The sequence below is a fragment of the Lichenostomus cassidix genome, chromosome 10 (genome assembly GCF_008360975.1).
Source record: "Lichenostomus cassidix isolate B80296 chromosome 10, HeHo_3.0, whole genome shotgun sequence".
NCBI lineage: Eukaryota > Metazoa > Chordata > Aves > Passeriformes > Meliphagidae > Lichenostomus > Lichenostomus cassidix.
The window spans coordinates 508-257,717 of NC_139491.1; the positions used below are offsets into that span (position 1 = coordinate 508).

General features: G+C 47.6%; 12 protein-coding genes, 5 long non-coding RNA genes and 2 other non-coding genes across 45 annotated transcripts; 11 read left to right on the forward strand and 8 right to left on the reverse strand.

Moving 5' to 3' along the window:
• The first annotated feature begins 9,745 nt into the window (after positions 1-9,745).
• On the forward strand, positions 9,746-9,935 carry LOC146432452 (U2 spliceosomal RNA). Its single transcript, XR_014854389.1, has one exon. It is a non-coding gene; the product is annotated as a U2 spliceosomal RNA (small nuclear RNA).
• A 1,772-nt stretch (positions 9,936-11,707) lies between these two features.
• LOC146432453 (U2 spliceosomal RNA) lies at positions 11,708-11,898 on the forward strand. Its single transcript, XR_014854390.1, has one exon. It is a non-coding gene; the product is annotated as a U2 spliceosomal RNA (small nuclear RNA).
• Positions 11,899-19,212: 7,314 nt separating this feature from the next.
• Positions 19,213-21,089, reverse strand: LOC146432454 (uncharacterized). Its single transcript, XR_014854192.1, has 2 exons — positions 20,177-21,089; positions 19,213-19,888 (listed from the first exon to the last, which is right to left on the reverse strand). It is a non-coding gene; the product is annotated as an uncharacterized LOC146432454 (long non-coding RNA).
• Positions 21,090-22,443: 1,354 nt separating this feature from the next.
• IQGAP1 (IQ motif containing GTPase activating protein 1) lies at positions 22,444-68,835 on the reverse strand. The gene is made up of 38 exons (XM_085070094.1): positions 68,701-68,835; positions 66,814-66,913; positions 58,438-58,594; positions 57,985-58,062; positions 56,302-56,378; positions 54,894-54,961; positions 53,741-53,854; positions 53,171-53,349; positions 52,425-52,515; positions 51,778-51,941; positions 50,613-50,697; positions 49,605-49,768; positions 49,071-49,231; positions 48,455-48,579; positions 46,147-46,310; positions 43,450-43,540; positions 41,715-41,882; positions 41,199-41,341; positions 40,684-40,854; positions 39,871-39,954; positions 39,701-39,772; positions 39,539-39,608; positions 38,566-38,774; positions 37,377-37,532; positions 36,998-37,161; positions 36,023-36,247; positions 34,644-34,784; positions 34,469-34,553; positions 32,066-32,298; positions 31,516-31,648; positions 31,056-31,158; positions 29,449-29,584; positions 28,636-28,723; positions 27,998-28,210; positions 27,159-27,325; positions 25,375-25,497; positions 24,395-24,503; positions 22,444-23,590 (listed from the first exon to the last, which is right to left on the reverse strand). Exons 1-38 carry the CDS (start codon positions 68,750-68,752, stop codon positions 23,477-23,479), a joined length of 4,977 nt encoding a protein of 1,658 aa, XP_084926220.1. The 5' UTR covers positions 68,753-68,835; the 3' UTR covers positions 22,444-23,476.
• A 3,929-nt stretch (positions 68,836-72,764) lies between these two features.
• TUBGCP4 (tubulin gamma complex component 4) lies at positions 72,765-86,161 on the forward strand. Of its 2 annotated transcripts, XM_085070112.1 has the most exons (18): positions 72,765-72,922; positions 73,024-73,152; positions 73,752-73,874; positions 74,246-74,299; positions 74,749-74,805; positions 75,362-75,441; positions 76,130-76,331; positions 78,220-78,385; positions 79,521-79,645; positions 80,322-80,372; positions 80,751-80,856; positions 81,201-81,308; positions 81,533-81,671; positions 82,163-82,340; positions 83,121-83,255; positions 84,335-84,451; positions 84,889-85,028; positions 85,324-86,161. In XM_085070112.1, the coding sequence occupies exons 1-18, from the start codon at positions 72,845-72,847 to the stop codon at positions 85,334-85,336; spliced, it is 2,001 nt and encodes a 666-aa protein (XP_084926238.1). In that variant the 5' UTR covers positions 72,765-72,844; the 3' UTR covers positions 85,337-86,161. The 2 variants fall into 2 exon arrangements, with proteins under 2 accessions (XP_084926238.1, XP_084926239.1); XM_085070113.1 differs by lacking the exon at positions 85,324-86,161 and having other exon boundaries at positions 84,889-85,032.
• A 1,189-nt stretch (positions 86,162-87,350) lies between these two features.
• TP53BP1 (tumor protein p53 binding protein 1) lies at positions 87,351-113,111 on the reverse strand. 2 transcript variants are annotated; one of them, XM_085070093.1, is made up of 27 exons: positions 112,355-113,111; positions 112,206-112,275; positions 112,070-112,136; positions 111,737-111,807; positions 110,960-111,118; positions 110,418-110,499; positions 109,429-109,574; positions 108,482-108,611; positions 108,053-108,144; positions 106,845-107,047; positions 104,558-105,806; positions 102,514-102,633; positions 101,658-101,894; positions 100,553-100,610; positions 99,242-99,334; positions 97,600-98,101; positions 96,468-96,620; positions 94,418-94,707; positions 93,922-94,098; positions 93,246-93,667; positions 92,924-93,115; positions 92,238-92,441; positions 91,472-91,684; positions 90,782-90,876; positions 89,606-89,805; positions 88,654-88,799; positions 87,351-87,687 (listed from the first exon to the last, which is right to left on the reverse strand). In XM_085070093.1, the coding sequence occupies exons 1-27, from the start codon at positions 113,051-113,053 to the stop codon at positions 87,500-87,502; spliced, it is 6,258 nt and encodes a 2,085-aa protein (XP_084926219.1). In that variant the 5' UTR covers positions 113,054-113,111; the 3' UTR covers positions 87,351-87,499. The 2 variants fall into 2 exon arrangements, with proteins under 2 accessions (XP_084926219.1, XP_084926218.1); XM_085070092.1 differs by having other exon boundaries at positions 112,070-112,275.
• A 3,682-nt stretch (positions 113,112-116,793) lies between these two features.
• LOC146432458 (uncharacterized) lies at positions 116,794-119,083 on the reverse strand. The gene is made up of 3 exons (XR_014854201.1): positions 118,868-119,083; positions 117,495-117,632; positions 116,794-116,931 (listed from the first exon to the last, which is right to left on the reverse strand). It is a non-coding gene; the product is annotated as an uncharacterized LOC146432458 (long non-coding RNA).
• On the forward strand, positions 117,622-119,425 carry LOC146432459 (uncharacterized). Its single transcript, XR_014854202.1, has 3 exons — positions 117,622-118,153; positions 119,079-119,169; positions 119,302-119,425. It is a non-coding gene; the product is annotated as an uncharacterized LOC146432459 (long non-coding RNA).
• A 692-nt stretch (positions 119,426-120,117) lies between these two features.
• Positions 120,118-160,017, forward strand: MAP1A (microtubule associated protein 1A). Of its 4 annotated transcripts, none has more exons than XM_085070087.1 (8): positions 120,125-120,275; positions 125,035-125,094; positions 125,278-125,379; positions 146,966-147,048; positions 147,436-147,576; positions 149,275-158,062; positions 158,692-158,924; positions 159,852-160,017. In XM_085070087.1, the coding sequence occupies exons 1-8, from the start codon at positions 120,140-120,142 to the stop codon at positions 160,005-160,007; spliced, it is 9,699 nt and encodes a 3,232-aa protein (XP_084926213.1). In that variant the 5' UTR covers positions 120,125-120,139; the 3' UTR covers positions 160,008-160,017. The 4 variants fall into 4 exon arrangements, with proteins under 4 accessions (XP_084926214.1, XP_084926213.1, XP_084926215.1 ...); XM_085070089.1 differs by having other exon boundaries at positions 120,143-120,275; positions 124,982-125,094; XM_085070088.1 differs by lacking the exon at positions 125,035-125,094 and having other exon boundaries at positions 120,118-120,275.
• On the forward strand, positions 142,057-146,945 carry LOC146432461 (uncharacterized). Its single transcript, XR_014854203.1, has 3 exons — positions 142,057-143,346; positions 144,398-144,495; positions 145,740-146,945. It is a non-coding gene; the product is annotated as an uncharacterized LOC146432461 (long non-coding RNA).
• A 5,174-nt stretch (positions 160,018-165,191) lies between the features above and the next one.
• PPIP5K1 (diphosphoinositol pentakisphosphate kinase 1) lies at positions 165,192-209,277 on the reverse strand. 14 transcript variants are annotated; one of them, XM_085070096.1, is made up of 32 exons: positions 209,145-209,277; positions 204,196-204,350; positions 203,736-203,910; positions 203,091-203,286; positions 202,907-202,997; positions 201,854-201,939; positions 201,464-201,618; positions 200,363-200,464; positions 199,927-200,088; positions 198,788-198,909; positions 198,205-198,306; positions 197,397-197,483; positions 196,866-196,941; positions 196,245-196,354; positions 195,221-195,306; positions 194,695-194,823; positions 194,151-194,272; positions 193,198-193,380; positions 192,164-192,305; positions 191,287-191,510; positions 190,264-190,391; positions 189,664-189,778; positions 188,172-188,279; positions 186,789-186,905; positions 186,351-186,515; positions 185,179-185,269; positions 180,047-180,169; positions 176,117-176,179; positions 173,488-173,667; positions 168,118-168,255; positions 167,599-167,712; positions 165,192-166,976 (listed from the first exon to the last, which is right to left on the reverse strand). In XM_085070096.1, the coding sequence occupies exons 3-32, from the start codon at positions 203,880-203,882 to the stop codon at positions 166,282-166,284; spliced, it is 4,359 nt and encodes a 1,452-aa protein (XP_084926222.1). In that variant the 5' UTR covers positions 203,883-203,910; positions 204,196-204,350; positions 209,145-209,277; the 3' UTR covers positions 165,192-166,281. The 14 variants fall into 14 exon arrangements, with proteins under 14 accessions (XP_084926222.1, XP_084926223.1, XP_084926224.1 ...); XM_085070097.1 differs by lacking the exon at positions 209,145-209,277 and adding an exon at positions 205,930-208,682; XM_085070098.1 differs by lacking the exon at positions 209,145-209,277 and having other exon boundaries at positions 194,695-194,820; positions 204,196-208,682.
• A 707-nt stretch (positions 209,278-209,984) lies between these two features.
• Positions 209,985-219,181, forward strand: LOC146432463 (creatine kinase U-type, mitochondrial). Its single transcript, XM_085070117.1, has 9 exons — positions 209,985-210,133; positions 215,332-215,530; positions 215,864-215,959; positions 216,067-216,288; positions 216,824-216,909; positions 217,832-217,955; positions 218,124-218,258; positions 218,591-218,716; positions 218,931-219,181. Exons 1-9 carry the CDS (start codon positions 209,985-209,987, stop codon positions 219,045-219,047), a joined length of 1,254 nt encoding a protein of 417 aa, XP_084926243.1. The 3' UTR covers positions 219,048-219,181.
• Positions 219,182-223,291: 4,110 nt separating this feature from the next.
• PDIA3 (protein disulfide isomerase family A member 3) lies at positions 223,292-231,049 on the forward strand. Its single transcript, XM_085070116.1, has 13 exons — positions 223,292-223,560; positions 223,673-223,751; positions 224,446-224,563; positions 224,964-225,071; positions 225,929-226,058; positions 226,511-226,627; positions 227,061-227,186; positions 227,591-227,773; positions 228,269-228,377; positions 229,164-229,292; positions 229,706-229,785; positions 230,307-230,364; positions 230,647-231,049. The coding sequence occupies exons 1-13, from the start codon at positions 223,391-223,393 to the stop codon at positions 230,764-230,766; spliced, it is 1,527 nt and encodes a 508-aa protein (XP_084926242.1). The 5' UTR covers positions 223,292-223,390; the 3' UTR covers positions 230,767-231,049.
• Positions 230,901-237,639, reverse strand: LOC146432465 (uncharacterized). Of its 8 annotated transcripts, none has more exons than XR_014854193.1 (3): positions 237,264-237,639; positions 233,785-233,887; positions 230,901-233,288 (listed from the first exon to the last, which is right to left on the reverse strand). It is a non-coding gene; the product is annotated as an uncharacterized LOC146432465 (long non-coding RNA). The 8 variants fall into 8 exon arrangements; XR_014854199.1 differs by lacking the exon at positions 237,264-237,639 and adding an exon at positions 234,096-235,298; XR_014854200.1 differs by lacking the exon at positions 237,264-237,639 and having other exon boundaries at positions 230,901-232,483; positions 232,749-232,799; positions 233,143-235,298.
• LOC146432466 (peptidyl-prolyl cis-trans isomerase FKBP8-like) lies at positions 235,314-237,296 on the forward strand. The gene is made up of 6 exons (XM_085070118.1): positions 235,314-236,029; positions 236,228-236,445; positions 236,516-236,688; positions 236,766-236,843; positions 236,983-237,083; positions 237,173-237,296. Exons 1-6 carry the CDS (start codon positions 235,314-235,316, stop codon positions 237,207-237,209), a joined length of 1,323 nt encoding a protein of 440 aa, XP_084926244.1. The 3' UTR covers positions 237,210-237,296.
• Positions 237,635-238,408, forward strand: SERF2 (small EDRK-rich factor 2). The gene is made up of 3 exons (XM_085070120.1): positions 237,635-237,711; positions 237,988-238,096; positions 238,198-238,408. Exons 1-3 carry the CDS (start codon positions 237,705-237,707, stop codon positions 238,259-238,261), a joined length of 180 nt encoding a protein of 59 aa, XP_084926246.1. The 5' UTR covers positions 237,635-237,704; the 3' UTR covers positions 238,262-238,408.
• Positions 238,409-240,339: 1,931 nt separating this feature from the next.
• Positions 240,340-244,617, reverse strand: SERINC4 (serine incorporator 4). Of its 2 annotated transcripts, none has more exons than XM_085070114.1 (12): positions 244,465-244,617; positions 243,803-243,934; positions 243,247-243,425; positions 243,066-243,145; positions 242,877-242,970; positions 242,603-242,814; positions 242,244-242,339; positions 242,046-242,172; positions 241,730-241,802; positions 241,461-241,512; positions 241,199-241,355; positions 240,340-240,899 (listed from the first exon to the last, which is right to left on the reverse strand). In XM_085070114.1, the coding sequence occupies exons 1-12, from the start codon at positions 244,606-244,608 to the stop codon at positions 240,683-240,685; spliced, it is 1,563 nt and encodes a 520-aa protein (XP_084926240.1). In that variant the 5' UTR covers positions 244,609-244,617; the 3' UTR covers positions 240,340-240,682. The 2 variants fall into 2 exon arrangements, with proteins under 2 accessions (XP_084926240.1, XP_084926241.1); XM_085070115.1 differs by having other exon boundaries at positions 244,063-244,594.
• Positions 244,618-245,298: 681 nt separating this feature from the next.
• Positions 245,299-246,400, forward strand: HYPK (huntingtin interacting protein K). The gene is made up of 4 exons (XM_085070124.1): positions 245,299-245,532; positions 245,711-245,766; positions 245,993-246,044; positions 246,242-246,400. The coding sequence occupies exons 1-4, from the start codon at positions 245,347-245,349 to the stop codon at positions 246,335-246,337; spliced, it is 390 nt and encodes a 129-aa protein (XP_084926250.1). The 5' UTR covers positions 245,299-245,346; the 3' UTR covers positions 246,338-246,400.
• A 337-nt stretch (positions 246,401-246,737) lies between these two features.
• On the reverse strand, positions 246,738-251,834 carry MFAP1 (microfibril associated protein 1). The gene is made up of 9 exons (XM_085070123.1): positions 250,895-251,834; positions 250,560-250,779; positions 249,817-249,949; positions 249,332-249,519; positions 248,799-248,907; positions 248,568-248,728; positions 248,161-248,320; positions 247,567-247,656; positions 246,738-247,446 (listed from the first exon to the last, which is right to left on the reverse strand). Exons 1-9 carry the CDS (start codon positions 250,971-250,973, stop codon positions 247,264-247,266), a joined length of 1,323 nt encoding a protein of 440 aa, XP_084926249.1. The 5' UTR covers positions 250,974-251,834; the 3' UTR covers positions 246,738-247,263.
• Between the last annotated feature and the right edge of the window lie 5,376 nt (positions 251,835-257,210).

Consider the following 257,210-nt stretch of genomic DNA (forward strand, 5'->3'; position numbering starts at 1 on the left):
ATTTTGTCCCGAAAACGATCGGCAAATTCCGTTCTTTTTCCGCCTCTCGCGCGGTTGCCGCCGCCCGTGGGTGACGCGGACGGCATATAGGACGCCTCAGCAGCTGTTTGCGGCCAGCAGAAATGTCCCAAAAGCGCGAAATCCGAATTTTAAATTTCGATCAGGCCCCTATTTCGCACATGCGCAGTGCACTGGACTATCAAAATGGCGTCGGCATCACTCGAGCATGCGCACTGCACTGGACTACCAAAATGGCGTCGGCATCACTCGGGCATGCGCAGTGGAGTGGACTACCAAAATGGCGTCGGCATCACTCGAGCATGCGCAATGTACTGGACTACCAAAATGGCGTCGGCATCGTTTGCACATGCGCAGTGCATTGGACTACCAAAATGGCGTCGGCATCACTCGGGCATGCGCAGTGGAGTGGACTACCAAAATGGCGTCGGCATCACTCGAGCATGCGCAATGTACTGGACTACCAAAATGGCGTCGGCATCGTTTGCACATGCGCAGTGCATTGGACTACCAAAATGGCGTCGGCATCACTCGGGCATGCGCAGTGGAGTGGACTACCAAAATGGCGTCGGCATCACTCGAGCATGCGCAATGTACTGGACTACCAAAATGGCGTCGGCATCGTTTGCACATGCGCAGTGCATTGGACTACCAAAATGGCGTCGGCATCACTCGGGCATGCGCAGTGCACTGGACTACCAAAATGGCGTCGGCATCGCTCGAGCATGCGCACTGCACTGGACTACCAAAATGGCGTCGGCATCACTCGAGCATGCGCGGTGCACTGGACTACCAAAATGGCGTCGGCATCACTCGAGCATGCGCACTGCATTAGACTTCCAAAATGGCGTCGGCATCACTCGAGCATGCGCAGTGCATTGGACTGCCAAAATGGCGTCGGCATCACTCGAGCATGCGCAGTGCACTGACTACCAAAATGGCGTCGGCATCACTCGAGCATGCGCAGTGTAGTGCACCAACGAAACGGCGTCGGCATCACTCGAGCATGCGCAGTGCAGTACACTTCCAAAATGGCGGCCGCGGAGTCCTGACCCCGAAAACTGCGATTCGGCTGCTTGGCGGGCTTCCCCGGCGCTGCGGACAGGTGCGGAGTGGTCTTTGGGGGCGGGTGGAGTGCGCGCTGCGGTTTGACGCGGCCGACATTTTTTCCCGAAAGCGATCGGCAAATGCCGGGTTTTTCCGCCTCTCGCGCGGTTGCCGCCGCCCGTGGGTGACGCGAACGGCATACGGGACGCCTTCGCAGCTGTTTGCGGCCAGCAGAAATGTCCCAAAAGCGCGAAATCCGACTTTTTAATTTCGATCCGGCCCCTATTTCGCACATGCGCAATGCACTGGACTACCAAAATGGCGTCGGCATCGTTCGCACATGCGCACTGTTGCCGAGTTAAAAAATGGCGGCCGCGGGGTCTTTTCTGAGGGAATATACGTCTACTGTGCCGCCTGAACGAAATGCCGACTCCGAGGGTGCCACCGCCGCATTTTCCGGGCTTTGCGGGCTTCTGCTGAAGCGTGCGGTGCTCTGGACGGCGCGGGGGGCTGGCGGGATCCGCCTGTGCCGGGCGGGCACCGCCGCGGTCGATTATACGGCGGCACCCCCCCGCCCCCCCGCGCCTCCCGGATCCTTAAACGTGGCCCTCGGCACGCAGCGGATGGCGGCGGCGGCGGCGGCGGCGGCGACACAGGTCGGGGCGGGGCCGCCGCGGGAGGGGGGGGCTGACTCGGCGGCCCCCAGCGCGGGGAGGGAGCGCGGCGGGGGAGCGCGGCGCCGCCGCCTCGGGGCCCCGCGGGACGCCGCTCCCTTTTAAAGCCCGACACAAACCTGCAAACGACCGCCTCGACTAACACCACACACACAAATAACATATACTACTTACAAAATACAGATACCTATACTCCAACATATTATTACACAGATTTCACACTAGCGACCAGCTATATTGCTCGGAAAATTTATTTTTGCATGCTTCCAATTAAAAATGCAGGACCGTTTCCTTACATTTATTGTCTGACCCCTCCCTACCCTTTTTTTCTCGTTGCAGGACACTACATTAATACCTGCAAAAAGAAAAAAAATGTACAAAGCCTTCCACATTGGGTAAATTCATATCATTTCTTTCTCTTCTTTAGCAAGTCAAACCACCTGCTTCTACAGCACTTCTGAACTCCATTCTGACTCTTGGCAAGAAATTCTTACGGGCCTGACATTGTGGCTACGGCTCTGGGATGATCCGCATTGAAAGGTGGGTGCTTTCTTCAATTATCCTTTCTTCAACGCAACACTTCCTTTTTACTATCTATCTAGGTCATCTCCTTCATTTTCATAACTATTTTTGGAAGGCACTGTGTACTGGGCATTGCCCATAAATGTCCACCCAGAAAGGTAGACAACAGCTTTGCTGCAAGGCAGATAATCTTTTCAATATTCCTGCAAGAGCTGGCTTGCCTGCATTTGGTAATTATGGAACATGCTTCGGCTACTCCAGCGACAACACGTGAACAATTACTTCTTACTGATAGTGAGGCTCAAAAACCACACTTCTGAAGCAACAATGCACTGCAGGCACCTGGACACATGTCCTTCCCTAAGGAAAAAAAAACTCAAAAGTTCTTTCCCTCTTCCCTGGCTTGCTGGTACCAAGCACAGAAAACTGCACCTCAAGGAAGCTTGGAAGCCTGTACCTCTGACATTTTGCACTTGGTTAGAGCTTTTTATTCATACCTCTGCATACTTCTGAAAATTACAGTTCCTCTTTTACAACATAGCTAATGTCCACACTTACCTAGAAAGAGGCACTGGGATTTGTTTTCTGTAAATTCATTCAGGAAACTCCTTGTTCTTTCTCTCTCTCATTCATGGCCAGAGTTTCCCAAAGAATATTTAGCAGGGCCTTTTTGCTTTGATACCCTCTATTTCATTTCCATTTCATTCCCTAAATTCTTTACATCCTGAAACTTTTTCTAGTACGTGGAAGAGCACGATCGTAAATGGACAACAGAAAAATTGTAGAACTTCCCTAGCTCAAGATGTTGTTTTTCACTCTTTATCTATTGGCTATTCCCATCTCATAGCTGCTCTTTTCCATGCACCTTTAAGGGCCTGCAATTCTCACTGCTGCGGAAGGACTTGTGAACTGCTACTTCCCTACCTTGCTCATCAGAGCACGGAATCCGGTCGGAAGGTGCCGGTCCCTCGGTGCGCAAACCTCCAGGTATGGCTAAAAAGAGCAGAAATAATTCATTAAATACTTTCCCTTGGAGAACAGTTCCCATGCTTTGCAAATCTGGGTTCATACATAAAAATATTGGCACATCGAGTCTGTATCAATTTCAATACAGAACAGCATCGCTTTAAACTCCTGAAAACTTCAGGGTTTGGTTGATGTTGCTACCACTTCCTACATTACAAATGTGGCTATGCTGATCTCAAAACTGGTACACATGTCTCCAAATATTTTATCTCATACTGGACGGTACATAAGGTGCTTAGCCTTATACCTGCACATGCTTATTACCTGTGTGTCAACTGCATACCACGTGCGTAGCCTGCAGAAATACACTTCGGGATTAATTCTGATTCGTAAGGCTCCCTTACGTGAGCCTTACAGAACTGCACCTCATCCATTATCCATGTACAGAAATTTGGCTTTCAAATGGCCTAAGAGGAAAAAAAATAGTTTTGCTAACTCTTTCAATGCCGTGTTAAAGGAATAACATATCTCATGTTGATGAGGAAACAATAACTGCAATAACCATCCTCCCCTGTTCCCTGTATGACACACTGAAAGATGGTTCAGAAGGTTTACTTCAACCACGGTAGGAAATGCCACACAGCTCACATGGTGGCCGATTCTCAGCCTCTGTTCCGCTCACTGTACCGCTCGGCCAGATCAGAGAGAAGCAAGTAAAAAAAAAAAAGTAAAAAAAGTAAAAACAAAATTATCCCAAAGAGAACATTTGCAGGTGCTGGTTGTATAATTGTTCCATCTGAACGTGTGAGCGGCCCAGACCACGCTTCTGATAGAACTGTTTGGTGTGGATGAACTCATGTCACTGTGACCAAAACATATGAGCGATACTTTGCTTCCCTTTATGCAATTAACACCTCTCTGGTCACCACAGTTCTGGTATTAGGTTAGCTTGAGATGCTGCATTCTGACAGGGATCCTTCTCAAAACCTAGGGAGAAAACTTAGGTTTAGATGTCAGCACCTTCACTGATGACTTCTTTACAATTCAGTGGCAAGACGTCATTCATCTATTTTTATTATTTGCCACGTAAGCCACACAAGATATTTATTCTTTGAAATAGGACTCTGACATCTCTTCCCTGAAAAGGTTTTCATCATTGCTCATAAGTGTGATCTCCCTCCCTCTTCCTGCTGATCGAACCTGCCTCAAACCACTGCCTCATTTCAACAGCTAGGAAATCCTTGCACACAGTTGACACAACACACCCAGGAGTCCAAGGCCAGCCTCACACCTAGTTCCTAGCCACTTCTGTCTGGCACAAATCCTGACATTTGCACAAATTTATGATACAAAATCCCACATTTCCCCGTGGGCACCTGGCTGGCAATCCATGGCTCTTTTCCACAGCGATGGCACATCACCACCCTCAGGTAAGATAGGCAGTCTGCAGGAATCCAAGTGCACACAGAGCTCTGCTTCTTTACACCTTTCATCTCACAGGATTCCTGCAGCATGCACACTTTTCAGCTACAATACCACATTTGGAACCTGGCTGCAAACGGGGCCTCTTTTACACACGTAACAAACTTTTCCACCCTTCTGACCTGCACACCGTGGCAAATGCCTCCTCACATCATAAAAACCATCTGACAACACTTCATAACGAGCCTCAAGATACACTATATCGCCTCTGTGTTACCTCACTCCACTCAGTCAGGTTTTCTGGGAAAAAAAAGGACTGTTTCAACCTTTTACAAACCTGCTGTGGGACTAACAACACCAAGCTATACTGATAGCAATCATAACAATCCATTCTTTACATTCATGTCAATTTTTCACTACCCACAACAACACCTGTAACTCCTGCTTCAGGACACCACATCTATCGAAATACTGCACCAATGATATTAAAGGAAGCAAGGACAATAACCACATCAAATCTCTTCTTCCCCCACAGCAATGACCGTGGCCACATCTCCTCTCTACCTCGAGGACACGCTCGGGGGAGTACCTGACAGCATAAGAGCTCTCAAGAATCTTCACCACTGTCAAGACAGCCACTTGACCCCAATGAATGCAGCATCTCCTGCAAGGACTGATGCTGCCACCACTGCAGCTTCTCTGCTTCCACACAGGGGGCCTGGCAGAGCACAGGCTCTGCACACTGCAGCTGGCCACAGCAGGGCAGGGTGGAGAGGGAGGCAGCAGCACTTTGGGGAGGCGGCAAAGAAAAGCCAGGAAGAACGACCTCTGAGCCGGGACGAGGCCAAGGCCCGTGGCCGGCCGCCACCATGTTGGCAATGACAGCAGCGGTGGAACTCCCCAACAGCAGTGGGACTCCCCAGGTAACCGGTGGCAGCAGATGCACCCACGATAATCAAAGCGCTCCGGCTAACTGACCTGGCGCCAGGTCACCCACGACCGTACCTCCAAACTGACCCACTGTCACCACACCCTGCTGTCTAACTGCCCCGGCACCAGATCACCCACGGCCATACCTCCAAACTGACCCACTGTCACCACACCCTGCTGTGTTTGGCAGCCTGGTGCTTTTTTCTGTATCTAGAATGTGAAATTTCCAGACAAGGAGGTTGCTTTTTCAAAATTCTACATGTCAGCAGATTCCAGTGCTTTTCCTCAACATGAAAATTATGGCTTTTGGATTTTCTTTATGCCCGTGACAATCTGCACACTTTTGGATTCTGGCTGCGTCGGTCTGTGCACTCTATGAAAAACATTCTACTGTTTGGACCTTCCGAGAAACGGAAATCTTCCACTATTCATGAAGCGATACAACGAAACCTTTTCTCAAAACTGTTTTCTTATTCCCACCCCCTAAACTTTTATATAATTACACTCATCTATTTACATTATATCTATTTGCACTTATTATAGAGAAAATACTTACAAATCCATTGACACTTATGGAACCTCTCCTAAGACACGAGCCACGTATTTACAATGTTCAACTTGTACATTTTGACACTTCAATATCATATCAGACTTCTACACTCTAACCGTACACATCTACTCATATCAAACCTCTCTTTACATTAATATCTAATATCTGATTAGACTTTGTACAGAACAGCTAATAGATCTATTTATTCTTTTTTTACATTCTGTCCTATATATCATCCTGCCTTATAAGTTAAGCTCTTTCATTGGTTCATTTATATACACAACACTTGTGTTTGCGCTTTAAAATCTTCTCTCTGCTTTGGCCTTGCATGGACAAGCTTATGCAGGACACAGATTACTCTTTCTCTCTCTGCCTCATCTGCATGCTGCCCCAAGGAAGATTTTACAATAGCATTTTCCTTTCCTTACCTACACTTTAGGTCCATTTCATACCTTCCATTATTCAAATCCTAATACTTTTCTTACTGCCTACAAGATCATTGTCTTAAAGGAACAACAGAAAAAAGGCAACACCTCCCTAGCTCAACATTTCTTTTTCCTCTTTTCCTAATTGCTCTTCCCATTTCACATGTTGCCTTTTTAATGCATGTTTAAAGGACTGCAATTAGCACTGCTCCAGAAGAATTTGGGAAGTGCTGCTTCTCCTTCTGGCTCACCGTGGAACACAATCCAGACGCGAGATGCCGCTCTGTAGCTGTAGAAAACCTTCAGGTATTCATACGAACAATACACTAAATAAATGAAATTCTATGCCTTCAAAGAAATTCCTCATGTCTGTAAAATCTAACAACATACATTAAAAAACTCTCCTGATCAAGTATGTATCCATTTCAATGCTGAACAGACACACTTTCAACTTTTAAAAACTTCTGGCTTTGGTGCTACCCCTTCTTACATTACAAAAATTGCAAATTCTGACCTCAAATCTGGGTTCTGGGGGATCACGGGCAACTATACCACGGCTGTCACCAGCCCAGATCCTACCTAGGCCCGTATGGGATATAGGTTCACCTTGGGGTTAGACACAGCTGCTCTGCCAAAAATTCCTCCTGCAGGCACAAGATTACATGGCAGATGTTCTTAGGCACACCCTGAAAGGGGGAGCTTTCAATGGCACTCTGGGAAGCAGGGGGCTGCATCACCCACTGCCCTCAATACCTCTCACTCATCCTTTCTTTCAGCTAATGGGCCACGGCCCCCCACCCGCTCCACAGCCCCCTACAGCCCTGTGGTGCCGAGTGCTGCCCTGGACAACACGACACCTGTCAGCTCTGGAGCCCAAATCCTGGTTTTGTAAGCCTGTGGTGGGACTCGGCAATAGGGACTGCGGGCTGCACCTCTCCTGGGGTGACCTTCGGCTCCACTAACCTTGTGTGCTAACAATTCACACGGTAGCCAGGACTCTGCTCGTGGCCCATGGGTTCACTCCCCATCCCGGTTAGGGCTCACCGCTCCATACCCCACCTGTCCTGGACACGCTCTCACTCCCCCAGCGGAGGCACTACCCTGGGGCTGTGCACCCTGTACACATTTACCTGTATTTCTCTGACATCCCCTCCTATGCCACCGCCAGCAACCCGCCTTGGGACCGGGCTCTGTCTCCCACACCCTTCTCCCTTCTGCTGCTCCCCCTGCCTCTCCCACAAATGTTTACTAATGCATTCTATTGCTGATCAAACAGAGAAATAATTAACACATTCACACTTTTCATTAGGAGTTTATTTATTAAAGGAATCATGGGGAGTAATAAGCAAAAATAAATCGCATCAGCCTGCACTTACCACGCAGTTTTTCCTTGCTTAATAAGGTGATGCTGAACTCTCTCAGCAGGACTAAAAAATCCAGCTCTCCGGTTTAATAAAAGCCACCTTAGACCCACTGGGCCCAAAACTGTAAGAAATGTCACACTTGTTTTATAGAGCTCTGCAACTAGTCACATTGGATACTGCTTTCGGGACTGCCACAATGACAGTCTTGCCATCCTGGCAAGCTCTGGCTCTGAAGAGCCTGCTTGCTGGCAGCTCCTGCAGCCAAAATTTATCCAGTATCTTCAGCACCACCTTCATGCCACCCTAGGCAGCTGAACCGGGACACCCAGGACATTCCAGGCAGAGGTCCCTGCAGAACCATTAAAATCATTCAGTGCCTTGCAAAGCAAAGCTCAGAGGGATACAAGGCATTTCTCAGGAAAACCCACCAAAAACCCAGAAATTTTAGTGCCCGAAGAACACACTTTTTGGAATGCAACTGCAGCCCGGCTCGTACCGAACGCTACACCTATCCACAGTTTTAAGGGTGTGGAAAATGCCTTCAAAAACAGGTTATCTCATGACCACCTCCCACTGACAGGATCCTTGGGGCAACTCTTAGATTTTTGCATGTTCAACTGACAATAGGAAAACGGGACAGGTGTTTGGGATTTCTCTGAGGTCTAGCAGCTGACAATACCCTTTGGGCTTTTACTTTGGTATTTTTATAACCTGGGGTTTTAATTATTTTCTGACCTGTAATTGTCATGGGCCTGCAGCATCCTAGTCCAGCCTCTTGGCTTCATTTGCCTTCTTCCACTGCTGGAAGCTGCTAAAAAGCACAAAGCAATGACACACGCTTCACACTTCAAACGCAAATAAATTACAATTACGAAAAATCTCGCTGCCACTTTTCTAAACTATTCATCACAGACCTTAGAAAAAGCAAAGGTGATCTGTCCCTGACAGGACCCCGCTGGGACACCCGAGCGGGCTCAGCGGGGCGCGGGGAGGCAGGCGGCTTTGGGGACGATTCACAGACACGCTGCCGCTGCCCGCAGGGACACAAGCCGTACCACCGGCTGCGGCTCCGCTCCCGCCCGCCCCCGTGGCCGCAGCGCCTCCCCCGGCGCCTCCCCCGGCGCCTCCCCCGGCGCCTCCCCCGGCGCCTCCCCCGGCGCCTCCCCCGGCGCCTCCCCCGGCGCCTCCCCCGGCGCCTCCCCCGGCGCCTCCCCCGGCGCCTCCCCCGGCGCCTCCCCCGGCGCCTCCCCCGGCGCCTCCCCCGGCGCCTCCCCCGGCGCCTCCCCCGGCGCCTCCCCCGGCGCCCCCCCCGGCGCCTCCCCCGGCGCCTCCCCCGGCGCCTCCCCCGGCGCCTCCCCCGGCGCCTCCCCCGGCGCCTCCCCCGGCGCCTCCCCCGGCGCCTCCCCCGGCGCCGCCCCCGGCGCCTCCCCCGGCGCCTCCCCCGGCGCCTCCCCCGGCGCCTCCCCCGGCGCCTCCCCCGGCGCCTCCCCCGGCGCCTCCCCCGGCGCCTCCCCCGGCGCCTCCCCCGGCGCCTCCCCCGGCGCCTCCCCCGGCGCCTCCCCCGGCGCCCCCTCTTTGCCGGGGCGGAACCCGAATGCGGACGGGAGGGAGAGCCGGGGGTGGGGCTGTGCGGATTCAACAGTGACAGCACAAAGGGGATGCTCGGAAGGGTGGCTGTGAGATTTGCGGGCTTCCAGGGCTCTGTGCTTGTGAGGCGCGGGCAGGGGAGCGCGGAATGCAGCGTGGGAGGAGCTCGGGAACAACGCGAGGGCGGTGGGCGAGTCAGGGGCGAGAGCGGGTGGGGACCGCCTTTGGAATTCCCTGTGTATCGTTCCTCGCCTTTTTGGCTAAGATCAAATGTAGTATCTATTCTTATCAGTTCAATATCTGATACGTCCTCGATGGGAGGACTTTATATTACAGGATTTTTGGGCTCGGGAGTCGGATCCGGAGCTTGCTCCCTCCGCTCCGCGCGTGGTCCGGGTATTACGATGCCTCCGGGAACGGTGCACCCCGCCGGGGACCTCTGGTCGGTTAAAAACAGATTTAAACCCGAGTAAACGTGATTATCTGCACTTAAGGGTAAACCGCAGCTCTCCGGACCCCTGAGAGGCTGCCAAAGCTCGGGCGGCTGTGATTCTCTCCTCCCTTCTCCTCGCAGGGTGCGGCGAAATGGCGGCGCTTCCCCCGTGCTTTTGCGTGCTACTTGGGTTAAACTCTGGGATCTCGCCGCTTTCTGAGGGGGTTTCCGATTTATATCAGGGTAATAGAGGATATTAATGTCGTTTAAATGAATCTCGGAGGGGATTTGGGGCAGTTTTGTCACATAAACACGTGAAGGAGGTGAGCAGCGGGGCGGGGGAGCCGCACGGCTTTCTTTTTGCAGCTCTTTGACCGCCGATGTTTCTACGATGCAAATAAAAATCTCAATTCTTTTTAAAAACACCGATTTTGTTTATTTGTGAGGTAAAATAGGTGCCAAACATCATCGGAGGCGCTTCGGCAGCGGCTGGGAGGTCCTGGGGTGACCTAGGAGATCCCGGGAGTCCCCAAAGCCGGAAAATTCCCTGAAGCCCCCCCGGAACCTCCCCGGTTTCCTCAGCAATTCTGGGGGCGATGTGACAATTTTGGGGGATTTTCGGGCGTTCCCCGTGTCCTCCCCGGGATTTCCCCCCTCCCCTGCTCTTACCGCAGCCCCGAGGGTCCCTCTGCCGCCCCCAAAGAGCCCCAGAAAGGGGCGAGGGATCCCCCGACCCCCGCTGTCCCGAACCCGCCCGGCAGAGCGGGCCGGGCCCGAGCCGCGCCTCGTAAGGGAAATGCAAATGAGGAGGCTATGGGCGGGGTATGCGGCGGCTGGGGGAGAGGGCGTGATTATGCAAATTAGCATTACCTCATGCCCGAGGTGCATTCCGGGAGAAATGGGCGGGGTTATGCAAATCGGCATTACCTCATGCCCGACGTGCATCCTGGGAGAAACGGGCGGGGTTATGCAAATTAGCATTACCTCATGCCCGAAGTGCATCCTGGGAGAAATGGGCGGGGTTATGCAAATCGGCATGACCTCATGCCCGACGTGCATCCTGGGAGAAATGGGCGGGGTTATGCAAATCGGCATTACCTCATGCCCGACGTGCATCCTGGGAGAAACGGGCGGGGTTATGCAAATTAGCATTACCTCATGCCCGAAGTGCATCCTGGGAGAAATGGGCGGGGTTATGCAAATCGGCATGACCTCATGCCCGACGTGCATCCTGGGAGAAATGGGCGGGGTTATGCAAATCGGCATTACCTCATGCCCGACGTGCATCCTGGGAGAAACGGGCGGGGTTATGCAAATTAGCATTACCTCATGCCCGAGGTGCATCCTGGGAGAAATGGGCGGGGTTATGCAAATCGGCATTACCTCATGCCCGAAGTGCATCCTGGGAGAAATGGGCGGGGTTATGCAAATCGGCATGACCTCATGCCCAAAGTGCATCCTGGGAGAAATGGGCGGGGTTATGCAAATCAGCATGACCTCATGCTCGAGGTGCATCCTGGGAGAAATGGGCGGGGTTATGCAAATTTCAGAACTCGCTCAGCGAACGGCACCACGGGAAATTGAGGCGCGGTCACGAATTTTTGGGGGATTTGAGGCTCAGCGCCGCAGCAGCGCGGGCGGAAAGGGCGGCAGGCGAGCGGGAATTGGCGCGGGAGGAGCTGCAAAAGAGCTGGAGGGCGGAGAAATGGTCGCCGTGACTTGTGCGTGAGGCGAGCGGGGTGCGGGCGGGAGGGCGGAAAGCGCTTGGCATCACTTCTCGGCCTTTCGGCCAAAACTGAGTGGAGGATGTATTGTTATCAGATTAGTCTCTCATACGTGCTCGATGAGATGACTTTGTATTTAACGGATATTTGGGCTGGGGAGTCACATCTGGAGCTTGTGCTCTATGCTCCGCACATCGTCCCGATATTGTAGTACCTTCGGGACCGGTGCACCCCCGGCGGCGACCTTGGTTTGGTTAAAATCAGAAATAGTGGGAATTGCCGAAGCTGTCCCGCACTATCGCCCACCCTTTTCCGCTGAATTAACGCTTCTCCGCCTCCCTGGCGGCTGCCAGGCTCGGGCGGCGGTGATTCTCTCCCCTCTCCCCTAGCAGGTGCCGCGAGATGGCGGCGCCTCCCGCGCGCACTCTTTTGGGTTAAACTCCGTGATTTCGCCGCTTTCCGGGTGACTTTAAACTTTTTCTGAGGGAAATAAAGGATAATAATGTTGTTTAAATGAATCGGGGAGGGGATTTGGGCAGTTTTACCAAATAAATCCGTGAGGGAGGTGAGGAGCGGGGCCGGGAGCCGCGCGGGTCTCTTTTTTGCAGCTCTTCGATCGCGGATGTTGCTACGATGCAAATAAAGATCTCGATTCTTTTTAAAAACAAGGATTTTGTTTATTTGTGAGGTAAAATAGGTGCAAAACCTCATCGGAGGCGCTTCGGCAGCGGCCGGGAGGTCCTGGGGGTGACCTAGGAGATCCCGGAGTCCCCAAAGCCGGAAAATTCCCTGAAGCCCCCCCGGAACCTCCCCGGTTTCCTCAGCAATTCTGGGGGCGATGTGACAATTTTGGGGGATTTTCGGGCGTTCCCCGTGTCCTCCCCGGGATTTCCCCCCTCCCCTGCTCTTACCGCAGCCCCGAGGGTCCCTCTGCCGCCCCCGAAAAGCCCCAGAAAGGGGCGAGGGATCCCCCGACCCCCGCTGTCCCGAACCCCGCCTCGTGAGGGAAATGCAAATGAGGAGGCTGTCGGCGGAGCTTGCGGCGGCTGGGGGAGGGGGGCGTGGTTATGCAAATTAGCATTACCTCATGCCCGAGGTGCATTCCGGGAGAAATGGGCGGGGTTATGCAAATCGGCATGACCTCATGCCCGACGTGCATCCTGGGAGAAACGGGCGGGGTTATGCAAATCGGCATTACCTCATGCCCGACGTGCATCCTGGGAGAAATGGGCGGGGTTATGCAAATCGGCATTACCTCATGCCCGAAGTGCATCCTGGGAGAAATGGGCGGGGTTATGCAAATCGGCATGACCTCATGCCCGACGTGCATCCTGGGAGAAATGGGCGGGGTTATGCAAATCGGCATGACCTCATGCTCGAGGTGCATCCTGGGAGAAATGGGCGGGGTTATGCAAATCGGCATTACCTCATGCCCGAAGTGCATCCTGGGAGAAATGGGCGGGGTTATGCAAATCGGCATGACCTCATGCCCGAAGTGCATCCTGGGAGAAATGGGCGGGGTTATGCAAATCGGCATGACCTCATGCCTGAAGTGCATCCTGGGAGAAATGGGCGGGGTTATGCAAATCGGCATTACCTCATGCCCGAGGTGCATCCTGGGAGAAATGGGCGGGGTTATGCAAATCGGCATTACCTCATGCCTGAAGTGCATCCTGGGAGAAATGGGCGGGGTTATGCAAATCGGCATGACCTCATGCCCGACGTGCATCCTGGGAGAAATGGGCGGGGTTATGCAAATCGGCATGACCTCATGCTCGAGGTGCATCCTGGGAGAAATGGGCGGGGTTATGCTAATTTTAATTACCTCATGCGTAACGGCATCTTGGGGAAAATGGGCGGAGTTATGCAAACTAGATGAAACGCGGCGCGAATTGCAGTCTCGGTAAAGGGGCGGGGTCATGCAAATTAAAGCACAATCCCGCATGAATGGCGTTTTGGGAAAAGAGGTCCGGCCATGCAAATTAGATCACTGCGCGCAGCGATCGGCGGCATCATGGCGGATGAAGGTCGGTCAGGCAAAATCGATTCCTTAGCGGCGCGAATGGCATCTTGAGACCTTCATTGGGGGATTTGCAGAGTTTAGGCCTCGGTGCGCGGGGGGCGCGGGGGGGAAATGGGGTTTCAAGCCTTTCCTGAGTCCCCGAAAAAAGACCTTTTTTCCATTTTTCCCCACACAAATAACCGCAGCTCCTCTCAGCCCCGGCTCGGCAAATCCAACCGCGTGGTCCGAGCGGCCAAAAGCCCGAGCGCGGCACCTTCGCCGTGCCTCTGCCGGCCTGTCTACCTTCTGAGAGCTGCCATGAAGTGCACCTCCTAGAATAGGCATGTACAGAAATTTGGCTTTTGCGTGGCCTACAAGAAAGAAGTGAAACCTTACTGGTTCTTTCAATGTCATCTGAAAGAAAGCACATCTGTCATTTTAAATACTGAAGGGTAACTGTCTTGACCTTCCTCCCCTGCACTCTCGGTGAGGCACTGCATGAGGCTTCGTAGGGTTTATGTCAGCCTTGGCACAAAATGCTGCATGGCTCATATGGTGGGTAACTTACAGTGTGTGTTCCACGTGCTATTCCGCTTAGCCAAGTCACACATTAGCGAAGAAGATGCTCTAAGGGGTATTTGGGAGGTACTGGTTGTTTAATCGTTCATTCTGAATGGGTCAGCAGCCCACAGCATTATGGCCTGTGAGCAGAGGTGACAGCATGTAGGCAAAGGCCTCCTGTTCCCCCCTCAGCTGGGGGAGAATGGGTACAAACCTGCTTCCTGCAAGCGTATCCTCTTGGCCTGCTGCATGCTGAGGCTTGGACAACTTGGAGGGCAGCTGCAGGCTTTGGCCTCTGTGCATACACACCTCTCCCAGAAGGTGAGATGACTTAATAATAACTTTGCCTGGATGTAATCAGCTGACTGAATGTCAGTGCAAAGTATGTGTCTTGAGGGAAACTTTTGGATGGAGTGAGATATGAATGTTTGGGTGAGGAAGAATGAGGACTGTGTGATGACCATCCCTGGAATGGAATTGGAACTCTGCAGAGAATGGAGTGCATGCACTGTTAGGCAGCCTTTGCTGTAGGCAAGTGTGAAGAAGCCCTGGAGATGGGAGCCATAAGGAAATATTCCAAAGCGGTGAGAAAGATTAGAAGGTGTTAGAATTGGTGGTTGCAGTGGGATGACATGTGGGTGGGGTCAGGGATGGTGCACCTGTATGAGAAATGGTATAATACTGTGAAAGTGCAATGTGCAGGCATTGCTGAGCAGGCCTGAAGCCCTCCCCTGTGGTCAGGACTTAAGCACGCAGCTGGTGGGTAGGAGGCCAAGGAAGACACCGCGTGAGGCAGTTGGACTTGCACATGTGCAGAGCTGTTCAGAAATGACTGATGTGTGTTGCATTCTCTTACAGATGGTGGTGTTTGGCTGCTGCTGGAGTTGCTGGTCCCTGCGAGGATATTGTGGTGATGTGGCATGCATAGAGAAGAGAAAGATGGCATCTGTTCTGTTCCAAAAGATGTTGAAAACAAAATGACATGAAAGGCTACTGAAGGAAAATTGTTGTGACTGAGTGCTACTGTTGGAAAATGTATCACGTTAAAAATGTTGTGTAAGTGTAGTCAAAGGTTTTGTTTGGGTTTCCCCTGGCAAAAGGAATTTGAGGTTTCTTGCAGGGCAATGTTGTGCCAGATGAGGTCTGGTGAAGTCAGCATACCAACAGATTGGGAGTGACCCCCAAAGATAAGCAGAAAGATAAGCACTATGAACAGAACATCCAGCAGGAGCTTGTGGTTCTCAACAAGACATGATGGATATCACAAGCAGCTAGGCCAGAGCACCTGCAGCAGGGCTGAAGACATCCTGGCCCAGAAAAATGACTGCTAAAAACAAGTGAAGAATGTCATTAGCATCAGAGGCAAGGAGATTGGAGTCCAATGAGAGACTGAATATGGGGAATTTGCTCAACTTTGGACTAATGAACACTGAGCCAATGCTTTCCTCTGTGCTTTTACTGTATGCAATATCTGAGAAATGGAGTAAAAGCTATGTAGCCTGGAATGATTTTCTCTGCACACCCGGGCTATGGGTGGATGAGATGATTGCTGTGGTACATTGTGACCACAAAATAAAGTAATGCTTAGAGTCTGTAACATGAAAATGTTGTCGGAGAGTTTTTCTATTTTTTTCTGCAGATTGGGTGACACTAGTAAACACATGGCAGTAGTGTAGAGGTGGAAAAAAACCCCCCAAGATTAAAGAAGTGATCCTTGCAAAAGCACAGGATGGGGTAACACATGCAAACACAGAAGTGAATGCAGCCATGAAACAAGTGAAAAAACCCCAGCAATACATAGTAGAAGCCCCTAGGAAATCCTGTAGAAAGAGATGAGCAAAATGGACATAATGAGCATACAGCTGTGAGAAACAGCTGTATGCTAGTGCTGCAGTATCCCCCAAAATGTGTTTTGTTTTTCAAGAATTGTAAATTGTGGAGTTTTCAAGAAGTGGTAAAAACACCCACTAAGATTTGAAAGAATGGTAATTTGTGCTAATACAGTTGAGAGAAAGCGTGTAAAAATCAGGCACTGAACCTTAGTACAATTCTATACCAAAAGAGCTCCAAAAATTGTGAAAAAAGTAAAACGGTAAAGTGCTGGGAAAAAAGCCTCCGCTCCAGTGTTGCCATAGCGACGGGTAGGCGGAGCCAGGCGTAGCTTTGGGCGGACTGAGGGGGCACCGAGGGGCGGGCTCTTGGGCGGGGTGCGGGGAGCACCAGGGGCGTGGCTGTGTTCCGAGCCCCGTGACGTCGAGGGGCGGGGTGCAGAGACTACCAGAGGCGTGGCTTTGGCCCGGGCCGAGAGACGACAGGGGCGGGGCCAAGGGAGGGACGAGGGGCGGAACAGTAGGTGGAGTATAGTGACGGACGCAGAGCCGGGGGCGGGGAGGTGGGCAGGGCTTTGTTGACGTCATTGTGCGGCGAAGAAGATATGTCGCCAAAAAAAGGCTTTATAATCAAGGAGTGAGTCTGGCTTGGTGCATATCGCCTTAAGCCGAATGTCTGCCCTTCAGGGGTTCGAGTCGCACCGCCTCCTACACCGTGCGTGTGCTAGGCACGCCACGGCCCCGTAGTCTAGCAGCCAGCCGGGTCCGCCTACCCTCACTGGAACGTACGTAAGGCACCCAAGCCAGAAGGCGGGGCCGCCGCCGAGGTGGGGGGGCTGCAGGGGGGGGATCGTGGCGCCCGGCAGGGGCGTCCCGTGGTACTCCCCCACACCCACGGTGCCGCGCGCGGCGGCACACGGTAAAAATCGGAGGGCGGGCAGGTGAGAGGAGGGAAAAATGTTTTTTCCCACCTACAAACATGCAAAGCAACGAACATACTCACCTCTTCAAAAACACACATCTCTCCCTTTGAAAACACAACACAAAAACAACAACACACCTCACCTACTACAAACAAGAAAATACACAACCAACTAACACCACCACACACCAAAAACATACAACAAACAACTAAATACACACACCTACACTCCATAAGACTACTACACACATTTTACAAGCAACAACTAACACTAAAGCCTCACACCACACTTAACAAATGCCTCTCACATCCACACGACACCTCTCGAAACAATGACATGAACACAAACACAACACACACCACATCCTCACAAACACTAACAAATCACACTTCAACTAACTTCCCTACCTCAAGACATTCTTCTTTACTCTTTAGCTGCCTGCTCTTCCCATCTCACCACTGCTCTTTTTAATGCACCTTGAACGACCTACCTGCAATTCTCACTCATCAACAACCACTGCTCAACTGCTACTTCCCCATCTGCCTCATAACAGCACACAATTCACCCACAACATGCCCGTCCACCAGAGCTGCACAAACCTCCACATGTGGCTAGAAACAGTACAAAAAATTCATTAAATACTTGCCCTTCCACAACATTTACCATGCTTTCAAAATCTGCCTCAATACATACAAATATTGCCACATCAACTCTCTATCCATTTCAATAAAGAACACCATCACTTGCAACTCTAGAACACTTTATGGCTGTGGATGATGTTGTTACCACTTCTTACATTAAAAATTTCCCTATGCTGATCTCAAAACTCCTACACATTTCCCCACATGTTTTATCTAACACAGAACAGGAAATAAGGTGCTTGCCCTTACACCTCCACATACTTATTACCTCTGTGTCAACTGCACACCACATGCACAGCCTACAGAAATACACTTCAGGATTACATCTGATTCAGAAGGCTCCATTACACAAACCTTACACAACTTCACCTCATCAATTAGCCATGTACACAAATTGGGCTTTCAAATGGCCTAAGAGAAACAAACAACTTTTGCTAACTCTTTCAATGCCATGTTAAACAAATAACAATATCTCATGTTCCTGAAGAAACTGAAAGATGGTTCAGAAGGTTTACTTCAAACACAATGGCAAATGCCACACAACACACATGGTGACTGATTCTCAGCCTCTGTTCCAATCACTCTTCCACTCGGCCACATCACATGGAAGCAAGGAAAATGCCCAAAGGGATCATTTGCAGGTGCTGCTTGTATAATCATTTGGTCTGAACATATGAACAGCCCGGGCCATGCTTCTGATAAAAGTATTTGGTGTACATGAACTCCCATCACTGTCACCAAAACATCTCAGCAATACTTTACTTCCCTTTATGCAGAAAACACTTCTCTGCTCACCACAGCTCTGGCATTGGGTTAGCCCAACACACTGCAGCCTGACATAGATCCTTCTCAAAACCTAGGGAGAAAACTTACATTTAGATGTCAGCACCTTCACTGATGACTTCTTTACAATTCACTGGCAACATGTCATTCATCTCATCTTCTCATTTGTCACATAAGCCACACGAGGTATTTATCCTTTCAGTCACGACTCTAACATCTCTTCCTTGAAAAGCTTTCCATCACTGCTCATGACTGTGATCTCCCTCCCTCTTCCTGCTGATCAAACCTGCCTCAAAACGCTGCCTCTTTTCAACAGCTAGGAAATCCTTGCACACGCTGGGCACAAGAGACCCAGGAGTCCAAGGCCAGCCTCGGGCCTAGTTCCTAGCCACTTCTGTCTGGCACAAATCCTGACATTTGCACAGCTTTACGATACAAAATCCCACATTTGCCCGTGGGCACCTGGCTGGCAATCACTGGCTCTTTTACACAGCAATGGCACATCACCACCCTCGTGTAAGACAGGCAGTTTGGAGGAACCCAAGTGCACACACAGCTCTGCTTCTTCACACCTTTCATCTCACAGGATTCCTGCAGCATGCACACTTTTCACAGACAATACCACATTTCAACCTGGCTGCAAACACTGCCTCTTTTACACAGGGAACAAACGTTTACACCCTTCTGTCTTGCACACCATGGCAAATGCCTCCTCACATCATAAAAACCATCTGACAACACTTCATAACGAGCCTCAAGATACACTAGATCACCTCTGGGTTACCTCACTCCATTCACTCAGGTTCTCTGGGAAAAAAAAAGGACTGTTTCAACCTTTTACAAACCTGCTTTGTGGCATTAACAACACCAAGCTATACTGATAGCAATCATACCAATCAGTTCTTTACATTCATTTCAATTATTCACTACCCACAACAACAACTGCAACTGCTGCTTCACAACACCACATCTATACAAATATTACACCGATGACATTAAAGGAAACGAGGCCAATAACCACATCAAATCTCTTCTTCCCCCACAGCAATGACCGTGGCCACATCTCCTTCTCTCTACCTCAAGGACACGCTCTGGGGACTACCTGACAGCATAAGAGCTCTAGAGAACCTCCACCACTGTGAAGACAGGCACTTGACTACAATAAATGCACAACCTCCTGAAAGGACTGATGCTGCTGCCACCACTGCAGCTTCTCTGCTTCCACACAGGGAACCCAGCAGAGCACAGCCACGACACCATCTGCACACCACAGCTAGCCACAGCAGGGCAGGGTGGAGAGGGAGGCGGCAGCAGTTTGGGGAGGTGGCAAAGAAAGCCAGGAACGACCTCCGAGCAGGGACGAGGCCAAGGTCCGTGGACGGCCACCACCGTGCGTGGCAATGACGGCAGTGGTGCAACTCCCCAGGTAACCGGTGGCAGCCCATGCACCCACGATAATCAAAGTGCTCCCACTAACTGACCCGGCACTGGATCACCCACAGCCATACCTCCAAACTGACCGACTGTCACCACACCCTGCTGTGTTTGGCAGCCTGGTGCTTTTTTCCTTATCTATAATGCAAATATTTCCAGAAAAACAGGTTGCTTTTTCAAAATTCTACATGTCAGGACACTCCAATGCTTTTCCTCAACATGAAAATTATTGCTTGTGCATTTTCTTTATGCCCATGACAAGCTGCAGGCTTTTGCATTCTGGCTGCATCACTCCGTGCCCTCTATGAAAAACATTCCACCGTTTGCAGCTTCCAACGAACAAAAATCTTCCACCATTTATCAACCAATACAACAAAACCTTTTCTCAAAACTCTTTTCTTATTCCCACCCCCTAAACTTTTATCTATTTACACTCATCTGTTTACATTTTATCTATTTGCACTTATTACAGAGAAAAGCTACCCATAATTACAAATCCACTGACACTTATAGAACCTCTGCTAACACACAAGCCACCTATTTACAATGTTCACCTTGTACATTTTCACGCTTCTATATCACATCACGATTCTACACTCTAACCATACACATCTATTCATATTAAACCTCTCTACATTAATATCTAATATCTCATTGCACTTTGTATAGAGCAAATAATACATCTATTTGCTCCTTTTTTACATTCTCTCCTATAGATCATCCTACCTTATAATTTAAGCCCCTTCACTGGTTCATTTACATATAAAAGACATATGTTTGCACTTTTAAATCTTCTCTCTGCTTTGCCCTTGCATGAGCAAGCTTATGCAGGACACACATTACTCTTTCTCTCTCTGCCTCATCTGCATGCTGCCCCAAGGAAGATTTTACAATACCATTTGCCTTTCCTTACCTACACTTTAGCTCCATTTCATACCCTCCATTATTCAAATCCTAACACTTTTCTTACTGTCTATAAGATCGCTGTCAAAAAGGAGCAACAGAAAAATGGCAACATCTCCCTAGCTCAACATTTCTTTTTCCTCTTTTTCTAATTGCTCTTCCAGTTTCACATGTGGCCTTTTTCATGCATATTTAAACAACTGCAATTAGCACTGCTCCAGAACAATTGGGGAAGTGCTACTTCTCCCTCTGCCTCACCGTGGAACAAAATCCAGACGCAAGATGCCACTCTGTAGTTAGAGAAAACCTCCAGGTATTCATACAAACAGTACACTAATAAATGAAATTCTATGCCTTCAAAGAAACTCCCCATGTCTGTAAAATCTAACAAAATACATTAAAAAACTCTCCTGATCAAGTAGGTATCCATTTCAATGCTCAACATACACACTTTCAACTTTTAAAAATGAATTAGGCATTTTTGGGACTGTAACTGCATTTTCAGGACCAACCCTGCATGACTACCCCTATTCTGCAATCACCTGCTTTCCCGGTGACACCAGGGCTGTCCCTAATGATACCTCATCATGTTCCCCAGACTCCTCTACCCCACCTTTTATATTCACACACAAAGAAGGCACAAAATGAGTGCAACTGCCATGGACAACAGCATGTTGCTTTAATAATGACATTTACAAGTGTATATACCCACTCCCAAAAAGGGGGACCTCTATGAAAAAAATAAAGGGAGGGCAGCCCCCAAAACAGTCGCAGCCCACCACACAACCTCCTGTTCCACACGCAGGCACCTACCCCACAGCTCAGGGGACAGTGTGCTCAAGGACACTGTCTCCTGTCCAGGTGCAGCTCTGCCCTATTCCCCCAGTTTCTGCTGACCACACGTTCACCCCTCTGGCAGCCCTCGCTTCTGCATCCACAGGGCACCCGCTGGAAAATGGGACGTGAGCCCACAGACACACAGTTGCCTCTCATCCCGGTGCAATTGACAGCCACAGGAGTTGCCCTCTGCCCTACTTCTGCCAAGGAAGGGGCAGCAAGGAGAGCTCGGTCCTAGCAGCGAGACCTTGGGCAGCAGGAACACGGCCAGGTAAAAGGCGACCGAACCGAAACCCAACTGACCGAGCCCCACCAAAAAACCGATGCCATTTATAACCTCTTTGTCACGTTTCAGTGCAAATCCGTTCTGACCTATCCGTTTCACGTGATCTTTCTCGGCATTGCTAAGCAATTTTTATTAACTGCTTGGACCGCACATATACCGACACTGAAGTATGTTTAAATACGCTCTAAACTGGGACAAGTTTATGTATTTCCTTCCGTAGAGGACCGCAGGAAATTTATGCTCGGTAACACGGCCGCTCCAAATACCAGGAGCATCTTCCCAGAGGGAAAAAAATCTAAGCAGAAAGAACTTCCTCAGTATAGATCAGAAATAAAACACTCGGTTTAAACCCTGAACAGTAACCTGAACGAGCAGGCAAACTTGAAATTTGCGGTACATATATGCCTTAAAAAAAGAGTTCTGGGGAAAGAACTGAAGCAAATAAATTTAAAGGTCACAATACATTGTTTAAAATTCTCTGCATTTTTATTGGATATAGCATAATGGCTGGCAACACCACCCCCCCTCGAAAAAAATCCAACACAGCACCCCACTAAATAATAAAACAAACAGAAACTTGAGTATAGGTACAAAATATTACCTTTTTAGAAGCCAATCTATTTCAGATATATATTTCTTCCTTGGACAAGTCTGCAGGTAGAGCCTAACATTTATTGCATCAGACACAAATATATATATATAGCACATTCCTCTACAATGGAAAAAAAATATTAATGTTACATGTCAAATGCCTTGAAAGCAACATTAAAATGTAACGTCACAACATTTCTTCAGCTTCTCTTCCCTTTCCCAAAATCTTCTTTTCAACTACAAGCACTACTAAATACATTCAGGGTTCCCTACATTTGATACAGTGCATGTCAATTACTACAGACAGATAAACAGAAGCAAATCAAGAAAAATGAAGCACTAAAGCTGTTCTACGTGGCTGTAGTATATAATCACAAATAGTTCAGTAACTCTTGACAATGCTTACTGATTACCCTGACTGCAGTAGTTCTAATTGTGCCGACTGGCCGCTGCCACCTCTACCGATGTGAGCTTGCAAACGAGTAAGTAACCTGGACCTTGACCGTGTTTTATATTGGTTGGTCCTTGCTACTTGAGAACAACTGGAGTCCAAATACGAACTTCAACCCATTTCTGGCTCTCGGGAAGAGGCGAGCGCGCCTCTGTACGACGCCGGCTTTCTCTTTGCACGGGCACCGAGAATTCGAGCCTCGCAAAGCACACGATTAGGCAAATTAAGCATTCTAATGGCCTAAGTATGCTGTCATATTAGTTTAATTCCCAAACCCATGTCTAAGTATACCCTCGTATCACTTAGATGACCAAACCCAGGTAAAAATACATTCTAAAATAACCTCAATAAAGGGGATCTTCAAAGTTGAAGGTTATAAATAAACGAGACACCGACTCCCTGCAGACTCAATCAAGGCTGTCCATTCCCAGGAGGTTTTTAGTCCTACTTCACGATACATTTCATACGATTAGTACAGGATGGGCATATACTGGTCCGTCGCTACGTTATTAAAAGTTGTATGCGCAGGCTCCTATCTGGCTCCCCTTTCACAGACTTGCTGCCACAGGTCGGTTACTTCCCATAAAATTTCTTATTCAGAAGAAAGATCAGGAGATTGACGTTCACTTTTGCTCTGTCAAACAGCTTCATGACGGCAACACCTTCATATTGCAGCTGCAGCAGATCCTGCCAAAGAGAGTGGCTTAATGAGTGACAAATCCTCGGGAGCTTATACAGAATGGAACAGACCCTCCAGTACTATGGGATCTCAAGCAATATCTATGAAAAAGCACACATCCTAAGACAGAAAACCAAGACATTCTGCACTAAAGATCCACTCATACTGTGTAAAAAAATAGCCATTCTAAAGCATTTAAGATGTCCATTCTTTTAAACAGGAAGGTTTGAAAAAAAATACAAAAGAGAACAGAAATTCAAGACCAGACCATTGTAAAAAAGCCAAATTTCAGATCTAACCAGCTACAGCTTTTTCCTTTGCACAGTAGCCATAAACTTGTTGTAACATTTAGACACGGTTTCCTATGTCATCTACTCGAGAAACATTACAACATTCGCACCCTGATTGGCTGAAAATGCAGCAGTTTCAACCCGCATCCCTATTGGCTGAAAAAGCTGCACCTTCAATCCGCACCCTGACTGGCCAAAGCCATCGCACACAAGCCCAGGTGACTGCTGCCACAGACTCCCGATCTCTCTGCCATAGCAGGAAATTCTTGAAAATGAGCACGTTTGTTTTGCGTGTGTGCGTGTCAACGCAATTGAGAACGTGGACCGACGCTGGGCTTTCGTTAACAAAAAAAAAAAGATAGCTTTGCATCCCCTGGTCTTGCTTGTGTTTCACCTGCAACAAATGCATTATTTTTGACAGCATTTTTCAGACTGTTTATGCAGATAACATGTCATTGCTATTTTGCTTGAGAGTCTGGCAAGGGGAACTTATGTGACACTGTTAAATAGGACAGCTCTTACCTGATAATGTAACATAAAGGTTTCCATCTGTACCCCCATAAATTTTGCTTTCACCTCAAAATCTCCTACTTCTTCTGTTGGACCGATTTCAAAAATCACATTTTTAAACCTATGACATTTCAGAAATAAAAAATCATGGGGAGGGAATATATGACATGAAACACAAAGATAAATTTCTAAGAATTGTATTATTAACTCTTTTTTTTCTATGATCGCCATTTGGAATGAGCACATAAAAGACAACCTAACTCGATACAACAATGAATGGAAGCCTAACACATTCCATGTCTGGTAGATCGCCTCTTCATGCGAGCACAGCAGGAAATAGGGTCATTTAGCTTGTACGGTCTAAACGGTCCACTTTAGTGCTGCACCTTCGTGCCTCATTTAGTGCGCAGACTACGGAGTATGATTCGGGGTTGAAAAAATTCAAGTAACGGGCAACCTCCTCTATATTCCACATAAGATACACCAGCTTCTCGAGGATTGCAAACTACAGATGCAGAAAATCAAGCTAGTGTTAAGCTGATATTTCAACGATGAAAGCTATTAACCGTAACAACGATTAACCCAAGGAGGTACCCTCCTGTAACTCTTGGGATGACAGGGAAGGCGTTGGGGAAAAGAGGAGGGCATTTAAATCACGCTGCACTTCTCAATCAAAGAACTGCCTTGCTTCCACCAGAAAAAGAGAACTGAAGAGTCATCGCTATGCACGGTTTCTTGGCCCTCGGAGTAACAGCCTAGGTAATCAAAACTATTTTTACAACTTTATTAGCTAAGTCTAACAAGAATACTAAAACTCCAAGAACAATATTGAAAGACAATTCAACGCAACTTCATTTAGATCTAACGATTTCTGGTCCTCAACTATCTGCACCTAGACTAGTTCTAACAAATACACAAGTATTCAGCATACCTATGTTCCTTTTACTCCAAAAATGGTATTTAGCTCAAACAAGTTTTGAAAAGATACTCACTGGTTAACCTGCAGGTCCTCAATCTCTAAAAGCACTCCCTTCTCGTGAAGTCGAGCTGCTGTGTATTTCAGAGAAATCTTTTTACTGTTTTTGCCTTTCATCTCTCGAGGTTTCTTGGAGACTCTGGTGGAAAAAAAACCAAACCCACCAGACTAGAAGCTCACTCAAACAAGTGAAGACATTTTGAGCAGTAAATATTCAATCCTACTTGGCAAAGGGGACAGAATCAGTATAGCTAATGAACTATCACTAATGCTAATGACAGATAATGATGTGTTTCTACTGGTGACTTTATCTACAGAGCACTTGTAGCCCACATCAGATCTTTAATTCTCTACTATTTACCAATAACATTTAAGCCAGAAAACAAAAATAAACAAACAAACAACAAAAACAACAAAAAACCCCACAAAACCACCTTAAAAAAAAACTCCCAAAACATAACCATATGGTACTTCATAGAAAGCAGTACCATCTCTCATTAGGCAAAATGAGGTCTAATGACAACTGACACAGACAAATCTGACACTGCTCAAGAACTTTCCTGTTTCAGTTTTCATTTGCACTTACTCTTCCCACATTCTCACATCTCACTAGAGAAGACAACAATTTCTCCCCCCCCCGCCCCCCCAGCTGATGTTAATTGATTAGCGCTGGAACAGCTGACTTCATTTGCCTTAAAACAAGGGACAATTTGTGATCAAGGCCTTCCTTTTAAGTAACTACGTAATTTTCACTCTCGGTTCTTAAGAAAGATGACAGAACAGACACACTAACTGAGCAACAAGTGCGTATGTGAGCAACAAGCTTCCTACTCGATGCGCTCTCTGCACTCCCTTCTCCCACAGGGACCAAAAACTCTTTCAAGTTTGCCTTTCTGACCACATTCAAGGCAAGGACCTCTCCCTGTATTCTCCTACTGCTGCTGAAACCCTTTCCCTAAAACTAGCACAGCAGGAAACACCTTAGGCAAGGAGCTTTGAGCAGATACTATTACGGTTATTCTTAGGAACATGCGCTTTCTGTAAGAAGCGCTTCTAGGTTCTTTAAGAACCGCCCACTGTAGGTCATCGGGCTCAAGGCCATCTAAGGAACCTGAAGGCGTGCAAATCCGTGGACCCTGATGACATGTATCTGTGGCTCCTCAGGGAACCGGGGGAGGAAGCGGCTGAGATGCTATGCATCATATTTGGGAAAATGTGGCAGTGTGGTGAAGTTCCTACATACTGGAAAAGGGAAATAAGGGTGACACAATCTGTCTCATCGCTGGGACTGGCGAGACCCTCCTGGAAACTGATCTAAGATACGTGGAAAACAAAGACATAACTGGTGACAGCAAATATGCCTGGTGCCTGGCCCATTTGGTGATCTTCTGCAACAGGGTTAATACAGCATTTTTGGATGAGGGTAAAGCCACTCACATCATCTACCTGAATTTGTGGAAAGCATTTCACAATATGCCACACAACATCCTCGTGTCTAAATTTAAGAGACGTGTATTTGATACGTGGAGCGCTTGACATAGACTCGACAGGCCGGTCGCACTCAAAAAATTGCAGTCAACGGCTTCCCTGGGAGGGTAGTGAGGCCCCAGGACAAGCTGCCCTCAGAAGCTGTGGCTGTGCCTTCCCAGAACTGTTCAAGACCACAATGGATGGGGCTCAGAGCGACCCGGTCTACCGGAAGGTGTCCCTGCCCGTGGCGGGGAAGTTGGAACTACGTGGTCTTTAAAGGTCCCCTCAAACCCAAAACGCTTTATGGTTGTATGGTTCCAAGATACTTACTTGCCTTTGCTGGCCAAGTTATCCAAGCAGGTCTTTATGTAACTTTTATAATAATCTACTTGCTCTCCGTAAAAAGTAGCTTTGGAATTCAAGGCACTGTATGTCTGCTGCAGCTTCACTAGCTCCGCCTTCCTTCTCTGACGGTATCTACGCTGATTTCTGATATCCTATGCCGCAGAGAAAGACAGGCAGAGACTTAATAATCATTTGAGCTTTCCAGGTGCTCGGTCACAAACACGTTGAGTACTTGAAACGCGCAGTTTGATTTTGCTTACCCTCACTTCACGCTACACTCTTAAGCACTCGGTTGCGCTTACCCCAGGTTTAAGTGTCACAGCTTTTTCTCTGTCGTGACTATTTGTGGAACTGACCGATGCTACGCCGCGGTACGCTCGCACCTTTTGCGGCTTTCTCCGATTTCAGTTCTGTCCCATTTGCAATGACTACGGGCACGTTCCATTAAAAATAACAGCTAGGATGTCTTAAAAGTTACACTTCCTTGCGTAATTAAGGAAGCTTGTACAGACGCTACTTAAATTGGTGAAATGGAAAAGAAAAACACATCGTACATCAGCACTTGCCCTCCAAACTATTAAGTTTTTTCTTAAAGTACCTGAGAACCTGACAACACGGTCATATGATGGAACAGATATGTTCTATAAAAATAAAGGGCTTCCCGGGTACCGAGAGGTGGAAACGCTGCAACGAAAGGTATGATTTTTGACTATAAATTATCTAATAAAAACCTTATTCTCTTTCTCAAAACTAATTCCAGTTGCACAATGCTGCAAACTGAGAAAACTCCACTACGATTACTAGGAAACTGCCGAATGGCGTACCTTCGCGATGTCATTGATTAGTTCCTGGTATCTGTTTTCGGTATTCACTGACCCCAGTTCGGTCAGCTTCTTCAAGCCTGCCTTGATTTTTTCTTTTTTTTCTTGGAGACTCAAATTGCCATCTTCCTTTACAGAGACAGATTTTTTCATCTTATCAGGAGTTTTAGCATCACGAATAGCTCGTTTCTGCATAGCTCTATGATGCTCTGCTTCCTACAAAAAGAAAACAAAAAAAATGCAAGTTCAGAAATAGATCCATTCTAAGGTGACAAAAAGGAGCAGAAAGAGGTTGTCTGATCTCTGGCAAAACAAGCTATTGCTCCGTGATTCCCGTACCAACTCGAACGAACGCGTTTTGATGAACCAGCAGAAGCCTACCTACCATCTAAAATAGTAAACCTACCATCTAAAATAGTTTTTCTACATAAATTGTTTCTAGCAACTACTGGAGGAAAACAATTCACATGTACAATTTACTTCTATTGTATACCCTCCCGATTATCATTCCACCCTGCTCCATCATCGGCGCTGACAGCTTCGCTGCAATACATACATGGAGAGACTCACATATACCGGCACGTATCTAGACAGATGACGGTTTCCTTGTCTAAAACCAGCCCAGATAAACAATATCGTACTTGCTCTGGGGTAGCTGAAGTTTCCAAAATCTCAGTCAGCGTCTCCCCTGGCTGGAAGCGGATCACATCAACGATTAAACGTTTTGTGCTGCAAAGAAATCGAGGACAATAGGAGAAAAACCTTTCAACAGAAAGACCTTTCATATTCTTCTGCTATGCAACAATACCGATGCTACTGATTTTATCTACGTAAGACTATTACTGGATGAGCACTCAGGCAGTCATAGGCTAGAACAGACCAGAACCCTGAGAAGCACCGTACTTTCTGGGCAGTGCGTTGTTGCAAACCACTTCCCCGAAAGGTTCCTTGCTCTAGAGACAAAGCTTTCTTCCGTGAGATCACTTGTCTGCCTAGGCCAAGTCCATGCAGAGCGAAGATTTTTCAATTCAACTATCTAGCATCTGAGCAGGAATGCATCGGAGGAGGTAAACGTGCATCTGAACGTCAGGCATCTACGCATCTCAGCAACGGGGATTTGCTTAAAAATTGCCACGAGTCAGCATCGGTAAAAAGTTTTCCAGAATAAAGAATCTGGCAATAAAAACATCTTTGACGGTCCGTCGCTCTCTTTCCGTTCGCGTAATAAGATCCGTGGTGCTCAAAAAGGATATTACTGTATTGAAAGTCTATTAAAAGTCATGCCACAGATTTGAAAAGGACGTGGCTACAACCTCAGTGTATTTGGAGCTACAGTACCCCAATATTTCTTTAAATTATGCCTTAATTCTCTTATTTTCACATGCAGATTACCTGACAAAGTTGCATTCGCTCCTTCTTTAGAGTAACATACCAGAGAGTTACCCCCTACTTACTTCAACAGAATTGTCCTTGCATCCGCCTCTGCGTTCTCATCGCCGGGAACGTCAAATTTATTAGTGAGCGTGAGAGAAACCTCAGTCTTTGCTAGCATTTCCCTGTTGGGGTCATTAATATTGCCAGAACCTTCTCCTGCCGAGCAGAAGCAGTTTATAGATTAAATGACATCCTTTACCTTCTTGGCTGCTAGGACTTAGTAATTTTTACCTACGTTACAGATCACAGAAAAACTAGACTGTTCTCTATACTGTCAAAAGGACATTTCAAAACCCAAACCAAGTTTTTAGGACATCATCTTGAATACGTTACAGGCTTTTTCATAACGAATCTGAGAGAACACTCTGGCCAGAAAAGCACCCCAAAATCACCTCACCGTACGCCTTAAAGATTTATGCGTATCGCAAACTGTATCTCGGTATCTCACTGAGAAGAGTGGCTGAACGGCCAGAAGTGCTTTAGAAACAAAAATATGATCGTGCCCATTTCCTCATTACAATAAATGTTTCAAGCTAAGAGCAAAGCCTTTCTTAGGAACAGAGTCTGTTCTTCTCTTAAACAAAGCAACCTACCCCATCAAAAATTAATTTTTTTGCTCTAACTGTGCATAAACTTTCACCGGAACAAGGGCTGACACCTTCTCCCCCCACTTTTTAAAGGGCTGAAGAAAGACTTGTCTCTGACATATTAGCCACAGTGACACAAGGCACAAGGGAGAAAATAAATGGGGAAGGAGGGCAAGTTCAAGCTAAATTCATGGTCTGTGTTTGTTCACGTAACACTTCTTACATTCTGTTCTTTGATAGTACTTGCAAAATAATGTGCTAGCAATCGTTCCTTTACCAAGGTTCCGACCCTTCTCAGAAAGCAGCTTCCAAGTGTTTGCTGTCAGAGCATCCTCTCCAAAAACTGCCCGGTTTGCCTCCCTCCCCCCTACTAGACTAGAAACTTCAAATAACTGCAACACAGAAACCGGGGAAGGAGAAAAGTTTGTGCATCGTTATAGCATTTCTTATCTCTTGAAGCAGTAAACTGTGGCTCAGGTTTTTGGAAGAGTTTCACAGATCAGTAGTGGTAAGTTCCTTCTTCCCCCAACCAGAACAGGTTAAAATTCTATCTTTCTTATGGAAAAAAAATTTAAAGGAGAGGGAAAAATGCTACTTGTCCACATGCCAAAGACTCCTAGAGAAACACATACTATTTAATACCTATATTACTGCGCTCTGAAAGATGTGCAGATCTGGAGATATACAGATCTCCAGAAAGGAGGACCGAGCTTTGTGAACGAGCTGGAACGGGAGCGCAAGCACGGAAAGATGGCTCCGGCATAATGAAACAAAGAAAATATGTCCGTATCTGTCCGTCCTCTAGCAAATTCTAGAGGGATGACCTGAGTTCAGTGGGGAGCAGAGAAAGAACCCCTGTTTTGTTCAAGGTAATAAATTCTGCAGAGAAAATACACTGCAACAAATCTGCTGCTGCTGCTGCTGCTTTTTAGAGCACGTCCTTCCGAACAACCTGTGACGATTTCTTACTGTTTCTTAACTGCACTTTAGGTCATTTAAGGTAATATCACGTATTACTTTAGCAGAACAAACTAGACCACCTATTAAGGACTCAATCGTAGGAACATCTCCGAGATCATCCAGCAGCTCGTGAATCGGATCATTGTGCTCAGGAGCGATTGCATCTTGATGGTCTAAGAGCAACTAGATGAACAAAAAAAAAAAAACAATTACGTTTTGACGGTCATCCTTTTCCAGACAGTAAAATTTCATTACTTTAGGCTGGGATCTTCGAAAAAGAAATCACTGAACTCCAAAGCAGCAATATCAACATTCAGAGCTGTGCCAATACCACATACTCAAATGCTTTCAAAAGAAACTTAGTAACCAAAATACTTGATTCTAGAAATCAACAAGCTTTCACAAAATACTATAGAGATAACTTTCAGCCTTGTATTCGGTACTTAAGTATGTCAATAATACCTTTGGTTTTCGGACAGAAGCACCATTTTCTCCACAAACATTGCTTGTAAGGAGCGACCGTGACTTATGTATACTTACGGTGTGTGTATTGATGATTTCACCGATAGAAATATAAATTACTGGTTTAGTCAGAGTCACCAAGTCAGAATATTCATCGATATTAAATTTATCCTGCAATTCAGGAACCTCACAGGCAGCCTGAAAAAAACGTCTTCGGAACACAGAAGGAGAGTACAGTCAGTACGATTCTGAGAGTATGACAGTATAACAATCTCAACCGGAGTCTCTTCTCTTTAAACTATGGTACATTACGGCATACTACAGCTTGTCGGCTTTAGTTTAACGTATCAGAAGTGACCTAGTAAATTCAATCGTCAATACTGGCCGTGTCGACATTTGCTCATTTTCACAATTGACAGGACTGGCTTCAGTGACACCATTCTCCCACCCCCACGGCATTATTGCCCCTTGCCCCCAGCTACTTCTGGTTACCTTGTGGCATCCAGGAGTGAAATCTCTTTTGTTTTTAAATGGATGACGTATTTGACAAAGACAGAATTTTCCATATTCAAAAATTATTATTTTCCCTCTGCCAAACTTCCCAACTTAATTAGCTAATGTCTTCTACCTGAATTTTTGGTATGATTGCAATAGGTATTCGTTAATGATGCTTAGATGAGCGTTGTCGCCCATGAACATCTTATTGGATGCTGCGTGCTGTAACATCTTTGCTATGGAACCGAGGTTTCTGCGTTGATCTGTAGTCAGCTGACCTCCGGCTGACAGGTCGATGATGTCAAACGCATCTGGTGCTACAATGGCTGGATTCATGTAGCGATAATAGAGTAAGTTGCCAACAATCTGGGAAAGCAGAGAAGAAACGCATCGATAAACAACAGTATGGCACCCAACTGAATTTTATTTCAACTACCGTGTTTTGATAAATTACTGCCCTGTAAGCCTCTTTCCAAGACAAAGGTTCTGCCGTATAGAAGCACGTATACCCCCAAAAAAATCTACAGTGTAAGAACAACCCAAAAATCGTAATGATGCAATAGGACCGTCGGCACAGAGGAAAACCTGAGCGCTACCGGGCACAGGACGATACAGTAGCAGATATTCCTAACCATAAAGATTTAGAACTCTAACTCATAAAAATATACGGACGGGAGACGCTACAAATGAACTACCGATATGAGCGTGAGACAGTCTGTTGGGAGAATTAACTGTAATTGAATTAGCCTAACAGAGGGAAGAATGACCACGGTATAGAGGAACCCAACGATGAAGTTTCAGTATGGAAGGAGAGCTTGTTTTTAAAGAAGCATGCAGCACCGGCTGCCATCTGTGACAAAGCAAAAATAGGGAGTAAGAATGGCACGCCAAGAAGTTAAACTGAGGAAATTACTTTACATTCCAAGTACAAACCCCTTTTCTCTTTCAGAATAATTCTATAAGCCAGCAACATATTCAGGCACAGACCCCTAGTTAGTAAGAGTAACTGAGAAACCATTTAATCCAGAAGTAAGAAAATCAGAAGTACAGAGGACGAATGGCATTTGATGCTTCAAAAATCCAATTTAAATAGTCAAATGTGAGCAGCAATACATTTCAAAGAACTACAAAGAGGGATTTTCATATTATCCATACGCTCACAATACTATTCTCTCCTGTACTGGGTATCTTGCCAAAAGTAATTCTAGCAATGAAAAGCTATTAACCCGCCGTGCTGATATAAAGCAAAAGCTCTCACATCACATGCTCATTTGCAGAAGGCCAGGTCACTGAATCTTGGCTTCACATGCTTACCGTGTGACTTAAATGTATGGAAGAGATCGGGGTCTGAACAAACAGCTGAAAACACAGAGAAAAAACCTAGCCATTGCTAAGCAGTCCCACAAATTAACAACTGCTTTCGGTGAGGTCATGTTCTGACAAGTGTTTTATGCAAGCCTCTGCTGTACTCTCACAAATTATGCCACAGGATGTTAACAGAATGTTGACAGTTAACAGTCAAACTGTTTACAGCGAGTAAAAAGAAAAAAAAAATCTACAAAAGAAACTGAATTAATAACCTTTGAACTTGCGGGGCAAAAAGAACAGTATATTGTACGGGTATCTCCAGTTGCTAAAAGAACCTGCAAGTGGTTATTGCACGCAACTGCAGTCGTGTGGATGGTTACACTGTTTCCATGAGGATTAATGAAAACTGCAGTTTTCCACCTACATTTACAGATGGAAGAAATTAATTCACCTGCACAGAAAGAACCGATGTCTCAGAATGGGAAAGCACAGAACTAGAAGAGAGAAGAAAACAGCATTCAGATTGGTAATTATTTTGTAATGAAGTAGAGGCAGAGAAGTTTAAAGAGATGTTGTCAAGTGTTCTAATAACCAGACTTTGTTTTATTAAAAACTAAAGCATTCGTGGGCATAAATACACAATTTATGAAAAGCTATAAAACCAAAGGAATTTCCATGAAAACCCCAACACTATACTCATTGGACAGCAACTAATATTAGGATCCTTTTAATTCTCTACACCAACTGAAATGCAAAATACAAAACTGACGAGGCATCATGGGAAGTGACTATACATATTGCTGTCAAAATATCCTAGAGTGTTACAGACGGTGCATTAGGAATATCAAAATTTTGCATACACAATTTTTAACTTGTCTCTTTAAGGAAGGAGCAACGAGCTGCGATCATACTAGTAAACCCAAGGTTTACTTTCTAGGAGCAACAGTAACCCCAAGACAAGAAACCTAAAGGATCAAATAGTCCAAGACACTAAAAGTAAAACAGAAGCAAGAAGATACCTCCTTCTAAACAATGTATTACATCTCACATGATGTGCATGAAGCTAACATCAACAGCGTGAGGTGAACTATTTTCTCTCCGTAGAGGTAGACAAATAGGTTTACATGCACTCCTCTCCACACATACACCTAACGAGAGAGAAGAATGACACGTGCTCAACACAGCCAATTTGGCTGACGATTATTCACAAAGACCTATAGATCCTCACCTTCAGAAGCTCATCCTCCCCAGCATCAGGAAACTTCTCATGCAGGGAGTCTTTTAAGACCTTGGCAATGAAACGCATTCCGTAACTTTGAGAGAAAGAAAAGGTCACATAAGACTGCTGCAAGCGTGAAGAGGCCAGCAACTTCTTGGGGAGAACACCGGTACGTCAGACTCACGGGATTTTGTCCACTGAACTAATAATGGCACACAGGAACTTGTCTGTCACTGTCCTCATGTTTCTGATTGAGGCGTCCAAGCGTGTCCTCACCTCTTCGTGACTTAGGGCTTGCTCAGGCGTGACATCGTAAGGCAGTTTGCTATTTGAAAAAGTCAAACATATAAAGGAGGATATTACTCAGACTAGTATGTTTCAAAAACGGCCTGACACAGAAACTAGTTTATATTCACTTCACTGCCAGAAGTTATGCATTGCCTTCAATTAATCTGTTTGGCACCGTGAGAGCCGAAGTTTTTTTGCTTTTATTTCCTTTACTTTCCCTTGCAATGCCACTGCGAGAAAGACACAGCTAACTCAAAACTGAATCTTTTTTACTCCACGCACACTAGGCAAAAAAGGCACCGCCCCTAACACACAGTACTTCAGACTGGAAATTGGTGAAAAAGAAAGCTACACATTTGGGTATTAAGATGATGAAACCTTGGACACAAGCAGAAGCTAGAGCAGCATCCGTAATATCAACGTAACACGCTACCGGTGGGAAATGGTGCCAAATGAATAATTCCTTTTTTTGCAATTGGCTGAAACTGCTGCATAATATTCCGGTGAACATGGACAGATGAAGTTGGTAATTTATAAAAGCATTTCCTGTATCTGATGTATGGAGAAGAATCTGAACACGCATTTTCTTCGCTTGCGTTTTTAATGTGTCCAGAATTTTGCATGAGGCGTGCAAAGGTATGTGACTGCAGATTGGTTTAAATATGGAGAAACTTACTAATTTTTATGGCTTTTGCCTTTTTTTTTTTAAGTATGTTTAAAAAACCCAATAACACAATAGAAACCTCAAATTCTAGCAAATCACAACCACTGAAGAAACCAGAATGACACTAAATCACATAGTTCAATACAATCATCACCAGTGAGCGATATTAATTAGAAAGATGTTAGGACTAAGAGAACTGCAATGTGATGCCTTCTGCCAGAGAGACAGGCTTTGTGTGCTTAGCAATAGTACCTGTTTGCACAGGCTATACAGGACTTGAACATGGACTGATAGGGAAGTGATTCCCAGATACTTTTTTGTACAATACATTCTCTTAGGTTAGAGGGCGTCTCACTGCTAACTATCAAGCCAACACAGGGAAACAACGAAGACCATTTCTTCTTCCATCACCTAATGTCATTCTTGTTCAATATTCTCAGCGCCATCACCAGAATATGAACTTCAGAACTCTCAGATCAAAGCTGTCTTGACGAGACGCTCAGTTGGACGGATGCATGCAGTGGAGCCAAGGATGGTTCTGAATGATTAACTGAGCAAAGCAAAGCAGCTAAGCAATGATTAGAAAAATACAGTATTAACAGGTCCCGTACCTGGCCTCTCCAGTTTGAGATTCCATCTGGTTAACCCAAGACTTATAAATATCCACAGGATCGGTTTTGATATTAAGTGACTTGTCCTCGATGATTTCCTTCACGACTGGTGCGAGGATCTGCCTCAGAGCATTCTGACCACGGGCACCACGATTGAAACTTACCACCATTTTAATAACAGTAGGGTTCCCGGTAACAATTTCATGTATCTGGTCTACTTTTGATCTGAAGGAGAAAGAATCTGTATGAAATTTGAGATATGCATAATTCTGTCACCACCTACGCTTCCCTAGACTACTGTTCCGTGTGTGAATTTAAGGGGAAGGGTGGGAAGTTTTTTAGAAGTTGTTATTTGTTTCAGGGCATATACCATCTTCATGATTAAAAAGCATTCCCAGAAATGCTAAAGAGCAGTTCCAGAAATGCTTAACAGCGAGTTGTGCCACTCTGCATTGTAAAGAACTGGAGTCATGTCACACTGAGCTCCTAAGGCCAAACCGATCGGACAAAACACGTCTGAGGACAGCCAGAGTTTCTAATACCGACAGGAAACAGAAATGCCAAACAATAAAGATTTCAGACTCCTCACTACCTTTTGGAAATCCAGAGAGCTTAGATTAAGCTCTCTTCCTGGCTTGTAAAGCCTGAGTTTGCAGTTCATCAGCTGTATTTAGAAACAGATGATGGAGAATTGAGATTAGACTGTATTTTAGCATGACTTTGCATCAGACTGAAAGTAGCTGCCACGTTGAGCAGTGAAATCTTGATTGAAGTAAAAAGCCCTCAGCTTCAATGGACATACTTGATTCGTCTTTTGTACACTACATTAACAGGTATGAAATGGGAAGAGGACAGTGAAGGGACGGGTTAGCATTATCTGCATAGTAGTGCTACGCTTAACATGAAAATGGCCTCAATTTCATAAACTGCCAAAACTGATTCGATGGCAAGAACGTGCCGTATGCTACCACGTACTTGATCTCTTCCTGCAATGCCGTTTGGAAAAGTCGCAACAACAGGTATTCCTCTCTTTGATTGGACGCGTAGTTATACAGCGTGAAGATGACAGAATCCATGAACTTTGTGGATTTGTTTTGAGGCATCTGAAAAATCAGCTTAGCCAAGTAGGTTGGGTTGGTCTACGACAACAAGAAAAATTACTTAGCGCACATGTCCCTGCTGGTGTTGCTAAAAACAAAGGTGGCTCAAAACAGTTGCTGCTTTGGAGTTGATCTTAAAGGTCTTTCGCAACCGTACTGCTTGTATGACAACTACAGTGCATAAGCAAAGACTGTGCTTAGACATATAAGCTTCTATGACTAAAGGTTGCTGAGCAGCATAAGAAGTTGCTTACCTGAAGCAGGTAGAACAAATGCTGATAGGCTTCCAGCTTTTCTCTCTTCTCTTTGCTCAATGCTTTCAAACCTCCCCTTTGTTTGTTCAGCATCATCATGTCAGAGAGCTGCTCCTTGTTCTTCTTGGTAAGTTTTTTGCTATGAGAAACAACATCCTGGAAAGAAAGAATAGGTACAGATTTCACTCTAAGAAGTTTCTTACACACAATATTGGAAAACAGTTGCATCCGAGAGCCACTTCTCTTGGTTGTGGAAATGCAGGGTCAAGGTATGCCTGGGCCTATTAAAATGAAGCATTATTTACTATGGCAGCAGTTTCTCCTGGAAGTACACGTAGTACTGGAAGTACACGTTCTGCTTTGCTCCTGACTTTGCGAATTTGTCTGAAACCCTAGAAGCGTTAGTCACTCTTGGCAGCAATTACTATCAGAGCCAGTAGCATTTGGAAGATGCTTGGAAATGTCTTCCTTTTTTAAACTAGGCTTACAACGTAAAAATACTGCTCCGTATTCAGCTAGCTCACTACCTCCACACACTCTGACAGCAATGGCATTTTTCACTGCAAGCATCAGCCCAACCGCTGCAGCTTCCTTCTAAGATAGATTTCACTACACCAGCCGAGATTTTGCACTGAGAGAAGCCTAGTGTAATGATTCCAGGACCGTATGAAAAGCTGGCCAACACTTTAGCTTGCAGGAAAAAAATGCTGTAAGAGCAAGAGCCTTTTTTTATTTTTTGGTTAAATTCACCACACCAACCCAGCTTAGATAGAAGGGGCTTCCTTTAACCTACAAGCAACAAAGTGGCACCAGCATGTCTCCTGCCTCCAAAATCATCTGCCCCCCTTGCTGCAGACTTGTGGCGTGACTTGTTAAAAACCAAAGGAGCAACAAAAAAGAGTTCTCAAAGCCTTCTAACACAAAACCCGTTGGATTTGTTAGATCAAGATAGTCCTGCTGTCCTTTTTAGCTTTGGGACATGTTTCTTCTCCTCCCACAGTTTTCTTTCTAGGGATACCTATTAAATTTGTGGAATGGACTGAGAACATATTGGGAGTAAAAACTAAGTCTGGGGAAACATTTTCCACTGGGCCTGAGCAACTGACATCTGAGGCCAGGAGCTCTCCACATTCACTACCGCTAAGCTCAATTCAATCTATAGCTGGTCTCCCATCAACACATTTCTTACCTGCAATGTAATTTTGTTTTTCACTAGCAAACCAATTTTGATGTCCATGAGATTGAGGTCATTTTCCAGTTGCTGATTGGATCGGATCAAGGTAACGACTTCTTCACGCAGTTTCATTAGCTCAAGCTCCTCCTGAAAATCTTGGTCGCTCTGATCGAGCAAGTGGACAAATTTCCGAACCACGGCCATAGGTGGGTTTTCAGCATTAACTAAAAATTGGCAGGAAAATAGAAAACGCTGGGGAATGGCAAACAGAACTAAATATATGCCTTATCAATGTTTAACCAGTACATCAAGGAGCACCCAGAGTTAAATTGGTACCATCATGTCTAAACAGTTTCTGACATTTTGATTTTCCTGTTTCGAGAAAACTGTATGAGAAGTAAATCAAAACCAAAGTCAGTATTAGCATAGGGTAGTCCACACCATCAGAGCTAACTGCAAAGTTACGTATTAAGTATTTTTCAGCAGGGAAAAACAAAGACAGCTGGAATCAAGTTTTCATTCAGCCTCAGGAACTTCCTACTCCCTGCACCGCCCTACCAACTTCATCCCACTTGCTCCTGACAACTGTCCTGATGTTACAGATCACATGGCCAACATCGTATTGGTTGAAGAGAAGCTTGACATGACCCGGCAATCTGCGCTTGCAGTACAGAAAGCCAACTGCATCCCGGCCTGCATTAAAAGCAGTGTGGTCAGGAGGTCAAGGCAGGTGATTCTCCTCCTCTACTCCACTCTCGTGAGACCCCACCTGGAGTACTGTGATCAGCTCTGGAGCCCACAACATTACAAGAAGGATGTGGAGCTGCAGGATTGAGTCCAGAGGAGGGCTACAAAGATGATCAGGGGGCTGGAGCACCTGTCCTATGGAGACAGGCACAGAGAGCTGGAGAATCTCTTCCACAAAGCTACGATCCCTCACAAACAGAGATTCAAGGCACATCAGTTCTATCCTTTTGGCAATACTTACTGAGGGTTTTGTAGTCTTCTCGTGCTTTGTTTGCTCGAATAAAGGCTTGAATTTTTACAACATCATTTATCTAGGATGTAAAAAACAAAAAAGCACTTGACGTCACTCTGAAAAGAGCACCAAAGTCAGGTACAGAATAAATTTAACAAGACAGCCTCTTACGTGGTTTCTGAAATACTGCAAACGATCTCTGTAACGTCTTCTCGCTTGATACATCCTAGTCATTGACTGAATCTGTTGAAGGGTAACCAAAACGCTCAGATAGAAACCTTACCTACAGAGTTGACTACCCCAAAGGTTTACCGAGAAAGTCAGCAGGGAAACTGAACTACCTTTACTACTTGGTCCTTTTGCGCTCGTAGGTAATCCAAACGGGTCTGATACGCCTTCCTTTGCTTGTAGCCACGCCATTGAGACTGAAAACAAAACAGGCACGCTCACTTTACTTCTTTAATGTAACAGAAGTCATTACAAATCTGAGTTTCTCTGTGTTCCTCGGCTTCCAATTGCTCTTTTGGCTAAATGAAACAGGAAGGAGACACCCTTGTCTTATCAAGAGATACACTTTGTGAAGCATTAACTATTTTCCAACTGCAATCGTGAAAGACTTGAAATTGCCCCGTGAATAGCCGGGGCTTTCTGAAGTACAGTTAGGGATCAAGGATATAGCGAAACAGTCAAGTTGACAGAAACTGTTCCACGTGAGGATCACGTGATGGCTGCTGCTGCTGGTGAGAACAGCGATGTAATATTTTAAGCCTCCGGAGCAGAGTCACCACCATCGACACTTGGGAAGAGAAGTTAGGCAAGGGGTTGGACTACACTTAAAGGGAGAGAGCGTTATTTTAATGAGCTGGGAGTAGGTGTGGAGGTTTTGTTAAGTATACAAGCAGACTATGTGCTACTTGGGCAGAAAAATACATATACTGCTGAAATAATAAAATGCTAATAGGGTGCAAAGCCACTATTTCATTTGCATGCATTTCAGTGACAACACCACAGAAAAAATTCTTTTGTTGCTGTCCTGCAAATGCACCCAATTTCATGCTGAATTATCCCACCATCTCTTTCAGGTCCTTTTAAAGACTTTTAAAACTCTTATCTGCGGAGGACAAGTTTCAAACGGAATTAAAGGGTATCACTACCTGAATGCAAGTGATTGCTGGGACTTGCTTCTTCAAAAAATTCATTCTTGAGTTGAATTCCTGGCGAACAAGATACCCCCGACAGCAAGCCTGTAGTTTCATAATCAGGTTCTCATTTGCCAGCCACAACTGTTCTCGGTTGTATGCCGCGGTGACTCCGGATATGGTGCTCTGAATTAATGTTACGATAGGAAGAGAAGCCAGAAAATGAACATGGAAATACAAGAAAATGGATGTTACATCAGCTTTGCACACTGTGCTTATAAGAAACTACAAAGTTGGCTTTCAAAAATCAGTGACATCACGGTCCTGTACTCTTTTAGGGACGGGATAAATTTTTCTGGAATTGGACAAGGCGTTGTGACGTGCGCAATCTGACGATGCCTAGTGCATCAAATGAGTTACTAAGCTTCTAAACGTGACTACGGCATCGAAGCATTCTTAGAGTTGAATTAAGGCTGGACATGGTAGGAACATCAACTTTTCAGAGAAAAAGAACGTGTTATTTACTCTACCTGTATCTCCTCCCGTGACAGCTGCGTGTCATTTTGCACAAATTCTGCTGGCTCGTCCCATCCTCCCTCTTCGGTCCGCAGGTTATGATAATAATGATAGCCTCCTCTCACCCAGTGTTTCACCCACTCACTGCCATTGCCCCCTAAGAGGAGAAACTGTAGTTAGAAGCCTGAAAATCTGACAAGTGTCTTACCTTTCACACATACAAATGTTACAACCAGGAAATCTACTTTACAGATGCTTCTTCCTCCAAGCAAGGAAACAAATGTTTCTGAGTCCCTAATGACCTCATATGAGAGCCGCCTAAACACAGCACATTCTCTAAGTGGAGACCATTATACTATTCACACACTTTTTCTAAAAAAGAAAAAAAAACCAAACTCTTATTCCGCAAAGCATCCACAACTGTCACCTACAATACGAGATTTTTTCCCAGGGGCCTTTTTACCTCTGGTTCCAATTCCACGTACAACAATCTTGCATTTATTTCACTAAGTTAGCTACTTAAGGTGTACCTGCTGCCCTTTTTCTTGTCTTGACTTCTGACAGTTCTCGCAGGTACGTCTCAGCACATTCTGGAGTGACTCCGTATAGCCCGACATCAGGTGAACGCAAGGCGCTCAGGGTCTGGCTGACATCACCATGATCTACTGCTTCATTAATGGCCAGAATTCCTAAGGAGACTTGGATAACACAAGGAAGCAGGTTAGCTCAGAGACTCAGTAACTCACAGTAAACACTGAATGGCAGAACACAGCAAGGCAACATGAATGTACCCTTGTAGATAGGGCAAGATAGATGGATACCTTATCCTTGTAGATAGGGTAAGACACGCAAATTTTAAGTGTATCTAAACATGAAATATAAATAAAAAACCAACCAGACAACTTGCAGTATAGAGGCCTCTTCAGTACAGTGTCCAACCATGTGTGGAACTGCACCTGACAGCACGTAATTTGTGTGCCCAAAGTCCCAGTATGGTGCTGATTTACCACCTGAACTTTTCAACACACAAAGTTGCAGCTCTCCTCTGACACCTGTTTTGGTTAACACAGCTTCTTCTGGCAGAGCCAGTCACAACGCAAAAGAGGCTTTTGCAACAACTAGAACCCCTGTCCCTAGGAAAAAAAGCATGATGTAGTTTGTAAACAAGTCAAAAACCTCTTTGGAGAAGCACAAGGAGCAGAGGAAGAAAACACAACGATACATCATTCCAAGAATACTCCAGAACTGTGATTCAAATACAGACGTCATCACAAGAGCAGAGAAATCCCACCGACATCACCAAAATGAAATACAGTAATTTTTAGCACTAGGTAAAACCACAAAAACATCTATTCCTACATGGACATCTAAGGGTATCTGAAGAACTTTTCAGGCTTAAGGGCATATCCTGCTTTTGACCAAAAATTCAGGCTGCTGTCTTGCCAAAGTGCTTGGTGGATAGGAAGAATGGTGAAAAAAATTGCACTGGGAACAAACAGTAAGATTAATAGGTAAAAATGTCCTACTTCCCCATCTTCTTCTTTCTTTTTTTTTTTTTTTGAGGCAGTTGATAGGGGAATTCACTGACTAAAAAACGTCATTAGAAACAACTAAACTAGGCCATGGAGTTGGACAAACTTGTTTTGCCTTTCACTAGAAGTTTTTTGAACATGTTGATTTTTCTCTTTTAAAACATCTATTTTGGACAAGGCACAAATTTAAAAAAAAAAAAAAATCATATCTGCAGAGAGAGGATGAAAGGAATCAACCGTGCCAGAAAGTTTACATATCTGATACACAATTCATTAAAAATTCATGCTGGAGGGCAATGTAGTCCAATCCTGTTCTCAAAGCCGGGCTGCCTTCAGGCCCTGGTCTGACACAGATTGGAAAATCTCGAAAGACAGTGTCTTCGGACAACCTGTTTCAAAGGCACCAGGGAGATTCCAGAGAGAGATTAAACTTTTCTGTTTCCAATGCGGTTGCCTGGTCAAAGCAAAATCAGAAGGGACTGAGTTTGGATAACTTAAAGTATCGGCATAACATCAAACTTCAAGTTTTCAGAGCGAAATGTACGACATCACCACACCAGAGATGAAAAAATAGAATCAAGAAAAATGTAAGGCAACTATAAAGGGCAAACTAATCAGTACTAGTATTGATTGGTTGAATCAAGCCGAAAAAGCAGACAGGTAAATGTTGAACGCAATGGAAAATTAGAGATTTAGAGTAAATGCAAACCTGCAATACTGTGATTATACTTACATCTCTGGGACTCCTCTGTGTCCTTGTTAGCCTTATGAATCCCATCCTGAATTTCATCTAGCCAAAGTACAGCTGTTTCATCCTGTGTGTCCTGAAGAGAATAAAAGAAAAACATACAGTATCAAGAGAAAAGCATTGTTGTTTTTGCTAAGTAAAATAACCTATATTCAGAAATAGCCGATATAGTAGTTCTCCGTATCAGAGGGAATAAGCATTTCAGACTTCCTAATTGACTCCAGCACAAGGACATCATGTGCATTTATTACTGGCAGAGACTACTGTGGTGTTACCAAACTCAACACTTTCTCCCCGTCAAAAAATCTTTTCACAAAACAGAACAAAGAAGAAATTCTGTCAATGGGAATCACTCTAATAAGCAGAGAGAACACATGCCCAGGGACTCGGTACCGGTTAGTCCTAAAGCCACACTAGTTAACAGGATACGACTCCCCAGGAAGTTAGTCCTTCAACAGAAGACGACTACACAGAGCTGCCAATGCACCTCTGTGTGCAGAAACTAAAAAAACCTTTGAGTAACTAATGTCACATCAGGCTGTTCATTCGCATGCCCACAGAAGTTCACAAACCTGTACAAACTAGCAAAGCAAAAAGCAGCAGAGGTATTGTGGGTGGGCGTACACACACAGCGCTCAAAGACGTGTTTTAAGTCTTTAACGGATTGCTCGTCAAGGAGCAGTGATCACAAGGTATCCTGTATTTTGGCTGGGAAATCCAGCCAAATGAGCTGGTGTTACATGCAGAAGTTTGAGAGGAGGAAAGAGACAAATGTTTAGCAAGTCCCAAAACATACATAAAGAACAATGACCCAGCAGTTGCCAAGCATGAGCTTCTCCCCACCCCCTGGTGCTTCCTGTAGGTAACTACTGAAACAAATGCAACTGCCATCCCTCTGACAACTCTACTCATACAAACAGAACACAGGAAACATTTAGCTCTGGTATGGAAAAATAATCCCACTGCACAAAAAACCCCTATTTACCATGTTCAGAAGCTTTAAGGCCAGACTTAAAACGAACATTTCCTTACATGCCTTCCATATTTTTCCCACTGTTTTGGCAGATCTGAAACTAACTGGCTAAATGGTACTTCATTCAAGAGCTTAACATGACCTTCACGGGCAGATTTCTTCTGAAAGCCAGACCGTCCCACAGGAATACCAATAACAGCAAAATCTACCAAAACTATCTTATGCTTTTCTACAGTTTTGCTGCTGCGAGTCTTTCCGCAAGGTACACGCGGTGCAACAAACTACAGAGTCTCCCGGTTTCTTCTCTCTCACATCACAGCATCAGAAACACACGTGACACAGCACTCCCCATTCAAGTAAACAACTGAACAACATCTTCAGGTGAACTATGATCCCTCTCAGCCCCAAGGTATAGAAATCACTAGTTCCTAAAAGTTGACTTTAGATTGTGATTATTTTCCCCACATGGTTACTTTATAATATGATCTTTCTATTCCTCAAATTACTGCCATGCTGCTGGGATAAGCCCTTTACTTCCCTTATGCCTAAATAAGGTAATTTCATACCAACTGAGGAGTTACCAGCGCAACCTGGCACAAGTTTAAGCACACGACAAAAAGATTTGATTGTTTCATTCTGACTCAGCGGGAGGAAATGCTTCATTGCAAAATGGATACTGAGGAACATTAACCCTGGGAAAGCCCTTGGGAAAGCTGCTTAACGATTTTCAACAGAAATGCACAGTTTTCAGCTATTGTCATCAGGCAGGTTTCCCTTTAGTCAAAAACAAAGCGTTCAATACAATCTAGACCTTAACCTCTATACAAAGTTGTGTGCACTGCTATTAGAGCAATGAGTTCCACAGCAGAAAAAAAGAAAACACTCTCAAGCCACTGAAAGCAGACATCTGCTACTTCTCTGTAAACATACGAGAAGAAAAAAAAAAAAAATCAAGTGCCCAATCCATACTACTCAAGAAATCATTTGCATACACACACGCACTTGTCAGCCTTTCTTAAACCTGATGAAACTCGTAAGATGAAACTCATAAGATGAAACTTGCTCTTCCTCTCTTCATCTTTCACCTTTCGGTTAGTGAAAGCTGCAACTGTGTTCAAGTACGTAGAAGTCCTTCGCTAATGACAACTTTTGCTCAAAAGTCATAAGCTATGAAAGCGTCATCAGGTGAACAACAGCACGTATGTTACGTGCTTCGCATCTCTTTTCTAATCTATCACTTTACAGATTTTTCCACCTTCAGAAACTTTCTTTTTGCCACATACAACTATGCCTATGACTACATTTAACAAAGAACATTAGAAGAAAATACTTAAGCTTGCAGAAAACTTGCATTCAGAAGTTCAGTACTCCTGGAATGAACACGGTCTCCTTGCACAAACAGATTATGCATATTACTTTTTCACAAACAAGATATGAATCTCACTTGGGACCCAAGATTAGCTGTAACGAGCCATTATGGGCACTTAATATCCTTAAACCCATCCCCAGAGTTCATGAAGACTCACACTGTTAGCTGAAATCTCTTTCTCTAGTAAAGAGAGATCCAAAATGACTGGTTAAAATCAGCTGAAGGTATGCAGAATGCCCACCTCTCCACTGCCAATTTTGATTCCTGACTTTCAAGACCAGTAAAAATCCAATGGCACTGATGCAAAGGTCTTTCGAGAGGTGCATTTAACTGCACTCACCTGTGCTTTCTCCCTCTTGGCTCGAAGTAGCGTATCCTGGTAATGCTGTGCTACCTTCGGGGCTACACCCTCCAATTTTGCTGCAGGAGTCTGTAAGGCTTGAATAGTCTTCTTGGCATCGCCTTCATCCAGAGCTTCATTAATAAGACCAATTGCCAAGATCCCTAGGGAGGAATGCAAAGGGGGAGAAAGACAAAGTTCCATTTTTGGTCGACAATAATCACAAGCGTCGCTTCAGAGGAAAAGTGCAGTTAGTCCTTCCTAAATCAAGTAACAGCTGAGAACCACAGTATTTCTAACAGAAAGCATTACTTACTAGTAAAGAAACCATGACTATTTCTCCATCTTAATTATATATTATTATAATTATATTATTATATTATTATATATTATTATAATTATATTATGTATTATAATTCCTGAGCTTTGCAATTTAAAAAAAAAAATTTTTAAAGACTGAACAATAAACTACTCAGGGAGACAACATGCAGGGACAAAACTGAATTCTCAGACACCCAGCTCAGAGCTGGAAGAGAATTATCAAAGCCCAAATGGCCAGAGTTCACAATATTCCAAGGTTCTGGCTTCTCCAGAATGAAATCTTCACATGAAGCTAAAGACTTGCACTGAATGCCACTTAAAAATACAGTAACTTCATCTTTTAGAAAACTCTTCCATTAAGGACCTATATAGTATCAGCTGTATTATCAGAGATGTGGATGCTATTCAGGTCCGGTAAAATCTACCATTCGGCAAAACAAAACCCTTACAATCCCTAAATGCAAATGGAGTCTACATCATACATGTCCCATCTGTAGCAACCGTCTCCTGAAAATCACAAAAAAACTCAGGTTGAGATGAACCCTGGAGTTCATCTGATTCAATTCCCTGCTTAAAGAGGGATCCAATCATGGTTTCATCAGGGTGGAACAAAAAGGTCTTTTAGATAAAAGAAAGGAGCTCAGTGTGAGCATCTCCAATTTTGATTATCATCTTCTAAGATTGTGACTCTTCAATGCAAGACACACAAAACAGAAGTTCATACAAAAAAACCAGAATATCTTGGGGAAGAGGTTATATTTGGATGGAGTAGAGATCAGGGAAAAACATATGTTGAAGACACTGCAAGAACCCCATCGCTAAAATGATGGCATGGTTTCTATCAAAAACCAAATACAATAACTTAGGAAAAGGCACAGAAAAAAGAATACATATATGGCCACACAGCTTGAGGACCTTCTCTGACTAATTTAACGTATTCATAGAGAGAAGATAAAATGTATCTTTGCATAAGGGCATATATGAAGCAGACCAAAGAACTAAGAAATTCCCTGGGAGAACAATTTATTTCATTACAGGATTTTCTGCACCTTTTCTTACAGGATAAGGAGTGTTGAAAGAAACAGGATGTTGGGACTACACAAACTTTTAGAATTCCACTGTGACCTCTTACATACAAAAGATACCATGAAACTAGCACTGGTGCATGCACCCACCACTGCAGCGCCCTGTTTGTGTGGTTTCAACAAACCTACTGGTGTGACCCAAGCAGGAAACCCAGTGTCTATTTGCAGATGCAGGAAACAAGTTAACCAATATAGAAATCTGTTAATTTAAAAGTTAACCCTCTCTAGAGTAAAAGAAAAAGCTTTTCAAGATGAAACACAACACACCAAGTACACAACAAGTACCAAAAAACACCTGCTTGTCTCAGTGTACAACATAAACTTTAGCGTGACCTCAACAATTGTGACAAATCTCTCCCACTTTATGATGCAAGGCTTTCAGCCTTGCTGAGCTATTAGATATTACAAAATTACAAATATTACAAAGATGGCTTCAAGGTTAGTGTCAAACCCAGGAGGTTTTGGGTTTGACCAGGAGGTTTGACCATTTGTTTATTGGTCATAAACAAATGAAATGAAACGAAAATGATAAAAAAAAAAGGGTCTGTTGAAGAATAACTTTGTTTAATGGTACTATTTTCAAAGACTCATCTATCTCCACTCTGGATTTTAAGTCAACTTAAAATTTCAAATCAACGAAGATTAATAAACGGTTTTGAAATACTGACATCAATACCACAAATAACGCCTGACCACCTGATCTCTCCATCAATGATCAGTCCTGCAATCAAGATTTACGTATTACAGACCACCAAGTCTTGTTCACAACTAAGATCTTCCTGGATATCTAACATACGACACAACTACAAGTCAATCAATAACTTTTGTATTGACATGCACCTAATTTTAGCACTCCTTATAAGCTAGGCCCAGTCTAGCAAGAATTGAACAGAAAAACTTACTTTCATGTTCTTCATGCACAACTTGATTCACATGATCAACACATGACTGGATATCATTCCATGTGATAAATTCATTTCCTTCTGCATTTGTCTGAGCTTTCAGCTTCACCAAGTCATCAATGTACCTGTCAAAAAACAAAACCCAAACCCAGTAAACATCACATTGCAGCAAGATGATCAGGGAGCACACAATCCAGCATTAGGAACTGTACACAAAGTGGGAGAGGTAACATGAGGGGTGAAACTGGAACAGATATGAAAACAGGGAGAATTGCTGTGTGGAGGACGGCGAGCACAAATGTGAAGTTGGCTCAAATAGACAAAATTGCCAAATAGAAAAAAGCGCTATAAGGGTCCAGGGCAGAGAAAATGGTGAGCTGGCCTAAGTCCTAGCAATGACCTAATGGTATTACAGCATGGCTTTATTGTGAAATCCATGAGAAAGCATTGAGAGACAGCGCGGGAATCAGAGCAGTAAGAAATAGTAATCGCAAAAACAAGATTAAAGCAGAGATTAAATCAATGCTGTAACAAATAACATAGAAATAATGTAAAATTTAACGAAAGGAAAAAAATCATGAAGTCAAAGACAGATATGATTCCATGACTTATTCACCTCTGTGAGTTCTCATCCTCAACGTTTGTAAGCCCTGTGACAGGACTGCTCAGTTGTTTCCACACTGTATTCATATCCCCTGAATCCAAAGCCCTGTTAATCAGGGCCACAGAAGACAGCATCTCTACAGCAACACATAGTTCTGTATGGGTGAGGTGACCCTGCATACAAAGAGGACAATAAATTAATTCTGTTCACTCTGTACAAACTATTGCTGCACATAGAAAATAACGGGGTAGCTGTCAGAACAGACATGTAACAAGGCAAAGGGACAACCTTCATGACAACAAAATAGAAAGATGAGTATCACAAACAAAACTAGAGCACCAAATAAGAGATTGAAGTACAGTCTTACAGGGTCAAGTAGCTCAAGATTTAGGGATTAAACCACATCAGAAAGGACTGACCACCAAAGCAGTTCTATGAAGACTCGAGTCCAGACTCGGGTTCCAGAGAATGCATTTAGGGAAACAGACAAGGTAGACCCAGTGACCCATGCCAACTTCCAGAAATAACATAAAAGGTGATACTTACTTCAGGACTCTGTTGCTGTAAGGTGGCCAGCTCCCTTTGGTAAAGATCTGCAGCAAATGCATAAACCTCTGGTAACTGGGCCTCCGGATTCTTCATTTCTGCCACAGTCTTTTCAGCATCACCCATTCGAATTGCAGAATTAATTCTGGCTACTGCTGCCAGTCCTAAAAGTTCAAAGAGCATAAAGAATTAAGGAAGGCAGACAGTTGAGACTCCCATATTAACAGCACTTCTATTTTATTCGAACACTTAACTAGAGAAAGAATAATACCACTAACTGCAGGGAAAGAGCCAAACTCTTAGATCCGTACATCCCCAGTTAGTTAGCCTTCTACAACTGAACTCAAGTAAAACGCACAACGCTCATATTTATTACTAGTTCACTTTTTTGTCTGGTGATCAAAGGACTGTTTCAACATTTCAGTATTCCAACAGTAAAAAGCCTCACCGCAAATTTTTGGATGGGTAAATCATACCAATTTTTCCTCTCATAGTCTCCTTTCTACCTACCGCAAAGTGAATCGCTCCTGCACAGCCAGAACTGTGCATGGTCTCACAAGCACCGATCAAAAAACAATTGGCAAATAATCTGCATTTTATTTGCTACCTGATATTCAGAAACAGTAAAGATTCTGTAGCTCAGTGTGAATGACCAGCAGATAACCTATCTTGCGCATCTCTTGGAGCAATCTAGATTTTCTTCACAGATCCATGGCACAAAAATTCATACAAGTATTTTATAGAAAAGAGGTTATTTAAGGTGGATGCAAAAATTCTATTTTTCTTAATTCAAATTACATACTGTTATCTCCAGCCACATTGTAAGAGCTGGATAAGAGACACTACAAGTAATTAGGGCAACCACCTCTCTTTAATGTTCTCAGCAGCTGAAAAGTACTTAAAGAACAGTCATAAAGACCATTTGTAATAGACCCAAATACTGTGCTGCCTCATTTTTTTAATCACATCCACGGTGACTTCGCTACAAAAATTTCTGTTGATCCTTACTTTGCTGGTACTGTTGCGCTGCCCTGTTAGCAGCATCCACTCCCAACTGCAACTCTTCCTTCTGCAGAGGACCTGTAAGGCCAGCCTAAAGGAAAAATAGAAACTGTGAGGGCGAAATAATGTCATGTTAATAATTTCAATTGCCTCAATAAAAATACTCCACTTTAGCTTAAAACACTCTAATGACATATAGCTTCTGCAAACAGAGAATGCCATATACACCAGGAAATCAGAAATAACTCATCCAACTATCAGCTCAGATGCTGAAAGACCGTATGCGTACAACCTAATCTCGTTTATGTCACAAGTGTGGTCCCATGAACATAGCAATTCAAGGCAAGACTGCTTCCAAAATGATGACATATTTAAGGCGAAAGGCACAATTTTGTGGGAAAAGACTCCCTGAATGTGAGCTGCATGCTGAAGTGAAATTAGCAATTGTGCAGTTTGCCATGAAACAGCCCACTAAGTAATGTCACGTTTTACCTCTGAGCAACTAAAGAGTTAGCAGAACATCAAAACAGACAACAGGCAGCTTTGGCTTACACGTGCGCACTTTTTGGACTATGTGACACTACACAAATACAAATAGAAAATGAGACTGAGTAACTAGGAAGGCAGAAGGGCCGAGATAACTTAGGTAGAATCACAGAACTGCTGAAGCTGAAAAAGACCCATAGCATCATTAAGTCCAACCACACATCTGATACTACCGAGTCCACCACTAAACCATCCCTAGGCACCATGCCCGGAAATGGTGAATGATGGTATTCTCCACAGTGAAATTAGTTCATGCTTATCTGATAGATGTTTACAAAACCCATGTATCCACATTCTTTGGGCACTGAAAATTGCAAAATAAGGGAGGACACACCTTAGTTCTAACAGTTCTATACACACACAAGTTAGTATTTTAAGGTTTGTCCAAGTATTTTAATTGCACGTACACATATATACAAACATTTTACTGGCCTTTCATATGCAGAGATAAAACCTAAATAATAGTCAGGCTTACCGAATGCTTCCATCTCTTAACACTAACTTTTTCTAGCCAACAATAAACTGTAATGCAAGTATATACCAAGTGACTAGTACACAGTGGTAAGGTGAAAGGCAGGAGCAGGGCAAAAACCTCAAAATCAGGGTAATCTACGCTTTTCCGTACCTCCTGTTTCTGTCGCCTGTCACTCAAAAGCTGTTTGAAATACCAGTCGCAATTTTCTTGTAGCAATCCTCGGAGTCCCAGAGCTGGTGTTGCCAAAGCTTCGTACAGTGCTAATGCATCTCCTCGTTCCAAAGCCAGGTCAGTCTTTGATATGGCTGCATGTGCTAGGAACAGTAAAACAGAGTTTTGAGAAAGTCCCATGGCTTACATAACCTACAGCTCAGAAAGAAACACTCTTAGACCTGACAGATATCAAGTAAGGTATGTAATCCAAATGGAAGACTTCCAGAGTCAATTATGAAGCAGTATTTGAAAAACAGGCTAATCATTGGAAATGGCATGCACTATTCAAGATGAAAAACTGAAGGGCCCAGCAACGCAGACAACACATTTCCAAAAGGAAGGGTAACAGAAGTTGGAGTGAATTAAGCTTACACTTATGTACTGACTAAAAAAAAAAAAAACAAAACCAAAACCAACAACAACAAAACCACACAGCTGAAAAAAATCAAGACACTCCACTGCTCACACCTCACAAAAGCAGGGGAGCTGCCTTTAAATTTTGTCAGCATTACAGAAAAAGAGGAGCACAGGTATCGTTTTGAAGTACTCTTTAATTAAGACTATTATTATACCATGATACCTACTGTTCACTTTATTGATGTTTCCCTGAATCTCAGCTTGAGTCAGAAGTTCTTCATACACATCTCTCTCTCTATCTGAACTTTCTGAGGCAATCTGAAGATGAAATAAAAACTAATCAGGATTTCTACAGCTTCCTTCACCTTAACAGACCTTCTAACTGAAAAGATCAGGAAGGAAACTGTTTACCCGTATAGAGCTGTGATGGGCCATAGATACAATACCTCTACACATGCAAAAAGAAGCCCCAGACATAAATAAATCTAAAGCAACTATAGTCAAACTCTGATACAGACAAACATCTTATTTCAATGTAATGGCTCTATTGAACACACAGTAGAGCTCAAGAACACAGAAAGCAGTACACAGAGCTAAGCACGCATTATACAGCGTTCTAGAACAACATGGACCGCTTCCCGCATCAGTCAGTTTTGCTCATCGTTTCACTGCTAGGAAAACATATCTATAGTGTATGAAAATAGAAGGATGCATTCCCAACATAAAAATGCTGACAGGAGCTCTGTTTCTGTGTAGCCCATATTTCAGACAGTTAAATAGAGTAACACAGCTAACTACTGCCTGTTTTCCACAAGACAGATTACTGGGGAACATAATAGCATGCCACCAGGAGTAAATCCACCTAAGACTATACATACAGGACAGTAACACACATTAGGTGAATTCCCCACAGTTTACACTGCAATACGCGATGGTAGTGCATTCAAATAGTTTGAAAGAAGAACTGAGCTACCCTATTTTTAGCATTCTCCATCTTGTCTTGCTTTGCTCTGTAGAGTGTGGCTTGGTAAGTGGATTCCAGTTGATCATCAAGATTTATTAGCATGGCATTAGGGTTCTTCATTGCCATAAGAGTCTCAGCTGGAACCTGACGGTCAATTGCTTCGTTAATGGCAATGACAGCAGCATGCACTGAAAAACAAGCCAAAGTCTGCCAGTTAGTCCCAAACAAAACAGCACTGTTAAAAACCAAGAAATCAAGAATACCTTATCTGAAAAGAGCAGAAGAATTATCTACAAATTAACTGGAAAGCAAAAGAATTACCAAAGTATCTCTCACTCTGCCATGGCTTTGTGTTGGTGAAAAAGTAGCAGCCTATTTTCTACATACAAAGTAGTAGCAGTCGAAACATCACACTCCAGAGAAAAGAAAAATACACCAAGGAAAGAATAAAAACATCTTCCCAGTCTTCCAAAAGGCCTATCAGAAAGACTGTACTGGGCTTAAAACAGGCAGCATTCAAACCAACACTTAACTGATCTGCTGATTTGAACAATCAAACAAAATGCCATCTTTTCTTACATGCAGCTTCATCCACAGAAAGTTCATTTGCAAGAATTCCTCCAATCTTGCTGAAGGCAGGCATCTGAATACCATACTTCTCCAGTTCAAGCCTCATATTACTTATTTCCTCCTCTGAAACATTTAAACAGTGTTACATGGGCTTAAATGCATTAGCGCTGCTATACTAACTGCTGCTAAGAAAAAAGGATAACTACAATAGATGACAATCACCATTTAAATAACACCTTGAATATAACTCAGTAAGTGAAACAAAAGAAATGAAAATGCTAAGACATTTTGCACACTTTCCTAAAATCTACATTTCTCCCGGAAGTTCATATGGGAGTATTCTGTAGTTTTCCTTACTAGAAAACAACACAAGAACTCTCATGAGGAGCTGGAAACAGACTCCATTCTGAGGTACCTCAGCTGTGGTTGCCAACAGGTCAGGAAAACGCACAGGCAGTAGCTTAAGATTTTCTTTTTCCCCACAGACAGACTACACTGAGAGAAGCGAATGGAATGTGTCAGGACATGTGGCTATTAAATACCACACAACTCTAAAAGAGAGTTAATAGTTTAGCATTTTATAGGTATAATCAACAACCAATCTGAATGGAAATAAATTTTATACACCTTTTAAACCAGATGTGTGCCCTCAGGCAAGAACCTCACTAATGCAAAACAAAGTTTGGCACTTTTGCAAAGTTAAGGAAGTAAATCTTTGGGGAGGCATGTAGACGCATGACTTTGTGCTGTCATCCCCTGCAGCAGATCAGCTGGCAAACACTTCTTCAGCTGATGGCACGTTTACTCTGAACTGTCACAGGAGGTCAGAACCATGCACAAAGTTCCAAATTGAAAACTCTCCCAAGGGGATAGATTCAAGGCTTAAGCATCTTAGAACAACAACAAAAGAGTTAAGACATTGTTATTTGTGAAAGTAAATGATAACTGAGCTGATGACTATCTAACTGCCTGGCTCAGAAGCTGGCAAATGAAACTTTTTTTTTTTAAATTACTAAAACTCCTCACAGCCATTAATTTATAATTTTATTTTCATTTAGGGTATCAACAGTAGCAATCCTCTAATTGACCTAACGAGTGTTCAACAACTGATCTAGTAGCATATGAGATAAAGGCAACACGGGTGAGTGTTGGGGTTTTTTACCTGTGAAGTCTACCTTGCCATATAAATCCTGAATCTGGGGGGCAAGACCCAGTTTAAAAAGGTACAGGCTAGAAAAGAAAAGAAGCAAATAATTAGAACTAATCATTTTTCCTTGTGGCTCTGACAATGATGCGATTTTAGGAGACAGAGATTCAAGAACAGGTAAGCCAATAACAGCCGATAATCACCCAAGAGAGTGAGCTGACTCCTCTCTTCCCCCCGTAGCTGAATATAACTAGCCCACCACTATGAAGTCTTCACAGAATTACAGAACGGCTGAGGCTAGAAAAGCACTTTCAGGTTTGCTAAAGCTCCTTTTTCAAACCAGGTCAAATAGGATGAAGTTCCCCAGGATTACATCCAGATGGCTTTTGAGGATCACCAACAGCAGGAACCCCACATTTGAGAGAAACTCACTGGTCACTCTCACAGTAAATGAAGCATCTCCTGATTATGCCACTTGCTTCTTGTCACGTCATGGGACATCACTGAGAAGAGCCTAGCTTCACATCTCCTTTGCATCCTCCTTTCAGATAGCTGCACACATTGTTAAGATTCTCACGGCATTATGTGTTATCCAGGCTGAACGGTCCCAACTCTCTCAGCCTGTCCTGATAGGAGAGATCCTCTATCTCATTAATCATCAGAGCCACCCTTCCTTCAACTCTCTCCAGCATGTTCATGTCCCTCTTATGGTCGAGAGCCCTGAACTGGACACAGGACTGTAGGTGTGGCAACACCAGTAGTGAAGTACTCACTAGGCTGATTTGGCTTACTACGAAGGGGTTAATGTATTCACCTCCAGCCCGATGAGAAACAGAACTGCTATAAAGGAGGGATGAATCCATACAGCTGAGTACAGATGGAAGTGGAGAAAGAAAAGCAACTCCTCTACTTTTTGCCTGTCACGCTAGCTCAACAGATCACAGAAATCACAGAAAGGCTCAGGTTGGAAAGGACGTTAAAGATCACCTAGTTCCACCCACTGCGCTGCCACAGGCAGGGACACCTTCTGCTATCCCAGGCTGCTCCAAACCCTGTCCAACCTGGACTTGAACACTTCCAGGGATGGGACAGCCCCAACTTCTCTGGACAATCTGTGCCAGTGCCTTACTATCTTCTTGGTTAAAGAATGTCTAGCTCTGCCTCAGACAGTACAGAGGATGGGAATTGGAATGAAAAGGTAGCAAACACAAGGTACTTGACTGGTTCTTTTTCCCTTAGAATATGATTTGGCCACTGCCCAAGGCAAAATATCAGCTTCATTGATCTTTGCTCTTACCTGATAAGATTGTTCTGCAAGAAAATTTGCTCTAATCTAGCCTTCAGTTCAGCTCTCTCTCCTGTCACCTTTCAGCTTTGCATAAAGATTTCAAAAGCAATCAGATTTCTGTCTATTATTCCTTACCTGAGTGCATGAATACAATAGATACAGCGTGGCATATTTTTGCGATCATAGATATCTGTTGTTTCTGGGTAGAATATCTAAAAATAAAACAAAGTTAGCAGTCTGAAGCATATTCACTTTATGTAGCCAAATCACATCAGCCCAATTCTTCCACATTCCACTAAAGAAACAGCCCACGGAACAAAATTCTTCAAGCTTCTCTGCCCCGGACCCATGCTTCTCCTACTTGAAGTGTCAATCCTTCCTTTTGTTTCTAATACCCAAACCAGAGCTCCCCTTTTCCTGCCAAGTTCTACATACACGAATAGGTAGAACCTTTCTTTTGTGTGTGCGCTAAGATACTGGGGCATGAGGTATTAGTGAGGACTTTGGTGAAACCCAAAAGATGAGAAAAAGACAGGAGAAGAGAGAAAAGAGAATTTCCTTTGGATTAAATGTGGTTGAGAAAAAAGAGAAGAGACGGTTTCAAAGGGAAACTCAGACCAGCACTGAAGTGCTCTGCATACTATATTTTCAGTTTTCAGACAGTCTCAAACACAAAGCTCTTCAAAGTTTAACAAAAGAGGTTGATATTGAAGTTTCAATTACTTCACAACTACTGACAATGTATGTTATTTTCCAGTTATTGGAAGGTTCCCTGCTGTTGCCTATGAGCACAAAATAGCATTGCTTTTTCTGTAAAGGCAAGAAGACTCTCAATTCCACAGCACCTGGCTGCTCTGCATGGGAAAATACTTAAAGCAGCAGTATCTCTTGTAAATGTAATGAACCCCAGCCCAGTTTCTTTTACATCTTCTCACACATTTACTTCTACCCAAAACCTACTTACATCTGAAGATCTGTCATACCTGGCACTTAACGTCTCTCTGTCTAAGTCCCTCCTCATTTATTTTCACCTAACCACCCTAACAGCATATTTCAGTATTTCCTAATCCCAAATGTGTTCCTGTAAAATCATCACAGATCCCAGGAAAGCTCAATTAGTAAATCACAAGAAGTTATTTAAAAATCTTTTCCAAAAATGAAGTGTTTGATTTGCAAGCACATATGCAAAGAAAACATACATCAGATTAAACTACACAATGCCAGTTTTGGTGAGACTATGCGTAACAAAAAACTTGACTATCAGCCCAACACTACCATGGTTCCATATATTTTCAGGCAACCGTGTTTATTACCTCAGGGAAGTTTATCTGGCCATTTCTATAGTCAAGTCAATAATTTATATTTGATTAAGCTACAGAAGGAACATTTCAACTCAATATGAAAATTTCATAAGAAAATCTGAAGAAATGGAGAACATAGCATTTTCTGTTGTGCTGCTACTTTTAGCACTTTTAGCACAGATTTCTAAAAAAACTTCCACAATCAAACTGTAGCTTGGATACTGCTCAAAAGAATGCATGGCAAGGACGATGTAATGCAGATATTATGCAAGATTAGTAGTATTAGGGATATGGTACACAAGAATAGATTATTTTGCTCTGAGTCAATCTCGTACATGTAGCAGAACGAAATCTTTGAACAAGTTTTAGGAGAGAGTTTCTACTTGGACACAAACCTAGAAATCTAAGAATTAACTAGATTAAGTGTGCTGATTTTTTTACAACAGCAAATGCTTCCACAGCATGCAAAGCTTTTATGAGATTATTTATTTATTTGGATGAACAAGACAGAAGTTACCTTGGGGAGACCAATCTCAGACATGGCATTCAGCCACTGGATTACATTATCCGTGTGTCGGAAGTGGAGACCCGTTGCCTAAAATAAAAATAGGCAGAAACATGAGGGAGGGTAGCAAGAAACAAAGTATCAGAACAGCAAGGGAACAGTCAAGAACAGCAGGGAGGTTCATTAACACAGCTAGTGAAAATAGCACTTTTGCAGGAAGAAGTCAGAAGGCTTCTATACATGCTTATATTGACTGTTCATGACAAATTACTTCACCTAAGTGGAAGCTTAGATATAAAGCTAAGAGTCCACCCATTTAACCATTGTTCTAGAGAGAAGGCAGAGTTTCTCAGGTAAGACTAATACATATTAACTTTCCGCTTATTTTCTCACAGTACCTCCACATATACATATTCCCGTATTAGATGTCTATCTAAAGAAGTATCCACCGACAACAGCACTCACCTTATACCTAGTCTGTTCCCTATCATAGATTTTCTTCACAGAAACCACTTTAGGGGAGAAGAAGTTTCCAAGTTTCGCCAGGTAGACTCCATTTCTCAATCCTTCTTCCAACTCTGTTGTGGCAGGCAGCTCCTCATTCAAACAGGCCTCCATCCATCTGGAAATGCAAGAACAATGAAGTTGGCCACATGAGTATCTTTCCAATTTGTGAACACGAGCCCATGCCAAACAAGTCTCATGCTGCGGCGGCTTTCATACTCAAGCATACTAGTCACTTAGCCCTAGCGGTTGAAAATGGATTTAACACTACCCGGAGTCTGCATCATTAAAATGCTAGTCGGTAACACTTCAGACAAAATATTAAGGAGAAGTACGGAGTTCATTACCCAGAGTTTCAAAAGTTCTAAAGCTTTTACAGGACGGATGAGCCTTGGATCAATTAAGATCACAGAAAGGTAGCTTTCAAGAAAACAGGAGCCCAGAATAGCAACAGTCCATACTAAAAACAGAGCTGACAGTTCTGACTGTTAACAAGGTTAAAGATTTGGCTCACAGGGATGATCAACCCACATTACTGGCACTGACTGGAAACACAGGGAAGTAGATGGTCCTGCTTCAACCCAGTGCACATTAAATCCCAAATGAGACACCACTGCATTGTGGACTGCAGCCTGAGCCCAAGGAAAGGGTGGGGGGGCTTGCAACCCAAAACAGGACCTGGAAAAGCAACAAGGAATAGTGTTTACCAGCAAGAAAATGTTTCTGGGAACACCTGACCAATATCTGTACATAAGCTACAAAAAGAAACTTAATTCTTCTTAAAACTACTGTTTTCCTTGCTTTTGCTGCTTTCCTCTCAAAAAGCATAGTCACTCTTGAATAGTAAGTTCTAGAAAAATGCATGTACTAACTGAATACGTGATAAAGAAAACATGACATAAGTTTAAAAATTCTGGACCATTATCCAAAAGATACTGTCACTTGCATGTCATAGACCATTATAACCAAAGATGACTGAGAGGACACATCCTCTTCAGATGCTGGAGGAGTCTAAAGCATAGCAATAGGTTTCACAACACCTTCTCAACTACCTTACTGGGCAAACAAAACAAAACAAAACAAAAAAACAAAAAAAAACACCCACTTTGTTCAGACCAGATCTAAAATGGAAGTAGAAGGGACACATGACCGAACCATTTAACTAGTACCTTATGGAAGGAGACAGAGGCAGTGAGTTTTATCTCCATAAAGATAAATGACCCATAATTAGATTATAAGCTGTCTCAATGTACGCATACCTGTTTCAACAGGTTCCTAAGTGGGTGTTAATATAACTACAAAACTAGAGCAATTTACATACAGTAATGCTCCCACTTGGTGTGGCATCACTTAACCGTTTGCTAAGCCAGAGGACAAAGCTATGTTTTCAGAAAACATCATCCAGTACCTTTTATATTTAAAAGCTCACATACTGGGATGACAATTAACACCTGTCATTCTTTAAAGGCAGAAATAAATGTGGAATTTCCAGATGAGCAAGACGAATGCATTTCTCAATGACCAGGGAACCTGGCTGATGGGCAATAAACCACTACTCCTTTTAGACATTAGGCATTAGAACAATATGCCATCAATTAGATTTTCACAGAAATCTTCAACTCTTTTCTGGTACTTCAGCTGTTTCCACAATGCTCCCTTCCTCTCACCAGAACAGAAAACAATGTTTAACCCAGAATTATTTTTTCAATTGAGTTTCAACACGTGACTGCACAGATAACAAAACAATTCCCTTCCAATTTTACTGAAGCTAATAGTAATTAAAGTAGTAATTGCACCTTTCCAATCAGTTAGTCATACTCCTACAAAATCCCCCTCCTAGAAGCTGGAAACGAGACAGTGAACAATGCTAGGCTGCCGTTTAATTCATACTACAAAAATGACAAATCATGTCACAAAGTGACTTTTAGAACACCAAGCATTCCACTCAGAACAATAAAACCTCACGAAAGAAAAACTGTCTCCCTTTCCCTAGCTCCCCAGTAGATTTGCTCACCCTTTAGGTCCATATTTGCGTAACACATCGATGTTTTTTGCTCATTTTTCCTAGCATCTGGCACTGACACAATTTCAAGCATTATCATCTTTTACCAGAGAACTCCTACAGAAACAAGGCTCACAAAAGACTAAGCGACACCAGCACATTCCAGACAGCACGCGTCCAATCTAAAGGAAGGTACCAACAATACTTATTTAGAATTCCACGCTTCAAAGATCATATTCAAATCCCAGTGAAGGGCTGGGATAAGAGGAGCACGGGAAGGCTTTCACAGTGGTGTAACGATCAACATCCTGGGAAACATGATCATCATCAAGAGAGAAAATGTTTAAGATCAGTCACTTAAAGTCTTCCAGGTAAATCTGAAATCACACCCGTTAACACTCAGGACTTTGCTGATATCAGTATGACACATTGTCGGGTACCTTTACAACTATTACAATTACAGCAGTAATTACCATAAAACTATCAGGATCGTAATTCGAGTTATTCCATTAAGCAAGATGTGTTTACTGAAACACGTTTTGACTGCTTGTTGGCCTATAATCCCCTATTTCTCTACCAAAAACATCATTCTTAATTTCACTTTCAACTCTAGGTAGTTTTGAAAAATTTAACAAATTGAAATAGAAATTTTTATCTTTGTCACTTGCCCCAGAAAAGAAAAAGCTCTTGCCTTCAACTTAGGTCTAAAGCCAGAATCTACTGAACCTATATGGGGCAGCCAATCAAGAAATGTAGTTACACTTGTGTACCAACACCACAGCAAAATCTGCTAGACTTTGTCAAAGGGGGAAGCTGATTTATATTTGACATAAAAACTGAAACACCCACCCCAAAGTTTCATGAGACCTTATACTCACAAGCATCAGAAAGTAATTCTCATACTCCAGCAGATCATTCCTATACGCAGGCAATATCAAATATTTTTAGTGCAGTTACAAATGTAGACTTGGCAGGCATTCTCACAGAGGGTTAAAAAGAGAAAACTTGGAAGACAGCCTCAGCTCTTCATCCAGTGCACCCGAATAAGGGCATTAGACAGCCGCGGAAAAAACCTCCAACAAAAACTTCTCTTTAAAATAACTCATTCTACCAACTCTAAAGAAATAAAGGAATCACTTCAGAAGGTGAAAGACCTCTCATGAGAGAGGTAACAACAACAAAGTAAAATAAATTTATCACATCAGGAATGTTCTCTTGTAGAAAAGTAGGCAGATATTTAAATACCTTTCAGTAAGGTTTGTACAGGAAGAGACACAGTCTCTCAGATGGACAGCTAGGAAAACAAGTACTGCCCACAGGTCCCAGATCATTCTCATTATCCACACAGACTTTTTCAGTTCAAAGATACAAAAGAGCAAAAAATTAATGAGTAACATAGGCCAGATTCTTCCCAACGATTGATGTACTCTTCCTGGCAACATGCAGCTGAACCAAAGATGATACTGATACTTTGGCATTTAAATCTTTCCCTCCACCACTCCCCCCCCCCCCCCTTGAAAGTAAGTATGAGGTTCCTCTTTGCTTCCATGCAAACACTGCCAACAACCTGTAAAAATTCCCTTAGCTGCTCTTGCTGATGAGGACACTACTGCATTTGCCATGTTTGCCAAAAAGATTTGTCATTTGTCCTGGAGAGCTTTCAGATGAGTACCAACCCCACAATCAAGAGGAACTTAATTGTCAAATACACAGAAATCTTTTTCAAGCTAATTTCCTTGATCAACTAGCATTAGAAACTATATAAGCCTAAATGCTCAGAAGCTACAGCATCACTGAAGTTATCAGACCTCAAGACCAACTTGATTTCTTGTAAATAAGAGCTATTAAGAAGCACACCACAGTACCCAATAGCCAAGAACTGTTAGTGACATCTATTTGCTTTGATTAATTTGGGCTACTCTCTTTTTACATTACACACTGTATTACTTCAGAAAGCACCATCCAAAAAGAAAAATCCTGCTCTGTGCACAAACAGTTGTTTCTTTCCTTCTGGCCTGCCTTTCGTTACTATTTCCAGTGACTCATAAAATAACTATCCAAAGTGAGGCGAAGACGGTGGTACTCAACCGCTGTCCTTTCCGAGCCTCTCTCCACCCACTTCTCAGAAAAATACAGTTCTGAATGTGCATTCCAAGACACTTCCAGTCCAGACAGCCACTCCCTGCCAACTGCATGAGGTCACCAACAAAACAGTACAGCATCTGTAGAGAAATAGCTCAAGTCCAAACAGGAGCTGACAAAAGCACCAAAGGAAGTGGTAAGAGCTAAAGAGAAGTTACTTCAACTTACAACCAGTGATAATAAAATATTATCTGTGATTATTCCTTGATTGCAATCTAACACTGGACTTGCATCATATCTGAAAGAAGCAGAAAACAAATCCACCACAAAACTACGCATAAAAAAAAACAATCCAAACAACCAACCAACCCAAAAAACAGTATCTGACCCAATCTACAAGTGGAAACACTGATGAATATAATAGTAAAACACCCTGACTTCTAGATAAGGACCACAAAAATTAGGTCTCTCGAGTTGTTTCTATTCCAGATAAATATACCCTTACCCTTTTGTGAGCACGAGCTGCCAACAGAACAGACTACACTCCTACAGTTTTATCTGTACTGCCACAGCTTTTCTAACAGACTACCGTGATTTGGAGACGGGGGAAAAAAAAAGCAAAGAAATTCAAACAAACACAAAAAAGATCACAAACCCCCCCCCCCAAAGTATTAAACACCACTTATTAATAAATCCATTTTTACTCAATAATGAGGCACCTGGTCCACGCATAGTAGAGGAATCCCCCTATTCACAATCTTCGTTTTAGCTCCAAATTTCATTTCAGTCTTTCACAATCTTGAGCAACTTAGTTACACTATGCCTCCCTTTCACCAATCAGCAAGAATTCCTGTTTCACAAGACTGTTGCGCATTATTAACTGAAATAAAAAACTGCTAAATAACAATAGAACAACAGTGACAGTGAAAAAAACCCAACCAAACTACATGCTGGAGTAAATAATGACAAATTATTCCTCTGATAATGATTCTGATGTACGCTCCTTAACAGATAGGCTCTGCAAAGAACTATAAATTGGCATAACTTAGGTACACAAATATTCAAAGTTACTGCACATGGGCTGTCACATCAGACAGTTCAGAAAGTCAAACTTTTCTATATTTTTTATTTCAGTGTGAAATTAGGTGCTAGCGAATTTTCATCTTACCTTCTTCTAACATTATAAAAAAATGATTTTGCTTCTAGATTCCATATTCATTGCTTGGTTAAAGGGATAGCAAGCCTTACAACACTGATGCAATGCAAATCAGAATGTTAATCACGTAATTTTAGGTGACTTTATTTTGCAGAAAAAAATGAATATAAACTGCAATGTCTGAATGCAATATTATACTGTAATAACATAACATGACTACGGGGAAGACGAGGGGAGTCACTAAATGTTGTTCTTCAGCTGCCTCCCACCCTGTCTGGGCTACCATCAACTTTACAACGTTCACCTTTTCAGCCTCGGATTGTGACACGGGGTGCACCAGCTACCTTCCTCTGCTCTTCAGTCCTCTTCTCCTTAGAAATATAACTTCCAATCAGACATTCTCTCACCACGAAGAAAGATTATTAGCCCTCGCAGAGCTCAGAGGGACTGTAATTGTTAGCACAAGCAAAATGCCACAGTATCTAATTCAGATGCTATGGGTCAGTTACATTACCAGCAATAAATAAACAAAAAATCTCAGATCAAGGGCATTCATTTCAAACACACTGATCTTTTATAGCTCTTGTTTAAGTGTTTCTGTTAAACTCCTTACCAACAATGCAGCCAAGAGCCCTCTTCTAGACCCTATTTGTCGTTATAAATATAACTCAAAGGGCAATTTACACAATTACTGCTCAGTAAGGAAAAAAAATCCTGGAAGCAGACAGAGAACTCAAGCCTTTGCTCTCCCTCGTGTATCTTAATTAATAAACCAAGAAGTCTGCTCTCCTCCTAGTCATTTAATCTTTAACTCTTACGTTAAATTATATGGCCTCAACTACAGGAATCCGGAACTCCCACTCACATATACAAGAATAGCCTGCAAGCCACTAAGCAAACATGGGTAATGCGCTGGATAAGGGTTGAGGCTTTCCAAGCAGACCTTCCACTTTAAAAATAAGTGCTCGAACTGCCAAGATGGATACAAGAAAGGCCGCACACCCCTACTTGCATTTTGAGCAACACAGCTTCATTCATTACAAAACACACTGGCAACCACTAGGCATTATTTGAAACATCTCAAGGCTCACCCTGAGACAAGAATGAGAACTTTTTTCTAACGAGTGGCAAATATCAAATGCCCAGCTGCTCAGCCTCATCAATATGATGACAACGCTCAGAAGCAGAGACAAGATCACTAAGAACTTTGGAGTCAAAGCTGATTTATTTTAAAAGTCCCATGATTAAGCAAGAGCTTAATGAAAATATTAAAGCTGTTGCTGTGTAACGTATTTTTGCCTGAGGTTTTCTTTTGCAAATCTGGGCATGGAATTCCAGAGAAAATCAGCACCTCCTCAAGCATTTACTCTAAGGCCGATGACCTTAAGGAAGATTTCACACAAGTGAAAGATCTCAGGCTCCTTCAAGCTTGCACAGTTACTACAGTGCAACTCACCTCTCCCTGTTTGCCCAGCATCATTTCCTGCTAAAGACTTTGGATTCAAAGGGAAGGAGTTATTTTGAAACACAGTCAGATCTTACTTACTACTTCAAACTTCATTCAACTCCGTATGGAAGGAAAATTATTATCTACTAGTAACTAAGCAGTATCTGTGAATTTATAGTAGTGATAATTCTTATAAAGCACCTAAAAGACTGCAGCATAAACTGAGTGCTCCCCAATCCTTCAAAAATAGACTATAAATTCTTGGTAAAACTACAGTCCTGGAATTAAATCCTTCTTTACACTCTACCAGCAGTGAACCTGTACAAACTCAGTACTTCCTCCTCAGTAAGGTCACTACAGCTGAACATGTCTGTCTCACTGAGGAAGAAATACCCAGATTGATGCAAAATTCACCACCAGCCAGGGAAATTTTCTGGCTCTTAACCCATATTATCTTTTGCAGGACAAAGGGAGACTTAAGTGTTGGGTGAACCATGACAAAACCCGCTCTCAGCTATGATGAACATGTGTTTATGCATGTCTCGATCCTATTCTTCATGTACAGCATACAGGATTTAATGTTTGCAAAATATTTTTTTAAATAGCAACAGTAAGACTTCATGCATTCATTTTTAATACCAGTTCTTTTTCTTTCAACAGCAGATATACAGCATCTACTGTATTCTGATTATACTTTCAATTAATTGTCTGAATGAAAATACACAGTATGTTTATATGCTTATTAAACATGAATACGACACAAAAGCTATATACATGCCAGAAGACAAGAATAAGAAAAATGTTATTTCAATACTTTAAACAAAAAATCAGGAAAAACCCAAATCAGCAGGATCAAGTGAAAAGTAACACTCAGGAAAACTCGACAGACCATATAAGCACAAGATGAGAAAAAAATTTCAGCAGTCCAACTTCAAGGTGACAACTCAGCAAAACTCTACTATATCATAACATCATGAAAAAGCAGATATGATGCAATAACGTATGATACTATCAGATCTATTGGGGTATACAAAATAATCCTTGCACTCTTTACAACTACGCCTACTAACACCCTGTCGGAAAAGTTTTCTCTATTTTGGCAGTGGACTTCCAGAAGGATCCTGAGTGCCTGGAGAGAAGTCAGAGCAATACAGGGAAAAGTACTACAGATCTATTAAATAGATGGACGCATGGAGAAACATTCAAGAATTGAGTTCTCAGTCTAAGAAAAGATAAGCACAAGGAAAATACACTGCTGCAATTTAAATTTGTGAACTATTTCAGTTAAGAGGAAGAGAATAACTGTTTTTCGTGTACATTGGTACACCTGGAGGCAATATTGCACCAGACATATACAAGTTAGACAACAGGGAAAACCCATCCAGTGCTAGGAATACTGGAGCAATAGAGCTACAGAGACATTGTCACGAAGTTTTCGGGAACGTGTTAGATACGCACATCAGAGGTCGGCTGGTTTTTTTGGGCAGGAAGGGAGTTTCTTTGGTTTTTGGTAGGTTGGTTTTTCTAGTGAAACTATATATAGCCACTAATAAACAGAGACAAGAGATAAGATGCATCCAAATTATTCCCTGTACCAACTGTTGCATTTTCTTTTAAAGCACCAGCAGTTTCAAAATCACTTATTCTCACCTCTTTGCTTCCTCCAGGTGACAAAGGTATTCATAGGCTACATTCTGGCGTCGTCTTTCATCCATTTCCTCTGCTGTTAATCTCTCATTATCCAAGACAGCTGAAAATAACCAAACACACTCCTCAGGTGGTTGAAAACTGAATGTAACAGAATAAGCACATCAAAAATCAGATCCAACCTCCCCCACAGAAACTCATCACAGGTTTATTTTGATTCAGAAAATTAAGGATCTGATGACTTGTTCTTTACTAGCAACAGAAGATGCCCTGTTTCCTTATTCTTGTCACATAAATTTGCCAGCTTCCTTCTTCCGGATTTCTCGATTTGACTGCATCCCTCTTAAAATTTCTTAGACACAATCCTTCATGTTCTCATTTTCTTCTAGCTTTGCCTTTGTCTTCCTCAAAAGCACGTCAGTGACCACTTGACCCCTCATCTACCCTCTGATTCTGACAGCAAAAGATTAAGGAAGGACACAAATACATATTCACATCATATGTGAATATACCCTGTTGCATCTTTATAGTCCAACTCTAAAACAAGGTGGAAATGCTACTCACACTCATTATTTAGAAGGGAATAATTCAGATTCACAATCTGCATGTCATCTTTGGATCAAGCAGAAGACCTACATAGGGGTAGTATGCCTAAATCTTTCAGATTCTGTGTGTTTAAAGCCTCAGTGAAAAAGTCTTCTCTTCCCATACCTACAGCTCAATACATTACATGTCAAAGAAAAACCCTCAGCTTTTTTAGGTTTTATGGACCAATCTGACAAATAGGAAATGTCTCATACCATTATTAATCAAAGATTAGTTTATACCTAAAATGCTTTCAACAACAATCTACTGTGCACTTGTGAGACCCCAGCAGGAACACTGTATCCAGCTGCGACATCCTTAGCAAAAACCTGTTTGAGCAGGTCCAGAGGAGGGCAACAAAGATGCTCCGGGGGCTGGAACACCTCTCTCACAAAGGCAGGCTGAGACAGCTGGGGTTCTTCAGGCTGGAGAACAGAAGGCTCCAGGGATACTGCACTGTGGCCTTTCAGTACTTAAAAAGGGGCTTATAAAAAGAAGAGGGAGATACTGATGGGACAAAGAGGGACAGTTTTAAACCAGAAGTGGAGAGATTTAGATCAGATGATAGGGAGAAATTCCTTAACCAAGAAGACAATGAGGCATTGGAACGGGTTGCCCAGAGAAGCTGTGGCGGCCCCATCCCTGGAAGTGTTAAAAGCCAGGTCGGACCGACGGCGGCTTACAACATCGCCCCTCCACAGCACCACGTTTTCCTCCGCCGTTGCTCATTTTTGACGCGGTTTCGTAACACAGGCGAGCCCGCGTTTGGGACGCCAAGATCCAAAGCCGCCCTCTCCACAACAAGCCTATGACAAGGCGGTGAGGGTATCCGAAGGGAGCGGTGTTTCGCCCGGCAAATCGGGTGCGGTCGCCAAAATCGGCGGGAGGGCGGAAGGCAGGGCCACCCCCGCCCCGCCCGTGGCGGACATCTTGGGCGAGGCGCGGGGCCCGCCTGCGGCAGACGACGGCGGGACAGCCGAAAGGACACCCCGTCGCTGCCCACCTACTGCTTTCTCCCAGCGCTCATCTCTAGCACTCAGGAGGGCCGTCGAGCTTCGATGAGCTCCCGCGGGGCACGACGCCCACCCCGCGGGAGGCGCGGCGCCCCGGAGCCCCCGAGGGGAGCCGGCGGGGCGCACCGCGCCCGCGGGGCACTCCGGGAGCCCGGACCCCGCGGCTCCCCCAGTGCCTGCGGCGGCCCAGCCTCCCCTCCCAGCTCTGGATCCTGGAAGGCACGGACAGCTCGGGCTGGGCGTCGCTTTGCGGGCACGCGGATTCCCGGACCCCGGGCGCCCCGGTACTCACAGCCATAGTGGGGCCGGGACACGGCCAACCCGTCCACGTCCTCTGCCGCCATGGCGCTGCGTTGGGCCGGGGCTGGAGGGAGCTGGGCGCGGCTGTTCCTCTTCCTGCCGCACCGGGTGTGGCGGGGGAGGAGCTGTCCCTCCGCGCTCTCTCTGCCTCTTCCCGTCCCGTCCGCACCCTGGCCGCCCCCGCCACCTTCAGCCGCTGCTGAAGCGAAATTGACGAGTTGTCCAGACCCTCCGGCCGGACTCAGCTCCCAGCCTAGCTCGGCCCGTCCCGTAGACCTGAAGAACCCGGCCTGGCCACCCTGTGTCTCTCCTCGGTCCCTCTCACCGGGCCACCGCCCTGGCCCCTCACCTTCCTGTTAGGCTCATTCGTAACACCCAAGTAAACTCTGACCTAAACTCTGCCAGCCACCATGTGTCCATTTTAATTAGTCCCATGAATTTCACTGCCAGGCCATGTTTACTACGTAAGCACAAATTAAGTAAATTGGAAGACCAGTAGCCTCCGTTAGGAAAAGCATCACCAGCAGGCAAGGGAGTTGATCATTCCCATCTTCCCAGTACTGGATTCGGTTTCAGCTTCTCCAGTACAAGGAAGACGTGGACATAATGGAAAACGTTCAGTGAATCTGATTGAGGGCTTGGAGCATCTGAAATATGAGGAGAGCATGAAACAAAACATGACAAAAGCAATGGGCAGTGGGCTGAAACACATAAAAATCCAACTTTAGCAAAAGAAGTATTTGTATTCTGAAGTTGATCAAACACTGGAACAAGTTGCCCAGAGAAGTTGTGGAGTCTCTGCCCTTGGAGATACTTCAAACCTAACTAGGTGTAGTCCTGGACACTCACAAACCCCATGATTCTGTGAGCCTATCAAAAGGGATATTTATTCACTACATATACATTGTAGTGTGCAATAGGACAAGAAGACATAGTCTTAAGATGTGCCAGGGCAGGTTTAGGTTGGACATTAGGAAGAATTTCTTCACAGGAAGGGTGATTAGATATTGCAGTGGGCTGCCCAGAGACGTGGTGGGGTCCTCATCCCTGGAAGTGTTTAAGGAAAGACTGAATGTGGCACGTAGCGCTTTGGTCTAGTTGACAAGGTGGTGCTCGGTCATAGGTTGGACTCAACAATCTTAGAGAACCTAATGGATTTTTAAAGAGCCTGTATGACAGAGATACATAATTTGATGGTTACAGAAATAACTACATCAGGAAATGCCAAACATAAATTACAAAAAAAAAGGTTTTATAATGAAGATAAGAGTTCTAATTATTAACATTTGCATTACTTCACATGTGGCCACTTGGAAGTTATGCAATGAGAAGACATTTAAAATAATGTTTATATGTAGACTTTGGAGTGCAGAACTCATTTTGTTCCCCCTAAAAATCTTATAACATTTTTCGCACAGTGCCACAATCCTCGCTCAAAAAACCCTCATTCTGATAAAAATAAAACACAACTATTGCATATCATCAAAAAATCTAGCTTAACCTCTTCAATGTTGTATTTAATGATACCTATAATAGTCCCTTGATTTAAGATTTCTGGTGTTTTTTATCGTCTCTGCGAACTGGTTTTTTTCTTAGGATTTGTGTATCTGTATGTTTAATTTTTTTTTCCTGTTTCTTGTCTTTTCTTTTTCTTAATGTTGAATGAGTGCTAGTCAGATGGCCTTGCAATTAGCACCACAGAGGTACCTGTTTTTCTCTAGTTTCAAAATTTGAGCAATCACTTCTGTCAAAAAAGTTCTTTAAGTTTTTGGCTTTAGTGACTAATGACTAGTCTCTTCCTAGAGAAAATGAGCACCAAAATGAAGTCCTTTAAATAAATTACTGTTATCTGTTCTTTTACAGGTATTTATTGCTCACTTCCCTTATGAGAAAAATTAGTTTTGTGAATGGTGCTGAAAAAAAATTTCCCTTTAGACCAAATTAATTATGGGTAAGTTCAATTCTTACCTTCTGTGTCTGTAATGACATTTTGATACCTATTAATTTTCTCTGCCTTCTTCAATGAGCCAATTCTGTGTCTACAGGGTCAGAATGTACAGAATCCAGACAGAGCTGTCCCAAGCGAGTAGGTTACATACACTTATTGTACATAGATAGGGGGGAAAAAAGTGTGTATACATATGTGTGTATAGTTATTATATGTGTATCTGTATATACATATTAACACACACACACACACACACACACACACACACACACACACACATATAACTCTCATATACTTGATTACACTTTTTGTAGGTAGTTGCATGTTAGGCTATGAATTGCCAACAGCAAAAGCTGCCTTTTGGCTCCCAGCAGCAGGTCAAAATCAGTGGTCAAATGGGACAAGTTACTGACCTGGTCTTAAAAAGAAAGAAACACATATACATATATACATACAAATATCCCAATACACAATCTGCCAGTGCTAGTTCACAACTGTGCTCAGTAATAGAAGAGATCACTACCACAGCCCTGATCCACCCGTTTGCAGCAGGGAACTTTGCATGAAGCTCTGGAGAAAACAGAGAAGCAGCTGCACACTTGGGGCAAGAGAATGCAGAGTGATCCACCCTACTAGACAAGCCAGGCCAAAAATGGGAAGGCTTTCAAATTGGGTCTCGTTAATCTCTTTTGCTTCCAGACTCTGCTTTTGCATCCTGACATCACTTCAAGTGGCCCAGAGCTTGCCTGGGACACAGCCCTGCATGCACACTACCTGACGGACTCACCAGGGAAGACTGACAGCAAGTGACCCTGACCCAAATCCTGCCCAGCTCTGCTGACAGTCCTGACATGATGCTAGGACACACCAACAGGCTGCTGGAATAGCAGAGGAGTCCTTACTCCTTAGAGGCAAGTTAGCAAGCTCCCCACTCTGCACGCTAATATAAACTTCTCCTTCCCCTCTCTTGAGAGTGCAATATGGGCAAGCTTTGTACTCTGAAAAAGGCTTCTTGAACTGGAAAGCAGTGCAATTGTCCTCATGCACCAGGTACAGTTTTCCTTGAATGATCTGCAGAGTCCAAGGAAGCCCCACAGCTACCTGGAAAAACAGGGAAAAAAAAAGTGGGCAATTTAACAGTCATTTTGTCTGCGATACACACTCCCTGTCTTTTTATCCACTTTGTAATGCTGAACCTACCTAAGAAGACACTTGGGGAATCAATAAAGTAATTTAAGTCCTGAGCAGACCACAATATTTAGCTGGATGCAAGCGAGTGTGGATGAGACAGATTTACAGATTGTACAGAAAAGACACAATAGAACATCTATGACCAATTCTGAAATACTGGCCCCATACCAGAAACCCTGTACCAAACCCATAGTGTTCACTTTCAAAGGACTCCTCCAAAGATGAAAAAGCCATCAGATCTCTACTTAAATGGCTTTCTTGGTCAATTGTAGTTCTATCCCCAGAATTATTCACTTCCAACAATTCACTACCTTCCAATAAAATAACTCCCCAGCTCTTATAAAGGGAAAGTTCCTTCTCTTCTAATACATTTTACACTGTTTACTCCTACCATGTTCTCAAGGAAGACTCTTGGATTTTCCATTTTTTGTAAACAAAAGGGGGGAGGGGATGAAAAAGAGGCTGCAAAAAACCGCTTTATTAAATAGCTTCATAATTTTCAAACTAGACAGTTTTGATTAAAAGACTACCCGAATTAAGACAGGAAGTGAAGGAAAGCAATACATAATAAATGGAGAAAGGTAAAACTGGCACTGCCAAAACACTGACAGATAACATGAGAAACCGATAAAGAAACCTAGTGAGGCATACCAAAACTAGGTCTACCTAGAAGGCTGCGCATTTGCTATTGTCCTGGATAGGACCTCCCGAACCGGCGCTTGCCACCACAGCCACCACCCACGTTACTACACCGCCCTCCTCCTGCAGCGAGTCAAGGCCAACGCGCTTCACGGGCGGGGGCCAGCGCGCCCCAGGCCGCGCTGCGCTAGGCCGCTCCCGCTGCATCTTCCCGCGTGCCCGTCCTCGCGCGGCCCCCCGCCACGGGCCGTTCCCGCCCGTCTCCCCTGTGCCCGCCCCGCGCCCCCCGCCCCCCCATTCGCCATTTCCGGCGGCACCCGCGTGCATCCCGGCAGCCCGCGCGGCCCCGCGCGGCAAGATGATCCACGAGCTGCTGCTGGCGCTGAGCGGATACCCGGGGGCGGCCTTCACCTGGAGCAAGCGCGGCGGCCTCCAGGTATGGCGCAGCCTCGGCTAAAACCCGCCCCGCTTAGCCCTGCGCTGCCCGTCAGCCAGCCCGCCCGTCCGTCCGGCCGTCACCGCTGTTTCACCTTCCAGGTGTCTCAAGAGCTGCCGTTTCTGCATCCCAGCGAGACCAGCGTCCTGAACCGGCTCTGCCGCCTCGGTACCGACTACATCCGCTTCGCCGAATTCGTGGAGCAGTACACGGGACACGTACAGCAGCAGGTGGGGCCGGCGGGCCGTGCTATTTCCCGGGGAGAGCGCGGCAGGTGCCAGTAAGGTCAAGCTGCCCAGGACACATGAGTGTTCCGCGGTCCTTGGCCCATACCCGCACTCACGCTAGCACCGAGCAGAGCTCGAGAAAGCTCTCTGTGGTGCACGTAAGGCAGGGCAGAGAGCAGTGGATGAACCAAATGTAAAATCTTATTCTTGGTGAAGTCTTGTAATAATTTCTGACCGCAGCAGACTGGCCAGGGTGTGTGAACTGAACAGGATGCTCATGACTATCCTGTAGTCCTCCTCATGATCCGTGAAGAGCCTTGCAATCCAAGAGGCATGCTTAAGTGAAAGGAAGCACTGGTACCAGTGGTTCCCAGACCTTGCAAAGGTCCACAAAAGAGCTAAATACAAATCTGCCCAAGTAACTCTCTTTGTTACAAGGTTGTATTTGTTTTTCTGATCACTTTATGGTCGGCTAACGTGCATTTCAACACGTTTGGAGCACTGACTACGGCTGTGATATTGCACAGATATTATGGTCTTCAGACCACAAGTCTTCAGACTTGTGCTAGGATGCTGATGCAGATTTTATTGTTTGGTTTCAGGATCATCATCCATCTCAGCAAAATCAGAGCGGATTACATGGCATTTATTTGAGAGCCTTCTGCACAGGTCTTGATTCAGTGCTGCAGCCTTATCGACAGGCACTGCTTGACTTAGAACAAGAGGTCTGTAGTGCTGCTGACAGATTGTGGAAACTTGTCATTTCTGCAATAAACATGCTTGTAGTAGTTTCTAAGATAAAACAAGGTATTTTCCTTTCCACGTTAGGGATGCCTTCCAAATTGTTCGTGTGAGATGCCATTGTAAATTACTTTTCATCCTAATAAGTATTGTCCCCTCTTCCTTCGGTTCAGTGGGTGTGCTCCCATCTGTGTCAGAGCCCAGTGCTGTCTCAGACTATTGTGGCATCTGTTTTCAGTTTTGGAGGTTTTGATTAATCTCTCCTAGACTAGTAGCTGTCATATCTTGGGTAGCGTCACCATCCTGTGACAGTTAATGTAATAATTAATCTTCATTAATTGCTTTATCTTTATAGTTTCTGGCTGACCCACATCTTTCCATCTCACATGTTAATTACTCCTTGGACCAGGTATGTCATGTTAATAAACAGGTGGTGTTCTTTGGTTGCTCTTATCACTCATTGAGTCTTATAAGAAGGTGGGTGAGATAAATGAGGCTTACTCCATCATGTCATGCCATTTCTGTCTAATGCCACTACATCTGTAGTCCCTTAATCATGCTCGGAGGATCACCTCAACACAAATCTAAGGTCCTCCACCTTGACCCTCATACATTCCTCACTGCCTTTGTTTAGCCTGAACTACTGCTGGAATAAAGTAGCTTCACGCACCTTGGTCCAGTGGAGGCAGGATGTGCTTCCTAGAGATTTGCATGCCATGTTTCTAATTTGTGGGGAAAGACAGATAATAGTTTTATTAAATTATTGTGTTTGGCTACTGTCCACAGTTACTCAAGTATAGTTTTTTCTCTCTTCCTTACACAACAACCTAATTCAGTATTTCACTCCTTGTTCTGCAGTTTCAGTTACTCTTCCCCTCTGTGATGGTCATGGTGGAACAGATCAAAACTCAGAAGGTACAATAAAATTATAGCTACTTTCTCTTGGCAGGTTTCCTCTTTAACTAATATAAAGTTATTTCTGCCCCCATCCCAGACTTCTAATACTATAAAAGAATGTAGTTTCAGTAATAGATGCCCTATTACTAATTCTACTGTAAGCATTGAGACTATTTTACAAATTCATTTACACTGGATTTGATTTTTTCCCTTATCCCATGATCTTTGATGACTTGAATTTTATAGGACAGGATGCTGTTGGTGAGAATTTTTGCTTTTCTGAGTTTGTTTCATCTGACTGTTCCCTGAAATAAAAAAGGCAGAGGTTAATGTTTTAAGAATTCAGAGATCTTTACCTTTTTTTTAAGGGAAAGTATTGAGAGAAGCTTGGGTGTAGAACCACGCACAGAAGGCCATTTTCATCACTACATGGAGTGTGTTATATCTGTCTTTCTGTAAGACTTGTTCATTTTGTTAAGGCATTTGCTTGCTGGCTGAAAGTGCAATGTTTAAGTGTGTGAAAATATCAGTACAGATCCAAGTAAGGACCTAGTCTAACCTTTCCTTTCTGCAGATTCATGGATGCCAGATATTGGAGACGGTCCACAAACATAGCTGTGGGGGGTTGCCTCCTGTTCGCAGTGCTCTTGAAAAGTATGTAGATACAGTTTAACTATTACGTCATTCTTCTGGAGTTAGTGTCAAAGTGTTTCTTACTTGTTGAAACAGTACATGCAAAACAGTCTTGCATGATATGAAAGTAGGAGTGTCATGCAGGGAAAACTGTCACAGTCTCCATTATTTATCTAAAGCAGGCTTGTTGTGGGAAATAAGGCTTTCTCCATACTTTGGATTAAGGGCTCACAAAACTTCAAGCCCAGGTTTTTTTCTTCTTATGAAGTCTATGTGAATCGTTTTGCATATGGTAGACCTGTTATTGATCTTTGATCCTTCAAAAGGATAAACGTTACAGTGTGAGTGTTGTGATGTTTGTATGATCTTGTGTAGAAAGTCAGACTACTTAAAATGTAATTTGAGTAGGAACAGCAGCCACTGCTTACTTATACCTCTAGTCTACTATCAGATTTCCATGGAGAAGCCACATATCCAAAGGATATATTAGCTTAATTTTGCACCTTTTAGTTTTGTCCACCTTTCTCTCTTAAATATATATATATATATATATGTATATATACATATATATATATATATATATGTAAAATACCACGTTAGCCATTTAGCACTACTGCCTGGCTGACTAACTGGACTTTCCAGAATGACATACAATGAGGTTTTGATTACTATGTGCGAAGGCCTGACTGACTGTTTTTCTTGACCTCAGGATTCTGGCTGTGTGTCATGGAGTCATGTATAAGCAACTCTCTGCCTGGATGCTACATGGATTGCTACTAGACCAACATGAAGAGTTCTTTATTAAACAGGGCCCTTCTTCTGGAAATGTCCCTAGCCAACCTGAAGAAGATGATGATGACTTAGGAATTGGGGGTCTTACAGGAAAACAGCTACGAGAACTGCAGGACCTGGTAAGATCTACAAGTCATAAGTTGGCATCTTTGGTCCTTAGGAAACTAAAGAAGAAGTGTATTGTCTTCTGCAGTGCAAGCTATGCTAGACATATATTGAAACCTACTAGGATGGTAAATCAAGGTAATATTGTAATAGGTTGCTGCTAGGCATAAGGGACAGAGACCTATTGATTGGCACAGTTGGATAACCCCAGGGCCAACAGCCCTGTGGATGGAATCTGTGTAGATGCTGATGTCAAATAATGGGAACTGCTGCATGCCCGCTGCTTTTGACTGACCTGTTTCTCATTCCTTATGGTCAGTGCTGTGATCTGTTTAACATAGGCATTGGTGGTAGTGTGAGCAATTGCAAGGGACAGGGTGTGGGGAGCTTGGCTGTTGTCTTGATTTGTACACTTTCTGTGTGGGCAGCTGGGTCAAGTACCTTTCTTGCACAACCATTAATTGTGCAAATGTTACCTAACAGGGTAATGCTACTGACATTATTGGTAGAAAATGTGCTATGTGAGAGTCAAAAGACTGCTAAGCAAGGGAGCAACCTGCCAGCACACTGGTGAAATGTGATAACTCTTCCTGTAGATGCTATACCATTAGAGTGCCATTTTGTAAAGCAGCTTTCTCAGTGGAGTAGTCTTCCACATTATGAGCATTTGAATAGAGTCTAAATAGAGAACAGTGTGGAGCAAGTTCAACTCTATTTGAATTCACACTCTAGTTTATGGTGAAAAAACATTTCATGGGCACCTATAGTGTTAGTACGGTGCATGCAGCTTGGTTGTGACCACACAGAAACTCTATGTTGTATATTAATTAAGTGCCCTGTGCAAACAATCTCTGCTGAAAACAGACTACACCCAGAGAAAAACAAGGGAAAACTTTAAAAGGCAGTTAGTGAAAAATCTGTGATTTCACTATGTCGAATAAAGAAAGATTGGGAAAATTGGTGAGTCTTCTAGGTGCATGGTGGAAACTGTAGACTAAGCAACTTCTTTCTTCGGTATTGTCGATTAACAGTGTTGGCAGTTCTTCAGTCAAAGAGTAAAATAAGATATCCTGAGTGTTAATGGGATAGACCCATAAAATACTTGGGCATTGCCCCGTCTAAAATTGTCACTAGAATCTTAAGAATTGCTAACCTGTTAATGTCAGTGTACAACCTTGTAACGAACTGTTGAAGTGAAGAATTCTGTAGATGGCAAACATTCTCAAAAATTTGTTTGGATTATTTTTTCTGGATTGTGGACTACTGAAACTAATTCTCCAGTAACAAGAAAACTGGATGAAATTATCAGTGTTGCATCCCTGAAGGAAGATCTTGCCTCCATGCTTGGAGTTTTTTATTAACATTCAGAAATAAAGTTAATAACTTACTGTATTGTTTTAAAACAGCTTTTACAGGAACTGAGAAAATTGCCTTATCTTTGCTGGCAAGCCTTTGGATCTTTATCCTATTTGCTCACTAGTGGAGCTGTTTATATTTGGCCTATATCACAGGTGTTCTAACACTGTTAAAACATAGGAGTGGGTGTAGGGGCGGATTATTTTTGGTAATGCTAATTAACATTGTTGCAACAATGGCAGCAGGGCAGCAAAAGACTGATGTAATGCATTTGTAAGAAAAACTCCTTTTGCTAATGTAACATTATCCTTTGGTACAGCCAACTTGTTGCTATTCCACAAAGGTTTAGCTTCTTTTTCCCCTTCTGCTCCACTCTGATGGAAGCAACATCTCTAGGGAGATCTGCTAGCATATCAGAAGCGTAAGAAAGTTTACTGGCTTATTTAAATGATATACATGCACACACCCACCCCCTTTATACAACTTTTCTATCTGGTTTTCTCACACTGTTTGCACTTGATTTCTTTTCCTTGGTGTCTCTGGCAGCGCTTGATTGAGGAGGAGAATATGTTAGCGCCATCTCTAAAGCAGTTTTCTTTGAGAGTAGAAATGCTGCCTTCATACATTCCTGTGCGGGTTGCTGAGAAAATCCTCTTTGTGGGAGAATCTGTACAGATGTTTGAGAATCAGAATGTTAACCTCACCAGAAAAGGTAAGGAACATCTTTCTTGCAACCTTTCCTTAGTTATGAGTGACTGACAAGTAGTTTCCAAAATACCACATTAACAAATTCCTCAACAGTCATTGACCATTGGCTGTTACTCTTCAGACTGTATGGATAGTTGTGCCAGGACAGAGCAGTGGTCCCAGTGTTCTGCTTCTGATTGATTCCAAGGGAGACATGTAAGAGCAGGATGAGTAAATAACTCATTCCAAACATAGTCTCCAGGTTTCCAGCAGCAAGTCACCATGTGATTTGCTCTGGATAAATAAAGCAATTGCAAAGGTCTTGTTTTCTTTTCAGTTTGCATCCCTCTCCCTAAAGGCTGCAGACAGACACAAAGGCACATCTTGCATTGAGTGTATACGTTGCAAAATGGTGTCATGAGATTAACAAACATGAGAGATTAATTTGCAAAGTGGTCCCAAAAGTTGCTATGGAAGACAAATTATATGGAGCCTTAAAGACAGCAAGGGAGAGACAATTCTAGCTGATGGTTCACTTTGAGAGCTTGAAAAGTTTACATTGGGGGTGGTTTGGGAAATATATTCCTACACCAATGGGGGAGGTCTTTTGTGGTGGCTCTACCTGGAGCATGTCTATGCAAAAGTACTTAAATTACTTGAGCAACATTACAGAGAGCAAAGGACCAATTCCGTTGGACTGTTTTCTTGAATTAGCAGTAGCAAGGTGAAAAGAAATTGGTCTTCTAGCTTATCTGGTTAAAAAAAAATCCCCAAGTTCAATCAGTAGGATAGATTTGAAAGGGGCAGGGGTATGGGGAGAACCAAACCAACTGGGTTGTGTGGCAGAAAAGTTGTGGGTTCAAAGATACAGCTGAGTCCTAAAAAAAGGGCTGTTAGTGGCAGCCATTTATGTAGAAAATATTTGGGGATTTTGCTGATACCACAGCACTGCCATGACAAGTGTCTGTACTGTAACTGTACTTGCAATAGTAATCTTATACCTTGATACCTGTACTTTGAGGTCTCCTCTTGACGTTCCTTGCCAGACCTGAGACAGTGCTGCCTGGACAGCCTTTCTGTTCCACTGTGCTGGAAGGGGTCTGCATGTCTCCAAATGGCATCCGTTTTTACTCTCCAAAACTCTTCTCATTGCTGCATAGGCTCCATCCTAAAAAACCAGGAGGACACTTTTGCAGCAGAGCTACATCGACTCAAGCAGCAACCACTCTTTAGTTTGGTGGACTTTGAATCGGTGGTTGACTGGATACGGAGCACCGTTGCTGAGGTGAGCATCCTAGGAAGGGTAACTACTATGCAGGCTGAGAAGCTCTTGAATTCTATGAACGACTGGAAGAAGAAGGGGGCTCTTCAGTGCCAGTGATTGAGCAAACATGTGAACAGTGCAGCTAGCTTTCCGGTTCTAACTGGTCTTAGAGCTTCATGTAACCCCAGCTTCTAATGACAAAAGGACAGTAACAAATACTATGGTCTTTCATGAGGGAAAGAAGGGTATTTTTGTATGTTTTTTTTGTTTCACTTGAAATGACTTCAGAACTTTTCACTTGCTTTCGGCATAATAGATGGCATCTCGCTGAGCACATGCATTGCTTTGGCAATTTTTAATCTTTTTTCACTTGGGGCAGGGAGGGGAACGTAAGAAAATGGGGAGGTTAGAGAAGCAAGAACAAAGCTGGGGTAGAACTGATTTCATAGGAATTTGGACCTTTTTTTGGCTGCAGGTCTTCATGTTTCCTAGGCAGTTTTTTGCTGGTATATGTCAAGAATTTTAACCAGTAGCATGGGCTGCTACACAGGACTCTTTCATAAAGCATTTTCTATAGGTGCTTTTTTTGTATGCATCACAAGTGTTTTAATACAGCAGCTACTTTTCCCTCTGAATGTGTGAGAGAATTCCGAGATGAGATTTCTCTTGTTTCGTTTGGTTTTTGTTTCTTCACTAGCATCTTTGGAAACTGATGGTGGAAGAATCGGATCTACTAGGACAGCTGAAGGTAATGCAAGTGCTAGTTTGTTTTTGCTAAAGCAGCTTGCTCTTTCCCACCTTCTTTCTTTCTCTTAAATACTTTACTGCCTTATACTCTCTTCATTTTAGGTAAAGCTGTAAAATTTTTCATTTTCCAGTCTCAAGAATGAGTGATAGAACTTGGTCAGAGACAGTTAAGAGGAGTATGTGTATGTGGTTTTGTAGTTTGCATTTTGAAGCAAAGGCAGTGTCAACTTTTTGGTCAGTGAATGAAATTTCGGAGCTCTCCAACTGTGTTTTGAAACAGCAGTTGTCCAAATAATAAAAATGGGTGATAACAGCTAGGATGCTTAAAAATTTCTGCTCAGTTTTTGGTATGTCAGGTGCAAAAAATTCATCTCCCCAGATTATAAAAGACTTTTACCTTTTGGGAAGAGGTGAGCTGTTTCAGGCCTTCATTGACACTGCACAGCACATGTTGAAGACACCACCTACGGCTGTAACTGAACATGGTGAGTGTTGCTTATTTGCTTACCAAAGCATCCTCACTGTGGTATAGCAGGGAAGTGGTAAGCCTTGTGTTAAGATACAGCCTACAGAAGAGCTGTATCTTAACCCTCTAGATGATGTCACTCATTTTGAAAGAATAGCATTTGTGAATTAGAATGTCTCACAATGAGTGAAAACAATCTCTCAGAAACCTTCCGATGGCAGGTATTTGAAACTGGAATTAAAAGTAAACAGGGTCAATTGTGCATCAGTGTTGTCTTTTACAACCAAAAGGAAATAATTAATGGGTGCAAAATTAGCAGTAGCTGCATCATCTTGTGCCTGATATGTGTTCTCTCATTGTCAGATGTCAACATTGCATTTCAGCAGTCTGCTCATAAGGTGCTGTTAGATGATGACAACCTTCTTCCTCTTCTTCACTTAACCATTGAGTATCATGGAAAGGAACATAAAGGTATCTACTTGCATTTTTAGAAGTAAATTAAGAGGGGAGATGATGACCTTGTTTTCAAATCCTATTACTTCTCTCAAGTCAAATACTAATTTTGTTCCCTTTACTGCCCTATGTGATGGCCTAGACTGTTTTGGCTCTCTTAATTCTGTTCTTCCCCTTTTCTTTCTTGCCATGGTTATATTGACTGAGAAGATAACATAATTCAGCACCTTACTTGTTTTTAGATACTTCTCAGACTCGTGAAGGGCCTTCCCGGGAGTTATCTCCACGTGAAGCCCCCACATCTGGATGGGCAGCTCTGGGCCTTTCTTACAAAGTTCAGTGGCCACTGCACATTCTTTTTACTCCTGCTGTTCTCGAGAAGTAAGTACTAGGTATGGTCTTTCTATATTCATCTGTATGTTCCCTAAGGCACTCCCTAACGTGTTGGGGTTTTTTTCTGCACTATGGAGAGAAAGGTAGAGCTATTGTTCCCTGAGCCTTAAAATAGCTCTTTCCACTTACTCATATTGAAAGTACTTGTAAAGACAGTAAGACCTGCAAGAGCTGTTGATAGATCTGCACTGATTTACAAACAGTGCTACTTTAACAAACAATGTTTTCATTGACAGCTCCCATCCTTACACTGAAACTATCTTTTTATTTTTTAGGTCAGTAATCAATACAAGCAGAAATCTTACTCTACAAGATGTGCCGTGGGGCATGTGGGCCATGACCTGATCGGCCCTAACTATTGGCAGGCAGTCACCTCCAGTTTTTTTTTCCAGTCTTGCATTGTTACATTCTCACATTGTCCAGTACCTGCATCGGAGGAAGATTGTAGTCTTAAACAACTTTGTATTTTTTGATTGTAGGTACAATGTTGTGTTCAAATACCTGCTGAGCGTGCGACGAGTCCAGGCTGAGCTACAGCACTGCTGGGCTCTCCAGATGCAACGCAAACACCTGAAATCTAACAGAACAGATGCCATTAAGTGGCGTCTGAGGGATCACATGGCTTTCCTTGTGGACAATCTTCAGTATTATCTGCAGGTCAGTATTAGAGAGAAAGATAAACTGTATCAGTTAATCAGTAACTGGCAGAAATGCATGGAGGGAGCACTGAAGGCTGAGCTCAGGTTTCTGATTCCTTGCACCTTAAGGAAATCAGGATTTCCTTCACAAGTCTAGAGTTTCCTACGAGTTCCCAGACTATTGCTACAATCATAAAGTTTTTGGACTTGTGAATCAGTGACATGGAGGAGTTCTTTAGTAGCTCTAGTGCTACTGAAAGTTTGTGAGAAACGACAGTCATCTCTGAAGTACCATCATTAAGATACCATCCTGGTTTCTTCCCTTGCCTCTTTAAGTGAACTCTACTTTGAGTTAAGTTTTGGGCTTTTTGGTTTGGTCGGTTTGGTTTTTAAAGAATTAAAGGCTTTCTAAATTCTCCACAGTAATCTGGCTGAGCTTTTGCACTGCAGCCTTTGCCCTGAGATGCCAGATAGTATCTCCCGGTATAAAATTCAGAAATTACTATGATCAAATACCTTTGTTTACATGCTAGCTATATACTTTTTTAATAGGTAATGAAAGTGACCTTTTCCCTTTCTACTTAGATATTACTCGGGCATCAAAAATGGTTGCGTACCCCATATTATGTACTGCTCTTGTATATAATTCCCCATTCATCAGCCAGAGAGAAGGGGATCCTCAGCCCCTAACGTAAGAGTAGCAATAAGGAAAGTAATTTTCTTGTGTAAAACGTCTGGCTGGTCTGAAGCACTCCCAGTTCCTCAAATCAGTAATGAGGTATCTTCACATATCCATCAGGTGGATGTACTGGAGTCTCAGTTCTCACAGCTTCTGCAGCAGATAAATGCCACAAGAGATTTTGAGAGTATACGACTGGCTCACGATCATTTCTTAAGTAATTTGTTGGCTCAGTCTTTCATCCTCCTAAAACCTGTAAGTAGGTCTTGTTTTCACCTTTTTCTACCAATTCTCCAAGTGCCCTAAGAAACACACCCCTTTGAACAGATATGTCTTTCAAATTATAGCAAATATAGACAAATTATATCTTTTAAAACAGATCAGTGGTAATCTCCTGCAGAGTACAGACTACAATTCTAGGAGTAAGGCAGGTATAAACTAGCACTGATAATTGAAGTAAGATCATCTAATTTACTGTTGGTGAGGGAGAATGCTGCATTCCTGGCATTTTAAGTCAACATTATTTCAGTGTTCGGTTAACGTTAATAATTTGTCTTTTGGCACTATGTTTTTATCACAGGCCATATTACTAAAGAAGTACTAATGAGCATAGTGCTGGGAACTGTATTCCTGAGGGACTCATACTGATGTGCATTAGATGAGGAAAAATTCCCTCTTAAGAAAATAAAAATAGTTAAGATGTTCCCTAGTGGATTTAGGGTCTTTTTAATTTCATTAATTAAAAAAAAACCCAACAACAAAAAAAATAAAAACAAAACCCCCTAGAAGTATTTTTCTAATCAGCCTCACAAAAATTGCAAAGACGGTTAGTTTCAATGAAACACAGTGTCTCTGTGCTCATCTATGAGATTACAGTAGAATAAAGGTGGCAGAATAGTAATTATCCAGTCTGATCAACTGATACAAAAGAACTTCCAAGTTTAGTGAACAGTGAAACCAAAGCCTTGAACCATAGCTCTTGTTGGTCTTTATCCTGCCTTCTTAATCCCGGATCTGCAGTGATCTGGTGATTGGATAGACAAGGCAGAGTGCAACCCCTGTACCTATTTGGATGGCTTATGCCAATTGCTTGTTTCCCCAGAAACGTCTGCAAAAGATTGTGGGAGGGGTAGAGGAGAGATGCAGCATAATATTTAAATCCTGTTTCCGTAGAAAACCTTACAAAAATGCAACTTTAGTATCTTCCTTCCTGATTAAAAACCACAGTATCAACAACATCTTCATTATGAATGCTACAACTTTTCAGGTACCTGCTTTCTCTCTGTGTTCAAACCCTGTTTCAATTACTAATTTGCACTTTTTATCCTATGCAGGTTTTCCACTGCTTAAATGAAATTCTGGATCTTTGTCATAGCTTTTGTTCTCTGGTCAGTCAGAATCTGGGCCCATTAGATGAACGGGGAGCTGCACAACTCAGTATTTTGGTGAAGGTGAATCTGTTTCTGTGAATCTGTTATTCTCCCGTGCAAACATTTGCCTAAGCAGTTTTCTTGGCTTTAGCAGCTGTAGAACAAGAATGAGTGTAAGATGAGACCTTCTACGTAAGTGCTTGTAATTACTTTAACTAATCAAAACTGTTCCCGAGTTGGAAATTCTGTGTGCACAGAGAGGAGGAATGGGGGCAGATACTGGAAAAGAAAGGAGGCAGGTATCTGTTGATACTTCTACCCCTCCTTTTGGATAACTAACATCGAGGAATTCTTGTGGCTCACAGCTAACCTTATCCTGGACCACAAGTATCACATCTCTTGCAGTAATTCTTTTCTCAAGCTGTTAAAGGACTGGGTAGGCAGAAACAGAGATGAAAGGCTTGCTTGCTTGCTTTCTCTTCTGAGAGGGCCTAGAACTGATATCTTCAAATTTGTAGGGATTCAGTCGTCAGTCGTCACTTCTCTTCAAGATTCTCTCTAGTGTTCGCAACCATCAGATAAACTCTGACTTAGCTCAACTGCTGCTACGCTTGGATTATAACAAATACTACACCCAGGCTGGAGGAACCTTGGGCAGGTAGGAATATCTTGAGGGTTGCTTGTAGCATTATCCTGAGGTACTTGAAGTACAAAGCCATTTTTATTGATTGCTTCTAATTATTTTGGCTTACACTAAGCATTGATAAATACTATGACAGAGTAACAAATCAGCATATGGTAATTTTTGAGTTTCATGTGCTTTCTCCCCTTTGAGTTTCTTTTGGCAAAAAGTTGAACAAGCTGTTTGCTCGTATTGGCCAAAAAATGCCGGTGTGGGTTGGTAAAGGGAGTTACTTTCAACATGTAGTTAACACTGTACCTTTCTCTTGCAGTTTTGGCGTCTAAGCCCTAAGGCTTCCTTCAGGCTGTGACTAGTGATGCGTCAAGCACTGGAGACTGGTGCACTTGGACAGTTGGAATATTTGCACTCAACTGAATTCTTCTTTGTAGCCGGCTTTTGCCTGGTGAACTACTGTTTCAAAAGGAATTGGCAGGGAGTGCCATTTATGTGAGGCTGCCCAGTGATTGCAGAAAGCTACTCTATTTCTTCTGAATTAGTAAAAATATGCTTTCTGCAGCCCTGCATATGCTTCTAAATGCTTCTAGGGAGGCAACCTCTTCAGGAACTGAAAAAACAAGAAGTATGATGTCTTGATTCTTCAGCTGGACTACGTTCCACTGCAAGTTTGAGTGTGGAGGAAGTAATCTTGTTCTTAACTATGAATGAAGTTTTTTTGGCTGTATTCAGAAGTTCCACTTGTGTAGTAAACTGATTTACAGTACACAATGTGTGCTAATCAAATACCACCACATAAAGGAAATGGCAATAGCAATTTTCAATTGAGGTGAAGGGGGAGGGAATAAGAAATATATTTTTTTAACCTTTCCTCATGCAGTGCACTAGTCTAGCATATGTGTATAGGTCAAAGAAACGCCAATGCTATCACATGCTTTGTCTGTACAATTTAATACATTTTGTGCGCTAAAATTACATATGCCTACAGGACCTTCTCCGTATTCGAGTACAAAGCGCCCTCTGCCGGCAGAAAAATGGTAAGGCGATGCTTACCTGCAACATTCACTCCACCTATGCTGTTTTCATTCCAGACTATTTAGAATGCCATTAGTGACTACCCTACTGAACCAAAATAAAAGCATCTTGTCATGCAATTATATGGAATATTGTCAATGTCTGCACCCCAGCGCACAGGGAATAGCACAGCACGGCCTTGTCTGTCATTGAAAAGTGGTATCTGGCAGGAATTTCTTGCCTGTTACTAAGATTTCCTAGTCTTGCTATAACAAACAAGATCAGCTTGATGCAAGTCCATTTGAATGACTGGCAAAAGAGAACCCTCCAGTCCATCACTGGAGCGTTGTACCAGGTTTCCCAGTTTGAACACAAACGCTGCCAGGAAACCAGCCTTCCCCTGAAAGGGTTGGTATTTGCACACAGCTGCAACTAACGCTGAAGTTACATGTCCTTGGGGTAAAAAATTCTCTGCTCACTCAGACACAGTAATAACAGCCAGCAAGTATAATTCCACACATATTCCACACATTACAGCTATTTATGGTAGGACTGCGCCTGATGTAAAGTTTAAAATCCCTTGACCATGGAAAAAGCTAGAAAGCTACAGAAAGTGTTGATGTTTGGATGTGAGATTTACAGACCAATACAGTCAGGTGTCTGAGCCATGAAATGATAGAGGTAAAAATACACTGAGAAACACTTGAAGCAGGGGATTAAAGGTTGCATGAGGATGGATGGAGGCCTTCATCCTATAGCACTGTTAGAGTGAAGAGCTTTTGCCTTTATGCCAGCTGACCACTAAGATGTGACTGCAGAAGCTCAGAAGCAGATGATTTATCCCATTACCATTTAAAGACACAACACTTAGATACCCTTTGTACCTCAGTCTCCCAGCCGTTTATTTGTCCAAGGTTCTTGTGTGTAGTTGGGTAGTGCCAGTCTCCACTAAGACAGGTTAATACCTATACAGTCACAACAGGGAAAAAAAGGTAGCCAAAACAAAATGACACTTTGTTAGAGAAATTCTTAGCAGTCATTTCAGCAGCACCTTAATGAAATTATTGGAAAACAACAATAGCAAACTGGAGGAAGACACAACATGGTATTCTTCCAACAAACAGAAATGCCACTGTCCTGAACCTCTGCCAATGGAAAACAGCCTTTTCCCTTCCTCTGTAACTGACTTTGTGTTGAGCTCAGGCTTTACTCAAGGCAGAATATTAGAGCTATTCAGCTCAGAGAAATGTAAGCTTTTTTTTCCTTTGCCCTCCTTCCCTGAAGGCATTGCCCTGGAATAAGTTTAGATAAATGACAAGTACCAGCAGATACCACAAGAAAGCAAGCATTTATTTAATCATAAAAGTCCAGCAGATAAAACTATATACAATAACCCATGCATGATGGCCAATTCACAAACATTTAAAACCTGATTAAAACACAGTCTGCACGACAGTTGGGACAGGACAAAGTTTCATTCAGTGAGAGACATAGTCATGTTTATATTTTGGATGCTGCTTGTAGCCTACTCTCTCCCCAGCAATAAGGCTCTGGATCACCCACTCCTGTGAGACAACAGGCAGCCGTAAAGCTTCCGCGCACTTCAAGACACCAGCTGGGCAGGAAAAATCAGTCACCACCACGTCATAAACACCCAAAGCAATATCTGTACAGGAAGAAAAATAGGCATCTGTCAGGTGAAGAAAGAGGATCTGCTCTGCAGCAGAAAATCACAGAAGCATGGAATCCTAATTATTTGGTTTGAGAGGGACCTTAAAGCTCATCTTATTCCACACCATGCCATAAACAGGCGTGGACCTTCCACTGGTCCAGGTTGCTTCAAGCCCCATTTGACCAGGCAGATCAGTGTGTCTTACCACTATGAATTACTCTTACATGTCTTCTCATTCCTAGGCAGTGAATTCTCTTTGTAAAAGTTAAGACACACCTACAGCAACCCTGCATCTCACAAGAAAATATTCCTTTTATTCCAGTTAAAAATTAAGAGAAAACAGGTAGCCAACAGTATAGGTATGACCCTGAGTCCTGACCTCAGGCTGTGAGTGCTAGCGCCTGTGGCTAGCATAGGTCTTTCCCATGAGAACTTTCTTCTGTGTTTTATAAACAAAGATAAGGTTTGGATGTTGTTAAAACAGTGTCTCGAGATTTGGACAGTTCAGGCCAGGCCAATCAGGCTTAGGGGGAGGTTTCTGGCTGACCAATCTGGGTGACCTCTGAAAAGTCTGTATAGGTTGGATTAAAAATAATAAAGCTCTTTTTTCTATGCCACGCTGAGAATCCAGGTTCTTCTTCTCTGCTAGCGGCTCAACAGCGACAAGCGCCTACATCCCATATGGAGAGATGGAGAGGCAGCCGAGTTCAGAAGGACAAGGGAAGCACAATTTGAGGGGCCTACAGAAGGTCTGGGAGCAACTCTTGCCTATTTCCCCCATTTCAACAGCGTCTCCTCTGCAAGTTACATCTCCTAGATGTAATCTATATATAGATTACATTCAAGTAGCAAGCGTCTGCCCTTTGCCTTCCTTTCTGCTTACAGACAACCTCTTAAACCATCCTACATGATTTTAAACCACAGTGGTATAGGATTCTCTGAGAAATCAGCAATGAGTACCTTTGTTGTGAGCATTTGAGTAATGCTGTTTAACAGATGCTGCTCCTCCAGTCATGAGAATTTCAGACCACAGATCCAGGAAGTTCTCTCGCTGGTCTGACACCAGGAGAACCTTCAGGTTATGGAATGGGTTTTCTCGTGGCTGCCTGAGGAGTAAAGAGAAATGCAGATTGCTAAGAATATCCAATAGTCTAGTGACCTGATTTGCTCCCATATATGTTCTTTGAATATCTTGCATACAATGACCCACACTCTTGCCACCCTTCCTGAAGTACTTGGAGTGATTATCCTTTGTTTATACACAGTAAAACAGAGCTAGACAGTGTTGGTGGAGTGTGTGTGCAGCAGCCTATATCCAAAGTTATGCTAAACTCTTCGCTAAACCTGAGCCACCTTTTTTGTGCACATCCAAAATGCTTCCACTTTGACAGGGCTGAGCAGGAAGACATCAGTCTCCTGCCCAAAAGCCTACAACAATCTACAAACTTGTGTCTGCCCCTCAGCTTGCCTAAGGAGTCTGACCTGTGTCCTCTCAGAACAGACTTACTGGATTAGACTCCACAGAAAATGCAGAAGCTAGCTTCAAAATGTACCAAGGGAAAAGGAAATTAATGTAACATTGCTCTCCTTTATCTATTTCTGAGCAACTAGAGAAGTTAGCCAAGGGTGTGGGAAGCCTTGGCTGAATTCTGTCTTCCTCAGGAGAAGACTGATGTCTTTCTTACTTCCAAGGAGACTGTGTTTTTTGTGTATATGGCACCCAAATGTACCTTTGCATTAGAGGTCACTGTGAATCCAAGTAAAGAGATGAAGTGTGTTCCTATACAGAAGAGAAAGTATAGGGAGCAGTACTAGGGTCACCTTCAGTATTTGTAGCTATTCAAGAGCCTCCCAAGCATTACAGTTCTCTCCAAGAGTCTGTGGACTCAGATCATGGTTATTTGGCACTCACCATTCTAGCAATTTTTGCTCCTGGAGGCTATATCCTGCTGGCAAAAGGTAATTCCGATAATTTTGAAGCTGGTTAGCGTGACAGCTATCATGGACCCAGATATGAGACACACAAGGGATCCCTCTGGCAAGGCACAGCAAGTATTTCCGAGTTCGACAATGCTGGTCCGCAATTAAAAGACACTGGTATGCTGCATTACACTTCAGGGGACAAAAGAAGGCATGAAAACAGGAGACGGTGCTTGCAAAACCTCCCACCCCGAAATTATCATGCTGCTAAACAGTTTAAAGAAGAAAACAACTGAAACCCTGATTTTCACAGCCATATTACGTGAAAGGTTAACTAGATAAAGGTACTAGTGATTTCAGAATTTAATAATCACCTATTCCAAGCTCTACAGTTCACAGGCAAAAACTCTGCCAAGTAGTTTTTGTACCATAGCCCTCTTCCAGCTGAGACAAAGGACATGATTTATTTTTCAGTCTGAGACTCAAGAAGTCACTAGACAAGACTGATTCCTCGAGCAAGATGTTCCAAGAACGATCTACTGTCTCTATTAAAAAATTAAATTTAAGTAAAAGCCACACTAAATTACATTAGTTGTCCAAGTAGACCTGGTAAGTGAAGAGCTCTACCTCTAAGTGTTCCAATGCACAGGCCTGTAGTGAGACCCCTTCTGGAGTACTTCATCCACTCCCAGCTTCTGCAGTATACCAAAAACACCAGACATGCTGGAGCAGGTCCAACCAAGGACCACTGAGAGGCCTGGGCATCGGAGCACCCGACATACCAAAAGAGGCTGAGAGAGGTGAGCTTGTAAAAGCTCAGTAAGGGAATGCTTTGGTCTTTTTAATGCATGTTCACAACTGATACAAGGGTGTACAAAAGATGGAGCCTTTCTCAGACTCTTTTCAGTGTTATCCACTCAAAGGAGAAGAAGCAACAATTACAAATATAAAAACAGGAAATTCCTTTTTTTTTTCCCTAATTGCATCGAGCTGCCCAGAGAGGGTCTGGTGCTTCCATCCTTGAGGATACTCAAAACACAACTGGACAAGGACCTAAGCAATCTGATCCTGCTTTCAGCAGAGCAGTTGGACAAGATAAGCTATAGAAATTCCTTCCAATATCAACTATTCTGTAACTGCTGTTCTAGATTAATAAGTGAACCCTTACCTGGGTTTCATTGAAGTCTTCCAGGATATAGCCAGCTCCTGCTCGCAGCTGTTGTGCTATGTACTGTTTATCGTACGGAGTCATCTCTAAAAAATCTACAGCAGAAAGTTCAATTTTTGACTATAATCTATCTGCCTTTGTTCCTATGCTTCAGTCTACAAAGCCCTCATCTATTTCAGTAAAGGATCCCAGCCTGTCTCCCAAGAATATCTACAGAAAACCATTGAAAGAATAAAAAAAAAAAAGAAAAAGAAAAAGAGGCAGCAGAAAGGGCAGCACAGCACCAGCCAGGTAAGCACATTATCAGTTCTTTCACTGCATGAAATGTGACACCAGCAAAGGCTAACTGGAGCAACCCATACATGCTTGCAAGTTCTGTGTTTGCCAGCACTAACCCTTATCTCTCAAAACCTTCCTTTTTACATTACGCTGTTCAGACACTGCTGATCTCACTAATTTTCACACCTTTCTTAGCTTGCTGAACAGGCCTATGATTATGATCGAGGTTTGTCACGTCTTAGGCCACAAGTTGGCTAAATCACAGACTGAGTTTTAGGTTCTTTCTGCAAAGGATTAAAGAACAAAAGGGTCAACAAGTACTCACATGAATGTCTGATCAGACAGTATCCAGCATTTTTCCTAAAGACAAAGCATCTCACTTGAAAATGCAATAGGTAAGATTTGCCTCACCTTCTTCCTCCTCGCTACTCCCTGTGGGACCATCTGATGGCTTCTGGTGATTGATCAATTTGTCACTTGGTGTTGCCATGGTGAGAAGAAAGGCATAGCCCAAAAAGAGGGTCTTATTGTGGGGCAAGGGCCCAGGGTCACCCTCCAGTGCTGGGGGATCTGCAGCATCTACACCTTCAGAGGTGCTAATGAACTCTCCAGCTCTCACAGCCCCTGTGGAGAGACAGATGCACCCTAAGTCTTCAAAGGTAAGTTTTACCTGGGGAATCTGTTCAACTCAGATATTTTACCAGAGGAGACACAGAAAGGCAGGATCGGGCTAGGATTACACTAGGCAAGGCAGGGATCTTTCATCCTTCTGGTTGGTTGCAAAGAACCTTCAAACCAAAACATGAAGGACTAATGGGACAAGTTTGCCAGTCTTATCAACATCCTGAAACAACACTGGCTGCTGTGAGGGATCCCTTTAACAGCTTTCAGGACTGACTGAAGAGATAAGAAAGGAGAGAGACAAATCACACCATTAAACTCAGAACACTTCTAAAAGGCAGAACTGAAAAGATGGCAGTAAGTACTCAGACTACACTACAAATAGCTCTGGCTGCTGAATGCATCCAGGGAGGGTCAGTCTCAAATCCTGCAGAACAATCTGCAAAGCAATCTCATCTACTTTTTACTTATGGAAGTGGAAAGATCAATTACAGAAATACTGGGGAGGAAAAAACTAGATGAATGCAAATTTAAGAGCAGAAAATAAGGTTCTCACCAGGCTTTATCATTGCTGACTTGCGGCCACGTTTAGCTGGGGATCGCTCATCTTCAGATGCAATAAGTTTCCTTTTCCCAGACAGCGAGATTGGTGGGACACGTGGACTCTCCTGCCCTTTACGAGTGGGGGTTGTGCTGCTGCTGGAAGTGCTGGGAGAACCAAGGTTACCACGTCGCTTCCTCTTCCCCTCCACCAGATTATCTGCAATAATAGTATGCGGGGATTAGTCATGGGCTGTCACCAAACTCCACAAGCTTTCACCCTACCCAACTGTACAGCAGTGTCTGAACTCAATAGTACCTACAATATACATGCCACCACTCTCTGGCAGAGGAAAGCAAGAAAAAATATATCTTTCTTCTCAAGCCCTGTACCCTGGTTGTCTCTTTTCCTCCCAGTACTGCTGGGACTTTGTATCAAAGCAGCCATCCACCAAGTATACCCAAGTATGGCAAGCATCACTGTCCTAGAAGCAGATCGCTTTCCATAAGCCAGTCAATACCCATAAGTCTCTGATGCCAAACAATAAAAGGATCTCAAAGATCTCATTATAAAGTGCCAAAAGCATCACTGAATACCCAGAAATATTTAAACACTGGTAATTCAGATAAGGTACTAAAATTACCTCAAAGGCACAAGACACAAAACAGCACAGTCAGCAGCTCAAAGGCAATCTCCCTTACCAAGACTGATGTCAGCTGCTTTGGTCAGGGGGGTGACAGGTTCATAAGGACCCAGCCCAAACTGCTCCCGGAGCTTATTGCCTTGTTCCAGAGACAGGATAACAGCCATTCGTTTGTACCACTTCCTCTGGCCTTCCTTTTCAATGCAGTAGTATAGCTCTCCAGACTCCTTCCGGTGTCCCTTCACCACACCTGACAAGACAGCAAATAACACCTGTTAGCCAATCACATCCAGGCTTCCCATCCTCCTGGACAAGCACCCATTTCCCACTACATTCAGCAACTCAGAAAACCAAGGATGAAACTCAAGCACAGCTCTTACCTGCACTGAAGTACTCATCCTCTGAGAGCGCAGTCACCTCTGTCTCCAGTGGGATAGGATCACAGAGTAAAATATCTTTTCCTAGCACATCACATTCATATCCATCATCAAAGAGCAGCTTGTACTTTCCAGCTCCAACATCTTGGGTAATCATCCCAGAATAAAAGTACCCATTTGAGGTCCACTTTGCTACAACCCTGAGGCCCACAAAGCTGCTCCCAGAGGATGAGTCTGCACAGTCCGAAGGACCAGTCACCAATTGTAACGGGATTTCTGGAGAGTCACTTCGACGTAAGGCACAGAAGCCAGAAGTCTCAGATTTCTCCCCCTCATCTGGCAGGCGAACTGAACGACTAAATGATTTCTCCTCGGGTGATGCTGTATTTGAGAGATCCTCCATACTTGGCAGTCCAGGTAAATCTCTGTAGAAAAAAGAGGTCCCCAATGGGGGGAGGAAAAAAAAAAGAGAGAAGAAAAGCATTTCCAGAAGGATCTGAGAAAACAATGACTAAATATAAAATACTTGGGTGAGGTGCTTGCAGCTGCTACATGATATCACTAAAAACTATCTCCTGAAATATTGAGTACTCCTTTTCCTCTAGCACATTAAGACAGAAGTTCCCCACTTCCTTTCTTGGCAATAAATTAGAGTTACAGTCTCCTTTGTCCAGGGTACCTCGTTCCTGTTGTTCGAGATGGTGGGCGGCCCCTTCTTCCTCGTCCACGAGGTGTCAGAGGTGGTCTGCCGGCCTGACGAGAGCCAGGCATAGAGTCCTCCTCTTCCTCACAAGGCAGTGCTCCTGTCTGGCTAACTCTGAGTGGAGATGCAGGCTGCTCAGCTCCTTTCCTAGGGCTAGAGAATTTATGAGTTAACTGTTTTGAGAAGAGAAGCCAGCTTACTAGGATCCTCCCGTTTTCTTGATCATCTCACAACATATCCAGAAGCTTGCCTGATTGCTGCTGAACTGCAAAGCAATGCCTCACAAGGAAACAAACTACTCCTTTAGGAAGAACAGATGTGAAAACAAAACTACCTCCTTACTTCTGTTCATCAAGCCAGATCTTTCCCAGAAAACTTTTGATTTAGGTCTACCCTGCTTCACACTCATAAGCCAGATGTTCACTTTTGCAAAATATCCTTTTTTCTTCTTTTCCCAAGACTCTGCACTTACCTCAATTTTCCTAAGACACCTCTGCCAATGGGTAAAGCAAATTCTCCAGTTTCTGTCCCACACACTTTCCCTTTGACAGCTCCAGTCCCTCGTCCCGAGCTGCTGCTGCTGTGCATGGCAGAGTGACCACCACTTGCTCCACTGGATGTACGGTGGAGACTCGAGGCCTTAGATGAGAAGGAGCTGACATCACCGAGGTCCCCTGAGGTCAGTGACAAGCCCCCTGCAGCTCTAGAGGAGGACACATCAGTCTCACATTCCTGGCACTCCACTACAGGCTCCTCAGTTTCCTTCAAAGAAACAAAATAAGGTTTGTCTAAGGTGATGCAAGTGCTAGTTGGAAGATTTACAACCACCAGTCCAAAACGCAGATAAGCTGAGACCACATTCATGAACCCGATGACAGCCATGCAGACTTCAGTCTGGGCTGATCCACAGTACATAGTGCATCTCTCACTACAGGCCTGTGGCTGCTCTGTATCAAGAAGTCACCCTGAGAACTCGGTTAACTGTGTTGAGGAGTACATTCAGTGCAGGTAGCTCAAGATGCAGCTGCAAGTGCGAGTTGCAGGTTGCAGGAGCGAGACTCCCAAGCGAAAGGCCCTGTGACCTGAACACTTGGAGGCACGGCAGGAACAGAAGACCCCCAGACTTTCCCACACTTTTGCACCTTACACTGTAAGGGTATAAAAGCCCAGGTGCCCTTTGTTTGAGATCTCTCCTTGGAGGCATCAGCTCAAGCTGTTATTTTGTTATTTAGTTATTTCAAGAAGAGTAAATTGTTTTAAGGATCCAGATGTCTGAGACTCTGCCATGGGAAACCTGGGGTCAAGCCAGTGAGGAAACCTGGTCTGACTGTGAGTGTGGGGTGTGTATGGAGTCAAGCAGGGTACCCATCAGCTCACTGAGCTGTCCACTGCAAAGGGGCCTCAATCCCAGCTCAGGTGGTGAAGTTGTGACTGCCAGAATGGCTCCTGGATGGCTGGACAGGGAAGTTTCCTTAACAATGGGGCAGAGCCTGGCCTGGTATCCAATTGGTCTGGCTTTTAGTAATTCCCACTCTTCCAGAGTGTGAGACTGCAACAAATACATGAGACCCTAGGAGCCTTTGGTTGCTCATAATCCAAGACCAGTTTCAGACAGCTTGCCATCTGGAGTAATTAAAGCTTTATGGATATAAAAACATGTATCTACAAAATAGTGATATTGAGTGCTGGTAGATAAAGTGGAAATGGCTATATGATTAAGATTACACAACCTACATAAGTATATTTCAGGACACTTAATTCCCCATTTTGATGTTACAATAAGGATTTTTATGTGTAGTATCAGGTGTAAAAGTATTGATCTAATTTATCCTTTTGTGTCATTACTCACTGTGACTACACAGCACAAGACTCTCATGTTATTTACCTTCATAGCAGAATAGCAGTAACACTGTATTGCTAGCAGGCTGATGTGATTATTGTGCCCATTAAATCAGCATTTTGCAGCTATCTTTTGTGATTCGCTAAACACTTTCCAATTAATGAATGTGCATACTACAACACAGATGTACGAATAAAAGGCTAGCTCATTCCTTAGCTTTAAATTGATTTTTGTAGACCTCTCACAGAATCTGGTACACAGGACTCAAAAGACTGTGGTTAAAAATGACACTGATCTGCAGAACAAGCTAAACTATCTCACATAGCTCAATTTTACAGGCAGAATTTCTGCTCATTCTGAAATATTCTGGCAAATTGCTCCACTGAAACTCTGGCAAAACTCCAAGACTTTTAAAATAGTTGGAGGCACATAGCAAAGTCTTTTGTTGAGTTCTTTGCGACTTCAGTGCATCTTCAGAACACACTAGCAGCATGAAAACAAAAAAAGCTTTTGCCATGCACTAAATGGTCTGCAAGTTTGCTCATGAAGAAAGCCTTGTCATCACAGCACACAGACTTGTTCTTTCAACTCATTTTCTGCAGCCATAACACATTCTCATTTTAACGACTTCTATTTTGCAGCCAATATCTCATTTCATTTAACCACGAAAGCAGGAACTTACCTCAACTACCTTTCGTTCCACCTCTGCACCATTGATGTAGTAAACGTCTGTTATAATACGTGTAACAACAGTGCGCACTTCTCGAATGGTTCGCATGTGGCGATGCTGAACTTGGCCTTTGGGTGGGTGAAGAAGGTTAAATTCCTCCTCTCCCTGCAATAAAGAGGATACAGTAAAGACAAAACAGACCACAACAAAAGGCAAATTATTTCTGACTAGGGCTATCTCTGCAGCACAGTTTCTTCATACCATGCTAAAGTAAGGGAGAAGGGAACCTTTAAGCATCTTGTTATAAATTAGATGCAACAGCCCAAGAGACCCTACACGAAGGAGAACTGAAATACACCTTTCTGACTCGCAGACAAGCAGAGGAAGGGAAATCATAGCAGTCCAAGGAGGAAACAGCAAACTTGTTTAGCGTGGCTTCCGATACTCTTTGATTGAGTAGACTCTCAGACATATCACATCAATCTTGCACTGTCATTTTATGGCCCTTTTAATCTCCTATTTCCCACAGGACACATTAATCTCAAACCAGGTTTAGTAAAAAAATAATTTTTCTAGTCTTCTGTTGATACAAAAATATACAAACTGCAACAGCAAAGGAGTGGGGGGTTTTGAGTCTACAGTACTTTCTGAAATACTAATTTGAAGTTATTCAACTTGTTAGAAAGTTTCTCTGGAGGAGTTCCCCCCCATGTATTTAACCATTGACATCCGATGGAACAACATCAGAACAAGCCATCAAAAGCTGGTTGATGCAAAACAGAAAGCATCAAACCCTTCACTCAAAATCTCATGCAACTTCCATCTCCAGCCAACAAAAAGTTACAAGATTTTTACAGTATTAACTATATCTGCACCCAAAAAAAATCAACCCCAAGTAAAAACAATCAACCAAACTTGTCACATTTTCCCAGAAAATAAATATGGAGACATTTACTTCCCAAATTTATGTTGCCCAGTGAGTATTGCTACCTTAGCAGTTGATTCAGGACAGCTTGCAACATCAATATTTTAATGTGGCCCTTTGCCTTTTTTTTCAACAGAGAACCAACTGTTAATGAATTTACTGGCTGAAGTGATACTTTACTGTCCAAAAGCAATTAAATACAGGCAGCCTTCATCCCACCTGACTGTGCAAAGAGCCTGTGTCATCTCCAGAGGCGCTGACAAGCTTTTCCCCATTCTCATCCGTTTGGACATTTACATCTTGTTGCCCAGGTCTTTGCCCAGACATACTGGTTCCCATTTCCACCTGTCTACAGATTTCTTCGGATGTTTGTGTTGCTGTTGTAACAGTTGTTGGGGTAAAAATACCATCTGCTGTAGTCTGGATACCTTTATTCTTGATGTTTTCCCACCTCTCTTGACTTTGATCAATTTTAACAGCCTTACTTTGTTTTCTCTTCATTCTTCTCCCATCTTCTGCCTGAGTGCTTACAACATCAGTCTCCATAGACTCTCCATCCTCTTCACCAGAAGTTTGCTGATGACAGTCCTGCTGCATCCTCTGAGGAATTAGGATCTGTCCACCACTGACATCTGCCTTGTGTTGCTGGTACTGACAATCACTGGGATTTGTATGTAATTCGGCATCTTCTTGTGTGCCAGGAAAAATGAACAAATCCCCCCTGCAAACCAATTACACACAGATCAAAATTACTGAGAAAATAAGACAACTAATACGCAGCCACTCAAGTGAAAGCAGTATTAAAAAAACCCCACTCAATTGCTGCTTAGGATTGCACAGAAGTCAGAGTTCAAATTATGAAAAAACCTTTCGACACTTCAAGTGATACACATGGTAGCAAAACATATGGCTGACACTGTCCAGAACTAGGTGCTTTTTGAAATACAAAATTTCTTGCTACACTCCACACATTAGGCACCAACTATGCAAACTTGTTTCAACAAGCATGTCACCTTGAAGTTAACTACAGCCTGTTCCAGTGCTTGTTTGTCCTGAAACTGATAATTGCATGTAACAAGAAGACCCAGCAGCATAAACACAAATTATGTCTAAAGTTTTCATTACAATTGTCTGCTCTGCCAGAAGTACTGCCTCTGTCAGGTACTATATTCTGAGCCCTACTAGAAGTATATATTTGGCTTCCCTCAGGTATTTGAGAATTTTGAGGAGTGACTGTCTTCCCTTCTGGCTGTAGTTCACCCAGCACTGGAATTCCCTATTCATTATGGTCTTTAGTATAACTGTTCAAACTTAGGTTACTCTTTCTACACAAGACTACACTATTTCTACCAAGACTTCACTGTCCCATCAAAAGACAGAATGGAAAACACTAAATAAGCAGGTTTCTACTTCTAGTCCTCCAGGCAGCACCCTCGGCACCATAATATATGCAGCTGTACAGTCCTTTTCAAAGCAACCAGAGACAGCAAAAAATTGATTGACTTGGAAGGGAGACAATAGCAGTAACAATAACAACAAACAAAACTGGTCAGACGATCTTAGAAGAGACAGAAAAGGTATTTAAACAGCCTTAAGTGTGATCTCTATTCTCTCAAACCCAAGACCTCACTGAAGCATATCAGTCTTCTAGGATCACATGGCTCCTCAGTCAAAAGGTAAGACTTTTTTTTTTAATTACCACGTGAGAAACAAACATACAGATTTAGTATACTTACCCCATTGTCCCCAACCTTCTAAGTCACCCAAAGAAAATGGTTTAGTGCAATTTCTTTGATGTAGAAAATGCACATGTGGATATAAATCCAACCAGGACTGGCAGGTAAAGACTGTGAGGAGTTACCTAAATAGAGAAGTGGAAAGACCATGACCTCTGGCCTCATCCTCTCGACGAACTTCACAGACACGACTAAACACAGATGATGCTTTCTGGGAGCTAGCAGTGCAGATTTAAAACAAACAAACAAACAAAAATGCATCAGGAAGTGAGAAAAACTCTTATACAGCAAAACAAGAATTCTCTAGCCCCTTGGGAAAGCAACAGAGTATTGAGTTTATTGACCTACACAGCCACAGAATTAGTGAGATGATTTGTCTCAAAGATCAAGAAAAAAGCTGTAATTGCATAAGCATTTCTGTAATTTCTGCAGAAACCCTAACAGCCAACAGCAGTGGAACAATTCCAGAAAATGCTGTGTGGAAAACTGCAGCACTATCAGGAGGTTTCAGCATCTACTACCTCTGGTACCCACCAGGAGACACAGTTACAATCTTTATGGCTTACTACTCAGGAATGTCATGTCACTGCAAAAATACTGGGAATGACAGTCATAAAGAAGACCCCGAGAGTCCATGTTCACCCCATACCTACAAAGGCAACCCATCCTCAACCAGTGAGAAATGACCACCGCTCACCCTCGCACTGAGGTGTGATTACAATCTAGCATGCAATCTATAACAAGAAATACTAAGTTTATTCCTAAATTTTCTCACTACTTCAAAACACTATGAATGCTCACTTGGATGACTACAGGTCACTGTCTTCCTACTCAGATTCCTATTAGTACTTACAAACAATACTTCCCCCCAAAAGCTAAGATCAAGCAACGCTACATATTAAATGTGAGAGAAACATACATACAAATAAAAAGATCAAGGGAATAACTCAACGTTTTGGTCAACATGTTAACCTTTGACTTCTGTATATCCATGAAGTGATTATATTTCTATCAGCTTTATATCAAAAATATAATGCTCTTTCAGAACTTCTCAAAGATTCTTTGCAGAAAATTGCACCATTAAAGAAAGCAGAAACCCATATACTGGAAATTTAAGAGATGGATAAGGCAGACTTTCATTCTAGACTTTCATCCACACGACATGAATTTCTGGCTTTGACTACAAGCAGAGAGCGGCAAAATGCTGACATTAGTAGGAACCACAAAGCCCATAATGAACAAGCAAGTGGGATTCCCACCTTGTCTACATAACTAAAACCGTCTGCAAGAGCTAAAGAGTTAATTATCATGTCTACTGCTAAAAGTGTTCCTTGCTTCTGTGTCTCATAATTTTTTTTCCTTGCCGCTGATATTGTGTGGAAAAAGGATCTACCCAGACCTTTGCGTTAACTCTGCAAAGCAAGAAGCCCAGTTACCTGGCACCAGCCTCAGCAGCAGCAGAGGATCCATCCTTCCTGTCACTGGCTGCAGGCTCTGAAACAAGAAGAAAGGGAAGGATGATTTTGACACCATCCAAAACGACTCTTCTGACCTTTCCCAGCTCCATACACTCAGTGAAGAGAGGCTGAGAAAGCCTAGACAAAGCGTGCCCAGGCTACTCCATCCAACTTCTCAGAACAGACCTAAGTTTCTACAAGCTTTACACTATTAGACTGAATGTCACTGCTCTGATTAAAATTCTGTCAAACTTTTCTTTTGGTCTGTATTATAGACAGGTCCAGTAGAAACAACAAAGGTGATCAGAGGACTATAGCATCCCTCCTATGAAGACAGGCTGGGAAAGCTGGGGTTTTTCAGCCTGGAGAAGAGAAGGCTCCAGGGATACCTCATTGTGGCCTTTCAGTACTTAAAAGGGGACTTCTTAAAGAAATGGGAGAGAGACCTTTTCTATGAGCAGAAAGTGATAGGACAAGGGGAAACAGTTTTAAATTAAAAGACATGAGACCTAGATTAGATGTTAAGAAGAAATTCTTCCCTGTGAGGGTGGTGAAGCACTTTCACAGGCTGCCTGGAGACAGCTGTGGCTGCCCCAGCTCTGGAAGTGTTCAAGGCCAGGCTGGATGGGGCTTGGAGTAACCTGACTTAGCGGAGGGTGTCCCTGCCCATGGCAAGGGCGGTTGGGACTAGATGATCTCTAAGGTACCTTCCAACCCCATTCTATAATTATACTTTTTTCTAAACATATAGATTTATGTGTGTATATATATATATTTTTTTTTTTTAATCCTTTTCCTCCCAACACAATCCAACTTCACCTCCTGTCCTGTACCATTGCCACTATACATCACAATTTTTAGTCTGCTGGAAATACCTTTCCTCACAACAGAGGCCTCTCCTCTCACTCTATCCTTGCTTAGAGTATTGCAGAAACAGAGAAACAAATTTAAGTGACACTGCCCAAAAAGAAAAATGAGAAAAATCACAGGGATTCAGAGACTGTCTTGGGGAATGCCACAGAAAGGTTTTGAGTTAGGGCTGAGATCCAACAGGACCCATACATTTCAGGTTTCATCTTCTTACTTTCCAAGCTGAATGGCAAGGTCTCCTCGCTCCCATCATTCACAGGGGTTACAGGGTTCATTCGCAGAGAAAGTTTTGCATCCAGCTCTGGAACCACACCAGACTCTCCTTTCTCACACACTTCTGACACATCTGCTGATACCACTGCACTTTCCACAGTAACATCGTTGGTCCCCATCGTGCCCTCTGCTGTAACATCACTGGTTGCTATAGTACTGTCTAGGCAAGCATCATCCACTGAAAACAGAAAAACAAAAACAAGAAACAAGAAGTAGCTACTGTCATTCACGCTGCTGGGGTTGAGGTCCTAGTTCTGGTTTGAAGACATTTCACTGCACGCATTATTAGTAATGTGCAGTAGTGGAAATTCCTTTCTAGAGATCTGAAGCATGAAAATTCTGTAGCACAGGTATTGTCCTTAGCTTGTGACAGAATAATATACTATTACCCAGGCAGAACAGTCTTCCTTTCATCCAGCACTTGCAGGGTGCTGTTTTGTGAACCTAGCAGAGAAAGTCCTGATAAAAGATTATGAATACTGGAAGCAATCTTCTTGTAGTCTAAGCTCTTTTGCTACTCAGAAGGCTCTTTAACATTCTTCAATGGAGTTGTATGCAGGACACAGTGAGTGCAAGGAAGACATATCCATACCGCCCTGTACTCAGGGAGAAAACACCTTTGCTAGAGACTGAGAAAATATGGCAAGGAATCTGTGGGAAAGAGCCCATCCCATAGAACAGGAATGCAGAAATGTTTTTTGCCAAGGTAGGTTTGAGTTATCCTATTAGATCCTGCAGCATGAACGAAAAGCTTCCAGGCTTTCACTGCAGAACAGAGCCATTCAGGTCAAACTCACCAATTGGTGTGCTGTGTCTCCTGGGTCCCATTTTAAGATGGCCAGTCAGAGGTGGTGTTATGCTGGTTAAGGGCTGAATGACATCACCCTCCTTTGGCAAAGTAAAATGAAACGGGGTCCCTAAAAGACACAGAGCACCGGAATTAGTAATTTCAAGGGTCTACTTTAGTTCAAATATAAAAAGCACAGGTTCACCGTGCTGTGGAAATAGGGAAAACCACAACACTGGTACTTGTACAAAACCCCCCTGAATAGCTGCTCTGATATTCCTCACATTTTATGTGGAAAATCTCTCTAAGTGAAAATCTGGACTGTGATCAACTTGATGCAGCTGTTCCCAGGTGCCAGATAAAAGGGAGACTAAATATTTTGACACAAATAGGACTTTTACAGAATGCAGCTTTGTTTCAGAGATGCTCAGGATTTTCCACAGCAAAGGGAGATGAGGTTAAAAACAGAAGGTTAGGACAGAAATGAATTGGCAGACCTACATGTTGCCTGAATTGATAACCCAGAACTTACACAGAATGGTAGCTGAGGTGGCCTATCCCATCAGGGAAACCACACCTTGCTGGATTTACTATGTGCAGATCTTGCAGGATTTAACAAATAAAAGAAATCAAAAACCTAATAAAATGTTCTTTCCTTTTACCTCATCCCATGCATATATTTGCAGACTTTAAACGTTATATAGAAGTAATTTGCATAATACTCTCATAGAAAAATACCCAATCAGCTAACAGTTGTGTATCATCTGTTTGAAAACTCTGAAAACATTCACCTCTCTGGCTACCACAGGCTTTAAAGGCGTGGTTCAGCAACCGCAACATCCTGAAGACCAACCCAAGAACTTCAGTGTATTTTTGCAGTGGGTAGGTAACTTGTAGCGGAGTGATACTCACACATTGGAAGGCCAACCACCCCTCCCCTCACGAACAGTTTATGAATGTCTGTACCGTGTCCCTAGAGTATGTCTCCATTTAAAAAGTGTTTTATGTAAAAACTGAAGCAACTCTACTGAATATTGGTTGATTTAGCTACCACAATCCCTTCTAACCTATAAATCCACATTTGACAGGCTAGTAACAAATGATCAAAAGAATTTAGGAAATGATCACCGGCACAGCTGATGATCACCAGCATAATATAATTACTAAACCAAGGGATACCACTGAAGACAAACAAGCTTTCACAAGACCTGAAAAATATGTGAATGCCTCAAAGTTTAAATCCTTTCACATTACTGCCTCAACTGTTCTATCAATGAAAACAGTTAATTAAAAGTAGTAAACTTTTCTCATGTTCTTATAACCATCAACCTGTAACAGATTTAGGTCCATTTGAAATTTAATCTGGAAAAGGATGTCAAAGACAACAAGAACAGGCAAAAGCTCCACAAAACACAGGTACAGTATCCCACATCTTGTATAATGACATATAGCATGTTAAGGGATTTCAATGAGTCATGGTAATACTTGCTTGAGCCACAGCTTGCATGCAAGTGAAAAGCCATTCTACTTTAATATAATCTCAAGATAAATTTGCTATATTAGTTTCTAGCTCGAAGTTGCTCCATACACCCCTCCCAAAAGAAAATTCCCTTCTGAGAGTTAAAAAAAAATGAAAAATAAAATAAGGAGACCTACAAGAAGGAAAGTACTGACTACCACACACTCTTTTCCTTTCAAGGGCACTGCTGTTGTTCCTTCTTGAGTGAGGGAGAAGTCACAAAAAACCCTGAACATTGCCAATGTCACAACATTTCAAGTTCTTCAAGCTGCCCTGCATTTCTACCATAAAATAGTGAGAGTCAGGAACAATAATTACTTTATCATTCTTGCCCTGAGCTAGTGTGACATCACAGGGGAAAACAGCAAAGTCATGTTCTGCATATAACGCAGTAAGGTGTAGTTCTGCTCTCAGGAGAGATTGCTCAACTTGCATTCAACATCAGTGCTCCCTGAAAACACTGAGGATTGTATACAGCTGTCCTTGATGTTATTCAAAATATACACCCGTGAACTGCTGAACTGAATTCACTTACCACTGGAAGGACTGGGGGATTTAGAACTGGCCTTCACCTGCAGCTGATTTTGCTCTTCTTGCTCTACGCTCCTCGTCATAACAGTATCCTCCATATTCTTTGGCACCTGATTCTCATGCTGAGTCACTTGTGTTTCAACCCCTCTCTCTTGAAGTGATGGCTGATTGTTTATTATCATTACCTGTCCCAATTCTGAACAACCTGGACGGTTTTTAACACGCAATACCACTTCCGATTTAACATCACTCTTTCGCTTCGGAGACAAGTTGTTTTGCTGCTCCAGCAACTCCTCAGCAAAAGGCTTAACTAAAACTTTATCAAGCTTTGCCATGTTTTCTGCAACAGCCTTAAAAGACAGTTTATCCATGTGCTTTGCCTCTCCACTGTCAAAAGTACAATCTTTTGAAGCTTCTTTTCTCTGACATTCTGGTCTAATCTTTTCTAATTCCTGGGCTATATTTTTGCTATTTTTACAAAAATCATCAGCAAATTTCACTTCTATATCTTCATGACACTGTCCTTCCCTTTCAAGAATAAACCTATGAGAAAGTGTTATATTAACAAGAGACCTTTCTTCCTTTATTTGCTTCTCTTTTACTTCCAGTTTTTCTTCTGGTTCTTCACACTGAGTCTCAGGAACTGCCTCAGGTTCAGAAGTCTCTTCCAAAGGAAAATCCTTAGACTGTGCTTCTCCACCCTGACCATATGACAAAATCTCAGGCAGACCAGACCGATCTGCAGCAGCCTGACTTCCAGAAACACATTTGATGTCCCGATGAGCTGTAAGGGCTAATGGCCCATCTCCTGCACTAACACCTGCACTAACGAACTGTCCTACAGGCATTCCTGTAGTCTCTACATCCTCTTTTTTTGCTTTCTCACAATTTTCAGAGGGTGCTTGATCACCTGCATTCAGCCTCAGTTTTATATTGTCATTCTCCACAGAAAAGAGTCTTGAGTCTGAGGCCTTGCATTCAGAAATCCTCTCTACCTTTGTGGTCTCACTATCTTGGCCTGTGTTCAGAGAGCCTGAACTGACGTCTGTATTCGTGGGCTGGCTACAAGCACTTGCAGAAAGCATCAGTTTACATGACTCAGGAGGCTGTGACACAGTGTCATCTCTAGACATCTTCGACAAAGCATCTGTGGATCCAGAGAGATCTCCTAGTAAGGATAAAGGGGTTAAAGCAGCAGTTTTTTCTTCTCCTTCATGCTTCTTCTCTGGACTCTGAGTTGGAACAAAGATATCCTGAAATGAAAAAAGTGGGACGTGAAGTATTAGGGCATCCCCAGTAGGATTGTTTATTTATTACACCTAAAACATCACACTGGATTACGGAGCAGAGCAATCTTAGCACGAAAATCCAGATTAGAAAACAACCAATGAAAACAAAACCAAACAAAAATCCAACACTTTGTTCCCCACTCATTTATATGAGCCATGATTGGCCTGTTTTTGTTGAGAAAAATTATCACTGCACAGTACAATTTAGTATGTCTGCGGCAAAATCAGACACAATCCTTGGTACCTTTCACTTCCAAATCACAAAATACAGGGCAAACATGGCAAATTAGTAGCTATTTTTACTCAAACAACCAAGGGTGCTGGAAAGATTCTCTGTTGTATGTATTATATTAACATGAATGCTGCCTTTCAGCTAAGGAGAAGCACTGCTTCAACTAGTGAAGTTTCTATCAAGTTGATGAAATTCGTATTAAGGTATAAACCCACAAACTATCTGTTAAATCTCTTTGAACAGTTATAATTTCCAGAAACAAAATGCACAAAGGAAACCACAGATAGCAAGCTGCTGTTCTAATTATAAGCAACTTGAAAAATGCAGTAAATAAGTTCTAGCCTTGTAGGAGGATACAAATATAATGGAACAGCTTCCCTTTCTCCATGACAAATGATGCTAAAGTCTTGCCTGATAAAAGCCTAATTTATGATGCAGTTTGAGATGCAGGATGTCCAGCTCAGCATAAGCCAGCAGCCTTCTGCTGTTAGAATATTAAGGGGGAAAAAAAAAAGGCACCAAAAAAGGTTTCTAGCACAGTCTAAGACAACAGCTTCCACGTTCAGTAACCCACTATGCCCTCATAAGCTGTTCTGCATTTTCTCTGCAGGAAAAACTGCCACACAGTGTTACTAATATATAACTGTGACTGGTGGGAGCAGAGAGATTTAGTAGGGAAGCTCAACACAGAAGAACAGAGGTTGAGTAAAACACATCTTCTGCACCAGCCATATAAAAACCTCAGAAAAGATATATACATGAATCCTTACGTGAGAGAACTCTGGTTGTGATGGTATAGGTAAAGATCCAGGAAACAAGGCTGGGGCCCTCTGGGACACTGGAGTTGAAGCCTGTGGCTGGGCAAGAGGTCTTGGAGGGATACAAGGGACAGCCATCTCCACCAGCGTATCTCCTTTCTGCTTTTGCATCAGTTCTCTTCCTTCTGCAGGGACAGATATATCCATCTGTTCATCTGGTTTGAAAGAGCAGAAAGATATTACTACCAAATTCTTGTGTTATGCCTAAGTTTCCAACATTCCATTAAAAGATTTGTCTTCAGTGGTGTATTCAACTTTGTAAAATCTTATCTCCAGGGGAATTCTTTTTGTAGGGGGGGAAAAAAAAAAATCAACAAAACCATCCATATTCTTACTTTCAAAGGAGGAAGCTAGCGTTTTGTTACAAATTCATGACTCTTTTGCTACAGGTCTAGAACTTTTACAATTAGAAAACAGTGCCTGAAATTTATAAAAAAGCATTTTTCTGAGGTTTTCATTTTCCTTTTGTTATCTTTATTAAAATGCAACTAAATTCAGACCCCAGCCAACAAAATATCTGTTCTAATGGTATTTCTGAGGCAGGAATCTCACAGAAAGAAATAGCTGATTTTGTATCATAGTAGAAGTCTACATGGATGGATGTTTACCCCTGATAGTAAATGGGTGCTTAGAGATAATATTTAAGAACCAAGGTATCGTATTGAATAATCCCTCTTTAGGCATGACGTTCTAGGATACACACTTATAGTATATGAAAGGTTTTACAAATACTGTGGAAGTTGTCTCTGTTAAGGTAAAATAACTGTTATGATGTAATTCTTATCTGTCCTTCCTACTGCCCAAACAGTACAGACTCAGTACAGACATCTGCCTGTAGCAAGAATGGCTCATCCCTAAAAATGGAAGATAACTGCCAGCAGCAATCAGTATGCCATACAAAGCATTTCGCATCTTTCAAGTGAAGGGGGACTACTCAACAGTACTACTTTTATTAGGATAGCTATGCAGGAAATATCAATAGCAGATAGACAATTATAAACAACAGAGTCACAAATACAGATCTCCCTTCATCCTCCCCTTCACTGTTCTCAGTCCTGCTCTACTCTTTAAATAGAATTTTAACAGGTTTTGAAAAGGCTGCAAGCTCAGACTAAACCAGACCAAAGACACTATAACAGACAATATGCAGAAAATGTTACCTTTTGCTTGCTCCTGTTCAGTAGGACTGCTGGGGACAAGGGCATTGGGTCCAAAGGAAACAGGTGGAGGAATAACTAGGCCTGAAGAGACACTGCAGAGCAAGAAGTGGGAACATGGAAATGAAAACCACACCTCACTAAAAAAATGCATTAAGTTCTCCCCCTATCAAGCTCCAGCTTGTCACAATATGACTCTTCTCATAAAAGGCAAGTGTCAGGTGTTCACCAGCAAGAGACTAGCCACAGTAATGGATCACGTGGACACCATTAGTTCATTTCATTGCAAAATAAGGCCACGCTCCTCTCACAGCGCAGAATTAAAACACTGATTGCTTAAAATTGAGCACAAGTCCTTGAATAAAGAAGAAAGTGGGGGGAATGCACGACTGCAGTGAAATTCTTGCAATAGTTTGGGGATTTTTTGCTTACATGGAATGACCCTCCTGTACAAGGAGCGCCTGTCCAGAGAGTTGCAGGACTTGCAGACTGTGGGCAGGGGTGCACGCCAGAGAACTTCCCTCTTCCACCCTGGTTATCAGACAGCCACTCCCTGCAGTGGCTTTGAACAGAAGGAAATAAAGATAGAAATATCGTCAAGAACCAGGAAGATCAGAAAATTCTGAGGAAATAAATTCATGCTATTGCACAGCTCCTTCTCATGCAATGACAAGCTGATTTTCAGAGCTGGTGAAGGACTGCACATGAAAGCTCAGTACGTGAAATGTGAGCAAAAAATAGTTCAGATGAAAAAGAAAAATCTGAACAGATTTTCGACTGTACAAGTCTTCCTACCTGGGAATTTTTTAAAAATCCCCCATGGTTCCAGTATCAGCACATTTGATCCAGCAGTAGAACGCAAATATACGCAAGGTTCTTGTAAGAAAAGATACCTTGCACTGACCACTGACTGAGTGTGAGGAGAAGGTTGTTACTGAATCTTCTGGATTCAGAAGGTTTATTCACAAGATCACACTAGTATAGATGCCACTGGGCACAAGTTTGTCTACCCTACCTATCCAGACTTTACATGGTGTGTCACTACAAATGGTGAGCCTTATTAGTTTCAGAAGAGGGTAAAATGCAGGTTTTGGGTTTGTTCTTCAAGAGGCACAGAAAGAAAGGAAATTAAATGTATTTAACAAGCCAGTAACTGTTCTAACAGGAAGTGACATTTAGACATTGTTCCATACTACAGTGAATGAGGCTGTGGCCTTTCATTTCCAAAGTGTTTTCAATTTTAGCAGAAATTACATGAAAAATACTCATGGCACTCTACACCCTAAAACACTACATGTCTACTACACAAAGATCAAGTAGGTACGATGTTTATAACTATCTCTGGGATGCACATTTTGGCTCTGCTTGTCTATTGTTACCTGTTGCATGATTCTCAGGAAACATCTCTTCCTGAGTTGACAAGATATCTGACTCCTCATAACCAGAACCAAGGGATTCCTCAGTTTTCGTGGGGTCACTGACAGGCGTTTTCTTCCTGGTACGCTCCTCTGCTTCCTGCAGAGTTCTGGAAATGCAAGACACAATCATTGACCTGAGAAATTCAAAGTATGAAGTAAGACTACAACGTTGTAAAGATAATCTATAACAGATGAAAGGTATTCACTCATCTATAACACTGGGGTAAAAAAAGGAGAGGAGAAGGAAACCAACTTCTCCTAATAAAGCAGCATGTTCATCTTTTAAGTTATGCTTTCAGAATTGTTTTTACATTTTCTACCAATCTAAGTGACATTTAAATGGAATGCAGATTCTAGGAATTTCATTTCACCTCCCCTTTAACATTATTTTGTGGCAGAATATGATAATACAAAATGAGCTAAATATTATATAATTTTTATGCCAGATAGAATAAAGTCTATTCAATAAACTGAAGTTTCACACTTAAAAATAATTAAAACCATAAAGCTTACAATAGCAAATACTCAAAAGCATCCTGGAATACCCACCACTTAGCCTCCTGATTTTTCCTGTGCAGCCAAAGCCCATGCTACAAGTCAAGACAACTTCTGTGACTTAAAATGAATTATCGCTCCTAGTACATTCCGGTGATACCACTTTAAGACAATTATTGGCGTATTTTATTATGCAGGGTACTCTCCCTTAAAAACAAACCTATTGATATTGTCATGTTTAGGAGTTTGACATCACATCTTTTCTCACCAAGGAATGCTGAGAACACTCCTTAGTCAGCACTGCTGCAAAAAGGTCTCAGCAGTACTTCATCTTTCCCTTCACCTTTCTCTTTTGCCTTGAATCCTCTCCCATGTCTAAAGATCAAGTGAAAAAAGACACAATTCAGCTTCCAGAATGCACACAAGAGACCTACAAAGACCACAGACTGTTCTACCTTTCAGACTTCTCTGCCTGGCTTTCCAAAGCAGTATGTGCTTCTGTGCTGGGGACAGCTACCGTGTTGCCCTCCCGCAGTTCTAGAATGAAAGAGATAAAAGAAAAAGATTTGTTATTCATGTCACCTGGATTAATATACAAATAAGAAAGTGTAATTCTGTAATTTACACAAATACCAAGGCAAGCCTTATATGAAAAAAAATTATTCCTGAACTATCTATGAGAACAAGAAGAGAAAGAAAACAGGATGAGGTTTTTACCAGGGAGGGAATTCAGTATCAGATTGTCTAAATATTGTGGAAACAAAATAGCAAAGAGAAGTGAAAGAATCAATGACAGCACTTGGACAGCTACAAGAAAACAAATTAATTAGCCCAAAGGAAAGAGGGGGCAAAATTCTTTGCAATTACCAGTGACCTGTGAACTCATTTTTGAAAACTACTACTACCATATTTCCTGTCAAACAAACATTTACAAGTTAAAGAAACCAGACACAATCTACAGAGCAGCAAAAGGACATGTATGATCATTTACACATACCATATTTAGACTCATTCTTCACAGGTCTGGAGGAAAAAACAGCAGGTCCAGATTGAAGCTGATGCCCAGCATCTCCCTCATCGGGCACAAAGTCACTCTCAAAGTCCTGGCTCTGCGAGAGCTCTAGAACTCCAAACTGCAGCTGTGACATGCCTGTATCTAACACCAGACATCCATTACAAATATATGTACCAAAAAAATTTCAAGACCCATGTATCATCATGTATCTTTTACAAGGGCAAAAGATACACCCTCTAGCATGCAAAGTATTTAGGCTATTACTGAAACGCTGAACGAATCTGATCTCAGCTGTACTAATTAAAATGGTAACAGAACAGGGACAGTGGCCACTAACTCAGAAATCAGTATTAATCAGCAAGGGCTTATATAATGCCATTAAGTATGGCAGCAGGTTTCCATTCCATGATGAGAAAATAATCTTGATAATACACAGTCTGTGTCTGATGACAACGACCGTTATACCAGTTCATCGTAAGGCTCCATTTCCTAATGGTCACAATGCACTCCTGCCTCTTCTAAACCCCTTCCAGTCTTGAAGACCCATTCTAACAACAATAATAAATGAACTGGTTTTGGGGGGTTTTTCCAAACACGAGAGTGTACAAATCAACTTCCAGAAAAATATGCCAATTTCTGACCTATTACTGCCGGCACAATTACCCCTGGTGAGACAAGTGAGCCAGCTCAACTGAAAAACTGCACAGATGGTGGATCTGACTCAAAACCCAAAAAGCCGACCTGAAATGGGGAAGTTACCTTCCACACACGACGAAGAAGCACAGTCCTCAACATCACCTTCACTTCGTTCCATGGCCTTTCCAAGGGCACTGCAACAGAGAGACTCGCTAACGTCGCGCAGCGGTTCCTGCAGGCCGCCTTCCTGCGGCTCGTGTTCCGAGGGGTCACTTGGCACCGACTAGGCGTTCCCAGCTCTCCGCACCGCACGTCCCGGCAGGCGCCCGGGCGCGGCCGCTACAACACCGAGCCCGCCTTCTCGGCCGGTCCTTAGCGCGACAGAGATTTCAGCGGGCGGGAGAGGCGGCGACCGAGAGCCTCCGGATGGCGGCTCCTGCGGCCCGGCCCACGTACCTGCTCTCCGCGCCGGGCGGTGAAGCCTCCTCCGCGACGCAGCTCTGCGGTGAAGCCTCCATCGGCTCTGCAAGCACAGCGTCGTCAGCGCGACAGCGGTACCCGGACCCGCCGCGGCCCCACGCCCCACCCTTACCTGCGAGTCGCTCCCGGGGCGCCCCGCCGCCCGCGGGCGCCCGGCTGCCGGCAGGACCGCTGACAATGTCCTGCAAGACAGAAGCAAAGGCCGCATCAGAGCCGGGCCGGGCCGGGCCGTGCGGTGCTGCCACCACGCCAACCGCTCACCAGCACGGGGCTAGGGCTCCGCCGGGCCGGCAGCCGGCGGGCCAGCACGCCGAGCCAGGCCCGCTCTGACTCCGCCTCCGCGCCCTGGGGCTGCGAGTCCTCCACGATGAGGAGGGGCGTGTCCTGCTGCGAGAAGCCAGGGTCCAGCTGGCTGCTCCCGCCGCGCTCCATGCAGGACGCCGCCGGCGGCAGAGCCTGAGAGCCCGGCCCGGCCCGGCCCGGCCCTACACTGCCTGCCCTACGCTGCCTGCCCGTCGCCCAGCCCAGCCGCACTTCCCGCCGCCGCCATCTTGCCGCACGCCCATTGGCGCGCGCATCCCGCCCGCCCCGCGCTGTTACCGGGGAGACGCGGGGAAGGGGGCGGTGAACCGGCACCGGGACCAAGCAGGGTGGGGAGCGAGACTGCTCCCGCAGCGGGAACGACGGCGGGCTCGCAGCTGCGCCACCCGCTCGGCACCTCAACGAGAGCCCAGGAGAGACAAAGAGCCTCGTGTCTTCCGTCCGTCCTGAGCCGGCGGAGCTCGCCCGAGGCGGAATGCAGCGAGCTCCCACCTGGCGCACACGGCGGGCCAGAGGGCGGGGGAGATTCGGGCCGGGAGGTGTCCGTGCAGTGCCCTCCCGATCCCCATTCCAGCACAGGTACAAAACAGCCCTGTGCTCGGGATCCTGCACGGACAGAGTACTGCGTATCCCGGACATCCACCATCGGGTACGTCCTTCCTTGGATATCACAGGAGAGTGAAGTCCGATCAATTTCCCCGTGTTTATATAACTAAACGGTTATCGAAGAAGCCTTGTGCGTAAATGTGGCAGTACTGTTGTCTTTCAGCATTCAACTTCTTGCCTAAAAAATAGTGAGTTTGTATAGCCTAATTTAAATCTACTTTTGCAAGTTCTCTTATTTCTGCATCTCTCTACTTTATAGATGAGAATTCTGTATATTTTATTTAAAAACCTGTTGTGGAAGCAAAACCACAGAATCCGAAAAAAATGGTACCTGGCCTGGAAGAAACTGTTATTACGACACGTTATAAACAAAAGGTTGTACGTACTGAAACACTGTAAATATGAGGATGTGGTAAATTTTGTGTGTAATGGGAAATCTAAGTTTGCATATGCATGTTAAGAACATGAAATAGGCTACAAATATTTATAATTGCTACACAAGAGGGATGCTTAAGTGGCTGGTTGTTCACATCCCAGTAAATGTTCCTTTGGCATGTATTAAGCTGTATTATTGAAATGTTTTCTTAGAAGCGTTAACAGTTACCTTACAAAATTCACAGAGGATAATGAAGACTAGAAATGGCAAACGTGCCAGTCAGTCTTTCTCAAAATTCCCTTCCAATTCTTGAAAACTTTGGTAACAAATCCTCAGACAAATTAGTTTTGTATCCAGAAGATAACAAGAACAGGAGTTAACAGCCAACATAGCTTTCTAAAGACAAGTGATCTGGTATGCCAGAGCAACAGGACACAGTGGGAGAATAACGAGTAAAACTTTTAGCAGTATCTAAATGGGATTCTCACCAGCAAACTAGGCAAGCATAGCTGTGATGAAGTTTCAATAAGTAAAAAACTTGTTTGGTATTCATTCTCAGAAAGTAATAACTGTCAGTTCAAATCAAGTGCATCTGAGTGAGGGTTCAAATGTTAGTGTGCTGCTCCTAGTGCACTGTTTTCTTTCATCACTTTGGTCACAAAGTAAGTACACATTAATCCACAAGCAATCTGCAACCGAGAGCGACTAGAAGTAGTAGAAGAAAGGGTTTTTTTAATGTTCTTTAAAATTGACAAAGTACAATGCAGGTAAGAACGATATAAAAAAATGAAATAACTGCACAAATTCAGGACGGGGCTACTGAGCTGTATCATATTTCTGCAAAATAAAGCAAGGGGGGCAATAGTGCCCGACAAACTGAGTCAGCATCATGCTTAGAAAAAGGCTGCCTTAGAAAAAGGCGCAAACAGCAAGCATGTATGTGTAGTATGCATACCTTAAATGCATGAAATCATTCCTGTACTCTACACTGGCACGGCCTAAGCTAAGCCCTACATCTAGTGAGAAGATAGCAAAGGATTTTGCTATCATAACATTGTCCAGATAGAAAAAAAAAGTTGATGGCAAATAATTTGATTCCCAGTAATATTCACAGTTTAGAGGACAACTGAATTTGGTTTTGTGAACTGCAAGTAGGTTTAAATTAAAGACAAATAAGCAAAATTATTTTAAAATAAGTCTAAAGAAGTTACAAAAATTATGCCATTTCTAACATTTCAGATTTTTTTTTAAGTAGTAACAAATAGGCATAGTTGATCTTGGTCTGAAATAGGAAGTTGGACTAGATTGTCTCTAGAATCTCCTTCCAGTCTTGGCCTTTTTTTTTTTTTTTCTCTATTCAGCTCTTTCACATGAACCAGAGTAGGACAAAATTGAGAGCTCAGTCCAGGAGGTCAAATTTGTAAATGCCAAATCTGTATGTGTTTTAAAGGTGACTGCCCATTTTTTGTGTTAAATTTGTAATCTGACTTTTTCCAGGTTTATTATGCTATGACAAGAAACACCCTGCTTTCTTTATAATATACATATCTTCATTTAAATATTTCTCTTAAGCTGGCAGATTGCCTTTTTTCTGCGTCTTAACATAAACTACAAAGGACAGAACACAGCCGCCTTTGTCTGAAAAAGAATAAAAGTGCAAAATGAATCTTCGCTTCCTTTCGCTTCAAACAAAACATGCCCAACACCAGACTTTCAATGAATGAAGGTATGGTGGCTGTCTGTTTTTTTTGTATTTGGAGGATTTTTCCAAATTTCTTGTATCTTACAGAATTTGCAATAGCTGGCTGACATTATAGTTTATTTTTGTCCAAATACTCCTTTCCAATGCAGACCACTAACTACGGAAATTGAGAAGCAGGACTGCTAGTACTCATTCCCATTTCTTGCACTCTGAATTTGGTTCTCCATGTCTCAGTACAGTCCCAAACCCCATCTTCAAAACGGGACAGTATTCCTAGCAAAAGGACCAAATTACAGATCCTGATTTCAAATGGAATTAGTTACAACAAACTAAGATACCCAACAAGATAGCTAAACTTGCTAGGAGAGTAAGGATACTACTTGTCTTCGGAAAATTAGGTTTGAGTTTTGTGATGTGTATTACAATTACTAAGATGCAAATGCATCTAAAAACTACCTGCCCAATTTCTATATGCACTATCCTCTGCGCCATGGCTTTAAGAACAAATACTGCCTGGCATTCACTGCTCTCGGGGGCCGTGAGCCCAGGGGCCCGGCGTGCTACCGGCGCGAGTCACCGTGAGCCGTCGGTACAACACCCAAGTCCCCGTGTGGCGTTGAAGCGACCGCCGCCCTCTGCATTCGCTCCAGGACTGCGCCGGTCACGGCGCGGCGCTCCTCTGAACGTCGCGCCCCGCCGGGGTGCCCCGAGCGCAGCGGCCGCGGACCCGCTGTCCCCCGAGCTGCCGCAGCAAGGGCTACCCAGACAGAGCCTGCGGCGCCCCAGCGCCCCCGGGCCCCGCTGCGGGGCTGCCCCGCTCTCCCTGCGGGCCCGACGGCGTCCCGCGGAGAAAGCGGACTCACACAGCGAAGACGGCGGGGGCCCAGGCCGGGCCGGGCCGGGCCGGCCCCGCCCGACATACTCGCTTTAGCTGGACCGGCCCGGGGAGCAAGGCCGGCCGCTGACATCAGGCGGGCGCCTCCGGCTGATCCCGCCAGCCCTCCGCACCGCCCCTGGCGCGCGCGCAGTCCCTCAAGCAAAGGTTCTTACCGGTAACGCGTGGCATGTACGTCCTTAACTCGTCGAAGACTGACCACACGAAAGTGTTCAACGTATGAATGCCACAACAAGAAAGGTCAGATATTCGATCATGCCGGACGGGGCCATGATTGCCAGACCAAATTAACTGCTCAAGCGTTTGCTTTACTTGCATGTCACTTCCTCTGAACACTAGCAATCTATTCAATAGCACAAAATGCACTATGAAATACTACAATTAAACTATATCACTACAAGCCGGGATCATGTAGTTTCTCTGCACCTTTTTCTAGAGAAATGTTGAAATCACTGCATGGTTTTACTGACCGGGAGAAGCTATGAAAGACATGCACAATTATGGTGGAAAGTGTGGCATTATCGGTTCTTTGCACTGCTCAGTAAGGCTGGTGGCAACCTACACAGTTTAGTCTGCAAAAAAATCTTAGTAATGTTCGATTTTTTGTACCTGTATTTTGTGCTTTGCCTGACCGTTTCAGCTATATTACTTTGATTGTTTTTAGTAATGTGGAAAGATGAAACAAGGAGGTATGGATTCTGGACAGTTTGTATTTAATATTTAATTGATGAAAAATCACCTCAGCTTCAAAGAAGAATTGCCATAAAAGTATGAATTAGTACCTTTCAAAGTCTGATAAACATATTTTTTAATTCCAAAGCTCTGTGTCACTTGACACAGTGAATATATCTGATAATTTCATTGGCCCTTATATTCTAGCTTTGATCAGAGCTGCAGTTTTTCCAAATTGCACAGGAGACGGTATCTTGCCACACGTTCTGTAAGACAAAAATGGGAAGAATAGGAGTATTACTCTGATAAGTCACCCATAGGGTTAAATAAAAGCAAAAATACATGTGGTTTGGTCAAACTACAGAGCCTTAGCCCTCTGTTTCTCTATCTTACAATACATCCTGGAAGTGTCAGCATAAATGACCATTAGGCTCCATTTGTACATAAAAGCATTATCAATGCTGTGTTCTTCTGTTCCTCATAGGGATGACTGTGTTAACCACAGGAGAGACTAAGGCCTGAACAAAGGCTCTTTAGGCACTCACCTATTTTTCTCTGCTTCTTAGAAATGTCACAGCCAAAATGATACTATATTTCACCACTGTCAAAGGCATTATCCCCATTTGGGTACTGCCACAGGTCTCCAATTCCCTGAAGTACTTTGATTCATTTGGAAATTTTTAGCTGGGAAGGACAGGAAGTAATCATTCCAGGCTAAAGGACCGAGGAATCAAAATAGTGTAGATTGTTCTTCCCATGATATTATGAAAATCCTTTTTATACAGTTTTGATCCTACTTTCTAAATCAAGTTTTGTTAAGGTCATTTACCTGTGACTCGCTGTCCTTCAGGATGAGGTAATTCTTTAGTCTGCTTTTTCCATTCGCCTTCTGTGATGTTTGTCAGGACATCTAATATCTGCATTCAGCCCAGTCAGCTTTTGATTTTCATGGGGGTGCCAGCTACTGCTGCAAAGCATGAAAGCAGAAGCTTACACCGTAATTGCTATACATGTCTATTATATGGTTCTAGAGTGTGAATTTACAGGGAAAAGGAAGAAGTTAGTAGGCTGGAAATCCCTCATTTCACTGTCTCATGCAGTGCACACACATAAGGACTCAAGCCTTTTCTACTGCAATTCTACTGTGACCACAGACAGCTCCAACTCGCATTAGAAAGCAACTGAAATACCATCATTCAATGACTTGATGGTACAGCAGAAGAATGCAAATGGATCACATCACCAGAGTTCATGTTTTAATTGTAAAGTCTTCCCCAGAGCTTCTAGTCTCTGTGTTTGGCTATTCTTTTTAAGCTTTCACTCCAGTTTGCATGTCTCCTGTTTCATTTCTCCTTGGCAGAAAGCCAGCTGGAAGAGCATCTCTGCACTGCAGTGAAAGGCTGCAGCTCTGGAAAGCTACCATGTAAAAAATAAGCAGCAAGTATTAAGACTGAATTACCTGAAAACAGAAGGTACTTCTATCAGCTGGTATGAAAATATCTGAAAATCTTTCATCTTCATGTTTTGTTGTCACGTTTTCCCTCCGTGATCTACAATCCTACTTTCATGATAGAATTTAGTGTACGCTGGCATTTATTTGCATGTTTACTGCTTTATTCACATATTTACCTGTTCAGTGCAATCCTCTGAACCAAACTAAATTACTGCTGCTGTGCAACACATGGAAATAAATTAAACTCTTTTGATACACTAATTCTCCCTGTTTACAAGATTTATTTCATAAAGCTCATAGCCAGTGGTGTCACCACAATTTAATCTGAAAAAGACACATTGCATCATTTCCTAATTGATTTGTTGAAAGCTAGAGCACCTTTTAAGATCTTAATTTGAGAAAACTGCATAAGCTAGTAACATCAGCTGTAGAGACAATAATTTTGTATTTTCCTCCCTTTCTGTGATTGTTTTTTTCCTGACTGCTTGCCAAAATGTCGACTATCTGAACTTTCTGAGGTTTCAACTGCAGTCTTGGTGGGTTATGAAAGAACAAAAGAGGACATCTGCCCACCAGGTTCCTAAACTGTAGCTCACCTGTGGAAATCCTGTGGACTGCAGGGGCAGAACTGACACATTTTTAGGAAATGCTGCACATTATTGCTGATTCAGATTTTTCTATCTGAAACTACTTTTTGGTGGTTGTCCCTTGTTCAGCATGTATAAGTCTTATACTTGGGGATTGCTCACCTTTTGCACGTAGAATCACAGGACCACCAAGGTTGGAAGAGACCTGCAAGGTCATCCAGTCAAACCATCCACCCAGCACTACCACCTGTAACTCCTCAACCACATCACCCAGCACCAGCACGACTTCCCTGGGCAACCTGTTCCAATGCCTGGCCACTCTGACTGTGAAAACAATTTTTCTAGTATCTAATCCAGATCTCTTCTGTCTCAGCTTAAGGCCACCTGCATCAAACTGCTTTGGAGCTGTGCCTTGCCAGAACTGTCGGCAGCAAGGACTTGTGCCCAAAGTTGGGGCCTCTCTGGTCAGCCCAGACAGTAAGAACTCCCGCCTACACCATGGCCTGCCAGTACAGCCATGGACAGCTCTCATCAGCTTTGCACTGGCACCTAGCAAGATTCAGATTGTTCTTGTATCTCAGGTATCTGGAATCCAGGAAATCCCATTACTTATCACTGGAGCCATTACACTTGCTTTTAATTGAAGAGAAAGAAGAACCACGAGGATGGCACCTGCTAACTGCCAAGAGATGGAGAAGAGAGAAGGAAGGTGAATGACACTGCCAAGCGCTGGAGTCTTTAGAACTGCTCTCTTCCATGGCTTTATTGTGGGTATTGCAACAACTCAAAACCAGGCATTTAAAAATCTCCGTGGAGTTCTATATCTAAATAACTAAATTCTAAACTAAACTATGAACTAAACGAACACCCGAATTGTTCTTTTAAAGGTCTGTTGTTTGCTCCCGAATGGTTCTTTCAAAGGTCTGAGCCCCGCTCACGGTTTTGGGCATCCGAGCTGGTCGCTGTGCTGCTCTGTCCATCCTGATGGAAGGGACTAAGATCCCGCGTCCCAGCGCCGGCGAGAGCTCCCCGCCAGCCGCCGTCCCGGCACGACCTGCCTAGGGCCAGTAGCCTGGGTGCAGCCGGTCCGGACCCAGAGAGCAGCATGATGCCCGCAGCCGGGGCTGCGCCGGCTCCAGCCGGGCCGTGCTGGGACACGGGACGGGGCGGGGGCGGGGCCGGGGCCGGGGCCGGGGCGAGAAAGCCGGGGCTGGGGCAGAGCTCTGAGGGCGGGCCCATGGGCGCGGCAGTGGCGCGCAGTCCAAGGGCGGTAGTGGCTCGCGGGATGAGGCGGGGCCCTGAGGTGCAGGCCGCACCCTCTCCCCGCAGTAGCGCAGGACCACGTGCCAGCTCGACCAATCAGGGAGGGGCTCAGGGCGCTTTAAGAGCCGCGCGCCAGTGACCGCGCGCTGCAGCAGCGGCCGCGGCGTTGCCATGGAGACAGTGGCAGGCCCGGTCGCTATGGACACGGCGGCGCCGCCGGGCGGCCGGCGGCACGCGCTGCTCGCCGTGATCGGGGAGATCGGGACGGAGCCGGAGCGGGGGGCGCTGCGCGGCGCTCTGGAGCGCGGTGAGAAGTGGGGTCGTGGCGGAGGGTCTGGGGCGAGACGGGCGCGGTCCCTGCCCCTGAGCGCCGTGGGACTGCGCCTCTGCCGCGTCGTCCCTGCCGCCGCCCGGGACGAGGCGGAGCTGCCAGTGCCCTCCCCGCTCTGCGGCACCATCGTCTCGCCGCAGGGCTTCGTCCCACTTCTCCCGGAGAGACGGCGGCGGAGACCCGCGGGCGGTGGCTGCGGGAAGGGTCGAGGCGCTGTTGGGAACGCGGCGCGGAGGCCGAGGTCGAAGCCGTGGGGCCCGGTAGGGGCCCGGGCGGAGGGTGAGGCCGGGCGGGGCTCGGGTCCCCGGCGCAGTGCGGGGCCGGTCTCTGCGGCGCGAGGCGGCATCCGTTTTATTTCTCCCCTGATCATTGCTTTATATCCATTAGTGGCATGCAGTTTTCGAACGTCTTAAAGCTTGAAGACATGTCATGGTTCTCTTTCTCCTCAGTCTTTATTTTATTAGTGGGTTGGTAGATTACATCTTATTTCCATTTTACCGCAAAATTTTGTCTTGTTGGAGGAATTGTCTTGCTGGACTGTTCACTGCGGTGCTAGGGACAGCTGTGAATGGGGTGGGTCTGGTCTGTTGTGGTATAGTCTCCCTATCTACAGAGCAACTGCGTGAGCCAGAGGGAGGACAAGCCGCACAGTGAACTGCTTCAGAAATGACACAATGCAGGATAGGGCTGGCATAAAAATTTTTCTCCTCTATTTTTATTTTAATTTTATTTTATTTTATTTTTATTTAATTTTTATCCATATTTTAGTAACACCTAGAGGCCTTGGCAATGAATTAATATTTGTATATTAGATGCAGTGTTGTTTAAAAGTAAGGGGGAAGGAGGTGGTGAGATGATAGCTCTTCCTTTGTGGCAGTTTCTGATAGTTTCTGACAAAAAGACTAAGGAGAGCTGGTCAGCTAGATCAGGACCTTAAGGGACTCCTTGTTCTAATAAGCAGTTACTATACCTTTGAGAAATAAAGTAACAGCCTTCTGACTTTGCATTCACTCCTTCCCTCAGCCCCCCATTTCCAAGGTAAATGGGTTTGAAATATGCCAGGGATGACAGTCATAACTATTGGCCACACCATGTTATTCAGAGATAATTCTGTGACTGTTTTCTTCTCAACATCAGCAGTACTGAAGAACAGATGGATAGTGCAATTTAAGACATGGGTGGGTGTAAAAATGTCAAATATTGCCCAATTTCTTAATTTCAGCATCTTTTCCAGTTATCTCTGCTGGCAGGCCACTTACCAGCTTCTTCACTAGGATTGTTTCATTCCCTTTTCCAAGACATGGGTTTAGTCAGCGGGGGTAGATCTGATTATGACCATCTGGCCTCTGAAAGACCTTCTTTGAAGGGGTCACTCCTGCTTCCTGCACACCAGGGTGATCATCTTCACTTGGCACTTCAATGAACTAGTGTGCCAACCTACATCCTTATCCATTCTCTGAATCTTTGAAATAGTGACAGATCAGACTGTGAACTAATGAATTTCACTCTGATTCTGCAGTCATATGTCAGTAACCTGGGAATTCCCAGTGGAGAGGAAAAACATGCTTTTTGCAACATAAATTGTAACTGCCACAGTAGAAATAAGTTCTACAGTTGGCCTTCTGACTAGAAACCTGCTGAAATTCTGCCAAATGTAAACACTTATATCATTTGCATGAGAGGGACCCATTTCAGTGGTATTAGTGAGTTACTGACAGTGGAAGTGAATTGCTCAGGGAGTCAGAAACCTGGATTTCAGTCTTTCCTTTTTCACTTACACGAAGAAGGACTTCCAGTAAGTTAGTGTTTTCCCCACTACGAAATGGGAGAATGACCTCTTCTTAAAATGGGCCAAGATGTGCAAACTGGAAGATACTTATGAAAAATGAGAATAGTTAAAATGACAGTAGTCTTGAGATCTGTCAATAGTCAGCATATTAAGATGTTGTAGGCAGCTGTACTCTTGATTCAGGGAGTTCAAGAAATGTAGAAATGATGATTCCCACTTAAGTGTTAGCTGCTGGAGAGAGCTCACATGAGAGTTATGTGAGGGTAGAACAGGCTGCTGAGCAGTGAATACAAAGGATGAAAAAGCTAAGGTTTGTTTTGCATCTGTTCTGTTGGCTGTGGCACCCAGTCTGCACAAAAAAAAACCCCACCACAAACAAAAGAAAACCCCAAAACACAAAAAACCCCCAACCAAACAAGAAATAACAAAATATTCTTTTTCAGTTAATAGATCTCTTGCCCTGACTGATATAAAAATTATGTTTTTCCACACTTCTTTCTATACCTTCGTTCAGAGGAATGCAATAGTGGCTACAGGACATTATGGGAACCTGCCCATTTCCAGGTGCAGAGCTTTGTAGGCAGTGACATTGTGAATCTGTGGGATATTTGAACAACATTTTTCCAAAATGCTGTCTAATAAATACTAGTCTTATTCTTCTGTTCCTGTGTGACTTTTGTCCAATTTTGAAACAATATCTGGAAGACTAGGTCTGGTTTTGGGGAGAAATGCCAAATCTTTTCAGCCAATTACCTCAGCAGGAAACAAAACATTCACAAGGGCATAAGGAATGAGATGGAAAACTGATGAGTCACATGGTCCCTTACCTAGGCTTTTTATGTGCAAAGAGCTTGAATGTTTAGAAGCCCTTACTGAGGTATAGTCTGCATTCTAATGGTAGAGGATTTTAATCAGCAAGGACAATGTTCTGGCTCCTGTGTCATAGAGTGATAAATAGGAATTGTGATAAACTGGGAGAGATTAGAAGTAAACTCAGAGTACCTGTAGGGAAAAATGTTGACTATAGATTGTTGCAAGTATGAGAACGAGTGAGATAATTTTACTCTTCCCTTTCCTTGCTCTGAAAGAGCATGTATTCTTCCTGCATTCTAGAGGATGTAGCAGTACCTCAAATAGCACTTATTGCTGCAGTAGGACACGGTGACCATGACACAGCAGCTAGTCAGCAGGATTTGCCCTGCAGAGTGCCACCTTGTTCCTGTCCAGGTTTTAATGCTCATAAGTACTGCATTAAGGTGCTCTTATACTGGATATTTGTTTAAGAAATTGTGCTCTCTTGGAGTGTAGCCTAGGAAAACATTTTGTCCATTTTCTTACTCCATGTCTTTTTATTACATTTTCGGTTTCATTTGTTTGTATCCGATGTTCGAATTGAAAGGCGCTGTGCTGGTAAGTTCTCTTTTCCCCTCTTTTCCCCCCTTTTCCCCCCTTTTCCCCCCTTTTTCCCCCTTTGCCCTTTTTTTCCCCCTTTGCCCTTTTTTTCCCCCTTTGCCCTTTTTTCCCCCCTTTGCCCTTTTTTCCCCCCTTTGCCCTTTTTTTCCCCCTTTGCCCTTTTTTTCCCCCCTTTGCCCTTTTTTCCCCCTTTGCCCTTTTTTTCCCCCTTTGCCCTTTTTTCCCCCTTTGCCTTTTTCCCCCCTTTGCCTTTTTTCCCCCTTTGCCCTTTTTTTCCCCCTTTGCCCTTTTTTCCCCCTTTGCCCTTTTTTCCCCCTTTGCCCTTTTTTTCCCCCTTTGCCCTTTTTTTCCCCCTTTGCCCTTTTTTTCCCCCTTTGCCCTTTTTTTCCCCTTTTCCCCTTTTCCTCTTTTCATTGTTTCATTATTTCTTTTCATTTCTCCCCTGAAGTTCAGATTATTTACTAAGCATTTTTTGTGCAGTCTGAAGTGCAGACTGTCAGCTGAAAAATGAGCTTTATTACTCTACTGTGTGAGCTGTTACCAGAAAAAGAAACCAAGCACACACGCATTTTAGCTGCTGTAGATTCTACAGGCCTTGAGACTACTGGCCTGTGTGATACAATGATTACTGTGTCTTGGTATGTGTAGAAAGCAGGACCATGTATCCTTAAGGATCCTCTCCCACCAGTGGCCAGCAAAAGCTGTTGTACAACATGGAGAACTAGAACTGTAGTAAATGGGAATGATATATCCATGGAAAATTAACATGCTTCCCTTGAAAGAAAGCAGATAATAGAGGCAATAAAGCTTTGTATTTTATGCAAGAGAGATAAAATGAACTCTCAGTGAAAGAACTCTCAGTGAGGATTCTATTAATAAATACTGGGGCTGAAATTCTTGTATCAGTTATTCTTAGAAGTCTGTGGTATTGGTCTTCAATGTCTGAACTTCAGCAGGCATCAGCACCAGATGCTGGAGTAGGGATTCATGGTAATATCCTGGTTTTGTTCATTATGGCACAGTGTAGAGTCACACCATCTAGGTAAGGCTGCTGCTTACTGGGATGTGAAGATCTGTGATCTGTAGTGTTTGGTGTCCTCCAGAATGTACACCTGCTCACACTGAGGTGTGAAGGTGACTTCCCCAGTATGGCTTCGTGCCACTTACTCTGGGAGCAGAAGCAGCTTCCTGCTGTGATATGAAGGTGATTAACTTGCAAAGATTGTATCGATTAAAGAACAGACTCAAATGGTCTCAATGAGATCAGGGTCTTTGAAGGAGTGATTAGGCAAAGTGAGTTGGAGGAGTGGGGAGCTTTTGTGACTTGGAGGATGCATAGGCATCCTCCAAGAAAGAAAGAGCAAAGAAGCTGATGTCTCTGAGCTGCTCAGTAGCATAACCACACAGTAGCCCATCTTTACTAGTGACCAGTGCTGGAGAGTGCAGATGTAAAACTAACATAATGTATTTGTTTGATTAGGCAGTAGTGTAATTCATTTGGCCTCATCTCTTGTTGGTTTCCCTTGCATGAAGTCCAAGTTGAATGGAGACTTGCTCACTGCATGTCCTTCAGGAAGAAATATTTTATGGAAGGTAAGAGTCGTGCTCATCTGCTTCTGAAGACTTTCTCCATCTTAAGTATGCTCATCTAGAAGAGCATCTCTGGTCCTTGTGTGTCCTGCTCCTTTCTTTTTCTCCACTTCTCTTTCTGGAGTAGATATAATGACAATGACAGCTCACTTTTTTTTTTTCTTTCTTTTTTTTTTTTTAAAACAGGAATCCGTTCCTGGAACATTAATACTCTGTACTGTGATCTGAATCAGCAACTGCGGCTCTTTGTAACCCGACATCTGGCTCAGTTTTCTTCTGAAGTCAAAGGTCAGCTTTTTGGTTCATATACATTAACTTTTAACTCTTATTTTAGGTCTGGAAAAAAACCCCAAACCAACAACAAAGAATAAAGCTGATTGTGATTCAGTTAGTGACTTATTTTCCCAGGATTCCACTGAATGCTGAAGAAAAACAATCTTAACAATATATTGGATGCAATGAATTTACCTTAAAATTACATATCTTATTACTGAGAATAGAGTTGAATACAAATATGTGCTGTTTTAAAACCTATTAAACTAGTTAGAAATTGGAATTTAACTGTCTATCTTCTGTGTTTTATTCAGGTGGCACGATATAGTTTGCTTTGTAAGCTATTTCTTATCTATCTCTTCTTGTTGGGTTTTAAAATGTGCTTTTATACGCACAAAACGTGTTGCAAGTAGTGAGTAAGAATGGCCAAATGACTTTTTGGATTCCTCTTTTTGAAGGCCTAGCTCCCTTTCCTGAGAACGATTAATAGGACCATTATAAAAATGACATTAACCATTAGAAATTGTGCTTGCTTAGCTTGTGAAAAGCTTGAACTCTGTTTATAATACTTTTATGTAATGTATGTTAAGTTACTATAATAAGCACAGATGACAGTGTTGCAAAACCTGGTTTATGTAAGGCCATCTTATAGCTCATTGTATGTTTTGCACTCTTGTCAAAGTTTCTGAATGTATTTTTCCAGTTGGGGAAGCTATTCTCCTAAAGGACAGCTGTGAAAGAAAGTACCTGGACTCTTCTCACTGACTGAGAGGTCTCACCTTCTCTGTGACTTTTTAACATGGGGATGGAAATTCTCCCTCCTTGCAAGACAGTGTGTGCATGTGTATACACTTATAGGATTACAATAATGTCTATGAAACATACAGTTTGAAACACTCAGCAGATTTGTCTCAATTTGAAGCATCTGTAACAGGCCCTATATTATAAATAGACTACAGCACTAGTAAGTTAGCAGGAGTATAACATTTTCCCAAGAATTCTTCTAAGTCAGAGTTGAAATATCTGGATTAATGTTAACAAAATGTATCCCACTCACTTCCTTAGAGTGGTCCCTGAGGAGCAAGGGGTTATGAATGTGCCCTAGCTTGGTTCATGGGGAGCAAAGGATGATGAATGTGTTAGCAGTCTATGAAGAGGTTTCTGTGATAGACCTGGGGAATTGCAAGTCTGTTAACCAACTGTCAGGCCTATTGAGCAAAACAGCAGCAATTACAATAAAAGGCAGGATTAGTGTCTATCTGGGAATAGTCACCATTGGTTCTGCAAACAGAAGTTCTGCTTTTCAAATGTCTTGTAGTTCTTCAAAGAGATCAGCAAACATATTCATGAGTGATTTAGTCTACCAGGAAAAAATGTTTGGGGAATCCAAGTCTATCAAGTCTGTTTAAGGCAAGCCTATAGGCCCCAGAATTAGGGTCCAGGCTTTGGTATGCAGAATTTACTGACAGAAAGATGGATAAACAGAAGTTCTGATATAAACTGTCCGTAGAGACTTGGTCCTGAGCTGAAGGCTTGCAACTTAACACGGTATTAGTCATGCTGCCACTCTTCCTCAGAGCCATCTTTACACACCTGCAGAGTTTCCTGTGGGACTATACATTCCAGCTAGCTCTGCACAGTATCTCTTTGCTCGAGAACATTTTTTGGGAATGGAAAAGCATAGCTGCCTCTCAGCAGCTCCTGCTTCTGATGTGCTTAGCAGTAGAAATGTGAGAGGTTCTGGCTGGGGGATCTAGCAGACATGGACAGGTCTTCGGACCACAGGTGTTACTATAGGGGCTACTTGGTTAGTGGCAAATATCTACATCTGGCACATATTTCTCTAATAAATCTCCCTGGCAGCACTTAAGGTCAGAACCGCCAGGCAAAGGCTTTGGGATTGTTGTGGTCTAGAGAACAGGTTTGCCTCGTTAGGTACTTGAACATTTCCTGTGTGGATCCATGTTTATTTGGTAAGCATGGATCTTGAAATGCAGCAAGATGATCTGTCAGAGGCAAAAGGAGTGTGTGTGAGAATAATGGCTACAATTTAAGATGTGTTAAGCAGCTGTATGGGACTGGAAAATTATGGCAGTCTGTAGATTGTGCAGGAGATGTATCTTGAATGCTGAAAGGCTTAAATTGAGGAGTTTTGCTATAATCCCAGGATTCACTTGATGGTGGTAGATCTCACATACAGAGAGGTTTCTCTCAGTGACAGCAGTAAACGATGGTTATGGCATAGTCTGTGGGGAGGAAGTGGGAAAGACTCCTACAAGAGAAATTTCAGGTCACAACTGATAATACAATCTAGATGAAGCTCTAAATGTAAACCAGGAACAGTCTTGTCTGCAATCCATACATACCATCAGATAATACCCTTTGGAATATAGCTGCGGTTTCAAATGCTCTTTTAGCTTTGCAGTTTCTGCTTGAGCAACTATTCTTTACTGACTACTTTCATGGTAAGGAACATATATATATTTAGCTTTTGCTGCAACTTGCTGCAAATTTTTTGCTGTATATTCTGTAACAGGCCCGTGAAGGTGTGTTCATCACTATTCTCCAGATGAACATACATTAAACAAGAACTTTTTTATTGTTGTTCAGCTCTACACTTTACCCTCTTGTTCCTACTGCAACTGATTTTCCTCTTAGTATTCATAGCTTGGTGTTAGCTCCTCTAAGCAGAAGGCTGTACTAGAGATCTTCTGAAATCCCTTCCAGCTAATGTTGTTTTGATTCCATACTACTTGAAAGATCCCAGTTTGGCTTGTGTAGGGGACATATACCTCCACACTGGTATGCTGAGTAGGGTCTCTGAAGGACAAAACTATTCTTTTCAGATGTGCATTAATCGGAGAATATTATTCCCTTAAAGGCTGATGTTTGCGTCTGTGATTAGGGAGAAGTCAGCTGGAGCACACCAGTTACCATAAAGCCAGAGCAGTTCTTTGACTTTCTGTTTAATGCAGAAGGTTTCTCACTTGACAGACTTGTAGCAACCAGTAAATGTTTGATACCACTGGCAAGAAACAAAAGATGGAGACTAGTAATACAATATGACAAAGTAAAGCAGTCTACCTACCAGAATATTCCAAGACCCCTTTTTGCAATTTCTCACTCAGTTACAATAGTTATTTCCAAACCGTATTTGTAGGATGTTAATGCATAGTGTTTGCAGCAGAAATTAAAATGTAACTGCAGTGTTCCGTGGGAACAGAGATGGCACAGTTATCCCAAGCATGCTTTTAGTCTGCTTAAAGATCATGAGGAACAAATTAGTCTCACATGCAGTATCAAGAGGAGAAAAGCTGAGGGCGGAGTTTGTAATGGTGAAGTGAGACTGAATGCATCTTATGGAAGTTGATTTGTTGGGGTTTTGAGTTTCTTTTTCCCTACACTGACTTGCTGGCTGTCCTCTGAGTACTGCAGACTGGACATGGTCCTTCCTGTAGGGATAATCTCATAGGATAGTTCACAGGTTATGGATGGGAGGGACAGCAAGAAATCAAGTGTGGATGTATTTGGACAATTATGAAACTAGTAAATGGTCTGAAGGAAGCAGAGGGTGATGTGAGGAGAAAAAAAAAATGAACAGAAGTGTGGCCTCCTGTATGGTAAGGGCAGCCCCAGGTGTATTTCTGCACAACTCTCAGTTTCTGCTGGCTGCCACAGTAGTTTAAGATGATGGGCAGTGTCCCCTTGCACTGGAAGTTAATTGTTCTTCACAACCAAGAGGGAATGTCTTCTCAAATAAAACGTGACATGGTGTGAGGTGAAATGCTCAAAAGAATCTCTTCTCAGCACAAGGGAAGTATGCTTTCTGATATCTGTTGATTTTAATGTTCAGAGAAAACCACTTTTTCTGAAAACAGTTAACTCCATGAATATTAGCAGCTGCTTTCAGTCTGACTAGGGGTTTTAAATACCTCAACAACCATCCCAGTGATCTTTTCTCTCAAGTTGTACTTTGTGCTGGCCTTCAAAAAACTTTTTAGAAATAACTAATGACATAATTGAAAATCAAGCTATTAAAAACACCATGCAGGTTGAAGTTGATGGAACAAAGTCGTGAAATAATGGAACACTGATGATAGACTTTTCTTGCCTCTGTAAAAGGATTATGAGAAATATTAAACACTTTCAAGTATTAGCTTGCATTTTCCATTGCAAATGTAATGTTTTATTCTGAAAGCCATCAGTAACAGTTGAATAACTAGCTGCCTTGTCAGCAGATGGCCTTCAGGCTCTGAAGCCTTTCATATTCAACCTAACGCTCATTCTTCACATCCTACTGATGCCTTTGTTTCACACTTTGTGCCAATTGAGGATACAGATATATCTGCCACAGCTCCCTGAGAATGTGGCAAAGTTACATTACAGTTCCTGAAGACAGCTGTCTTTTGGATGAGCACTCCTAGAAGACTTTTTTGGGACTAGGAGAAGAAGCTGGTTTTACTGCCTTTCTGGGACATATAGGCAGCTACAAAGAGGATGGAGGCTTTCCCTTCACAAGGGGCAATGAGTGCAAGTTGCAGTGGGAGAGTATTCAAGTCAGGTAAGAATTTTTTTTTTTTTTTTTTTACTGTGAGAAATATCAGTCACAGGAAAAACCTCCCAGGGACATGGGAGAGTCCCATCACTGGACATTTTCAAGTTGTAATTGGACAACGTACTAGATGGTATAATCTATGTATCTTTTCCTGTGAAGTTGAACCAGATGATCTTTTGAGGCCCCTTCAAACCTCGGTTTTTGATTCTGGATTTTGTCTGCATTCACTTTGACAGTAACTATTGTGGAAATTGGCAATGACTATTCACAATGTTCTGTGCCTTCAGGTAAGTGAATGGTTTGGGTTTAACCCAATCCTGCTTCTTTGCCTCTGAAATTTCAGTGAGTACTAATGTTTCTGTAGAAAAACCTGCAGTAAAAATTTTCTTTCTATAAAGAAAATTCTCCTGGGATCACTGTTCTAAAGATGGGATTTGCTTGCATTTTTATTCCTGTTTCATGAGAATGAATAATTCAAAGTGGTTATTGATTTCCCTTCCTCCCCTCACCACACCCCCACACCCTGTTTGTTTTCTCTCTCTGGTTTTATCTGAGCTAGATCTTTGCAGTAAATCATGTGCTGCAGTGCTGATCTTATCATATAGGAGCGATTAAACCCAGGAGGGAATAGTGCCTGAAATGGATGTCCTGTTTGATCCGTGTCTAAAAAACATATACGTATTTCTCATTTTTTCTTGACTAAGCAGATCTTATAAGCAGAACAGTGTATAGTAATCATGACATCCCAAACATGCACACAATTTACTAGCACTAGTTTGGAGGGACTAAGATTTTATCTCTTTAAATTTAAAATATGCCTGAAACAGCAATTTTTAGGCATATTCTGTAATCATAGCATATGGTTATTTCTGTGGTTTCTTTGCATGTAGTAGAAACCAGATTCTGTCACTGTTAGTTTTTCCTAGAATTTTTAGCTTGTCTTCAAAACTGGATTCATTGTGAGAGAAGCCTCCAAACACTGCCTGTTAAATCTGCCTGAATCTGACAGGTTATGGATTCTGCAGCCTCACAAAATGTGTCAGAGGTGTTTTGCATTGCTTACATAAAAATGTCTGCATGTCAACATCTTGGTTTTTGATTCTAAATATTACACAAAAAAGAAGCACCTCTGGTGATTTTATTAACCCCTGGGATGGGTTAATAAAAAACGTACCTCTTTTTAAGCAAGTCATCTCCAGTCAATGTCACAGCCATGTAAACATGGAATTATATCCACAGAGTTGTCAGCCTTCTCAAACGTATGTTGTCTTGGCAATTTTACTTGTGCCACTGCTAATTCTAAATCCTACTCTTCCCAGCCTTCCTTTAGGTTTCTCTGCCAGGCTTAGCTCCTGCCTGCCATTTGCAACATCTGCATTGTTGCCACTGCCTGTTGCCTCTCTCCTAGGATCCTGCTGTGATTTCTGTCAGAGCTGTTCCACCAGCTCCCTGTCTGTAGAGCATCGTGGCATCTGCTACCTGAATAACTGGCAGGGCATCTGCTGAATTGGTGCCTCTGGACTGACGCTCTTCGCCATAAGGGTGTTAGCAGCCTTAGTTGTGCCCCTGTTCAGGCCTTGGAGACAGAGTTAAAACAGCAGGGTCCCAGTAGTCCAACGATTTTTGGGGCAGCTGGTACCTTTTACAACAGGTTACTGTCTGATTCAGAGAAAGAATGTCATCTGAGGCAGTTAAACATGTCTGGAAGGAAAAAATACCCTCTGGATGAAGAGGAATCTTGCACCAGGCTTTGGCTCGTGTAGCTTCTCTCACATTGCCTTGGTTGCATTTCTTTCTTACCTTCAATGACAGACCTGGCTTGTCCCTTCTCCTTTGCTCTCTGTGTCTGATGAGAAATGTGAGAAGCTTTGCTGTGTCTGTGGGTGCCTTCAGGTGCTGGCCCAGCAGGCCTCTGAGAAGTACAGCCACCTCCAGCACTGACAGAAGGCATGGCAGATGCATGCTGCTTCTTGGAAATGCTTTTGGAGACGTATATTCTTGAACTCAGTTTCATTAGAAAAACACTAGGGTTTTATCGCCGCGTCACTAAGAAATCACTGGGATTTGATCCTGGTCCCACTCCCTCTCTGCCCCCTTTCTGGGTGCTAAGGAGTCATGCTGAATGCATACAGGGACAAACTGCTGTTCTCATTGTGCTCCAGTATTTGCCTTAATCCCTCTTTTCATGTTCATTCTGGTCTTTTAGTACTGCTCATGTTTTTTCCAGTTTTACAGCCTTGATTTATAAACCTCTTTATCCTTTCCACTGAGAGTTCTAGACGGGTCATCTTCCATGGTTTTCCCTAAAGGTTTGCAGTTGCTGAGTTAAATTAGGATCACCATTTTTAAAACCTTATTTTCTGAGGCAAGAGGGACTAGAGTGTTGCCACAGAAAACTCACAGGGTTCATGAATTTGTTTAAAGTAGGAATTTGAAAAGAGGCTGATAGCAGGTGCTGACAGTCTCCCTGGGCCTGCATTAGGGATGCTCTTACCACAAAAGTAAAACCTTAAATGGAGAAGAAAATGATACAAAACTAAATGGAATGGATGTCTTGGGCTGGGTAGGGTGGTTTGTGTCACTTGTCTTTAACTGGAAGGGCTGCTCTGCAGCTCGAGTTCGATGTGAGGTCCAGTTTGAGACGCTTAAGGCAAAGACGCCCAAGGTGGGATGGGGAGCACCGCTCCGGGAGCCCGTGGGGAGCGGCCTAACAGTGATGGGAAAAGTGTTCAGCCAGCACCGGAACCCGTGTTGGCTGGCGTTTGACCTGTTTCAGGTACTTTGGAGCGCGGGCCGCGGTTTGATCCGTGTCGGGTATTTCGCAGCGCGGGACAGGATGTCAGTGCTCGTTGCCCGGACTCTGCGCCCGAGCGCCAGAGTCGCAGCGGGCTGGCCGCGGGGCACCGGAGTAGGCAGGGCAGCCCATGGGGATCGCCGGGGCCGCCGCTGCGGGCGCTCCGCGGTCCGCAGAGGGTTAAACCGCCCTGCGCACCGGGGTGGGGGCGCGGCGGCTCCTCCCCGCCGCCGTGACACGGCAGCCGCTCGCCGCCGCTCGGGCCGTGCCGGCGCATCCTCCGCGTTCCGGGCAGCCGATCGGCGTCGCTCCCCGGCCAAGATGGTAGGTGCATCTTCATTCCCTACCGGCCGGCCTGGGGCGAGCAGCGAGGGGTGCTGGGGCGGTTGGGAGTGAGGAGCGCCAGTGTCGTGGTGGTTTGCGGGATGGAGGCGGCGGTGCTTTGTTCTCGCTCGGATACTGGTCTTTGCTTTGGAAGACGTTGATCGGCCGGGGAGGACGGGCCCTTCTAGGGAGGTAACGGGAAATATCAGTGACGGCAAGCGGACCTGTACGGGCTCTGCGTTCCTGTGCGCGGTCCTGGTGAGCTGCAGGGAGTGCGCAACCATGGCAGAGGCGCAGGTGAGGAAACGCACCTGCGCGGAGCGGTCATAGCGGGTGCGGGTTTATTTCCTTGGAATTTGGGGTGGTTGAGGTTGATTAGTGACAAGAGGGAAAGGTGGCTGCAGATGGAACTTGGGTTTTTTATGATGTGCGGACCTCGCCCCTCCTCAGCTGTTCGTGCTCGGGTATAGGAATAAAAACCAAATTCCCCAGCTGCTCAGCTGTTTGCTGCACTTGTGTCCTTAGCTCAAACACAGAGAAGGATGTATGCGGATGGGTCTTCTAGAGAAGAATCTGGAGAAAGTATTCTGCCTGTCTGGAACTTAAGAAGTCCTGCGGCATTATGTTTTATCCCAGTATGGCCTTCCCTGAGGATGGTGTGCTGCTGGAGAAGGGAGGAGGTGGTACAAGGCATCTCACAGATGTTGCCTTTGGGCAAGGCTTGGCAAAAGACAGTATTAGTGTCTGTATCACTGTTCAGCTCCGTGCTGATGCTGGAATGAGGATAATGCCAGGCCAGGAGGGGGGAGGGTTGTTAAGGTGGACTGTCGTGCTATTGATTTGACGGAAGAGAGATACAGGGCCAGTCTTCTGCAATTTCTCTTCACTTTGATGCTGCACACCTGCATATGAGAAGTCTCGAAGTAGATGAAGTCTGGCTTTAAGCTTCACAATACTGTGTTCTTCCATTCCAGGAAACCAAAAAACATGCAAATACATCCAGTGGGTGGGGGAGGAAAAAAGGAAGGTTCTGTAAAATGTGAGTGATGCAGCCTTTCTAGGGCAGCAGAGAGAGGAGATGTGGCCAAGCCTGGAGCTGACTTTCATCCTAGTAGGCTATAAGCAGGGACTTTGTGCTTAAGAAATGAGAATAGCAACATTGCTTTCTTTTTCCAAGCAGTAGTCCTTTGTCATCCCTCACCTTGCCGTACTGCCCATGTAACACAGAGGGATAAGGGGCCAGCTGTCCCTTTATCATTAGCTCTCCTGCACTGCCAGCGGTACTGTATGATGATGACACCTTTGCGGTCACAGAGACATGGGGTTCTATTTTCCTAGGGTATCTCTGGCGTCCGTTAGTGTCACCACCAGCAAGCTTTTTGTTAAAAGTCCTAAATTATCTGTATGCTAGAGCTGAAATATATTGAAGTATTTCAAAATATGGCCTTTTATTTCCAGCATTCAGAGCTAGAGGAGCAAGAGCGTGGTTTGGTACTATGCACAGACCTGGGTATGTGACCATGAATATCTGTCAGACACTGTTGTTTTGGATAAGAGGGAAAAAGAGAAGAAGCAAACCTTGTTGACCAGAGAGGGAGCAATGAAAAGAAATCAGTAGTGATGCCAACAAAAGCTTTCTTATTATAGAAGAGAGGGGGCTGAGAGTGATCAGACTGGGACTGTCAGTGATGTAGGGAGGGCAAAAAGGGGGGAGCTGTAATCAATGTGTCATTGATCACACAGTGAGCTTGGAGGGGAGGAGCATGGCTGCTGCACACTCACACACGCAGAAACACACGCATGCACACACACACTGCGGCAAATTCTGCAGCTGGTGCCTGCTGGCTTATGACTGCAGAAAAAACAAGCTCCGGTTTAAACTCTCTGATCTCAGAGACGAGGCTGTTTCTATTCCAAGTAGCTCTGGTTCTGCTGTGAAAAGCCCTGCAGGCTGGGCACTGTTCCAGAATGACAGGGATTCCTCTTTCTTCTGATGGGGTGGGGGCCCTTTTGCTGTGTAAGGTCAGTACCCTCTCTGTCTCCTTGACGGTTCCATACTGGTTGGCTGCATCCAGCCTCCATGTCTGTCCTTACACGTTCTCCAACAAGTAGTTACTGAATGCAAGGTGGGACACATTTTTCCTTTCTTGTGATCTGGCAAGGCCAGGCTGTGAGATCTTCTGCCCTACTCCCGTTCTGCAGACAGAGAGATGTGTAGCTTAGCAGTAGTTTCTTTCCTGACAAAACCATCCACCTCCTGTCGTGCCTTTTTGCCACTCTTTCTCATGTGTATCATGCTGGCATACCTGAGTCGCATCCTCAGTAGATGTGGTGGTACATGGATGATAGACTGGATCACAGGAGCATGGTGAACAATTGCCAGCTCTTTGGTGAAAGCAGGGAAGCCGTATGAGTGTGAACAAGAGGTGCAGCATGTCTCAGTCAAAGGGGCATGGCTGGACACCAGGATAACACCAGGATAAGGGCAAAAGAATGGTTCCTCAGCATGAGTTTCTGTGGGATGTGGCTTGTGCTCTTTGTATGTGTTCGTACACAAACTTTCCTGGGTCAGTCCTGGGATGCATCTTGCAAAGGGAGAAGACTCTCAGAAGCAGATAAGGATGCAGTAATATGTACTTGTGATAATCATCTGAGCATAGAGATCTGAGTGGGTGCTGCTTCTAGCCCAGCCCAGGGTGCTTGCTACAGGCATTATCACAGACTTCCCACTGCTCCTTGATGGGCAGAAGAGAGAGACGTCCAGGTCCTTGAGAGGAGGTGCTGTGGGAGCCAAAAGCAGTTGAGATTGGTTAGCTCACAGAGACCTGACAGTAGTAGCTGGTTTAAAACACAGGAAGTATCTTCCAACCTGGGTAGTGTTTGTTGGGCAAAAAGTACCTGGGGAAGAAAGGGAGGGGAGAGAGACTACTCCATCAGCCCTGCAACTTTGTATGGGAGGAAAGAGTGTGAGCTATGCATAAATGCCTAAAAATTATTCTGGGGAGAATTTACTGAGATGGAAAAAGAGGAAAAGTCATGAACTTTCTGGACTCTTACACAAGCCTAGTAGCTGTTGACAGGAAAGATCAGAGAAAGTATTGAGCTAGTTTGGTTCTAACTTCTTCGTTTGTATTATTTTTTTCTCCATCCCCTTAGAGGTGCTTGGGTGCACAGTATGAATTCATCTTAAAAATACACCTTTTGTGTTTGCAGTAAACACTTTCCTTCTACTAAGCATTGATAGTAAGCATTGATAGTAACAGGCTTCTACCAGTTTTCTGAAAATTGGTGGAGCAGGCAGGTGATCCCAGTCAGAGCCTTCATTGGAACAGTGCACATCTGTTTGTCCTGCACTCCCTGCTCACACACCAGCTGTCAGCAAGTGGCTGAGTGTGTCTGAGCCACTTGCATAGTTGGTGCTCGCTGAGCGTGCTGCCGCTTGCACATTTGGTAGTTGGGGCTCACAAGTGCAGCTGAGAGTATAGCAGTGGACAGCAGTGAATGTGGAGGAAACTGGGATTATGGTGGTGGAATAGAGCAGGGTGGACACAAAAAGCAATCTTCATTAGTTCATGCTTTGCTATGCATAAGCTCTGTGGGTTGTTTTTACCTTTGCTTCACACTAAAGAAACGGAGATAAATTTCTACATGTGGTGACTTTAGATCAGTTTTCCTCCTCTCACAGCTTCCTATCCAGGATCTCAAAAGTTAGTACTGATGGCACAATTAGTTATGTATCCAGCTCTTCAGGAAATTTCTGTCCTTCTGATGCTTTATTCACAAATGAATGTGAGCACTAATCTCATTGGCCAGCAGGTTCTTCATTCTCCTGAGACAGCCCTTGAAGTCTTGCTGGACCGATCTCTCAAATGTATACAATAGTGCTGAGTTGGCTTGTGTTTTGGTTTTGGTTTGGATTTTTGTTTTTTAATGGGGAATACAATTTTGATTAATTTCTGCCTTTCTGAAAAGCAGCATCATCCCAGTGTCAATGTTTGGAAAGAAATTAGAGAGCCCTTTATTGCTTTTGAAAGTAAAGGCTTGAATATTTCCTCCAAGAAGTTGAAGGCTGAGAATCGCCAAGTGCAGGAGACTTGCAAGTACTACAGATGGGTAGGATTTAATATGCACATCTGTTATCAATACACACTACTGAACAAGGGGTGTGTCTCTTTGCACATGTTACTGTCATTCATGCACCTTCTTGTGAAGCACCAAAGTCTCTGGCAATTTGCTAGAGCCTACCTCAGGGCTGTAAAAGTTTAGTGCTATTTTTCACAACAAGCTATAGCTACAAATGGATTGTTTTAAAAAAGCGTGGCAGCATAACTGGCATCCTCTGTTGACTTTCAAATTGAGAAATTCAGTTAATTGCTTTTGCACTTTGCTAACTTTTAATTTCACTGAGATCTCCTCTGTCCATTTTCTATTAAGCTCCAGTGTCAAATTTTTAAGTGATTTATGAGAAAAACTAGAAGGAAAAGGCCATTAGTACCTCCCTTTTAAAAGTTGGTTGAGGAATGTTAGTCTGTCATTAGGCACTCCAGATGTTCTTAGAAGAGAAAGGGGCAAGAAGCTAGTGATTTACCTTCTGGTAAATTTATGTTCTGAAAATAGAGTGTGGTGAAGTAAGACTTGAATGAGCTCATTTCAAGCAGACTGGTGAGAGGCAGTGGCTGAGTGGACTTGTCACCATTATCGACAGGAAGATGTTCTGGACTACTCTGCTAGAAACCTCCTTGGCTGCTTCCAAACCCCTCTCCCTTCAGTGCTGAATGGACAGGCCCTGTGTTTGCTAGCAGAAAGGACAGGAGGCATTGAAGTTCTCTACTTTGAAATAACTTTTTGTATCACATTCATTATTGCTATACTCCATGCTGTAAATCAAATCATGGGAACCCAGACCATGCAGGGGATCTGTCAAGGGTCAACTAGATCCAAGAATGCAAAGCCAAGATGCAACGAAGAAAGTTGTTAGCAGAGGATGGCTGCTTTTTCTCTAGTGCTGGCAGAATACAGTCCTGTGCTTTACCAACCACCTCAGCAACTCAGAATTCACAGCTGGTTTAATATCTGTATCTTCAAGAAAGCTGACATTCAGCAGGTCATCCTCAAAACAAGCAAGGGAGAGAAGAAAAGTTGGAAAACTTGGAATGAGACTGTTAACAGTATGGAAAAGTCCAAACAATTGCTGTAAATCAGAGGCAGGAGCCTCTTGCTAGAGATTTGGCATCTTAATAGGGAAGTGGGAGGAAATCTCAGGGTTATTTCCCTGTGTGTGCAGCCGTCCCCTCTTTCATACAATTAAGTTCTCCCTGCCTCAGGCAGTTTATTTGTCATATTGATCAGCTGAGAAAGAAAAAAAAAGAGAGAGAGATAGTACAGATCATGAGCTGTACCTCCAAGTCAGTCAGAGTCAGCATTACCCAGATACCTCTAAACTAGGAGAAACATGCAGTTTTATTCATTCTGTGCTATGTTCTGGTTGTAAGAGCATGTGTTCTGGGATGCATATTCTTACTAAAATTAAGAGATAATAAGCTGTCCAACTTTGTGACTTACACCAGTCTTCATCTCTGGAACCTGAAACAGGGCATCTACCTCAGTGCCAATGGGAGTGGCTTTGTGGAGCCTCTGTTCAGGGACTGGCAGCAACTCCCAGCTAAAATCCCACTGACACAGGAAGGGGAAGCATTAATTTGGTTTCCAAAGGGACCATCTGTAATAAGTCTGCCAGGGATTGGTGGAGTGAGGACACCAGATAAAAGGATGTGTTAAGGTGTGTTTAGGTTTTCTTTTGTGGATTTAGCTAGAGACATTTATGAAATCACAGCTTCAGCTCCTCACAGCTGGAAGCCATATTTCTGTGCAGGGCTGCATTCCTGATTCATGCGAATACCACACGCTGTTCCTCAGCAGAAGGATGCAAGGCCAGCGTGAGTCAGCAAAGCTGCTGCAGGGAACAGAACCTTTTGTGGCCAATTTAGCACCTGGAAAGCTAGGTAGAAGTGCTCACCTTATCCATTATCTCAGTGGTGGTATAACTTCCAGTTGAGGGGCAGAAACGTCTGGAAGTACATAAAGCTGTTTCCAAAGTGAATATCCGCATCTTCAATTAGTGGTTCTAAAATGGCTGAGCTATCAAATTGCTGTTTAGCGTAAAAGTGAGACAGTATGTGCAATAAGGGAGCAATGAGATGGTTGCTATGGTTGACATGGTATAGAAATAGAGGTTGCCTGGGAGAGGAGCTGTAGATGGCATGAAAATATCACAGGGAGGAGGGAAGATGGGAAGAACATGCAAGGGGTTTGCAGGAATATCTCCTGGCATGTGGCAAGTGCCCACAACCTCCCACACCTTAAGAAATATTTCATCTTCTTCTCTTGCCCTGCTGCTGGTTCGCCATTGTAGTAAATCCCCAGGAGGTAGTCAGTCATTTTACAGAGCCTGCTCTTACCTTAAAGCATAATCAGTTCTCCTGGCATGCAGTAACAGTATGGTAAGGTGAGTTATGAAATATCTCCAGCAAAAAGGAAAAGGAAATCTGAGCATGCCTTCAGATTCCTCAGCCCTCTCCATCATGACAGATTCAGCAATGTTTCTAGAAACCAGATCTTGTTCTCCTTCACTGCTGCCTGGTCCTCCCAGACATACTCTTCTTTCTGCTTGTTCACTGCTGTGTTTTTCATTTCTCTGTCCCTCCTAGTATGGTTCTCAATTAATTTCACTCTTTTCACACTGTTCCTGTTGAGAATCTTTTTCTGCTTCTTGGAGATGTCTTGATGATGCTGTCTTCTTTCTGTAGCTTTTTAGATCGAGTTCTCTGATCTCTCAAGTTCTGCAGCTCTTAAAGCTTTTGCTCCGCCTCTGAGCCATTCTGAAGTTCATGCCTTTTCTGTCCCAAATCAGATGCTCTCTTCTGGTGTTAGCACCTCACAGCTCCTTTTACACTGAGAGAGTTGGATTGTGGCAGTGTTTTGTGGAAGTGTAACTGTGACTGGTTGTCCTGTTTGTCCTCCTGAAGTCAGCTGTATGGGTTGGAAGCTCAAGATAAAGCCCCCAGAGGAGCATGGAATGCGTCACTGGCTCTGCTTTGGCTCACCTGATGCCCTTGCATATGCTGTGTCCTTTTTTGCTCAGTCCTCTGAGTTCTGCTGCCAAGCTCCCTGTCAGAGCTGGATATAATCCCAGTCGCCCTTTTCTCCAGGTACAGAGCCACACAGCAGGAGACCCTTAGTGCATGAGTGGTCGTATTCTGGAGTGGGTGCTCTTCTGCCATCTACTCAGGTTCAGTATAACTGGAATATGAGCAATAGTGGTCAATATACCACATGTACCCAAAATTCCCCTCAGTCTGCAGCTGGGATTTTATCTAAAGCCAGTATCTGGAGATTTGCCCTTGTTAACAGGCAGAAGTTGGTGTGGCTTTCAGTCCATATAGAATGCTTTGCTTCATGATGATGTTTGAATTATCTTCCCTCTCTCTGCATACTGCTTTGTGCTTTCCTGTGATTTGTTTATTCATATTTTTTTTTCCTAGATGCATTTTAAAATCCCTCATTTTATGTCCTGGTTGCATCTGTGACCTGTGGGGTGGTGATTTCCATTGCTCCCTAGGCAGCACACAGCTGTGCCCTGGCCCTCCCTGACAGGGAGTTTCTTGCCTCTCAATTTTCAGAGGATTTTCATATCCCCAATAAAAATATTTTTTCCCTTTGCTGGGACACAATGAGTTTCTCTGAGAAAATCACTCTGATAAAATCACTTAAAGATCCCCTTTTAAGGGAGTAGTTTTTTTTTATTTTGCCATTGACAGATAAATACTTATTTTTCTATTTCTGCACAGTGTTAGAAGATCTAAAATAGAAAATGTATGAAATAAATCTTTACAGTAGACAGATATCTTTACAGTAGCAGGGATGCCTGGGTACAGAGGAACTAAGAATGTTTCAAGGATGCACAAATCTGTAGATAAGGAGGACCTGAATGGAGAATCCACAGTTGGCTGTGTACTGGCTACCAAAGCAATCTTTGTGTTTAACTCCTGAACTTAACCTGACTAGCCAGCAGAGCTTCCTAGTCTTCATCAGCCAGATCTGATCCTGTCTGCCAGCTGTACACTGTTTAGGTTGCCTGCTGGAGGAAGGAGCTGTGTGCTCTTCAGGTGCTGGGAGTGTGACAATTGCTTCCAACAAGGGCACATTCGCTCCTTTGCCTCACTACTGGACAACACAGGGTGGCCTGGTCTGGTGGAAAGTGGGTCCATAGTGTGGTTGGATACAGGACTGTGTGTCCACACAGATGGGATAAGAGGCAGGATCCTGCTCAGAGTTCAGTGCAGAACCTTTTCCCCTTTTCCTCTGGTCTTTACAATCTCCCTCCCAAGGAGCTGTGGCTTGCTGTACTCGGTACAGTCCTGGAGTGTTTGTGAATAACTGTGTTGTTTTGTTCTCTGAATGGACACCATTTGGGGCTGGATCCTTTTTCTCCCATTGGCACTGAAGAAGCTACAGTTGGGAGACTTCACAGCCTTAGAGAGTCAGTTACTATCTCAGTGTTATGTAATTTCAGACTGAAGGAAATGGCAGTCTTTCAGTTTGCACTAGCTCATGTTAATTATGCAAATGTATGCACTCTAAGAACCCTATGCATGGTTTGACTGTCTTCAGAGGTGGACTTTGTTCAATAGAATATAAGGAAGACCATATGATCCCAGGCTCAGCTCTTTGATGAAGTGTAGCAAAAAGTGCTGTCTAGGATCTTGTTAGCCTTTTCAACAGTGTCGCCTTGAAGAGAGATGTTCATATTGTCAGGTAAGACAGCCAGAAGTGAGGAAGAGTTGGTTTTTAACCACTGTGGCTTGTGTGCCTTGATAACATTTTCAGACGATGAAACTTCTGTATTTTTTATCGATGTGCTATTGGTGTTCGCTTTATAGGTAGAACCTGATGTGGTGAGCCTAAATAATCTGAGGGACATAGGAGAGGAAGACTGTGAGAAGGCCTAAGGGAGTTAATGAGGGATAACGAATGCACCCCAGGTGGGAAAGGGCTGATTTCTATGTGGTCAGACAAGTGGTCTCCATCCTCTGGATGGCAAAGTCGTGGGAGCTCTGCAGCTCAGATTTGCATCTGTCATCAGACAGGTACAAAGACTGGTGAGTTAGATCCCTGCCCTGACTTTTCTCTTTTCCCAGCTAAACAGTCCCACCTGACTTCCCCTCTCATCAAGATGTGCCAGTCCTTTAGTCATTTTTGGCCCTTACATTCGTTCTGATTTGTTGTACCAGTCAGAGCATCATGACTGATTTCAACACAGTCACTTGAAAGATGACCCAGTGCTCTAGCCTAGGGCATCATTTCACAAAGGTGAGAACCTGGGTCCTGCTGCCCTGACACTTGGTCTCTGATTTCAGCATGGTGAATTTTAGCTGTGGTTCTTCCAGTCCTGATTAACAGAGTGAGACCTCTGAGATTTGATGGTCTGAAAGATTAAAGAAAAGAACAAACTTGAGTAGCTCTCCTTGACAGCTCTTCAGACTAGCCCAGAATATATTCTGCAGCTACAGGGGCTTTAGGTGCTTCCATTTAAAGTAGCAGAACACAAGGATTTGTGCTGTCAGCATGACCTCCTTTTCTGCCTCTACAGCCATCTGTCTATTTGTAGGATCATCTCTCTCTCAGGCATCCTGTTTGTCACAGTTACCCCAGTGCACTGTCCTTTCTTTCAGACTAGCCTGAACAAGAAAGGACAAGGCTCTGCACAAGAGCCCTCTCTGCCTGACTGCTGAGCACTAAACCCACAGCATCAGCTCCTTCATTCTCCCTCTGTCTCTTTGCAGGTGCAGCCTTGAATAATTAGTTCATACCCACTCCAGAGTTGGCGTGGCTTTGCTCTTCATTTGCTATCCTCTACCATAACCAAAGTAATTCTACACTCAAGGGGCCACATAATCATAGAATATGTTAATTGGAAGGGACCCATAGGGATCACCAAGTCCAACTCCCTGCTCCTCACAGGTCTAGCTAAAATTAAACCATATGACTAAGAGCATTGTCCAAATACTCCTTGAACTCTGACAGGCTTGGTGCTGTAGCCGGTTCCCCAGGGAGCCTGTTCCCGAGGCTGCCCACCCTCTTGGTAAAGAACCTTTTCCAATGTCCAATCTGAGCTCTCCTGATGAAGTTTCATTCTATTTCCTTGTATCCTAGTGCTGGATACCAGAGAAAGGAGATCAGCACCTTCTCCTCTGCTGCCCTTGAGAATGCTGTGAACAGCAATGAGGGTACCCCTCAGCCCTTCTAGAATGTGAGCTATATGTACTCTTAAAAAAAAAAATCTGACTTTTCCTCCCTTCCCGCTAGTTCAGGAGTGCAGCTGCTCATCCTGAAATGCTGCTTCAGGATTAGTAATGGAAATCCATTCTCTAGTATTGCCCAGAGTAGCTGTTGTTCACCACCTCCAGGATATTTTGTCTAGTGCCTCCACAGTCAGGTCCTGCTGATGGCACCCATGGGTGGCTGCCCTGTAGGAACGAGCTGGATGTGTCTTCTGTAGGCCTTTGGGGTGAGGGTGCTGATACTTCTGCACAGTGGTAAGTAATATGATCTGTGTGAAAAAGGCAAATGCCCTGTTTCTTTTCTCAAACTTTACTGTGGTTGCGAAGGAGGTGCGCTTGTGCATTAAATCTTTCCATATGTTTAAGTGTTTCCACATGTTATGCAGCAAGCACTTTGTGTGGATAAAAGGCAAGTAATGCCATACTTAAAAGACAGAAAACAAGTTAGCAAACAAATATATGGTCGTGTTTGTGCAGCCTCCAGAGGTAAAGTACAAGGAGTTCATTATTTCCTACTAAATATAAAGTTGATCAGTGCAGTAATGATGAGGAAACATGGAGGTGGCTAAATTTATAGATGACTCAGTTACTGAGATCCAGAAAAGTCTGTGAGGAACATCAGCAACTAAATTGCACAGTCACGATCTCCATTAAATTCATTGTCAGAAAAAGCAAAATCAAACACACTAGAGAAATTAAACCTACTAGACACCTTATAAGAGCTTAATGGTTTCATGGCAGGGTGAAATTTGGATGTGCCTGTGTCAGGAGCAAAGCTATGGAGTGTGCACTGCTTCACAGAACCACAGAATTGGAAAATTGTAGGTTGGAAGGGATGTCTTGAGATTGTCTAGTCCAATCACACTTGTTCAAGAAGGGTAAGCAAAAGCAGGTTTCCCAGGCCTGTATACAGTTGTGGTTTTGAGTATCTCTAAGGATGGATGCTCCACAACCTCTTTGTACAACCTATTCCAGTATTTGACCACCCTCACAGTAAAAGTGGTGTTTTCTTGTGTTTAGATGAAATGGCCTGCATCTTAATTTGTGCCTCACATCCTGTCACTGAGCACTACTGACAGTGTCTGTCTGACTTTCTCTTCTTCATTCCCTCCTATCAGGTGTTTATTTATACATATTGAAAATATCCCTCCCTCGTGCTCAGCCTTGCCTTGTATGAAAACACTTCAGTCCCTTAATCATCCTCATAGCCCTTCACGAGATTCAGTCCTTCCCCATTCATCCCTCCCATCTGCCAGCAGCTGCTGGCCCTGCAGCTTGAGCCTTCTCTTTCTTCCCCGTGTGCTGGGGACATTCCCTGTGGGGTGAGGGGCTGCCAGCAGAATGTTAACAGCCAGGCTTTGTTCACAGCCTCAGCGGGGACAGCTCAGCTGCTTGGGCTTGGACTGCGGGAAGGCAGCAAAAAGCAATGTTTTCATGCCTGTTAGTGTTGCAGACAGGCCCCTTCCCTCTGCAGCTGCCACGGTCACCAGTGCTGCTCGGCCGGCAACCCACAGGCTGGCATTGGTCCCAAAGTGCCTGAGTACTTGGTGCCTGGAGAGGTGCCCACAGGCAGCCACAGCGATTGCGCTGTGCCCAAGAGCCCTCCCTCTCATGTGGCACAAGGATGAGGCTGCTGGTGTTGGCTGCTGGTGGTGTGCACCAGGTGGTGTTCCCAAGTGATGTGGTTAACCACTGCTAAAATGATGTCTTGGGTGTGCAGGCACCAAGGTTGGCACCGAGGCACCAAGCAGAGGCTGAAGCCTGGGGAATGGTGTGTCACTTTGTCCCAGTGGTAATGTTGAAAAACAGGAGCAGAACACTTCTGTTCTGGATGCCCCAAGCAGCAGGACTGGAGGCCCTGGTATAGGGGAGCTGTGTTAATGATGCAGAATGGATTGGTGAGGAACCTTGTGAGCACTTCTGGGACCTCAGCAATGCCGAGACATCAGAAATGCCTTCAAAATTACCATTGCCTCAAGGATGAGTGCGATTTTATTTCTTCTGGTTGCACAGAATGCCCCAGAACACCTCCTGGGCCTTCCTCACCAGTGCTTCCTCCCACCCTCCCAGTGCTGCTCCCCATGGCTCACTTACAGCATCCCTTCTGTGCTCAGGGACTTGCTTCCTAGTGTCTCCAGCCATATACCTATTCCACATCAAATGGCAGAAATGCCACTGAACTCAGTGCATTTTGCACAGTGCTGGTTTGGTTTTAGTCTGGAGGAACCATTTTTAACAAAACTGAAGGAACACAAGTTCAGAAAGCAGCTAAGGATGTCAAGTACAAATAGCTCTACTGATCCTCCCCTGCCCTGCTCTCCCCTCCTCTTCCCTTCCCCTCTTTCTTTCTCTCTTTCTCCAGATTGATAGAGCTATTTTAGAAGGACTAAATAGCTTCAAAGAAAGAGCCAATGTGAGGTTGTGGAGGATGGAAACAACATTGTCGGAGAGCAGCAATTGTCTGAAAGATGAGAAATAAAAACAGGTGTTCACTTTCAGTGAAGATCTATGGACCTCCAATTTATATGAGGGATTAAAACCTATGACAGATTTAATTACGCAGTAAGACTTAATTAAACCCAGAACAATTAAGTTCTAAGTGCCTGGCTTATTGCGTGTATGTAATGTCCAGAGGTATATATTTGCAAAGACCATAATCAAAAAACGTTCTGTGCTGCCTGCAGTGTCCAGGGAAGTGCTGCAGGAAGGTCCCATCCATTATGCTGCATCCCAGAGCCATCTGATGTAGGCACACAGCAGTGGCACTGGTCCCGACTGTCAGCGTGGCAGACACTCACTACTGTTCTTTCTAATAAATTAATAAGGCCCAGGAATTATGGCAGCATTTTGCCAAATATCCATGCAATGCCTATGCTAAGGTGAGTACACAAACTGCTTTTTTGCACTTCCAGGATCTTGCTTGCTCTTTGGCTTCTCCTTTTTTCCTTAAATATTGAGAGAGAGCAGAGTCCTGTCTTGGTTCCTATTTGTGCCTCTGACTGAAGGGAAAAAGGAGGATGAGAATTCTTGTTGTCTAGGTACCTCCCATAGCAGAAGCTTAGGAGTGCACATTTAGATTACAGAAAAACCCTTCGTTAAAGAAAAGAACTGTTATGAATGATTGGAGACTTGTTCCCAGTGCTGCACCACTTCAGTGAAAGCTGAATTGGCACCCACTGACTGGGTCACAGAGCCCTATGGTGGCTAGGGTTTGGACAATGCCAGAGACACCTCTCTGTGATAGCTGCGATGAGGCAAGGCACTTCTGTCTAGAAGGGGATAGTTTGTCTGCACCAGCGTTTACAGACATAGCCATCCAGCACAGGCAGGCAGCTCAAAGTGCCTGTCTTTGTGGACTTCAGAATATGTTGGAGCTGAGTGTGCTGATCCAGAAGAAGGATTTCTTTCCTTGTTGAAAAGAGCTTGCTCTGTTTTATGAGACTTGGGTATCAAACTGGGTCTTGAATGCAAATTGAATCCTTGCAATCAAACCCATGTTAAAGTGGAATTTTTGAGGCTAAAACATCAGCAGCTGGATGCTGTCTCATCAGCTTCTCTCATCCTATCTAGTCCCTTTTCTTTCCCCAGGCCAAAGAACTCTCCATCACCGGAGTGACACCCTGGATACGGTGATCCTGGTAAATCCTAACGTGGACAGCATCGTGTCTGAGGTAAGGACCACATGTGCCGTCAAGTTCTCTCCACATCAGCTCTCATGCCCTTGCTTGACATGGATGTCATGATCATCACACTTTGCACCTTCTGGAGAGTGCAAACCTGCTGCCAGTCTGCTGCAAGGTGTGGTGAAATGGCCAGGTATTCTGGTCTTGCTAGTAACCAGGATATATAGAGTAACTCTGAGGTGACATGGAGGTGTGTTGCACAGACAATAGCAGTGTCTTCCCTCTTAAATAAGCAACATTCTTGTATGTGGAAAACCTAGGGTTTGGCTATTTTTGAATAACGTGTGTTATTGCCTGTCCATGGGATTGGGATTGTGGGTGCTGGTGTGGAGTACAGGTAACTTCTAACTGCAGCCCTCTGTCTCATGGTAATAGGTCCGCTCACTTTTGTGTGATTCATCAGCCCACAAATTACTGATCCTCTGTGGTCAGAGCTCAGACCAGGAAGGAGACTTGGTCCTGCAGACGGGGACCTTCACTTACCAGAAGTTTGCCGAGATACTTTCAGACCCGGAGGTGAGTGTGAGCTGTAATCCAGCACATCCCCTCCTGTTCAGAGTGCGCAGTAGAGCAATTCAGCCTGTGCCCTCCTTCAGGTGACAGATTTGCAGACAGATGGGTTTGAAATCCAGCAAAAAATTGCGTACCATGAATAATTCATGTTAATAATAAATGTCTTGGGAATTTTGCTTTAACTCTCTGGTTTAAGTTTTCCGAGGTGCAGGCATGGGTGGTTCCTTTAAGTGTTCATCTTGAAATGACCTTCCAGACTGGCTATGCAGTGGGCAAACACTCAAAATTTCTTATAGCAGGTCTTAATATAACTGGGGGCAGCTTCCAAAAGCAGCCAAGAGAGGTCATCATCACCCTAGTAAATGTGGGTATTTCTCTTCATGTCATTGTCAGTCCACCAAGCAAGTTCACAAGGTTCAGAATGCTCATTAGATGATGAGGGATTGAATAAATGCTGATTAAGTAACTACATGAGGATTACATAACTATGAATGTCGCTATTTAATTGTGGAGTTACTCAGTTTGGAAGGGCAAGTGAGAGATCTGTAGTCTAACGTCGTGCATAGAGCAGAGTAAGCACTGAATTTAGGCAAGTTTGTTCAGGGACTTGTCCAGTGAGGCCTGGAAAACCTTATAGGGTATCTCTGAACTTCTGCTCCGATGCTGGTTATCTCAGCTGGATGTATGATAGCTTTTCTGAGAGACTTTACATTGTTGCCACTCGCTGCCAATACAGATACGCTACTTCAGTTTTTGAGAAGCTTTATTTCTACCAATCACGTTGTTTAGGATGTCTCCATCTGATTGAATAGTTGCTGCAGGAATGGCTGGATGATACTTCAGCAATTGATATTATTATTGCTTTAATTAGAGCAGCAAATTGCTTGCCTTCATTTATTTAAAATTAATTGTTCTAATTTATCTCTGATACCCATTTAAATGGATAGAAACTAGTCAGTTAAGGGCTGTCTAAGCAAAAGAATACAGTGTAAAGAAGTATGCAAATCTTGTTTTGGATACTTAGGAAGTTGAGGTGTCATACTTCTTACATTCAGCATAGCTGTAAGGAGCCTTGGAAATAATATGGACCTTATTCTACTTATTAATCACATAGCAGGTCCCCAACCCTGTAAGGATGGAGTCATGACTTTCAAAATAGGTCCCAGGAAAGAAAATTAATCTAAATAAAAAAGGAAGTCCTCTGGCGCTAGAACTGCACAAAGGGATCTGTCGTGGTTGACTAGCCAGTGAGCGAGACTAAGTTCAGGCAATGATGCTTAGCATTGAAAAAGTTTTCTCAGGGTTAGAATTCACAAAGCACAAAAAATTGTCCCCAGCCTGCTACTTTTGAGCCCAAGTCAGGGAATGATATCCCAGATTAAACAAGAACTAAGGAAATACGACACAGTGATTCCTGGTTTTATTTTCTTATCTGAGATCTTGTCACAATACATGCCCAGTCAGAAAACAAAACAGCCGATCAACATTAAGAATTTCAAAAGAGAGCATGGCTCTATGCATTGATTTTCCATGGGCTTTTGGACTATTTCATCAAACTGCAGTGTTTCCTATCAGTAAAGTGCTCGTGGTGTCTTCAGTATTTCTGCATTAACTAGCTTCTTTTTTTTTTTTTTAAAGTTCTGTATAGGTCTTAGAGCTCTATTTGACCTTTATTTTTATTTTTCTGTGCTGTCTCATTAGGTCACCCAGATTCTCAGCAACATTGATTCGGATACCAAGGCCTCTCTTACTGTGTCGTGCCTGGGAGAAGGAGCCTGGAGCAACCTTGGACATCCTCAATTTCAGGACATTATTAATTTGAAACTGAATCCTGATCCAGTTCTACCAGAAATGGATGGGGTGTCTGAGTTTGCAGAATATGTCTCTGAGACAGTTGACGTGCCATCTCCATTTGATCTCCTGGAGCCACCCACCTCAGGGGGTTTCCTGAAGCTCTCTAAGCCCTGCTGCTACATATTCCCTGGTGGAAGAGGTGATTCTGCTCTTTTTGCTGTCAATGGGTTTAACATCCTTGTGGATGGTGGCTCTGAGAGGAAATCCTGCTTCTGGAAGCTAGTAAGGCACCTGGATAGAATTGACTCAATCCTGCTCACCCACATCGGTGCAGACAACCTCCCCGGCATCAATGGGCTGCTGCAGAGGAAAGTTGCTGAGCAAGAGGAGGAGCAATCCCAGGGCTCTACTAACTACAGTGACTGGATGAAGAACCTAATTTCTCCTGAACTAGGGGTGGTTTTTTTTAACGTTCCTGAAAAGCTGAAGATGCCTGAAGCATCCATGAAAGTAAAGAGGAGCATCGAAGAAGCGTGTCTGACGCTGCAGTATCTCAACAGACTGGGCATTAAATCAGAGCCTCTCTACAGGGTGGTGAGCAGCACCATTGAGCCCATCACGCTCTTCCACAAAATGGGAGTGGGTAAACTGGACATGTATATACTGAACCCTGTCAAGGACAGTAAAGAAATGCAGTTTCTAATGCAGAAATGGGCTGGTAATAGTAAAGCAAAGACTGGCATCATTCTTGCAAGTGGGAAAGAAGGTGAAATTTCTGTTCCCTATCTCACATCCATCACAGCCCTAGTGGTATGGCTTCCAGCCAGCCCAGCAGAGAAAATTGTGAGGGTTTTGTTTCCTGGAAATGCTCCTCAAAATAAGATACTGGAAGGTCTTGAGAAACTCAAGCACCTGGATTTTCTGAGGTACCCAGTGGCTACCCAGAAAGATATCACTTCTGGAATACCTCCACCTGTGCTGAAGCAGACCAAAATTAAACAAAGAACTGACAGTAAAGAGAGTCTTAAGTCTTCTCCCAAGCCAGCTGTGACAAAGCAAGTCAAGAAGGAAGAAGCAGTTGAGGAGGGGATTAAGGAAGTAAAACCAGAAGTTGTAAAGGATGCTAAAATTGAGAAAAAGGTTAAAGAACATACAGAGAAAGTCCCCGAGAAACCTGTTAAACTTGAAAAGATAAAGACAGAAACAAGTGATGCTCTCAAAGCTGAGAAAAGAAAATTGGCAAAAGAGAAGGCTGGGAAAAAGCATCTTAAAGAGAAAGTATCCAAATTAGAGGAGAAGAAAGACAAAGAAAAGAAAGAGATCAAGAAGGAGAAAAAGGACTTAAGAAAAGATGATGGAAAGAAAGATGAGAAAAAAGATTCAAAAAAAGATGATAAAAAGAAAGAAAACAAACCAGAGCCCAAAAAAAATTCTAAACCAGACTTGAAGCCATTTACCCCAGAAGTAAGAAAAACATTGTACAAGGCTAAACTTCCAGGCAGACTCAAAACTGAGAGGATCAAAGTAAAACCTGAAAAGGAACCTGAAAAGGTATCTGCTGACCTGAAGACAATACCAATGGAGAAGGCACCTGTACAAGTGGATCCAGGAGAGACTTCCATAGTAGAACAGAGGTTAGTCCTGTCTTCACCAGAAGATCTTACAAAGGACTTTGAGGAACTGAAGCACGAGGAGAAAGGGGCCTTGCAGTTGAATCAAGAACTGTCTGATATGGAGGTTAGTGATAAGATTATGGGAGAACCTGAAGCAGAGATAAAAGACTCCATTGATATGACTGGTCAGAGTTGCCTTGAAGTGGATCTGATTTTAAAAAGAAAGACTCCTGATCAGGGAGTATCTACTACTGACATGGAAGAAGAATCGTCAGCAGAGGAAATGGCAGTCCATCAGCTGGAGCTGAGGGGAGATCATGCTGAAAAAATAGAGGATGAAAGAAAAACAACGGATGAAAACCATGACATAAGGTACTGGGAGGGAAAAGTTGAGCAGGGCAAGGACATTCAAGTGTTTCCTGACAGAGAACAACTGCCATCACATACAGACCTCTTGGCAAAGGGTGCTCAGCCACCAGTGTTCAGAGAGGAAGAAAAGGAGGAAGAGGAGAAAATCTCTTTGGACAGAAAACAGAGGGAAGCAGAAACTTGTGGAAAGTGTATTGAGGCGACAGAGGCACAGGAAGAGGGTGAGAAGGAAAAGAGAGAAGATGTGATAGAAAAGGCAGAACTGGAAGAAAAGGAAGAACAGCACATGAAAGCAGAGGAGATGGCAGAAAAGAATAGAGACTTCTATGGGCTGAATCAGGATGATAAGGAGGACAAACTGTTTACCCTTACAGAGAAAGAAAGAGAACTTAGTTTCATGGATGAGAAAACCAAGTTACTTGGAAAGGACATAACAAAGGAAGAATCATATCTGAGCAGCCTGCCAGTCCCACATGCAGAACATGTTTCCTATATCCAAGATGAAACTATACCCGGTTATTCAGAAACAGAGCAGACCATTTCTGATGAAGAAATACACGATGAACAGGAAGAGAGGATCCCACACTTGAAGTATGATGTCAATGCCTATAACATTTCTGTTCCTGACCATCCAGGCTCGTTTGAAGCAGTACATGGAATACAGGCCATGCCCCCTGCTGACCTTTCAGCCAAGGGCTATGCTGGCCAGGGTTCTGAAATCCTGGCATATCCTACAAATATTGTGGCAGCACCTCTAGCTGAGGAGGAACACATATCTTCTGCTACCTCCATTACTGAATGTGACAAGCTTTCGTCTTTTGCAACATCAGTAGCAGAAGATCAATCTGTTGCATCCATAACAGCACCACAAACCGAAGAGACTGGGAAAAGCTCTTTACTTCTGGACACAGGAAACAGTATGCCCTCCTCTCGGACTGAAGCGACCCAAGGTCTTGACTACGTTCCATCTGCTGGCACAATTTCTCCCACATCATCCTTGGAGGAAGACAAATGCTTTAAATCTCCACCCCCTGAAGATTTTCATGCATTAGCAGAGGGAGAGAAGAAACTGGAAGCTCATAAAAGGGATCTTCATGAAGAGGCAGAAGATGAAGAAGAGGAAGATGATGGGACTCCAAATATTGAGATGCCTGAGAAACTCAGAGGGCATTACAGTGCCCCCATGTTTGCTCCTCAAGGATGCCCTGATAATGTGATAATCAGTGTTCCCACAGAAGTGATGCCTTTATCCACTGAAGAAGCACCATTTTCCCAGGGTGACTCGGCAGAGGCTGAAGAACGATGCACGAGTCCCGATGACAGCACAGTCAAAATGGCATCTCCTACCCCATCTGGCCCCACCAGTGCAGGGCACACACCCTTCCACCAGTCTCCAGTGGAGGAAAAGCTGGAAACAGTAGATCCAGATCTATTTGAAAAACAAACAGATGCTGCTGCCAAGGAACTGGAAGGCCAAACTTCTATTGTGGTGAAGGGAGCCAAGGGTGAACCTCTCAGAGAAGACAAGGCATCTGAGGCTAAATCCAGACATGAAAAAGAAGTGCCTGGACCTGTGCAGCATGAACAGGTCTTGAGGAGTGATGTTCCAGTGTCTCCTGAGGAGGAGGTACAGGAAGAACCGGTGAGGAGGGAGGAGCTGCCCTGGCTTTCTTACCACAAGCAAGACACAGTGGTGATTGGGGAGGATGAGGAGTGTCCTGAGACAGCACCCCATCTCACCACAGAACCAGAAAAAGAGCAAGGAACTAAAACCATGACAGAAATCTTAATGGGATCTTCCAAACATTTGTCCTTTGAGCCATTTGCAACCACAGGAACTTCTCTAGGAAATGTGCATCTTCCACAGTTCACAAGCCAAAGCAAATCTAAAAATGACAAATTTTTGCAATTTTCACCAGATGGCACCAATTCACCTTCTTTCACAGAAGAAAGGATTGGAAAAGGAAAATCCTCAGATATTTCTAAGGTGATTACTACTGAAGAAGAAAAACTACTGTATTTCACAGGAGACATCTCAGAAGAAGGGAAATCTTCTCATGTTTCCATTGAAGACATTTCCCCAGAAGAGACCAAATCTATTTGTCTCACTGAGAGTTCCAGCAGAAAAATCTCTTCAGATGTTTTTGTTAAAGGAATTTCTTCAGAAGACATTAAAGTTCTTAGTTTCACAGAAGAGATATCTACAAAAGAAAAAACTATGTCCAACTGCACAGACAAATTCCCTTCAGAAGCTGTGAAATCCATGGGTTTTACAGACCAGAGCCCAGCTACGTATGAAAAATCACTGGAAATTTCTGCCAAAGAACAGAAAGAACCATCAAAATCTTTTCCTTGCACAGAAAGTAGTCCGGTTAAAGACACGTCACCCAAAGATTCTTCAGCTGAAGAAATGTCTCCAGATGACAGCAGTTTATTTTCTGCATCAGAAAAGGGCCTGTTGAGGGGAAGAACTGCAGGCTTGGACTCTCAGGAAGTATCTCCAGATGCAAAGGGCTTACATTTTACAGAGTCTAGCCCTACGGAGGCCAAAATATCTTCGCACATTTCCGTTGAAGGTATAAAATCCTGCCAGTTCAAGGAAGCTCAAGAAAAAAAATCTCCAGAAATGGAAAATCTTTGCATGAAAGATTTAAGTTACGAGAAGAAAGTGTGGTTTCCAGAAGAGGTGGAAGACATCCCTGTTCAGGGAAGGCGGCAGAGATATGACAAAGAGAGGGAGAGCACATTCTTGGATGAGGTACCAGAATTTGAAACCAAATCCCTTCCTAAAACGGGAGAGGAGAAGAACCTGTCTCCTGCAGTGCCTGGTAGCCATACCTGGAGAGAAGCAGAAAGGAAAGCATGGGGTTCTGCATTTGGGTATCTTCAGGAAGAGAGAGACAGTGGGAGAGGAGGGCAGTTACCCAGTGAGGAAGATGAGGAGCTCCACCATGCTGAAGACAAACCCATGCTATTGCAAGAAGAAACAGAACATTTAAAGATGGACTCCTCTGATTACAAAGAAGACACACAGAAGAGTGACAAACGTACATCAGAAACAAAGAAAGTGGATATGGTTCCTGCTGACATCACTGTCCCAGAAAGGACACAAAGGAAAGGTTCTCCTCTGTCTCCTCAGTATGTCTCTGGTGAGGAAAATCAGGCCGAAGCTTTAACTGGAAACAAAAAAGGGCAGGAATTGTTGACCTCTAAACAAGATTGCTCCTACTTAGATGATGAGGAGAAAGCTGTCCTAGATATCTATGCAAAATCACTAGACCACATTCTGACGACATCTCCCCTGTCTGCAGTGGGAAAGGAGATGGAGGCATCACCAGGAGCAGAGAGGCCTTGCAAGTTAGATCAGTGCAAGCCTCCTTTGTGGAAGGATGTCCCATCGAAGCCATCTGAGAAGAAATCGGACATCAGTGATTTGTATCAGGAAATAGATTGCAAATACAAGTCACATAGCAGGCAAGAGGATGACTGCAAATCTACTGAGGGCTTGTATGACCCTACAGGAAGCAAAGAGCAGACAGCAGCAGCATCTACTCTGTTGCAATCTACAAGACCAGCAGCATATATCCCAAAGTCTACAGAAGAGAGTGCTGAGGTGTCACGGAAGTGTTCACACTCCCCTCCAGGTCAAGGCCCATGTCAAAAAAGCAGTGATGCTGTGGACTCTGCTGGGGCTGTGGGTGCTACCATCCGAGAGGTGTATCCTCCAGAGACCTATTCCAGGAGCTCCCCTGAGCCTTATTCCTATGAGGAAGGGGTCTGCACACACAGAGGTGATAACAGTTCCACAAGACAAGAGCAAGAAGAAAGAGAACCAACTCCCTACCCTGATGAAAGAAGTTTCAAGTATGCTGACATCTATGAGAAGATAATTGTGTCTGGAGTGGGACCCTCCCCCTTCACAGCCATGGGTGGCGACCGCCTAGGTCACACTGACAAGGTACCAGTGACAGCACTGAACTCTCAAAAAGGTCAAAATTTTCATGTCTCTGCAAAGGAAGAAGAGTCCTGCCTTTATACCTCTGCTGAGAAGGAGTTGTCATCTCCAGCATCCCCTAAAGATAAAGCAGATTCAGTCTTTGACTATAGAGATGTCCATGAAAGATATTTGCCCTTGTCTGAAACAGGGAAGCCTAGGACATCTGAAGGACAGGAAAAACTGAATGTGTCTTCTGCTTTGCCAGGAGAACTGGACTCTGCACGGCACCCATCATCTGCAAGCACAGCATTTGCCTCTCCCACAGTCAGAACTGACACCTTTTATCCAGGGAAATCATCCACCTATGTTGATGCTGGTTGTCCAGATGAGAATATAACTTTGTCTAGCCAGGAGCAGGTATCTTTGTCCCTGAAATCTGAAATCCCAAATCCCAAAGATACATACTATGAGAAATCAGGTCGAGGGGAAGAAAGTGCAAGTGACTCAGAGTTAGAAAAAGGTGCTAAGGAGAAGTCTGAAAAGGAGTCTAAACTGCACAGCCCTGCTGAAGCTGCAGGCACCGTCTATGCATGCATCTCAGCCATCAGCAAGTTCCCTGTCTCAGAGCCCTTTCTGCAGAGCACGTGTCAGGAGACCCTTTCACCCAGCTCCACTGCCTCTTCTCCCTCTGGTCCAGGCTGGAAAGGGGAATATGAAAGTAGGACAACTGCATCAGCTGCTGTTGTGGAGCCATATGTTGCTGGTTACAGTGATGTGCTGGACATGGGCAGAGATGAGCGAGCTTCAGAAATATGCCATGTAAGACAAGATTCTTCACAAAAGAGAGAGATTGATGAAAAATCCACAAAGGAATCCCATTTCTGGGTAGCAGAGTATCCAAGTGCTGCAGTGGCCTCTGAGAGCCAAGAGCAAGCCATATACCTGAAATCTGCTTCCAGCAAACAAGCAGAGGTATATGAACAGGGCCCGAGGGTAGAGGGCAGAGGGATGGATAGCTCTTCTGGATTTGAAAGCTCCCTGCTAGGAAAGAGTGAAACAGCCAGCATATTCAGACATAAGCAAACCTCAGCTAGCCATTTAGGTGATATTTCTCTTTCTTTAGAGTCTCCTTGTGCTTTGCTCTCACACCAGGGAAACAAAGATGAGTACTTGGAGGTTTCTGAGAAAATCAGTAGCCTTGACTCATCTTTTTCTAAATTCTCACCGCTGAGTCCATATGAAGAAGACAAGTTGTTCTCCAGAGGTGTGGAAAAAGAGTCTGTGCCCCAGCATCAGCTGAAAGATGACTCTTCCAGCCTGTCAGAGGAACCCTCATCTGAAGCCACCACTCCTGTGATACTGACTACAGCAGAAAGTTTATATTCCCATATGCTTTCCACATACACAGGTGCAGGAGTGGAACCAGGTACCAGGAGTCCTTGGGATGTGTCTCCACAGGTTCCAGATAATGCTGTGAAAACACACACAGCTGAAACCAAAGACTTTGTCTTTGCTGAAGAAGATGGTTCTCCATTTCCCTGTAGCATGGGTGACCACACTTTGTCATGCAGAAAAGAGTGCCAGGGCTCAGAGACCACACCATTGTCTGCAGAGCAAGAGCAGCAGCCCTGTGGGAGCAACCCAGAGCAGAAGGCACCATTTGCAGAACAGCTGACATCTCTCCCTGACGTGTTGACATCATTTTCTCATCGTCAGCATGAAGATGAAACGACAGCCAATGGCCCAACAGAGGTGAGCACCAGTCTGCAAGTTTTCCAAAGCACATACCATGCAGCAGAGGCAAAAGATGAAAAAACGTGTCCCGATTCTGACAGCAGTTTTTCTCCATGTGCAGGCAAAGAGGAAACAGAGAGGCAAAGCCGTCCTTCCTCTCTGATGTCCCCTGAAAACAGTTTCCAGCCCTTTTTCCCAGATGTGCAGAGGGGTGAAAAAACAGGAGATGCTTCTCATGAGGTGGAGCCCCATTTAGGAGGCAGTTCTGATTGTGGACAGAAATTTTCCGTATGTGAATACAAGCAGAGAAAGGGAGAACTCTCTCCCTCATTCATCAACCCAAGCCCCCATGAGCTCTCTGAAGACAGTGACCTCTCGCAGGAGGAGGGTCACCCTTCAGTGCAGGGGAGACCTCTGCACACTGGGAGCAGTCCCATGCAAAGTGCCACAGTGGAGGAAACCCCTCCAACGTCAGTGAGTGATTCTGGAACTTCCCAGTCAGACTCAGATGTCCCACCTGAGACTGAAGAATGTCCATCCATCACAGCAGATGCCAACATGGACTCGGATGAAGATGCTGATTTCCTTCCAGTGGACAAAGCTGTGGGGAGTGCTCATCATGCCAGTTCTAGGTCCATCCATGATCCTCAGCCTGTTCCAATGGTAGATCCCCATCCCCACCCTCCTCACCCTGATGTCTGCATGGTAGACCCTGATATGTTGGTAAATGAGCAAAGCATGAGCAGAACTGATAAAATTTCCAAGAAAGACATAAAAGAAAAGAACAAAAGTGTGAGGAAGCCTTTGAGCAAACCCAAATCTTCCTCACCTGCCCGGAAGTTAGATGTGAAAGGGAAACGATCACCCACTCCCGTGAAACAGTCATCGGAAAAATCTCCAAAATCTGTCACTGCCAAAAAAGAAAGAGATGGAGGAGAAAAGCCCAAACCACGTAGTGCACTGATGCCAGAGGATGAGTTATCCCGGAGTAGTCACAGCAACCCTGGCAAGAGCCTTGCTAATGGCATCAAAACAAATCCAGGTAAGAAATGCTTCTTGAAACATGCATTGTCTCTATAGGTCGAACACAGAGAAAAGCATTGGGTTAAACATCGCAGAACAGAGAACAGGACTTCCCATTCAGGCATAAAACATTATAAGCAGTGATAAGGTTGAGAAATACAAAAGGTTGATAGGAAAGAGTAATAGAGTCCTAGGAGCAGCAGTGATTCACAGGGATGGCAGGAAGCCAGGATGGACCTTCCAGAAAGACTACTGTAATACCCTAGGATAGGATACAAAGGCTATCAGAATGGGTGGAGGGGTTAAGCAAATTCAGGTTATTAACAAAAATTAGGACTAAATATTAATTGGGATGATAACTCTGCAAAAGTTAGAGAGATTTTTGATTCCCTTAGGAAAAGTTTCTGACTTTAAAGCCTTCCAATCCCTCCCCAAAGAATAGCAGAACTCCTTTTCCCTCCCAAGACTTGTGGCAGCTCTGGCCCAGAAATGCACCCAGGTCACCTCTGAGCAGCAGAGTGTGGCTAAGTCTCAATTTCATAGCTGCAGTGAAAAAGTCTGTCTGGAATTCAAGTCTCTCTGTGTTAATCTGAGTGTTTGACCTTTGCAGAAGGGTTTTGATAGCCTCTTGTTTCCTTTTTTCCAAAGCTTCAAGTAGTCCTAAGAGCAATTTTTCTGTGCCTATGGGTCCGCCCGTCTACGTGGACTTGGCCTACATCCCCAACCACTGCAGTGGGAAGAACACAGATCCAGAGTTCTTCAAGCGAGTTCGAGCATCTTACTATGTTGTGAGTGGGAATGATGCAGCCAACGGAGAACCAAGCCGTGCAGTGCTGGATGCGCTTCTGGAAGGGAAGTCTCAGTGGGGAGAGAACCTGCAGGTAGGTCATGGAAATGCAAAGGGGTGTGTTATGCTCTTGATGTCACTAGTGCTCAGAAGAAGGTGGGTATCACAAACATACCCAAGGGAGTACACTGAGAGGAAGCAAATGGTGCTGGGCATGTCTTCTTTTGCAGTCTCAGCAGAGTAGTTGCTTGTACTGATAAGGAGGAGGAAAACATCTGCAAAATGATATGAATAGAAGCAGTTATGTCCTCTTTTCTACATCCTCCTGAGGGGAGAAAGCATTGAGAAATCATACACTCTTTTTTACCTACTGCAGGATGAGCCTATCTTCAAACAAAATCAAGCACCAATGCAAACTGAATTTTCATCAGTGTCCCACACCCAGTGACATCTGTTGCTAGACTGGCTTGCTGAAGTTTTTTCTGACAGTAACTTACTAATTGCACTTTTAAACCAGAATGTTCTATAACACAGTTCTTGCTTAAGTAGGCTTGCAGGACACCTCAGGTGGGCACTTCTGAAGACACATAAAAGAAGGTGTATATGTTCTTCCAGATGAAGCAGCCTCATATGTCAAGCTCCCTGAGCTGCACACTGGGTCAGTGGGCACATAGTGTCCATTAACAGTGACACTGCCAGCATTGTTCCTTTTCACACTGAAGGATCTTTCTGAGGCTGTTTCTGGAGCTCCACAGCACGATGCTCTCCCCTGCACTGCAGCCATTCTCATCATTATGGTGTCAGTGCTGCCAGTTTGCAGCCAGTTCAGAGCCCCATTGTGCTGGTACTGTATAAAATAAAGCTCTGCCTCAGAACCCGACATCTGAAAGACATTAAATAGAACAAGCAGTACCAAGGGTACAGTGTTCCAAAATTAACAAGAAATTTTAGCCTCAGTTCCTATGGGCATTGTTTGTCACTGCAGTTGTTCTCAGTCATCCCTGCTGCTTTCTTTTCCCAGGTGACATTGATCCCAACACACGATACTGAGGTAACACGAGAATGGTATCAACAGACCCACGAGAAACAGCAGGAGCTAAACATCATGGTACTGGCAAGCAGCAGCACTGTTGTGATGCAGGACGAATCTTTTCCAGCCTGTAAGATTGAATTCTAAATCTCCCACACTTTGTGTTCATCCATTGACTCTTCAATCACCAATGCAACGTGAGAGACACCATCTATTCACAGTACAGTTCTTCTCTGGTTTAGTCCTCTACATGGTTCCCATTTGTCAGGCAATCGGGTATCCATCTTGCTCAGCACTGGATGCCATGAGGAAGAAGTGCAGGGCTCTGTAATTTTCTGGACTGAGCTAAGAGTTTGTGCAAGAACAGTTGCAGGCCAGGGGCACTTTCACTTTCCCTGCTTTTTGCTGCTGCCTGTACAGTTTCTGTAGACTATCTTGGCTGCCTTGCTGCTGTGAGAGCTTGTTCTACTCTCTTCCTGGCTGCCTTGCCATTTAACCTGTAGCACCATGAACCTCATCTTTCTGGTGAGGGCTGAAGTGCTGCTGCATGCAGAGAGTGTATGGGAGGCAGGGGACAGAGGCAAAATCTAACTCGCAAAGAAATTGCACCAGGGATGTGAGAGAAGACAAAACCCTCTGTAATGTGACAGTGAAAGTCTTTCTTCCATATCCCCTCCTGAGCATACAGGAGGTATTCTGAGCAACGGACCTATGCTCAAACTAGGCATGACCACCACATGCCAGCTTGGCAGATTTCTGTCCCAAGTATTTGCCTTTGGCATCCTGCAGCACCTGTTTGCCTTGCTAAGGGAGCTGGGGTGAAGGACATGGCAGTGGGAGGGTAGGGTTCAGCACATTCCTAACCTACTAACTTGAGCTTCGCACACACAGCAGCCAACTGGCTCCTGCACATCAACTGTGTGGCAGGAGGAGGCACAGAGAGGCTGTGGCCTGAACAGTAACACAAAAAGAGCATCCAAACGCACAACTACAGCCCCCTCGACAGCAGAAGGGCTGAAAAACCGTGGCCACGGTTGGCCCAAGATGTACAAGAAACTTCCCTGTCCCTAAACCAAAGGTTCTGGAGGACTGTAGTGAGGCAGCTGAGGAGCGCACAGGCTGTGCTGGGGGAGGCTGGTGCCCAGCTGGTGTCACTGGGGTGTGCCAGCTCTGCACACAGCAGCCATCTCCTCACTGCCTGTGTGCCAGGGTCCAAGCCTTATAGTTGTGTTCAAGCTTTTTGTTGTCCCCTCAAGTGTCCAGGATGTGGGGAATAGAGCTTGTGGTGTGAGGAAAGAGAAAGCCCTTCCCAAAATACTTGGGGAAAAGTAGTTTAGCAAGTGTAGTCATTCTCAGTTCTCCACACTGTGGCAGGGATGTGTTGACAGCACGTCAGGTGCTGCTCATCTGTGTGGGGCCACCCTGCAGCTTATTCCCTGGCGTATGCACCACTGTGGGCATCTGTCCTTGCTCTCTGGACATCCTGGCAGAAGCACGATTGTGTGCTGTGACTGCATTGTGGCTCCTGTACAGCCACCCAGAACCTCCTTGGCACACAGACCTGTTTCAGTGTGGGGGACCCATTCTCCCAGCAGGGAATGTGCGTGCTCGGGTGCACTAAGCCTGCAGCATTCGTGAGCCTTTGCCACATCCAAGAGAATTGACAGAGGCTCTTACCACAAAGACAGCTTTTATCTTTCTGTAAGACAAAGGCTGTGCTCTGGGGAAGAAGGAATGAGATAGAAAGCTGTGCTGCAACACTTGACAGTTGGCACAATGTATTTCCATATCCTGTGAGACCCACCGTGCTTGGCACTGAGCAGGGGGTTGACTCCACCATGAGCATCCTTGGACCCTGTGTTGCACTTGCCTGGGACACTTCAGTCTCAGTGCTAGTTTTCTGGCAGGTGACATAAAGAAAATGCTGCTTAGAAACCTGCTCCTAGCACTAAAATGGAGTTTCTAGGGAAATGGTCTATTTTGCATTTTAATTTATATATTTATTTTTTTAATGTTAAGCTGCATTTTGTGTTGATTTAATATTTTAATTTATACATGTTAACATGATACCATGTGCTTTTAGTGTCAGTTCAGAGGTTTCTCGGTACAAATACTAACATGCTGCAATTTAAACAATATGAAAAGATCATAGAGAACTTTCAGGCAGTGAAAGTGTCTCTGCAAGGCTGCGTCTAAAACCCAGTAGCTGTAGGACAAGGCCTGAGGCCAGCAGCCTCCCCAAGGCACAGATAGCCCTTTGGATTTGGCCCTTGTTAGGAACACGTGAGCTTACTCAGGGCTTTAGCAAATCCCTGCCCTGTGCCGTATTCATTTTAACCATGGAATCACACTGTGATTCCACATTTTAACCATGGAATCACACTGCCAGCATAATAAATGTCATTCTCTGTACCCTGATGGGGTCAGCATTCATGAATGTTGGTTCTGGCAATTGCAGGCACTAAAACACCTGCCCCTGCCCTTCCCCGGAATGCTGGGGGGCTTTGCCTACAGTGCTTTGGGGAGACCAGGCTCACCCACCACAGTGGCAGCTGCAGCATGCCAGACACCAGAGGCACAAGCATGGCCCTCACTGGCTCCTGGGATCCCTATCTGTAGCTAGATGTAAAAGCTAATGCACTAACTTTAGATAGACCCACACATGAATGTTTTTTCAATTTTAAACTTGAAGCAATTCTGACTAAGCAGCCGTAATAGTGAGGCTTTGTGAGGTGCCTGCATCCTCCAGGCAGGAGTGTGGCCACTGGTGGATTCCAGGAGGAACGCTGCCTTCCACGCTCTGCTCCTGCCCTCCACAGCTCTGCTGCTTGGCCACCTTTGTCCTACATCTTCCCTGTGCTCAAGGCTCCACATTTTTTTTCAGTCTTTTGTAGCAGTCTGTTCTGCCTTGAGCTTCTCTCGCTCCTGATCTCCCTCTTCCCCCCACCCTCCTTCCATCTTGAAAAAACTATGGGGAAAAAGACTTGTGAAAATGCTGACTTGTAGAGTCTGACCCTGCACCAGGCCACAGGAGCCAGCAGGACCCACCCGGAGCCAGAGGTAATTCAACACTATAGAGAGAAACAGTTAAACTCTGCTTTTGCTTTTTTCTGCATGTGGGCAACAACGCGTAATCTTCCTGTATGTAATAGGTAAAAAATACTATTTTAAACCTATAATTAAAAAAGTGAACGTCTTAACTGTATTGAAATGGCATCTTGTGCTCCTAGCTTCTTCTATGCTAAATGTTTTAAGAACAGAGCCCTGATTCTTTTCTTCAGCATCATATTTCTATTTGAATTTAGTTCCTTGAGTTCTGTCCTTTTGCCCATTTCCACATGAAACACTCTGTAACTAACTGCTGTCAAGAGAGGAGCCCAAAACATCAATAATAAAGCCACATTAATTGCGAACGAGAACATCTCCAGTGGTTTCAAACTGTTCTTTCAGTGAGCCTATGCTGTAGGCAGGAGCACACAGACATGGCTGCTGTGCCACCCTCCCATGCCTCCCAGTTTAGGTGAGTCCCAGCTTTTCCACCAACACCCCACCTTCACCAGCAGCTGCTAAACCGTCCTGTGACTCAGGAAAGGGGCACGCACATAAGGCCACAGAGCCTGCCTGGGACACCCAACAACCCTCCCCTGGCCCCAGCAGGGTGACTAGGGGGTCCCTCCTGGGGAGCATCTGGGACTCTTGCACAGCTGGCTAAGGGGTATAGAGGGGAAGGCAGCTCCTGATAATCGGGAGCACAGCCTGTCTGTCCTGCAACACCGCCACTCCTTACAGTTCCCAAATCATGCTTTTAAATTGTAGCCCTCTGCCTGTCCCTGCACTTCTTTGGAATGGCAACTCTGCCCAGTGCTGCTGGCACTCTCTGAGCTGGAAAGGTCTCTGGCCCTGTGGCAGACAGCACACCTGCTTGGGACCTGAGCCCAAGCATGGCGGTGATTCCATGCTGCCTGTCCCCATTGCAGCAGTTGAGCTTTTGCACCTCTGCAGAACTCTGACCTGACCTCCAACAAGGGAATTCACTTTCAGCTCTTTCAGCTACTCATCAGAAAACTGGGACAGCTGTTGCTCTGCTCTGTGCTGGAACACAGTCAGGAGAGATTGATGCCCAGTTAGTTCTGTTCCTGCCTGCCTGTCATCAGAAGGAAACAATGGCACGGGTGGATGCTAGGGAAAAATAAAGCAGGTTCTGTGCTACAGTCCTCAGGAGACAGGCCATCCTTGCCACATCACAGCTTGTGCTGTGCCGGATGGGGAGCTCAGGGCAGCTGCCAAACCTGGTGCGGATGGGAGGAACCACAAACTGTTACCATAAACCAGGAACTATTTCTACACACTGCTACTTTTAAGGTTTACGAGCATCGAGCATAGTCTCTGGCCATACTCCAGCTAACCAACTGCTGTGATTGCAATGCATTTCCCAAAGGTGAGCAGTGACAAGCATCGGGCTTGTGGGGTTCAGCACCGGAGAGCCAGGCCCCACCCCACAGGGCCCTGCTCCATGCCCCTCTCGGCAATGGCATCCTGCAGCAGGCGCTGTTGGGTCCATCGTGGCAACCACCCTGCCCAGGCACTGCCCCCTGACAGAAACACGCGGGCCGTGGCAGATGTGGCTGGTGCTCGGCAGAGACCTGGCTGCCAGAGCATTGCTAGTGGCAGCAAGTGCCACACGCCACTGGCTGCTCGAGGGTGCAGGGCAGTGGGGAGTGCCCGAAGGGAAATCTTATTCTGCTCAGTCACCCGTGGTCCCTCAGCCAGCGCTGGGGCCAGAGCTGGCTGCAGCCCCATGGCCAAGGTCCCTGTGCAGACCTGTAGTGCAGGGAGAGCAGGCAAGGTTTGTGCAGACCTGTAGTGCAGGGAGAGCAGAGGGCAGAGCAGGCACAACCTGATGGGAGGGGGGGTTGGGATGCCCCCCACCCAGTGCTGCACTCTGGGTAGCTGCACAACTACTCCATTCCCAGTGCAAGTACATGCCCAAACTGGCAGCTCGGGATTATTGGGCATGAGGAAGAGGACACAACACCCAGAATGGGCTTGAAGTGACGGGAAGCTGTAGACCAAGTGAAAGGAGCTGAACACACCATCCCAGTGTCTTCATTCCACCACAAACCACCATGGGACCTGGGAAGCCAGGAGCTCTCCCCCAGTATGACCAGTTCCTCCATGTAGGAAAAAGAGGTACCTGGCCTTGAGCCTGTGCACTTAGTCCAGGTGTGACTGCAGCCACAGCTGCTCTTCCAAAACAACAGGTGCCACGCACCTGCAAGCTCTGGCACACACACACACACACTGCTGCCAATTCAACATCAGAGACAGAGACACGGGACCCACAGCATAGATTTACTGTGAACACACATCATCACAACACAGCGTCAAGATCTTTGGGCACAGCTTCACAAAAACACAGAATCCTAGCTACAGACGGACACGCAGACTTGTCCATAAATACAGGAGGAGTGGGAAGCACAGCCCTGGCCGGCACTCAGGATGCGGCAGGGACACCCGTATCAATCTTGCCCTCAGGCTTGTGCTCACAAGGCATTTACATAAATATGCATTAAATACTTTTCATTTTATATATAATAAAGATTTCTCCTTATTGGTTTCTAAAAGTCCTGAATTGTTAAAATACCAGTTTCTTTTAATCCCTGTCACCAAGACTTCTGAGCTGTACCCTGCCTGACCCTTGGGGACGAGGAAAAAAAAAAAACCCGTGTGCGTCCTCCCTGCACAGCCTCTCTCAGGCAGGATCCCTAGACTCCTGCCTGTCCCAGCCCAGCAGGGAAACATCCAAGGCCATGCCAAAGAGATGTTTCCTTGCAAGTGGCAGTCAAACCTGATGCCCTCACTACCCTTCTTTTCCACACTCATTCAGAATGCTTTCTGCTTCTGCTAGTCTTCCTGCCATGGACCTCATTTTGGTGGTCAACAGTGGGAACTGAGAGAGGAAGAAGGAAGGATCAGGAGCTTGGTGGTTGTGACGGATCCGATTAATTTGGGCCGAGAATGGCCTTCTCTGAAGGCTGTGGGCCAAAAAGTCTCAAGGGAGCATCTGTTCCCTTTGGACTTACCATGGTAAAAGCCTTGGCTGTACCAGTCCTCTAATGCTGCTGTCCCCGTGAGCACAAAGCCCTTGGGACATCAGTGCAGCACCATGTCCCTGCTCCATGGAGGTGCCATGCCAGTACCAAAACTGCATTGTTGTTCATTTAATGAGGCAAACATTCTTGCTGAATGGCAAAGAGCTGGCTTGTGAAGGAGCAAAGCAGACCCCTCCACACCACAGAGTCCTGTGGCCCTGGGACATGGCTTCTTCTTTGCTATGTACTGCCAGCTGCATAAGATGCCATGCAGGAAGCTGGGCTGCCTTCAGGCTAGAAGTGCTTGCAGTGCGCTGTCCAGTGAGCCACTAATACTGTTGATCCTTCTGACACAGCAGCTGCAGTTCCTCCATATTTTTCTCAGGAGGCAGTGGCTGCACCTGGCACAGGTGACCAGAGAGAAGCTGGTCTGACAGAGCACTGTCCTCTAGCAGCTCCTTGCCTGTATGCTCTGGGTCTAACACCTCTCCCAGCAGCTCCTCTTCACAGGGCACCAGGATCTCCTCGGACAGCCCAGACAGATCCAGGCCAGTCATTCCCCTGATGGACGCCTCACCTGGCTTCGCTCTCTCCCCAGCGAGCCTCAGGTCAAACCCTTCACCATATTTTGGGTTTCCTGTGTTACTTGGCTCTAACATTTCCCCAGATAATTTTTCATCATCCAGCTCCCCCATGCTCTTCTCTTCTGGATTAGTGTCCTCCCCTGCCAGCTCCTTCTTGCACAGCTCCAAGAACCTGCCAGGCTCTGGGCCCTTATTCCAGATCAGAGTCTCTGGGGCACTTGGCTCTGCTACCGACAGCCCAGACATAATCCCCTCCACATCAAGCCCTCTGCTGGGAGGCTGACTCTCTTCTTGCTCAGGGGACCGGCTAGTCAGTTGTTCCTCACTTTTTGGAGGGCTGATGGAAAATTTCTCAGTGAAGCTGAAACGAGCACAGTTGTCCACAGAAGTTGGGGAGGACGGGCCTGCACTGGAGACAGTACTGGAGGGGCCACTGCTGTCTGCAAAGAGGAAGAAAAATCTTAAAACATGTAGCTGGTATTTCCCCACCTGAACTGTCACATTCCCACAGTTCTACAACCAAGAAGCGAGGGCTTTATATATGCCATGTGACCTGTCAGGGGCTCACAGCAGGTCTTTGGTGTTTCTGGCAGTTCTGGCAGTTTTCAGTTAATGAAAACCCAAGCACACAAAGCACAATTTAATCCTGTAATCCAGTGCTGTGTCACCATACAGCCAAAAGTGGATTCTGCTGTCACAGAGCAAAGTGTGAAGTGTGATGTTTGGCTTCAAAATGAAAACCAACTTCTTTCATTCCCTTACTATTATGGAGCAATCCCATCTTCAGTTTGCTCCTCCTGGTTCCTGACACACACAATCCCTGAGTGTTGAAAGAGAGTAAACACTAGAGAAAGAAATATTGATTCTCTACTAATGCTTATTCTTGCCTTATATTGCACAATGAACAAAACTAGAGAACAGATCTAGATTGTATTCAATCCAAAAAAGGAACAGGATTAAACAACTGTTTTCAGCCAGATTGGTTTCCTGACCTTGCTGCCTTCACAAACTTCCCTCCCTCCCCACCACATTTGCCCCTGACCAAGAAGGGAGCACACTCACACCAAGGAGGCTTATCCGAGCGCTGGCGCAATGGCAAGGAGGATGATGTCAAGATTCGCTGGGACATGAAGGGGTCTCCTGCTATCTGGCTGCCAATCATTGAATCAAACAAAGCTTCAAGAAAAAAAATACACAGATCAGTAATATTCCAACAGACACAAAGGAATTGCTCATAGCCTAGCAGTCATGAGTGAGTGCTGCAGGAAGAGCTAAAGACCAGTGCCAATTCAGAGCCATGCCTGCCCATCAACTCCTGGGAATCTGAGGCTAAGATTTCTGAAGCTGGAGTTTGTATTCATATACTCATCAGCTACAGACAGACCTGACTGATTACTTACGTAAGTGCCCTAGGATGGCTCTGAGCTGGGTCCCATGGCTCATTCCTGAGCTAGAACACTCTGGGACAGGCTCCAGGGACTGCACCTGTTCTCCAGTCCTGTCAGGCTGATCTGTCCCAAGAATGTAAAAGACCAGGGAGTTCTTCTCGCCTTGCCAGAGACAAGCCCACCTGACCAGTACCTGCAGTGGACTGGACATGTGATTCGCTGCAACTCTTGCACACAGCTGTCAGGAACTCGTTGACCTGGCGCAAAGAGAGGGAGTTGTGCAGGGTCTCCAGGGGATAAATGGTGGGAACCATGGAACAGCCTTCAAAACCTGAAAAGAGACCCAATCAGAAAATGAACAGAGGAAAAGGCAGGTAAATCCATGCAGGAGCACTCAAGGCTGAAGGAGCTGGGCACTCTGGGAATCAAACAACAGGCACACTCAGGCCTCAGGTCATCTCTTCTAGCCCAAGGAAGTCACCACGAAGCAATCCCATGCAATAACAGATCTGAAAGCAAGCACCTGGGCACACATGGAGGGGAGAGGAGGAAACGTATCTGGCAGCTGCCATTTTGGTGCTGAGCCTAAGACACTTCTGCTAAAATACACAGCTGTGACCGAGAACTTGGCACAGAGCTTGACATGGTGTCCCCACTTATGGAAGCTGAACAGAATCGAAGTGGTGCCAACAGAATTTCCATTAAAGCAGTGGCTGGTGACCCCCCACCTCACACAGCCTCCTCATCCCACAGCAGGGAACTCACACTGCGGCAGCCACAAGGAGCCACAGAACCTCCCTGTCACAGCAGCCCCCTGTGCACCCTGACAGGCTGTGTCCAAAGGAAGGGCTCTGTAATGATTTGAATTATTTGTCCCCTTAACTAGACTTCACTGCCAGCAAACCCAGAGCGAGCAGAAATAGGCATCTCAGCATTTAATAGACACTTGCTCAGAGCTAAGCTGAATCACAACCATTCAGAATAAATCTTTTGCTGCTCAAGCCAGCGGAGTATCATGGCAAAGTATCTTCTTCATCCCAGCTTCCTGGAAATGCCTTGTGGAACCAAGCCAACCCAAACTGTCAGAGGAGCAAGGAAGAAACAGATGAGTCCCTGGGTATATGGAATGAAGCTGCCTCCTGCTCTGTACCTCGAGTTTAATGGCCTCTCAACTCCTCAAGTTTGGGCTTCCCATTCTGTGACTCCCCAGTCCCCTCCAAGGACCTCAAAAAGACTCTGGGAAGAAAATGGGTTTGTTTCTACAGAGAAGAAAAAACACTTTGAAATGCAAAAGGTAAGAGAGCTCTTGATACAATCTGTGTCAAAATGTCTGCCCAGCACACTGACAGGATAAAACTCACAGCTGCAGCTTGGTAACACCTCAGTAGAAGCCCTGGGGCATCTGTTTGCAAAATGCAATTATTCCAGTGACTTCCTGGACAGGCTCTGCTCCAATACCCTCACCTAACCCAGTTCTGCAAGAGGCAAGGAGCATGAGCCAGTGAAGGCGTTCACTGCAATAAATAACAGTTGCTGGAGACAAAGAATCCTCAAGAGAGCTCACGAGGTTACTTATGCCACAAAGGGCCTACAAACATAGTTCAAGACAAGAAAGGTAGCAAATCCTTGGCTAGGATGAAGAAATTTGAGACACAGTGTCTTGGTTTGAAAACAAACCAGTGGGAGATCACAAGTCAAGATTGAAATTAAAAATAAGTGAAATAATACAAGGAAAAGCACTGACAAAGTCAGATACAACCTAACACCCTGTTAGGGTGGTAGTAGCAGTCCAACTGAAGTAGTCCAGTTGAAGCGGTGATCCTCTGAAGGTCTAGTCTCCAGCTGAAGATCCAGTGGTAGCTCTGGTCCTCTGGGAACCCAGTAGACAGGGCTAGCTCAGGCAGTTCCAGGGCCAGGTTATATCCAGGTAGGAACACCTGGTTCCTCCCTCCTGGGCAGAGCATCCCACAATGGGATGAGATAAGTCCATGAGTCACACGGTGGGTCCCTGATGGCCCATTGCCTGTCATGCGGGGTGGGTCGTTAGCAGCTGGTAACAGCTAACGGATGGCCCATTGCCTGTCATCCGGAGTGGGTCATTAGCAGGTGATAGCAGCTAACGGCCCACAGCTGGTGGTAATAGAATACTTAACTACATCTATATTGCAACCTAGGACACACAGTAAGAAAACCACATTCTTCTGTCCATTGCTGAGAAGTCCTGGGAGTGGAAGTGCTGAGTAAAGAAGAATGTATGTTCTTTATTTTCTCATAGGCCTTCTGGGAGACAGAGCTAAAGGAAAAGGGTAAGGGCAAAACTTAAAACAATCATTGGAGATGATTGAGGAGCAGCCGACTATGAGGCTAATGTCATTTCACAACAGAATCTGGTTTGAGAGGGGCCAAAGTTGGCTCAGGTATTGGGGTCTCCAAAGAAAAAAGGAAGTTTAAATAACAGGGCAAAGCAACATTGTTACAAGATACAATGGGGATGCCAATGGGGACCTGACTGCTTGGGCTCCCCTCGAAGAAGATGAGGAACTCAAAGGTCCAGCATTAAGAAAAACATTAGACACTGACACACAGCTGATGTGAAATGATACACCTGTATCCCCAAAGTGCCAGATGCCTTCTCGCACAGCTCTGCTCAGCGCTGTGGTACTGCACCACTCGTGAGCAAGCATAGAAAAATGGCCAAAGTTTCGTCATTCGAGGTGGAGGAGTAATGTGTTCAAGTAATCCCCCTCATTTGTGTATGGGACTCCACTTCTTCGCACATCTCCCTAGACCTGCTGAGCTACTGGAGAGAGGCCAACAGTGGCTTCATGCCAGCATGGCACAGCCAAGGCAGCAGCTACCAGTATGGACCGCAATCCTGACATGTCTCCAGTGAACGCTCCAACCACTGCTGCACCACACACAATTAGCAAAGAACCAATGCCTTTGGGAAGGGGCCATTAAAAAGAAAACGTGAGAGCAAACCACAGGAACCGTGTGAGACTGACAGTCACCCTCTGTTGACCACACAGCTACTGCTGATGCCTCCCCAAACTCTTTCCTGGGGCCTGCAGGGCAAGAGTTTGTGATGCGGACAATGGCAAGAGAAATTTTACAGAATTCCATCCATTTTGTACCAACGTCCAACAGAGGACATTGTTTGTACTGACCCACAGAGGAAGGTCCCTGTGCCAAAGGTCTGTATGCCAGCTCTTCTGGAGGGAAGAAGCACTTGTCCAGTCTCAGGACAAACAAAAGCACTCACTAGGCTCCTCTCTGACGTGTATGATCAGTCCACCCATTTTTTGGAAGAACTCCAACATGCCACACATATTTTGCATATGAAGGGTTACGAGTCTAGACAGCACATGTGACTGTCTAGTCACATGCCCCAAACACCAGTGACCCACAGCTCAGAATTGCTCTGGACATCGTGTGTCTCTTCCATATTCTTGTTTTCCCTTGAACTCAGTTAAGCTCCCAACATCCCCAGGTACCATGGTACGAAGCTTGGGAAAAAAACCACTTCTGTCCAAAGTGTCTCAACTCACTCCATTAGAAACTTCCTCACTCCTGGAACTACACGAAACTGTGGATCCTAACCACTCCCCTCAGGCCACCTGGACCACTATTACAAACATCCTTTCCAGATTTCTAATTTTGCAAATTGCTACCTTTTCCACATTGTCCCAAGTGGCGATGGTCAGACCAGAGCCCACTATTTTATTTATAAGAGTTTGGGGCTGTTTCCCTTTGTCATTTAAATTTATTTACACTGGACATCACCTGCTATTTTCCTGCTCATCATGACAGAGCTGGTTTCTGTTTCTCCACAGTTGACCTTTGGTTTTAGTACCAGTGTGATTCGTTACAAACATGAACTTAATTCACACTATTCTTTTTCCCAGCTATGACCACACAGACATTTCCTAGACATTTCTTCAGAGCTCCACTGTTGACCTTTCCAAATACAGATGCCAACTGCGTACTTTTGACTCACTGATTCTATCTTCTAATTCATGTTTCCTTTGTGTGGATAGAAGTACAGTGGAAAGCCAAGAAAGAGAGGACAAAAGAATGCAGTTTTCAAGAGGAAGAAACCTGGGCTGTCAACTACGTCTGCTCTGAGAAGTGCCTCAGCAGGAATTCCAAACATGTCAATGAACTGTGGGCTTGCTGATGGACTGAGAAAACAGCATGAACTCGATGGTGGAGATTTGATTTCCACCCAGGAGGACTGCTGCGCTGGGGTACGTAAGGAGTACCTAACTCCTGTGTTTGGCTGTGTTGTGGCAGGCTGCACGTCCCAGCACTCTGCAGCTGTCCAAAGCACTGAGCTCATTTCCTCTCCCCACCTGAGCTCATGCACATGGCCAAGACTTGCTGCAGGGAAAGCTCAGCCCTGACTCTGGAGCAGTCTGCTGTGATCCAGCATCTCTTCCCTTGAGCAATTCTGCTCCTCTTTAGCATTTGTTGCCAGGAGACCAAGGATTGTCCTAATTACATGTGAAAAGCAACTACTGTCCAGACAGAAAGGGTCATACCAAGGAAAAACAGACCATGCAAGAAAAACTGTCATCTTCCAGGCTCTGAAAATGCTCAGTCCTGCTGCCTCACTACATGAAAGGCTGTACTGTCTGTGCCACTTCCACCTGTGGATCTGAATGGGAAAAGGGGTCCATGCATCACACCACACAGCTCAGCAAGCCACATGCTCCGAGCAGCTTCTATGGTGCAGGTAAACCTCAGCAGCCAGCCCCAGCTTGCTGCCTTGTTCAAGGGAGCAGCAATCTTTCCACCTGTGTGAGAAGCAGCAAGGCTTCCATGCACAAGACTTCCCGTCTGTGACAGAGGCTGAAAAACAGCAGAGAAACAGCAGCAAGCTTTAATTTATAACATCTGGCTTCAATGCTGAGGTCGCCTACCTCTTCCCACCAGAGACAGGACACGCTGAGAGGCCCCATCAGGAAGGACAGATGCCATGCAGTGCAGCCACATAGAAGCTCAGTTCTACCCTGTCTTAACTCAGTCTCTCTAGAAACAATGCACCCACAAACGCTCACTTCCCCGAAATTTCCCCAGCAAGTTCACTCAGCTTGTGACCAGCTGCAGTACCTCCTTAACCTCTTCTTCCCATACTCTCACCACTCATTTGGTTCCTCCATTACTAAGGGCACACCCTGTGGCAGCCCACCAAGACCTGCACGGGGCATCCTGGCAGCAGGGCATCCCATTGATAGGAACTCAGCACCTATCCTGAAGGGAGCTTAAGGGCTTACCCTGGTTAAAGGAAGGAGGCAACAAACAATTGCCAAAGATGGAAAGAGCAGTTACAGCCACACAGGCAGTGCAGGCTCTGTGTGGAAAGGCTCCTGCCTAAGGCTCCAAAACTGCTGGTACAACAGCCCACACAGCTTGCTGCAGCAGCAGCGCAGAGACCTTGGGGATTTGGTGAGGGAAACACCTTCCTTTTTTAGAAGCAAAGCATACTTTGCACTCTCAAGCAGACAGTGGTCCCTGCTCAGCTACAAGAGCACGGGACAGAGGCAGCTGCAGCGTGCAGTACCGTAAAGACACTCCAAGTCATCCTGCCCTGAGATCAGCCAGCTCCTGAAGAGGCGCAGGTGGTAGGAGCACTGCTGCAGGTGATGGGCTAGGGTGGCATCCAGGGAGATGGTCCGGCTCGTGGCACAGTCAGAGGAAAAACGGCGTAGCAACTGGGCAACGTGCTGGTGCTCCAACACATCTGGAGGAAAGGGGCCATAGACAGTGAGAGAAGAGGGGCAGGTATAGCTGGGGACAGAGAAACTGTGGAGATGTGGCAATTGAGCTGCCAGCACCAGGGCTGCTGGGTGAGACGGACCCAAACCACACATTAAGCCCAATCCCTCCCACAGTGAGCAGGTGAGGAATGCACTTAAGAGTTACATCCCCCCAGTGACACCAGGGCAGACCAGACTTCTACCCAGCCCAGGCTTCACCCAGCCACAGCCTGAGCAGCAAGGGCTCATCTTGGTAAGTGAAAGTCTGACAAGTGAACAAATTTTAGGACACGTTCCAAGTCCAATGCAGTTCAGGTTTGGCTAAATAAGAAGATCAGGCTCAGGGCCAGACTTGTCCTCTCGCAGCTGAGACAAGAAATTCAGACTGCCAACAGAGTGTTCGAGTCCTGCATCCAAGTGCAGCACATGGAGAGAGCAAATGGCGCAGCATCAAATGAGCAGAGGCTGTGCAAGGGACTTGGGGGACAGCAGGGTCTGGCTGAGAGCTGAGTGCTGAGAGTGCAAAAGAACAGAGGGAGCACAGAAGCACTGAGTTTCCATCTCTCTGAGAAGAGTCCTGCACAACCTTCTGTGTTATCCTTGCATGGCAGACAAGACACCAATATGTAGGCACGTCTTCTCCCCGTACACAGCCTCAGGACTTGTGTCACGCGCCCAAGATTGCCGTGACCAGGGCACAAACCATCTGGCCTGATGCTGTGCTTGACCACTATCCTGGTTCACCCATTCCATTTCACACACAGAGACAGCTCTCCAGAAACAAAATCCAGACTCAGAGCTGGGAACAGTTTTAGCATTCAGTTTTTGTGAGGGGCTCATGGGGTAAACACCTGTCCTGCTCAAAACAGTGCCAAGCCTAGACCAAATATCCCTGACTTTGAGCTCTCACCTGCTGGACCCCTGGTCTTTGTTTTCTTGATTAAGAAGCACTTTGCCATTAGAAATATTAATTAAGTTTTTGAGAGTAACATGATGTCCAGTTTCACCCTATCGTATTTGGAGCAGGGGCAACTGCTTTACAGTGTGTCTTAGGAAATGCTGGAACTTGGTATCACCTTTGTAGACAAGATAGAACAACACACCCTGCTGACGTACACCACAAGAGCTCAGATGCTGCCCAGACATACAGACAAGCCAAGCAGTTGGCCACTCTGGGAAAAGCAAAACCAAGCAAATAGAGAATAAGTTCCCTTCAGTTATTTGAAACAGTAAAGCCACAGTGAGCTTCCCTTTCCCATTTCATCCTTCCCAAAACTTTGATTTTCAGAACAGTCTTCTGAATTTCATTCATCTTCCAGACTACACCAAGCAGGATGTCTTCATATTCGCAAGCTGCCTTGATCACACAAGGCAGAAGTACTTGGTCGTGTTCAGTGATCTCCTTTGTTCCAACTTGTTTCAGCAGCAGGAGCCATGCAGATGGAGGGGTGCTGTGAAACCTTTTTAAAAGTATCTGTGCAAGAGCTGGAGAGTAAACACTGGTTCAAGGCATCTGCTACAACAGAGTAGTGGCCTATAACCTCACAGACTCACACTTTGGTTGTCAGGTTAGTAGCAACACAGAGCAGACAGTGAATTAGCAGAAGCTCTTTGAGGCAGCTGTCACCAAGTCTTTCTAGAGCTACAGGCAGGATGGAGTGAAGCTGATGATGCCACCCCAGGTAGCACGATGCCCATCCCCTTCCCCCAAGCCAGCACTGTCCACCAACAGCAGACGAGTGAGAGCTTTGGAGAGACACCATTCACAGGATAACATCTGCAGAAAAGGTGAGCCTACCTGTACCAACATCACCACATTTGGAAGAACCACAGGACCAGCCTAACAGACAGATTTGACAACAGGAGGCCATGAGGCTACAGTACTCCTGACATGAAACACTATGTGCACCACCTTCTCTCCCACCATACACTAGGCCCTTCCAGGTGACACACAGCTGTCCTAGGGCTATTCTTGTTCTAAAAATCTGCAGTGTAGAAACTGAGGACCTAAGCTGCTGATGCTTCATGATATGGAGTGGGTATTAGCCCCCAACCCAGTGGTGTTCTCCCCTTGATCCCCACCCTCCTGAAAGGGATCGTGACAGAAGGCCTTAATGTCACGGTGGAATTAAAGACTGCTTTAGCAGTGCAGTCACACAGCCATGGCTTTGTCTTTTCACCTGGGACAAAAACACCTCAGGGGAGAGCAGATGCACCACTAAGTAGTAACAGGGGATGAGTGAGCACATTAGTCACAAGGAGACAATGGAGGAAGGTGAAGCATGTTTGGACACCAGATACACAAACACAAAAAAAACCACAAGAAGGCTGAGAGGAGAAAACTCTCCTCTCAGGAGGCATGTGCAGAGAAAACTGAACGTGAGCATGAGCTTAGAAGTGTGAGGGAACATCAAATCAAGGAAGCAAACATACCATTAGTCGGATGCTTTGCAAACGACACAGAAAATCGTTTTACGGCTGGCATAGACAAGAGCTCTGAGGAAATAAAAACAGATCATCTCAGTTAACAGCCTGCTTCAAAGGATCCCCCGACCTTCGTATGCTTGATTACCATTTCAGGTCACCTTCCTGACCCCCAACAACAGCTGCTCCCACTGGCACTGGGTTAGCACCCAACACTCTGCCTGTGGGTCTGACTGAACCACTCTGCATCTCCCCAGCCCTTGCACTGCCCTGCCAGGGTCTCCCCTGATGCTACACAGATTCAGCCACACTCTCAATCACTCTCACTCAGCAACTCACACCTTCCCACCATGCCAGGCTCAGACCAGTGCAGAATGCAGCCAGGCAATGCTCACAGCCACCAGACCACATGGCCCAGCAAGCAGCAGCACCACAGGAGGATTGTTCTCAGGATTCACCTCTGCCCAAGAAAAACAAATGCTGTTCTGCAGAGGGACTAAAGAGTTTCAGCACAGACACAGCTCAAAACAACCTCTTAATGCAACCTATACAGACCTATTTATGAATTTCAAGGTAAATCACCTGAGTAGGGAAGAAGCAAAAGACCCATGAAGACATGCCTCCACAGTTCTTTGCTCAAAGCATTTCAAGCTTTGGGGAAGCTTTGGGGAAGCTTTGGGATACACCTGTCAGACTGGTCCTCAGGCTTCTCCTGGCCATACCCCAGGCTAGGCCAAGCTCTCCTATACAAATCAAACATCAGAAAGACAGTGCAAGGACAGACACTGTGCATCTATTAGGGTGCAAACAGATAGGCTTTAAAGGACAGGGATTAGGCTCCATACACACACCCACACCCACACACACCCACCCCCAAAAAAGGCTGGAAACTTTATTTTTTTCCCACACTGGAAATTCTTCAGCTATCATGAAAAAGAATGGCCTGGATCAGACCATTTATATGTGGGATTTGTTGTGAGACCCCAGCCAATCACACCTTTCGCTGCTATTTGGGAACTTTCAGGAAATAGTAGAAAATCCTTTTATTTCTCTTTCATGTTTCATGCATCCATTCTGCCTACCCCATAGGGTCTGTATGCCTATCCCACTCATCAGTGCACCAATGCATGGTCCACACTCCCACTGTGTTCCTATAGCTACATCCAGTGCCTTGGCCAAGTAATGTATCTAAACCAACCCTTGCTGAAATTTCCTCCACTAAGTATACCAGCCCTAAAAACTGTTTTTCTTTGTTTAAACCCAACAAACAGCACAACAATCTTGCCTACACATGCAATCCCCTAGAAGTGTCTAAACCCTGGAGCTGCAGTCAGCTGATGACCATCTCCATCGCACCCACGCCTCCTTGTGCCCTGAGAGCACATCAACTGAAATGGCACTGACCCAGTTTACTGGATCCCCGGCTTCAGGCAAGCCAACTTGAAATCACAGCCATCCACGGACCTTCCCTAAGCTTGAGGTTGAGACAACTTTCTGCTGAAGTGTTCCTTAGCCCCCCTCCAGCTCCAAGCAAAAAAAGACTTCAGAAATAAGGGCCCTTGAAACTTCCCTGGAACAAGGCAAGTTACCATTGGTGAAGTGCTACATGCCACACACTGCACCTTGAAGCATCATAACCATGAATAACTATCAAAGAGTTCATGCAAAGATGTGCTGCTTTTCAACATTATTAGCCCAATGAATGTGGAAAGGGTCTTGAAACAAATGTCTTCCAAGAGTGTGCTGTAGCTGCAGTGTTGTCACTGACTGCAACCACCTCTAGTGATGTCTGGTTTAAATTCCATTGTTCACCATTTCATTGGTGCTCTTTTAAGCAGGAACATGCAGATCAAGGACTCATTTCACATTCCAAACTACCTTCCCCAGAAGCTAAATGCCCTTCTGCCTCCTGCTTATTTTCCCAAGCCCCCAACTCCTCTCCTTCCCCCCAGCTACCCTTACTGCAGCAAGGCGTTGATAGCAGAGGGTGGCCAGGCATGCCAAGGAACATGAAAACAGAGGTATAGCATCAAGATTTACAATTCTGGGCTGTGTTAGACACATGTTAGCAACTAAGTCTGCATTTTAGATACTCGAGGGTACAACTGCATCTCGGCACACTGAGATGTCACTAAATTTAGGCTTATGCAGCAGGAGTCCACATGACCTCAAATGCCTGTATCCAGCTGCAAGCATATCCTGCTACACAGCCTACAGAGAAAGGCAGCCCAGCACCAGGACTGAGCAGGTCTGTTCCATGCCCAGCTGGGCACAGAACAGTCTCTGATGCTTTTCCCTGAGAATCAGTGCTGCCTTGGGCTCCCACTCCTTGCAGAGTCAGGAAAAAACAGCAGGCAGGGCCTTCGCTGGCCTTTTCAGCAGCTCCACTGTGACTCACACCCTGGTCTTGTGCCAAACACCATGAGCTTATTATGCAACCTGAGAGTAGACAGTACTTGCTGCCTGGGGCAGCTCAGACTGATACAGCGAGGCTGAGAACACTGCCATCTCACCTTCCCTGTCACTGTCATTCACAGCCCACTGGGCACCAGGGAGTGCCCTGAGGAGGTGAGAACCAGCTCAGTTTTCTCTTACAGAAGACAAGCAGCACAGGAAGCCAGTGTACATAATGGCATTTACAGGGTTCCAACAGGGCAGAGAACTGGACATCTTTCCATCCTGATTTGCTAGGCCATTTTCCTTGCCTCAAAACTGGACAAAAATCCAAATGAACCAGCCTCCTGTCTTCCCCAAATTACTGCCTTAATCCTCTTCCCACCTTGAAATCCAGCCAGTGTTAGTGTTCCTTATGATCCTAGTAAGAGAGGCACTCAGATTCTGTATTGATTACAATGTCAAAAAGAAAAAGGTAAGACATCCAAGACAGACAATCTTACATTTATCCATTTAAATGCTGGAAAACCTGAGTGGTACAACATTAGGTGGATTTCCAACCTCATCAGAGTATGCTGTGCAGATCCTGTCCATGGAGCTTCTCAACTCAGTGCCCCAACAAATGGCATGTGAATCAGCACTTAAGAGTCCAAGTGAGTGTCTTTCCTATCAGGACCACAATGGACACTTGCGCTTGTGCATTACACCCTCCAACTGCTCCAGGACAGCTCAGTCTGTCCCTGTGCAACTTCCTTGCAAATAACAACTCTCTGCTGCTCCCTGCACATGGCACCAAGTGCTGCTGGCAGCTCGGGATGCAGATGCAGCACCTGCATCCACATTTGTATACATGGCCCCAGTGTCTTCACCAGATTGTCTTGCTGACCCTCCTGGCAGTTTCTGCACAATCGCACAACTGCACAGAAGCCAGTTTCTGGTTCAAAGAAACCAGTTTCCAGTCTTTCTGCAGAATTTCATCCAAGCAACTCATTTACCTCAAGCCTTTCAGGCATTTTGCCTTTGCTTCCTGAGAGCTACCACAGACTCTGCTGCATTCTCAGCCTCACTCTAGTGCCCATTTTATCCATGCCCAAGCATATCATTCTGCCTTTGGGATGGCTCCATCTTCCATGGGGCAAGGATTACTGTCCCAAAAAGACAGTAATACTTCATTTAGCATCAGCAACATCACCAGCGTAAGCAAGATGATGTGATCTGCTGGATTTCCATACTAGGACAAACCTATTTAATATCTGGACCAATAAATCCCCCTTCACAACAGGAAGCAGTATTAAAACATCAGACCAAAATCAGACCCCAGCAATACCACACATCAGCCTAAAACTCCTCTCACAATGTCAGCTCCTTTCTGTCCTAGCAAGGATCATGATTTCTTGGGATATGGTGAAATTTATCATTGCAGATGTGGTAAATATACACATTCAACTGTCACTGTTTTCAGCAGTCCAAGTCTGTGCTGCAGGCACACATCTTGGGATACCAGTGTCCACAAAGTACCACCCTGCTGCCAGGGAACACACATACCGTCTTTGTATGTCAGGCTGCTGGCAAACTTTTTGCCATGGCTGCGTGCGTAGTCCTGAAGGTTGGGGGCACTGGAGGAGCCTCCCAGCACAGTGGTGCTAAACAGCCCGGTGCACTGTGACCCTGGAAAGGCAGGGAAGGTGTTAGTATCACATATCCACTGCATGCAACTACAGAAAAGCAGGGTTAGTCAAAGGATGAAAAATGAACTGGCCACTTCGCAAACAATCTCAGGAAAAAACATGATGCCTGGAAGCACAGGGAGACCATGTGCTCCCATCTAAATTCCACAGTGCCAAATGCACAGCAGGTAGCCCAAACCTCAGCACCAGGAAAGTTCCTAACTCTGTCTAGGGGTTTACTTCCATTTGGCTTTCTTGCCTTGACCTAGGAGAAACACTTTCACCCCTTTCAGTCAGCAAAGCTACACACTGATGTCAGAACAGTCAGGATGCCAAACCACTGATGTTCATGTCACAGAGTTTCATTGCTCTGCTCTTCTGCCCTTTCTCTGCGGAAAGCTCCTTTTCCTGTAAGACACTGAGGAGAGGAAAGAACTGTCTGATCTGTGGATCAGGCAGTGTGGATTCATCTTCTGTCAAACAAGCAGGGAAACCACTGTGACCAGAGGGCTTGCATTCACAAGCTCGTACTTCAACAGTACAACAGGAGGTACTTCACAGGCAGACTTTACTCGGCCATGTCTCACTGCTCCAGCATAGGAGCAATTGGTCCATGAACGAGCCTTGCAAAGCACCAAATGTGCACACAGCATGGAACTTTGCCCACCCAGTGCCAAGGAGCCTGGCATGCAAGATGGAGGGCAACCTCAGTCCTGTGGCTTTGGCTTTGCTTCTCCAAGGCACAGTGCTCTGAAGACTGACTTGACTTGTGTGATATTTAGGCAACACCAGACATTTGAAAGAGGATTCTTTCAACCGACTGAGGAAAGCAATTGTGAGTCGAGACAAAACCTTATTATAGGCCAGACACAGCCACTGATTGGCCGTAAATTCTCTGTTGCTGTTCCCTGTCTTGCTGCTGCACTCTATACTGAGAATACCGACTGCACAAACCAACATTACTCCTACATACAAAAGACTTCCAGAAATGAGCAGGTTGATCTGGTTCCATCTTATCTGCAAAGGCAAAAATCCTGCAACCTTACCTAACAGTATTTATCTGGAACAGTGCAACTGTTACAACTGTTACAGCTTTGAAAGAAATCCTGCCTACATTGGAAGCAGCCCTTTATTCTAAAATACTGCATCATAGCATGATACAGGTTGGAAGGAGCCTGAAACTTCTTTCCCAACGCCCCAGCAGGATCAGCTCGGATCAGCTTGCTAGGGTTTGTCCAGTCAAGTTGTCAATACCTCCAAGAAAGGAAACTTCACAACCTCTCTGGACACCTGCTCTAATATCTGGCACATTCATGGTGGGTGAAAAATTTGCTCCTCCTAGCTAATTGGAATTTCTTGTGCTGCACCTTGTGTTCCTTGGTTCTCAACCAATCAGCACAGGGCTCTGGGGATAGTCCATCTCCATCCCCTCTGCAACCTCCCATTTAGGTGGTGAAAGAACATTAAGGTCTCCTGTCCGCACAAGCTCTAATTTGAACAAGCCCTGCTCTCAGTTTCTCTTCCAATGTCATGTGTTCCAGCCCCATACATTTCCACTGCCCCTCAGTTGGCTCACAATCCTGACACATACACCCTCCACACCCCAGGGAGTCCAGGGCAGGACAGCAGAGCTTCTACAAGAGGTGAACAGACGGAAAGTGCCAAACCCTGCAGCCTAACAGCTGTACTTCAGCTGATGCAGTCAAGCATGCCGTCAGCCTTCCCTGGTGTGTGGACACATTGCTCACATCCATTGCTCTTTGGGACCCCAGCTCTGTTTCTTCAAAGATCCTTAACCCAACACAGAGATCCTGAGTATTGAGCTGTTCATGTACAAACTCAGTCTGAGCTGAGGACACCTGGGGTGACCAAAAGGGTTCTCACAGCGCTGAACTGCAGCGCATCCCCCACCGTGACACTTACTGTTTGCTTTCCACAGCACAGACTAGCACATACATGCCCTTGGACATAAAAAACCTCTTCCTTGCAGGGTCACTGGTACACAAGCCTTAGAAAATTTCCTCCTAATGCCCTAAATTGACGGTGAATGCTGACTCAGCATGAACTGGAATCTGTCAGAATGCAAATGAAATTTTGTCAAGCAGCAGACAGGATGACTCTCCTAATTGCTTGTCCATGGTTTAAAACAAACAACAAAAACCACCAAACAGATTCATTTACTGGCAGATAAAAATGGAACATCAGATTTTTAGGACTTTTTATCTTGAGAAGCCTTGTGCCATTAATCATTAAGCTGAGGATACCCCAGCCTTTCTGCTGTCCTGCTGCAGACAGAAGCATTTTGCCAGTGCCCCTAAACCAGAAGAGAATTTACAAAGATGACTCTATGGACAACAGCAATTGTCTACAGTGAACTCCAGGAGACCACTTTACCCAAAGTAACCATACATACACCCCCCATTTGGATTTAAATGTAGCAACACTTGCTAGAAATTAATGTATGTGCTGGATATTTTCTGTGCATTTAATCTTCAGATGTTCATTCAATGTGTCAGATGTTTAAAAACAGTCATCCTTGATTTCCCTCTGGGAATCTCAGCACCAGGCTTCGTGCCACCAACAGTGCACTACCTCTACTGCTCACACAGCCAGCAGTGATTTTTCCCCATTTTGACGGGTTCTTGTATGCAAAGAAAGGTACTGAAACTTCTCTAAGCTTTTCAAACTAGAAGCACACACATTATGGCAAACAATCCACAGCAATGCACTTGGTGTTGCCCAGAAAAAATGTGTCACACTCCAAAGCACAGACAAAGCAAGCTGTAGCCACCTACTTTCAAAAGAGGAATTTCATTTTTTAAATGACAGTAGAGGCATCATTCTGGAAGGTATGTCAGCAGGGCAGGGCTGCTGCAGGAGCTCTCTCTTGTTCCCCATTCCTGCATGCCTAGACATATGAGATTACACTTGGACGGACATTCCATTTTCCACAGATAATGACAGCCAGACAGTGACAAGGTCAGGCAACAGGAGGTATGCTCAGCTTCAGAAAACTCAGAAAGAAGCAGGTAGTGCCTGAATGAACCCCCTAATAACACAGCTGCTAAGACAAGTATTAAAGCCAAAGTTCAAGCTTCCGTGAGTTCTGTACTATGTCTTACAGAGAGAACACATTTCAAATCCTAAAAGGGGAAGAAATTAGATTTCTAAAAAACAAACATGAAAGGAATCAGGAAGATTCCTTGAAGAGCTTGGCTTGTACAGGTAAAGAGGCATCATTCTTCATAGGAGGCCTTAGGTTAAAAAAAAACCTCACAGAAACAGATATATTCTAATCAACATGTGTTATGCAAGCTGGTGTGGTACAACAGGTCTCTCCTGCTCAATCCTTCTGTGCCTGCAACACTCTACACAGGAGAATGATGGCTGGGCTGAGTATCCAGCTGGAGGTCTGTCACAGATTAGATCTGTCAGTTCCAACTCAAGGTTTTGTCTCTGCAGAGCTTCACAGTCAGGAGAGTAACCAGCACAGGCTTCCCAGCAAGATTCTGAAATTAAAACTGCCAGGATCATATTTCAAATTTTGTTAGCAAGGAAAAGTAGTACTGTACAAAGGTGCAGAAAAGCAGTGATCTTCTCTATTACCAAAACAGACATTCCTCAAAAATCTGGAAAAGGCTGTAGTCCAAGGGCTGTAATACGTGCTTTCCAGAGCACAGGCCTTCTGGTAGTCACACATCCAGACAGTAAAACCTAGTTGCAGTACCAGTAGACGTATTCAGTAATTTTCCAAGAAGTTGCACCTCCTTGACTGTGTGCCACCTCAGAAACTCCCATATTCATCCATATGGACTCACAAAATACCCACAGGTTTCTTCAAGCCTAAGCAAGGCAGTTTGTCACAGCTCACTGAATCTCGCAGTGGCACTGGGAAAGGCAGAGATAAATGAAATAACACATTCAAAAATCATCATGGCAAACATTACTGTCTCTTTATGAAAATATGCATCAGCCATTCCTATTTCGATTTTTCCAGCTGGTTGGAAGCATAGCTGGCAGACTCCAGGGACACATCCTAACCACTCAGAAGAAAATTCCCTTTCCTTGGTAAGAATTAGATTGCAAAGAAGTAGCTCATTCGAAAGTGGTAAAGAAATGCTTAGGCTTTTCAGAAGTCTCTTGGCTGCAGGTTGTCCATATAACAAAATGACGAGTCAGAACTGCTGCAACTCTGCAGCCATGCCACAATGCTAAGATGGTTTTAAAGAAAAAACAAGTGGGTATGACTTGGGGATTATCACCTCCTGTCTGCAAGACACAGGTTGCACAGCCATCTCTGAACCTCCTGACAGCAAAGACAGCATTTCAAGTTTCAAAATAGATCTTGCTTTAGCAAAAATATTTCAGAAAGAATTTAAACTATTCAGACATAGTTTAGGTTAGGATGACAGGGAATGGAACAACCAAGGACAGAGAATATCAAGTGCCCTGAAATATTCTCTTCCACTGGCTACCATAAGAATGGCTGACCAGGGAATTCAGCTTGATTAGAGAGCTATCAGATGTTCTGTATGCGACACATCTGTTCCATACAACAGATCTTTAGGAAGCAAAGGTATAAACAGAACAGTCTCACATGAAGAACAGCTTTGCATGTAAACGGATGCTTTGCAGAACAGAAAGCACGCTAGTTCTCACCTAGCGAGAAAATCATCTCTTCCTACTAAGTTCAGAAATTATGTAACAAATGAGAGCAACAGAGAAGCAGAAGGCCAGCCTGCAGGTAGGCAGTTTGCCCTGTTGCTTCTGTACTGTAAAGGATGAAAAGTGTGTCTTCTGTTGCTAGCAGCTGAAGGAGAAGTTTGTACACAAAAGGTATGCACTAAAACAGTCTCTACAGTGGTCTCAACAGTAACACTCAGAGAAGACACAAAAGACACAGAGATATACAAGGAAGTCAAGGCAGATGTGTATGTGGAGACACAGGCAGATGCTCGTGGAAATACAGAGGTACAAGTGAGCAGGCTGGTTACAGGTCTGGTACAGTACCTAAGCCACTTTGCTTCATCTCAGAAGACTGCCTGGAATAAGTGCTGAAGAGGCGATAACCTCCTGATTTGGAAGAAGATTCAGACAGCACCTGCAAAGACAGACAATGTAATCAGCATCAATCTCCAAGTCACCCACTGCTCTCAAAAGCCTTTATACATCAATAGGTAAAGAAAGGTGCATCTCTTCCTTCAAATCACCACTTTCAAGAAGTGCAAAGGCATTCATATGCTAAGAATGCTCAATTTTAATTTCAAGATTTTGTTGGATTGTGGAACACTGAAAATTTGAAAAGTACAATGGGAATTACATAGTGAACATCTTGTCTCCCATGATTCTTGCTGAGATCACTGGGGCATAGACCTCCTTCTTCAGCAGCAGGAAATCGTATCCCCTTTAACTATCACAAAGAACCTCAGAGTGCTGCACGCAAACGTGACATCATGAGTAACATACAGCAATGGAAGCCAGCTAACAAATACCTCAAATCTTAACTCTGCTTTCACTGGTTCAGAAAACTGATGGCAAAAATGCCTGTGAAATCCCTCCAAAAGGAAAGGCAACTCCAGAGTACTCTGAAAGTAGCAGTCAGCTGCTGACTGTGACATTGGCCTTGTGACACAGAACAGCCTGGACCGGGAGAGGTTAGAACAGTAAAATCAATTTTGTTACTTCACCAGATCAGTGAATGGGACAGTTCTAAACCCTGACAGTTTAAACATCCTGGATTAATCCACCAGTGAGCAGGGACACCCAGTCAGTATAAGATCTTAGATGGGACAAAAAAATGAGAAACACAGAGCTGCTTTCGTGAAAGGCAAAGGCTGGAGCCTAACAGAAGGCAAAGATGTCAACATAGCTAGGTGGTGAGGCTGCATGTAATCTCACAGCTGGCTACACCAGTGCCTCTACAGAGCATGGAACCAAATAATGTTTGTGTTTCTCAAGCATTTCCTTACTTGCTCTTTCTCCTCTTCCTCTGGCCTGTGTCCCTTTCCTTTCTCAAAGAGGAACAGTTTCAGATGTCTGCCTTCTACAGCATCTATCTTTACCTTCTGCTGATTTTTCCCAGAATCAGCTCAGACTGTGGCATGTTAAAAGAAATGCCAGGAGACCAAGAAAAAGTAAAAGGCATTTGCAAGAACAAGGAAGGGCACTGACAGCATGATTACCTCCATGGATCCCGTCTTCCGGTTCCTGATCAGTGGTGACCTTCGCTGGATGCTGACTGGCTCGGAGAGCTGTGGGGACTTCTGCTGAGCATGGTCTGGCTCATCTCTGCCCTTCTCCTTCGAGAGGTCCTCTAGGCTGCCTTGGTCTGCCTTCTTGTCCTCATTCTGTCGTAAGGAAACACTGATGCCTACAGGAATGTGGCCTTTGTCCACACTGCCCCGTACCAGATCCAGGCTCGGATCTCCTGCTCTGCCATGCTCAGGAGGTACCCACAGTCCCAGCAGCCACCCTGACGAACCCAGACAGGACAAGGACACAACCTGTCAGCTCCCTGCAGGTACCGCCAAAGAGGAAGCTTCTGCAGCAGGGCCAGGCAGAGCAGGACAGTGCCCGAGTGTTCCCTGGGACTCGCAGCTCCTGCCCAGGTGTCTGCTCACCTCTGCTGAGGCTGGCCGAAAGCCAAACCCCGTGGGTACATTCCTGTCCTCCTCACAGCCTTTGACGCCAGGGCTGAAATGCAGCTCCACATGGAAACGCTCCTCTGAAGAGGGGTCCTGACAACACATGTCACAGGCAATAGGTAAAGAACCAAACCCAGTTTGTCTTACCATCACTACAGGCCAAGGTCCCACCCTGCTGTGCTGGCCAGCACGCATCCCAGGCACATCATTTGGAGGGAAAGCAGAAGCAGCAAGAAACCATGAACAAAATGGCTCCAGGTTTGTCCCATCCAAAAGGACAGCCCTGATCAAGACACAGCTGAGGCATTCTGACTGTTGTTATTTTGGGACAACAGCCACAGAAGAGTATAACAGAATCTGGCTCTATGTATGTATATATATATATATATATATATATATATATATATATATATATACACACACACCCCTAAACCCCACCCCCTTCTGACTCACTCCTGCTGTAAACCCAGCACATGCTGGGAGACTGGGTTGCTTCTGGAACTTCAGTCAGGCTGTTCCAAGATTTAAGTAACTGTCTCTAATAATAACTGTTCATTAAGCTTTTTTTTAAGGAAGCCAGACCTTTTACAGTATCTGGCACTAATGATATAAACCCAGAATTTTTACCATCTTGACTGACTGACACTACACCGCTTGTGAGAGCTCTAGTCTGACATTTTTTGACATGCATCACTTCTACAATTAGAAGCTCACACCAGTTCTGTGAATACAAGGCTCTAACTCTATAGGGTATGGGGTAAGGGGCTGCTCCCCTCACCACTACAACCTCCTGCAGCACAGACCTGAGTCACAAGGTCTGGGTGTCAGGACATGCAGTTCAGTGCCAAACCTACTTACAGTCACCATCTTCAGCTCCCACATTCCAGCTGTTTATTAAATGATTCTGTTTACTTCCTGAAGATACCAGTATACACTTCCCTAACTATATATCAGCACACTTTTAGAATAAAAAATAGTTTATGGACGTGGAATTTCTGGTTATTTTCTACAAATATTTCAAAACCACAACCAAATATCACTTTGTTTTATTATTTTTCCTACTGTTCATTTGCAGCATTTAAAACAGCAAAATAATTTTGCACTAAGAAATGCTTTAAAATAGTCAGTATTGATTACATAAGTTTGGTATTACTGCTCAGGGTGACATTCCGCTCACATGTAACAAGCATTAACTGGGTCACTGCCTCCCACTTAAACCAAATCTAGCAGTTGTGTTAATGATCTGTCTGTTTGCAAGCAGGGAGAGCTCAGGTTACAAACTTCCAACTGAACTCATCTCTGAGAATTGTGCCTTGCAACACGGCAGGAAGCATTGTATCCTACAGCTCTATCCCTCACCTTGTTGTTGTCCTCGTAGAGCATGATAACAATCTGGGTCATGTAGTTCAGCTCTGAGATAGCACTCAAATAGTCCATGGCTCTCTTCCACTGCTGGTCTTTGTTTTCCTGATATATACACATAAACAGTCGCATGGGATAAGCAACAGCAGACACCTTGCAGCATTCAGTGAAATGGGACTTGAGAGAGTTCCTCTCTCCACAAGGTAACATTGTCAGGACAAAACCACCTTGCTTAACTTGCATGAGAAAATGACCTTGCAATGTGGTAGGGTGCTTGCAGTGAGGAACAGCTGCACAGAGGGATGCTACAGCTGCCCACACCACTCATGTGCAGATCTGAGCTGCAAGGCCTAGTGCCATGCTGACTGGAAACAAGCAGAGCCCACACCAGGTTCCCAAACACAGCCGTTCTCAAACTAAAGAATGGAGCACAAGGGATGAACTTGCACTAAAAAATGGACCAAGTGAAGTACTTTTACCTGATATTGAATGAAAAATCTAGAGACACGCTGGACCCTTGGGCTCCACACAGCAGGGCAGCCCACCCATCACTGTCTCCCAAAGCTACCACGAAATGGCCACACCTGAAGTGCCAGTCATGATGCTGTGGTGCATATAACCACATTGATGGACATGAACTGAACCCTCCAGTACAAACAAACCCAGATGCAGCCCAATATCCCACTGCTGGCAGCATGACCTCACTGGGCACTTGAGTCAGGGAATAAGGGAGAATCTTATTCAGTGAGTGATTCAGAGGTACTTTTCTGGTCACCGTCTACAGATATGCCAAGCTGCCACAGGCACCAGAAATCATGCCTGCAAAACAAGCGCAAACTCTCAAAGCATTTCAGACCATGCTTAAAAATGGGAAGATAAATCAGAGAGTCTCTTGAGAAGACTAAAGCAGAGCTTTTCTCAGGGTCTGCATGCCAATTCATTCAGGAAGCAGGTGAAGAGAGAGCAAATGAAGGGCGAGTTGGATGAATTAGTCCCCTAAAAATGTGTTATCTGCCTCTCTGGTAGAGAGCATGTCCTGTGCATTTGCAACCTCAAGTTATTTCCTCTGTAAGCAAACTGATTTTATTGACTTAGAACTGATATAAAGACAATAAATAACAGGACCAAGCTCTTGAAATAAAGGGTTGAAGGAAGCAGGAAGTAAGAAATTCCCTCGCCACCACTGCCGCATACTGCTATTCTTCTAGACAGGTCTGCTCACCTGAAACTAGCAGGACAGATCTTGGAGAAAATACGTCTCTGTGCAAGCAAGGCACTGAGGAAGAATAATGCTCCTGCATGCCAGAATGGCAGGAAGCTGCAGCATGCAAACACAGCAGAGATGGAGCTGGCCAGAGGCCACCTATGCACAGCGTTACCGGGAGAGCTGGCTCAAGGGGCAACCTACAAACATACACTGTCCACCTTGGAAAAGGCTACAGGAAAAGAGCAGGGAAGCTTACTCTGTGAACATTGCTGGGACACTTACATCCAGTAGCCCCCCGTAGCGGAAGATACTGAGCAGGGAGTGCACATGGCTCTCACTGGTGAAGTACAGTCGTGTTCGAACATGGCGACCTGGTGACAGAACTCCTCTTGAGTACCTAAACCAAAATCAGCCCACAGTTACTCAGTCTGCCAATGAATTTCCATCTATCACACATCAGTATTTCCATGCACTTAATGGAATGACATAACCCCACACTGGAAAATGTCAAAGGCAGAAGGACTGAACAAACAATGAGAGCACTGGGCACAGAAACAACAAATTTTGTGAAATCCTAATGGAGACACATAGTAGGTGGCTCATCACTCTACACTGGTCCTGTGCAGGGAAAGGGATGGGGCATCAGCATCCATCTACAATGGGTAGAAGCCTCTGTGGCCCTATGCTTCTGGTCAGCAGTCTCAATGTGCCTTTTCCATTTGCCTTCTAGTTGTAAGAGCACCAACATGCCTTCCTCCTGGATGGTCCTTCACTGTATGCTCAGTACCTCCTTCCACAACAGTACACTCTTCTGGCATGGGAACCACCCATTGCTCCATAGCCGCCCTCCCCACTGCCAGCAGCATGCAGCACAAGCCTTACAAGGGATGTAGTTTGTTGACAGACTCACCTTCATGAGTTCTCTGTAGGTCCAGCTGGATCTTTTTAATGAGAGGAAGACAAAAGCCAATAGCAATCTCCAGTTTCTCTTCTTTATTAATCCCATATTCCTGCAGAAACAAAACAACAGACACCCTGAGCCCTGGTTCTTTGCCACATCCTCACATGAAAGGCCACTTAACTTCAATAGCCCAGTCCGCAGCACCACTGGTTAAGCAAGGACAGGAAGAGAGATGTCACTCGACACTTTCCACTTTTTTTCCACCACATATTGCAGAGGGCAACAGAGGACTGAGACTCTTCCAAGAACCAAGTAACGTCTGGACATGATTGTCAGTATCCTTCCAACAGTTGAGACGTGTAAGTACCACGAGTGACTCTCTAATGTCACGGCATGCAAACTAATATCCTGACCTAGCATGAGCATTAAAGCAACAACTGCTATTGGCAAAGAAAAACTGCAGTGCTACACTGGAAACTGACAGACTGCATCTCACCAGTGACACTAAACAAGTTTTGAAGACCACTTCTGCTCTACAGGGGCAGCTGGACCTTGCTGGTAGAAGCCCATCCCATATAAATGAAACTTTGCCAGAAGCAATTCAACATTGCAAACTGAACAAGTCCTAGTTTAACATGAGTAACAAACTTGTCAGAACTTTAACACAGAAATCTCCCTTCACTTCTACAACCCTGTGTGCAGAGGATGGAACGTTGCTGTAGCTCACACACAGCTCAGAGCTGTGCTATGATGCACTACAACGAACATGGAAAAGATGCTGTGTCAGCTGCTCATTACTCTGACCCTGTCACAATCCTCAACCAAGAGCCCAGCCCTGCCACATTATAAGTCATAAATGGTTTTGGCCTCATACCTAAGATAGATCTGAGAAACATCCTACAGTGATACGCTGTCTTGGGAGTTAACATGCAAGACAATCGAGACAAAGCTCAAAGGGAAAGGGTCAGAAATTAGCACCACAGGCACTGTCATACAGGCTATACCTGGGGTATGATCACATCTGCCAGGGCTTTGGAGAGCTTGAAGAGTTCAGTTGTGCCTTCCAATTTCAGTGCACAGTTGTGCTGTACATCATATTTGATGCAGTCGTAGATATCAGGGATCTTGCTGATGTCATAACGCCCATTCTTCATGCGGAAATCTCGCTCCAGCTTACTCCAGCGTTGTAGCATCAGTTCCAAAGTCTCACTGTGGTACAGCTGCAGGTCTAAACAGCAGAGAACACCAAACCACATTCACATCCTAGAACCACACAATCACAGAACCCTGGTCATTGCTGCAGAGATTTCAAGTGACAGCTCCAACTGACTTCTACCAGCACAAAAGGGCTCTAATTATTGTGTCGCCCACTGGAATCCTAATCTGGAACTGCCACTGGACCTGTCGCATGGAGATTTGAGCTGCAGCGACAGGCTACTTCTGAAATGCTTGAGAAAAGTGAAACTGTTTGCCTGTTTGCTTAGGTCTGCCATAAATGCCATGGCATGTCCCCAAGATGCTTTTGTAAAACCTCTGCGCTGTTATTAGGCAAGTTATTAGAGACAAGCAAATTGTGACTGAAAAACTTGCTGTTTAGAGTCTTCAGAAAATGCCTGAGAAAATACAGGCATACCCCTCCAGGATTTACTGCTGCTTACATTCACTCTAAACTAAGACGCACATATAATTTCCTTTACATTATAGCTCTCTTTAAGAGTAGTTGAAAGTGGAACAGAAGCCTTCCACATCAATAGCACATACAGAATTACACTTTATGATTTCTTTGTTACAGACAAACATGAGCCTTAGTGGTGTTTGAGAGCCTTGAAGATGTAACAACAAATTAATCTCTTCCAGACCCTTTCCAGTTCTGTTGCTCACCTGCAGATTTTGGGTCTTCCAGACGTTTTCGTATCTGGGAGGTGAGATTCTCAATGAGGGTGAACACCTGGTTACAGACCTCAACTGGATTCTGGATGAAGGTCATGGAGTTGAGCAGAGAAGCACTGCCTGTAGGTGCTAGCTGAAAGAAGATTCCAGCAGAGATTAGTTAGTCTTCACAAACTGAGGACACAAAATGTCTGCCTTTTGCAGCCATATTACTTTCTGACTCGGGATAAAAGCTGTGCTCCCAGCTAAGCACAATAAGCTGGCCTATTCCTAGGAGTAGTCAGGCATGTCTTAAAAACTTCCTCGGGATCAAACTCACAGGGAGCAATCAACTGCTCCCATCAGATTGGACCTCCCTCCACCTACAATACCCACTCTTGTCTCATTTTGCTTCTATGCTTGAGCAGAAGGGCTTCATAGACATTTTAAGTAGTTCTTTGAGGTGATAAATATGTTCTTTGATGGATTTCAGCACAATAATCCCATTTTAAGGCCTGAGAAAAACAGTATTTTGGGGACTTGCTGGAGAAGCAGCAACAGTGCTTTCACTAGTTGCTGTGCTGGATGCAGCCTATGCTCTCTAGTGTGCAGCTCTTAGGCCCCGACAGGACACACAAAGACTTGCAACCAAAAGGTCTGTTCACACGTGCACAGAGCACAGATCCAAAATCCAGTGAGGCAGACTCACTGCCCACAGCAGCTGGGATTGATCTGAGCAGCATGCAGGAAAAAACAAGAGCTCCTTTAGCACACTCACAAGAATAAAATGCACTAGGAATTCTAAAAGGAGAGGAAGGCACCATGATCAATCTTGAAGGGGACAGCAGAGCAATATGGAGGACTGTCACTCGAAACAGGGCCGGGAGCTATTAAGCTGTATACTTCTGCACATATCCTGTCATTTTGACCAGAACTCAAATTAATCAAACTACTGTTCACATATCACACACTTCACATCAAACCACTGCGGCAATGCTATTCTCCTTCCAGGTACAGGGAGCAATGAAGCCACACCAGTGCTTTACCTTTTCATAATCCTCTTCACAGAACTCAGCATCCTTCTGCATGATTTCATGCAGTCGTGCCTTCACTCTGTGCTGACAGCTGCTAAGGGAATCACTGTCACTGTCCAGAAGACCATTCATGTTGGCACTTTTCACCATTTGCACCAGGATGGGGGTCAGTTCTCCTTCCAGCGCCAGCAGACCCTAAAGCCACACCACACAGGACAAGATTTCAGGTCTTTGCAACCCAAGCAACAAAACTTTCTGGTAGTTTCATGGCCAGAATTCAGCCAACTTAACTGAAATCTCAACTGTCCTTGAAGAGCAGTTTTACTGCAACATCTCTTCCAGTCAGAGATGACTCTGGCATGCTTCGAGAGCTGTTCAAAGGACAGCTCTGCCCACAGCAACCCAATTTGTCCAGGCAATTGTTGAGAAGGCAACTCAGTTTGCTTGAAAATGTTGATACAGCAAAGGCTCTGAAGACCAGCTAAGGCCACCACAGGATTCCCCTCAGCTTTAGCTGCAGATGAACCTGCCTTCTCCCCAGTGCCCACCCCACACTGCACCAAAGACATTTCACTCCCCTTTTAAATCCAGCAGGCGAGGAACAAGCCCTCCAGCTAGGCAGCCATTCCAGAAACATTTATTCTATAGGCAATTAATACTCAGCAGCACATTTGGTGTGCTCTAACATCAAGCACCAGCAATAGTCCATACATAATTCCTTCTCCAGTCAGAATCCTGTCCTGGGCAGAACACTAATGATGACAGATTTGTGCAGATACACTAGATATTCCGTACTGCCCCATACACCTGCTATTAGGACAGTGTGCCCCAGTCCACCCAACAGAGAGGGGGAAGATCCTAGGAAAGCTCCTTCCTTATGACCAGAGATTTTCCTTTAGAGCCGGCATATTTTAAGAGTAATGTAGCAGAACACACGGATGCCCAAAAGAGAAGAAGAGAAGGACCTTTGCAAAAGCTGCTGCTGTCATCTGAACTCTCCCCTCATCTGAGGCATAGATCTTGAGATCATGGCGATAAGTGCTGTGCAGCCTGAGCAAGCCACAGCCAGGGAAACCAGCATAATCACCTGGAACAGAGGACAACTCAAAATTTATATTCTGACACCTGCAAAACTATCAGCTGAATATACTGGTTTAGACAAACAAACTTCATTGTAGTAACAAAGTCACTGAGAGAATTAATCACTTCCATAGGCAGTATTTAGGCTGTTCCAAAATAGATTGTCACTTTATTTCTCATGGCTGACTCAACCACAGGAGTCAGATCAGTAATGGAGGAAAGCAATTCATGCAGCAGACCTCTCTGGTTGGCTTAGGAATCTTTGGGTGCAAAACCCACCTCAATTATTTATCCCTACCAGGCCAACTCAAAAGAACAAAAGCTAATCCCAGAGGCTGCACACAGCCACAGATGCCTGAGCAACCCCCACCTGGCCTAGGCAGCCTGGCAGCCACAGGGCAGAACCAGAGGTACCTGAACAAAGCTCACCTTGGCCTCCAGGATACATGCAGCGAAAGGCTCGGCCCAGCTCCTCCGCCTGGACTCTTCCTGCTGGGGTCAGCTCTCCACCCCACTTAAGCACCAGGAGAAGGGAGGGGGAGGACTCTCGGAGAGCTTCTAGGAGACAAACAGGTACTCACTACATCAGATCTCATAGCTGAGCTTGCAAAGGGAGAGGAGGGGAGGAAGAAGAGGTTGTCATCAGCACCTTGCAGAGTGTTCTCAACACAAGCCTGACCCAAAATCCCCAGGACACAAATCAGCTAGTAGGAAATTCAGTCACTAGTTTTTGAAAGTATAGGCTGACATTCACTAAATTAGAAGTGCAAGCCCTGTAGAACCAACCAGGGTATACTGGTATCACTCCAACCCTTCCTATGATGTGAGCAAAGGTAAGATATGGGTCACCAATTCTGCTTGCATGTCCAGAGGCCTATTAAGGCCTGTAAGGTAGCTGCACTCACACCTCAACTCTGGGTTTAAAGATCAGGGTAGTACTATCACGTTTCTTTACCTTCATCTTCACTTGCAGCTTTTGGATGTCCATGAGGCAGATAGGTCAACTGAACCTTACGGTTAATGCCAGAAAAATGTCCATACCTGTCACAAGGGAGGGAGAAAAAACATCTGAAACAAATCAAGTCCACCCAGCCTTTGCCCAGAGGCCCCAAGGCAGTACACAGTAAAAGTACAGCACAGGCAAGAGACTTTCTGCTGCAACACCCATAGCCATGCAACATGATTTTTGTCATCTCCCTGCAACCCAGCATACACTCCCACAATAAGCCAAACAGCTCCCTCAAATGAAATTCAAAGATCCATTCCCTTGCTCTTCCACCAAGAGCACTGTGCGCTGTCATTCCTCACTAGGGGTTTAATCTCTATCTACATCTTTAACAAGTGAATTAATGAGATCATAGAAAAAACACTCTGCCAGATGCTTTGAGGATAACATCTCCAAGGAGCAGAAAGAGCAGAGGAGGGAATCACAGCAAAACGTCCTCCTCTGTGCTCCAGAGACATGGCCTAAACATAGATGCTGGCTCTGTGTGCCACAGCGAGCTGCAGTCCTGAGAAGAACCCTGGTTTTGTTTTGAAGATGCCAATACCACCATATTTTTATTTTGACTGTACAAAACATCAGAGGACACAAACATCTTTTCATGTTTTCCGAGCTGCTTTTTGCTAAACTTTTGGCACCGGGACAACATTATTTAAAACAAGTTTTGTTCCAAATATATCAAAATGCTTCCTATCAACATGGTCCCTACAGGACCCCAGTTCCTCTCCTGCAGCAAAGAAAGCTGAATTTTGTCTCAAGTTGTTTAGCCAAACACCAGACACACTTGGGACAAGGATCAAGCAGGGTTTTGATGTCAAGGAGAAAAGGTGAGGAGCATGGTACCTTTCATGTACGGGTACTAACATGGGACAGAGGAGACCCCAATCTCTGGGCACCAGTTGGCCAGCAGCACAGCTTGTTTCCATTATCACATGCTCTAATGCAACCCACAGTGCCCCAAGATAGGAATGCTTACATCTCCAAGACACTCTTCAGCTGTTCCAGTTTGGATTTCCTCTCCTCGATTTCACAATCACTGTGGGTTCCCAGCTCCACCACGAGCTGCCGTGCAATGTCCAGCACTTCCTGTTGGAAAGCAGAGAGCAATTCTGCCTCAGACTCACCACTGTACTCCTGCAAGGCCTCCTGACAGCTTCACCCAGCATCAGGTCCATGCAGACACTCCTCAGAGGCATGTGATTTCATAACACACAGCTCAGGCAGGACGAACTTTCACACTGCTGTTTGCTTCATCCCTATGCTGTGCTACAGCCCCCTTGAGAACCAAGCAGGTACGTCCAGTTGCCCCACTCCCTAGCCTGGACCCATCTGTCACCAGAGGCAACCACAGCTGGTGGGCAAGCTGCATCAGGTCATCTCCATCCTACAGTGTGTGAATAAGCCAGCAGAAGTTTCCCTTCTGCTCTCCTGCTGTCACCCAGCAGAGTGTGCACAGGGTGTGGAATGAGACAGGGAGCATCTGTGTGACAGGACTGTTGCCCTTTTGGAGGTTTTCACCCTCCCAAAGAATTGCCTCGTACCAGGATCTGTATTACCTACATGTCCCACACAATAACCCCAGAATGCACTTCCTCACCTGCAGCTGCTCTGGTTTCTTCAGCTTCAACTTCCCTGTCTTGTAACCATCATATTTCTCAAATAATTCAAAGAACCTGAACAGACAACAAAGAATGCTGATCCATTTTCTGCTGTTTCAGTAATACAAGGAGTGTCATCCCTACATGTGCATTCAGCCCCTGCTCTTCAGGGAGAACCAGCAGCCTGCTGGCTCCTCCCTGTGCTTCAGAAATTCTGAAAAACAAGTGGTTTTCAATATACAACCAGGAAGCAAATACTAGCTTCCCATTTAGTGGGGCACTTCCCTTTCCAGCATCTAGCACACCTTCACTCTCCTTTCCATTCTTCACAGAGAAGGTGCCAGGATGCTTGTGGGGAAAGGGGGCTCTCTCGACTGGTCAGAAAGCATTTGCTTGGATGGGCCAGGAGAACCACTGGGCCAGGAGGCCACTGACTCCTATGCACTCAGCCCTCTGCTCCTGCTCTTGGTTTACAGAATAGGTCCTCGTCCCTTCCCAGCAGCACAGCACCTTCTTCTCTTGGCTCTTACCGGGGATGTTTCACTTCCATCTTCATCTTCTGCTTTGGGGTGCGATCTCCATGGCGGATGACTGCAATAACACAGCGAAGTTCCATCCTGGGGAAACACAAAATAAAGCTGACAAATGTGCCCCTACACTCCAGAACTGCCACCAGGAAGTAGCTTCCCATTGTTCTTTCAGTTCCATTCTTCTGACAGCTGCTTTCCTCAGCAGGGGCAGAATTTCTCCCAGACTAAACCAAGCCCAAGTGCCAAGGTTCCAGAGGCAGCCAAAGCTCTGCAGACACTACCAAGTTGTCTGGTTTCATATCACTGTAAAAGTATGCTGAGGATCACAAAGAAACTTTTGCCTTTGGTCTTTTAACCTTATGTGGTAGAAAACTATTAAGATAGAGGTATCAAATGAGGGGCTGCCAAGCATGTAGTTAATATGAATATTTCAGCTAAGCGTTTCCACCCATTTCACTGGTAGCTCAACATGCACTTTCTTCATGTAGCAGCTAGCTACAGCAACTGCCCTGATCCGTTTCTTATCCAGATGAAGAATTTGGACCCTCTGAAAGCCTTGTGAGCAGTTTGTGTAATTTCTTCAGTTACTGCTCATTCACATTCATCAAACCTACAACTAATCTCCAATCTCTCACAACTTCCATATGCATGGCTAAGCCTTTCCACAGGCATTTCAGAGTTTCAAGTAGCACAGCAGATGGAAGATGCCATGCTGCTAGTGGCGTCAGGCCCTTGGACAGGGTTTTTTGCACTTTGTGCCTCACATAGCCATCACTGTCATTTTTTTGAGAAGATGGCAGGTACTCACATGGTGCCCGAAGTTGTAGGGACAATGGGGATGTCTTCTGCCTCTGTTGGGATGGACCAGGGGATATGGAATTGGGGAGCCAATTCTCGCATGATTATATTTCTGGAAGAAATCAAAATACAACACTCACAAGCAAATCCATTCCTGTGGTTCTCCACCTCCTCTTTAGCAGTCCTGCTGAAGATGTGAAGAGAGCCTCAGAATTTCCCCTCCCTTCCATTGCAGAGGAACCTACCACACCGTGGGCTAGTTAGGGTACCCCACAGGGGTGCCAGTTTCCCTCACACCACCAATACCACAACCAATACCACAACTGGGCTTAGCATGCAATGAAAAGTCCTGGAAGGTACATCTAGCTATGTATCTACACACATACATTAGCTGACACAGACAGCTAATGCCAATGCAGGCAGAGCTCCAGGGGTTGAAAATAATTAACCCGTTCCTCCCAGAGCTAAGCTTTCATTTGCTCAACAAATGACCCACATGAAACACCTGCAGACTTCTCCGACCAGGACTCCACATTCATTTTACTTTGCTGTGAGTTACCTTACTGCCTTATCAAAACTCAAATTATTCATACCCAAGGATTTTGGCACAGTCATCATAATACTTCATGGAGTTCTTCACAAAGCTGAAGCCGTTCACATCACAAACGAAAGAATGGCCATTGGCCCGCAGGAGGTCAAACCCACACACGGTTTGCTACAGGAGGAAGCAGAGGATATGGGACTTGGACACACAGTAAGGAAGCAGTGGGGGACTGTGGCTGCTCTGCCAGGGGGGCATACACAGACCCAGCCAACGCTGGCCAGTTCAATGCTGTTGATGCTACAGCCATCCTCCACTCCATGCCCACCTCACAAGCCTTGGAAAAGTGTGAACACATGCCATTAACTAGACCTTTATACCCTCACTGCTGTACCAAAGGCCCTACCCACAAGCCCCCAGATGAAACCATCAGGGCCAACCCTCAAACTTCTCAGAGCTCTGAAGGCCTAAAACAGAGCAGCTTCTGGATATCCTGCTCTTCCTTTCAAATACAACTGTTTTGAAGCAGACTGACAAGCACAGACAAGAAGTGCTGCAAGCAAAGACACCCATCACTAAATGGAAAGGGCTACAAAGTAGAAAAGAGCCCAAATCTGCATCAGCCCAACTGCATGGGGTGCCAACTGCAGTGGGGCAGGAACAAGAAGCCCAGTGCTTCTTCTGCTGACACAGCTGAGCATGTCATGGAACTATACCTAGACTCATGTACTCACTCTACCCAACTGCAGAACATTAATTTGCAACAGAGGCATATTAAAAAAAAAAAAAAAAAGAAAAAACCATAACCAAACATAAGTACCGAAATGCAAAACTAAAAAAAATCCCAAGAAAATAAAATCAAATTTTCCACATAAACAAAAGCAAGAAACAGTCAAGACGAGATGAGCACAGGTCAGATGGAGAGCAGCATGTTCAGAATTCAGTTTTAAATGCTCAGATGTATGTGGGACACCAGGCAACTTCTAGCACAGAGCGCATTTGCTGCAGGCCCTCTTGCCTTCCCAGTCACCTCTGCCCAGCAAACTGCCACGGCCAGGAGGACCAACAACTGGCATCAGGCATGGAGGATTGCCACGCCTGAGACATGCCAGGAGTGCAAGTTTTAACACCAAATCTGGCACGGATCAGACATTCAGGGAGTTCTCTGTGCACAGGAAATACAATACAGACCTTAAAGGCTACACAGACTTTACGGGCAACGAGTTTCTCCATGGCAGTCAGCATGACTGGGTAACGAATTTCTTTCCCTTCACTGTCCCGTTCCACTTTCCCATCCAAAGCGGGGGATTTGCGAGCCTCTGCGTGGGCATAGTCCGGCCCAACAGTGTACACCTGGAAATAGAGTGAGTTACACCTGACATAGCCACCAAGACTAACTGCAGCTTCCAGAAGGTATTGCTGCTGCAGACACAGAAAAGGAGATCAGATGGTCTCACACATTCCACCTGGTGTGATCTACAGAGCACCCACTCCCCACTTTGGGGCCGAACTGCACAAAAAAGCTTAAACACACATTCCAGAGCCTAAGTAGGACTAAGCAGAACTGTCCAACCTACAGCTCCCCCAGGCCTGGCAAAGGAAGGCACCGTTCCTGGCTTTTTCTTACCTTTACATCAGTGCCATCTGTAGGCATGAATTCCTCATAAATGTAGGAGCCTGTCTTCCTCACACTGCTCTCTGGGGAGTACACACTGCTCCGGCTGCCAATCTGAGAGCACAGAATAAACACCCCAGGGAAGAGCATAGGGATCCTTTTCTTAGATGGAAGCAGAAAAGCAGAAGTTTCATCCCATAGATAATTTAGCAAACTCAGATTAGCAACTCAGACCCCCCCCCCAGCTGTTACAGCACAATTATTTATGGAGGACAAAAGAGACTGTAAAATGCAGACAGCAGGTATGTAATTTTCCAGGCTTTAAAGAGGAGAAAATTTATTATAGACCATTAATTTGTTTCCAATCACTTCAAGGATATGGAACAAAAAAAAAAGTGAACAAAGGCATACAAAGTAAGGAGCCTAACTAACACACAAATGAAAATGAATTATGACAGGTGATAATCTAACCAATTTAACTTCCTTCTAGGACTATGGCTGATTTTATCGACATTGAGAATGATGTTTTCATTTTTAGTAGGGCTTTGGATAAAACCTCAAGTGGCATACCTGTAGCTTACCAAAGGGGACAATCATTTTAGGATTATTAATGGCAGATGTGTAACTGACTGGAAAAAAGATACATCCCAGCTATAACTGTTCACTGGCAAAGTGGGGGAAGTAAGGGCAGATTTCCTATGGAATCTAGGAATAAATACTGCCTTTATCACATGTGCAAGCTGGGAAGGGCAAGAATGATGTTAAAGGACAGGAATGTAAGTTTTTTTAAAAATTCAGATTGATAATCCCACGAGATGATCTGAAAAAAGCAGCATGCAATTCAGAAAGGGACACAGTGCTCCATGACTGCTCAACAGGATACAAGCCACCAAGAGGATACGGAAGATGAAGTCAGCACTACCACTAAAATAGATCCTTCTGTGATTCCCAGGCAGATAGGGTTGAACTGAAAGTTCTAAGAAGGTCTAAACTTCCCCAGCACAAAGCCTTCCTTTCCTCTTCACCTGCCCCAACAGTCCTTCCTGAAGCCACACGGGTCTCAGACCCACAGATCTGTTGGTTCCAACACCAGCTCTGGAGACCCCTCCTCACCTTACGGAAGAGCCGCTGGCTGCCCCCACCTGCTGATGTTGGGTAGTAAATATACACATTGTGGTCTTCAGCACTGACTGGCTTCTCTACAAATGGCTTTGGGAAAACAGCTCCATTTACCTCCACATGGTCCTCTCCTTCCACCAAGTTGCATTCTGAAGACAGAGCACAGAAGCAGCAAATCAGGAAAGGTAAGACAGCCCTAGTGCAGAGCTGCAGCCCCTTCCAGACCCATCAGCCAGTTCTGCTGTTGGGACCTTTGTCCACAAAAAACCCCAACAGACTTATGAGTCAGGCCTCTTCGAGGTGACTGCCAGTATCTGTTCTCTGCAGACTATCTTAAATAGCAGAGCTTGGGGAAACAGCTTTCAGCAGAGCTTGGACACTGACCTTCTGGTCTGTCAGGGTCTCGATTGAGCACAGCATAGCGGGGCAGGTCTATTCCCTCTTCTTGAAGGATCCGATACACTTCACGCCTGTAGAGGATAGAAGCAGTGTCAGAAGACTCTAGAAAGTACACGTCAAGGAAAAGACCGCTCCCACTGATGAAGAATAGAGTCAAATGAATACAAAAAAGCATCATGACAGACTGCAGATACTTCGCAGCATATGTTCTCTGGACAAGACCTACAAGCTATGGGGTTTGCCTCAGTCCTGCACTAGACATAGATGCCCCAGAACAACTCTCTACCTGGCCTAAACATGGATGCTTAATTATTAGCATGTGCCCAAAGCACAGCAGCACATCCAGCACACACCACCTGCCCAGACCTGCCCTCACAGAGAGTGCCCTATCATGCCAAGCTATCCAGTGCCCAGGCCAGGCAGAAGCAGCAGAACCTCCTTTCCTGTGTCAAGGGGCAAATCCTTTCACTAGTCATACCTTGGGATGCTTGCCAGTATCCACATAACACTGGTCACCACCCCAAAGACAGGACAGGAAGTTTAGGATCTCTTAGGAGCCCTACTCACATACAACCAAAGCAGCCTGAGTATAAGAGCTGAAGTACATGGCTGTCGGTGGCCTCTACCAACAGATGACTGAGAAACCTCGTGTCTGACCAACACACATTCTGACCCAGCCTTGCTCCCAATTTCTGACCCAGAGCCCCATAACACCACCTGGCTCTCCCGCTCAGAGTACACTTTTTGCTTTAGTCGTGCAGTCCTGTTCTGTAAGAACTCTCCCACTTCCTACCTCCCAGCCACTCCTTACAAGACATTTGCACCAGGAAACAAAACATGGTTTTACATGATCTCAATGGTTTTACCCTCAAAGTTGTTCCCCTCTATGCTTTGGAGAAACCCCAAAAAGCCACTGCTAAGGTCCCCTTCCTCCTAACCTCACTCATTTGCTTGTGACCAGAAAAATGAAGTTTGCACTGCATGGTGAGAAGAATCAGAGGAAGTGGGAAGGGGCTTTAGTGGCTCACAGATACCCACCTGTCCTGGATGTAATACTGCATATCAAGGTCATTGATCAGAAACGGCTTGCACAGCTTGGCGTAAGCAACTGCCTTATCCAGGGGGAATCCTGAAATACAGGATTGAGGACAGAGGTGAAGGCTGAAAGGAAGCTCCCTTGCCAACAGCTCGAGCAGGCTAAGGCCTCCTAAAGATGTGTTACCTTTGGAGTGGAAGGATATCAGGCAGTCACAAGAGGGCCAGTTCTCCACTGGTTCGTTCAGAATAACATCTTCCCCCATGATCACCACGGTGATGTACTCAAACTTGCACAGACGTTCCAGAATCTGTGTCATGGGCTTTGACTTCGACTTTTTGGTCATAGCACAGATTCCCACCACAATCTGCCGTTCTGGTGGCTGAGGGAAGACACAGATCACTTATGAAGCACTTAATATAACACTGAATAGAGGTCAAAGGCATTCAGGAGCTGGCGATAATTTTCTCTGCATCCTGTTCCTGGAGGTAACAGAAAAAAATAAATGTTTTTTTTCTGCAGAGACACCTCTTCCCTTTTCACAGGTGACAGAGTTTTGCTTAGAAATTTCCCTGGTGAAACAGAAAGGTTTACAGAAGTGTCAGGTTAAGCTTCTAGAATAAAGAAATCCACTGGTGTCCCCAAATGACACCTGCAAGCAAAAAGGCTGGATTTCCTGAGGCAATGAGGTAGTGTCGCACAGCTGTGCCACACAGCCAGTTGTTGTGTCCCCTGCAGTCCCAACTGCCTCAGCAGTAACCATGCAAAACCTGGTTGAGACCCAGGGATTCCACACAGGTGCTCCAGCCCAGAATACTGGGACCTCCTTACCGACTCCTCCTCTTCATCATCTTCAAAGAAATCAGTTTCGTCTGTCTTCATGTTTGATCCCAGAAATTCTGTCTCATCATCTCTGGAACCAACAACAAACCTGGGAGTGGAGTTCTCTCCCTCACTGGAGGTCGTCAGGGACGACATTGCAGTTTCGGTGGCCGACCATCCCGCTCTGGAATTACAGCATGCAAAAGGGAGAGAGAGGTCAGATGCAGAGTGTTCCCAGGGCCAGCTGCATGATGGAAGCAAGTGATGGTGGGGAGGGCAGGGACTGATCTGGCATGAGGGAGCCCAGGGATGGTGCTGCCCAGTATAAAAGGAGGGAGTAGGAAGACACTCTCAGGGTGAGAAGGGATCTGGAATTCTGGATCATTTTAGATAAGCAGCTCCATTTTGCAATTAACCCCCTTGCACTGGGATAGTGTCATCACCAGCACTGAAATTGTGTAACCCTTACAGCGATGCATGTCCAGCCGCTGCCTAAATCATGGATGGGGACACTCTTGCAGACTCATATGCCCAACGACATCAACTGGGACTCCAGAAGTCAGGATAAAGCTCAGGACAGTGACTTTACAATCATCAATTTTCATCCTTTCAGCTCAAGAAGACCTACAGTAACAGAGAAAACAGTTTGAGTGATGCAGGAGTTTGCAGGGAGGAGGGAAAAGGAAGAAGTCACAACTCTATGGCAAGGAAAGAGGACACAAAGCATCAGCAATGGTTTGGGTTGCAGGTCAGGGCATCTCGGTTTGCAAGCTGGCATAGAATCATAGAATACACCAAGTTGGAAAGGACCCATCAAGATTAAGTCCAACTCCTGGCCCTTAAAAGACACCCCAAGAATCCTACCATGTGCCTGAGCACATTGTCCAAAGGCTTCTTGAACTCAGACAGGCTTAGTGCTGTGACAACTTCCCTGGGGAGCCAGTCCTGGTGCTCAACTACCCTCTGGGGGAAGATCCCTTTTTCTGATATCTAATTTAAACCTCTCCCAACTTAGCACCAGCTGTTTCCTCAGGTCCTGTCAATGGTCACAGAGAGCAGAGATTGGAGCTGCCCGTCAGCTGCCCCTCAGGAGGATGTTGAAGACTGCACTGAGGTCTCCCCTCAGTCTCCTCCAGGCTGAGTGCCCTCATAAGGCCCCTCCAGACCCTTTCTCATCCTCCTTTGGAAGCTCTCTAATGCTTAATGTGTTTTTTATATTGTAGAGACCAAAACTGCCCCAGAACTCATGGTGAGGCCACACCAATGCAAAGTAGAATGGAACAATCACCTCCTTTGACTGGCTGCTTGAATATATGCTATGAGTTAGAAATGCCAGAAAAGGAGTGTGTCCTCCACTGCCACCTACAAGAGCAGCACTGCCTGCCCCAGAAGGGACAGAGTCTGAACACGCCATTCAACTGACGCACACATACCAAGGACACAGCTGTTCACTGCTGACCTTGAGCTGCACCCACACAAATGTCAAGCAGTTATCTTTAACTGTGCTTTTCCTAACTATAAAGTGGCCAAAAGCATTCCTACTGCATAAATAAGGGCAACATTGAGGAGAGGATGTTGTGAACACCTTGTGTTATTAAGTACTTCCTAAAACTTGACATGATGCACTCTCTGCTGTTGCTTCTCATGATCTCACATGATTTCCAGCATTCCCTAGACTGAGTTATTGAATTTCCTCCTCCTCCTTTGTGATGCCTTCCCTTACAGCCAGGACAGAGCAGAGGACTGTCTACATCCAGCTGTCAGTTTCCAGTCCTCTGGCAGCAATAGGAGGCACACCCCAAAGCCATCAGCCTGCTGCCAGCACAGCATCAGGGCAGATGAGAATCCCCTCATTGGGAACAACAGCAGAAGACTGTCTTAATCCATCTGATCAGAGTGAGAAGTGCAAAACACGTAGAGCAGTCCAGCTGGTTGTGAAATCCCCTTGGAAATAAGGGTAGAATAGTGCAGGGCTCCATGCAGAGAAGCAGCATGGTCCCAGAAAGGGCAGGAAATGTAACAGCTAAGTGTTCAGAGAAAGCGCTGGAGCAGAGGTACATCAGACAAGGACTCACAGCTGCGCTACCAGGCACTGGTTGTACACAAGCCCATCAGCTGTCACGCCAGGGCACTATCAGGGGAGCAGACACACTCCCAACAGAAACCACACAGGGGATACAGCAAGCCTGGACTTCGTACATACCACACCAAGGATGATCTCCTCCATCTTACTCCCATGCATTGAGCCCAGTGCTGCTCTCACAAAATCCTCAAAGCAAAGCGCACATCTGGCACTGAAGTGTCTCAATCAGCAAAAGTCAGAGCTGTAACTCACCATCAGTGCTTGCTGCTAGTGGGAGGAACAGCGCTGGAAGACTAGGCTATAGAGGCATTTACGGTGCACTCCATATAACTCTGCTATCTCCAGAGAAGGACAACAGTAGGATTTCCAACATGTTCAGGAACCATTTTCATGCCTGTGTTCTGCTACTTCAGCATACCAATGCAGAACGAGCCCTAAGTAGGCACACTATCAGCTTGATGGTTGATGATTTAATAAAGTGAAGCAGGAGGAGGAGGGTTATTTTCTCCAATCCCTTACTCTCCCCTCCCTCCTGGAAAAAAAACAGATCAAGCAGCAGGAAAACCTTTGCCCTAAGAAAGCAACAACTTCTCCATACTCCTACTTCTATCCCAGAGAAAAAGCCTCTTTCTTGCTCTACAGCTGTCTCAAGACCATGACACACCATATTCAAACCAGGTAAAAACTCAGAGCCTCACTGAAGCTGACAGCCACTGATAGATCAGGCATACCTGTGGTGTTAATAAGGAAAGCCTCATGACTTCAGGTGTGGGGAGAGGGTTAACCAAAACCTTCTAGTTTTTTTAAAAGCAGATCCCTTACCTTAGACTTGTACCAAGCGACTACAGGCTCTTGATGAAACATAACTTTTAGCTACAGGCATAACTAAGGCATCAAAAACTCAGACTGTTGCTCTTAAATGGACACAGCCATGTGAAGCGCTGTTCTGGTATCTAAGGACAGAGACAGGAGGCTTGCCCATCACACCTGAGAGAGCCCTAGTGCTGAACTGTCATGAGGCTCATATGCCAGGAGGGTGGCACTTGCCATTACAGAACCCTCACAGGTTCCTGCATGGCACCAAACCCACGCCTTTTCACACCAACCACAGCATGCTTATGGTTCTGTCCCTGTTGATTGTTGAGCTAACTGCTCATGGAGGCCACACACTTAGCCCAGTTCCCAGTTGCTGAGAGTGCTATGGGCCTCACCTCTAATCACAGCAAGAAAATTCAGTGTTGAGTTAATGCTGCTGACTGTGTCATCCAAGGGAGACGAGCATTAATGCAGCTCTGGCACATGCACACAAAAGGTAAAGATGATTCTGGCTTTGAGACAGAATATTCAGACTTGGTACTCCTTACACAGACAAAGGAGGAAGTACATGCCAGCCTCTGCAGCTGAAGACTTTCCTGCTGCACTTTCAAGAAGGGCAGCTGTGATCTGCTACACAGTCATACCAAAGGTTACCGTAATCACCCAACAGCAATCAGAATCTGCTGACACACAACCCTAAATGGAGCCTTAGACCTTGCCTCTGATATTCTGGGACTGATTCAGCTCCCTAGACTGCCCTGTATTAGTGATAAGAAATAAATGAGATAGTAAAATGTTTTCCAGTTCCCCAGAAGATCATTCCAGTGCTGTTCAGATAAGGGTGTTCCAAAGTAAAGACATTCTTTGTGCCCTGCTGCTGAGGTGCCAGACATTTAAGAGTGAAGGTGTGACTAGCTCTTGTATTAACTTTGTACTCGGTGTGGCATTAACCAGCCAAAGAATGGGTTTGGGTGTCAGGGTGTTGTTTCATTTTGGTTTTTAAATAAAAGGTGCAGATGCAGGTGAAGTCTCTGTAATGCTGGGCTGACAGACAAGAACATGGCTTACCATATTGCCAGTGGCAGGAATCTGAGTTACCCTGGCATGCAGAAGGCCTGCAAGGATGATTCAGCTTAGAGACCCATAGCCTAGCCAAGCCAGGTCAAGTCCCTGCAGGATCATGACCTTTAAGAATACACAGAGCTGACATTTTAAAACACTAAGGCTGGCAATGTCTTGTAGAACTACCTGAAACTACCGACAGCCCTACAACCAACCAACCAACCAATCCAAAAAACCCAACCCTGAAAGCTTAGGCCCAGAGCAGTGAAGTACCTTTGCATGCATGACCAGTGAGTGACACACCCTTGTCCAGAGAGTTACTTCCATTGACACAAGAGCTGTTTGCATTAAGGTTAATTCCATACTTAGAAAACGTGAAAGCTGTGCTCTTATCATGGGCACTTAATTGCTTCAGAACAGAAAAAACAGCTATTCTAGGGTTAATAATTAAAGCTATTTGGACGTGGAATATCAGAGAAATCCCTCTGTTCTGGTAACACAGGCATTCAAGGTATTCACAGCCAGGAAGTTGAAGTCAAGTTCAGTCTGTTCAAGCAGCACTTTCATTGAGACCGAACACATCAACAGCTCCAAACGCGCAGCACAGAGCAGCGGGGAGCCTTGAGGAGTATTGCGGAGCATTGCACAGCACCTGCTCAGCTCCTTCTGAAGATGTCTTGCAGCCCCTCGGTTTACCCCGCACACCGAGCAGCGCTGTGCCGTGCACAGCGGCGAGACCCGTCCGTGTCTTACATTGTTCATACCGAAATATGTAATGAGATTCGTGAGAACGCAAAGCGTGAAACTCCTCAGCACCGGAATTCCCCCGACACGGTAGCTGACACTGAGGGTTTATTGCAGGGATCCGCTGCCGCTCTACCCGGCGCACACCATGGGGGCTTCACAAATCCCGGCCCGCCTAGCTCGGGGTAGACAGCGGCCTCGGAGAGTGGGGCAGGGGCCGGGACCCGGCCGGGAGGGTGACGCGACCGCAAGCAGCCACGCATATGGGGAGCTGCCGTTGCCCGTAGAGCGGGCAGGCACCAGCACCGCGCCGGCACGTACAGGCCGAGCGCGGCGGCCCCGAGCGGCCTGGACGAGTCTCGCCCGCCTCTGCGCCCGAGTCAGGCGGAGCTCCCGCGCCGCGGGGAGGGCCGGAGCCCCGGGCCCGGCACACACAGGCGGGTGGCGGCGGCGGGCCGCGGGGACGGCAGGGCACCGAGCCGCGCCTCGCCGCGGCGCCGCAGCTGCCGCGCACCCGGTGCTCCCCGACAATCGCCGACAAACGGGGCCCTGCAGCGGCGCGACCGGCCGCCCTACTCTTCCCTGCCTTTCGCTCCGCGTCGCTTCGCTTCCCGCTCCGACCCCTGCCCTGCCCCCGGACCCCAGGCCCCCCCTGCCCCCGCCGGCGGCAGCAGGGGGCGCCACGCCGGACGCCGCCATTTCCCTCCGCTCACCTGCGGCCTCCGAGCCCACCCTGCGCTGCAGGCGCTGCCGCCGGCCAATCAATGCCTGCTGACGAGCGCGGGAAGCCAATCGGAGCGGAGGAGGCCGGGACACGGGCGGGCGCGGCGTGGCGGCCCCTGGTGGCGGCGGGAGCTGCTGCGAGGCCAGGCGCGTCGCGCGCATGTGGGCGCGGGCCCCGCGCCGGGTCCGTGCTGTAACGGCAAGCGCGGGGCTGCACCGGGCGGGACACGCGGCCGTACTGGCCGTACCGGGCCGGGCGCGCGGTTCTACCGGGCGGCCGCTTCCCGTGTACCGGAGCAGCCCTGCCGTGCGCCAGCACTTCCCGTCCCGCGGGGTCTGCAGTGGCGAACGCGGTGCACTCCCTGTCCCGCCGGTGCGGCCCCACCGGTGTGGCAGGCACGGAACACTGCGGGAGGGCTGGTGACTGCCGAAAACCGGCCCCCGACCCCGGGACCCATCGCGGGCTCCATCCCGTCGAGGAGCCGTGGTCGCCGCTCCCGCCTTCAGGTGGACGAACTTTGACCCGACCGCGCCCGCCCGTCCCGGGGCACGGCGAGGGGCTCCGAGGTGTGGGTCCCGGTGCAGAGCCGGCCCGCCTCGGCGCAGCTGCCCCTCCGGCGCTGTCCGGCGAGCGGTGCTGAAAGCGGCGGCGGCCTCCGTGGGGCGGGGCGGGGCGGGGCAGCCAAGCAGGTGGCGGTGACGCCCGGCCCCCCCGTGCCCCGCCGGCTCCCCGCCCCCCGCGCGCCCCGCCGCCGTTCCCGTTCCTATTCCCGTTCCCATTCCCCTCACGTCCGCCGCCCGCCCCGGCGCGCTTGCTCCGCCGCTCCGCCATGGCCAGCACCTTCGCCCGCGCTCTCTCCGCTCGCCGCTCCGCCGGCCTCCTGGCCATGGTGGGCGCCGGCTCTCTCGCCGCCGGCTTCTTACTCGCCCGGGACTCGGTCAGCGCAGGCGACCGTCAGCGTCGGCGATACCCGCCCAGGTAACGTGCGCGGGCGGCGGGGGCGCACGGGCCGGGGGCTGCGGGCGGGGGACGGTCCCTGCGGCACCAGCACCGGGGGAGGGCGCGGGGGCCGCCCCCCGGCTCCAGCCTGGGCGGTGGATCCCGGAGCAGCTCATGGGGGCGGCGCGGTGGACGCCGCTCGCCCATGGCGGGAAGGACCGGGAGGCCCGTGAACCAAGCCCGTGTCGACCCCGGGGCTCCGGGCGACGAGGGGGACGGGGCGGCCGCTGGGGCTCAGCCGTGTTGGATGGAGCGGCCCCGCCTCGGGCTGCTGGTCACCGGCTCCGCGGGCCCCGCCGTCCCCGTTCACAAGGACACCGGCACAGCCGCGCCCCGGGCGCGGTCCCGCGGGGACCAGGGAGCGCGCGTCCCGGCTCTCCGGGGTTCGTCCGTGTTGCCGCCAGCTCCCTTTGCGGGACCCGTGCGGACGGGGGCCGTCAGCGCTGCGGGGGCCGCCCCGGGCATATTCCCGTGTCCGGCGGTTAGCTCTGGGAGCTCCGGTCCAAGGCAGGGAGCTGCCAGCTGCCTTGGGTGGTCCCATAGTACCAGGAAACGCCGCTGCAGCCGGGGCCATGCGAGAGCGGGAGGGGACAATTGCTTGGCAGTTGGATTGGGGTCCCGCGGGACTTCCCGGGATGACTGGGAAGGCAGAGATGGGGGTTGTTTGGGAGACGAGCCAGCCTGGGAGACAGCAGTGCTGGGACTGCCAGCGCTGGTGGGGACATACCCCAGGCTCAGCCCAACAGAAGCCAGGGAGACTTTGCCAATGTCCTAGTAGGAGCAGGATGGAGCAAAGGGTCCATTTTGTCCTCCTGGCAGAACACTCAGGATCTCTGACTGCGGGAGCTGGTGTCAGAGCAGCCCCTGGCCCGACCTCATCTGGCTGTACCAGCCTTCCCACGTGCCTGCGTTTGGGACAGGGACTCCTCTACTGACAAGAAAAGCTTTGCTGGCAGGTCTTGGCTCTTCACTCACTGGGACAGTTTTTAAAGGGCGAACTGGAGGGGCCTGTGCATGCTCAGCAGGCAGCCCCAGCCTGTGGGTAGATCTGGATGACAATGAGATGTGCAACCAGGACTTCAGGGAGGCAGGCACAGAGTTGAGCTGGGCCAAGTGGGCGCATACACGGCCATGGCCCAGCTTAGGAGTACTTTTGAGGTAATGCTGGCTCTGCAAGAGCCCTGGTCCTATTTGCACACCCGGTGCCTGATCCCTTAAGCCAGATAAGTGTCACAGCTGCAGCACAATGCTAAGGTTCAAGCTCCAGACCAGAAGGTCTCACGTCACTCCCCTCCATACTGCTCTTTGCTGCCCCAGGGAGCCCAACCAGGCAGGAAGGGCCAGGCGCCTCGCATTACCATGGTTCTGCTCACCATCACTTGTCATGGCAAGTAGGGCTGGAAGAGACAGAGGCTGGTCCTGCCCAGCACTTGTGCTGCCAGCCCTGAGGAGCATAGAGGGCCACAGCACCACACAGGACAGGATGCAGTAGCTGCCTTTGTCTCACTAGGGGCTAGGAAGGGTAGGAATGGAGCCAGGGCCAGGAGAGGAGAGGGACATGGTGGCCACCAGCCAGTCCTTCCACCTTATGCTGGCAACAGCTGCTTGGCCTAGTACATCCTAGAGGCAGGCCAGGAAAATGAGGACTGAGTTTTCCTGCCCATCCCAATACCAGCAGAGACTGTGCACAGGGAAGGAGCTGGGTGGAAAGGAGGCAGCACGTTGCTGCTCCGAACACTGGCAGCTGATGCCATCCCTGCACCAAATGCCAACAAGTCTGAGTGGTGTGTCGCGGCGCTGCATTGCAGGCTGGGAGCCCTGTGCATGTGGAGGGCTGGCAGGGAGCCGGCACTGGGGCTCTGGCAAGCTGCATTGGGCTACGGAAACTTGGGAACAGAAATGGAGTGAGTTCATAGAATGACAAGGGCCGGATGTTATTGATTATTTACCTCCCAACAGGGGAGTGTTTTCCAGCTTTCTGAAAAAACTGCAGAGACACAGACATCAGGTCAGGAGGGGATGAAATCAAGGTGGGGCTGTGGCTGAGAAGCTCTAAAATTAGCCTCCTGGTGGGTTCTGTTCAGCTGGGAATAGTTTTGTGACAGTGCTGACACTTGAAAAGAACCTGGACAGAGCCCTAGCAGTGAGCCGCAGCCCCTCACTCTGCAGACAACTCACCCGAGGATTTTGCCCCTCTAGTCCTGAAGTTAAAAAATGAAATAAATTGGCAGCAGCTCTGAGGGGTCTGAGCGACACTCCACAGCCTCCTGTCAGAGGCACTGTAGTATGAATGGCCATGCTGGGAGGGCACAGGCACTCCCACATCAAGGAGACATGGGCACCGTGTGCCTTCTGTCAGGTGCCTATGACCAGCATGGCACCACATTTGGGCCACACGTTGGGGCTCCCCACCAAAGTGTCTCCACACAAAAAGTCCAAGTCCCTTCTTCCCTGCATAAGCAAGCTTCATGTTTGGCTGCCTGCAGCAACCTGCCAGCTCGCAGTTCCATGCCACCATGCAGGGTCTGCTGCTCACCCCACACACTCCCATGCCTCTTCAGAGGCCACGTGTGGCTGGGACTGCCTGAGCACTGCAAGCCAGTGATGTCAGGAAGAGCACTGGAGGCTGCCAGATTAGAGGTGAAGAGCTGTGGGGAGGTGCAGGTGGCTGTCACTTCCAGAGAAGCTGCCCAGTGAGTAGATGGGCTAATAATTCCTGCTGGCTGCTGAACAGGTCTGCTCCAGGGCAAGGCACCTGCTTGCACAAGGGCAGAGAGGGCAGCTGCTGGGGGCAGCTGCACCCCAAGATCATGGGCAGGACAGCAGTGCTGAGGTGAGCACAGGACAGCGTGGGCAGCGGTGGCAAGTCGCACTCCTGGCAGACATCCACACTTCCAGCCTCTGCAGGCAGGCAGGAGCCCACAATACCACACAACCATGGAATTGTGGAATCAGTGAGGTTGGAAAAGACCCTTAAGATATCACTCGGTGCTGTGGCACAACACAAAAATTTTGTTTGTGGGAACAAAATATAGTGCTGAAAGGGTCATAATTTTAAAACCAGCCTTGGGGACCAAAACCAAGGGGTCAAAGCAGCCCAAGTGCAGCATCACCTTGACACTATGATAGAGGACCTCTAGACACCCCGAGCTCACAGTAGGAGTGTGGTGCCACTGCCAGAGCCCTCCAGTGCCAGCCTGGACACAGCCTCCCCCACCGGCACTATGGCACCGTGGTGAGCACAGCACCAGGTACTCGGGATCTTCACCTTGGCATTACCCAGCTGGTCCTGGCTCCATCCAGCTGAGTTCAGGTGCTCTAGAAAGGCTGAACAGAGGTAGCTCCAAATTGCTGACTGTGGTCTGGGGCTGTTCAGGGAAGGGTGCACTCCAGCCAGATGCTCAGTCAGTGCTGCACCAGGCACAGCACCTGCAGGCAGAGCCTGGAGTCTCAGGATGTGGATGCTGAACACCTCAGGGAAGGTGTAAACAGGCATAGTAGACAGCAGGCTTCAACCCATAGCAGTGTCCTGCCTACTGGGAGTAAGCTGGCTTTCCTTAGGGACCTCTACTGCTCCTGGGCATCTTCTGTTGCCTAGAAAGCACAAGTGCTCCTGGCATGTCCAGCAGCATGACCCATGCTGGACCAGTGGAAGAACCTGTCCAAGTGTCCCATTCTGAACAGCAAATGCTTTTTACAAGTGTGGCAGACAGTGGCCAGCAGATGACAGGGGCAAAAGCAAAGGGAGAGGCCAGGGCAGGCTGTGTCCCATGCATGCCACGTCAGCCTCTTAGCTGGATCATCTCATCAGGGCACAGGTCTGTGTGTAAGCTGGGAGCAGCCGTCAGCCCTGGGACGAGCTCTTGTCTAGAGCAAATGCCTCTTTCTACTGGTTTGGGCAGGAGCTGCTAGTGCTTCCCCACACAATGTAATGTAAGCCCTACCTCCCTTTCTTTCTGCACAGTGGAGGAAGCCATGAACATTAGCCAAGTCGTGGGCGAAGGGCCACATTCCTTGGCCTGCAGACACAGGGGAGGAGGCAGGGGCAGCCACAGGGCTCTGCATTGAAGCACAGGGTCGGTGCTGGCAACCAGACCCAGTGCCCAGTGTGAGCACTCAGGCCAAGAGCAGGAGCTGAGCACGGGGGGGTGGCAGGGCTTGCTGCTAGTGCTGATGTACGACTGTTGCTCCCAACAACCGGACCTGCACTAGCCCAGGCATCTTTCCTGCCACATGGACCCTCCCCCAGCTATGTCACCCACAAAGCAGGCCTCTCTTAGAAAGGGAGACAGGTGTCCCTTGGAATGCAGGACCCCCCAACCACCAGCTGTGTCTCCTGGGCTGACAAGGGCCAGTACTGTCCCACTAAGATGAGTGGAGGCACCAGGCCCCACAAGAGAGATTTGGCCAAGGCAAGTGCAGGCAGGGTCCTGCCCTGCCAATCTCCCTGTGAGCGCAGAACAAGTACAAAGCCTATCTAAAGTGGGAATGAGGTCAAGGGACAGCTTCCCACTAAGCTGATTAGAGGAAAGCGTCCCCCTAATACAATAAACTGCACTGGGGCTGTGCAGTTCCCACCGGCTGCAGATCAGGGTCAGCCAATCTCCTGCCCTGCAGCATCCAGGGGGCAGAGGGGCGGGGGATCCAGAGGTCAAGCAAGCCCAGGCCCTGCAGACTGCATGCCCTGCCTCCCCCACCCACTGCACCAGCAGACAGGGAGCAGCCCCCTTCCATTTGGGCTGGCATCAGGGTAGCCCCAGGGAGGACAAGGGGAATGTCCTCCCTCTTCGTCCTCCCCCACTCTGCGTCCCAGCTACCCTGGCAGCTCAGTGTGAGGATGGGCTGACATGGCCCCACTGCTCGCCTGGCAGGCAGGTTCTCCCACCCTGGGGCCCTGGTATGTGTTTGCCAAGAAGCCGCTCCCTAAGGACCAGTCCAGATTTGCTCATGGACTCTAGTCCTGGTTCAGTGCCAGCCCTTGGCTTGGGCCGCTCCCTGCCCTTGCCCTGCAACGCCTGTAACTGCCTCCCTGCTCCCAGCCCCTATGGACAAGCAGAGTAATTTTACCCCTCCCTGAGCTCCTGTGCCCATACCTGCACCAAGAGTGTCTGTAGGGCACGGGCACAAGTGCTGGGGTCCCCTGGCCCCAAAGGACTCATCGGTCTCTCTTCCCACAGTGCTGAGTACCCTGACCTGCGGAAGCACAACAACTGCATGGCCAGCAACCTGACGCCAGCCATCTATGCGAGGCTCTGTGACAAGGCAACCCCAAATGGCTGGACCTTGGACCAGTGCATTCAGACTGGCGTTGACAACCCTGGCCACCCCTTCATCAAGACTGTGGGCATCGTAGCTGGTGATGAAGAGACCTATGAGGTAAGTGGCAGGCAGAGCCTTGCCTGCAGCAGCCAGAGGAGTCCCAGTACGCATGGTACAGGGCAGCCTGGGGTATTACTGCCTACCTCCTCTTACCCAGCCTGAGCAGCTGGAGAGGCCCCTGGAAAGTCACCACCTACGCCTGCAAAACATGGGGTTCCTTTGGAGCAGCTGTTCCTGGAGCCCTGCAGCCTCCAGCTCCACTTGCCCTGTGAACTGCTGTTGCACTGCAGGACACACTGTTCCCCACACTGGCAGTGCAGCCCTGCCAGGCTTGTGGCAGGGGCTTCATGAAGCTCTGGGTCTGCTGTACATTGTCCCACTTGCTTCCAGGTGTTTGCTGACCTGTTTGACCCCGTGATTCAGGAGCGGCACAATGGATACAACCCCCGTACCATGAAGCACATCACAGACCTGGATGCCACAAAGGTGTGCAAGCTGGACAGTGGTGCTGCACATGGGTGTCCTTCCCTGGGCTTCAGGGATAGAGCCCTGTCAGCACCAGTGCTGCCCCATAAACACCCTGTATATTCCAGATAAAGTTTGGCCAGTTTGATGAGCGCTATGTGCTCTCATCCCGGGTCCGGACTGGGCGCAGCATCCGTGGCCTGAGCCTGCCGCCAGCCTGCACCCGCGCCGAACGACGAGAGGTGGAGAAAGTGACTGTGGAAGCACTGAACGGCCTCCAAGGGGACCTGGCAGGCCGGTACTACCGTCTCAGTGAGATGACCGAGCAGGAGCAACAGCAGCTCATTGACGTGAGTCAGTGCAGCTCCCAACCAGTCCTCCTGCCCTGGATGCATGCAGAGCAGGACCCCTTCCTGGCGCTGCCTCTCTGGGAGTTTTTATCCTCCTTTTGTAGTTCTGCTATCTCCTGCAACCAGAACCCCTACCCTAGCGAGGCAGCCCAACACCACGAGGGTGCTCACCATGCTGCTCAGCCCTCAAGTGCCAGGAGCTCTCTGAATTCAGCACCAGCAGCTCATGGCCACCTGTGACTCCTTCCCCCATGTCCCTGCCCATGCTCAGATGAAGGCGGGCTTGTGGCACTCAGCTGGTGCTCCACCAGCCCACGGCACAGAGTGGGCTGTGCACCAGCAACCTTCTGCCTCCCAGGCCAGTAAGGCAAGGGCTCCAGCCCACGGGTGCCCTGCCTGGGAGAGCTGTGGTGAATCACCTGCATGGCAGGTGGGACCAGTGAGACAGGGAGTACTGGAACCAGTGGAACCAGTGAGGGTGCCCTGGCTCCAGCCATGCAGCCTGGGTGAGCCCATGAACTCTGCCTCCTTCCAGGACCACTTCCTCTTTGACAAGCCGGTGTCCCCGCTCCTGACAGCAGCAGGAATGGCTCGGGACTGGCCTGACGCTCGAGGAATCTGGTGAGAATCTGCCCTGGCACGGGGCAGCAAGGCAGAGGTGGGGGGGATGCTACTGTTCCATCCACCTCAGCCCTGCCACCCACATTTCCCACGTTTGCTGCACCACAGACCCTAGCACATGGCACCAGTGCCCCTGGGCTGTGCTTACCATGGATTCTGTGGCCTCACCTTGTGCTCCTTGTGCACCACAGTCAGCAGTCTGCTGCTCCCTACACAAACCACAGCATGGTACTGGGAAGGGGGACTGTGGAGCCAGTCCCTGCTGTCAATCCTGCCTGCTCTCACCATCCTGCAGTACCTTGCACTTTAAGGCTGCTAAAAACCTGTAATTGCCTTCTGCTCCTGGACAATCCCCAAAGCTCCTCCTGGCTTCTGCACACTGTATGTGACACCAAACCTGCCAGCCACAGTTGCATCTTATTGCTCCCTCCCAGCATCTTCACACAGCCATGCAACATCCCACACTCCTGCAGAGCAACAGCCAGCACACGCATCCGCCCATGCCACCCTCGCTGACACTGCGCCTTTATATGGGAAACACCTCCACAGCACACGTGGTCCACAGCTCCAGCTGCACCTAACCCAGCCCTCCAGTGCACACCCCATGCCTCACAGCTGCCTCCTGCTGCCTGCATGGTGCAGGAGCCATGCTCCTGTCCCCAGTCCAGGCTGGGTCACCACCATCCTGGTGTCTGCCTATGCCCGGGGCACTGGAGACAGCTCCCATCACCAGCAACGATGCATGTGGATGGGCACTGGCCCATCTGCAGGAGCATCTCTTGGCTGTCCACCCTGGTGCAGTCATCTCACTGGAAACAAGGGTGGCACTAGCACCATGGTGGCAGAGGCAGAAGGGGCACATTTGAGTAGGCATAGGGTCTCTACAAAATGCCAGCACAGCCAAACACTGCCCTCTCCCTAGGCACAACCATCAGAAGACCTTCTTAATCTGGATCAATGAGGAGGACCATACACGTGTCATCTCCATGGAGAAGGGGGGCAACATGAAGCGCGTCTTTGAGCGGTTCTGCCGGGGCCTGAAGGAGGTGAGTGAACAACAGCTTCTGCTGTGCCAGCCCCATGAACAGGCAGAGAGGGGCAGGCAGAGCTCCTGTGATGCTGGCCCTCTGCATGCAGCCAGGACTGGGTGCCCTATGGCCAGGGCTGGGCATCCCATGGCCAAGGCTGAATGACTGCTTGTGCCTCTAAATCAGGTGGAGCGGCTAATCCAGGAGCGAGGCTGGGAGTTCATGTGGAATGAGCGGCTGGGCTACATCCTGACCTGCCCCTCTAATCTTGGCACGGGGCTGCGAGCAGGTGTCCACATCAAGCTGCCACTGCTCAGCAAGGTATTACCATGACCAGTTTTGTGGGGAGCCAGCCTAGGACTGTGGGAAACTCAGCCACATAGATGCAGGACTGCATGGGACCGAGCCCTGGACCATGCTCAGGTTCTCCCAGGAAGCATAGGGTCAAGCCTCTGCCTGCATTCCTGGTTGGAGAGGCCTGGGTCCCAGGTGTCAGCCTGGGTCTGCTCAGGGCAGGACTCAGGGTGGGGCTGATGACCCACTGACAGGGTCCTGTGAGCAGTGGGGGGCTGCCCCAGGGAACATTCAGCTACAGAGACCTGTCTCCCTTGTTGTTGGTCCTGCTAAGCACTGCCATTTTCTCTGGCCACCAGGACAGCCGCTTCCCTAAGATCCTAGAGAACCTCCGGCTACAGAAGCGTGGGACAGGTGGTGTGGACACTGCAGCCAAGGGCGGCATCTTTGACATCTCCAACCTGGACCGTCTGGGGAAATCAGAGGTGGGTGCCAGACAGAGCTGGGGAGGGAGGTTCTGGAGTATGTCTGCATGATGAGCCCACAGTGGCCATGCAGCCCAGGGCCATGTGCTGGGGCCAGCATGCAGTTGCTGGAGGTGGCAGTGCCTGCCCTGCATGCAGCAGGACTGGCCAAGTGCCTTGCTGGTGTGGCTCTCAGGACAGTCCCTCAATCACCACATCTGTGCTCCTGGTACAGGTAGAGCTGGTGCAGCTGGTGATAGATGGTGTAAACTACCTGATCGACTGCGAGCGGCGGCTGGAAAAGGGGCAGGACATCCGCGTCCCCTCGCCTGTGCCACAGTTCCGGCACTGAGGGGGACTGTGGCAACGCCAGCCCTGTGGGACCCAGGTTCCCCTGTAGCTTGTGCGATCTCTGTGCCCAGCATGTCGCTGCATCCTGTTACCCACAATGCACCAGGTCAGACCCCATAAATATGTGCTGCTGTAGCCATGGCTCAGGCTTCTGCTTACCCCAGTACTCACCACCCCACTGACCTCCCAGTGCCCTGTCCCCCTGCAGAGGCACCACTCAGATTTCCCCATCACAAAGCTTCACAACTACTACACACAAGCTTTGCACCCCCTGCTCCATCCCAACCACCCTGACCACCTCCCATGCAGCTGGTACCAGGAGCAGGGCCAGGAAGCGCTATACAGCCTCAGGTCTCACACTGAGCATCAGACCATGGAATGTCTCCTCTAGCATCTGAAGGCACTCCTGCGGGGAATGTGTCTGAGCATGCAGGTGGTGGGAATGCAGGGGCTAGTGGATCCTGCATGGGCTGTAGCCAGCCTATTTAGCATGGGCAGTGCCTGCACCAGGATCTCAAAGGCAGAAGCACCCTTGCTGACCTGGTGCAGGTCCCAGAACACAGACTGCAGGAGACAGCAAGACTGCAGGGCCTGTGCAATCCATGCCTTCCCTCAGAGCTCCTTGCCCAATGTCCCACAATGGGTCTGTGGCAGCCTTGCTACAAGCATAAGGACACAAGGACAATGGGGAGTCTTCACCCTGAGCCATAGCTCTGACACCCATCCTAGGGCTAGGTGCTCCCAGCCACTGGTGGCTGAGCAAAGCACATGCACCAGTCTGATCCCACCATGGCTGCCACTGGACAAGAACCCACAGAATGTGGCCTGTACCCTGGCCCAAGCCTGCAGCCACTGGGAGGGCTTCCTGGGTCTGTCACCCAGCTGCTGTCCTGCACCTGGGGAAGGCCTTTCCTTGCTGCCCCAACACTGCCCCACTCACTGGGGGTAACTCAGCAGCTCCCTCTTGGCCGAGGCTCTGTGCTCCCACCCCAGGTACTGGCCCACAGCTCACACAGTGCCTGTGGATGCACAGCAAGTCCCAGAATGAGATGTTATCCAGGAGGCAGGAGAGGAGGATGGCCTCACTCAGCTGCTTCCCAGCCACCTGTTCAGCCTCCTCTTGTTTGGACAGGACCAGGCTGCAGTCAAGCAGGCATAGGAGGTAGCTTGGGTTGGGGGGCCCATCCCGGAGCCTCCGCCCAGCACCATAGGAGCTGTGATGACAGCCTCAGCAGATAGGCAGCCAGGGCTGGACAGAGCTCCACAATGTCCAGCCTATGGGACAAGGGCAGGAGCACCAGGAGCTGCTGCAGCAGGCAGCTTTTCCCAGGCAGAGCACCCTGGCAGTGCACCCAGGCCACAGGCTGGGGGTGCCCCAGCAGCTGCAGGAGGGAGGCGTTGGTGCACACCAGCTGCTGGAAGCATCTGGGACACACAGTCCTGCACAGTTCCCAGATATCTGCGTCCCCCCACACCCACAGGCTCCAGCCCCCAGAGGATCAGGAGTCTCTGCTCCTAAACTCTGAGGCACTGGCTATCTGTGCCTGGGGCTGGGGACCGCCCCACAGCTGAGAGAGCCACGCCCGAAGGTTGGTTGGCGGCACCTCGCGGTTCCTGCTGCTCCACAGCTGGGTGCACCAGAGCACGCGGCTTCCCGGGAAAACTGCTCCAGGCGCCCTCCCAGCATGCAGCCCATGGGCAGGTGCTGCAGCTGGGGCGCCGGCTGCCCAGCGGACCCCGGGCCGAGTGGGCAAAGAGCCACTCCAGTACGGCTTGCTGGGGCCCGCGGTTCTCCCTCAGGGAGGTGTTGCTGCAGACCGTGGCATTGAACTGGACAGGGTCGCGCTCCCGGCAGGACAACGCCCAGGCCGAGCCACCGTCGCCCGCAGATATGTACCAAGCTGCGTTGATGCAGGCAGCCCCCGGGTTCCCCGGACGCTGGCCGGAGCCCCGGAGGCTGAACAGGTTGCTGTAGAGGTAGACGATAAAATTGGAGATGCGCGGCAGCCCGGGGACCCCGCGTCGTCGGGCTCGGGACTGCATCACAGCCAGAACGTCGCTGCTCAGTAGCAGTCAGGCTCGGGACGCGGGGACGGGCACGAGGTGTCGGAGCACAGCACCGCTCGCTCCCGAGTCAGCTCCTGCGGGAAGAAGCCAGCCTATCGGGAGTGCAGTGCAGCCCCCTCCGGGAGCAGGTGTCTGCCCCGGGAGTCGTTCCCTGTGCCCGCGCAGTAGAGAAGAAAGGCTCTAGAGTAAGCAAGGGATGAGGGAGCAGAACTGGCCCTCGAGCACGCACCTATCCGCGGTGTCTGCGCTCCCGGAGAGCCGTTCTCACTTCCCGGGGCTGGGGTCCCGCAGCATCAGCAGACGCAGCACCCCCAGGCTTGGAAGGGAAGCAGCCATTCCTGCGTCCTGAGGGCAGACGGACGGCTCCAGCCGGAGCGAGCGAGAGGGAGGGAGACAGACGGGGTCCCACAGAATGGCCCCGGAGCCCGGTTCCAACCTCCGCCGCTCCCGCATTCGCTGCGGCTCCCAGCATTCCTCCGACAGTGGCAGCCCCAGAGACTGCTATCCCACAGACCGCTGAGGCCGAGTTGTGAGACACCTGATGCTTCCCCGGCAAGGGACCCCGCTGGGTCCCCTCCCTGCTCACCCTGCTCCTGCCGCTGGGACTGGGCGCGCCGGAGCTGACTCCCACCGGCTTCGGCTCCGGGCTCTAACCGAGGGCGGCGCCAGTCCCACTGCCACAAACAGTGCCGAGCTTGTGCATTATTGATTACGGGAACCCGGCAGGGGCAGAGGCAGCCTGGGCGGCGGGGCACTACCCGGTGCTGTGGACACTGCCCAGCTCGAGGGCCATGCCCCCGCCACGCCGCTGGCCGGAGAGGAACGTCCCGGCCCCGCCGCGGCCCTGGCGGCGCTCCCGGGGCGGTGGGCAGTGCCCCCTGCCGGCCCCGGGACGCTCAGTAGCGAGACGAGCGTCGAGGCGGCCCCGGGCTGGCGGGGACCATTTGACGGCAGTCGGCGGGCGGGGGGTGGACGTCCTTACAGCGCTTCCCGGTAGGCGGTGCCGGTCCACGGCTCTTTGGCGCAATGGCGAAGGTGAAGTCAGAGACGTCACACGAGCTCTTCCCCCAGCCCTGGGCCCAACCTGCCGGTGCAGCTTAATATTGGTGACAAAAATGCCAGAAACGGCCCAGCTAGCTGCCCCCGCGCCGGCGATGAGCACTTGATGACGGCTGGCCCCAGTCCTGAGCTCTGGGTGTACTGAGAAAGTTTAGCCCCCCCCTGCTAAAACTCAGGGGTCAGCGAGAGGGACCTGATGACAGGGCGAGAGCAGGAACACGTGGGCTCTAAGGAGAAACGGATGATGAGGCGGAATCGGGGGTACTGAGAACGTTTCCCCAACTGATGCCCTGTCCCCCAAGGTGCATCTGAGCTGCCCGACGCGCTGCAAAGGGTGGTGGTACTGGAAGGTGAGGTTCGGGGTTTTGTGCGGGGACAGCCCCAGGCCCTGGCGGTATGGAAGCACGGTGGCGCAAGGTGGGAGCGGGCTGCGCCTGGTCAAAGCTGGGAGCGAGCCGAGCACCCCGGCAAGGATGGCAGAGCCGAGGTTCCTTCCGACCGCAGGCCCCAGCAGAGGGTGCAAATGCCGACAGATAGGGTTATGGGGAAAAAGACCGCCCCCGGGTTTGGCTCGGTGCCAGAGAACGCCAAGCTGCCCCGCGGCAGAAGCGTGAGGGGCGGTGGGCGAAAATGCGGGGCTGCAATGAGTCCAGCAGGCGAGCCGGCAGTGAACCGGGCGCTGTCGTGCGGCATGCGCCGGGCCGGCGCGGCACGACACCGACACGGTAGCCACAGCGGGATTAATGCACATGCATCAGATCAGCGAAGCTGCCAGAGGCCGACAGCGGACTCGACAGCGCGCGGCCCCGGGGAGCCTCCGCGGCCTCCGGTTCTGGCAGGGGCAGGGGCACGCGCTGTGCTCGGCAGGACACAGCAGTGCCGGAGCGGTGGGAGGGAGCGAGCCCAGGACTGCACGGTGGATCCAGGACGTAACCCAGGCATGAGCTCCGACCCTCTCCTACAGCAGCCCGAGTGACGCCGAGAACCGGCCGCGGCGGGGAGGAGGGGAGGGAACCGGCTGCAGAGACCCCGCCCCGATGCCGACAGTCCATTGGCCAGCGCCTGCGTGACGTAACGCCCAATCGGGAGCTGCCACACGGCAGATCCGGATATGAGGGCGGGACTTCCGGCTGCGGGCCCGGTGCTTCTTCAGCTGCTGCTCCCGGACCCGCTGCTGCCGGACTCGTCGGGCTCGCTGCTCCCTCCGCTCTTGCCGTCATGTCTGCGCCCCGGTCCCCGCCGCGGGCGCTGCCCGCCGTTCTGCTGCTGTTCCTGCTGCTCGCCCTTGGCGCTCGCGCCTCCGATGTGGTGGAGCTCAGTGATGCCGATTTCGAGAGTGGCCTGGCCGAGCGCCCGGGGCTTGTGCTTGTGGAGTTCTTCGCGCCCTGGTGAGGGGTGCTCGGGGTGGGCGGGGGTGGGGGTAGGGACGCCGGGCGAGCGGGGGGCCTGGGCGGGCCGAGCCGGGTATTTGGCCGGCCTGACTCCCTTTCCTGCCCGAAGGTGCGGGCACTGCAAGCGGTTGGCGCCGGAGTACGAGTCGGCCGCGACCCGGCTGAAGGGGATCGTGCCGCTTGTGAAGGTGAGTACAGGCTCCCGCGGCGGGGCGGACCCGGGGGCGGCCAGCGATCGGGCTGCTGCCCTGTCGGTCTGACAGACGTCGTCTCTTTGATGCCTTGGAGCCCTGAAATAATGTGGAAGCCGTGCCTTGCCAGGGCCGCAGCCGCGCAGCTGGTGTGCAGAGGGTGTGCCGGGTGTGTGAGGACTCGCCCCAGCCGGGGAAATAGGCCTGCTCTGAGCTGTGTGATGAGGTTAAGAGCGAGCACCGTGCTGCACATACCCATTGCGGCTTGCTGACCAGGAGCTCTCTTTTCTCCCACAAACCTTGTAGAGTTTTCTCAAATCAGTCTCTCTCTTCATTTAAGGGAAGTGTCACGGACTCTTGGCACCATGGCCTCCTGGTTAGGTCAGCCTGTTTTCAGTGACGTTTAGGACTGACAAGCTGCTGAGAAATTCCTTGTCATTGGTTGCAAGAAACTGTCATTTCTAGGTTTTTTTTTTTTTTTTGGTGTGTAGTTTCGTCAAGCTTGTAACTATTTCATTTTTCCACTATTTTCCCAAATATTTTTCTGGGCCTCTCATACCTGTGCTACCTCTTTCCCAATCTGGGCTGTCCAGCACCAGGCACTGTGTGACAGATCCCTCTAGTCCCTTGGCAGGGTTGGGTGTGTTAGGGCAGGATCTTGGTCAGAGTAGCAAGGGTTTTTTTCCTTTAGGTTGACTGTACAGCAAACTCAAACACCTGTAACAAGTATGGAGTCAGTGGATATCCTACATTAAAGATTTTTCGAGATGGAGAAGAGGCAGGGACCTATGATGGACCCAGGACAGCAGGTAAGAGCTGGTTGGCAGTGTCTGGCTTGCTGAACTGCTGCAGGAGGCAGGCCTGCATGTAACAGCCTAGCCCCCCCAGAGATGCAGAGAAGGTTTCCACATACACATACACCCCACTACCCCTTACCTTTTCAAGAACTCTCTGTGCTGGCAAATTCTGGGATGTTTACTTTCTCTCTAACCTCTCCTTTAAAGGTGAAGGTTTCCACGTTAGCTCCTAATTCCCAGGATACTAGAAAGTTCCTATGTGAAGCTGATAGGAGCAGTCTGTCAGTTCACATATTTATTGTATGGGAGATGTGCATGGATTCTGTAGAAACAATTTTTAGTTTAGAAAGCTTGAAAAATGTCATGTGGAACTTGGTATTGATTCCTTTAATTATTTTACTAATGTTTTAAGATGGGATTGTCAGCCATCTCAAGAAACAGGCAGGACCTGCTTCGGTGGCTCTCAGTTCTGTGGCTGAGTTTGAGAAGTTCATTGGCGATAAAGATGCTTCTGTCGTGGGTGAGTAGAGGTATCATGAAATGAGTGGGCACTGGCTCAGAGAGCTCGTGTGGAAAGATCAGAGGCAGTACTACAGGCTGTAGCAAAAGAAATTCCAGACGGACATGAAAAGAAACACTGCTGGTAATGAGAACAATAAAGCCCTAGAATGTACACTAAAATGTTCAGCCTGGGAGATTTTCAGAACTGAGTTGGACAAAGCTCTGTCGACTGGGGCTGGTCCCGCTTCAAGTAGGAGATTCAACTTGAGGACCTCTGCATATTCCTTCCAAACTGTTTTTTTTTTTACCCCCGGCCATCTGGCTTTACTGGCTCCCCTGCACCCTAGCATAAGTTTTCCAAAGGTTGTTGCTTTCCTGGCTGGCTGAGAACAGGTAGCTTTGGGTTGCTGGAAGGTGTATTTGTTGCTCTGGTGGCATTGGAGGGCTGTTGGCATCGGATAATGTGTCTGTGGTTGCATGTGGCAACCACAGATGGTGCAAATCAGGTGTTGCCTTGTAGGTATAATCACATGAGTATTAATCAGCATTCCTAAACATACTGTTATTAAGTGCCAGTGGCTGTTGTTACACAGTCACCATTGGTTGTCTGGGTGTTTAGAGGACAGTTGCCCTTGGCTGAATGACCAAGTTGTGCACCTCCTGAGTAACTTTCTGCTGCTGAAAAGGAGCGGGGTGCAAGGAATTTCCAAAAGATGGGAGAGAAGCTGTTGAAGGTAAAGGCCTCAACATGCACTGGATGATTGGATTTAGGAGTGATTCAGTGCATTGTAGAGAAAAAAGCTGAGAGCTGCAGAGGGGTTGCAGAGGGACCGCAGCTGGGTTGGTTTGAGGTTACACTCTGCCTTTCTGCTGCAGGCTTCTTTGGTGATGCCTCTGGGGATGCTTATTTGGAGTTCATGAAAGCAGCCAACAGCCTCAGGGATAACTACCGCTTTGCACACACCACTGAGGAGCAGCTGGTGCAGAAGTACAAGGAAGATGGAGAGTAAGTTACTTAATACAAAGATTTCTTGTTATGGAGTAATTTGGAACAAATTCATGGATTCCAGTTGCTAACTGGTTTCACTTTCTAAACTTAAGGTCTGGTTTCTTCCCCAACTGGCAGTGGTGTTTCTTTTGAAGTGAGATAGAAAGATGTAAAAGGTTACAGGCTCTGAAGTGTTCATGTCTGCCTCTGGGTGGAAAGTATCTCAACAGAGACATTTTGCTTCCCTGTTCCTTGTTATGGTGGGAGTTTTGTTTCTCGTTGTGGCCTGTCTGGATCATGGAGGAGGCTCTGACAGGTACATCTAATGCACTAGTGCCACCAAGAAACTAGACAGTGTTGTTTGAGCTGTGGGGATTGTCACTGGAGATTGGGTTCTTGCCTCATCTGGCTGCTGTCCTTGGACTCACAGGGACACTTTGAACTAATTCACAATACCCGTGTCCCCACAGAGGTATAGTCTTATTCCGTCCTCCACGCCTGACCAACAAGTTTGAGGAGAGCTCTATCAAGTATCCAGAAGACAAAATCACCAGTGGAAAGATCAAGAAATTCATCCAGGAGAACATGTGAGTGATTCCTCACCTGCAGATGTGACAGACTGGCCCCAGTTGGCTTTGTCCCTGTCAGAGCTTGTTTTCCCAGCTGGCATTGCTGCTACTTCCTGCCACATGTCTCGGCACTGCTTCCCTTTGTGGACACCTTCCTGAAATCCTGACCTAGCTGTTGGCATGCACTCTCCATATTTTAACCACAATTCTGTTTAAAAACTGAACCTGTGAGAACTTTGCTAGCTTTGGCCTTACATAGGTCAAGTCTAGCCACTGATGTGGCTGGAGATAGAGATTTGACTCAGAATAACCTAGTACAAGAATGAGCAAGGTGTTTCTTCCTGAGGCCTGCTTGATCACTGGCATTTAACACTCCTGGGTGGGAAGCAAGTGTGCTATGTCAAGCCTGTTCTGGGGTCATGGGCTCTGCTAATGTCTCTCTTGTTGACAGCTTTGGCATCTGCCCACACATGACTGAAGACAACAAAGACTTGATCCAGGGCAAGGACTTGCTGGTGGCATACTACGATGTTGACTATGAGAAGAACGCAAAGGGATCCAACTACTGGCGCAACAGGTGGGAGTGGTGGGGGGTTAAATCAGCCTCACACTGTTCTTGCCTTGCTGTGATTCCATAGCTCAGGTGACAATCCTCTGAAACCCTGTGTGATTGCTCTAGGATCCCTGGGTCTAAGGACTTAAGGGTCTTAGACCTTACCTACAAACTGCCTCACTGCTGTGGTCTGCAATTCTGCCATTCATGCCTGAGACCCTGGGGTCACGACACTTGCCTCAGTCACAACAGATGCAAGCTTACTGCCCTGCTTCTCAGCACCATATCTACAGGACCTGGCTCCAAAGAGCAGTTTGTGCCACCGAATTCTTTGTCCGGTGTGCACATCAGCTTGAAGGGTGTTACATCGGAAGAAAAGGTTTCAAGAAATAATACTTTGTGGTTTTGGTTTTTTTTTTCCCCCTCAGAGTTATGATGATTGCAAAGAAGTTCTTGGATGCTGGCCACAAACTGTCTTATGCTGTTGCTAGTCGGAAAACCTTTGGCCACGAGCTTTCTGAGTTTGGTCTGGACAGCAGCGTGGGTGAGGCCCCCGTCGTTGCCATCAGAACTGCCAAAGGAGATAAATATGTCATGCAGGAAGAGTTCTCGTGAGTTCTTGAACTTGGTGGTAGTGGGTCTCACTTGATGGACTTTGGTCTGGAGCTCTCTGACCAGATGATAGTTCGTTAGCTTGGAGGAAACAGGAAATATTTGCTGGGTCAAAATGACTTCTCCTGTGTTTTCCTCTAGAAAGCTTGCAGCCCCTCCTGTTATACAAAGGGACATAATTTAATACTGAAATTTCTGGTTAGAAATTAGGGTGCAATAAAAGGCAGAGGAAATGTACCTTACATTTTGAAAAAAAAAGGAAGGATGCTGAAAGGCCTAAAACTTTGAATGGGATGTGCATCCAGCCTCCTGTCAGAGCTCTTAAGGACATCCTTGCACTTTTTCTGGGGTCTGCTAAGCCAGCTCCAGACTGGTGCTGTCAGAGATGCAGGTGGCATCTGTTGTGTGGGTGGAAGGAGCTTAAATAAGCCTTGAAAGTTTCCCCCTTTCATCCTGTATGTGTAATTACGGCTGTAACATCACTTTTCTTTTAGACGTGATGGAAAGGCCCTGGAGAGATTCCTGCAAGATTACTTCGATGGAAACTTGAAAAAGTATCTGAAATCAGAGCCTGTCCCTGAAAGCAACGATGGCCCCGTAAAGGTGAGTGCTGCTTATGGCTGCAGAGACACTGCTCAGCAGCAGCTTCCTGTGCCTGTGTGAAGTGCTGTGAGTGTGGCATGGTGGCAGCTCGAGAGGCCTCTGTGGTGATAGACAGAGGAATTACTCACTCGCTTGTTCCATTACAGCTTTCTGAGACAAGGGAGACGTGCAGCTTGCAGTTTGGGTTCTGTTTTTTCCTCTCAGCATAGTAGCTCCTTCTTGACCACAGCAGTTAAGTGCTTCTTGAGTGCAGCAGCATCCAGATTTCCAGGGATTACAGAAAGGCCTGCTCTCTTGGTTTGGTCTTCCTGTTGGTTGTAACTGCACAGTTTCAGGGATCCCTACATTCATCTCATCATTGGGGTCTGGTATAAGTCCTGCCTTTCATCCTCCCAGGCAATTGTGCCCTGAGTAAGAGCATTCCCTGGCTTGGCTTTTTGATGAGTGCCTTTTACAGGAGTGGGAGTCATGGGATTCATGGACGTTTTTGTCAGGATGGCCTCAGCCAGTCCTGCTAGGCTGTTTGCTTGCTGGGATTAAAAAAAAAAAAAATAGCTTTGTCTTCCTGCGAGGAGACCATACACAGACCTCGCTTGGAGGTAGTGCTGGTAACTTACGGCAGGTTTTTACCTGCAGGGTGAAGATGAGGAGTGCTGTATTTGATTGTTTTGCTGCCCGCTGTACAGGTGTGGGAGACTCAGGCTTGGGTGGAGTGTGTGAACCATGTCATGTCACAGCCTCATCTCTGACTTGGAAGGAACTAACTGGTGTGATCAAACCTTACAGGTTGTGGTGGCTGAGAACTTTGATGAAATTGTTAATGCACAAGATAAAGATGTCCTGATAGAGTTCTATGCACCGTGGTGTGGCCACTGCAAGAATTTGGAGCCCAAATACAAAGAACTGGGGGAGAAGGTAAGTCTGGGACTCTAGCAAATGTGAACTAGAATTTTGCAGCACTAAATCATCCTGCCAGGTTGTTTTTAGCCTCTGTGATAATGAGGAGTAATTGTGCCTTCCTGAGGACTACAAGTTTGGGTCTCTCTGTGGAGTGTGGATATCTCTCAGCAGGATCTGTGGTAGCAACCACACTGGTATATTTAGTCTGTGCCCTTGCTAGGACACAGGAATATTCCCTGATTCAGTGACTGGCCTCAACTACCCAAGTTTCTTTTTGGGTCTTTTCCCCTCTGCATGAGAATAGTTTCCCATCTAGTGGAGGATGGTGAGGTGGCATCCCCTATGCACTGTCTGCTGACACCACTATGCCAGATGAGATAGTTCCTGGATTTTGGAATTGGTTACTAATGGGTTCTTTCTACCCACAGCTCAGCAAAGATCCCAATATCGTCATTGCCAAAATGGATGCTACAGCCAATGATGTGCCTTCTCCCTATGAAGTCCGAGGGTAGGTCTGACTGCTGTGACACCACATGTCAGTACATGAGTCCATCTCTGTTTGACCTCGGCCACAGCACTGAAGAACGGAAAGAGCTGCACAGGGAAGGGTGTGGGGATTGCCAGACAATAGCTAGGTGACAGCGGGGCAATGGCTTGATGTGGAGAAATTAAGAGTGAAAACAAAGGACACTGATCTGGCTGGCTTCTCGAGGATTCTGGCATCCTGGGTCTGTCTGGAGGTCTGTCCTGCTGCTTTGGAATCTGCTGTGATTCTGTTCCTGGCAGTGTGAAAACAAATCTGGGCTCGCTGTTCCAAGAGCAATTCAGCTAGCATACTTGAACCTGTGAGTTCAGCCAGATCTGTGGATGTGGCCCAGCTCTTAGAGGCCACACCTGGTGCTTCAGGCCACACCTGAAGCTGGGCTGTGTTAAACCAGGGCAGTATGGGTTGTGAGTCCCTTCAGTTGAGGCTGACCTGACAGAAATCAGAGTATGTCAGGAGCTCATGTGTTTCTTTTCTCTCCCCAGTTTCCCCACTATCTATTTTGCTCCAGCTGGCAAGAAGCAGAGTCCAAAGAAGTATGAGGTGAGTATTTTGCTGTCCTTGCTGCTTTGTAAGGAAGTGAAGAGCATCCAGGTGTTCAAATCATACTCAAGCCTCTTTGGAGCTGGGGTTGGCACTGTGTCCTGTTGACCTGGGAAGACACCTGGTGGTACCTGCTGGGAGTGTTGTATTTTGTGCTGCAAACCCTGGGGAGAACTCTGCTGGCAGTCACCAGGTCTCCTGCCTGGCACCTGAACCTGCCTCAGCAGAGGGGAGGCCTGTGGTAGGTACAGGTCCTGCCTGACAGTTGTTTGCTTTCTGCAGGGGGGCAGAGAAGTGAGTGACTTCATCAGCTACCTGAAGCGGGAGGCAACCAACAGTCCTGTGCTGCAGGAGGAAGAGAAATCCAAGAAATCCAAGAAAAAGGTGAAGGAGGATTTGTAAAGTACCTGCTTGCCACCTTGTCAGGATGAGCTCTGTGTGAATTGGGGAAGCACTGGTCAGACTGGGGCCAGTTCTGGGCTGTGGAGAGCCAGTGGCCATGTGGGCCGAGGGGCCCCAGCTGCTGTATCTAGTAATGTTTAATTTCCTGCCGTCTCTTAGCTGCACTGTTGCGGGGCTCCCCAGGCTGGTTTGTTTTGTGATTTGGGAGGGGGTGGGGGGTACAGTTATTTTCTAATTTTTTTTGTACATTTGGAGAAGTGAAACAATAAAATGACCCCCTTAAGACCAAGTGTCTCTGTCCTGGAGAAGCCCATCAAACTTAACAATGGGATCCTGCTCTTCACAGGCAGCAACTTCCTGCTGTGAGTTGCTCCCTGCAGTGAGCCCTCCTAGCCGTTGAGTTCAGCCTTTAACCCATTCTCCTCCTTCATCTGCCAGAGCTCCTCCAGACTGTAGCAGCAACAACTGTGCCAATGTGTTGGGCTTCGGGTGCTGCATTTACAGAGTTTGTACTGGGGGACTCTGGTCACAAGTGCCTTTGCTGTCTGTGTGCTGCCCTAGGAAGTTCAAAGGTACGTGATGCTCACTATGACTTGGATTGGAGCAGTGCAGGCACATGGAGCAGGCTGGTGAGGGGCTCACTCAGCAGCAATAAATCAGCTTTGAAGCTGGTGCAGAACTAGTCAGGTGTAGGGGAGGAGTGTTACTATCTACAGCCTCTACCCAAACACAGGTAGGGCCAGGGCCAAGGGTGTTTGTCATAGACTGGTGCTGGGCTGTGGTGTGGGCAGATAAGACCAGTTAATTATTCCTTGTCATGGTAAGAAAGAAGCTGGTATCTGTGGGTCTCTCTTCAGGGAGGGGAGGAGTAGACCCTGTGGTGTGGGCTGTGACTGACCATCTGGGGCTACAGTGTTCTACTTTCCTTTGGGAAGGGCAGGAGGGAGATGGCCTGACCAAGTAGCCCTGGCTCTGGGTTCCTGAACTGCATGCAAGTTGAAGTGAGCACACTCAGAGTATTGCTGCCTGGCAGCAGTTACCATGGCAAGAGCTGGAGCTTGCTTTCTCTGTGGCTTCCTCCCCCACAACTCAAAGCCTGGGTACCTTATTTTTTGCTGCTGGAATTCTCCAGGTACAGTAGCTCATACAAGCCTTAGGGTGCACTTCTTTGGCTACAGTAGCTGAGCAATACAATTTCTTTCCCAACTACATTAGTATCTCAAGCCACATCTACCTTCTCTGCTCTCCTGCTGTGGCAGGTCAGTTTTCCTTTTGATGTGAGACAGCTTCAGATGGAGTTATTCACAGTGATTCTTCTCCTGCTGATAGCTGGGCTAAGTCTGGAGGAGAATAAAAAATGTATGGATCGTCTCCAGGAAGAAACCTGGAGATGCCCTGCATCCAGCCTCACCTTCTTGAGGTGGTGGGATGGGTGCACAGTTGTAGCTTCAAGTGCATGAAACCCAAAGCCCAGCTTTGGGTGGGCAGGACCAGAGCATGGCTCTATGATGCCATCACATCCAGGTCTGCTGCTTGCCTTGTGTTCCTCCGTTCCTTGCGTCAGCCTCTTCATCTTGTCTCCCAGTTTCATCACTCTCCAGTTCCTGCTGCCACTGAGAGCATGCAGGTCGCAGTACTTGGTGTAGTCCGCACCGCTTGCAGAGCGGATGGTGCAGTACTCCCTGCCCCAGCTGGGAGACACCTGTTCTCTCTAGACCTGCAAGAGCCGTGCAGCAGAACAGGGCCCATGTTCCTGCCTAGCCCTGAAGTCTGAGGGGTAGTGAGTAGGCAATGCTGTGGCTGTGCCTGTGCTCAGACCTAGCTTGCAGGTGTGGGTAATGAGGCAGGAGCTAATCTCAGCCCCTTAGTGCTGTGGGGCTGGGCCACAAGTTACACTAAGCAAGAGGGAGCCTTGTGGCTGTGGATGCCAAGCTCTCTTACTGCAAGTAATACGGGATTTCTGCTGAGGAGAAGCTGCTCACCTGGAACCTGGTATTTGGCAAGGAGCAGATCATCACAAAGGTTAAAGCTCTCTGGAGCCCCTCTCCTCCACCTCAGCTAGGACTCTGGGCTCACTGGAAAGCCCCTTCTCCAAAGCCAAGCTTCCAGTTGCACAGCTCCAGTGGGCATAGACCTCAAAGGCTTTTCTGGGAGCCTCTGGGGATGAGGTACAGGACACAGGGGCTGCCCTGCTCAACGATGCAACTGCAGTACAGATGGACTGAAGCCATGAGGCTGTAGGCCTCAGCCAGGTTTCCACTGTCCACGTGTTTTCCCTGGCCTCTGTGCTTGCCAGGAGTCCTGTTTTGGGACACTTATCTCCTCCCAGGGGGGCTGTTCTCACCTCTGCTGCATGAGCTGGTAGGGCCATACAGCCTGTGCTGTGTCCCCAGCTGTATGCCCTGGGGCAGCCCCTCACATCTACAGGCAGAGAGGTGCTGCTCCAGGCATAGGGCTCTCCTCCTAGCCATCACCTGCCTCCTCCTCGTTGTCTGGACTCTCCATCTCCTCTGCATGGCTGCCTGGGAGACAGAGGCTCAGCTGGCAGCTGGCCACGAGTGCTGAGCTTGTGTGGGCAGCCCTGGTGCCACTCTAGAGAGTCAGGTCCGGAACCTCTTGTTGGCTCTGAGATCTGAGAAATCCAGCAGTGGCAGGCGCTTCTGAAAGACAAACTCGCTCTGCACCAGCCTGTCCCAAACTCCCAAGGCAGAACCCAGTGCTGCAGGGCTCCCTGCCAGCTCCAGCCAAGCAGCCCACGGCTACCCCGCCCCTCGGTTTGCGTCAGCGTTCAGATGTACCCTGTCCTTAGGGCTGCACCCCACCCACTGCTGGCTCATGCACTGGGATGGCCAGGACATGAGCCAGTGGCAGAGGCCGGAGCCACGAAGGGTGTGGAATGGGGGGCTTTCCTGGAAACGGGACACAGGAGAAACCTGATGCATTCGAGAAGCAGCGACACTGAACTGGGCACTCCCCAAGCACATCTCCGGGGCTCCCACTCTTCCTAGGAACACTTACTATCCCAGAAGGGTTCGTGCCGGTGGCCTGAGGTGAGCCGTGCTCCTGAGACTGCTGCAGAGGCACCAGAGAGGACGGGACCAAGGGTCTGCGGTCCGGACTCCTGGGGTGTGACAGACAGCAGAGAGTGAGGAAAACGTCCCCAGTCATCAAGTACCCAGGAAGCAGAGGATGAGTCCAATCCTGCCCCAAGGGCGCTGAGCACCCGGGAGTGAATCCACCATGCCCATGGCCAGACTCCAGCAGCAACTGAGCCCTGCCAGACCTCATTGCTCTCCCTGTTGCTTGTCTCAGGGCGCCGCTGGACCTACACTGCTGCAGGGCAGCCTGTCGCTAGTCCTGGGCTCCTCCTCGGTCAGTCCTTCTGCACCCTACTGGAGCGTCCCTCCAGCCGCCGCGGGAACTCGTGCTGGCCGGTGGGAGACGTCACCGGGGCAGCGAGTCTGTGCCCGACTGTCCCCAGGACTCCACTGATGGGCGAAGGGCTGGGTGACCCCAGGCTCACCAGGGCACTTGTCAGCAGCGCGCACTCGAAGCTGTCCCCGGCTTCATCCTAGCTGCAGCGGAAACGGGAGAAAACGAAGAGAGCCGCGGGGGAGGGACGGGCTCCCTCAGCACCGTTAGGCACTGCCGGCGGGATGGATTGTCAGGGTCGTGGTCCCCCCATCCCTCCCATCCCCCAGGATGCAGCGTACCCAGCCCGCAAGGCTGCCTGCCACGGCTTGCTCCCACCGGCGGGAGCACCAAAGACGCTGAACCAGGATGTTCCTTCGATTTCCCTGGTTCCCCAATTCATTGACCCCTGTCCTGGCTTTCCCGGCCGTCCCTTCGATCCTCCAAGCCCTGGTTGCCCAGGGGACCCTGATCCCCTCGGTACCTCCTTGGCCCCCCGATGCCGTGGCCGCCCTGGGCTCCCTGCTCCTTCCTGCGCCCCCCATCCGTGCCGCCCTGAGCTCTGCGGTCCCCTTATTCACTCCCCAGCTGCCTTGGAAGGCGATCACAGGCCTCGGTGCCCCTGCAACAACAGCGGGCGCCGGTCAGTCCCGCCGGTGCCCGATTCCCCCCGCCGGGCCCAGTCCCCTGCCGCCGCCTGCAGCCCCCACCGCCCACGCCGCCGAGAGCGGCAAGTGCAGAAGGCTGAGCCGGAGACCCGGCCCGCAGCCTCGGTACCAGAGATGCCCGCACAGCTCCGCCTGCGGCTACGACATTGCCCGGAATGCGCGACGGCGGCAGGCGGGAGGTCCCGGGGGGCAGCAGCGGGCGGGGCGGGCGGCGTGAGCCCCGCGGCGGGGCTCGCTCTGAGCCGGCTATTTTTGCCGTCGGGCCGGATTAATCCCCTGAGCCGCTTCCCGGCATTAGGTAACGGCGCGGCGGCATGCGCTCGGAGGTGTCCCCGGCCCGGGCGACCACCGGCAGTCGCAGCGCGGCGAGACCGGCGGCGACACGCCCGGTGAGGGCTGGGGGCCGTCGGCACCCGCCGCTGAGTCCCGGGAGGGCCCGGACCGAGGCCGACAGGTAGCCGACAGGACATGCCGGGCCCGTCGCCCGGCGGCTCCCCGGAGAGGGAGACAGGGGCCGGCGGGCGGCCGCAGCCGCCCGGCAGGGACAGACGGGTGCGGTTCCGGCTGCCCCACACCGCCATTGCGGTGCCGTCGGTGCGAGAAGAGGAGCGGCTCTTCTACCGGCGGCTGGAGGCGCTGACGGTGCCGGGACCTGGCGGCTTTGGGCCGCTTTTCGCTGCCGACGGTTGGAGCGACTTGACGGGTGAGCTCCGGCGGGCGGCCCCGGGGCGAGCCGGGCCTGCAGCCCGGGCCGGGACGGCTGGTACCGAGGAGAACCGGGAAAAGGCTGCCAGTTTCGGGGCTCCCGGCTTGGCTCTCAGCGCCTCCACCTCCACAGAAGACCGGCTGCTGCGGAAGCGCGTGGTGCGGGCCGGACCGGGCGGCCCGCGGCCACTGCCGGGCCAGGAGGTGTCGGTGAAGGTACTGGGCGCCCTGGAGGACGGCGGGCTGGTGGAGCGGGACCCGCGGCTCATCTTCGTGCCGGGTCACGGGGACGTCGTGCAGGTGAGCCCGAACCGGTGCGTGGCTCAGTGCTGCGCGGGCTCAGTGCCACCTGGGGCTGCGACCCGCCAGCCCCGCCGTGCCTGTCCACAGGCTCTGGAGCTGGGCGTCCCCACCATGCAACCCGGGGAGGTTTCCTTCTTCCTCGCCGGCTTCCCCTACGCCTATGGCCGCCCAGGCAGGTAGGGCAGGCGGGTAGGGGGACCGAGCAGCCGGGGACTGGAGCAGGCAGGGGTGGGAGGGCAGACAGACCGGGACGGGCAGACGACAGGGATAGGCGAGGACGGAAGGGCCAGGGCCGGTGGGATCGGGAGGGCAGGGGACCGGAGCGGGCAGGACACACGGGCAGGAGTCGGGGGCAGCCGGTGCTGTACCAGCAGGGAGCCCGACGTGCCGCCCGAAGCGCCGCTGCTGTTCGAGGTGACGCTGCTAGAGGTGCGGGACGGCCCCGACCCGCAGCCGCTGCCGCCCGCCGTCCGCCTACGCCTGGGCTCTCAGCGCCGGGAGCGGGGCAACTTCCACTTCGCGCGGGGTGATTTTGCGGCGGCGCTGCGTTCGTACCGGCTGTCCCTGCGCGCCCTGGACGGCCCCGCCACCGGTGAGACCGGCAGGGAGGGAGGGCCCGGGGCTGCGGGGCTGGGGCGCTGAAGCCGCCACTCGCCCCACAGCTCCGCCCGGGCCCGAGGAGGAAGAGGAGCTGCGGGAGCAGCGCGTGAAGTGCCTCAACAACTGCGCGGCCGCCGAGCTAAAGCTGGGGCGGACGGAAGAGGCGCTGGCGGCCTGCGAGGCGGCCCTGAGGATCAGCCCGGACAACGGTCGGGCGTTGCTCCGGCGCGGGCAGGTGGGACTGGCATCGCCTCACAGCGCCCCGCTCCCCTCGACCCGGCCGTCCGCTACCCTCCGCTCCTCTCCCCGCAGCTGCTGGCAGAGCAGGGCCGGGACGCAGAAGCCGCGCTCGCCCTGAGGAGAGCCCTGGAGCTGGACCCGGCCAACAAGGTCTGGGAGGGGTGTGGGAGGGCAGGTGGGAACTGATACCAGGAGCGATGGGGAGGGAGAGGATCCCGCAGGAGTCGGTACTGGGATCGTCGGGGGTCCCACCGGAGCCCTGCCCGCCGCAGCCGCCCCTCGCCCGCAGGTGATCCACACCGAGCTCTCACGGCTGGTGAAGCGCCAGAACTCCCCATCCAGCACCGCCCCGCAGAACCCCCGCCACGAACCGATGCCGCCGAGCCCCGAGTGCGTAGGCGAATCGGGGTGAGCAGGGACGGATACCCGTTCCGCACCCTCTCGGCGCGAATAGCACTCATAGCCGTCCTTCCCCGTAGATCCTCCGCACCGCCCGCGGCGGAAGGAGCGGTCTGAGCGGCCCCGCGGCGCCCCTACAGCCTGACCGAGGAGATGGAAAAGCTCTCATACCGTACTCCCTGCATCGCCCCCAACTCCCTGGGACGGAGAAAATCGCTGAGGGGGAGAGGGCTGAGGGAGGAGCGGGACGGCGCTCCGCCCTCCATCCCGCACTTTCCGCATCGCTCTCCCCGCTTCGCAGGGCTTCCCGCACAGCTCATAACGTCACAACCGGGTGTGGTGTCCCCACGCCACGCATCCTGTCGCGCGGGGGCAGCTGCGGCGCTTGCGCCCAATCTTCCGGCTTTTTCGCCCCCGCCGGCAGAAGGGTGTCCATAGCCCGCGGCCAATCAGGCAGGGCCTTGCAGGAGAGATGCGCCAATGGAAATGCAGTGGGGGATGGATCGGAGTGATGATTGGCTGTGGTGCCCCTTAAAATAGGGCGCGGGGCGGGGCGTGGGGAGGGTCAGTGCGGGACGTGGCGGCGGAGTGGCGGTGGGAGGGAGCGGCGCCATGACCCGTGAGTGGGGGGGGGGGGACGGAAAGAAGAAGGAAGGAAAGGGGGTTCGTTCTAGGGTCGATGAGTACGGTCGGCCGGGATGGGGGGGCCGTTCTGGGACCCAGGAATATGGTGGGGCCGGGGGACCGTGCCACGACCTGCCAGCGCGCCGGGACCCGCCCTGCGGGCAGTGGTCGGGCCGGGGTGTCGGGCGGGTAGCGCCGCGACCAGTAAGCAGGACTGGGGCCGGGGCTGGGGCCGGGCCCGGGCCGCGCTGAGGTGGCCGCGCCGTGGCAGGCGGGAACCAGCGCGAACTGGCGCGGCAGAAGAACCTGAAGAAGCAGAGCGACTCGGGCAAGGGCAAGCGGCGGGACGACGGGCTCTCGGCTGCCGCCCGCAAGCAGAGGTGAGCGCCGGGCCGGCCCCGCTGGCTTCCCCTGCCCCGCTCCTTGCTCCCGCCCCGCGGCGGTGCCGGCCCTGCCGCCAGCCCCGCCGCGCTCCCCGCAGGGACTCGGAGATCATGCAGCAGAAGCAGAAGAAGGCTGACGAGAAGAAGGAGGGCAACAAGTAGCGGGCGGCCGCGCCGGGCCGCCGCCTCAGGGCCGGTCCCGCCGGCAGGATGCCCCGCGCCGCCCCAGGCCGGGTCCCTCCGGGACCCCCGGCATCGCCCCGCGCCCTGCGGCGCCGTCCCCTATTAAAGTAGCTGTGGAGCCCTGCACGCTGCGTCTGCTCGTCCGTTCGCCGGGCGGGGGGGTGGGGGAGCCGGGGTACCGTCGACGGAGCAGTCGCATCCGCGGAGAGGACCGAGCGCGGCGGTGGCACAGTCAAGCGGCGGCATCTTGACGGTGAGGAACAAAGGTGCGGTCGGGCCTGGGCGGTCCTTGGGGCAACACCCGGGGATCAGTGTCGGGGCTGAGGGTCGAACGCCCCGGGGCGCGTGGGAGAGCCGGCAGCCTCGCGGAATGAAGCTGGACGGCATGGCGCTGGAGCGGGCCGGGGCGCAGGCAGGGTTCAGGGCCGGTCGGAGGGCGGCGGTGGAGAGATGGCGGCCAGGCCTGCGCACCGGGGGAGGACCGCGCTGCGGCACGGCCGGGGCGGGCCCAGCTGCAGCTGCCCGTGCGCCGAGCTATGTCCGGCAGCAGCGCGGAGTCATCCGCGTAGCGATGCTAGGGTCTAGCCCAGCGCCGGGGCCGGTGCCCACTGTCCACCTCCCTGCAGGGCCAGAACGGTGGCGTCAGCCCGACCTGGCAGCACAGGGAGAGGGCCTGGGGACAGGTCCCGCGGCAGCCTGAGTTCCACACTGAGCCAGGTGCAGCACTGCCTCCACCACGCTGGTGCCATCCTTGACGCTGGTCTTCCAGAACAGGCAGCTGTGCACCTAGGGCTGGCAGTGGGTATCAGTGGGGTTCGGGTTACTCTGGGGGCCCTGAGGAGCTGCTGCTCACCATGGACAGCTGCTGCCCATGGGCTGTGTTGACCCCCTCTTCCAGGCCAGGTTGCAGATCCATTTTGTTCCCCACCAGCATCAGTGGCTGTGACTACTTGATGCCCTGCAGGAGGGAAGGGTGGCATGGGGCTCCCTGGGGCTGGCAGCTTATGGCCACATTGGTTGCCTGCCATCATGCCTATGCTGAGCCCAGGGGCTAAATGCAGTTTGAAACCCAGTAGAAGCACCAGCAAAAGTGCCTGCAGCACAGGGGTCTGGCAGAACCCCCTGCCTGGGCTGGGCTTTGTGGGGGCCTGCAGCAGTGCTGCTGACTTGGGTGTTTCACAGGGCTGGGACAACCCCACCCTTGTCTCCCCACAGTGCCACCTCTTGTGCTGCTGGACCAGCTCAAAATTCCCTCCCCAGCTGTTCCAGTCCTGTGGGAGATGCTGTACTCGGCCCAGTCTTCCAGGTGGAGTGAGGCAGGTCCCCACTGGGTCACAGCCCAGGGCACCGGGGAGTTCTCAGGTGATGGGGGCTGCAGCGAACCCCCACCACAGCATTACGTGGCCAATGTCTCAAAGATGGTGCCACAGCTGCCCCTCCCTGAGGCCCCCCTGTGTCCATGCACATCCTGGGGAGTGAGTGGTGTAAGGGGCAAGCCCAGGGCATGGGGCACTGCAGTCCCTCATCTCTGCTGCTCCCACCAGAGATCCAACAATTGCTGCACTGCCACACTGGGACCAGTTGGACCGCAAAAGCACTCGCCCTGCAGTGCCGCCCTTACCTCACCTCCTGCCATACTCTTTACCCAGGCTTTGCCAGCGTAGTGGGCGCCCTGGTGATGTGTGTCAGTCCCTGTGCTGCACCCACTGCCACCACCACAGCATGCAGCCTCGTGGTTCTGCAGGCCCTGGGGAGCTGCCCTGCCATGTTTGCTCTGTGAGTGGGGGCCCAGGGTCTCTATGATCCTGCAACCACACTGACACTGTGCCCTTCCTGGGGGCAGCTGCCTTGGGCTGCACACCGTCCTGCAACCCTGGGCCCCAGGACAGCGTTCCCTGCTCTGCACCCCCTGCTTGTACCCCTTCTCCAGCAGAGCCACCCTGAAGTTGTCCTCAGGGGTGGCTGTTGCATGGCTAGTGCTTGGGTGCTGCAGGTACCCCCTACCCCCATCCCCATGACAGCAGCCTGCGTGGGGCAATGGCACAGGTTCAGTTCAGTTTTATATAAAAATCTATTGAAGGAGGTATTTACAGTGAATGTATCACGGCAGGGGTGGCCAGAGCAGAGCCCTGCTCCCCCAATGCACCCTGTGGGGCCAGGGCAACTGGGCTGCGGGCTGAGCACCTGCCACCAGCTTGCTCCGACCCTTTGGGTGGCCCTGGCTCAGCACAGGGCTGGTATCCCTGGGAGCATCCACCACTCATGTTCCACTCAACCTCCCAGATGCTGCTGACTCCTGGGGTGGCAGGTCAGGGGAGTCCAGGAGGACCAAGCAGGGCCAGGGCACAGGCACAGGGCACGGCAGGGACCAGCCCCGGGCACAGTTTGTCCTGGCAGAGACTATGTGGAGACGTTGATACGCTGTGGAGCACGTCGGCGCCGCACGATGCGTGGCCCTGTGCTGCTGCGCTGGTGCTGTGGGGAGCCATTGAGGCAGAAGGGGCTCAGCAACAGCCACAGGTAGAGCAGGACACAGGCCCAGCATGAGGATGCCTTCACCCAGAAGGTTGACCAGCTGCCATGCGTGAAGGTGGTCTCCAGCACTGCATTCTCATAGCTGGTGGGATAGGGCAGGCGCTGGATACCCAAGGGATGCCAACACAGGGGGTTCCAGTGCCAGCTGCAGCCACCAGGTCATCATGTCCCAGTGGCCATGTGTCCATGGGCATGTCCCTTCTGCCATGGACCCTCCAGCCCTTCTTGCTGCACCACACAGCTGCCACTGGTGCGGGGCAGGTCTGCGGGCACAGAGCCCTGAGCTTCCCCAGCAGGTGCCAGCTCAGTGATACCATCATGGCCCAGCACAGAGGTTTGGAGTGAGAGTAGGGAGGGCTGGGCAGCAGCACAGGACCCTACCTGAACCAGTTGGTGAGTGTCATCATAACGTAGAGTGAGGCAAGGAAGAAGACAAAGTGGAAAGCTGAGTAGCTGTAGACCACCCGGTCCTGCTCATCCTGGATGATGAACTGTCCCCTGGCACTCTCCTCCACTTGCTCACATGTCTGGTCAGTGCCTGGGAGAGTGCGAGGGCATGGCAGCTCCTGCATCCCTCCCTCACCGGCACTCCCAGGCTGGGGGACAGGCTTTGCCCACTCTCCCACACGGACCCTTCACTCACCTCTCAGCTCCTCCTCCATCTTCTCAGGGCAGCAAAAGCAACAGGAGGGGTTCTGCAGGCAGAGCAGAGTGGTGACTGCCCAGCCCTGTGGCCACCATGGCTGGGCTGAGCCCTGCCTGGTGCCAAGGCAGGTGATGTGTGCCGTGGGCAGCCTTCTGTGCTTGGCTAGACAGACCTGCCCCTGTCTGGGGCTGGGACAGGGGCTCAAGGTGGTGGGTATGGGGTGCCCATAGCAGGAGGACATGGGGCACAGTTGCATCCATACTCACTTTAAACTCAAAGCTGTAGACTTTGACCATCCATAGGGGCCCAAAGACCTCAGCGAGGTAGGAGGCTTCATTGCTATACCCAGGAGAGAGGCAGAAATCGTAACATGCGCACCCATCACCCTGTGCCAGGCTCTCAGCCTGCCCCATGAATTCCCCACGGCCACAGGAGCTCTGCTGTGCTGCCCCTGCCCACCTACCAATACCCCACCTGCTCTTGTCCTGCCACCCCTCAGGACATCCCTGGCTCTGCTGGCCAGGGGCATGGGGTTCCCATGTGGTGCCAGTTAGGCTGCTGTGCCCGGCAGGGTACACGCACCATGCGAAGAGCACGCAGGCATACATGATAGCAGCGCCCAGCACGGCGACGGTGGTGTCCTCAGTCTGCAGCTCATCCTGCCGGACCCCCGGGAAGCAGACAGTGAGGTTCTGCCCCTTGTAGAGCACTGCAGGGAGGTGGAGGTGAGATGGACATGCATCATGGCAGGGAGTGCTGGTGGTAGGCAGGGATACCCACCTCTCTCTGGGGGACGGCTGGACAGTGCGGAGAAGGTGAGGTACATCACATAGCAGCTGATGATTGAGGACTGCAGCAGCCCTGACCGTGGCTGCTCTGCAAGAGTGGGGACAGAGATGACACTGGAGTTCCTGCAGTGCCGTGAGGTGGCGAGTGGGCTCTGAGTGGGCCCTGGGCAGTCCCCTCCTGCCACTTCTCTGTCCAATGCCTTGTGCCAAGGTGCAGGAGGGGCCAGCGGGAACCCTGGGGAGCTGGGTTCCCTTCCAGTGCCCGAGCGCTGGCCTTGAGCTGGGGCCTACAGGACACAGCTGACCATGCAGCATGGCAGCCCCTGCCATGCCCTGCTGTGTGATACTCACTGAGCCGCACACATGGTGTGATGGAGATGAAGGACATGATGCCACAGAGGCTGCCATTGAGGGTGAGCAGTGCTTTGTTGAGGTGACAGGCGGCTGGGTGGGTGTAGAACTTGTAGAGGAAGGAGAAGGCGGTGGAGGCAAGGGTGTAGAAGGCGGCTGTGGCCAGCAGCACGGCCAGATACCAGCGCTTGTCCTGTGCAGCACCTGTTAGCCTGTGGGAGAGTGGGTGAGTGGTGGCAGTGGGCAAGTACCCACCCGGCATCCCAGCACTCACCAGTTTTTGTTCCAGGTGTGTGCAAAGGCTGTGATCAGGACCAGCTGGATGAGGATGAAGGCGAAGCCCCCACAGACACCTGTGTAGTGCCAGGCTGGGGGGAGAGAGTGGAGGTGCAGATGGCACAGGGCAGGTGGGAGCCAAAAGGGGTGCCCAGGGTGCCAGCTCAGACAGGGTTGGGGGACACACCTCGGATGAAGTTGTCCTCAGGGATGAAGAAGCTGGCAGCCCAGAGACCCACCAGCACCAGCAGCTTCAGCAGCCAGAATCTGCAAGGCAGTTAACATCAGTAGGAGAGAGCCCCTGACAGTCCCATCCCAGGGCAGCCCCATCCCAGGACATCCTGTCCAGCCCCACAGCCCATCTTTACCCATTGTGGAGCTGTGCACGGCAGTCGGAGCTGGAGCGCACGTTGAGCAGCAGGGCAGCCTGTGCCAGGTGGAAGCAGGCAGTGCCAAAACAAACCCGGTACACGGCCGAGGAGCCCACCAACCGCTCGCAGTCTGTGCCCCCAGGCAGGTGTTGGCACAGCACTACCGAGAAGGGCACCTGCAGGCACAGTGTTTGATGGGACAGGGCTGCTGGTGTGTCCACCCAGCACCCCCCAGGGCCCATGGCATCCAGGACATCCAAACTTCCAATATTCCCAGTATTCCCAATACCTTTCCCAGTACCCCGGCACCCATTCCCCATCGGCAGTCCCAGCACACCCATTACTATCCCAGCATACCAGTATCCCCAGAATCCCAGCACTTCTGACTCCCGTGGCAATTCTGGCATACACAGTGCTCCCTTGCATGTCCCTGGGTGCTCCTGGGCCTGACACCCCAGTACCCCCAGAACTCATGGTACCCTTGAGACCTCCAGCACCCCTGGGGTCCCCAACACTCCCAGTATACCCTGGATGTCCCAGCTCCCTCTGTCACCTTCTCCGTGATAGCCTGGGCCACAGTGCGGGACAGCATGAGGCAGCACACGGCAGAGGCCAGGACATGCAGGAGCGTGTAGAGGATACGCGTGCTTGTGGACACACGGAGCCCGTGACAACCGCAGCAAAGCTGGGGAGGGGCAAGCTCAGTGGGGATCCCAAGGGGCCAGCTCTGCTCCCCAGCCTGGCCCAGCACACCCTCCCCACCCACTCTCACTCCCAGCCTTGCTCCCAGCCCCGCCAGCCCCCGAGTCCCACCTGGAAGAGCAGAAGGTGCCCGCGTGCCCGCGTGCCCGCCATGGCCCAGCTTGGCTCTGCTCAGCCCCCGTGGCGTTGATGGGATTAGGGGATTGTCAGATTGGCCCGCCCTGCCATCTGCTCACTGCTCCCTCCAGCTAGCTACCGCTGGGGTGGGTAGTGTCCAGTACTCCTGGGCACTGTCCAGTGACTCCTGTATCCCTGCCTGGATCCTGGCCCCTCACTGGGCAGGGCGAGGACATGGCAGAGGGCCTGGACATGAGCTGACATGAGGGGCACGTGGGATCTGCAGATGATGGCTCCCTGATCCCAGAGCAGTGCTGTACAGCTGTGCAGAGGGGCTGGGGGGCGTGGGGTTTACTGAAGGGCTGGAGCACAGAGGCACCCAAAGGACATATGTACCGTGCTGGGTAGTGGGACGGCATGAGGAACATCCAAAGGGTAGCAGGATCCCCCAGGGTCGGCAGGAGCTGGGGATGAGCAAGGGGATGCAGGGAGCTCTGTGCTGGGGCTGGCATCACCTTTCTTCAGCTGCTCCACAGCCATTCAGGCTTTGTGCTGAATGGCTGTGGAGCTCTGACAGAGCTCTGGCAGAGCTCTGACACAGTGGATGCCAGTGCCGCGGCTGCAGGTGCGGTCACACAGATCCCCCGTGTCCCCCGGTGCCACACACAGCATGGGGCACAGCCCAGCCCGAGGGACGCGGTGTTCCCATCGGGTGGGTGGGTGACATGTGCGGGAAGGGAGGGGCGGGAGCGGACCCGCCTGTGCCCGCGGCAGCCGAGGCCGCGCTGCCTGTTCGGCTTCCGACGACCCAGAATCAGGGCTCAGGGAAGCACGGCCACGGCCCGGCCGCCTCTCCGGCGGCGCCCGGCACCCGGACAGGGCCTCGCTGCGGCCAGGCTCGTCCGACCATCCATGGCAGCGGTGGGAACAATGTCGGGGTCACTGACCCGGCAATCCAGGTTTACCGCCGGCGGGCACGTGCGGGCAGCGGTGGGGCTGCGCCCGCACGGCCTAGCTCCGCGCCTCGGCAGCGCCGGGGGCCGCCACTATCGAGCTGCCCGAAAGCCCGGGAGTGCCGGCACTGCCAGCTGCGACCTGCCTGGAGACCCGGGAGCGCCGGGGAGCACTGAACGTGAGCGCTCTGCGGACCAGGCCCGCCGGCGGCTCCGGACTGCGGGGCGGCCCTGGCCCCGCCCACGCTCCGTCCTGGCGGCGCGCGCCGCTCGCTGGCTCCGCCGGCGGCGCACGTGACCGGAAGCGGGCCGCGGCGGCGGCGGGATGGCGGCGGAGGGCGATGTGGAGCTGGAGCTGGAAACAGAGCCGAACGGCTCCGGCGGCGGCAGCGATGGGGCGGGCGGTCGCGCTGCCGAGAAGCCACGGAAGCACGATAGCGGCGCGGCGGACCTGGAGCGCGTCACGGACTACGCGGAGGAGAAGGAGATCCAGAGCTCCAACCTGGAGACGGTGCGGCGGCGGGACGGGACCGGGCCAGGGTGGGAGGCTGGGCGCTCTCTGCAGCGGGGCCGAGCCGGGCGCTGACCGCCACGCCTACACGTCCGTCCCGGTGCCGGTGCCCGTGCCTCCGGCGTGGCGCTGAGCCGCCCGGTGCCGCGCAGCGGGGTGACCGCGCTTGTTCTGGCAGGCCATGTCGGTGATCGGAGACCGGAGGTCCCGGGAACAGAAAGCGAAGCAGGAGAGGTAACTCGCTCCGGGGCAGTGCCTGTCGTGTAATTTGTCACCACTCGGGACAGGACTCGGGCATCTGCTTCCCGGACGTCCCGGCCCGTCCCCAGCCCCCCCTCCCAGCACACATCCCGCGCTGCTGCGAGTGGTCGCCTCTGCCCGCCGTACGGCCGAGGGAGCACCGGGGCAGTGGCCAGCGGGGGCTGTCGGTCACCGGAGGCTTGTCCGTCTCTTGTTGTAGGGAGAAAGAACTGGCAAAAGTGACCATCAAGAAGGAGGACCTAGAGCTGATTGTGAGTAGGGGCGGTACCCCAGGCAGGCCGTGACGTCTCCGAAATCTCGGGTGTGAAACTGCACCCACGGAGGAGGCCGGTGCATGCCTGCCCTGAAGCTGGTCAGGTGTCCCCATGGGTGGGTGTCCCTCACTGCCCCCCGCCGGGCCCGTGGGGCCCTGCAGCTGCTGTATGGGGCTGTGGCTGTTTTCCTGCAGATGACGGAGATGGAAATATCACGGGCCGCAGCGGAGCGCAGCCTGCGTGAGCACATGGGCAATGTGGTGGAGGCTCTCATCACCCTCACCAACTGAGCTGGGTGGCCACACGCTGCCAGGCATGGGGTTCTTGCCATACCAATAAAGGCACTGGTGGGACTGGGCTGTCTCTGTGGTCTACGCAGGACTGAGCACATGCCTCTGGGTGCATGGTACCCACAAGTGGGGCCCAGCGCCATGCATCATCGTGTTGGCAGTACCAGCTGGGCACCCCTATGACTGGAGCAGGACAAAGTGACCTGCCTGAGAACTGAGAGGGGATTTTCATCTCTGCCCTCAGGCCAGCATGGGCTGGACAGGCCCAGGCACAGGACTGGGTTAGTGGTGATGGCTGCTCATGCATGCCCTGCCCTGGCTGGTGCCTCCTGTGCTACCCCAGCCCACCTTGGCTCACAGGAAGGCGCAGAACAGGATAGCCACATCTGTAAGAAGAACATGTAAGAAAATCAAATCTTTAATCAACCCCCCCCCCGCCCCCCCCAGGTAGAAAAGCCAAGCCCTGCAGGAACAGGGTGAGGAGATGGGGGTCACTGCTGACCACCCCAAAACAGGGCCCAGACTGACACCAGGGACAGTGCAAGCAAGGGGGGAATATTGTAGAACAGATGGGTGCAAAAGTCCTGTAATTCCTCCAGAAGTGGATGTGCTGGAGCCGAGGGTGCTGCTGCAGTGTGCTGGGCATTGCCAGGGCTCCAGGGTTGCCATTTCGCAGATGTAGTGTGGCCACCGGCCTGGACAGCACCACAGGCCATCATCCTCCACGATGCACGGACAGGGAGTCCACCGGGTCTGCTCAGCACGGGGAAGAGGACACCGCATCAGGGTAGGCATGGCACAGGCAGGGGAAGGGCTTGTCACCACAGGAGTCCTGGAACATGTGCCTTCTGTCCCTGCCCAGGCTCTGGCAGCTGATAAGGCAGCGGCCTCCTGCCAGCGTCAGCCACACCGGATCCTCCTGCCCCTTAGGTAGTTTTTCGTTTCTTGGCTGAGGGTCTCTCAAAGACATCCCGCACGCCCGCTGCCTTCTGCTTAAAGAACTTGGTGTTCTGCGCACTCTCCTGGCCCCAGGCAGAGTCAAAGGAGGTGGTGTCCTGGTCCACCAAGTGCGTGTACTTCGTCCGCCCTGAGCGCCCAAAGTTCTTGACCTGGGGAGCAGAAGAACTTGTGAGCAGCTGTTCAGGGGGGATGCAGGACCTGCTGCTCCCCCCTGCTGAGTACTCCCACACTTGGCACACAGGCTGGGCACCCTCCACCAGCACACTCACCTGCATAACTTTGGGCAGGATGGTTTTGTTGAAGTGGTCCTCAAGGGTCGGAGCACTGAAGTCCCTCTTGTACACCTCCTCATCTTCATCCTGCAAGAGAAGGACACACCTGCTCAGCCTAAAATGTTCCAGCAAGTCCTTGCAGCAGTGGGGGAAAGCTGCCCAAAGGTCGGATCACTGTTCTGCCAGGGCTGCCACAGTATTTGCAGCCCTATTAACTCCTGCTGGAGTGGGGGATGTGAGCACTGTTCCCCAGGCCTGCCTCTGGCAGCCACCCTTGCGTTCCCCAGACTTCTTCTCCAGTTGCCGATGCAGAGCTGACTTGGTTCTGGCTGGGTCTGTCAGCCCAAACAGCAGCACAGGGACAGCTCTGCAGCTTCAGCTCCATTTCAGCTGGGAAACCCCAACCTGACGTGCTCTGGTGAGGTCACTCTGGGTCAGCTTCAGCCCCATGCTGCCTCTGAGGGTTGGCTCTTGTCCCAGGGCACCCCCAGCCCCAGGGCACCATGGGAGAGTGGAGGCGCCCCACAGAGAAAAGGTGGCCCCAGGGTCTCACACGTGCAGCCATGCCCGGCCCTCAGCACACACACTCACCATGAAGAAGGCACCGCGGTGGTAATACTTCTGCAGGAATTTGTATTTGCCCTTTACGGCCTTGTTGGTGATGACTTTGCCATTGGCCCGGAGCTCAGCCCGGCGCTCCTCCTCTGTAAGGTTCCGCATACGCTCGATTTCTGCCTTCTCCTTCTCCATGCTGGGTGGGAGAGAAGCCCCTGAGACCCTGTGTCCCCACAGCACCTCCTGGGAGTTAAGGCTGTCACCAGCTACCGCCTGAGGGGTTACACATTTACTGCTGGGGAGCAAAGGCACCCCAAGGGTGGGCAGGAGGGGTTCAAGGCATTCAGTTTAGCTGGGACCCTGCTGCCAAAGAGCAGGCTGAGGAAAAGGTGATTCAACTGCCTGTGGGCTCTCAGCCTCATGTTTACACAGACAATACTTACGCTTCTCGTTCTTCACGGTCTCGTTTGATACGCTTCAGCTCACGGACTTTCCAGGCCTCGTACTCCTCCTCATCATTCTCATCATCTGTATCGAGTGCATCCAGTGCTGCCAATGAGCGCTTGTTCTCCTCGAGCTCCTTCTTTGCTTCCTCTTCTACAATCTGCAGTGAGGTCCAAGCTAAGCTTGCTGCAGTGACTGACTCCTCCAGCCTCCAGCCCACCCCTCCGCACCTTAAGCGTATACTTGCGCCTCTCCTCTGCCATCCTCTTTGCCTCCTGCTCCAGCTCCTTCTGCTTTAGGGCTTCTGCTTCCCTCTCCTGAACCGTGATCCGGTCCTTCCTGAGAGCAGGATCAAAACAGTCTTCAGCCCTTCCATGAGCCAGTGCAGCTGCTCAGCCACTCGCTGACTCGCACAATACAGTTGCTTTCAGCCTTGCCCTCTCCAGGGACAGGTCATGCCCCAGGGCTCTCCTCTTTCTGGGGGCTACTGCATTCCTTTGTCACCATATGGCCCTTGTCCAAGGGCTCTGGTCAGACTCCACAGCCTGATCCCACAGCAACCCAATGCAACTGATGAGGGGCTGTGAGGGCAGGGATTGCCCCTTGCTCCTTAGATGTGCCTTGCCAGGTGGTGACCATCCCACCCCACCCCAAGGAGGTAAATGGCTTCCTCACAGTGAGAAGAGACCATGGTAGGGTCTGGTCGGCCCCCAGCTCCTGACTCCCATGCCCCAGGGCCAGCCTGCACAGTTCCATCACCTACTTGCGGATAAAGACTGGTTTGAGACGTGGCTCCATTTCATCTTCGCTGTCTGTGTATTCCTCATACTCGGACTCTGACTCGGACTCTTCTCCGGACCGACCCTCATCTTCTAACTCCATCACTTCCATCTCCTCAGTTTTCCTCTCCTGTGCTCGTTGACGCATCATCCCGCGCCGACGCTCAATCTCCTAATGGGGACAAGCACAGAGCAGTCAGAGGCCAGCCCTGCTACCCCTCTCTCTCTCCCATCAAACACATGTGATGTCTGGAGTGTTGGCTTTAAGAAGATACACCTGCCTCACGCAACTTGGGGTGGCTTCCCCCAGTGTCCTGTCCATGCCAGAGGATGGTGCCCCACCAGTTAGGTCATGGCTAGGTGACACTTGTCCAGATCTATCAGACAGCCCACATATCCATGCAAAGGGCAGTTCCAGCCTGTGCCCTTCCTGCTTTCCTAGGCCCGTTATCCGGCTCTGCAAACGCACCTCATCATCGATCTCTTCCTCTTCCTCTTCACTGGTGTCCTCCCGTTCCAGGCGCCAAGCTTCTCCCCCCTCCACTTCTGAATCACTTTCTCCAACCACTTCAGGTTCCACAATTTTGCGGTGTCTTGCCAGCCTGCAAGAGATCCCAGTTAACCCACAGCTCCTGGAACACAAGGGGGCTGTGGGAAGGTGACTGTTTACAAACAGCTTCTAGCAAGGCCACATTAAGCACTGGGACTGCCAAACATGGCCAGAATGGACATGTTCTCTCCCAGGAAGGTGCAGTGGCTGGGCACTGGCAGCTCTTCCCTGTCCATGCTCCAAGTAAGAATGGAGTTCCCAATGGGAAGCCTCCCTGCTACTGGAAACAAAACCAGCAGCAGCTCCACAGGAGGCAAACAGCACTCAGTGCTCCCTGCCCGAAGTACATTTCATGAGACACCATCCCTCCTCACTACCCTGAGCCTCAGCATACTGTACTAATTTCTGTTTTGGAGCCTGTTTTTGTCACCATCCAACAAAGCACACCTAGACATGGGCCATGCCTGGCTGGCTTGTGGTTGGAAATGAGCCCAAGGCACAGCGCAGTGTGAGTGTGAGAAGTCACAGACTCTCCTGTACTACCTGGACAATGTTCCCAGCTCCTGCCCTGTGCAGTTTCTCCCTGTAGCAGAGCAGAGTCCCAGCCCCACAGCCCCCGACAGGCAAACGGGGCTCAGCTCTTGCCTTGACCCAGCACTCACCGCTCCTCCACGTCCTCGGCGATGCGGTTCTGGAGGCGCCGGAGTCGGGGGTCGTTGGCCAGCTCCTCCTCCTGTTCCTCGGGCTCGACCTCCTGCTCTTTCGCCTTCTTGATGAACTGGAACTCCTCGTCCTCCTCCTCCGAGGACTCCATGGGCGCATAGTCGGGCCGCTTGCCAGACACGTACCGCTTCACCTTCACCTTCTCCATGGACAGCTCGCCTGCGGGCGCCGGGTCGTCACCGGGGGTCTCGGCCCCGCGCCCCCGCCGCGCCGGTCCCAGCCCCGACCCTGCGCCCCTCCGGCCACCCCGCTCAGCCCCGGCCCCCCAGCTCACCCTTCTCGTTGCGGACGGGCACGGCGCCCGCCGTGGACTGGATCGGCGGCTGCTTCATGAGGGCGCTGGGGACCGACATGGTGGCGGCGGGAGGACGACGGGCCGAGTCGAGCGGTGCCGCTGACAACGGCGCCTCGAGCAGTCGCCCGGAACCGGAACCTCTGTCGCTTCCGTCGCTTCCGGGACGGGCGGCGGGCGGAAGTGCCGTTGGGCCCGGGATCGCTGCCAGGGACACTGGAACTCGGACTCTGCTCCGGTGGCTCCGTTTCGGCCCAGCCCGGGGTGCGCCGGACCCTGGGGCTGGGCGGCAGGGGGAGTCCCCGGTCGTTCTGGCATCCGCCTTCGGCCAAGAGAGGTTCCGTTCTCTCCCGCAAGGTGCGGGTTTTTCGCTGTCCACTGGGCGTCAGGGCGAGGCACCGGCCGAGCGGTTGGAAATGATACAAAGTTTAATATTGTTTTGTAACTTTAGTCAGTCTTCTTCGCCTTTGTCCAGGGGGAAGGGAATTGAAGTTTCTTTTCAAATAACTGTTTCACTCAAGGCGTGATGAGCTTAATATCTCAACAGACTGGGAGTTACACAAAAGATAACAGCCATTAACGAGTATCAACTCCAAACATCACCCCTGGCACTATCAGAAACACCTGATCCGGAAAAGACTGATAAGAGAACCATGGAATGAGGACCAAATTAACATCGGAGGCTAAGAAATTCATAACCAATAGGGAAACAAATACTAAGAACTGCGTAACTTGGGACCAATGGACATTGAACCAGTTCATTTTTATGGGTTTTGACTGTATAAGTATCTGAAAAATCTAGTAAAATTCATTTGTCATGGAATGATTTTTTCTACACGCCCGGGCAATGTGTGGATGAAATTATTTCTGTTGCACATCCTGGCCAAAACAACATCCTGGCCAGAATAAAGTAATGCCTTGATACTCTAACACTACAAATATTGTTGGGGAGTTTTTTCATTTTTCTGCAGTTTCGGTGACAGACCCACCATCGGACGGCTCTGCTGCTCGCCCAGGGCGCGACTCGCCTGGCTCCTCCGGTCGTGTCTGAGCGGCGCCGGGACTCTACAGTCCCAGCGGTCCCTGCTGCCGCCCACCGTCTCAAGGCAGGGAGTGTTCCGTGCGGAGCTGGATCTGAGCCGGCCACTGCTGGGACACTGAGGGCTCAGGATCACCTGTAACTCGCTGAGCTGTGGGACACATCCTGCGTCTGGCAAATTCCTGTGCCGAATTCCCCCGGCACAGCCTGGGAAAACCGCTGCTCGCTTGGTGCACAGTGGGGCTGGTGGGTCTGTGCTGTGCCCGCTGCCAGCGCGGCTGCTCAAGGCAGAGCTGGGGCTCTGTGGCCGTGGCTGCTGCTGAAGCTGTGCAGTTCCTCCCTGCAGCACGGCAGAGCAGGCTGTCCCGCTTTGGTCCCGACTGCCGGAGCAAGCCCTGGTCCCGGTCTTCCTGCTCTGCCCGCTGCCAGCCAGCCCCACCAAGCCCCAGGGCTGCTGCCTGGCGCCCCGCCTCCCGGGCAGCAAGGACAAATAGCCCCTATGCAGCCCCGTGTGGCCAGCGCCAGGAGGCGTGGCTGCTGTCGGTGACGCCGGACCCTCCGCCGTGCTGCAGAGCAGGACTGGGAGAGCTCATGGGAACCCCAGTGGCATGGGTGTGGTAACGTGTCTGTGGGGAAAAGCTGGAGCCACGGCTGCTTAGTAGGGGGTTTTCCGTAAGCAGCCGGGTGCTGCCTGTGTCAGCACGTCTCAGCTTCCGAGGGGTGCGAGGTTTCACAGTGTCAGAGTGAGATGTCCCTGTGCTTGCATCCTGCCGCAGAAGATAATAATTTCTCTTAAGTTGGGTAAAACTGCGTCACAAGCCGCTACAGCCACGTCTGCCACCCTCTGCCTGCTATCTTCTGCCGGCTTCTGCGAAGAAAGGAAGAGGTTTCAAGGAAGAGGTTTTATCTTCCATGAAATCTGCTTGCTCTCAGGGAAATTTAGGAAATAGTTGGGCAGAGTCATGCTTTAACAGTACACTGCCAGTAGCAGAGCAGATGCTCTTGTGCTTGTGTGGCAGAGGCCATGTGGATGAGGCCAGCACTGACAGCAAGGAAAGCCCAATGCACATGTGCTTTTCCAGTTGGTGGTTCAGCACTGGAGCACGATCCCCAAGTGAGTGCAGGGAATTGTTTTTCTTTTGGTGTCCTTGGTCTGGGCTTGGGAGATGTCCCTCTCACAGCATCTCCTGCAGCCAGTCTAAGGCACAGAAGACCCAATTCTTGGCAGCAGTTCCACTCTGGTCTCATCCTAGAAGTGGCTGTAGAGGTCCCAAGGCCACCATGGAGGCTGGCTCTCTCCTGGGGGACTCTCCTTCACCTACAGAGATGCCAGGCTGGGCAGATCCAGTTGGGTGACCACAATCTGGCTGGGCTGTGGGTGGTGGTGACTGCCCCTGGCATGGGGGCAGGTGGACCCAGCCCCTTGCAGCATTGCCTGGCAGTACCTGGCATCCCGACTCAGTCACTGCTCTGGTTCTGGGGAAGGGTGTCCCTGCAGCACTCTCCATACAGCCCCATTTCTGCCGCAGGCAGAGCTGAGGGTGCTCTCCAGGGCTCTCCTGCTTGTATGTGTCCATGCATGGGACAGGGTCTGCAGGGCTCCCTTGATGCCCTGAAGCTGGTGGTTTGCCTGAGCAACTGAGCCATTATAATCCTACAGCACTTGCAGGTCCTCCCCAGCCTCTGCCAGGAACGAGCAAGAGCAGATCTGTGTGCTTGTTGGTGTGCTTCTGGCCTTTGCACCCAGATGAGAACCGGAGCACCCACTCTGTGTTTATGAGGTGTTAATGTTGAGGGTTGTCACAGTGTGTTCCCACCTGCTGAGTCCTGTGCCACCTGGCAAGGAGTAAGCTTTAACAGGGCTTGGAGCAACAGTTGGCTACAGTAGCTAAGGGGAAGCTTGGGGATTGCACACAAAGCAGATACTGTCCAATTCAGGTGAAGCAAAAGTAAAGATCTGGGCAAACAGGGAAATGCCTTCAAGCCTGGCTCAGTTCTGTGGCTGCAGGTGCTGGATGCCATAGCAAGAAGACACCCTTCATTGCGATGTGTCTTTGCCCTGTGCTCCCTTTCCCACGTGCAATGGCTGCCAACATCTTGGCCCTGCAGTGCTTGGCAGTCGGCAGCTGGGCTGTGGCTGGGTTGAGGGGCACTTAATGGGACTGAGACCCCCATTTCTGGGGTGGTGTGAAGGCGTGGGAAGCTGGCAGCTGCTCCATGAGTGAGCCTGGAGTGTGGACCAGTCTGCCCCTCAATGCTGTGCCAGCCCCACCTGCTGAGCTTTGTGCTGGATTTGTGTCTGTGCCTGTGAGCACCCCCTTTCCAGCCCACTGAAGCTCATGGGCACATGGCATTCCTACTGATGGGCTGCATGTGGGCTCCCAGCCTGGTATTCTCTGCACGTGTGTGCTTGTGTTCCTGTACCACTTGTGTGGAACCCACCAAGAGCCACAGGCACCTTATGTTACTCAGGCTGGGCAAGGATATCCCCGCATCTGTACAGCAGATGAAGACAGGGTGCTGTCACAGGACAGGTGATGGAAGGGCATGTCCCACAGTCCAGAGCAGGGCCAGAGCCAGACTAGGCTGTGGATCGATACCTTGGCAGCATTACAGCTGCTGCTGACAAAGCCTAAGGCAGATAGTTACAAAATCCATCTTGAGCAGCTGCTATTTGTGTCTGCAGCTGTGCTGCAGGACAAGGTCAGGGTTTTCAGTCTGGGCCCAAGTCCCTGCGTGTGGCTACAGTGAAATGTTGTGTCTGGGAGCTGGAGATGAATAGAGCTGCCGGAGCCAGCAGGATCCTGCTGAGCACAGATCCTGCCTGGGCCACGGCAGTCCCAGCTCCCTGGGCACCAAAGGTCCTGCTGGTAGGATCCAGTATGGAGGGGGCAGAGGGGCTGAAGAGACTCCAGAGAAAAGGACTGCAGTCTCAGCTTCGGGAGAGTGTGAGGGTGTGTGCAAGGATAGGGCTGGGCAGCGCAGCAGAGGGGCTGTGGGCTCACCTCTGTGCTGGCATGGGGTCATGCTCTGTGCTGGGTAAACCTTTGGTCTCTCCAGATGTTTCTGCCTGCCATTGCTGCCTGTTACGTGGTTTTCTCTGCTGGGTTCTCTGTGTGGGCCCTCTACCCTTCCTCTGCTGTTGCTCACTCACTGGCTGTTTTCACCTGCAATCCTGCAAGTCCCCCAGGCTGGGGTGCCTGTGGGCAGGGGTGCAGCCCCGTGCTGCTCTGCCTCCCAGGGTGCTTGGGCAGATGGGCAGTTGCATCACTGTTGGGCTTGTGCAATCTCTACAACCTGAAAGCTAAAAATGGACCTGATTTTTCCATGAAAGTGGGTTTCTATTGATTGTGCATGCAGCCAAGCCACACCGCAGAGTGTGGTCAGTGAAGGGGAGTGTGGGAGGCTCTCTCCCAGCCCCAGTGAGCAGTTTGACTGCTGTGGCTGTGGTGAGGGCCCCACGGGATCCTGGCAGGGCAGACCTCCCAGGACAGGACAGTGCAGCTGGCTGGCGGTAGTGCTGCCAGTTTGCTGAAAACTACCGCATGGAACAGCTGCTCCTGCTGTCTCCTGGGGTGCACTGGTGCCTCTGAGCCATGGTTTCCAAGTCTGAGAGGAGGGTTTGTGATCCTGGAAGATGTGCTGCAGTAGCTGCTTCATCCCTTTGCTGTGCCGTGGCTGGGAGCAGAGAAGGTTGCCAGGTAGCCCTGTGAGGTGAGGGGGGCACAGCAGCCACTCAGATCCAAGCTGGTGGCCCCACTCTCTGCTCCTTCTGCAGCTGAGCCCCAGGTGGCTGCTGGGACAGTGTGTTTCCTCCCCATCCATGGCATTGTGCCACCTGCAGCCAGGTGCTTCTTGACCCAGGTGTTTTCTTTGGCAGGGTTATGGGGTCCGTGCAGGTCCCAGGCCAGTGGTTTATGTAAGAGCACAGTACTTCCTGCCTGCCTGCCCCAGAGCCCCGCGATAAGGCTGTGGTGACAAGGCCCCTTTGTCAGTTTCTCTCCTCAGCACCTCATGTCACAGGGCCAGGTGCAGCAGCTCCTCACCTGCCCAGGAATGGCTGCCAGCACCCAAAGGAGGCATCCAAAGATAAGGTGCATGGGCGGGGCATGCAGCCCGCCTCCCCCCTCCCATCACCTGTCTGGAGTTCAGCTCCAGACCTGCCCCTGTACGTGTGTTCTCCATATAACCCCATGGGGCACAGCCGGCTCCCTGTGCACCCAAAGGCCAGCCTGGCCTTGCCAGCTGCAGGGACGACTTCTGAGCATGCTGCAGTGACACTGGGGTGAGTGCTGCCTGTCTGGGGGGTGCCCCCCTGGCCAGACCGTGGCCCTGAAGGTGGGTCTGGGGCACCACAGCCCCTGTGGCTGGTGGTCCCTGGTGCAGTTCTTGGGGCTGGATGCCATGGTCGGCACACTCTCAGTACCCGCCAGGAACTGCCAGGGTTGTGGCAGCAGCCAGGGTGCTGCCCTGCAGAACTAACCCAGTTTAGCACAGAAACCTGCCCTGTGCCAGATTTTCTGGGTGTTCTCAGCATCTTGGTTACCAAGGTGACTGTTTCCTGTGCGATTGCTAATGCTTCACAATCTTGATCATGATATATCCAAGTGACTTCCTTTTCTCTGTAAGGAGCACTAGGACCTGCTCCTGCCCGAGGCTGCCACAGGTGTGGAGGATTCAGGTCAGTTTGGGTTCAGGTCACTTTGGGTTCTGCTGCATTTGTGTTGCTAATGACACAGCTCCGTGCCCACAGCAGGTTGTTTTTATACAAATGACTTAAGCTGTGTTTCCCTTCTCACCTTTTCTCCTTGGTGGAAGTCTCTCTCCTGAAACAGGTTGGATAGATTTTCCTTGTGTTGCTCCTTTCCAGACAGTTTCTCTGTCAGGCTGCTGCACGCCCATTTGGGGTTGCAGCCCCACGATATGGACCTCATGGGAAGTGCCATTTCCACAGCCTGGCTGGGGAACCCCCTGCTCCGGGGTCTGCCAGGGCTGGAATAGGGAAATCTGGGTCCTGCCAGCCCCATGTTGCAGCATAACGCACCACTTGCTGCACGAGGTGGGAGACGGGGCGTTTTCTGCGTGCCCTTCACTGCAGACACCCTTACACCCCAGGTCAGTACAGCGAGTACATGGCGGGGGAGTCACGGCTATCACGGGGCAGATCCGGGTTTCCTGCTTGGGCAGGCACAGGTACCGCCCGGGTGGCAAGGACAGCCCCATGCTCAGCTGCAGGAGAGGTCGTGCTGAGCCCCGGGC

Bases quoted from the DNA above. Each gene is read 5' to 3' on its own strand.
- IQGAP1 (XM_085070094.1), bottom strand. From the start codon at position 68,752: ATGGCGGCAGAGGACGTGGACGGGTTGGCCGTGTCCCGGCCCCACTAT. The intron at 50,698-51,777 runs GTACGGAAAAGC...TTTTTCCTTTAG, and splicing joins ACAGGCGACAGAAACAGGAG to GCTGGCCTTACAGGTCCTCT. The intron at 24,504-25,374 runs GTGAGTATCTTT...GAAATGTCATAG, and splicing joins GAGGACCTGCAGGTTAACCA to GTTTAAAAATGTGATTTTTG.
- TUBGCP4 (XM_085070112.1), top strand. From the start codon at position 72,845: ATGATCCACGAGCTGCTGCTGGCGCTGAGCGGATACCCGGGGGCGGCC. The intron at 73,875-74,245 runs GTCTGTAGTGCT...TTATCTTTATAG, and splicing joins TGCTTGACTTAGAACAAGAG to TTTCTGGCTGACCCACATCT. The intron at 81,309-81,532 runs GTATCTACTTGC...ACTTGTTTTTAG, and splicing joins TCATGGAAAGGAACATAAAG to ATACTTCTCAGACTCGTGAA.
- TP53BP1 (XM_085070092.1), bottom strand. From the start codon at position 113,053: ATGTCCGGGATACGCAGTACTCTGTCCGTGCAGGATCCCGAGCACAGG. The intron at 108,145-108,481 runs GTAAGCAAAAAA...CTTGCTCTGCAG, and splicing joins GTACAGGAGGGTCATTCCAT to TGTCTCTTCAGGCCTAGTTA. The intron at 99,335-100,552 runs GTAACTGGGCTT...CTGCACTGCTAG, and splicing joins GCTGCTGAGGCTGGTGCCAG to CTCCCAGAAAGCATCATCTG.
- MAP1A (XM_085070087.1), top strand. From the start codon at position 120,140: ATGGAGACAGTGGCAGGCCCGGTCGCTATGGACACGGCGGCGCCGCCG. The intron at 125,095-125,277 runs GTAAGAGTCGTG...TTTTTAAAACAG, and splicing joins GAAGAAATATTTTATGGAAG to GAATCCGTTCCTGGAACATT. The intron at 147,577-149,274 runs GTGAGTGTGAGC...CTGTCTCATTAG, and splicing joins AGATACTTTCAGACCCGGAG to GTCACCCAGATTCTCAGCAA.
- PPIP5K1 (XM_085070096.1), bottom strand. From the start codon at position 203,882: ATGTCGTCCCTGACGACCTCCAGTGAGGGAGAGAACTCCACTCCCAGG. The intron at 201,619-201,853 runs GTCAGTGTCCAA...CTCTGTCTTCAG, and splicing joins AGACCCTGACAGACCAGAAG to AATGCAACTTGGTGGAAGGA. The intron at 198,910-199,926 runs GTCTGTATTGTA...TTCCTCCTGTAG, and splicing joins AAGTCTGTGTAGCCTTTAAG to CAAACCGTGTGTGGGTTTGA.
- LOC146432463 (XM_085070117.1), top strand. From the start codon at position 209,985: ATGGCCAGCACCTTCGCCCGCGCTCTCTCCGCTCGCCGCTCCGCCGGC. The intron at 216,910-217,831 runs GTGAGAATCTGC...CCCTCTCCCTAG, and splicing joins CCTGACGCTCGAGGAATCTG to GCACAACCATCAGAAGACCT. The intron at 217,956-218,123 runs GTGAGTGAACAA...CCTCTAAATCAG, and splicing joins TCTGCCGGGGCCTGAAGGAG to GTGGAGCGGCTAATCCAGGA.
- PDIA3 (XM_085070116.1), top strand. From the start codon at position 223,391: ATGTCTGCGCCCCGGTCCCCGCCGCGGGCGCTGCCCGCCGTTCTGCTG. The intron at 226,059-226,510 runs GTAAGTTACTTA...GTGTCCCCACAG, and splicing joins AAGTACAAGGAAGATGGAGA to AGGTATAGTCTTATTCCGTC. The intron at 226,628-227,060 runs GTGAGTGATTCC...TCTTGTTGACAG, and splicing joins AAATTCATCCAGGAGAACAT to CTTTGGCATCTGCCCACACA.
- LOC146432466 (XM_085070118.1), top strand. From the start codon at position 235,314: ATGCCGGGCCCGTCGCCCGGCGGCTCCCCGGAGAGGGAGACAGGGGCC. The intron at 236,446-236,515 runs GTGAGACCGGCA...CTCGCCCCACAG, and splicing joins CCTGGACGGCCCCGCCACCG to CTCCGCCCGGGCCCGAGGAG. The intron at 236,844-236,982 runs GTCTGGGAGGGG...CCTCGCCCGCAG, and splicing joins AGCTGGACCCGGCCAACAAG to GTGATCCACACCGAGCTCTC.
- SERF2 (XM_085070120.1), top strand. The intron at 238,097-238,197 runs GTGAGCGCCGGG...CGCTCCCCGCAG, and splicing joins GCTGCCGCCCGCAAGCAGAG to GGACTCGGAGATCATGCAGC.
- SERINC4 (XM_085070114.1), bottom strand. From the start codon at position 244,608: ATGGCTGTGGAGCAGCTGAAGAAAGGTGATGCCAGCCCCAGCACAGAG. The intron at 243,426-243,802 runs GTGACAGAGGGA...CTGTGCCTGCAG, and splicing joins CCCAGGCTATCACGGAGAAG to GTGCCCTTCTCGGTAGTGCT. The intron at 242,173-242,243 runs GTGGGTATCCCT...ACCTCCCTGCAG, and splicing joins CAGCCGTCCCCCAGAGAGAG to TGCTCTACAAGGGGCAGAAC.
- HYPK (XM_085070124.1), top strand. From the start codon at position 245,347: ATGGCGGCGGAGGGCGATGTGGAGCTGGAGCTGGAAACAGAGCCGAAC. The intron at 245,533-245,710 runs GTGCGGCGGCGG...TTGTTCTGGCAG, and splicing joins AGAGCTCCAACCTGGAGACG to GCCATGTCGGTGATCGGAGA. The intron at 245,767-245,992 runs GTAACTCGCTCC...CTCTTGTTGTAG, and splicing joins CAGAAAGCGAAGCAGGAGAG to GGAGAAAGAACTGGCAAAAG.
- MFAP1 (XM_085070123.1), bottom strand. From the start codon at position 250,973: ATGTCGGTCCCCAGCGCCCTCATGAAGCAGCCGCCGATCCAGTCCACG. The intron at 249,950-250,559 runs GTGAGTGCTGGG...GATCTCTTGCAG, and splicing joins GCCGAGGACGTGGAGGAGCG to GCTGGCAAGACACCGCAAAA. The intron at 248,908-249,331 runs GTAGGTGATGGA...TCCTGCTCTCAG, and splicing joins AAACCAGTCTTTATCCGCAA to GAAGGACCGGATCACGGTTC.